This window comes from Takifugu flavidus, chromosome 11 (assembly GCF_003711565.1).
Source record: "Takifugu flavidus isolate HTHZ2018 chromosome 11, ASM371156v2, whole genome shotgun sequence".
NCBI classification, from domain to species: Eukaryota; Metazoa; Chordata; class Actinopteri; order Tetraodontiformes; family Tetraodontidae; genus Takifugu; species Takifugu flavidus.
This window is the reverse complement of record NC_079530.1, coordinates 13,489,523-13,738,567: the sequence shown is the minus strand read 5'-3', so window position 1 is coordinate 13,738,567 and position 249,045 is coordinate 13,489,523. Positions and strand designations below refer to the sequence as shown.

At 43.7% G+C, this 249,045-nt stretch overlaps 38 protein-coding genes and 2 long non-coding RNA genes across 70 annotated transcripts; 20 read left to right on the top strand and 20 right to left on the bottom strand.

Annotated features, from left to right (window-relative positions):
- Positions 1-7,075: 7,075 nt before the first annotated feature.
- Positions 7,076-12,983, bottom strand: cxcl12a (chemokine (C-X-C motif) ligand 12a (stromal cell-derived factor 1)). The gene is made up of 4 exons (XM_057047411.1): positions 12,823-12,983; positions 11,577-11,694; positions 10,703-10,786; positions 7,076-8,543 (listed from the first exon to the last, which is right to left on the bottom strand). The coding sequence occupies exons 1-4, from the start codon at positions 12,971-12,973 to the stop codon at positions 8,516-8,518; spliced, it is 381 nt and encodes a 126-aa protein (XP_056903391.1). The 5' UTR covers positions 12,974-12,983; the 3' UTR covers positions 7,076-8,515.
- A 16,836-nt stretch (positions 12,984-29,819) lies between these two features.
- tmem72 (transmembrane protein 72) lies at positions 29,820-34,085 on the top strand. 2 transcript variants are annotated; one of them, XM_057047380.1, is made up of 5 exons: positions 29,820-30,105; positions 32,084-32,150; positions 32,874-32,945; positions 33,162-33,301; positions 33,460-34,085. In XM_057047380.1, the coding sequence occupies exons 1-5, from the start codon at positions 30,030-30,032 to the stop codon at positions 33,873-33,875; spliced, it is 771 nt and encodes a 256-aa protein (XP_056903360.1). In that variant the 5' UTR covers positions 29,820-30,029; the 3' UTR covers positions 33,876-34,085. The 2 variants fall into 2 exon arrangements, with proteins under 2 accessions (XP_056903360.1, XP_056903359.1); XM_057047379.1 differs by lacking the exon at positions 29,820-30,105 and adding an exon at positions 30,609-30,846.
- A 1,289-nt stretch (positions 34,086-35,374) lies between these two features.
- On the top strand, positions 35,375-46,771 carry rassf4a (Ras association domain family member 4a). The gene is given in 12 exon segments (XM_057047371.1): positions 35,375-35,518; positions 38,773-38,847; positions 38,959-39,034; positions 43,674-43,780; positions 44,191-44,267; positions 44,657-44,823; positions 45,132-45,174; positions 45,177-45,232; positions 45,320-45,371; positions 45,455-45,576; positions 45,794-45,891; positions 46,396-46,771. Coding segments are annotated over 11 exon segments (921 nt in total). The 5' UTR covers positions 35,375-35,518; positions 38,773-38,794; the 3' UTR covers positions 46,466-46,771.
- Positions 37,360-38,493, bottom strand: LOC130533740 (C-X-C motif chemokine 11-like). The gene is made up of 4 exons (XM_057047410.1): positions 38,363-38,493; positions 38,078-38,207; positions 37,918-38,001; positions 37,360-37,723 (listed from the first exon to the last, which is right to left on the bottom strand). Exons 1-4 carry the CDS (start codon positions 38,427-38,429, stop codon positions 37,594-37,596), a joined length of 411 nt encoding a protein of 136 aa, XP_056903390.1. The 5' UTR covers positions 38,430-38,493; the 3' UTR covers positions 37,360-37,593.
- Positions 41,731-43,751, bottom strand: LOC130533745 (uncharacterized). The gene is made up of 2 exons (XR_008952646.1): positions 42,424-43,751; positions 41,731-42,311 (listed from the first exon to the last, which is right to left on the bottom strand). It is a non-coding gene; the product is annotated as an uncharacterized LOC130533745 (long non-coding RNA).
- Positions 46,772-46,925: 154 nt separating the features above from the next.
- LOC130533686 (peroxisomal N(1)-acetyl-spermine/spermidine oxidase-like) lies at positions 46,926-53,093 on the top strand. Its single transcript, XM_057047312.1, has 10 exons — positions 46,926-48,033; positions 48,315-48,491; positions 49,926-50,053; positions 50,129-50,316; positions 51,332-51,513; positions 51,651-51,820; positions 51,895-51,980; positions 52,066-52,178; positions 52,286-52,440; positions 52,514-53,093. Exons 1-10 carry the CDS (start codon positions 47,883-47,885, stop codon positions 52,646-52,648), a joined length of 1,485 nt encoding a protein of 494 aa, XP_056903292.1. The 5' UTR covers positions 46,926-47,882; the 3' UTR covers positions 52,649-53,093.
- A 147-nt stretch (positions 53,094-53,240) lies between these two features.
- On the top strand, positions 53,241-57,261 carry LOC130533684 (peroxisomal N(1)-acetyl-spermine/spermidine oxidase-like). 2 transcript variants are annotated; one of them, XM_057047309.1, is made up of 10 exons: positions 53,241-53,474; positions 53,765-53,941; positions 54,093-54,223; positions 54,304-54,491; positions 54,631-54,812; positions 54,996-55,165; positions 55,232-55,317; positions 55,749-55,861; positions 55,954-56,108; positions 56,560-57,261. In XM_057047309.1, exons 1-10 carry the CDS (start codon positions 53,324-53,326, stop codon positions 56,710-56,712), a joined length of 1,506 nt encoding a protein of 501 aa, XP_056903289.1. In that variant the 5' UTR covers positions 53,241-53,323; the 3' UTR covers positions 56,713-57,261. The 2 variants fall into 2 exon arrangements, with proteins under 2 accessions (XP_056903289.1, XP_056903290.1); XM_057047310.1 differs by lacking the exons at positions 55,749-55,861; positions 55,954-56,108; positions 56,560-57,261 and adding an exon at positions 55,443-55,717.
- Positions 57,262-57,363: 102 nt separating this feature from the next.
- Positions 57,364-60,754, top strand: mtg1 (mitochondrial ribosome-associated GTPase 1). Of its 3 annotated transcripts, none has more exons than XM_057047367.1 (12): positions 57,364-57,602; positions 58,387-58,428; positions 58,528-58,594; positions 58,853-58,955; positions 59,038-59,124; positions 59,212-59,268; positions 59,455-59,545; positions 59,660-59,721; positions 59,804-59,900; positions 60,003-60,084; positions 60,172-60,284; positions 60,527-60,754. In XM_057047367.1, the coding sequence occupies exons 2-12, from the start codon at positions 58,419-58,421 to the stop codon at positions 60,622-60,624; spliced, it is 867 nt and encodes a 288-aa protein (XP_056903347.1). In that variant the 5' UTR covers positions 57,364-57,602; positions 58,387-58,418; the 3' UTR covers positions 60,625-60,754. The 3 variants fall into 3 exon arrangements, with proteins under 3 accessions (XP_056903347.1, XP_056903348.1, XP_056903346.1); XM_057047368.1 differs by lacking the exon at positions 57,364-57,602 and adding an exon at positions 57,743-57,761; XM_057047366.1 differs by lacking the exon at positions 57,364-57,602 and having other exon boundaries at positions 58,195-58,428.
- A 45-nt stretch (positions 60,755-60,799) lies between these two features.
- Positions 60,800-62,509, bottom strand: sprn (shadow of prion protein). The gene is made up of 2 exons (XM_057047409.1): positions 62,367-62,509; positions 60,800-61,938 (listed from the first exon to the last, which is right to left on the bottom strand). Exons 1-2 carry the CDS (start codon positions 62,370-62,372, stop codon positions 61,471-61,473), a joined length of 474 nt encoding a protein of 157 aa, XP_056903389.1. The 5' UTR covers positions 62,373-62,509; the 3' UTR covers positions 60,800-61,470.
- A 2,064-nt stretch (positions 62,510-64,573) lies between these two features.
- On the top strand, positions 64,574-65,789 carry fuom (fucose mutarotase). Its single transcript, XM_057047406.1, has 6 exons — positions 64,574-64,719; positions 64,919-64,987; positions 65,062-65,132; positions 65,241-65,339; positions 65,415-65,488; positions 65,602-65,789. Exons 1-6 carry the CDS (start codon positions 64,578-64,580, stop codon positions 65,663-65,665), a joined length of 519 nt encoding a protein of 172 aa, XP_056903386.1. The 5' UTR covers positions 64,574-64,577; the 3' UTR covers positions 65,666-65,789.
- Positions 65,554-67,182, bottom strand: si:ch211-217g15.3 (uncharacterized protein LOC368914 homolog). The gene is made up of 4 exons (XM_057047400.1): positions 67,112-67,182; positions 66,969-67,026; positions 66,581-66,615; positions 65,554-66,500 (listed from the first exon to the last, which is right to left on the bottom strand). Exons 1-4 carry the CDS (start codon positions 67,129-67,131, stop codon positions 65,945-65,947), a joined length of 669 nt encoding a protein of 222 aa, XP_056903380.1. The 5' UTR covers positions 67,132-67,182; the 3' UTR covers positions 65,554-65,944.
- Positions 67,183-67,429: 247 nt separating this feature from the next.
- LOC130533752 (uncharacterized) lies at positions 67,430-77,992 on the bottom strand. The gene is made up of 2 exons (XR_008952652.1): positions 76,720-77,992; positions 67,430-73,503 (listed from the first exon to the last, which is right to left on the bottom strand). It is a non-coding gene; the product is annotated as an uncharacterized LOC130533752 (long non-coding RNA).
- Positions 77,993-79,514: 1,522 nt separating this feature from the next.
- On the top strand, positions 79,515-81,610 carry msx3 (muscle segment homeobox 3). Its single transcript, XM_057047392.1, has 2 exons — positions 79,515-80,269; positions 80,473-81,610. Exons 1-2 carry the CDS (start codon positions 79,915-79,917, stop codon positions 80,877-80,879), a joined length of 762 nt encoding a protein of 253 aa, XP_056903372.1. The 5' UTR covers positions 79,515-79,914; the 3' UTR covers positions 80,880-81,610.
- A 293-nt stretch (positions 81,611-81,903) lies between these two features.
- znf511 (zinc finger protein 511) lies at positions 81,904-83,871 on the bottom strand. Its single transcript, XM_057047353.1, has 6 exons — positions 83,582-83,871; positions 83,418-83,491; positions 82,927-83,128; positions 82,712-82,836; positions 82,297-82,566; positions 81,904-82,094 (listed from the first exon to the last, which is right to left on the bottom strand). Exons 1-6 carry the CDS (start codon positions 83,750-83,752, stop codon positions 82,022-82,024), a joined length of 915 nt encoding a protein of 304 aa, XP_056903333.1. The 5' UTR covers positions 83,753-83,871; the 3' UTR covers positions 81,904-82,021.
- Positions 83,872-84,517: 646 nt separating this feature from the next.
- On the top strand, positions 84,518-91,747 carry adam8a (ADAM metallopeptidase domain 8a). 2 transcript variants are annotated; one of them, XM_057047260.1, is made up of 24 exons: positions 84,518-84,719; positions 84,812-84,924; positions 85,019-85,092; positions 85,170-85,248; positions 85,978-86,054; positions 86,294-86,525; positions 86,635-86,712; positions 86,790-86,858; positions 87,156-87,325; positions 87,394-87,475; positions 87,548-87,690; positions 87,766-87,943; positions 88,029-88,118; positions 88,245-88,440; positions 88,529-88,610; positions 88,692-88,872; positions 88,939-89,025; positions 89,097-89,181; positions 89,479-89,587; positions 89,692-89,887; positions 90,012-90,059; positions 90,287-90,337; positions 90,413-90,493; positions 90,762-91,747. In XM_057047260.1, exons 1-24 carry the CDS (start codon positions 84,521-84,523, stop codon positions 90,804-90,806), a joined length of 2,745 nt encoding a protein of 914 aa, XP_056903240.1. In that variant the 5' UTR covers positions 84,518-84,520; the 3' UTR covers positions 90,807-91,747. The 2 variants fall into 2 exon arrangements, with proteins under 2 accessions (XP_056903240.1, XP_056903241.1); XM_057047261.1 differs by lacking the exons at positions 90,287-90,337; positions 90,413-90,493; positions 90,762-91,747 and adding an exon at positions 90,146-90,232.
- A 394-nt stretch (positions 91,748-92,141) lies between these two features.
- Positions 92,142-95,321, top strand: spef1 (sperm flagellar 1). The gene is made up of 7 exons (XM_057047398.1): positions 92,142-92,351; positions 92,501-92,612; positions 92,979-93,126; positions 93,229-93,271; positions 93,957-94,017; positions 94,095-94,197; positions 94,761-95,321. Exons 1-7 carry the CDS (start codon positions 92,243-92,245, stop codon positions 94,869-94,871), a joined length of 687 nt encoding a protein of 228 aa, XP_056903378.1. The 5' UTR covers positions 92,142-92,242; the 3' UTR covers positions 94,872-95,321.
- Positions 95,322-96,495: 1,174 nt separating this feature from the next.
- On the bottom strand, positions 96,496-101,953 carry erlin1 (ER lipid raft associated 1). 3 transcript variants are annotated; one of them, XM_057047363.1, is made up of 12 exons: positions 101,879-101,953; positions 100,994-101,122; positions 100,438-100,519; positions 100,135-100,181; positions 99,987-100,048; positions 99,785-99,910; positions 99,322-99,395; positions 99,088-99,146; positions 98,883-98,974; positions 98,711-98,800; positions 98,559-98,638; positions 96,496-98,175 (listed from the first exon to the last, which is right to left on the bottom strand). In XM_057047363.1, exons 2-12 carry the CDS (start codon positions 101,104-101,106, stop codon positions 97,993-97,995), a joined length of 1,008 nt encoding a protein of 335 aa, XP_056903343.1. In that variant the 5' UTR covers positions 101,107-101,122; positions 101,879-101,953; the 3' UTR covers positions 96,496-97,992. The 3 variants fall into 3 exon arrangements, with proteins under 3 accessions (XP_056903343.1, XP_056903344.1, XP_056903345.1); XM_057047364.1 differs by having other exon boundaries at positions 101,664-101,886; XM_057047365.1 differs by lacking the exon at positions 101,879-101,953 and adding an exon at positions 101,655-101,872.
- A 228-nt stretch (positions 101,954-102,181) lies between these two features.
- LOC130533672 (inhibitor of nuclear factor kappa-B kinase subunit alpha-like) lies at positions 102,182-108,024 on the bottom strand. Of its 3 annotated transcripts, none has more exons than XM_057047285.1 (22): positions 107,751-108,024; positions 107,250-107,387; positions 107,063-107,157; positions 106,859-106,976; positions 106,703-106,772; positions 106,375-106,463; positions 106,171-106,260; positions 105,959-106,083; positions 105,750-105,857; positions 105,535-105,670; positions 105,056-105,256; positions 104,868-104,970; positions 104,634-104,757; positions 104,420-104,571; positions 104,282-104,343; positions 104,083-104,192; positions 103,846-103,895; positions 103,561-103,669; positions 103,322-103,469; positions 103,193-103,242; positions 102,996-103,095; positions 102,182-102,926 (listed from the first exon to the last, which is right to left on the bottom strand). In XM_057047285.1, exons 2-22 carry the CDS (start codon positions 107,355-107,357, stop codon positions 102,876-102,878), a joined length of 2,199 nt encoding a protein of 732 aa, XP_056903265.1. In that variant the 5' UTR covers positions 107,358-107,387; positions 107,751-108,024; the 3' UTR covers positions 102,182-102,875. The 3 variants fall into 3 exon arrangements, with proteins under 3 accessions (XP_056903265.1, XP_056903266.1, XP_056903267.1); XM_057047286.1 differs by having other exon boundaries at positions 107,250-107,357; positions 107,751-108,020; XM_057047287.1 differs by lacking the exons at positions 107,250-107,387; positions 107,751-108,024 and having other exon boundaries at positions 106,852-106,976.
- A 2,210-nt stretch (positions 108,025-110,234) lies between these two features.
- Positions 110,235-113,489, top strand: plaua (plasminogen activator, urokinase a). Its single transcript, XM_057047347.1, has 11 exons — positions 110,235-110,392; positions 110,871-110,963; positions 111,034-111,088; positions 111,169-111,313; positions 111,390-111,472; positions 111,552-111,596; positions 111,680-111,854; positions 112,273-112,418; positions 112,494-112,634; positions 112,725-112,870; positions 113,081-113,489. Exons 2-11 carry the CDS (start codon positions 110,913-110,915, stop codon positions 113,273-113,275), a joined length of 1,182 nt encoding a protein of 393 aa, XP_056903327.1. The 5' UTR covers positions 110,235-110,392; positions 110,871-110,912; the 3' UTR covers positions 113,276-113,489.
- A 1,793-nt stretch (positions 113,490-115,282) lies between these two features.
- On the top strand, positions 115,283-133,420 carry LOC130533655 (vinculin-like). 8 transcript variants are annotated; one of them, XM_057047243.1, is made up of 24 exons: positions 115,286-116,243; positions 119,525-119,595; positions 120,490-120,640; positions 121,221-121,329; positions 122,467-122,589; positions 123,274-123,434; positions 124,713-124,803; positions 124,890-125,037; positions 125,132-125,285; positions 125,448-125,623; positions 125,700-125,795; positions 126,536-126,726; positions 126,872-126,898; positions 127,129-127,328; positions 127,508-127,636; positions 127,707-127,856; positions 127,970-128,078; positions 128,182-128,484; positions 128,549-128,682; positions 128,822-129,007; positions 129,985-130,161; positions 131,013-131,216; positions 131,286-131,390; positions 131,776-133,420. In XM_057047243.1, exons 1-24 carry the CDS (start codon positions 116,076-116,078, stop codon positions 131,920-131,922), a joined length of 3,510 nt encoding a protein of 1,169 aa, XP_056903223.1. In that variant the 5' UTR covers positions 115,286-116,075; the 3' UTR covers positions 131,923-133,420. The 8 variants fall into 8 exon arrangements, with proteins under 8 accessions (XP_056903231.1, XP_056903223.1, XP_056903227.1 ...); XM_057047247.1 differs by lacking the exon at positions 129,985-130,161; XM_057047244.1 differs by lacking the exon at positions 126,872-126,898 and having other exon boundaries at positions 115,288-116,243.
- Positions 132,266-137,347, bottom strand: LOC130533698 (AP-3 complex subunit mu-1-like). The gene is made up of 9 exons (XM_057047336.1): positions 137,068-137,347; positions 136,433-136,710; positions 136,090-136,261; positions 135,852-135,989; positions 135,665-135,750; positions 135,432-135,565; positions 134,966-135,173; positions 134,735-134,879; positions 132,266-134,493 (listed from the first exon to the last, which is right to left on the bottom strand). Exons 2-9 carry the CDS (start codon positions 136,703-136,705, stop codon positions 134,393-134,395), a joined length of 1,257 nt encoding a protein of 418 aa, XP_056903316.1. The 5' UTR covers positions 136,706-136,710; positions 137,068-137,347; the 3' UTR covers positions 132,266-134,392.
- A 215-nt stretch (positions 137,348-137,562) lies between these two features.
- Positions 137,563-144,784, top strand: adka (adenosine kinase a). Of its 2 annotated transcripts, none has more exons than XM_057047350.1 (11): positions 137,563-137,748; positions 139,816-139,890; positions 140,809-140,862; positions 142,136-142,214; positions 142,296-142,468; positions 142,535-142,643; positions 142,740-142,910; positions 143,005-143,040; positions 143,114-143,228; positions 143,326-143,412; positions 143,505-144,784. In XM_057047350.1, exons 1-11 carry the CDS (start codon positions 137,672-137,674, stop codon positions 143,627-143,629), a joined length of 1,101 nt encoding a protein of 366 aa, XP_056903330.1. In that variant the 5' UTR covers positions 137,563-137,671; the 3' UTR covers positions 143,630-144,784. The 2 variants fall into 2 exon arrangements, with proteins under 2 accessions (XP_056903330.1, XP_056903331.1); XM_057047351.1 differs by lacking the exon at positions 137,563-137,748 and adding an exon at positions 138,456-138,613.
- A 142-nt stretch (positions 144,785-144,926) lies between these two features.
- On the bottom strand, positions 144,927-146,412 carry LOC130533733 (dual specificity phosphatase 29). 2 transcript variants are annotated; one of them, XM_057047402.1, is made up of 4 exons: positions 146,289-146,412; positions 145,635-145,858; positions 145,319-145,542; positions 144,927-145,238 (listed from the first exon to the last, which is right to left on the bottom strand). In XM_057047402.1, exons 2-4 carry the CDS (start codon positions 145,808-145,810, stop codon positions 145,003-145,005), a joined length of 636 nt encoding a protein of 211 aa, XP_056903382.1. In that variant the 5' UTR covers positions 145,811-145,858; positions 146,289-146,412; the 3' UTR covers positions 144,927-145,002. The 2 variants fall into 2 exon arrangements, with proteins under 2 accessions (XP_056903382.1, XP_056903383.1); XM_057047403.1 differs by having other exon boundaries at positions 145,635-145,832; positions 146,289-146,396.
- Positions 146,413-146,699: 287 nt separating this feature from the next.
- Positions 146,700-149,281, bottom strand: LOC130533695 (dual specificity protein phosphatase 13-like). 7 transcript variants are annotated; one of them, XM_057047327.1, is made up of 7 exons: positions 149,166-149,281; positions 149,061-149,083; positions 148,541-148,666; positions 148,217-148,462; positions 147,925-148,137; positions 147,433-147,851; positions 146,700-146,948 (listed from the first exon to the last, which is right to left on the bottom strand). In XM_057047327.1, the coding sequence occupies exons 3-7, from the start codon at positions 148,663-148,665 to the stop codon at positions 146,707-146,709; spliced, it is 1,245 nt and encodes a 414-aa protein (XP_056903307.1). In that variant the 5' UTR covers position 148,666; positions 149,061-149,083; positions 149,166-149,281; the 3' UTR covers positions 146,700-146,706. The 7 variants fall into 7 exon arrangements, with proteins under 7 accessions (XP_056903307.1, XP_056903306.1, XP_056903305.1 ...); XM_057047326.1 differs by lacking the exon at positions 149,061-149,083 and having other exon boundaries at positions 147,433-147,650; positions 147,729-147,851; positions 149,193-149,272; XM_057047325.1 differs by lacking the exon at positions 149,061-149,083 and having other exon boundaries at positions 149,193-149,272.
- Positions 149,282-149,707: 426 nt separating this feature from the next.
- Positions 149,708-151,007, bottom strand: zgc:153981 (dual specificity protein phosphatase family protein). The gene is made up of 3 exons (XM_057047405.1): positions 150,705-151,007; positions 150,411-150,628; positions 149,708-150,337 (listed from the first exon to the last, which is right to left on the bottom strand). The coding sequence occupies exons 1-3, from the start codon at positions 150,827-150,829 to the stop codon at positions 150,126-150,128; spliced, it is 555 nt and encodes a 184-aa protein (XP_056903385.1). The 5' UTR covers positions 150,830-151,007; the 3' UTR covers positions 149,708-150,125.
- Positions 151,008-151,153: 146 nt separating this feature from the next.
- Positions 151,154-152,296, bottom strand: LOC130533732 (dual specificity protein phosphatase 13-like). The gene is made up of 3 exons (XM_057047401.1): positions 151,761-152,296; positions 151,469-151,683; positions 151,154-151,386 (listed from the first exon to the last, which is right to left on the bottom strand). The coding sequence occupies exons 1-3, from the start codon at positions 152,006-152,008 to the stop codon at positions 151,190-151,192; spliced, it is 660 nt and encodes a 219-aa protein (XP_056903381.1). The 5' UTR covers positions 152,009-152,296; the 3' UTR covers positions 151,154-151,189.
- A 139-nt stretch (positions 152,297-152,435) lies between these two features.
- Positions 152,436-156,939, top strand: LOC130533688 (sphingomyelin synthase-related protein 1-like). Its single transcript, XM_057047314.1, has 6 exons — positions 152,436-152,580; positions 154,323-154,940; positions 155,043-155,138; positions 155,224-155,341; positions 155,447-155,597; positions 155,763-156,939. Exons 1-6 carry the CDS (start codon positions 152,447-152,449, stop codon positions 156,065-156,067), a joined length of 1,422 nt encoding a protein of 473 aa, XP_056903294.1. The 5' UTR covers positions 152,436-152,446; the 3' UTR covers positions 156,068-156,939.
- A 331-nt stretch (positions 156,940-157,270) lies between these two features.
- Positions 157,271-161,900, top strand: npy4r (neuropeptide Y receptor Y4). Its single transcript, XM_057047324.1, has 2 exons — positions 157,271-157,470; positions 159,694-161,900. The coding sequence occupies exon 2, from the start codon at positions 159,744-159,746 to the stop codon at positions 161,097-161,099; it is 1,356 nt and encodes a 451-aa protein (XP_056903304.1). The 5' UTR covers positions 157,271-157,470; positions 159,694-159,743; the 3' UTR covers positions 161,100-161,900.
- Positions 161,901-162,118: 218 nt separating this feature from the next.
- mcph1 (microcephalin 1) lies at positions 162,119-180,601 on the top strand. 2 transcript variants are annotated; one of them, XM_057047273.1, is made up of 15 exons: positions 162,119-162,231; positions 162,589-162,635; positions 162,708-162,799; positions 162,905-163,023; positions 163,108-163,189; positions 163,537-163,648; positions 163,752-163,883; positions 163,972-164,049; positions 164,663-165,853; positions 166,368-166,477; positions 167,850-167,887; positions 167,988-168,150; positions 168,232-168,309; positions 179,880-180,117; positions 180,214-180,601. In XM_057047273.1, the coding sequence occupies exons 2-15, from the start codon at positions 162,602-162,604 to the stop codon at positions 180,225-180,227; spliced, it is 2,481 nt and encodes an 826-aa protein (XP_056903253.1). In that variant the 5' UTR covers positions 162,119-162,231; positions 162,589-162,601; the 3' UTR covers positions 180,228-180,601. The 2 variants fall into 2 exon arrangements, with proteins under 2 accessions (XP_056903253.1, XP_056903252.1); XM_057047272.1 differs by having other exon boundaries at positions 180,210-180,601.
- On the bottom strand, positions 169,752-178,016 carry angpt2a (angiopoietin 2a). Its single transcript, XM_057047313.1, has 9 exons — positions 177,450-178,016; positions 174,680-174,835; positions 173,732-173,853; positions 173,420-173,658; positions 173,206-173,333; positions 172,622-172,723; positions 172,276-172,442; positions 171,531-171,661; positions 169,752-170,641 (listed from the first exon to the last, which is right to left on the bottom strand). Exons 1-9 carry the CDS (start codon positions 177,711-177,713, stop codon positions 170,481-170,483), a joined length of 1,470 nt encoding a protein of 489 aa, XP_056903293.1. The 5' UTR covers positions 177,714-178,016; the 3' UTR covers positions 169,752-170,480.
- Positions 180,602-180,744: 143 nt separating the features above from the next.
- Positions 180,745-188,231, top strand: agpat5 (1-acylglycerol-3-phosphate O-acyltransferase 5 (lysophosphatidic acid acyltransferase, epsilon)). Its single transcript, XM_057047352.1, has 8 exons — positions 180,745-181,578; positions 182,073-182,142; positions 182,211-182,326; positions 182,449-182,538; positions 182,648-182,738; positions 183,391-183,552; positions 185,745-185,868; positions 186,384-188,231. The coding sequence occupies exons 1-8, from the start codon at positions 181,360-181,362 to the stop codon at positions 186,607-186,609; spliced, it is 1,098 nt and encodes a 365-aa protein (XP_056903332.1). The 5' UTR covers positions 180,745-181,359; the 3' UTR covers positions 186,610-188,231.
- A 914-nt stretch (positions 188,232-189,145) lies between these two features.
- On the top strand, positions 189,146-190,417 carry tmem14a (transmembrane protein 14A). The gene is made up of 5 exons (XM_057047412.1): positions 189,146-189,269; positions 189,544-189,619; positions 189,687-189,788; positions 189,862-189,949; positions 190,165-190,417. The coding sequence occupies exons 2-5, from the start codon at positions 189,544-189,546 to the stop codon at positions 190,205-190,207; spliced, it is 309 nt and encodes a 102-aa protein (XP_056903392.1). The 5' UTR covers positions 189,146-189,269; the 3' UTR covers positions 190,208-190,417.
- Positions 190,418-190,554: 137 nt separating this feature from the next.
- gsta.1 (glutathione S-transferase, alpha tandem duplicate 1) lies at positions 190,555-192,087 on the bottom strand. The gene is made up of 7 exons (XM_057047399.1): positions 191,947-192,087; positions 191,759-191,867; positions 191,619-191,670; positions 191,361-191,493; positions 191,150-191,285; positions 190,922-191,047; positions 190,555-190,825 (listed from the first exon to the last, which is right to left on the bottom strand). Exons 2-7 carry the CDS (start codon positions 191,843-191,845, stop codon positions 190,688-190,690), a joined length of 672 nt encoding a protein of 223 aa, XP_056903379.1. The 5' UTR covers positions 191,846-191,867; positions 191,947-192,087; the 3' UTR covers positions 190,555-190,687.
- Positions 192,088-192,764: 677 nt separating this feature from the next.
- LOC130533674 (serine/threonine-protein kinase ICK-like) lies at positions 192,765-198,531 on the bottom strand. Of its 3 annotated transcripts, none has more exons than XM_057047291.1 (14): positions 198,273-198,530; positions 197,037-197,163; positions 196,809-196,863; positions 195,920-196,041; positions 195,764-195,843; positions 195,555-195,687; positions 195,308-195,479; positions 195,047-195,214; positions 194,575-194,952; positions 194,202-194,401; positions 193,964-194,106; positions 193,722-193,829; positions 193,536-193,640; positions 192,765-193,455 (listed from the first exon to the last, which is right to left on the bottom strand). In XM_057047291.1, the coding sequence occupies exons 2-14, from the start codon at positions 197,135-197,137 to the stop codon at positions 193,319-193,321; spliced, it is 1,902 nt and encodes a 633-aa protein (XP_056903271.1). In that variant the 5' UTR covers positions 197,138-197,163; positions 198,273-198,530; the 3' UTR covers positions 192,765-193,318. The 3 variants fall into 3 exon arrangements, with proteins under 3 accessions (XP_056903271.1, XP_056903269.1, XP_056903268.1); XM_057047289.1 differs by having other exon boundaries at positions 193,713-193,829; positions 198,273-198,529; XM_057047288.1 differs by having other exon boundaries at positions 193,536-193,829; positions 198,273-198,531.
- A 212-nt stretch (positions 198,532-198,743) lies between these two features.
- fbxo9 (F-box protein 9) lies at positions 198,744-202,840 on the top strand. 2 transcript variants are annotated; one of them, XM_057047334.1, is made up of 13 exons: positions 198,744-199,042; positions 199,690-199,755; positions 200,032-200,160; positions 200,244-200,301; positions 200,539-200,638; positions 200,829-200,953; positions 201,044-201,158; positions 201,241-201,359; positions 201,428-201,518; positions 201,585-201,680; positions 201,912-202,005; positions 202,186-202,337; positions 202,413-202,840. In XM_057047334.1, the coding sequence occupies exons 1-13, from the start codon at positions 199,040-199,042 to the stop codon at positions 202,519-202,521; spliced, it is 1,257 nt and encodes a 418-aa protein (XP_056903314.1). In that variant the 5' UTR covers positions 198,744-199,039; the 3' UTR covers positions 202,522-202,840. The 2 variants fall into 2 exon arrangements, with proteins under 2 accessions (XP_056903314.1, XP_056903313.1); XM_057047333.1 differs by having other exon boundaries at positions 202,183-202,337.
- Positions 202,841-204,886: 2,046 nt separating this feature from the next.
- On the bottom strand, positions 204,887-210,822 carry elovl5 (ELOVL fatty acid elongase 5). Of its 2 annotated transcripts, XM_057047376.1 has the most exons (10): positions 210,445-210,822; positions 209,788-210,047; positions 208,588-208,652; positions 208,290-208,477; positions 207,496-207,573; positions 206,945-207,116; positions 206,716-206,840; positions 206,345-206,479; positions 206,045-206,179; positions 204,887-205,299 (listed from the first exon to the last, which is right to left on the bottom strand). In XM_057047376.1, the coding sequence occupies exons 3-9, from the start codon at positions 208,643-208,645 to the stop codon at positions 206,060-206,062; spliced, it is 876 nt and encodes a 291-aa protein (XP_056903356.1). In that variant the 5' UTR covers positions 208,646-208,652; positions 209,788-210,047; positions 210,445-210,822; the 3' UTR covers positions 204,887-205,299; positions 206,045-206,059. The 2 variants fall into 2 exon arrangements, with proteins under 2 accessions (XP_056903356.1, XP_056903355.1); XM_057047375.1 differs by lacking the exons at positions 209,788-210,047; positions 210,445-210,822 and adding an exon at positions 208,754-209,165 and having other exon boundaries at positions 204,887-206,179.
- A 762-nt stretch (positions 210,823-211,584) lies between these two features.
- gclc (glutamate-cysteine ligase, catalytic subunit) lies at positions 211,585-217,900 on the bottom strand. Its single transcript, XM_057047294.1, has 16 exons — positions 217,325-217,900; positions 216,595-216,707; positions 215,331-215,513; positions 215,106-215,219; positions 214,936-214,994; positions 214,424-214,560; positions 214,178-214,252; positions 213,943-214,059; positions 213,733-213,871; positions 213,529-213,641; positions 213,363-213,455; positions 213,182-213,286; positions 212,930-213,011; positions 212,744-212,853; positions 212,541-212,661; positions 211,585-212,457 (listed from the first exon to the last, which is right to left on the bottom strand). Exons 1-16 carry the CDS (start codon positions 217,472-217,474, stop codon positions 212,276-212,278), a joined length of 1,893 nt encoding a protein of 630 aa, XP_056903274.1. The 5' UTR covers positions 217,475-217,900; the 3' UTR covers positions 211,585-212,275.
- A 1,347-nt stretch (positions 217,901-219,247) lies between these two features.
- klhl31 (kelch-like family member 31) lies at positions 219,248-222,925 on the bottom strand. Of its 2 annotated transcripts, none has more exons than XM_057047293.1 (3): positions 222,774-222,925; positions 220,869-222,071; positions 219,248-220,776 (listed from the first exon to the last, which is right to left on the bottom strand). In XM_057047293.1, the coding sequence occupies exons 2-3, from the start codon at positions 222,041-222,043 to the stop codon at positions 220,044-220,046; spliced, it is 1,908 nt and encodes a 635-aa protein (XP_056903273.1). In that variant the 5' UTR covers positions 222,044-222,071; positions 222,774-222,925; the 3' UTR covers positions 219,248-220,043. The 2 variants fall into 2 exon arrangements, with proteins under 2 accessions (XP_056903273.1, XP_056903272.1); XM_057047292.1 differs by having other exon boundaries at positions 220,869-222,074; positions 222,774-222,918.
- A 353-nt stretch (positions 222,926-223,278) lies between these two features.
- On the top strand, positions 223,279-227,362 carry eloal (elongin A, like). The gene is made up of 11 exons (XM_057047295.1): positions 223,279-223,424; positions 224,005-224,061; positions 224,167-224,279; positions 224,395-225,190; positions 225,268-225,364; positions 225,442-225,609; positions 225,693-225,790; positions 226,364-226,544; positions 226,629-226,743; positions 226,880-226,989; positions 227,145-227,362. The coding sequence occupies exons 1-11, from the start codon at positions 223,347-223,349 to the stop codon at positions 227,204-227,206; spliced, it is 1,875 nt and encodes a 624-aa protein (XP_056903275.1). The 5' UTR covers positions 223,279-223,346; the 3' UTR covers positions 227,207-227,362.
- Positions 227,363-228,074: 712 nt separating this feature from the next.
- lrrc1 (leucine rich repeat containing 1) lies at positions 228,075-246,605 on the top strand. Its single transcript, XM_057048319.1, has 21 exons — positions 228,075-228,794; positions 234,738-234,855; positions 235,074-235,152; positions 235,406-235,495; positions 237,235-237,291; positions 237,372-237,435; positions 237,797-237,871; positions 238,022-238,166; positions 238,317-238,435; positions 238,726-238,809; positions 239,734-239,849; positions 240,076-240,245; positions 241,084-241,223; positions 241,337-241,491; positions 243,871-244,015; positions 244,135-244,389; positions 244,496-244,585; positions 244,663-244,740; positions 245,263-245,532; positions 245,621-245,701; positions 245,865-246,605. Exons 1-21 carry the CDS (start codon positions 228,636-228,638, stop codon positions 246,006-246,008), a joined length of 2,634 nt encoding a protein of 877 aa, XP_056904299.1. The 5' UTR covers positions 228,075-228,635; the 3' UTR covers positions 246,009-246,605.
- Positions 246,606-249,045: the final 2,440 nt, after the last annotated feature.

The window sequence follows — 249,045 nt, the reverse complement described above, 5'->3', positions numbered from 1 at the left end:
CAAATTCTTGAGTGTCCATGTTTTGAGAGCCCCTCTGAGAGGTCAAGGGTCAGGGAAATTTTCAGGGTCCCGCATGGCAATTTCTCCCCGCAGGGTTTGTGGTTCCTCAGACTAAACATGCAAACATCCTCTAATGCCAACATGCAGTTTGCAACAGCCTCCAGCTCCAAGATGTTTCCACAGAGCTCCTTAAACATGACATCCTACTCGCTATAAAATGTCATCGGTATTATACACCTTTGTTTCTGCGTGGTGAGATGATCAAATGGTCTTTTAACAGATTAAACTTTTAACACCTTTAATCCAGTTGTCTTGTTGTAACAGGGAGACCAACGATCATTTGCAGGTGATGTTTTATTGGATTACGATCACTGGCGGAAGGCTGCAGGCGATTCCTCCAGGTCTCAAAAATCGAGTGACTGATAACAGCCTGTGTCACCAGGAAAGACAAATAAACATCCACACCAGCACCCCCGCATGCGCATCTGAAAACAGATCCTCTCTCCCTCCTGGAGGTACAATAACAAACTCAATATCTGTTATAACACATACCGAGCTTCCCCAGAGAGGCCGTCTCTCTGAGCGGCGATGAAGCCCAGACTCCAGCGCTGGATGCAAACATCATCCAGGAGGAGTTTGCATTAACATAAGCTCATGTGTATCTATATGCTGCTGTGTGCTATACCTTGAAAGTATCACAGCAGCACAAGTCAGAACTTTGTCTGTGATGTTGCATTGACTGGTTATTGTTTGCAGTCGATCATGTTTAATGTAGCACAATTTCCCCCCACCGATGATCGATAAAGACATAAAGCACCCGAGAGAAAAGATAAAATCCCATCGATATTATTAGAAACCACAAAAAATGTCTCTCTTTTCAAGAAGGCCTGGCATGCAGCTGCTTACCGCTTATCTATGTGTCCGTGAGATTAGAGATTATTATACTATATAAATCAATTTCTCTGTTCCAGCAAAGATGAGCTAATGTTGCTGGCGGCTGCTCACTGTTTGTGAAATACAGCATTAGCCTTGGACCGGGAGCTGCTGCTGTAGCGTCTAAGTGATCGAGAGGTGCAGCGAAAGCATCTCGCACACATCACACACAACATCCATTCTATGACCTCAGATGAAGTGGTTTTGTTCCAAAAATGGAGCGAAGGGCTTTGAATCCACGTTTGGCCTTGACCAACAGATCGCACCATTGTGCAACCGTCACAGACGTTTGATTCACACAACAGGAAGTTGGATGGTAAGAAGCTGGAACGCTTACAGAGAAAAGAAACACAAAATAACTGGGATCAGACTTCAAGAGCTCAGAAAAAATGGGTTTAGTGAGAATAGATTCAGGAGAGAAGGGGAAAAACGGGACACAAATTGAGGCCAAATGAGGCCAAAACATCTGTAACTGTTGAGTCGTTTTAGCGACCGCTGATTTAGAGCTAATTAGAAAGCAGTAGTTCAAGTATTACATACTCTGTTCCATTAATATGCTAGTCATTGTGCTTTTTATCACGACAACAACAACAACAACAAGCGCTTTAAAGCAGCTCCAGCCTGAGAAATCTGATGGCTTTCTCTAAACTTGGTGGGAAGTGCAACGCCTTACTGGAGACAAAATGCTGGGAAAATACCCATAATTGTCCTGATGGTCTAGGAATGGCGATGGCGTTCACATAAATGTCCCTGAATTCTATTTTTACCCCAAATCAAAAGTGTCCATGACAAAGAAGAATCCCATGAAAGTCTATTTTTAATGCAGGGATCAGCAGCTTTGACCCTTCTGAACCCTGATGATTGGTAAAACGCTCTTGTCTGTTCCTGCTGTCTCTACATCCCCAATTAGATTTGGTTCCATTTTTATGTAGACTGAGAGTCAAAGTTAAGGGGGGGGGTCCATAAGAAACAGAACCGCAAGCAATTTTCATGTCTATCCCAGGGGCCGTTGAGGCAGGATAACATGGATGTATCCTGCAGTATAATTACCAAAAGGGGGAAAAGGGGTTGCAATAAACTGCCTTGATCTCTGGGGTAAAATAAACAAGCCTGAGAAAGTGTGAGATGCTCCTTCACCCCTGTGGAAATTAAACACAATGCAGCCACTCATCTCTATCTCATACATGCAGACACCTTTGGTAGCGGGAGAAAAAAAAAGTTGTCTCTATTGTGTCGTTTAATCTTGCATAAAATCTCTCTCCATTCATCTCTGACCCGCAGTGTGTTGAACAGGAGGGACGGCTGACAGCTTCTGTCATATCTCCGTCTTTATTTGTGCTGGGTTCTTTTCTCAGAAACCACATGTTTCCCATCATCCCTTTGCCTCCAAAGGATCAGAAAATTTAAAACAAATTTTAACCACATCTTTTGTACCCATGGCGTGTGGAGTTCTGTGCTTGTGAAGTCATCGGCTAGCATGCATACGTGCATGCATGTCAGCGTTGGCGTGTTTTTGCCCACATTCTTGGGAAGCAAAGAAATGATGAGCTGTTGGTTGGTTGTTTGACAGAAATGCAAACTTTTCTAGCAGGAGCGCTGCTTCGGTCCAGCACATAAAAGGGAAAAAGTCACCTCTGTTAAGTGTGTGTCTGCTATTTCTATTGAAATTGTTTTTTTCCCAAACCTTTTATCACTTTTTTTTGATCGTTTGCAGAAAAATGGAAAAGAGCCGCTTGATGTGTCCCCCAACAATGACTGGTTATAGTTTCCGTGATGTTTCGGTAGATTTTCATTGTTAGTTTGCTGTTTCTTGGCCCTCAAAATCAGACCAGAACTGCAGAGTTTTGTGCACCGACACTCATCCCTTGAGGCTTCCTGCCATAGTTTGTGAAGGAGGGGAGGTGAAGGGCAAATATAAGGACCTCCGTAGCTCATTTTAGCTAGTTGGACAAACTGATTTTGAGAATAAACAGCGACACATGACAGCCTCGTGGAGTTTAGGAAAGCCACTGTGAGTAAATGTAGCAACAGTAACGCTGCAGGGGTCAACGTGAGGTATAAATCCATGCATAAACATTTGTGCCTATTAAGCTGTGAGGATTGTTGTAGCTCCTGCAGCAAACCTGCACCAGCAAGATGTTATGGATTCCTAAGACTCATCCCACAGCTTGTTTATTTCCTTTGGTCTTTTTTCCCTTTGCCAACACACACAACCCTGATACCTGAATAAAAGAAAGAAAATATTGATTTCTCTATGGTGTGCGTCTATAGTTCAGTCGGTCCCCCCGAGTGAGTCAAAAACTGCACGCTGATCAGCGTCCTCCCACTAGACCGAAGGAAGAAAAACACCAGGCTAGAGCCGCGCCAGATGTGCGGCTTTTATCCGACCTGCGCTGGGGTACAGTAATCATTTTAAACTTCGTCGCTCACATTCATCACTCAGCTTCGTGAGTCATATATTGAACACTCGGCCTGGTCAGTATAACCCCCCTGCACTTTATTCTCAGGCTCGGACTCATGATTTGCATTTTTGCGCAACAATTTTATGCTTTCAATATTTATTCTACTATTTGTGCGTACTGGTGCACACAATTGCAGTTTACGTGCATTTTCAGCCTGGCTATAACAGCAAGTGTGATGTCTTTTATGTAAACTACAGCGGTGCCTGAGACTTCCAGTAAACCTTGGCTTCGCCTGAAAAATGAAAGCAAACTGGAGCATTTAGGGTGGGAAGTTACTCTTGTTTCACATTGAGTGGATGGATTTCCTTTGTAGGAACAGTCTTCCAAGCAGATTGCGAAATATCTGAAGGAGTTGGAATCTGTGTGATGTGAAATCAGTTTCAGATTCCTCCTCGGGGCTTCAGCCTTTGTGCTTTTTTGGCTCAGCTCTGGCTCAGGACTGGGAACGCTCTATAAATAAGAGTGGGAAACCTTAGTTATTGTTGTGCATGGCCTCTGTGTGCAGGGATGTCTGATTTAATCCTGCCCAGAAATAAACATATTCTTTCCTGTTGATTAGATCCAGATTTGATTGATTTTCTGCCTTGATTGCAACTACATATAAAAAAAAAAAATTTATCCGATGGTCTTAAACGATGAGTCTGCAACCAGGCCAGCAGCTCTGGGAACTGGTTTAAAGCGCAGCGTGCATCTAAATGATCAATAGCTGCAACTGTTCTGATCAGATTCATGGTAGGCTAAACACTGGCAACAGTTACAGCTGAAAATGTTCTTTCTCATACATACATACATATATATATATATATGTTTTTACATTAGATCACATTTAAAACTGTAGAATGACGGCTAAGGAGCCATAATAGGAAAATAGGAGGGAAATGGGGAACCAGGGTGTGATGTCTGTTATTTCTGCGTCTCTGGGCCCCGTAAAACCAAGACCTCCTACTGTCGCCTGAGTGCGTGACGCCTTTGTATCTCATCCATACCGAACAATCACAGCATTTCTCCTTGGCTGGAAAACAGAATCACAGTGAAGCATTCTGGGACATATGTGGGGCTTTTGTATGAGAAGGGGTGGCCCCATGTCCATGCAAACATCTGTATGAAGATAGATAGTGTTGGGACTCATAACCTTAGCAATATTAGCACATGAAAGGTAGAGCGACTGCAGGAGGGCCATTTGAACTGCTCACAGGGGCCCCTGTTAGGCTCCCATTCATGCTCACACAGACACACACATGACGCTATCAGACTTTTTAAGGCCTTCACAGTACCTATTCACATTCAGCTGAGTAATTTTGCCATAATTGTGATTAATGTTATGGAGGGTCACTGCCAGTGTCAGGGTAATTAACGGCACCCGGGGCCCCCACCCCGCGCAAACTCCTTTTTTCACAATCAACAAGTCATTTGCAAATCATTCCTGGAGATTTCTCAGAGTCGCAGTGTGCAGCGGCGGACAGGCTCTGTGGGTCAGCTATGACTCCGCTGTTGTTCCCCTCGGGAAGTGTGAGTTTGGTGCACACAATGCCCAAAGGCTGTGGTCTGGTCCGGGACAGAGGGGGTTATTACCACATGGGGGAAGCGGGAGGTCCCGGAAAGAGGGCAGGGGGAACACACGCACACACACACACCCTCACAACATCCTCCCAAGAATGTAGGGATTTTCGGGGCGCTTTAAAGGCAGTTATTTAATGCTGAAATGCACATAAATATCGGCTGACAGCCTTAGATAGTGAAAGTCTAGATAAGTAGATGTCACGTCTTTCATGTCTGCAGTTTTTGGGAGTCGTGCGTCAACTAATGAAAGATTACGCGATAATCTAGCGGCGGTATGAAGCCAAGTGTGTTTATTTAAAAGGAGCTTAGACATAAATCCGCAGCTTTTCTCATGCTATAGTTGATATGAACTTTTGTTTGAGTCAAACTCTGACTACAGAAGTGTCAGCCTTCGGGAAAAAGCAGATTAATGCCACATGAGAGTTGAGAGTCTGCCCTGCAGTAGCTGACCCAGGGCTCTGAGATAATCAACTGCAAGTTTGCGTGCAGGGGGGGTTACAAATGTCACAAGACAGAAACAACGAAATGACGAGATCAGCAGGAAATAAACACATCTGCTTATGAGCTGACTCTGATCTTGAGGTGACTTCAGGGGCATCTAAGGCCTTCTGTTGCACAGCAACACATATCTGATGGTGACAACAGACAGAAACATGAACTTATACACACATTTGTCATGCTCAGCGTTCATGATGAACAACCAGTAAATGTCCGTCCCCTGGCTGCACATCTGGGAGCCCTTACTGATAAAAAGTAAGAAGTGAGGTTAAATGATGCATTATACAGCACATTCCCTCCACTCCTTCCTTACATCTGTATCATTCCGTGCATTTCACTCCACAAATCTGGATAGTGTGTCAAGGTGTCCGTTTCTCCTTTTGAAATAGTTTTTGAATTCCAGCCCCCAACTGTTTTCATTTTCATATGTCTTCACTTGTCATGTAGCCTTTGAATAAATCACCGCTGTTCTGACCGTACAGTCCATGCCGGGGTCTCGACAAGACCTTTGGCTTTTATGGAAATGACTCAAAATGCTCCTCGCTGACGCCGCAGGTGGACAGATGAAAAGGTGTTAAATTATTATAGAACTATTGATTTGAAAGAGTAACACCGTCTGTGAGAGTATCTATCTGTCCTGTTCACACTGAGGAGGCCATGAGATGTGCGCAGACGTACCAACATCCTAATAAATCTGCTGCCTGTTGAACATATATGATGTATAACTCTCTTCCATCAGAACGTTAGTGTTAAGCTGCTTCTCACACTAGTAGTATGTTACTGTGAAGCCTTTCCCCATGCCTTCCATTAATTTTCCATTTAAAAGTAAATAAAATGTGCATGTCAGGTATTTTATATCCTACTTTAATGGCGTTGCAGACTCCGTGGCTCTAGTCACGCCACATCCACCATTTAACTGCTGACGCCAGCCGTAAAAGACAATTAGCTAACTATTATGTCCTTTTCTATGAAAAGAGATGTAGTTGTTACAGGGCTCATATATCTCATGTTGACCAGTCAGAGATGGGACATAGGACTTGTAATCTTTAACTATAAAGTTTAATTGAACTGATCTCAACATTATCAAGCTCCACCAGTGAGGGGAAAATGGTGGTTTCCACGTGCACAGTTTCATTTAACACATCAGTTAATCTGCACAGGAGGACATCAGGAAGACATCAGTGTCTTAATCAGTCGGGGTGGCTGCAAACTCTGCATCCTGTGGTTATCTGACTTACAGTAAGCAGACTGCAGTAGGATGGAGACCGCCACTCGGTCACTTAGTGCCCTCTGATGTTCCAACCAGGGCCACTTTCATCCTCGCACTACCGTGCACCGCCTCGCATAAAATCAGAGGAAAGCTAAGGGTTCATTCCAATTAGCTCTAATGTTTTCCTAATGACGGCTTGTTGAGTTAATGGTTAAATAACAGGCGGGCTCATTGTGCTCTGATTCGAAGTAAAGCTAAACATGTGTTTTCACATCAAAGTGATCAGATTGAGCTTTTTACCCTCATGGACAGAGATAAGTTTGCCCCAGCCGTGTGTCAATGCAGAGTACAAGAGTTATCCAAATGTCCGGAGATTAGGGAGGCATAAAGGCAAAAATGAAATACACACAGCTGTATTCATGACAGTTTAATCTGTGAACAATCTCCTGCGGATAATAATGACTGTGTTTGATGATGGATTTACAAGAGTTTCAGCCATGGTGGAACTTATGAAATCCAAACACGGGCCCTTGAGGTGACGGTAGCTACATCACAGCACACCTTCCATTGACCGTATGCATCCTAAGGCCTTTATGCTGGAAACCCTCTCATATGAATAGAAAAAAATACATTTAAACGGTAATATTAGTCCATTTTTTACTGCCCAACTGTATACATGTTCAAATGTTAGCTAGATGATTGATTATGAGAGTACAGCATCCTTTAAATGATTAGTTTTAATATATAAATGCACAAGAGTACAAAAATAAAACATTTTATAATATTAATTTTACATATGACAAGAGGGTTGAAATGAAGAGGTGGATAAAAATCAAACAGGTAAATGCAGTTACACATTCAGGGATCCAGAAATTCAGGATTAACACAACACAAGAAAAGAGACAGAATTCACACTTTGAGTAATGCTTACTTTTGTTGTTAAAACATGAATACACCAGATATAAAGTGCACTTCTCTCTCTGAGTGATGCTTGTAGGTACTTGGTCATTGTTAGTGTTACGGTTTAGCATCTATAACATTCACTACTACGCTGCTATAGTTAGTGTTGAAGCTACTGATGTGACGACAGCTGCCTAACATCCTTTTTTGACAATGGATGTTTGTGTTTATCAATTAATAAACTGACAATTAGAATTAATTTAGCATGTTTTTTTAACTAATTTCTAAGTATAGTGTCATTTGTTACAATGATATTTAGATTTTCTCACAGTATTAAAAAGGAACATCCCAGAAATTATTCAGTCTTGCTTGGCATCCTAAATTCAGTCACAATTCATTAGAGTCATGCCACATTCACACTGAATTTAAACAAATAAGTCCACGATAAAAAACAAGCTTCAAACATCAAATACAGCTTGGCAAAACTGTACAGCGCTGCTAATTCTTTTGCTTTCTGCTCTAGTTTGGACCATTTAAAATCACAGTTGTATTGATACTTCTAGCGTTAGCTTCTTTGGAAGCAACAGTCCATGAGAATGACAGAGGTTCAGTGGCGGAAGCACTTCTGCAGGTCTACATACATTAAGCATCAATTTAAATGATTTAAATGATCTTGCCATTTATGTCAATGAGCCAAATAAGTATATACATTTTTAAAAGGGTGGGGGGACATGCTCAGGGATAAAATTGCACTTTATAGTAAAACAAGAGGGGAGGAAGATGAAGATGGCGGCGAGGTTCCCAGTGAAGAGGTGGTTTCCATGCAAGCGGTTGTGGTGGAGCCGTCGGGTTAAGTGCTGTAACATACCAGAAGATCTCTTTTCATGTTATATAGCTGTGATGGCTCGGGTAAGGGGGAAGGGGGGGGGGGGGGGGGGCGCTGCAGGAACAATCAGTTGCCCTGTTTCAGCTTCTTCATTCTGGATGAGAAAAGTGAAATTGATGTGAGATTTATGAACAAGGGATAGATTTGATGACAGAATTTCACAGTTGTGTTTGACGATCTGGTAGCACCCTTTCGATACAGCTGGCCCGTCATTGAGAATTTGCAGTGTACTGGATCTTCTTTACACACTTAGACATGTAACTGTATCCCAAAAGCATATAAAGACTGAATCAATGTTTGTACAGTCACCACTGGATACTAGGAAAACAATCCACTTCAAATTTGCCAAAGTTGTTTAAAAAAATTCAAACACATGTAAACACTGAGACAGGGAAAATTGGATGAGTACAAAATAACCCCCAAAACGCCTGGACACAAGACAGACAAGACCAGGAATGGGGTGAAGAAAAACAGAAACACTCATGCAAAATCTCGTAAAGATGTTACCAGAGCTGAGGAGCTGTGGAGATGATGGATAACTGGGGGAACTGAGAGGAGATTAATCAAGACACCTCTGACTGACAGGGGCAGGAAGGAGGCAGAGCTGGAAAACCATCAGGCTGATGTCTGAGGACAAGTAACAACTGCTGCTGCAGCTGAGGAGAATAAAGGTTCGGTGAAAGATTCAGCCAGGAGGCCTTCAAAGACTGAAGGACAGGTGGCAGCCAGTGGGCCACAGGGGCTGACTCAGCACGTTGAGAAGGACGATTGATCGGGCAGCCTGCAGGAGTCAGGCAGGTGTCTCGGGAGAAAGAGCTTTCTTTCATCAGCAGGCCAGAAAACCCCTCGGTCACTGGCTCTGGCAGATGGTTGCACTGAAAACTGAAGAGGCCCAGGAGGCTGGAGGGGCTCGGGACCTTCAGGTGGCAGCAGCTACAATAAGGTGCTGAGGGAAAGGGAATGGCGGCATTTCTGGAAGCATGAAGATCAGCGCAGCATCTAAAGGTGACCGATTCATCTGGTTACAGCAGGCTCTGCTGATCGTCTTAGCCAGGCTACTGAATAAGACTGCAGCAGCAAGGACTCTGGAAGTGGCTGTAACAAAGGCGCTCCAGATGGCTGCCAGACCAGGAATCAGTCCAAGGTTTAAACAAAGGCACGGGCAGGATTCCAAAGGTGAGTTTTAGAAAACAGCGAAAACTAAATGAGACCCCCACCGACCACCCCCCCAAAAAAGGTGCACAGCGTATCACAGTGGCCAAGCTAAGACAGAGGGAGGCATTGAGACCGAAGTCTGCGGAGGAAGGATCGTTAAACACGGCATTAGGGCAGCTAATCGGAGAAGGCAGAGCGTCATGTTTGTGAGAAGGAATACAGACAGCAGGAGACACATATGGCATAAACAAACAAGTGGATATATATATCTATATATATATATAGAGAGAGAGAGAGAGAGATAGATAGATAGATAGATAGATAGATAGATAGATAGATAGATAGATAGATAGATAGATAGATAGATAGATAGATATGTATTTTACGTTACACATATGATCGCGTGCACAGGTTATAAACACGTTTGTTCCTCCTCCCCCTTTCTGCCAGTATGTGTAAGTGGGAACACATTAGGTCTGATCCATTGGGAATGGGGACTGTCTACTGACTGAATGGAATGTTTTGTTATGCTGAGGAGCGCTCACACCTCAGTCAAGGGCTTGTAATCATCCTTGAGACAGACCGTCTGACTGTGGGATTGTTGGGCGTCACCCGGCGGGTAGTACACATCAGCACTATCAACGAGCTCCTTTTGGTGATTGCAGATCCGCATTTTTTCTCCCTTCATATTTTCCTGGCATATTGCAGAGTTCAGGAAGGCCAGTTCAGGAAGGCCAGTGGAAGCCTGGCGTGTATTATTATCCTGGCGCCTATTCATAAAATCAACCTTTGGGGCTCAAAAAAAGGGCACCTGACTAATTCCAACTTGTCAAAATGAAATTAATAAACACTTTGAGTGTAATTTGTTAGTGGCTATCTTCAGACATAATTTAGTTGTATCGGACTCGGGTCACTTTGGGTCATGTCAGATGTTTCAAACGGACCAATTAAGACATCGCTTTTACAAAGATCCAGCGATAAGCGTGCGCATCTGTGGGTTCACGCTCCCCATTTTACATGTCTATAGGGATAGAGTATGGAGGCACTGTGGTGTGGAGGGAGCTTTCAGTAATGACTCTCCCTTTTAATGGTACTCACTTGTTGATGGCGTTCTTCAGGTACTGCTGCAGCCATCGGATCTCTGGGTTCACACACACCTCTTTGTTTGACTTCAGCTTGGCACTGAGCAGATGGGGGGGGGGAGAAAAGGTATCAGCCTGCACCATGCTTTATCTGAAGATGAAAAGACTTATGCAAAACCAGAGTAATCAGGCGTCTTGACGCTGCCCTGTCACGTTGACAGAGAACTTTTCAAAGTAGCGACATTAACATTTTTACCTAACATGTGCCAGCACCTCATCTGAAATTCTCAGAGCTTTCACTAAAATGAATGTATCTTACATTTGCAATTCCATTCTTCATTAAATTATCGTATAGTTGTGCATTATGGTTGAGTATTGGGACCTAGAGGAGGGGGAAATTTTAGCTTGTGGCTAAAGGCTACACCCCAGCATACGCTGGAGTTATTTACAGAGAAGGTCAAGGCTGGATCATATGACGGTGTATCTATTGGTAAACATCCTATCTGGTATTTTTCGATCAACAACTGTGTTTTTCTACTGCTCCAGTCAATATTGCTGCAAATTAAATGCTGAGCACTTGAATCGGATCGTTAAAACAGCACGACTGAACCCAATTTCAAAAACCCGGAGTTCCTCTTTCACACGCTACCGATTCACTTCCTGGAAGTGCTACTTTTGGTCAGGAAAAGAAAAAACTACTTTCTCTCCTGAGCATGTGTGTGAAAGTGACAGAGGGGCGTGCGTGTGCACACAACTCTTTTCTCTGGGCTGCCATCTCGTGGAGATTGATGGTGAGAAATGTCCATTAGAGAGGAAACCTGTCCGACGGTTGAGTGGAAACATGCGAGTCTATGCGGCTATCGCCCACTGAAGTCGAGTGTAACACTCACATCACTTGGAAGGGGCAGTTTGGAGTGTGGATGAACCTCAGCTCTCGGATGTAACTCCGTGGGAGGTTACTGACTGTCGAACGACAGTAGCATCTTTCCACCAGGCTGATGGGTTTTGCTAAAAAAAGACAAGCACAGATTGGTTTCAGGGTCACTCCACATTGTATTTTACAGGTTAAGACTCTCTTTTAACAGCAATTAAATCAGCAGAAAATATCAAAATGATATAAACCTACACACATCAACAATAGTTTAACTAAACCCAAAAGCATCATGTGAAGTGGACATTGTTTCTACAACCACTCATGACTCTCCAGTTTTCTCCAGATGTATTTGTACCGAAACGTTATTTATCACAAAGTGTCTAAATATCCCAACATATTCATCCAAATATTTAGTAGCGGATTGCAGAGAAGTCAGAAACAGAGACTAAATTCCTAAAAAATGAGATGCTGCAGGAACTATTTTAAAAGAGGGCATATTTGGATTTTTTTCAAACAGAGGGAGAGAGAGATAGCCACCGTGAAACAAATAAACATTCACCAAATAAAAAGAAATTCGACCTCTGTTTCATCACGGAGCTGTGTGTTTTTAACAAAATGTGACCAGAGATCAAACCTCAACATCTGACGCGATTAACATGATAAAGAGAGAAAACAGCCCAAAGTTCTGGGGCTGGTGTCGACACGTACACCCGCCTGCTGTTGCCGCTCCTCTCATTTGGCAGTAATTAAAACAAAACAAGGGGGAGAACAAATACGCACGTTTATCACTAATCCGACAGGCTGCGCGGCTGCAGCCACATGCGCATCCTGTAGTCGTTTCACGCACTGTTGCTGTGGAATTTTACGCTCCTTGGAAAACGGGGGAATTGCCCTATAGCTATACAGACAACCCTGAGCATATAGGTTATGCATGTTCATTAACAATTCACTTGTTTAAATGCAATGTGTTTTTTTAAGCAGCACAAATAACATACTAATATCAAGCTGTTTGTAAAAATGTAATAAATGTAATTCAAACGCATGCGCCCACTGGAATGTATTTCAATAATTTATTAATTGTTTTATTTTATTATAAAAGTTTTATTATTGTATGGTGTCGAGTTTGGTATCTTTATAATAAATGCAATATTTCGAACAGATTTCGGAGAATCTCAGAATACCTTGCAAAAGTGTTCCCTCAATTTTATCGAAATTAACAAGAAAAAAAGCAACAAACAACAAACAAGGACATAGTTCCATACCCTGAGATGGAGGCGCGTTAAGAGTCACCATGATCGCAGCCACGAGTGTCATCAGCTTCACGTCCATTGTTCGAGTTGCAGTTAGATCCTGCTCAGCGTAAAGTCCAGAGTAACTGTGACAAATGGGTCTGTGGAGGGGCTTTAGCCTCATCCCTGCAGTTTCAAGACAGCCAAAAAGCGACAGGGTTCCGGTTTACAAAATAAAAGCCGCTGAAGGGCTTTGGGCTATTTGTACATTGTGGATCACGTTGCAAACGCACAGAAATGGCCAATTACGTGTTGATAGATGAATACATAAAATCACTTATTTAAAATCTTTAAATTATTTATCTTTTATTTTGGAAGTATTCACTATTTCCCATTTGCCAGTTGAACCCTACCTCCTATTCAGATGATTGCATCGTCAATATTTCTTGCCACGGTAAAACCGCAAACTGTTGATCTCGATTTTCTTTCAGTGAATTGAAGACATTTTTGGAAAGTGGGGATATTTTGGCCAGTTCTCCCATCTACAAAGGGCTGCTGGAGGGTTCAGAGTTGGTTTTGAGGTTAAGGTTAGAATTGGGTTATGTTTTGGTTAGGGTGAGGGTTAGGTATTCGGCTGTGATGGTTATGGTTTAGGTAAGATAAGAGGCTACAGAATGTGTTATGTCTATAAAGGTCCCTACAGACATAAAAATACAAATGTGCGTGTGGGTGTGTGTGAGAGCGCGCGTGTGTCTTTGCGTGCATACATCCTGATTGTCTGTTTAATGGAATTATTAGCTTTTGTAACTGGATGCAGATGTGAGGTGTGTTCCCAGACCTTTGACGCTGATCTTTTGGAGCTCCTGAGCACTGAACACTGCAGATGTGTGTGTGTACGAGCGCCATACTTGAAGCAAGTGTATATTTTCCACATGTGCTGCATCTCAAGATGTCAGGTGAACCCATACAAGAGTCTCTGCTCTGGTCACAACCTTCAACATAGTTTAAAGGTATAAGGTTAAACAGCTGATCTAGTTTATTTCCTGATTCTACAGGATGTATGTGGTAATTAGATACTATTAATGGACAGCCAGACCTCTTTCATCTAAATGACTATAAGTCCAATAAGGCTGACTAACATATAAATGATGTCAAATGGAAAATGTAGGGCGACATCATTTTTAGATTTCTATTGCAGTGTCATGAGAGAGTCATGAAATGAGGGTGGGATTTAGAAACATACATTTTACGATTGTGTTTTGTTGTACATAAGATTTAATTGACCCGAGCAAGTACAGGCCCCTTTATTTGTCATGCATCTGCTGCCTAACGTGCAGCACCTTTTGGTTCCTTTATGCATGTTTATGTTGCTTCAGACAGGTCAAGCTGGTTGCAGTCTCAGACGATCATTATACAGTAGATGATGCCATGGAGACCAGACAGGCAGAATGGGGCACAGAGAGTCGACGCAACTGACAGCTCAATGGACACATATTGACTTCTCTCACAGGCCACAAAGGCAATTGTGTGTGTGTGTGTGTGTGTGTGTGTGTGTGTGTGGTGTGTGTGTGTGTGTGCGCGCGTGCGTGGAACTGAGCGGCCCACGAGGAAAGAGGGGGAAAGAGAAAGTATTTGAGTAAAGGTCTCTCAGCTGGTAGTGAAAGTTAACTTCAGAGGGTTTAAGATCAAAGTGCCCCCGATCACAACAGCTTATCAATAGCACAGAGCTGTCACACAAAATGACTGACACGTCTGTACAATACAGCCCCCCCAACACCACCACCACCACCACCAAACCTAAGTTTACATAGCTGCACATACAAAAAACATGTGTGCTGTGGTTTGCACGACCACATATGCAAATATATCACATACACATGCGGCAACAGACACACACACACACACACACACACACACACACCACACACACACACACACAATGGGAGGGATGTCAGGATACTTCCACAATTTTTGTCTTCTCTGCTGAATGGATTGTATTATATGCTACGTAAGTGGGGTTGACAGCACAATTCTCAGTCATTATAAACCTTTTTTTTATTTCCAAATAAATGAATAATTCTCTTACTGAGACTTTAATCTGAAAGTGAAACAGACCCATGTTTCCACGTTGTGTTCAGCTACGCAGTTGCACATGCTGTCGCACCGCCCCGGCCTCCGTTTAGGTGTCTGAGCTGAGGAGAGTTGCGGCGTTCTGTTGCCCATCTGTCTGTCTGTCTGTCTGTCTGTCTGTCTGTCTGTCTGTCTGTCTGTCTGTCTGTCTGTCTGTCTGTCTGTCTGTCTGTCTGTGTTTATTTGGGAGGTCCCACTGCAGGGGTCCGTATCCCAAACTCCTGTCAGTCATTCCTCACTGTACACGCAGAGAATATGGATAAGCCTTTGTATTTGACCACGAGTGAATCAAATGTCAAGAATTTCTCGGATCTCCAAAAGCACAACAGGTGTTCCCATTCTAAGGACTCAACAAATGCCAACTCTAATAAAGATCTCTGATCTCACTACTCTCCTGTTAGTCTTCATTTTTTAGTATAGCAAGAGACCACACTTCACCACAGTCTATAAGTTAAAATGTCTAAACTTTCTGACCCTTGTTAAATATTGTGTCTAAAATTTAAACAAGTCTTCATGTGGGAAGATGATCAGTTAGTAAAGACACAGATCTGTCACATTCAAACATTCCTGGACATCTATTGACCTCTGAAAGAGACCATGTGAACCAGGAGGCAGGAGGATGGGTGACTGGGCATATTATGCTGGTTTCCATAGATCAGACTTTGGTCTGAAACGTGTACAGGGGGTCGTTCCCTGTGGGGGATCTGCCATTGCTCCATTGAGGATCTGTGAGGTTGAGGGCCTGCTGGCTGAGTCTTTGTCTGTTTCCTCTGCACCCTCCAGAGAGTCACGCGCCCCGCGCCTTCATGCCGCCATATGGACCCCCTCAATGGGCTGTCAGCGGCGTCTTTAACCACAGATGATGAATCAAAAGAGAAACAAAGCATCAGGCAATGCTGTATAATCACTTTTAGGTCTTGAGATTTCCCAAACAAGAAGTAATTTCTCCTGCTCTCATGACCCATTCCAATTAAATAAACTTCCAGGTCAAACAAAGGGGCATAATTTCCTTGATTTTCCAACGGCCCGCGGCCTTTATTAATCGTTGCTCTGTTTAATATTTCAAAGAACCTGTTTTTATTAGTAAGGTGATCAGTTACACGAAGGCCCTCTTTCCTATCACCACCTTGCGCATGTTAATCATTTTCTTTTCATTGTTGCAATAAATCACACGCAATTCATTATTTTGTTTTCGTTCTACACAAGACGCCGGAGTCGTGTTACTAACAAGCTGGAGAGTGACATTTTACAGAGAATATGTATTTGAAAATGCTGGCTAATAATATTTCCAGGTGGTCAATACGCTATGTAACATCATTAAGGTTTGATGTCAGTTAGTTTGTTTTTTATGGCTTCAGCTGTGTTTGTGCCAGATTGAGGCACCTAAAATGCAGCTGCTACGTGAGGTTTATCAAAGAGCGCGGCGCCTGGTTGTGGCCGACCGCGGTGCTGAAAAACATTTGGCTGCTCCTGTGATGCTAACCAGAGAGTCGAGAGACACTTTAGGGTTCAGGAGGAATCAAAGGATTGGGAGTTGAAACTTTACCGGTGTTAACATTTTTATTTGCCTTTCTAGAATCAGGGGAATACAATCACATCGTCTTGATTCTTTCCAGGACTCAACTATTTATTTTTATTCCATTAAGTGGGAATCTGTGTACAATTAACCATCCGCTAATTCCAACACAGATACACATGTGCAAACAAACCTTTCTCACATGCAAGAGAATTGTAGACTTTATTTGGGCACTGACACTCCAAGCCAACCCTTAAACAGTACTTCACCTTTAATTAACAACCACATAATCAATGAATGACAAAATTACACAGACACACACACACACATTCCCGCTGTCCATCTTTTACTGTGTAGACTTGATTTATTATAGTGATAAAATGTCTCACACAAAAACTTGCTCAGCCTCTAAGTGATTCATTTGTTAATAATTCCACAATTGTTCTTCATTGTATTGGTCTCCGCTGTCATTCCACTGGAATGTAGCTTCATAAAGTTATAGTGTGAGAGATGCTTTGAAAAATCCCCAAAATGTCCACTTCCCCCTGAATTATATAGCCTCATATTTATCCCTTTTTAAAAAAAATCAAACAGCACTAGTTCTTTAATGTCCAGGATGCACAAAACATATGGTTTTATTGATGGCAGGTGGAATTAATAAATATTTAGTGCTGCATTTGTCCAAGACCATAAAATGTATCAGCATTGTTATTTTAATCTGACAGCTTGAGACCATACAGCCATGTTAATCCTCCCAGAGAGATGTTTTCACATTTTTGAATTCAAATCAGAAACTCTTAAAAGCCTAACGAAAGCGCCCAGTCAGTGACGCTTTCTCTCTCTCTCTGCCAGTTTGACTTAAAGTGCAGTGGGCAGGTAGTGTTTCTCAGCATGATCAGTTACCGTGGAACCAATTTAGTCACATCTTTCTCATTGCCTCATTGGAGACGCCCTCCCCCCGTGTCTGTCTATTCTCAGTCCTTCGCTGGGCCGAAACACCAGCTGCTGTCTCTTTACTGCTTCTCCCTGCCCAGGTCATTACGCAAAAAGCACTTACAGAGCATTTGAAATGAGAGTTCAGGCTACAGCTGTCAATCAGGGCCGTGGCGCTGCTTCGCGTTACTGTCGCTTTTGTGCGCAGCTTTGTAACCGAGCAGGCCGTTGATGCTGGTGGCCCTGCAGCTGGAGCAAAGGACAGCAGCAGCAGCAATCAAAGGTGGATTAATCAGGGTGAAGACACGACCAGCAGAGACAGCGTCCTCTCCTTATCTACAAAACATGTACGAGATATTATTACAGGCTGATCATCCTGATTTTCAACTAATTCCCAGCAAGGAAAAAAAGAGGGCGATTTTTCATATAGACCTTAGTGAAGACGAGGGGACGTCCAACTTGATGTGTATGGATCAGCTTGCACGTGCACTGAAAGACATGCACATCTGGTCATAGGCTGCATAAAAACGTGATGCAATCTGGAACATCCTATATTGTTTGAAGGGATTTGAGTATTTTATTTGTATAAGGAAGCCACGGTTGGGCCAGAGTTGTTTGCCCCAGCTGGTCTCTGCCAAACGGCTCATGTGATGAAGGCCTCCTGCAGCCTCACCTTCGGTAACACTGGGGCTCGGTGTTTGCTGAGCGGGTGACAAATGACAACATGAAAGAGAAGACTGGCGGCGGAGGGAGAAGGCAGGGACCGGAGTGGCTGACAGGTGAGGAGAGAAGACAAGAGAGGAAGGGAGGTGTAATGATGTGGAGGACAGACACAGGAACAGAGGTGAAGGTGAGAAATGAGCATCCAGCTAAAGGTCCTGTTTGTGGAGCTGGATTTTATTAGAGAGTGTAACCGCACTCTGTTCCCCATTAGCTAACCGCGGCGTGGAGGTGTAGCAGAGAGAGCCAGTCAGTCTCTGAGACTTTAAAAAATGAGTCAGAGAGCACCCCCACCCCACAATTCATCCTCTGCCCTTCAAAATGCTATGTTACCATAATTCAGCAACAGCCTCTGATCTGATCGGGTGTCTTCTCCCCACCATTCATTCCCTTTATTGGTTGAAAAATGTCTATATAAAGGTAAAGCGGCATCAACTGCTGAAAAACACATTTGCACCTTTTTCAATGAGGGAAAAAAAACTCGAGATCTTAATTTTTCTCTGTTCAAAATGACATTCCCTTGGCATTATTGTGTCGATGAAAAAGACAGTGTTCTAAAGGGACAAAGGGTCCTGTTTTTGCTCTAAAAGGGCAACATATCTTTTTTCAAGGCAGGGATGGTGGCTGGGGCTGTTGGGGGTCAAGGTCAGGTTATATTTATGTCAATATGCTTCGCAACAGGCAGTCTGATGATGGAGGGGCTTTGAAGTGGCAACATCAGCCAGTAGAAGTTCTCTTTTTAACTTTCTCCACATGTGGCGTGTCCACTAGCACAGGTCTGTTCTGTGCTTGGAAGGTCATAAACAGTTGACTTCTACCCACGCTGCGATTGAGCATCACCTCTTTTCCCTACATGCAGATATACAGCAAATATCAGCACAGGAAGGAGGTTTCACTGGGAGGGAGCTGAACCTGCTTGAGAATTTACGATGGAGAATTTTCTGTTTATGCTCGTGGTTACGTTTGGTCCCCCCAAATCACAGAGGTTTTAAAAGGATCGCATTGATTTACAATGTGACCTCAAAGTTGTCTGCAGGTACGTGAAACTTACACGTGGTTTTGCTTCACATCGCAGCAAACGCGACGTTTGTGAACAGAGACATCCACTCCTGAGAGGACGTGCCCACACGGGGCCTCGAACGCGTCACGTGCAATAAATGTTTCTGTTCACACGGACGCCCGCATGCAGCTGAATTTGGTTCTAGAGATTTGCCCTGAACAGCTTCAGAACATCAATGTTCTTGTAGTAAAACAGAAATTAATGTCGGTTTGATCACTGGTGAAACTGGATCTGCTGCATCCTGTAATTCTACAGAGGAAAAAAAAAAGAAGAAGAAAAATAGGCACATTTCTTCTTGAGACTTTTCCAAATCTACAAAAGGTCACCGCACATCTCTTTGGCCCCAAACTAAAAGACTGGACCATTTTTCACAACAGGGATGAAACATGGACCAGTGGAGCTGAGGCTTACAGAGGTTAGCTGCTCTCACACGAGTTTACCGCCTGTCTTCATCCATCTTCGCCGCGCTGTTTTCCTGTGACAATGACTTCACACCCGTGTCAAGTCCTTTCACCCTCATAGAATGTTGGAATAATATTCAGAAAAAAGGACTTTTTTGTTTCGTTTTCTGTCCTGATGCAAACCATCTGGCAATAAACTATAAATCAGTATTTATCATTTGATTTAAAGGACTGTATTGCAGAAATAGCAGCATGTATTGGTTTCTACAAAATAGAACTCTATTATATTCATGTCTTCATGCTAAAATCTGTGATTGGCTGGCAAAATTCTAAAATTATTTAACGAATCCAAACATTTACTCACACTCTAGTGCTTTTGACCTGTGGCTAATTGCTATTTTCCTCTTTGATGCAGTAATCTGGATAAATCTTGTTCATTTAATATGAAATCTTATTTGTTTCTCTGAGAAATCACAGAGGTTCCTGGTAGGTTCTCCGTCTGTTTCCCTCGGACAAAAGCAGCTTTGTGTCTGAGAGCTGTGCACGCGGTGAAAAGGTTTCAATAAGGTTGTCTCGCTCCTTCTTGTGCTACCGTTTCTTTTACTTCCTCGCTTTACAAATGTATGGATGCCATTAATGAGGAATCAAGACCATTCAAGAGGTGCACAATGGTCCAGAAGCTGTGATAATCTTCTGTTCAGATGTTGGCTGGCTGTTGAAATGGGACCTGGCTCTGACTGGAACTGTATATGTCTGAGTGTTCGTCTGTGTGGCAGCTATTCAGCTTGTGGCTTTCACTCCAATCCCATTAAAGAGGACAAGCCAAGAAAAAGTTCAGAGGGCAATCGGTGGAGCAAACCTCTGCTTTGCCTTTCACGCTACCCTGTGTTCCTGTGGGGGGGGTTTTGTCTTTAATATCTTACACTTAATAACAGTGAAACAGGACGCAACCATTTTTGTGTTTATTATGTGACAGTGGTACAGAACACTCACTCACTAATACTGTGGGCGTGCATGGAGCCATGTGAACATCATCAAATAAGAGTTCGTCTGTTGTTCTGAAGTAGAGGCTATGAAGCTTCTGATGATGCTGAGACTAGTCTTTAAATCCTTAAAACACTCATTATTAAGTGGAATTTAATGCTCTTCTTCCTTCCTTGCAGCTCACGAGCTCCTTCTCTTCCGAGACTCTCTCTGTTATCAGGATCCAACAGGTTTGTGTAGTGCTGGGATTCTGATAACAGAAGTCTAATTCCCAGGATGGTGCAGGCCAATCACTGGACCGGCAGGTGACCCCCGTTTTGGTTTGTTGGTGTCAGCATGCCGGCCCAGACACCAGGATCCACAGGTAGGGGCTGCAGAGAGTGTCAGAGGTGTAGCTCTGTCTGGGGATAACTGCAGAGGAACATGAGACAGGAACTTCCATATTTTAAAACTTGCGGGAGCTTCAAAAGGGAGTTAAACACAGATTGTGTTTACACTGAGCAAATACACAGAATCTTGTTAACAGGCAGTGAGGGGATATAGAGGGAAAGAGCTGCAAGGCCCAGAGTAGCAACAGCTCTCTGACATCTGTGTTAGTGATGATTACATTTGTCTTCTAATTTCTGTGATGCGGCGTCCAAAATGTCCCTGATTTAAAAGTGCAGACAGTGGCGCTGACCTCTGCAGGAGCTTGATTCTCTTCTTGTTCCTGTCTGTCGTTAAGGCTCCATTTATCTTTCACTGTTGTGCGGGTTTGAGCTGAATCTCTGGTTGCGTCTGACGCTGTGTCCGTCAGGATCTTTCACCGGACTTTTATGTCATATGTAAAGTTTATATTCCCCGTGGATAAATCTCTCAGCTAAAACTACTGCGAGGACTTAACAAATGCTAATTTGGAACCTCTTAACGTTCTCTTTCAGTTCAGGTTGAGGGAGATCTTTTCAGTCATCAAACACTCAGAGCAGCATTTGTTTTCCGTTGAGCCGATGATTTACATTTACAACCGTGAAATTACAAGCACCACGTGGGACCCTACAGCACACGTCATCCCGAGGAATATGGAACATGATCGTGCTGAACTGATCACAAATATTTGCCTGCTCTTACTGGTTAAGTGTTTGATAGCCGACTTGTTGTCTTTCTGGCGTAGGTAATTATTTTCTCCTTTAATTGAATCTGTCTGAGAGTTAATGGACTGATCCTGATGGATTAAGTTGGTTTCCTGCCCCCCCTCCGGCGAGGACGCCACTCAAGCAGTCCTGACTCTCAAAGACAGCCCGGGGCTATTTTATCCAGCCATAATCTTGCGTGTCCTTTTGTGCAAACAGTGCAAAAATGCAGCCTTCCTACGTGCAGCAGTTGCTGCTGGGATCAGACTCGTAATCAGAAGTTTGGACGAGATGGTGGTTAAAGGAGCTCTCATGTTGGGTTAGACGTGGTCCCAAGTGTGTGATTTATGACGAGCCTCCTTCAGGGGTCTGCTCCTGCTGCCAGCGTATGTTTGCAGCAAATACTTCTGTCACTTTTATAGTTTGGCTTTAGCGTTAATGAAAACATAGTGGGATGTGGTTGTCTGGAAAAGAAATCATTAGAGAATAAAGTACTTTTTCCATTTCCACTGAATTATAATGAACTCAAAAACACATCGTAAACTAAGTTAATGTGAATATATTTCCCAACATTTAGGTTTTTCTTTTAAAATTTAGTCTTAAAAAAGAAAATCAAATACAGTCCTGTTTGTGAAGAATCTCTCCTTTCTCCCAGATTTCCTAAAAAAAAAAGAAAAATCTGGAATTTGGTCTTTGTGGAGTCTGGGCAACAGCTTAAAGTCTTAAAGACAACATGAAGGTAAACAGTCGCTCTCCATCTGATTAAACTGGCTGCAGATTTGTAATTAAAATGATATTTATTTTACGCTTTGCACTATCTGAAATCGCCTCAGCAGTCATGCATGATCAATTACAACCTGTTTTTAGAAGAGGATAAACATCTATGTGTCCGCTCAAACCCTTCACCGACTATTACTAACAAGCTTTGCTTCTCCACTAAAACAGTGAAACGCTCACCAGTAACAAAGGCAACCAGTGTTTGTGATGGTGACGCAAACCAGCAACTCTTAGTTTGCTTGTGTTGTGATGCAGATAAGGGCCTATTTTCTCTTCTCAACAGAAAAAACAGGACAGAAAGGAAGTGCAGCACTCTTAGAGCCACATCACATGGGTTGTTGCTGCCCATGAAACTGGAAATGATGAATATCCCAATTAGTGCATGTTTTCACAAGCAAAGCCAGGACTTCTATCAGGCCTAGCACACCGCAGGTTTGTGCAATGACTTACACAACAGTTTTCAAACCAAAAGTCGGGCTGTGGAGGTAAATGGGTGATTGACAGCTTTGAGCCAAGAGGATAAAACTCCTGACCGTCGACAGAAATCCTCAAGCTGCAACGCCACATTGTATATAGTGTGATCACCAGAGGCCGCGGTGTCAAAGGTCAGGGCTCGGAGGATATATCAAAGTGTGACCTCCATTAAAAACGTGAGCATGAAATTTGGACAAGGTGCAGTGTCAGGCATCAGTGAATGGGTAATTGACTTTTTTTTTACAGATTCTGGTATGTGGAGATTGAAGCACAATGGATTTGGAGGTCAGTGGAAGTATTCTGTTGAACACTTAGAGGAATTATTTAGAGTATGTCTCAAATTCTCTTGTTTCTCCTTAAAATCTCAGAAAAGTAGCTTGACAGAGTGCTGGAAGGAGTATTTAAATAACTGTCTTTCTAAGAGTTGCTGTCCTTTCCCATTCTATATTTTGCTTTACATTTCTGTGATTAAGCAGTGATTTAACCTAAACGTATACATACCAAGACATATATACCAACTGCTCTCTAAGCAGACTGCAAAGAGTGCAAGCTATGAAATCATCAGATGTTAATTTTGCTGGAGAAAGCTGCCGATTTGTTTGTTTGTGAGAATGATGAGGATTACAAAAGTGGGGAAATCATATAATGAGGGCTTTGGAGATAATCACCACTTTGTGATGCAGAGCTGAGGACACTGGCTCAGTTCTTCGCTGTTGGGCTCATAGAATCATAAAATAAATTGTTTTATTATTATTTTCAAGGGGAACCTCTGCTTTTTGTTTAGATAATGCCATCCGCTCCCAGTGAGGATTGAATCACTGGGTATTACCTGGAAACGTGCGGCTGCTTGTGTTATTACCGTATCTAAGTCGTTTTCCTGTTCAGCTAACAGAGACGACGTTAGCCTGCGTGTCTGCGTGGTGACTGTAATCGCGTGTTTCACGCATGACTTATTACTTTGCTGAGGTTTTTAATGTAGATGAATGACCCTGCAGTTGAACACAGACTCCTGGGACCTTGCGCCTCGTTCTCACCACTTCGGTATGACAGCTTTGCCTTTTCACACCTCTCAGCATTATGAAATCCAGCTGACCTCATAGCTCACTTTGTACCAATCATTTGCATTGATCCCCCCCCTTTTTTTTTATTTACTTTGTCTCCCCAACCATTTATATGAAATCATATCCACCACCACTGTATATTTTTCCATGTTTAGTATATTTTTCCTGGGCTGAAATGACTGAGCACTGAAATGATCCAGTGAATCTGTCACGGACGTCCAAAGTCTACTTGTTACACTACACGTGCTAAAGAAACGCAAGACAAAATATTTGCTTTAATAATAGATGACTATAACTGTGATTATCAATGCTTACGTTAGGATGAGCGTGTTATTATTTGCCTCCAGGCCTCTCATGCTGTCCCCCTTTACCTCTTCATTGGCAGCTTCGGAGTCCACTGATCCGTTTCCAGGAGTCCTGACCCGCCCTGTCAGGGCCGCAGCAGGACCGATGGGCGGTAAAGACGTCGTTGCGTTTTCACACGTCTTTCGGCGCCGAGGACGGAGCGGCAGCGCTGGTGAAACTGCGGCCGCGACCCTGCTGACGGAGCATTGCTGTGTGGCCAAACAAGGTCAGGGGTTCGTAGAGGATCAGCGGTGGGTCAGGCAGGAGTGGCAGGAAGGCTGTTCGATGGTCTCGAACGAATCAGGCTGACAGCGGTCGCGTTCCTCCACCGTCCCGTCTCAGCGGTTCTCTCGATCCTTGGGATCGTCGGTCAAAGCATCTGAAACCACAGAAGAAGAGTATTTATTTGTTCATTAATCTTCTGTTAGTCCCAGTTTGCATCCAGTCTTTTTGGGGTGGGGTGGGGTCTGTCAGAGGTATAAATGCATTTTCATTTGATCCTGTGTGAAATGAACTGGACAGTTTTAGGGTCCATCTGCGGTCGCCGACTCCTTGTTAATACATCAGACAGCATTTTTCTAGGTTTCATTCTTGAGTCTGATGTGATTTATGGGCGTGACAGGTCTGCACAGACGGCGTCAGTTTCTTATTAGGCCAATACGCAGATGTCAGAATGAACTAGTCTCAGATTTCATCATAATCCTTCTGTTCTAATGGAACTGATAAATATGTTTGGTGCTGTTTTGGTACCTTTATAGGGTCTTATCCCAAAGGGTGGTTCGTTTATATGTGAAAATGGGTATTATTTTTAACTGCTCTACTAAAGTTAACAAATACGCCTCATTATGATGCTTGCCTTCACTCACGCTGCCTCGTAAACTGCAATGTTTGCGCTCGGATTTCGATTATGCGCTTTTAGAACTCACCTTGTGTCCATAAAGTGCACTTATTCACTCATAAATGAAAAAAGTATGTGCCTTCAAACTTGCACATTGTCAGCACTCTTCACAGCAGGAGGTCCACGATCAAGATCTTTCCTTCTTGGTAAGATTGGATGACCAGCTGCCATTGGGATAATTTGCCTGGATGGAAGCGTTTAGTCAGGCTGGGAGATGCCTCTCAAACGCATAGAATGCAGCCATGTGTAAAAGATTGGCAAGATGACCCCCACCGTTTGATATTCAGTATGAGGACAGTTGACACGACTAATAACATGTCAGTAATGTGGCTCGTAATTAGTTGTGATTTCTCCCTCTTAACCTGGATCTTTAACCAAATTATCTAGTTTGTTTGTTGATGACAGATGTCAGGTCATTCATGGGAATGTGGACTGAGTTCTTGGAAACAAAAAACTTCTACTCGGGGTCATTTTACTCTTCTTAACCGGGTTGTTCAGGAGCTTCATGATCGCTGCTAAAACTTCCTTTGGCCCAGAAACTGACCATCATTTGTTTGGAGCTTTAATCCAGAAAATATAACATTCAACTGAATTATTATGGGATAATGTAACATTTACCTGTCAGTTGTCTGTTAAAATTCCCTCCCAGACTCTCGTTCTCACACTCCAAATGGAAATCTTAACCATCTTTGTGTATTTACCTCTGCCACAAGACATTCTTGACAGTCTGAATCTTAAAAGAATTAGAACATATCTTTACATTTATTGTATGTCTGTGAAATATATTATATAATCTATATCTGAAAAGACTGTTGTTTCAAGTGAAATAATAGCGCACATGTGTTGTATTTAGAACCGCGGTCAAATTAAATGAATTAAATTACCGGGTTCATCCGACCGAGGCTTGACACACGGAAGGTGCCAGAAATGTAGTTCAAATACACAACTTCTGAAATAACAACCATTATTCAAAATGCCATTCGTGAATAAGCCGTGTCTGAACACTGAAGCCTCTTAAAAGAGGCAAAGGCAGGAACAGGATGAGGTCCACCACTGTGACAACGGTCCATGTATTTAAATGCTTTATACTACAAACATTTCTGGAATTTACAACCAGTTACACAGTTGGATATCCAAGAAATGCTTTACAGTTTGTCTTTGTAACCTTTACCTGTATTATTTTCCCTGATTTACCTTAGTTTGATGGTGATACACTGTATGGAGACCAAGACACTACTTCCCAAATGATCAGCAACAAGATTTTCCGCCTAATTCCAAACAGACCATGATCTGGTCTGTGACGGAGGCCACGTCACACCTGCACATTAAAGGCTCCTGCCTCCACACGTGCGCTCACTACATTTTGATATACAACAGCAGTTCCCAGGAGGAAAAGCCCACCAATTTCCACTGTTATGCTTTCAGTGTGTTGCCCTTAGTGGCGTATTTGGGATGGTTGCCTTCAGCTTCTTGTCTTCGTTTCTATCTTAGGACTATAAATTCTTCAAAGAAGAACTTCTGAAGAACATCTGGACAGCCAGAATTCTACAATGACATGTTGTGATGGAGGAATGCTGCTGCTTTAGTCTTTATTTGATAAAAACGTCAACGGAGGCTATGATTGGCCGTGTGGGAAAATCCAGCCCGCAGTGCATCTGTAACCTCAAATCTACAGGACAATTATTCCACCTTTAAAGACGTTAAAGACAGAAAAATCACTCATAGGACAAAAATGTTTTATAAAAAAAAGACAAAATGCAAAAATCCCATAACAGCGGGGCCAAAGTGACCTGTTAAAATTCCCCCTTTTCTGTTCGCTATCAAAGTGTGACTGTGTGCACGTGTGTGTTTATGCCAACATGTGGGAGGTATTTTGTTCTCTCGTTACATGCTGCATTCCTCCACCTTTCCTCTGTTAGGCATTGTGAAAACACAGCGAGGTCCTGTAATATCATGATTAGTCAGACAGAACGGAGGGTTTTCAACATAGGTCCATTTGTTTGTTGAGTTGTTGCGTTTGGTGAGTAGACAAGACAAGTAGACCCAGAAGATTGTGGCCAATATTTTAATTGTGGAAATTGTGGATAATCATTTGTTTGGCTCTGCTTTATCAAAGCTAGCACCAGCGAAAACGCTGATGTGGGAAAGTGAATTGATGGATGTTCTGCCAGTGAAATTAAACAGATGTTGAAACCTTAATAATGCACTTTTCCAGTTGTGATAAATGGTTGAAAGATTATCATTTTTACAATTTAAATTTGTTTCTTATCTGGTGGTCTTTCACGTCTCTAAAAAGTGGAGGTATAAATAGGTTAAAAGAAGATTAAATGGTTGATATTCATCAGGTGGACACAAATATTGCATCAACTAAAATCATTTCCCACAACATGATTTTTCTTCCTGCAAGTAGAAAACACTTGAGTTTATCTCCTGTGGCATGTCTGAATAGTGAAATAACCCATGCAGACACAGCTTTCTCTTCCAGAAACCGTCCCTGATTAATAACTGTTTCGCAACTGCATGTTTTCTCATTTCCTTCCCAAGTCTATGCTTCATCTATCTGGTGACCCTCTGGACATTTTGGTGTTATTTTAAAAGGTTTTATAGGTGGAGAAAAAAGAGCTTAAAAGTTTGGTTTTGTTGTGTCAGCAGTTAAATATCTCATTCAGTTCATAAATCAATGGGTTACGTCTGGGCTACAGTGTACTGACACCTCGTAACCACTAGGGGGTGCGTATGCTTGTTCTTCCAATCGTCCCCTATGGACCCGTATGTACTGCTTGAACCCAAAGATTCATGTCAGCATATTCTTAAAAATGGTCAGTTGTTCTGATAAAACTACTCTCAGGCACCTCTCAGGTCCTTATGGAAAAGATCACGCGGTAAAGTATACCGGTAGCAGGATATTAAAGTTACTGCTGTTGTCAATGTTACGATTCTGTTCTGCAGTTCTGACAAGTGTTGGACGCTCACACTGGAATAACAGAGGCTAGCTGGCTAATCTCTATGCCCATGGGCACAGTCAAGAGAGGGGGGGTTGTAACGAAGAGGAGATGCAGCAGAGATAATTGCACGAAGGATGTGAACAGGCAAGCAAAAGATTGGGGAGAAGGTGAGGGGTCATGGGTCAGACTGGGGGAAGCTTAGCTCTGAGCGGAGATGTCTAATGAAATCTCCAATGAAAACACTACACTGTATTTTCACTGTAACTTTAGATTTACAGTGGCTCTGGAGGCCAATCAGCCCCAATTAAGGAACCACTCCTGCCTCTGGCATATTCTGACACTTTCCCTATAACTCAGAGGATCCAGTACTCATCAGATAATCCTCATATGAGGCATTAACTCCTGTCACCGTGGGGGCAAAGTTTGCGAAATAATCATAAGCACACGGCCTGCAGTGGCCACTCCAGTAAGGCTCAACTAAAGCCAGGGTGCATTTCTTCCTCTGGATATTTGGGCCCTGTGCAATAATGCACTGCATTCTAAACATGTGTGGGGTTTAATTCCAGTCCTCTCTTTTATCCTAAATCATGTGGGGCTAAAGTGGGTGGCCAAAGAGATGTATTAGTGTGTGCATAATGCACGTGTGGGTCAGGAGGGTGAGCATGTTGCCTATTATCTGCACAGCTGGAGGCTCGCCTCCCATCTCTCCCTGTCCACGACAGAGCGTCCTTCAGCAAAACACTGAACCCCAACTTCCCCTGTCCATTAGGTCAATGACTCGGCCTCTGATCTGTTGTAACAATCCATCCCCCCAGCTGTCACAACATTTCACCCGAAACTGTCATATAAATTCAAGAGAAAGTCAATAATAACCACAGCAGCAAAATGGTGGCCGCATGTTCACTCCATAATAAATCTGCAGCAGCAGCACTGCTCAGTCACTCAGATATCATACATGCCACAAATATTCCCTGCTTTAATCCGCAAGAAAGTGGAAACACTACACAGAAATCTCTTTGTTAGAGATTTAAAGAGATTTATGTAGAATACTTTGGCTGCCTTTCGGAGGGAGCCCAGTTCAGAGAACCCAGTGACTCTGCTTGGTCTAAACAAGTTTTCACCCCTTTGTTGTTGCATGTGTGTGTCTGTGGAAGCGTCTCGAGGGTCTTTGAGATGCTTCGCCCCATTTCCAACACAACACATCAGCCCAAACGTGCTATCTAGATTTGAGTTAGCAGCACAAGCTGCAGCGTTTTTGTCAATCTCAACTCTTCACAGAGAGTTTTAATTCACAGGTGCCAACACTGTTTTTGCTCGTTTGAAAAGTAAATTTGTGATGTTTGATTACGTGGAGTCACCAACAGGCTGTAACTTATTCAGAGAGGGCAGACGGGGTAAACTGTTGCCGATGGAGTATCTGCGCGGTGTATCGGTGGGGTTGTTCTGGATTATTTAATGTTTAACTTGCTGGAATAATAAATGTGGACATTTATAGCACAAATAACCCTGAAATGCACCGTTTCACCTTGGTGTGGAAGCTGGAATGCTAAAACCAACTGAAAGTCGTCTGTGTGTATGTGTGTGCGTGCGTGTACGTGTGTGTGTGTGTGTGTGTGTGTGTGTGTGTGTGTGTGTGTGTGTGTGTGTGTGTGTGTGTGTGGTAGTTGAGCCTGTGGGGCACTGAGTCACAAATTTTTCTGAAGTAAATCAGTCTTTTCTGAGCGGCTCGACATCATGGCATTGCCTGACCTTTTCTCCCTTTTCAAACAAACATTTAAAGAGGCACTCTGCATCTAGAAAAGCGCTTTAATAACTATCAGGTCTGCAACAAATTTCAACTAGTGTAGAGATTTGCCAGCACGACAGTGACGTAGGGAAAGAGACATTATGGGAAAGCAAGAGAACATTTGTTGGAATATAGTGGAGTGTGCCTGCAGAATTCTCGGTGTGACTACAGCAACCGGTAAGCTTAGATATGTCTTTTATCTTATAATTATATTGTATCAAGTTATTTAAACGACAATATCTGACTCTACTCGAGCCAAAAACTTTCGGAACCCCTCTAACAGATTGGAGATCGGATTCAGAGCCAGACTGAGATGTTTGAAAACGAATCCCTTAGATCATCAAACCTTCTCTTTGCTGATAAATGCAGCATATAAAATCACAGTTGATCACACATAAATTGCACAAGTGTCCCAATTCCGCAGTTTTCCTCAAATACACCGGGGGTGGGGGGTCACTGCTCCCTATACCCTCCTAAATCACGGTGGGGAAATCATTCGATGCTTCCAAACTATGAGCTGCTTGGCTTTAAAATCCCACCAGCTGCAGACGCTCAGAGACATGTGCCTCGCATCAAACCAAAACCAAGTCTGCGCGTCCAGCTGAGTTACGGGCCTTAATTGATCACAAGCTGTTATACATTAACGCCTACGAGGCCTCTCCGTGCATTGTTTCTGTGTGTGAGCAATTATGGTATGTCTGCTGTGCCCCTGATTGGTCTGACTGGTCTGTCTGTGGGCCCGTAATGTCTTGGTGTCTGCTTGAACTTGTCTGTGTGGGTTCCTGTACAGAGACAGGCCTGCAGAGCGGACGTGCAGCCTATATGTTAATATGCAGCCTGTCTGCTGTACGCGTTCATTTATCTTACACGTTAAAATCTCCCCCGACTTCCCTGAAGTGGCGATCGTATCTGTTTCTGGTAAGCAGGGTGGGAGTGTTTCCATGTGTTCAGTTGTGATCAGCGCCACGCTCACCAACTCGCAGGGGGGATGTTGTTTAATGAAACAGTCGTTTACTTCTGATTGTTGGTCGATGGGTGTTAAATTGAGTAACTCTGGGATACACAAGAAAGCTTGGAAGACATGATGATGCCTTCAACATCTGTCAAATACAGAATCTCACAATTTTATGGTGTGGCCTGTTCATGCAGGGGTTATAACTATTTATTCTCTATTACTCATTATTACCTGTCAACCAATCTCCTAATCATTCATACTGTAAAAAACAGAGTTTTACATTCACATTCAACTCAGCCTGTACTTTATGTTGTCACAAATGAATTTTCCTCTAAAACTCACAATTCAGCATTTGTAGGACATTTGATTTACTGCAGGTCCAGTTAGCTTCTACTCAAAGGCTAAAAATGTGCTTCTGCAGCTCTAACATTACTTACGTAATATTCAATTTTCAGTTGTTTCAGAATATTAATCTCCCATAACTCCTTCCGTTACCCCTACACAGCCCTGACTAGTCATAGCAGTGTCATCATCCACGAGTGGTCAATCCTCCCTTTTTGAGATCATTAAAATGTCAACTCAACCGGGCTTTTTTTGTGACTTTGTTGTATTTAATAAAATTTAAAAAAGTTTTATACAGTGTGCAATATTCATGAGGGAACCAGAATAGGGAAGAGACTTCAGTATAGAAGCATTTGCATTAACAGAAGCTGTTTCGGTGCAGCCTGATAAAAAACTATCACAAATATCACCAAAACATAAATCTACTAATATTAATATTGGTGCAGGGCACATATTATCAGGTGTAGCAACAATGTTAAGATATAACTGCCAACTATGTCAAGAATAAGTGAGCTATTACTAAAATTACAATAATTACTCACAAAGTGCTCTTTGGATAATTTTAGATTTACGTCACAGCTCCAAAAGCACCCCCACATGTTGCAAAAATAAATAAATATCATTAAATCTGAACAAAACTCTCAGTTTCCTAAAGTATCACCGTCTATATAGAGTAAGTGTGTGACATCAGAACATGTCAGAGGGCACAGAAAGTGGGCAGAAGAGGCTCCAATGCAAGTTTTAAAATCGTCTTTTCCGTCTTCGGGGCTCAGAATCTCATAGACAGAGTCTGACACCTGGTGGACAGAAGTTGGTCAGCGTTGCTGTGAGAATGAACTGCACTTCTTCTGTTTTCAGTGTTGTGTGGTGTGGGAGTGGAGACCCTGCAGCAAGGAGAATTCAACAGCCTCGGGATTTACCTTCTGTAAGTGCTCGTGTGCATTATGCTCCACTTTGTAGTGTGTAATTGTATGAGCTTAAACCCCTTCTGTCCTTATATATGACATCGTGGGTGGCGTTTCTGAGACACAGTCCAACCATTGGGATATAAATTTGGGAAAGAATGCGTGGTTGGTGGGCTTTAGAATGAAAACTGTGCCTTTTGTTAATACATCAGTAGTCACAGATATGAAGTGAGGTGAAGAGGGCAGAATGGAGACCGCGCTTCGCTGCTCCTTGTTATTATCTCTGGGACTGGAGGCCAAACTCCCACAGAACCACAGGAAAACATCTCCCGAAGGAAGCTGGGAATGAGTGATTGTTTATTCTGTCAGTACACACGAATGCTGACGGAACACTGCACACACAAACAGAGTCGCACATGTCAGGCTTCAGCGAAACCTCCGAGGAGAGAAGGCCGACTGCTACGATAACGGTTGGTGTGAGGACGCTTCTGGCCTTGGTTCACTGGTGAGATGGCTATCGCATTATTTATACTCCCAGCAGAGAAAGACCAAATATTGCCGCTCCAGCAGCACATGAAGGCACTTTAAGCCTCATCTCGCTGCACACATCTTGCACAATTTAGCAAATTCAGTCTACACCAACAACCCGAGACAAAATGCACAAAGAGCCTATTAGCCCAGCTCATAAACAGTTTACTGAACCTGTATCAGTTTCAACTGATTCCAAATGTCTCCCCCCCCAGAGTGTCATCTGTTTGCATCATGATTTTTGAGCTGGCCTATTTCCTGGATACGCTGTTGTCCATGTGTCTGCCGTGAGTAAACACCGTCTGTGGCATGACCGCACGGCGGCAACAACCACATTCACAATCAACCTCTGTGTCATTTTGAGCCAGTCGCCAGTCGGCCAGACTGGGATTCGCACAAAAATGAGTCATTAGGCTCACAGAAATATCAAATTACGCAGCCATTGAAGGTAAGGATGTATTTGTAATTGTTGGCAATTAAGCAGCTACATCTTCTGTCTGCAGTTGTCCTCCAGACTGGCAGCTGTTTTTGTTATGGGGGAAAATGGCTCATGTAGGAGGCTTCCACAAGTTCCTCTCTTACTCAATAATGTCAGTGGTCTGCTTCTTGCATCCTGTGTTGGTGTGGCATGCAGTTATCCCAGGTAAACTCAATCCAGTAGACTCAAGAGACAAATTAAGACTCCGCCAACTGCCGCGCACATTTGCATTGTACAGTATTCTATTGCAGATATTCTGTTTGTGACATATTAGCAATTCTCTTGTTTTTTCCTACTCTACTGTGTCAATACTGTAAAAACAGGCACAATGCTTCTGCTGACGGCCTCTTTCAACTTCATATTGAGCAAGAAAACCAAAGTCAGGCGTCCCAAAGAGCCACAGGAGGGCATCCAAGGCCTGGCCCCCACGTGTGCGACAGATGGGGGAGCCCGGTCACAGAGCAGTTTACCCTTCCTTCACTTGGGGACAGGCAGGAGAGCCACAGGCCTGGCTCTGGCCATCATAGACAGAGGGGAGAGCGTCCAGGCCATGTTGGAGGCGGAGCAGACGGCGGCACCCGCAGATGGAGACCGGGAGAGGAGGAGGTGGAGAGAAAGGAGGCTGATATTCTCCAGGCGTCGGGAGGAGCCGGTGGAGAGAGAGATGGAGGAGATGGAGCGCTGCAGCGAGCCAGACGCAGACACCACCTCAGACACTGCGCCCATGATAACAGACTGAACCCCGCTGAGCTCAGACTGAGCTGATATCACAACAAAGAAGAGCTGGTGCTACACTGTCCGAACTTAAAACAACGATCAGAAATAATTAACAAGTAAATACAAGAATGTGACATTAATAACATTATTATGGTTTTGTTCAGGTTTGTATGTTTTTTACTGAAGCAAAATGATTCAAACTGAATTAAACCACTGGGCCTGACACTGGAAATGGGTGGCTTTTTATCCTGTTTGGAAAGCCAACCTTGATTAGAAAGCAAACATTAATGGGGAGCAGCCCAATCGAGTTAGTGCGGCATGCATTATTCACGAGATACTAAATCAAATCAGGCGTTTCTTTCACCGAGGAAATCCGCACAAATGTGACTGGGGGCAGAAGGAATTACAGCCCTTGCAGGTGCACAGGGTGGTCACATTCATTGTGTGGTTGTCGCGTGTCAGCGGTCACCATGGAGACGGAACTCCAGGAGGAGGGCTCTCGTTATGGTGATAAGAAAAGCATCAGATCACCCACCGGAGCAGCAGCATAGGCTTTTGTTCCACAAAAACACATTAGCATATAATTACATTAATTGGGTATTATACCATGTCATTTGTTGAGCGTGAATGAATAAATATATACATATATATTCAAAAGGAGAGTTTAAATCAATAACCTGTATTAACTTGATTTTTTTTTTTTTTACTTTTGGAGCTGTGTTCTTTTGTTTACCACCAGTATAACATAACTGCCTTCAGTTGGTTTTCTGATCTCTCAAAGCTAAGGTAGAGAATCAATACCTACACAGACCCCCATTCATCACCTCTGGGGTCCTGACACTTGAAAGAACAATGAAGCACAAACAGCAACGTGTGCAGAAAGGATATTCTGTGCATTAAACACTCATCCCCTGTAGCTTTGGTGCTCTATAATCTTCTCTGTACAACACTGGGTCTTTGTCCAGATGTTCAGGAGCCTGCAGTCACACTTGTATTATAAGATTTGTAGAGATCAGGCCAGGTAGCCACTGATGCACAAAAAAACAGGCCATTGTTTCCAGTCTTTGTCCATTAATGTTTCATTCCATTTGTCAAACCCATTTCCTCTAGAATGAGTTGTTTTTTAGGGGAAGTTGTTCAGCAGCAGACTTCCTATCTTTACATCCTACAATAGTTTCCTATAGATGGTCGCTTCAGATACAACAACAGGATGGGTGACAACATTCCTAATAGGCAACATGGGCTTCTTCATTCAGTGCCAAGCTCCATAAAACAAGATGGATGTTTTACGGTGCAGAAAGAATTTAACTATTCACGTGTTAGTGGTATGGATCAAATGAATAAATTCGGTTGTATCAGACTGTCATTGGCAGTGTCCGGTAAAACCCGAGAGTATTCTGAAGAAAAGCAGATCCACCTTGACACCTTGGTGAGGAGGCGAGACCTTTGTGAGGCTGACGACGTTTGTCCCGCCCTTTCCCAACGCCGATTGGCTGCTGCGTCTTTTTGAGTTCTCCTATTGGCTCAGCCTGTTGTCACTCATATTCCCTTGGCTCCAAGTGCCGGACGCCCGAGGAAGCGTGAAGATTGATAAGAAAAGAGGATCGGGGAAAGAATTGCTGCTGCTGGGTGTAAGGAAGAAGACGGGAGACGCTCTGTGCTATGGTAGGATTCCAAAATACGCTGATTTCTGCTGGTTAGACAGATGCAGACGCGAAGAATTTAACCTGGTGTAGTAACACTGCGAAACCCTGAAAACAATGTCATGAGCAGGTGAAAGCAGGTTTTGAAGTTGAATAGCGGTTTAAATTCCCTGTCATGATAACGGCTTCATGCTGATGGGAAGCCTAACTTTTTCCTGCGCTGTGTTTAAATTTTGTGTTGAGAGGTTGTTTATTTTCCTCTGTGAATTCCCGATTCTTGCGCAAGCAGTATGTTTTTAGTTAACTTCCTTAACCCCGTCCTTGAATTTAAAATCAACCCCAAAGATTTCGATAAATGGCACGATTTCATGCTTTTTGGCATTTTACGCGTGGGAATTGAGTTCTTTCCTCGGCCAGAGTGGCTCCGATAATTGGACACCAATCTCGCGATAATTAAAGTGATGAGCGGAGCTGCTGTGAAGCTTCTTTGTCCATTGTACTGCGAGCCGATCCGTTAATTTAGTACCAGGAGAAGAGGAGATGGTGGGACAGACTGACCCTTGTCTTTGAGCAGATATAAGCGCCCGTGCAGCCATGTGTGCTGTCTGAATTATTCATTAAAATGGTGACCGTTATCTCATAGAAAATTTATGCATGCATTATTTTATATGAATATGTATGAAAGGCAGACTGGTCATTCTCTCAATCATTCATGCAGGTCATTGAGACGGAGGTAAGGTTTTAGGCGATAAATTATATTTTAGAAACATGATTTTAAAAATCAAAGATCAGAGAAGCAGTTTGTTACAGAGCAGCTTTGGGGCAAAGGGGTCAGGGTTGACCTGATTTTGCCTCACTTTCAGCCCAGACAGACAGACAGACAGACAGACAGACAGCCAGACAGCCAGCCAGCCTTTGCTCATGCAAGCAGTTTTTTCTTTACCATGTAACTTCTGTTTTTGGACAAGGAATCACTTCCTGCATGAGGCAATGCCTGGTCTTACTTGAACAAAGAAGCATTTAAAGAGATTCTTCTGTCACCGAGTTGACCGGAAGCATCAGAATTTGTAATTATTGCGAGTTTTGACACTAGGTGGCAGCATAACACGTCGCTTTTCTGGGGTTTGGTTTATTTGTTTTGTCAGTGTCACACTCCTCTTTTATTATTGGGCTTAAAAACCCGCAAGCAAAAAAACTGCAGCAATGCTTAATCGTGTGTGTACATGAACTGTAGTTTTTAGTGGGATACATATATATATATCGAGCTAATGTAAAGAACTATATGAACAAAATATGGCAAAATAATCTGGATTAGATTGGTGAAGAATGAATTGATCACTAAGATCCTCCATTTAAAAACAAAAATATAAATTGTAGTATACTGTACACTGAAATACTTGTCCATTCCTGGGAAAAGCCTTGACCTGTTCCGCCCTTGGCAGCGAAGCCTTTGATGATCACTTTCACTTTCTGTTGCACGAGGACTGTTGTCATTTATTGAGCAATAATTGCAAAATCTTCATACTCAAGTCCATGTCGATAAGCTGTTGGAAGGGAATCAAAAGCAGGTTTGCACACGCCTCTGTTATTCTCTTCCCAGCATCAAGACAGTAAAAGCTCAGTTGCACAACTGAACAGTCATCTTTTACAATAATCATAATTTCCCCAGCATGGCCGCAAAAATGCTTCTTAAGTTCTTTGGCCTCCTAATGGTCGCGATAAAGGATTTTGTTTTAACATTCATGTTATCATTTCGGCGTGTTTGTTGACCAACTCACTTCCTGCCCTTTATTGGCTAAAGCTGAGACTGCAGTGACCTTGTCTCAATTCATCCCACAGTTCCAAAGTCAGTTTGACGCGAGATAAAGTTGTTGATATTGGAATGTTTATTAAAAAACAAACAAATTCTGATAAAAAATAAATAACAGATTATGTGTTTTACAACCCCCATACACAGAAATGCACATAAATATAAAATTTTTAAAAGGCAGAATAGTGCCTTTAAAGGTGTAACATGGATGTGGAGCCTCCAGGGCCCAGTCTCCAGTTTAAAACCAGACCAGTTGAAAAAGATCTGTTTTACAGCAAACAGAGGGATCAGGACAAGGATTTCCTGCCTTGACCCCTGGTCCTCTGTGGAGAGCCCTGGCCCGGTCGTCGACCCGGTCTTGCATTCCTCCTCCTCCTCCTCAGGCAGTTCTTAACATCCCGACCCACCTTATGAGCTCTGGAAAACACATCAGCGCACATCAGATAGGAGTTGAAGGCAAGTTAATGATGCGGGTAAAGCGTGATTCACTGCCACAAGCACAAATGAAACATAGTCCGAGTTACTTTGGTCTTTTACACAGACGGCGTTCATCTTAGAGTCACACACACACGCACGTGCACTCTTCACTCTTCACTCTTCAATATTCTCACCTCTTCCAGCAGTGGATCAGCCGTTTTCCCATAGGCGCCTCTGGATCTAGACACACCTCTGTATCGTTGCTCCTGAGTGTCACTCTGAAACACGTGGGGACACACACCTTTAGACGCCTTGACATGGGCACAGACAGGCGTGCAGCTCACAGACACTCACATGACGGTGACTCTGTCGCAGGTGGGGTTTGTGTAGTGGACCGTCAGACCTTTCAGTGGCCCCCTGACGGCGGGTTGGGTCCGGGGACACAAACACCTCCCCGGGATAAAGGTGCTGTCCGACTGTCTGACTGCAGAGGGGAAGTGACAGGATTACTGTCAGATTAGGACAGCTCTCAAACCCAGATTAGCTGGAGTTTGCGCACTCACACAAGGTTTAAAACAAGCCCTGATTGTATTTTATAGCACAAGCATTTTAAACGTGTGTCCACGTTTATGTTCTTACCTGTGGCCAGCACGCAGCAGAGGCTCAGAAAGGCGAGCTGACGCACCGTGGGCAGGTGAAGCTCCATCCTGGAGACTGACTGAACAAGCAGCTCCACACACTCCTCTTTTATACTTTAGCTCCTCCCATTGAGAGTTGGACTTTCCCAGAAAATGTGAAAATTCCCCCCGGCACTTTCCCTTTCCCTTTTGGGATAAGGACAATGGATCAAGGACCCCTTTTAAGGAAAACCCAGAAAACCCAGGACATGATGACTAATAAACTCATGAGTGCTGTTTCATTTAGAAACGACAGTGTCAAATAATCCTGATAAGAAGCACAATAGGGGTGATGTCACCCCCCCATGTCAGTTTTATCCCCAGACCAGTATGTGAAAACTGTAATATTGTTTTGCATGTGGTGTTTGACAGTTACTGCTGGACTTTGGACAGAATGAGTGAGGGTCAAATCTACGTGAAGCTCAGTGAAGACAAGCTCATACCAAAGTAAGTCCGCCTGGACACTGATCTGTGGTCGATCTTCCATTTATTAGCCTTGCTGTGTGTTACAAAACCAGCAGCAAAGAAACCTTAAAACCCTCCTGTCTTTACGTGCAGGTCAGATGTCCTGTCGCTGCTGCGGACCTACAACTGTTACCACGAAGGGAAAAACTTCCAGCTGAGGACCCGCGAGGTGAGAGACGGTTTCGCCACAGACCAACCGTCCAAAAAAGGCAGCATGAGATAAGGAAACTGGTTCTGCTGTGTGTGCGTGTGTGTGTGTGTGTGTGTGTGGTGTGTGTGTGTGTGTGTGTGGTGTGTGTGTGTGTGTGTGTGTGCGCGTGTGTGTGTGTGTGTCCTCAGATTTGCAGTTCTGACCGGCAGATGATTCTCCGGCAGATGATGGTGACAGTTAAACTTGTGTGTGTTGCGTGTGTGTTGTCCTCAGCACAGCCTCCATTCTTGAGGTCGTAACATGCTGAGTGGCCGACATACCACCAAGCAACCCCCCCCCCCCGCACAAAAGGGGGAGAGGAGGGAGGGCTCGACAGGTTTTTGTCATGAACACGGCCCTGAAAATATGCTCCCTGTAAACTTTTCTGCTGCTGGTTTACATTAATTTGATATTCATTCTATGGGTTTTACGGTCAGGAGTTTCCCTTGTGTGGCAGGTCCTTGATGTGTGTGTGTGTTTGTGTGTGTTTTGTACAGGGTGGTCATGAGGTGGACCTCCTTTCTCCAGACCTTGCTTATTCAGGGAAATTCCCCACGGTCATAGACATGTAAAAAACATGTGTGTATTGGGGAGGAAAAGGTGGGTTTTGTTCCTCCTAAATGTGTGAGCTTTAATGGGAATTTGGATTCTGACATCCAGACACTAAAAATCTGCTCGTATTAATGATGGAACACGACGTTGGACCGCCGTCACTCATCCATGTCGGTTTGATGTGTACATGTGGGTTTTAATGCGTCATCTTTTTAGCGTGGCCAAAAACATGCGATTAAATCCACGATGTTGTTGAGCGTCCCGGCTCAGAATGACCTAAGAATTCAAAAGGACAAAGATGTTCTGCTCGCTGTTGTCATCTTTAAAACCTATCAATGTGTGATTTTGGTCTGTAATTTTTTTCACATCTTTTCGTAAAGCAGCACTCGTTGATCCGTTTGAGGCTTCAATTCAATATAAGACAATTTTCACAAAAAGATATCTGACGGCTGTAAAATGCATCATTTCTGGATGTCATCATTTCTGGAGTAAAAAATCTTTGAAGTGCTGCAGTTGGAAAAATATTAACTAGACTTTTATTGGACCTGGAGCACCTTGTTGTTCTTAGGAGGACCGCGAGGAGGAAACTGCAGCCATGAATGTCCCCATGACCCAGAGCTGGAAAGTGGAATGAGGAATGAGACTAAACACAAAATCCGCCCCAACATTAAATCGCTGAGCGTTGAAGAGACAATAACTTTACAACTCTGGACTTTGACATTATTATTATTACCCCGACAGGTGCAGATTGGTGAGGAGTTCTCAAGTGTAACCTCCTCATTTCTTTAATCATTTTTGCTTGAGGGGACATAGTGACGGTTCTCAACGTTGATGGAAGGAAGTTCTAAAGTGACTCAGTGATGTTTTGTACATTCAAGAGGCCAAGCATGACTCTGTACTCACATTAGCGGCTTGGAATAATGCCCATGAACACATTTTTAAGGAGTGAAAAAGTATGTGTTTTGAATTAAATGTGGGCATTTGGCATTTGTTGGCTGCACACAGATTTTCCGAACGTCTATGGCCTGTTTTTCTCACTTACTACTTTAATTGTGTGTGTCTGTGTGTGTGAGAGAGAGGAGGGTATCAAAAAGGGGTATAATGAGGACTTGTTTATGGACTTGCTCTGCAGGTGTAAAGCAATCATCCGTGGGTGGACACGTCAGGTGACTTCACTTCATCCAACCCTCTGAAGTGACCCAGAATCTCTGAGAAGAGAACAAGTTTTGACATGTTCGTTTGCTTAGAGAAAACCCATGAGAACGAAGGGGAGTTTTTTTCCACCTGACTGCTCACATAGTGTTGCTCAAGTCAGGTGCAGTGCAGGATGAAGGACTGAAGAGGTCGCAGATCACCGTTGATGATCCGTGATTAAAAGTGTTGATTAGTTCTCTGCGCCCTGTTGACACAAGCTGAATATTTCCCGAGCGCAGCTCCCTCTCGTGGTCGTCTTAAGAACTACACAATCCATCTATTATTATCCCTATATGCCGCTAGATGGCAGTATTGTTACTTTCTAAATAACCGCCATCATTTTCTGAGTGAACTATGTTGTATTTATTGTATTATATAATACGCTTATTGAACTTGAATAACTTTTTTTTTATTTTTAGAATCTAGTTTTGTTGTTCTTTCTGGAGTATGGCAGTATGGCATTCAGATAATATTTTGACATACTTTTGTTCCTTTTTGAGGTTCATGTTACTCTCAGCAGAGGTCAAAGTTGAATCCTAATTTATTCAAAAATATGGTTATGTATAAGGGAATATCACAAAACAGAATTCAAAATCATTCATTTACCAGTTCACTAGCGCTACAGGATGCCAGATGAGGTGATGTGCTTTGATTTTGTAGTTTGATGAAAAAATAAATTATTATTATTATTATTATTATTATTATTATTATTATTACACTTGCATTTTTCACTTCTTTTGTTTCCTGCTAGTATTGTTATATCTTTTATTTTCTTTAATTAAAATGAATTTAATTTATTATGAGAATGTAAAAAAATATTAAAATTTAGTCCCCTCATTTTAGCTGTATGACTGAGTAGGTTTAGGATATAAAAGTCTTTATCTCTAAAATAACCCCTCCAATGTACAAAGAATAACCACAGTGCAACATTTCGCATTATATCAAAAACTTTACAAAAAATATTAAACATGTAAATTTCAAGACTTGAGCTAGCAAAATCTGAAAATAAATAGATTTTCACTTTTCTCACAAGCCATCACATTCAGACGCTGCTGTTTCCTTCTCAAACTGCGTAAGTCTTTAGGTTTTTCTTGTGAGATGTTCCAACGATGGTTTAAATCCCTCAGAATAAGTCAGTCTTGCTGTTCAAGTCCTCTGACCAAAGAGCCAGTCAAGGGGGTCTTTGTCCCTGCAGTCTCGGCCCGTCTTGAGCGGAAGCTCCTCTGTGATGTTCCCGCTCAGACCGTAGTCCTTGGTCTTGGGCCTTGAAGTCCTTAATGTGCGGGGAGATGCTGAGAGCTTAATTTGGCCCTTGGCAAAATGCTTCGTTCTAGGCGACCTCTGGAATCTGGTGATGCTGTGGCTCGGAGCCTCAACAGGCCGAGCGAGAGCCTGGATGCTGGTCATGTAGTCCTCTAAGGACTGGGAGCACTGGTTGGATGTGTCCTCCAGTGTCTCAGTAATAGTGGGTAAGAGAGGAGGAGAGAGCACCAACCGCCTGCGTTTCATGCTGCAGTGGAGAGGAAGAAAAACAATAGTGATTAAAGAGTAACATTGCTAAAATAGTTACATTCCGCTTTCACTAAAAGAAGCCTGATGATGGAGAAAATAAGAATTCTCACCTTGATGCTTTAGTCTCAGGCTTGAAGTGAGCGAAGAAGTGGAGCGATGTTGACTCCAGCAGCCGGGTGTAATGACTGGATCAGAGCGTGAGCAGAACGCTTTATAAGGCCTCCTGTCCCAGAGATTAGGCTGCCTTTCCAAAAATAACTGTGCTGATGTGTGTGGCTGTGTGTGTTTGTGTGTGTGTAAGGGTGTGTTCATGCCTGTTCAGGAAACTCTACACTGGAAGGTTAGTGGGGTTCACTGTCCAATGTTTATATTCCCGAAACAATGAAGCAGGCTGCCTACAAAGAGCCACTTTCTCACGTTTAGATTCAGTCGTCACCGTGGAAAATATGTGTAAGACCCCGAACGAGCCCCAAGTTCAGATACATTTTATTGAAATAGATCTCAATAGTACATTTTGGATTGTCTGAGTGTGTCTCAGGAATAAAAAGATTGTTTTCATTTTGGCATTTTATGGCTCTTAATTTCTAATATGTGAAGTTTAAACAAATGCATCAGTAGTAACGAGGAGATCAATTCCAACCGTAGTTGGTGAGGTCATCACTTTATTTTTCCTGTGATGGTGTCTCAGATGCGGAAACGCGGAGACGCCTCGGCTAATATCTGATCAACCGTAAGCCGTATCGTTTGTGAATCTGTCAAAGTAACCTCTTCTTTTCAACACTGCGTCTTTGTTCATTTCCACTAATTCAGAACCGTTTTACCAGGAAAAGCCTTGAGGGCAGCTGCAAAAATTCAGCTGACAGTGTTTCTAATCAATTCTGAGAAGTACAGATCCAGAAACGTTCAGTTTCCAACAAGCACTGAAATAATGATAGACTTCTACTCTACTTATAAAGAACATTTGGGGTGGAAGCTTTCACATTTCAACCCAAGATGTGGTCAGGACGCCCGGGTTTCAATTTGTGTGATTGGTTCTAGTCTTAATCTAGGGTAAAATGATCTGCGGCCGAGGCAGATTCTGTTTCGTGTAAAAGGAAACCTTAAAAACGCCACCCGCCGGTGTACGTGACCCGAAGCAGCCGGCCTCTATTCTTTTAATTGCCTGCACTGTTAAAGTAAAGGGTGGGTCAGACCTGGAGGCCTCTCTCCATGATGAAAGGGTCCAGGCTGTGGGAGCTGCGAGCGCCTCTGTCTGCACGTACACCTGATACTGAGCCGCTGTGGCAGGCGGCCAGCAGGATTTCCCCTCTGAGCATGAGGACTGGTGGTGACCGTCTGCTGCGTGTGTCTGTGTGTGTAGGAAGACGGGGAGTTCATCCTCGAGGGGCTGCTGAACATCTACTGGGGCCTGCGCCGACCCATCCGCCTGCAGATGTACGACGACAACGAAAGGTTCCGTCCCAACAGGTGGGACAGCTGAGGGCTGCCGTCTCTGTCTGACACTCATCCGCACATAAAAAGGGAAAAAATTAGAAATAAAAGAATGGGGAAACTGTGTAGAGGGGTTTATAGGAGATTTGAGTTGATGTAGAATTTTTAATCCAATAAAGACACATGAAGCGGTGGTACCACGGTCCATGGCGTGAACGTGGAGTGAGTTCCTTGTCGCTCATTTTCTCAACAATTTGTTTGTTTTACTGCCAACTTCTCTTCTCAGGACAAATAATCTCAAAGCAGAAAAACACAGCAAGGGTGTTTGTTGTTTGGTTTAGCCTTTGCATCAGCTCAAATAATCCTTTTCTGACACGTACATGCCTCTTAAGCGGGGTGGACTGTAAATGTTAACAAAAACACATGTGTTTGCCTCTATTTTACAGGAACAGTTGTGTTCTGGTAAAGCAGCTGTCAGCAGAGTCTAATAATAATTCCCTGATCAGAGAAACTGGCCCGGCAGGTGAGCAGCCTTCACGTGCCCTCTTTCTCTCTCCTTCTGGATTAATGCGGATTTCACACGTGCGGCGAAAGATTAGACGAGCCACATTCAGCATTTCCAGCGGCTCACGTGGCGTCCGAGCATTAGCAGTAGTTTCCGTCCGTCTACGTCAGGAGCTCCTGAATCTGAGGCCTGACCCTGGACCTGAACACAAAGCTGCTTTAGAATATTTAACAGTCAGACGCTAACAGCGTTAATAGTGTTAATATAACTCCATCTACATCAATCAAGCGCAAATGATGTAAGATTCCTGTTTTTGAGTGTTATCATGTTAAAAATCGACACTGTAAACGTGTGTGTTTGGAGCACACATAGTGAGAGAGGTGTTTGTGTTGACATTCCTGGAGGAGATGACGCGGCCGTCCCAGAGGAAGACGATTGTCCCCAGCTGCTGAGGACCAGGAGCGACGCGTCCTTCATGCAGATTCAGCGAAGGTCAAAGACTCGCAGCGCCAGAGACCTGCAGCGCCTGCGCACCCACAGGTTCTCCATCAACGGCCACTTCTACAACCACAAGGTGAGCTGAAGAGACCCCTCGTTCTGTACGATCACAGTGTTCTTGGCGCTGTTGGACCTGCAGGTGTGGAGGGGCCGGAGCTTCCTGTTCCATCCTGCTCTCGTCTAACTGTACAAAGTCAGGATGAGTTCATTTATCGGCCTCTGCAGTGTGTGTTGGCTTTTAGCAGGTTCCAGCTGGAAGGATTTCCTTACTCCTTCCTTTTCAAAACATTCAAAGTGTTCCAGGAACCACTAAAATGAGAGCGTTCCAGTACTTTTTGTCCTCTCTGCTGCAGATGTGTTGATGTTTATTTCTCTTTCCCCCAGACGTCGGTGTTCACTCCAGCGTACGGCTCGGTCACTAACGTACGGTCAACAGCTCTATGACCACCGGGCAGGTCCTTAACCTGCTGCTGCACAAGTTTAGGGTAAACAGACGTGTGCATTAACTTGAAGAAGTGTCGCGTCCTGGTGCAAATTCACACTTGGAGTAATTCTAACTGGTGTCTTTGAAGGTGGAGAATAAATCGGAGGAGTTTGTTCTTTATATGGTCCACGAGTCTGGAGGTGAGGCGTCCTTTTTACTGCCATGCAGTCGGGAGAAGCTGCGTGCCCCTCGTGGTCATTTGGCTCCTTTTGTGTTTTTAAAGAGAGAACCCGACTGCGGGACGATGAACATCCGCTGGTGACGCGCGTGCTTCACGGACCCTGCGAGAAAATCTCCAAAATCCTCATCACTGAGGCCGACCTGGGGGAGGAAGTCACATATGACGTAAGATTACGCCTCCGCTATTCCGGCCGTGATTCCACGTGCTCTACAGATTCGATCTTTCGCTTCTTCCAGGAACTCAGGAAAAATGTTTTCATATGAAAAAGGACATTTTGTAGTTAGCCAGACATTTCAGAGAGCAGATAAGGAGCTTAAAGAATGGAATCTTGTCATGAAGCCTCTGCACATATGCTGATGTTTAAATGTTTTTCCTTTCTAGGTTGCTCAATATATAAAGTTTGAGATTCCTGTTTTAGACAGTTTTGTACAGAAACTTAAAGAGGAAGAGGAACGTGAGATAAGGAAGCTAACAAGAAAGTAAGTCAAGAGTCTTTTGGAAATCTGCCAACACAGGAATATTTTTCACACTTTTGTTTCTGCGCCGCCATCTCCAGTAAAGTGTGTGACAAAACAGAGGAGTGCGATGGCATCTGCGGTTTTCTAGCACTGAATCTGCACCTTGTGCAAACTGGAGTAGAAAGAAGATGAAAAAATCATCAATTGTAGTCACGACAGACTGTCTCGAATCGAACCGCCTTAGTTAAAAAGAGGGTTTAAAAATTCAGACATGTTTGACCCTTTGATGCACATTTGTGGAGGAAAAGCAGAACCGTGATGGAAAATATGTTTATGTCAACCCGTTGGCTCCTGCTTGCATTACACAACACTCTTAAATGAGGTTATTGTTTGTTTGCTGCAGCGGTCCCACTGTTTACAAGGCTGCAATTACAATCTCATGACTTGGTTCTCGACACCGCGATTGTTAACAGGATATTTTATTTGAAATAAACTTGTGTGTGTGGGTGTGTGCTTGTTTTTCAGGTACAGCGCAATAAAGGCGATGATTCAACACCAGCTTGAGGACAAAGCTTGCTCCACTGATCGAGTATGATTGATGTGAATGGTTGGCGTGTGTTTGCATGTGTGGGTGTGGGTGTGATAGAGAAGGAAAAATTAAGATTATTATTCTTCATTTATGAGTGAACATGTCCAAATGCTGTTGTAAATAGGAGGGTAAATGTAAGTCAAAGGCAGCAGTAGAATGATCCACACCCCAATGTGCGACTACTTTGAAAATCTATACAATGTACAAGTTTAGGTGTCATTACAAATAATGCTATTGTGGCCAATATTGTTTAATATATTTGAATTTTGTATGACAGTAATTCATGCAAATATATCCATTTCTACAAACTGATATGGTGGTTTCTGAATTTCTGGCCTTTTCCCTGCACAATAAATGTGTTTTATTGTGTCTTTTTAAGCCGATGTTGAGTCTCTGCTGACACCAAACACAACATTCGGCTCAGACTCCCCACACAGAACACAGCCACCTTTATGATTTCCTGTACTTCCATGGTGAAAAGATCAGCATTGTTCTTTTTCAGTGACCCTCATTGCGAGCCGGTTCCCATGAGCTGTGTGTGTGTGTATGTTTTTTTTTTTTTTTCCTGACAAAAAAAAAGAAAGAGAACTATCATTGCTACACAATAGTGGGCATCCTGAGTGAAGGAGGTTTTTCTCTTTCCCACAGAAACAGCAGGGCTGATATTGTGATATTTGGACCGCATCGTGGCTGCTGATTGTCTTTCGCTGTAACAGTGACAAGACGGTCAATGTTGCGCAGTCTGGCCTTAAATTCCAGGTCGTTCCTAACATGGAACTGTTGATCATGTTAAATGAAAAATGTCCAGGTGAAAGACCAGGCACTGTTATATAAAACATATAATCAGGAATTACACATTATCTGACTGATAGTTCTTAGTTTTTCCTATATCAGATTGGTAATAAATCATTACTTCATCAATCTAAAGTCCACTCAATAATCTGATCACTGTATTTTTAGAAGTCGTGATTTTGACTTAAACGCACTTTGTATTGTTTTTTTTTCTTTCTCTTTAACAAAGATGCACTTAACAAGGGCCCAGTCTGTAATGAAACTACAACTGTAATGTGATTCATTACTGATAAACTGAAAATATGACTCAATTTCACAAATTTAACTATATTAACTAATGAGAAAATAATAGAATACTCATACACTCCGTATTTCTAGGAGATCTTGATAGCACTTTTTTTCTGTGAAGAATGCACTTGCTGTTTGCAAAGTATGAAATGGTTTTGAACTGTGGAAATCCTCTCCACATCCAAAATCGATTACCTCACATTTGACCTGGACTCGTGTGGTTGTTCCATAGATGGCCACTAGGGCGCGCTGTTTGCACAGTCCGGAGGTATTTATAAGTGACGCGGAGGGAATAGTTGCGTTAAATTTGGTGCGTGTGTACCAGTGACTGGGCGAGACGAGCATGGCGGGGGTAGATTGCCAGATTCTTATAATAGGCTGCGGGATTTCAGGGGTGACAGCGGCAAAGACGCTGACTGACGCTGGATTTAATAAGGTGCGGATCCTGGAAGCGACGAACAGAAGCGGAGGAAGACTCTTGACAGGGACGCTGGGTGAGCGACAAGTGTGTCCGATGGGTCACAAAGCGGTAGAAACGTGTTTGTTAAAAAGCACTTTCACCAAAACACGAACACCTAAACCCCGCAGCAAATCACATTTCAGTCTGCTGCAAATTAGCAAAAATAAACGGGGGGAGGATACAAACCAGAGGGTGCAGAATTAACTACAAAACAAAGATGGGTTGTGTGGGTAAATATCATATCACTGACAGCAACATGTGTGTGCTGTCAAAAATACGAAAGTAATAGTACAGATACTTGTTGTTCCTCTGCAGGCACTGATATTATAGATTTGGGGGCAGCTTTTATCCATGGCCCATCTGAGGAGAACCCGGTGTTCCGTGTGGCCCGGCACTATGGGCTCCTGTCTGCGGAGGCCCTGACTGAAGAGAACCAGTCGGCGGATGTCAGTGAACGTCCTCCTATGGTTTCAAACTGGTTTAGCTGCTCAGGTAGAGACCTTGGGGTCATTGCGTTTATTTATTTCTAGTTTTACACCTTGTCTATGTCTGTGTAAATTCTCAGTCATCCAGGTCATTGTATCCAAGGTAGTTTTCTCTGTCAACTGGACTGGGTTTCTTCTCTTGAAGACGTTTCGCCTTCTATCCAGAAGGCTTCTTCAGTTCTGAAATCGCTGGGGAGAGAGCTTGAAAATATAGCCCCTGTGGACCATTTGCATGCTAATGATCCGGGTGGTCACCTGAGAGTCGTTAGCAGGGTCGTTGGTCGGGTCGTTCACCTAGTTTCTGTTGAGGTGTCTCCCCTTTGTCTGCTGGGTCACATGGTGATGAGTCACTGGGTCTCCTGGAATGGTGTGAATGTTTGTTTTGCTGTTGGAAGGAGTGGAGGACTGCATTGTCTGTGGGTGATAGGAAGTGCCTCAGGCCACCACCTCTGTTCAAGGATGGTTTCTCCAATTTAACATGGATAGCTTCCTTAACCCCCCTTTCAAACCAGCGGTCTTCTCTGGCCAGTATCCTTACTTGGCTGTCCTCGAAGGAGTGCCCACTCTCCTTTAAGTGTAAGTGGACTGCTGAATCCTGACCCGAAGAGGTGGCCCGTCTGTGTTGTGCCATTCTTCTGTGGAGAGGTTGTTTGGTTTCCCCAATGTACAGTTCCTTGCATTCCTCCTGGCACTGTACAGCATAGACAACATTACTTTGTTTGGGTCTTGGTGTCTTGTCCTTTGGGTGTACTAACCTCTGTCTGAGAGTGTTGCTGGGTTTGAAATGAACCGGTATGTCGTGTTTCTGGAGGATCCTCCTAAACTTCTCCGAGACTCCAGACAGGTAGGGGATGGAAACGCTGCGACGTTTGTTTCTCTCCTCCTCTCCTTTGCTGAGGTCTCGCTTTCTTGAGGTCCTGGTGAAGGCCCTCAAGAAAGCGAGACCTCAGCAAAGGATGTTAAACTATCCATGTTAAATTGGAGAAACCATCCTTGAACAGAGGTGGTGGCCTGAGGCACTTCCTATCACCCACATACAATGCAGTCCTCCACTCCTTCCAACAGCAAAACAAACATTCACACCATTCCAGGAGACCCAGTGACTCATCACCATGTGACCCAGCAGACAAAGGGGAGACACCTCAACAGAAACTAGGTGAACGACCCGACCAACGACCCTGCTAACGACTCTCAGGTGACCACCCGGATCATTAGCATGCAAATGGTCCACAGGGGCTATATTTTCAAGCTCGCTCCCCAGCGATTTCAGAACTGAAGAAGCCTTCTGGATAGAAGGCGAAACGTCTTCAAGAGAAGAAACCCAGTCCAGTTGACAGAGAAAACTACCTTGGATACACCTTGTCTATATTCAGCGATGCCTTTTTTTTAATGGTCTAATAATCACCAATCATTTGTGTTTCATTCTCCCTCTGATGTGCAGGCCAGAGGCTGAGTGCTAAAGACATGAGGCCTGCTTTGATCATGTATAGCCAGATAATGGATGATACTTCAATGTGTTCCAGTGAAGAACCACAGTGGACCAGTGTCGGACATTTCATGCGCTCAGAGGTACTTCTTACATGTCTGGATTGTTTTGAATAACGACCTGAAGTTTTTGCAACGGTTCGATTGTGTGATGCGCAGGCCAAGCGGCGTGCGGCAGAAGCGTGGAAGGACAAGGACGAGGCCACCAGAAACCTGCTGTTCTCTGCCCTCAGTGCGCTCTTTAAGGTGGAGTGCTGCTCCAATGCATCCAATTCCATGGATGATATAGATCTGGCAGGATTTTGCACGTACGAGAATCTAAAAGGACTGGACTGCACGATCCAGGGGTTTGTACTCCGCCATCACTTGACTGTAATAACTCAGTGTCAGACTTTGCTACACTCCCCTGCTATAGGTTTAAAGACTTTCTTTGCCATTCATCAACCAGGGTGGGAGCAGAAAATTGCTTCTTAATCATGATTAGGTGTAAAAAAAATTCCCATTAGCCCCTGGCTGCCCGTCAAGCAGATAACATATTGTGACACGCCCATCGCCACGGTAAACAGTGACATCCAGAGAATAAAGGTCAAAACATCAAGAGTTTAAATGGGTTTTTTTCCCCAGTTAACAACCTGGTGGAAAGCAGGTAGAGCAGAGTCCATAGTGGCGTGACTGAAGTCTCCAGATAGGGTGTTGTGTTTCTGTCACAAGGACATTGAACAGGGCACGTTGGCCACGCCCCCATGCACCGACCCCTGTTCTCTCCTTCTTCTGTCTTCCCTGTCCTCCCTCCCATTGCAGTGTGGGGATCCTTCTCCTGGCAACACCCGTTACATACGGTGTTGATAACTGCCTTTTGTCCCTCTGTATAAAGATCCCCTCAGCTCACTCTTCTGGCCCAGCTCACCGATTCAGACCAGTTCTGTGTCCTTCCGTTCCGGTGTGCTAGCATTCTTTAGAATCAACTCATACTACCACAGGAAACCTCCTACTTGGACTTGCATGATTTCCTCAACAGTATTTCTGAGACATACCTGAAAATCCTTCCGAGAGAAATGCACAAGACAGCAAAATTGCATCTTTTCATCTATTATGTTTATGCTAACGGAGATCACCATCGCCTGGTTACGTCAGAGAACTATTGGCAGCCTGTAAACTTTCGAGCACAGCTACATAGTGTGTTGCTCGTCCATGCAGGAAGAGGGGCGCTTTCTCTGACCTTTTATCCTCTTAGAATAAATTGTGACAAGCTACAGACTAAAAACCCTCGAGGGTTATTTGTAACTTTTATTTGATTGCTCATGCACTCCATAACCTACATGCTTGTAAGAATTCATGACTTTTGTTTGTATTTTCTTGTAGTGGTTTTGAGCTTGTAATCAAGAACCTGGTGTCAGAGCTGCCCCCTGGCATCGTGACCTACAACCGGCCTGTACGCTGTGTGCACTGGAACAACACGGAAAGCAGCGGGAGCGGCGTGACTGTTGAATGTGAAGATGGGGAGAGGATTGCTGCTGATCATGTTATTCTGACTGTGCCTCTAGGTAGAGTACAGCTCTGCACACTTGTCCCACTGCTGCCAATGGCCTGACTTAGATTATTGCTGTTGAGACTTTTGGCTTTTATGGTGGCAGTTGGTGGGACACAGACTGTCTTATCCTGTATACAACCACTTTGGCAGGATACCTCCAGAAGCATCACTCGACTCTGTTCCACCCGCCACTCCCACCACCCAAGTTTAACTCCATTCAAAACCTTGGATTTGGCACATGCAACAAAGTATTTGTGGAATTTGACGTGCCGTGGTGGGGCCCAAACTGTGAAATCATCTACCTGGTGTGGAAGGATGAGGTCTGCGGCCCACCCACAAACCCACAATAAATCACAGACATTGCTGAGAGTGCTAAACATTTTTGTGTCTTTAGGAGGACATTACGGACCACGTGACTGACGTCAAACAGCGCTGGATCAGGAAGATGTCGTCTTTCACTGTGCAGGAAAAGTCTGAAAGGTCGGCAGCACTGACAGCTGATGCAGCACACCTAACTTTTGACTAGTAGATTATAGTAGAGCGCTTTTACTTTCATCTTTTTCAGTCACGCTCACATTCTTTGTGGCTGGATCGCCGGACGTGAGGCTGAGTATATGGAGTCGCTGCCTGAGGAAGAATTCAAACAAAGTGTCACAGAGCTCATCCAACGGTTCACGGGTGAGTCTCGGATCCGAACGCACAAAGTGCTGAAAGCAAAAAGTCATGTCAAGAATTGGAAATCTCCGATGTCTGATGTCCACTTTCACCATGTTCGTGTTTTCCAGGAAACCCTGCTATCGTGCCAAAAAGAATCCTACGCACTCGCTGGTTTAGTGATCCGTGGACGTGTGGTTCTTACTCTTACCCTGCAGTAGGCTCATCAGCGCAGGACATGAAGAGCCTAATAGAACCTCTGCCAATGGAAGAATCGAAGTCACAGGTACTTGAATTGATTGAGAACCCAAGAAGGCTCTTTGGCATGAACAAGATCTGCTTTACCTGCTGTGTTTTAGCCCCTACAGGTGTTGTTTGCAGGAGAGGCTACTCATACCTACTTCTACTCCACCGTCCACGGAGCTCTCCTCAGTGGGCAGAGAGAGGCTAATCGGCTCATCGCTCACTACTCTCCCAAACACCTTGATCAATAAAAAGAGTGTGTTGGGTAACTAGATACCAATTTTACTTCAAATGTCATTTGCCAATGATTTACAGTCAGGCACTGAATGTGAATTAATAAGGAATAAAGCCATGCTGACCTGATCAGTTATGCATAAGAGCTAGAATTAACAAAGTGAGGGTGCTAGAATAAAAACTAATTTAAACTTAACATTTCGAACATAGGAATTTATAATTATATTTTATCAAGTCTGTTAACTTGACTAATCAGCCTTAACTGGAGTACAGAAGGAATTTTAAATTGAAATAGTCAGTGGAAATGTACTCTATGTAGGCCTACCTAGTGATAATACATTTCTTTCTTCTATTTGTGTTGATTTAAATAATATAATTTACTAAATGTGAATGATGTGTGTTTGTTGAGACTATTTTAAATATGTTCAATTCATGATGATTAAAATGCATTTGAAAACGTCACAGAGACTTACATTTTTATTAATATTTATTGGGATTAAAGTTTATTTTGGGATCGAGTGAAACAGTTTCACCGTAATGTTTTACTAGTTTTGTAAAACAAGCGACATATGGGATTTTATTTTGAAACTCCGTTGCGGAAGTGTCAATTTCTGTTTTTCCGGTACAGTGTACTCTGGGTTATTCACCAAGGAAAGACAGTTTTCCGCTACATGTAAAATCGTAAATCCCAAATGGCTTTTATAAACCCAAAAATTGTTATAGTTGGTGGCGGAATATCCGGAGTAGCAGCTGCAGAAAGCCTAATAAAAGCGGGTTTTCGGCATGTTCGTATTCTCGAAGCCACGCAGAGAAGCGGGGGAAGGATAAAAACCAGCACTTTAGGCAAGTGTTTACTTTTCGTTATCCTTTGGCATTTGACGGATATTTCCCCTCCTGCCATTTCTGGCATTTGTGTTTATATTTCTGCCTCGAAGTTCACGAATGTTAATAGCTCAGGTCTTTGCTGATGACTCGACATGTGTTTTATCTGTAAAACCAGCACTTTTCCCCTCATTGTGTCAACATGACCTCAGTGTAATGAGGTCATTTCAGATATCATATGAAAGGCTGGTTGGCTGGTTAGTTTACTGTAAAAAAAATTAAAAAAAAGATTTTTATTTTTTTATTGACAGGTGATAAGATTGTTGAGATTGGCGCAAATTGGATCCATGGACCTTGTGAGGAGAACCCGGTGTTTCGTCTGGCCCGTCAGTATGGGCTCCTGGAGGAAAAGGCCCTCAGCCTTGAGAACCAAACCACTGATATCAACGGCCACCCTGTGTTTTACCCCAACGTGTTCACCAGCTCAGGTCAATGGATGTTGAAGATGAAACAAAAGTCTGTCAGATACTGACAGTTACTGGCCGCTCATTGAGAGTGGCTTTATTTCTGTGGGTTGTCAGTACATGACTGGATAAACCCAATATTATTCCCACCCTATGTGTGTTGTAACTGTTGCAGGTCGGAAGCTGAATGGTGAGGATATCATCCCTGCTGAGGAGATGTTCTCTGAGCTACTGAAGGAAAGTTCTGAATTTGTTAATGGAGGTGGTGAACCCTTTGCCAGCGTGGGAGAGTTTATACGGACACGGGTACTTTGTTCAACTCTGTGGAACATGCAAAAGAATAAAATATTTAGAGCTCACAAATTCTATATTCTGAATTGGTGCAGGTGCAGCAGAGAGCAGCGGAGGAGTGGAAAGACATCGACGAATCTACTAAATCCTTGCTGTTGTGTATGATCAGTACATTGTTTAAACTGGAGTGTGGCATCACCGGGGCCCACAGCATGGATGAGGTTGGCCTGGGAGCCTATGGACAGTACAAAACTCTCCCTGGTCTGGACTGTACATTTCCAGGGTTTGTACAAAAATAAACACTAATATAATGATACAGTCAGAAATGCTACCTAAACCTATTCCAACAATCTCGACATTTTTAAGAGGACCTAATTGACTTCTTTGATACCACAGTGATGCCTCTCTGATTTCTCATGCAGCGGTTTTGAAGGCCTGATTAGAAACATGATGGAGGGGCTGCCCAGTGGTTTAGTCTCCTACAACCAACCTGTTCACTGCATCCACTGGAACGCCACAGAGAAGAAAGAGAACCCTGTGACCATCGAGTGCGACGATGGAGAGATGATTGAGGCTGATCATGTGATCGTCACAGTACCTTTAGGTACGGTAGGTTTGCTTTGTCAACTTAGGAATCAAACTTGTTGCTCTACTTGCTTGTGTTTGCATAGTTTAGGGTGAATTTTATTGTGTCAACACCACACAGAAAAGAAAGCTAACAGCAGTAAAATTAAATATTTTCCTGCACACTAAGTGTAACTTTTATTTTTCCTTTCATTTCTTTCAGGCTTCCTAAAGAAGCATCACCAAACACTGTTTTCCCCTCCTCTTCCTCTCCACAAGTTACACTCCATCCAAAGATTAGGTTTTGGTACAAATAATAAAATCTTTGTTGAGTTTGATTCAGCGTGGTGGGATGCTGAGTGTGAGATCATCATCCCCCTCTGGGAAGATGAGGTGAGACTTTTTACAATGAGTAAAAGTGTGTTTGCTGTAAAATGCAGTAATATTATCTTGGCTCAGGATACCCTGGTGCTCCAGATCCCAGACTTGCAAAGATCCTGGATAAAGAAGTTGAGTTGCTTCACTGTGCTGAAACCAACTGAAAGGTCTTTGTTACGTTTCTCCAGACACACCCTGTCACATCTGCCAGGCACTCAGTTTGGGTTTTTTCGGTCATATGGCAACAGTTGGGATTATTGTGCAAATATCACTTATCTTCACCCTATGGCAGGGGTGCCCGGACCAGTCCTCGAGGGCCGCAATCCAGCCGGGTTTTCTGTCCTACCAGGCAGAAACACGCTGTCACCAAGGACAGTGGGATCCCAGGAGAAAGAATTGTCAACCTGGTGGACAGAAAACAGCCCTTGAGGACTGGGTCTGGACCCCCTGCCCTGTGATATGTATACATTCCCAGCGCACTTTACTCTGTACATTGGACATTGTGACAGGGGCACAATATTAATACCCATTATGTTCCTTAAATGAGACATCCTGAATTTTTAAGTAATGTGAGCTCACTCTACTTTGAAACGTCAAGGTTTGGCCACCTGTTGTGTGGTTGGATTGCCGGGCACGAGTCGGAATATATGGAGACCCTCTCTGATCAGGAAGTCATGGGAAGCGTCACACAACTGGTGCGCAGGTTCACAGGTCAGTCTGGAGCTGTCTGCCGCTCCCTTCTCAGTCCTTTGACAGTGATCTCTATCGATGCCTGCAGAACGTACGTGTTCTTTTGTGTGCAGGGAATCCTACAATCACACCGAAGAGAATCCTTCGCAGTCAGTGGTTCCACGATCCCTGGACTTTGGGCTCCTACTCCTACCTTGCAAAAGGCTGTTCGGTGCAGGACGTGGAGAACTTGATGGAGCCTCTGCCTACGAGCAGATCACAGGCACAAGTACCAGCAAATAGATATAATCATATGTCTACATACACACTTACCATAACTAGCTGAAGTTTTCTCTTCTCACTTCAGTTGTGGGATGGCATAAAGCGCTGCCTACGGCAACCAGGTTGCTGTACAAACCAGTCTAAAGGTTTTAAGGCCTTTATACTATTTTATTATTTTGTTATATTGCCACTATATGCTGAAATAAAAATGAAATATTCTCTCATCAGTCTGCACTCGACAGCCCAGAGTGGCACTGAAAACCGAACCGTATTTGCAATAAATTCCATTCCAAGTTGTAATTCTGGATTTTTCTTGAGGCTGCAATATTTTGTTTTCTTTTTCCCAACAAAGTGGAAAGGATGGAAAACTTTTCAACTGCAGTGTATGTGGTCAATTTTAAAGCGTGTAAAAAGTGTGAGTGCACCTTTAATTTTGATTCTTTGGTCTTTCTTTTCAGCCCGTGCACGTGCTGTTTGCCGGCGAGGCGACACATCCTTGCTACTATTCCACAGTTCACGGAGCTCTTCTAAGTGGCCAGAGAGAAGCTGATAGACTAATTTCTTACTACTCATCCAGAGATTCATCCTCACCAGCCAAATCAAAGCTGTAAAATCCATCCCTTTGTGGACCAGTGATGTTTGCTTAAAAAAAATAATTTAATTTTCCCTTCTGGTGAAATCCAAGCAGTGTTTATAACTTGTGATAGACTCATGTCATTAAGCTATTGTTGTAATTTTTCATGAAGGATTTATCTCCACAATTGACCAAATATAGGGTCCCTGTCTATATTTACTGATAACAATTGTCTCGTGACTTTCATGAAATCATACTCCAAATATATGGTCCCCAAATAGACACAGACAATGTGTCTTTCAAATCTGAAGACAGGTTTTTCACTTCCTGAGAACCAAACTCTCGCTTGGCATTACTCTTTAATTTGTTTTTGCTCTTTTGTGCTGATTGGTGTAAAAACAAAGAGTAATATTTTTACATGGTGTGTGGGTTTTTTTTGTTTTGTTTTAAAGAAAACGAATGAGGACATTCATTTTAAATTAACGCTATAAAGTCATAATTGAGCAATGATGTGCGAAACTTTATTGGTGGCAGAATATATCAGCATGTTGCAAAAACAGTGCAAATAAAAGGAGCAACAATTGGGCGCCTGCAGTGAGTCCTGTGTCTGTAAATTTTGGCATTTGCATTTTTACTTTTTACCAAACTGCTCGTTTCAATTTCCGATCATGGCATGAAATATTTATTTTACACTCCAAAACTGCTACTTCAAACGTTCCCCCCCATGGAAACACGTTTACATTTAAGTAGGAAATGCTGTTGGGATCTGCCTGTTGCGCTCCACGTTTTCCTCTGTCTCTGTCTCACCACTGGCAGGACGTGATCAGGCCCTGGATGAACAGCAGACATCATCAATGCCGCTTAATAGTCACCCCGCATCGCTTCACCAGGCAAATATTTTCATCCTCAGTGGTAACTTGTGCTAAGGTACCACTTCTGTCATTTGGTAGCGACCCGATTCTTAATAACTTTACCAGTTACGTGCATTTGCTTCTTCGTCACGTGTTCCACCGATCACAGCAAACATTTGTATTCGGAAATAAATTATCACCAAGCCTCCCCAACCGAGATCCCCTGGCCTTGCAGGTAACTCAGGGAGTCCATCTGCACATGTATAAACGTCAAAGTCCAGCACAATACATCTACTGTTGTGCAACATTCCCTGGTAGGCTGAGAGGGCTGTGAAATGGGGTCCTGAATTTATCTATTTATATTTTTACCTGGTCGAATTTTGGATCAGGATTGACCATCTGATCCTTTGTGTGTAATGTAACATGTTAATCTTCTGTACTATTAATTAGCAGTATAATGCCCTCGTATGTGGACATCAAACATGTAGAGCAAGATTTACCATTATGGTATAGATAACCAAAAAATCTGATGTCATGATACGTAGACGCCAGGTCCTAGTAGGATAAATAATAACTTTAACCTCACTGAAATGCAATATTTCGTTTTCATTCTTGGAGAGAACAGTCAGGCAGCAGAGACTCAGAAGCGGAACCAAAGTTTTATGGAATAGATTGTAGCCGGTTTGTAAACACTGTAGCACATAACTGCACAGGGAGACATTTAGCAGCTATTTCTTTATATACGCCTTTTAGTAACATAAAACAGCAAAGTGGAGCATCATATAGATTGGCACTAAATATGAAATTGTTCCAAGCACTTTATAATGTCAGTAACTTTCGAACTGCTTTCGACTTTGGAGGACGTGAAGTGGCTCATTGGTTTCCTGGACACATGGCTAAAGGTGACTGCCGATAAATGTTGTATTTGCAGTTAATAAAATCATTCAAATATTGGAAAATGTACTGATTAGGTCACTACTGTAATAACGGCTCGTTTTCAGGAATCAAGCAGATGAAGGCCAGTCTGAAGAGTGTGGACTGCATCATAGAAATACATGACGCGAGAATATCCTTCTCTGTTTCTTTCGCCATCATAAATATTTGCAAATAATCGTGACATAAATACTAAGTAAAGAAACTCCCTATCAGTAGTCAAAATCCACTGTAAATATGATTTAATTACTGGAGGTAATGTCTTGCAAACGTCAAACACTACAGATAATCAACATGTTAAATCATTCTTTAGAATCAAAGAGTCTTGCAACATGAAATTTTAAGTACTCAAATGCAAATATGCTGCATTGCTGTCTTTAACAAAAAGCACATCCCTTTATCTGGAAGAAACCCGGTGTTTCAGGAAACCCTGGATGTCAGACCACATCTGCTCGTCCTCAACAAAATGGATCTTGCTGATGTGTCTGATAAGAAGGTTAGAAGACTTGCTATAATCTGTGCAACTGAAGAAAGGGAAGCAATCTTTCTGAACCCAGACTGTTCATGCCCCCTTATAGGACCTTCTGGAGAAACTTGCAAAAAAGGGAGTGAAGAATGTTTTGTTTACAGACTGTTTAAAGCAAAGAGACGACAACGTCAAAAAGGTAAATAGTCGTAGTTCATACGTGGTGTATATGTTTTCAGTTTGTCCCAGTTGATATTATATAGTAAAGTATGGGTATATTTTATAGGTGGTTCCAACGGTGGTCGAACTGATCGAGAGCTCGCCGCGCTTTTCAAGATGTGAGGTAATGTTACATTAGCAAATGAAATATGTTGTTAGAACTTTATTTGGACATATTTGCCCTTTTGTTGCCTCCCTCTAGTGGGGATGCACCCTTCCTCTGTCTCCTCGTTCTCTCCTTTTCTTTGACACATATTAGTATAATATATTACACTAATTATCTCTAAATTTTATTTTATTCATGTTTCAGAATACCAACTACTGTTTGATGGTGATCGGAGTCCCCAATGTTGGGAAATCATCTTTTATTAATTCCTTAAGAAGAACATTCTTGAAAAAAGGTGCGTGTAAATGAAGAACTCATTGTAATTTTTTTTTACAGTTATTACAGGACTTTTGTATCTATAAAATTGTTAACGTACAGTAACGCAGTTCTCTGCACATGCCCACCTCAGGTCGTGCGTCTCGAGTCGGTGGCGAGCCAGGTATCACTAAAGCCGTCCTCACTAAAATTCAGGTGCGTCCCTACTTTGAATCTGGGTCTGTGGTTGTTTAATGGTTATTGTTGTTCATACAGTGATCCTTCCCATCGTACTCAGGTGTGTGGTCGCCCCATCATGCACCTGTTGGACACACCCGGTGTTCTACCTCCCAAGATTGAAAGTGTTGAAACGGGGATGAAGCTGGCTTTATGTGGTAACTTTGTTGTGATTATGGATTTGGAAATGTTCATGTTGCATTAGTGCTGTTTTTGTTCGCATTTATGACAAAATATTGTTTTACATCGCCGTGTCGCAGGAACAATTCTGGACCATTTGGTGGGTGAAGACATCATCGCGGACTACTTGCTTTATTCACTGAACAGGCTGGAGAAGTTCAGGTAGGACTTCAGAACTACTTTTGAGAGATAAATCGATTGCTTGGCTCAGATTACAATGTGCCTCTGCGTGTGTGTCTCAACATTCAGTTATGTGGGGAAATATGACCTTGAGCAGCCAAGCGACGACATCCACTATGTCCTAAAACGAATTGCTGTGAAACTTCGAAAGACTCAGCGGGTCAAAGCCATCACTGGATTTGGTAAGAAAGACAATAAGCCATAGAATCCGTTATGCTGTAACATTTCTGCTGCAAATATGAATCTCCAGCTAGTTTCCGAGCCAAAAGGCTGTAACAGAAATGTTGAAACTGAATTTTAAATGGTAACCCAACTGGAAATAGGAGCCTCGGGAACTACCAGGCGTTGTAATTGTGATGGATCACTGGAGCCACTGAATTGAGCGGTTTCAAAATAAGATGATTTGTTGCCTTTTCTTACACAGGGAATATCACTGTCACGGTCCCAAACTACACAGCAGCCGCTTACGATTTCATCAGAGCCTTCAGAAAAGGTGAGCTGGGACAAGTCATGTTGGACTGAACCGAGACATCGTCTGAGCATAACAAGACTGTACAGTATTTAACCCCCCGCCAAATCTCCAGTGGACGTCTGTACGTGATGCTGACTTCTTCTTGGTACCGTGTAAATAAAATGTTTAAGTTTGCTGTAAGATCATTTCTTTGACTAATGTTTATCAGACCACACAGAACAAGTGTGCAGTGGCATATATGTGAGCTTTATTAACAAAGACAGTGATAACAAACTCTTATTATAAGTGTTTTACAGGAGTGAACTCCTGTAAACTGGAACAGTCTGTTGCTCCTGAGTGTCAACGATAGGTATGGGTCATTTGGTGACTAGTACCACAGAACAATGAAAGATATTACAGTACATATTTCATATTGTTAAATGACGCATAAATGGCCATTTTTATTCCAGTGGAGAAAATATTGCTGGCGCCGGCTTGGTGTTTTTACTCCAATCTTTAGAGAGAACCTTGTAGACAGACCCCCTCACCAGCTTACACACACCGGTCATTAACACACTGTGCTGAGCTTTTGTTTAAGAAAGTAAATCATTTAAAGATATTCTCAGTGATGGCACAATCACAATAAGCAGCAATGTGTTTTTTATGTATCCTCTATTAAAGATAGAGATTTGGTATAATTTCTTCATTGGCTTTGGCACCGGCCTCAATGTGTCTCTTGTATTCAGTTGGAATGTATGATTATAAAATATACAGTATTTAACAGTACAGTACCCACCCCAGCACTGTGCAGCAGTTCTAAGTGCTCTTCACAGTGCAGGTACCAACATGTGCTGCACATCCACAGCATCTTTTTAATAAGGAAATTCAACCATTAGATTAAAAATAAAAAGCAAAATCTACAATATGATGTCCAACAAGAGTCCGCAATTTGGAGACACGGCAGCAATAACAACAGAAACGAGCTGAGCCACGGAAAATCCATTCTGAGATGATCCAGACATGAGTGCGTCAAAGTAGTTGGTCCTGTTGGAATAATCCAGCTGCTCGTCGGAGCTGTCAGCGTTGCTGCGCCGGTAGGCAGACGCGTACCATTTATCTGCCGTTAAAGCCACCGCGGCCCCCGCCGCCGCCGCGCTGGCCACCCTCACCGGGGACGTCCGCCCGGCCACCCGGAACCGAGAGCGGGTGCCACCATGGGCGCCCCCTCCGCGGTAGCTCCCCGCCGTCGAGCTGCGGGAGGGGGAGCCCCGAGAGGAGCCTCGGGATCCCCCACGACCACCTTTGGAGAGAACGGGCTCGCAGAGGAAAGCGCAGAGCAGGAGGCAGGTCCAGCAGGCTGCAAGTCCCCGATTCATCCCTGACATCTGCACAGGCAAAACATGTCAAAGGCCTACAGCCGATCTGGAATCAGCCATCCTTTCGGAGATTCCCCCCATTAGCGGTGATAATTACCAGTCAGGAAAGACATATCGCCTTCGTATTCATCTGCATTCTTCAGATATGTCACGCAATGATCAGTTATTTAGAAACAGACATGGTTAATAAAGAAATGATCATAATTTTATTAGGCCTGAAGGGGTTCATCATGCAACCGGGGCGCGGAGGTTATTTAAATATTAAATGTTCGTGTCATCATAGTCTACCACTTGCACGCATTTATTCTGGATATTGGGATTTCTGCAGTCTTAGAAATTAGCCACTGAGAGCGGATGAATTCACGCGGTCACGACGAATTTAACGTGGACAAACGTTCACGCACGCGATAAACATGACGCCGAATGCAGATGTTTACCTTCATCCCGTGTATTTGTATCCTGCCTATATTTTTGGGAGATGCCGTGATGAACGGTTGACATGGACGATGCAGCCTCACCCGCGCAGATTGAATCGAGGCCGCGCAGCGCGTTCACAGAAGCCTCGGGAGCGTGTGAATCTGTCGTCGTTCTTTATATGAGAATGAATAAAGATTTTAGACTGTTTCCTGGAGGATATTTATCTACAACTAAAGACATAAATGAAGAATTGTTATTTTTTAAACAGGGTACAGAGGATGCAAGTCGAAGATGACACATTTGCTTACTCCTCCCTGTTTAAACATAAAGTTTTTTTTAAAGGAACTGGTTGGTTTTCTGTGTATTCAGCCTCCTATCGCCATTCAAACACCATATATTTCTGCAAAAAGTCACATGCAGAATCAGCATCGAAGCAATGAGTATTTCCCACCACTAGATGGGGCTCTTGCGCTGCTCAGCGTTGCTATTTCCAAAAGTCCAGAAACCAACACCAGGCTACAAATATCACAGAAGATCATTTATCAATATCTGCTGGAAGGTTCCAGTTCAACACGGAGTGATAATAAATTCAAATTTGTATGATTTTTTTAATGTCATTACAAGGATTTATTTTAAGACCATATGTTGGACAAAAATTGGAAGGCAGCGGTGTGGAAAATACAGTCCACCTCATAAATTTAGACTGAGGCTGAGCTGCAAATCTCGGGTCTTTTGTTTCAATTTGAAACCATATTTTTTTCTTCAAAGAACACCAGAACAAATTGAGTTAGCGTGCGCTTTCTCCAGCCACTCCACTCATCTCAGGACACCTTCTTTTCTCTCTGATCTTCACACGGCGGCGACCCATATCGTCACAAGGCCATGGCCTAATTGATTTTTATTTTCATTCAATATTCCCTGGAGCTTGCTTTCTTGTCAACCCCCTGGAACAAAACTTCAAAAAGGTCTGAGAGAGAAAAAACGCCAGTCTCCTCACTCGGCGGGGAGGCACAAAAGTCTCCTGAGAAGGCCCCCAATAAAGAAGTTCCTCTTTGAGGCTATACCGAAAGGTCAAAATAATAAATGTAGATTCAATTGAGACTCCCCACACGGACAAAAGGGGCAAAACGTTACATTTTGGCAGCCTAGATCCTCATGGCGTGATAAACTCATTTATAGAAGAGGAAATAAAGCCGGAGCAGCGTGTGTCCAGAGAGGGAGAAAGGGGCTTTCAGCCCGACAGACAGGCCCAGTTCCTGCAAGGGCCCCGTCCCATACCAAATGCCCCCCTCTAAAATAATTATCAAATTCATAAACTAGAATTAATTTCCTGCTTTTTGTGTGTGTTTTGCATTGAATTAGTTTATATGAGCGTGTCTGTGCGTTCTCGTTAATCCTAAAAATAAAGAGTATTTTGAGAAGTTAATGATTTAGAATTAATTTTTGCAATTATTGAGCTCACAACATTTATAGACGACACACAGGCACGGAAAAAGGAGGAAAAAATAAACGAAATCTATGGCCTATGCGTGTACATTTGGTATCATGCGTTTATGTTCGCAACAGTCTTTTTTTTTAATAAATCGGGTTGCAGACGAAAAAAGATTTAGTCGGAATTTTTTTTCATTGCCATCCAGCTGGAATTTTTTTTCTGACTCGGATGAATAGCGGAGTGTTTTTCATTTGACAAATATTTTCATTATCTCACATTCTTGGCACCACATACCGTGTCAGAATAACACACTGCTGTCTGCTTCACATTATGCCCACCCAAGGGCGTCAAAAACAACATCGAGATCAAGCGATCATGAATTGGACTAATGACATTTTATACCTTGAGGGGGTCAATTTTTATCAGAGTTTTTTTTGTTATAGGTGACTGCAACGCTTGGAACATTACATTGACATTACAGTAGAGTGTATAACTACGAATAGTTGCAAACTATAATGTAGAGTGGATCTCTGATGATTTATATGTTTTGGACAAACATTTTTTTCTCTACGACTTAAAAAAAACTGAGCGCGTAGATAAAGCCACGATATTTAGCTTTAATGTTTAAATTGTGAGAATAAGAAATGGCTAAATCAGTCAAACTGGTTTCCAGTGACATCACTTCTGTTTTGGCGTCGACAAAGATTGAGCTAGATGTCAAGATAGATATCGACAGTAGTTGACCATTGCGGGACGCTGTTGCGGTTACTAGCTTGTTCTAAACGAAGGCGGAAGTACCATGAGGGTAATCTCTTGCTTGGTTCGATTTTTGAGGAATCTTCGCTTCCTCGTTAGTATGGTTGTTTTGAAGGGGATTCCGTCTGTTCTTTCGCCAGAGTTGCTTTATGCTCTGGCTAAAATGGGCCACGGGGATGAGCTGGGTATGTAGTTCCAAAATACATTACCTAAGATCCGTCTAGGTGGTGGAAACAGTAACATAAAATATGTTAAATGAAGCTAATCCTTGTGAACGCACCAGTGACAGCAGCACATTGACCTCAGGCTTTCCCCACCTGTTGCTACAAATATACTTTTGTATTTATTAAACTTCTCTACTGTCTTTTTTTCTTCTTCTTAAAGTTCTTGCTGATGCAAATTTCCCAGCGTCATCCATTTGTGCTTGTGGCCCAACAGAGATAAGAGCTGATGGTAAACATTTTTCCAAACTGCTGTAGTGTGCACATCGGATCCATTAATTATCCAACTGTATGTGATAATTATAGGTTTGGGAATCCCACTGCTTTTGGAGGCCATTTTGAGGCTTATGCCTTTGGACACCTATGTCACATCTCCGGTAATTCTACTGAGTCAAGCCTCGTTAGTGGTGCTAATAAGAAACATTTTAGTGGGGAATTTTTTTAAATCTCTTAATTATTGAGTGTTTGCTAATCTTCATTCCCAGGCTGCAGTTATGGAGCTGGTCGACAGTGACAAAACCAGAGGTTTAGCAGTCCCTGTGTGGGATGAGTACAAACAGCTCCTGAGTCAGGCTGGCTCTCAGGTAAACCCGCATATTTGAAAGTGATGTGATCATAAAACGAACAAAGCCGATCTGATTATTTGGATGTTTACACAGAGTTCTCTCGAGCTGGTCGAAAGGTTCGCCTTCTATGAACGAGCCAAGAAGGCCTTTGCTGTTGTAGCCACCGGGTCAGTCTTTCCTCAATAATAATTAGACATGAATCTTTTTCAACACAATTCAAAGGCAGGTTCAGTTCAGTTAAATCTTTTTATTAATACTAAATTGTCTTCTGTGTTTGCAGTGAGTCAGCTTTGTATGGCAACCTGATACTGAAGAAGGGGGTCATACCTGCTGGACAACAATGATGCAAACATGGAAGTTTTTAGATATTTCATATACTTTACAGATTCCACAAGACCAAATCAGCTTGTACTGTAAATATGATTTGTACCACAAATATATTTGAATAAATAAAACACTCATTCTTCAGTGGTGAGTTCAAGTACTTTCTGATTAAACTAAATCAGCAGCGGTTTCATTCCAAAGACTCCTGGAGGGGCCCCTCTGATTTGTGTGCCTGGTGTAGCCTTTGAGATCTAGCTTTCTTTGTTTTGTCCTTCTAAGGAGGTTTGTTTTTTGAGGGATCACTGGTGGTAGAGATCATCCAGGTCTTCCTCGGGTTCGCTGTGCTTCCTTTGGGATGGTTCATCAATGGGAGCAGCAGCTTTTGGGTCGCTTTGGAAAAGGAACTGGACGTCCTTGTGATAGAGGTCGTCCTTGTCCTCCTCAGGTTGCAGGTAAACTCTGACTGCGCTGTCTTCTTTTATCTTCTGTTCGCTCTCTGTTTGGACTTCAGAATACTGGTTGTCTCTGTGATACACGTCGTCTTCGTCCTTCTCTGGTTCTGAATAGGCAACACGGACCTCTGCATCAGATTTGGAGTCGGCCCCCAGTGGGGTCAGATATTGGAGCAGCTCCTCACTGTGTTTGTGGTAGACTTGGTCCCAGTCCAGCTCAGGTTCTTGTGATTGAACCCGACTGAAGACAGGGTCCATGTCCACCTCCTCCCTGTCTTCTTCAGCAGTTAGAGGCGGTCCATTCTGCTCAGCCACCACGCTCTTCCACACGTTCACACCTTGATTCATATCTTGAGGTCTCAATTCCACTCTCACGCGCAACTTTTCAGCGTCATGTTTCGACCTGAAATAAAGAGCAGTCAGATGGCATCTTTCCATCAATATGACTCAAATTAATTCAAGTTAATTGAAATAGCAGCTCACATCGTTTCCTGGATTTCTTCATTTGTCAATTTTCCCTAAAAAAACAAAAGAAATGGAAGAATTATTGTTTGTCTAAAGATGGTTCATGTATTACACAATCAAAGGGCAAAGGTCTTGTCAAGACACAGCCATGTTGCCATGGTAACTCAATATCAACGTATTTAGTTCTTTTTCACAGTTTGTGGAAACAAATGTGTTTGAAACTAGCAATGGTATTTAAAGTAGCCAATTAATGTGGCTTCTCTTTTTTTAAATGTAATTTCCACATGAACATGTTTTTAGAACGTTCTTTAACTGTCTTTAACTGTCTTTAGGTCAATTATTGTTTCCAAGCACTTTATAGAAAGCTGCTGAATTTACAGGCAGAAGTGAGATCTGGTGTACATACCAGCGGTAGATATGGCTTTGCTGTGATGGCAAATATCAAAAGAGAACAGAGAGAGAGCCTGAAAATGAGCAGACGGAAGGTCAGCGTCAAGATTGAGTGGCGCTTTACACAACGTCAAGTTAACGATCCGTCCAAAATCCTACCTAAATGTCGTCGCCTTCATCTTCGGATTTTCAAGGATCTGAGGAGCAAATTTTCAGATCACCGTCTGTGGGAATAATAAAGCAAAGTTCAGCCTATAAAACAGCCATATTTCCTGACCTTTGTATCTTTGAACCAGCGCCCCCTGTTGGTCACGGAAAGAATACATCTGAAAATATGAATCAGATTCATTTCTGGAATCTCAGAGTTATAAATCTAAATACATCATGTATGTTAGAGGAAAGATCAACAGGTTATGTAGACAAACAACCTGTTATAAATAGAGAATTTTAGTCTGGTTATCCTTGTTATCAGCAGTCAGCAATTCCGAACACATCTTTGTACATTCTTACAGTAGATTTTTGCCTTAATATTCATCTTTATACTAGCTTAAGCAACTCTATACATGTATATTTGACCTTTCAATATCCTGTTTATAATGCTAGGATTCTGATATTTAATAGCCACATACATTAGTTAAAACATAGTTGGAGTTTGAAATTCTATTTATTATTATGTACATGGCATAAAGGCATCTGATGCTGTCGGAGTCAGCCAAACATTCAGCCACAAAACATTAATATTCACCATGTTTGGTGTGTTTAACAGGGACTTTGCCCAGAGAGCACGGAGCGTATACCGCTTCAGTCATTTATTAAAACACACACACACACACACACAGATTGGAGGCAGATGATTGGACTGTGATCTTGGTGCCAGGCATAAACCTTACCATGCAACTGTTGAGTGTGTCAGCTCTAATCAGTCACGCTACATGAGTTAAAGGCATACTCATCATTCTTTAGATTATATCCCTTTGTGACTAAATGTCTCTAATATGCCTAACATCAAGAGCTTTTAACTCTAAGACTGGACCTTCATATGTGCAATTCCAATACAAACAAACCAATTTCATTTATGGCTGTTCTGAACATTTTACTATATTCTTAATACAGGCAGAAATAAATCTATTTCAGCTGAGGTCTTCAGCTTCAGTTTCAGGAGACAGATGATTCTACTGTATAGAATTATAAAAGAGCTCTTAAGGTAAGAATCTGAATAATGTCCTAATGTAAGTAGATTTAGCAAATGTAAACACACTGTACATTCCGTGTACATCACAGGAGCGAGGGACTTGGATGGCTCCAAAGTGTCTGCTGGTTATCTGTCTTCTATTAAATCCATATGAACAGGGTCCGTACGGGACCCCTCTCTTTACCTTTATTCTTAACTTGGGCAATAATTACTCGATTCGTTCTCTTTACTTAGACGGCAGTTTGTCTCCGAGTTGGATTAACGTAGAATATTAAAAGCATGTTAAAGTATATTGGAAGCCTAAAACCAACAAATTTAGAACAACATTGAAAAAAGCTCCTGAGCACATCGATTGAATCACTGTTGTCTTTAGTCTAAACAGGTGAGCCATTATTATGGCTGCACTATAGCAATAGAAACTGTATTGTTAAAAATCAAAGACGCTTGAAAATGCACCGCTTTGCTCATCACCACTAAGAGACTGTTAGTGTGGAAGATGATATAAGGCCCGCTATGTATTTACCTGCATGTGGTGATGCAAAGCTCCATCTTGTGTAATTTTTTTGCTCGCAAAATGCGGTAGAATAGAAAGCCAGGTCTTTCAAACTGGCAGAAAATATAAGGATAAAGCCCACTGGTGGGATATTTTTAGAGTACTGGCTTGGCTTCATCTGGTCACATCTCTACTGCTTCCTATCCTATTTAGCCAGGCGCACTATTGTGATTGATTAGCACCTCAAATGGGCCAATATTTTACATGTGAAATGCAGGCACACATGCAGGCTGTGTTTACAACACAAACTTTGGGGAGCAATCCCAGAATAAATTGCCTGCCTTTAAGTATTTAAAGGCAGCATTCAATGGTGATTTATGCCTGTAAGTGTGGGATGGAAAAGCTGCTCCAAATGTTGCAGCTTGCAGTAATTTACGACGGAAAACCACCAGAGTGGATGTTTGAATAAATTCCAGTTTTAATAAACGATCTGGACCCGCGTGAGTGTGCGTGCGCTCCCATTTCAGGACATTGTGTCGCTGCACACAGCCGATTAACCTGGCATCATAACGTCAAGAGCGCGCTCTGATGTCCCGTCTTTGCAGCAACACCAGTAATTACTGCTAAAAGTGAGGAATGCGGCCTTTAATGTGTTTGGACTTGACTGCAAATGAGATCTTAATTAACAATAAACTGGCAGAGAAAACAAATGGAAACCAGAGTCACGGGAGACAATCGCTTTGAGACATCAGGCTCCACGGAAAACCTCAACACAAACTGCAGCCTTGTTTGTGATGATTAAAATATCATAGATATTTAAAAAAAAAAGTGACTTATCAACACTAAAACAATCATCAGCACATAAACCTCGTCACCACCACTGCAGCTATCAGTAAATCCCATAAAGGTTGTCCCTGTGCGCAGGGCTATATTTGAGGCTAACCGCTCCTTTGTCTTTGCTCACAGTCTTCCGTCACACCCCCCCACACTCACAACATTCAGGAAAGCTGGGGTTTTCTAAATCACTGAAATTAACTCAATGATCTACAATTAAGTTAATTGAGGCCTCACCGACACCCATTAAACACCCATTAGACATCTTAGAGTGGAGATCAGCCCTGTGAATTACAGGGCTGAGGCCAGACCTCCAGGGAAGAGCAGAGGTGAACTCTGATGTTCAGGTAAACTCATTTTGCCACATCAGCAGCAGCATTTAACACTTTTTTTTAAAAATGAATTTGTTCTTCTAGAACCTCTCCTGAAAGAACCGGTCAGGATTTCAGGGGTTAAACCGAGAGGAGAGATGAGTCAGTCAGTCTGGGGCCCTGGGAGCACCGACTATCTGGCTCCGCAGGTAATGCCTGAGACAGTTTTCCAACAACAATAAAGCTGATGACAGCCAAGGTAGACAAATAAAGCTTCAGCAGCCAGACGAAAGCAGCTAATGTGTCTGATGACAAATCGTGGCTCCCTCTCCTCCACGCCAGAGAGGACAGCGAGGGGAAAATGATTTTTGCCCGGGGGAGCTAATCTGAGGATCTGCGTGGCAGCCATTAGCGATGCTAGCTCGTGCACATGACGTGACAGCATGTCCTAACGATAGAATCATTAGATCTTAGATACAGCATCTAAAGGGACACTCAGGTGGTCCCTCTTTGTCCTCCCTTCCTCTCGCACACAAACATATTGCGCACGCTATCACACCCCTCATAAACTCAGTAAACATGTGGAAGCAGTTAAACTCAGTTTAATGGCTATTTACGGTGTTTTGGACGCTTCTCATTAAGCATTTTTCCACCCCGGCAGAACTTATGTTTAGCAACACTGTAAAATGCCAACACTTGGCACATGCGGTTTGCCAATTAAGAGCTGCACGGTGAACTGACGTGCACTCGCAGTTAACGCATGTGCAGCAAGTTTATGGCTGCACCTTCGTTTTTCTTTACAAAATATAGCAATTTACTCCAAACCCTTAATAATTAGGCCAAATGATGTCACTTTGTAAGTGGAGCAGAGCAAAAGTAGCTACAGTTTGAACATTCACGTCATCAGGCAGTAAATATTTTCCAAACTTGTTTTTTATTTGAAGTTTCTAATTACGGCCATAGGGATGATTTTGATCCTGTGTTAAACAATTCTGTTGTGAATAGCATGATCTAACTTCATTTTGTAATGCTCAACTCTCGCCGACTGGGTATCGTCAGGGAAGCAGATGCTGCGAGGTTGTTTACGAGGGTGAGCATGACGACAAATATGCACCGTGCAAAAATTTGTTTGAAGCCGTTTCCTGATTTGAGCCCTTTCTGGAACAAACCTTATCCAGGCCTTTAAAACTCCAGTTCACAACACCAGGTGGTGCTTGTCAGAACACTTTGAGCTAAACACAATATGAATTTAAAGATGCAGACAGTAGCTGTAAGTGGCTGCAAGGTCGACCTCCAAACTCCACATTTTCTTTCTTCTTAATCGTTTCTGCATTTTACCCCCAAGTATGCAAAAACTCTCTGTGACGCTCTGTCAAACATTCTAACAAACATGCTTTTCCAGCTTTTGGTGTCTTTTATAAGAATCTTTAAAGTGACTTTGCCCAAGTTAACGTCCGGAGAACGAGTCTATTGCATTTACTGCAACCCACCAGCAGGGGGCATTACATATGTTTCACTGTCCCTTTGTAGGAAGTCTCCCGCCGTTTTACCGACTGTGTTTAATTACAAGACAAAAAGCTGTGAATTTATTCAACCAATACATCTTTAAGCCTGATGCTTGATGGTGGAGTCCACAAAAGAGAACAGAATCTTCCCTCCTGTGTCTCACCCTTTAGCCCCCCCAACTCCTACTCCATCGCCTGAATGCCTCCTCACTGGAGTCCACTCCGGCCCTGGTTGCCAGCTGGAGTACCCCTAACCTTTAGCCTCTGACCTCCAGAACCACAGAGGCACCGGCTGAATTTGCTCAGCGGGAGGTGCATCCTGGGCACCACTGTGATGACAACGGAGGGGACCGACAGCGAGTACAGGTGTTACAGATATTCTTCAAAGCTTCTCCCCTCTTTATATTTACAACATGTTCTACCAAAAAAGAGCACAGAAACGGTCAGGATCAGCCCGTCCCCCCTCTCTTTTTTTTTTTTGTTTTCCATCTATGGTGATGCTCCTGGGTCAAAGAGAAGATCCTGCTGTTCCCCGACGGAGCGCTGTCGGCTACAGAGAGGATCCAGTTACAAGAGAGCAGCGCTTTCATCATTATTGAAGAAATGTGCCTGCTGTCTTCCGTTACTTTAGCGAACCCAACGATCTACTCTGCTTTCCGTTTGTTCCTCAGCGTAAATCAGCATCATAAACACACACGATCACTGGACAAAGCTACGCTAATCTCAAGTTCCTGTGCCTCTATATGATGAGGAACCATAGGCTCAGCCTGTGGCAGCACAAAAGAACTTGGAGAATGTTTGTGTTTACTTGGTTGCGGCTTGACTGTAAAGCTATCAATTTAAATAAATCCCTCGTCTTTGGTCTTTATGATCATTGTCTGCGGCGGGACGTCTGTGGACATGCTAACTGTCCTCACAAGAGCAGAAAAACCCAACCAGGCATGTGTCCATCCTTGTCCTACAGTCTTTTTTTGTTCACACACCTTCCTCATTACTTTGAATGTCACAGACCATAATTGACCAACCCTGCTGGTTGTTTACTGGTGGAGTGGGAAACATCCTTTTACCTCTGCTTTCACCAAAATCAATTGTGAAAACACAGCAGATCAAACGAGTTCATTTAAGCCGACTCAAGTGTTGAAAACAAGAAGCTGTCGTCGATGTCTGGCGTAAAAGTTAAAACTACTTAGAGAAAATGAGAGTTTGGCTCAGATATTGACTTTTTCTCAATTTTCCATTTGTTTACAGGTTTACATCATCCATTTTGCTACACAGCTTTTCTCTGAGCCATTTTAGCGACTTTGAAACATGAAAACTCCAAATAGTAACAAGCTGGAATTCAACTCTAAACCTCCTGGCTCCGAGGCCTCTGTGCTCACCTCCTTGCTGCCATCCTTCTCTTTCTGATACCCTTGATTCCTGGCTTTTAGTCTCAAACGGTGCTAAACGATTGACACAAACAGTGTTTTCGTCAGTTTAAGTTGCTCAACAATGAGCTGATGTATTCGATGCTGCATGTAAAATACATTTCATCTGATACAGTTGCAGCAAATGTGCCACCACGAAAGGTCAAACTCAAAGGTCACCGCTCTCTTGGCAAAATAAACTAACAGAATAACGATACCGACTGTGTTCTCTCCAAACAAAGCAACACAAGATGAATCTCAATAAAGAAGGGTTACTATAACATTATTGGTTTACATAGCCCAGTGAACTTATCCCAGAGGAAAGATTCCTGCCAGAATAGGATTCTGTTAATGTCACCAAATCATTCCCAGCTGCTCCGACTGCAGGAAACGCTTCTTTTCTCTTAAAACCGCAGAGCAAATAGGACACGGAGCGCGCTGCTTTCACGTGCCTGCCTGTCCACGGAGGCTCTGCTGCAACTGTCTCTCCTGGTTTGCGTTGTGTTTTTAACGTCCTCCAGGGCTGCGGTCGCACTCTTTTGGTCTGCTTCGCTCCTGACAGCACCACTTAACCTTTTAAAAAATGGTGGCGCAACTTCAGAGGGAGAAATCCCTTTCCTGGTGTGAAGAGGTGCGTGGAACACCAGATCAGTGAGCGCTGATTCAATAACGATGGCGGCAATCGGCGAAAGGTCAGCCGCTCAGCGACCGCGGGCTCCAGAGGACATCTGAGCAGGCTTTGGTCTCATGCTTGTGAAAGCAGTTTAGCGGAGAGGTAAACAGCCCGGGGCCAGCAATAACAGAGTGGAACTGATTAGAGGAGGAGAAGGAAAGAGGGAGAAGGGAAGAAAAGACAGGAAAATGAGACAGGGACTGATAGCATCTTTTTACCAGACTTAATTATATTAGACTGCCGAAGACTCCGTAATCTGTATTTAAAGGTTATGTGAAATATAAACAACAGCAAAATCAAATAAAGGAGGAGGGACATACCCTGATGGATGCCATGATATATGAACGAACCCCCGAAAAAACACAAATATCACCCAATTCGTTTATCATTTGGTTACAACTAAAACGTTAATTCCTGCTTTTTTCAGGTCTAGACGGCACAGAATGATCACGCTTTTGTGGAAAACACTGTGAGTGAATTTGTCCAGGACAAATTATAAAAGTAGTACATGGTACAGCAGTTTATAAATATGGGGAAGATGGTAATTATGTTTTTATTCATATTACATTTTATTATATTGCTGCAGTACCGCAGACATGGGATATATTAATTTTCCATTCCTCCATCCTTCTCCATCACCCTCGCTTTCTCCATACCTCTTTTTTTTGTGAAAGCTGTTACTCATAAAAGTTAAAAAGCAAACATCAAAAAAAAGGAGGTGTGACAGAGCAGAGGGAGGCGCATTCTTTCCTGGCTTCATGGGGAAGAGTTAAAGCGGGGCAAAAGCAACTTCCAGGATCTGGGATGGGAGCAGATTGGGGAGGGCAAAAAAGATGTGCAAAAAAAAAAATAAAAAAAAACCCACTGCATTTTCACTGGAGGCGAAGGGAAAGAACCACGCCTTTGAAACACAACGGGTGACAACCCATCTTCTCCCCTCGTCCCTCATCACCTCATCCCGACATGGCTATAAGCGACACTAAAGCGGCGCCCAAATAGCTCATCTCCATCTTCTGTGTGTCCAGAGAAGGCAGCCATTGTGTGCCCGTTCCCCTTTCCCCAAGTCAGCTTCCTATTGAGGCTGTGAAAGGCTCTTTGAGGGGCCCTGTTTTGGCTGCGCAGCTCACCTGCAGAGGGGAAACTATGGCTCCATTCTGCAGCCCAGCAGCTGCCAGGGCAGAGAGGCTGGCACCCAGTGGGAGAGAGAAAAGCAGCCACAGAGCCTTTCAATATGAAGCCACTTAGTAACAGAAGGCATGTGCCAAGCCTGCAAAGTCAGGATGAAGTGTCACCCTTTGGACCACGCAAAATATTAAAATTGTGCCTCAGCTCCCTTTTCTCTCGAGTCCCAGTGGAACCGGCAGGTACGAGTAAAGACCCGTGGATGGGGGGAACGGCCAGGACGTCTGCTGATAAAACTAAAAGGAAACAGGGTTTTTTAAAAAAGGGCCTCGCCAACGAGTGGCGGCAAAACAGAGGACGCCGCGTCACGGCCGTGAGGGACTCGGCGGCTGCGAGCCTGTGAAGAAAGTTTCCCCGAACAAAGCCCCTTTTCTGTCAGCAGGCTAGCTCCCACACTGGCGCTAATTTACGATGCCCTCACAGCGATTTCCACAGTCGGAGGAGTTCAATTGCGTTTTCCAGCTCATTAAGCATCAGCACCACAAAAGCTTTCATCTTCTCTTCCATCACTTCATCCCCCTCTTCTCTTCTCTTCGCGTTTCACGACCATTCGCTATCTGCCCGCTGTTTTTTTTCTTCTTTTACCAGCATCTAATACGAGTAATAAGTCCGTTTGTTTTTTTTCTTTTATTTGTTTGTTTGTTTAACAGAATTTCCAACATCTGAAAGCTCTCCTCGTGGATGGAGAATTTAATGGTTGTTTATTCAGGGGCCTCTGCCAGGCCCTCCCATCTCTTTCAACTCCTCATGAGACGATGTGGAATCTATTGTAATCTCAGAAGCATCAACTCATATTTGTTCAGGTTGTCACTGCGTTGACATCACAGGCGCACATATTCTCCCACAAATACACATTAGAGCTCTGAGTATGTTTTGATTGAGGCCTTTTTATCGTTGGCGTCAGGATTTACATGTGAAATGAACAAGACAGTCGAGTTACAGAAGGTTTGTGACCTCGACATTAATCTGATTTAAATTCTAGTTGAGGGGGGGGGACAACTCAGAAACTGCAAGAGTGAATGCATCGGACTGTTCTCACCGTCCCAAATTGAGGCCTGTAACCCCAATTTGTTCCAGTTTTGGCTCCTCTGTAGTCCCCATAATCAAAGCACAACATACAAGTTTCTCCATCTCATTGACTAGAATTTTCCTTTTATGAGCCTGAATCAAATAAAATTTTTACAACAGTACTGCAGATATGATGCATGTGTTGAAAACCAAGTACTTATTACCAAACAGTAGATGACAAATTAAGAGCCCCCCTGCTGGTAGGCTGCTATAAAAGGAAAAAGCCCTCATTAGACTCTTGAGGGTGCGTTCAAGTGTTCTCTGTTCTGAGCTGCTTCTTTTTTAGATACATATTTGATGCAAAAGCAGTTTTGACTGGGATAAGCGAAGCTTTCTTTGTGTTTTCCTCTTAGCCTTGACTGGCTGTTTCTCTTTTCATTTCACAATCGTCTCCAAAGGCACCTCTGTGTTCTGTTGCCGTGCTCCTTGCTTGTGTTGCAGCCTCCACTTTAGCGGGTTGAGACGAGGCGGTTTTAACATATTTGGGACGCGTTTCAGTCAATTAGTCAGTCAACAACAGCTGTTTAGCATAAACCAGCTGGCAATAGGCCAAAACTGAACTGTTTCCAGTGTTGTCTCCCACCGTGGTGTGGTCTGTCATTATAAATATAGATGGGTTTGTGTGTGTGTGTGTGTGTGTGTGTGTGTGTGTGTGTGTGTGTGAACCACTGGAATGATGCATTTAAGTGCTTTTTCCAGTGAGCTACTCTATATTTAAAAATACAGCAACAGTGATGCTACCTGAGTGAGAATACCTCCAAGTGTGTGTGTGTGTGTGTCAGGTTTCCGCTCCTTCCATTAGTTCTACGATGCCCTTCTGCTGTCATCACATCCCACCACAACGCCTGCATAGCTGGCATAGCCGGATAATAAAGCATCTATGATAATTTGACATCCCGGGCCTGTTTTCCTGGACTGTTCTTGTGGAGCATCAACATTATTATCAACACTGAGTGCAGGCTAAGTCCCCCGCTGCTGTCAACGCTGTCACTGAGCTCACCCCCGGGCTCGTTTCAGGTCCAGAGCGGGTGTCTGGTTCCCTTTGTCTACCCTTCGTTCCCTCCCAGATTACAACAATGAGGCAACAATATCTCTGTGTTCACCTGTTAGCACCTGGCGCTGCGGGAAAAGCCTCGCCGGCGAGCGCCCGTCAGCCAGCCACTCTGCTCGTCCCTGTCAGACGCCATGTGGAACGCGCCGTCCTGTCACCAAATCCAATAATCTACACACAAAACACACAGGAACATAACAATCCACTCACCGCTCGTATGTCAACGCTTTCCCCTAGCGGTCGACTCCTGCTAACATATAGGGGATACATGAAAAGCACTTAACCAATCAACAACCCATCGGGTAATTACAAAGGCCGTGGGTGTCAGCTGACACGACTGTTCCGTTCGAGATGCCATCCTTCCCATAAGTGCTTAAAACAGAACTCAGCATATCCTTCTGTGTGACACATTTACATTTAATGTGAAACTTCGGACTTTTAGGGTTGCAGCGTCCTGAATTTGGAATATTAAATGAGTCTGTGGATTTGTTCTTTCATCTCTGTGGTCTAAATAGGACCATAAGAAAGGAGGCAAAGCTCCAGGTGTAGGCTGAAGCATGAATTAAATGCTCTTTTATGTTTAGTAAAAAGAATTCATTCTTAATGCTATATTCTATAAGCTGGCGTTGATGAGGCCTTCAATCACTTCCGTGGTTTGGCGCCACCTGGGGCAGGTTAGAAGAGGAAAACCTGGAACGTTCTCCGGTCAGCGGGTCACATCAGCCCTTTTCTTGCCGTTGACAGGTTTGAGCCGATCACAAGCATGTGCACCAGCTCACGTGTCAAACTGCGCTGATGGCGTGAAAGATGAAACAAGTTGTCAAAGCCGACATGTTGTTGCAGTTCCCGTTCAAACCCAGATCAGATAAGGGGAAACATCAGTGAGAAGACCTCAGGCCCTCCTGACTCCTACGACTGTTCTGAATGAAATTAAACTTCACCCACTCACATTTTGGTTTTATTCACAACAAATATTCCACGGCCTTTGAAGGCAACAGTAACTTTAAATTAGGGATAAATTTCTCTCCAAGCACGAGACACATTGATGTGATTAACACGACTCTTCTCCAGGTGAGAATAAAAACACCACATTCTCAAAGATGTTGGCAGGTCCACTCAGACCAGACCGATGCTGCCATTCCGTCTCTGTTAAAGGTGACACGCTCTCAGCTCCCGCTGCTTCCTTCATAAATCTTTCTACCACATGACTCCAGGGCCCGCTGTCCTGCCAACTCTTATTAAAAAAAAACAAAATTAAACATACAAAGCTTGCTTTAATGTGTTTGGCTCAAGAGGAACCCATGATTACCTGCTTGATTCCCCACTTTGGCAAATAGTGTTTACATTTTTCATTTCTCACGTATGAGAAAGATTCACGTATGAGAAAGATTTATGCATTTGTCTTAATGGTTTGTTACATCTTTGCACTTTTAATGTCAGAGAGGTGAGCTCATCCCTCGCCTTTGATGTGTGACGGCTGCTGACGTCATCAACAGTCAATTATTATTTGGTTATGAGACTTTGTTAAATCGAGAGAGACAGGGGCGAATGAGGTTGCCGTGGAAACCGGCGAGAGACGTCTCACGACCCCGCACGGATGTCTAGGTCGGCGTGCGTGTACACGTCTCTCCGTGGACCCTCAACAGGACGGACAAGGAGAAGATTCAAGTGGAGGGAATGTTAGAAAATAAGGAAAAAAATAAGAGGCGATGTCTCGGCACCTTTTGAAAACTTGAAATGGATTTTTTTGGCTCAACAATTCTGGTTTTGTTTCTGTATAAAAACTAAAGGTTCAGTCCGAGGATCAGTTTGTGCCGCATATTTGCACATTGCTTCCGAAAGGCCTGCCTGCAGATAGATTTCCCAAAGCAAAAAGGGTCTTTTCAAGCAGGAAACATCATTTTAATGCTCATCATGCAGCAGCAGAGGAGCACAGAGATCCCTCTAAAACTGGAGCCGAGCAAGAGTGGTTGTTCACAGTGAGTAGGGGAGAATGTAATATTGTCAAGCAGTAAATTACAGTTATTGAAAGCTTGTATGGTTAACCAGCGATCCATCACTGTCACGCAGAGCAGCGGAGGCAGAGAGGGAGCAGACAGGCGCCAGGCACAGCGGGATCAAAAGCAGAGAATACCTCGGGCATAGAAACGGTTAACTCCATTTAACCATCGGTGCTGCAGACGTAAATTCTGCGCGTTGTTTTGGGCCCCGCAACTATCGGTGTCAGAGGGAAACAGCCGCGCATGGAGTTTCACTGAGGAGAGGAGCTGCAAAACAAGGCTCCCGTCAGCCAGTCTCTGCAACATTAGTGCGGTTTCACTGTCTCGCTGAGAGAACATGGTCGAAATATGGAGACTACACAAACATAAATAATGTAATTACAGGCCAGGAGATACGGTGACATTAATATGCCATAAATCTGGGCAAATTGCTTTGCTGTTTAAATGAAACGTGGTCATAAATTTTACAATAAACAACATGTTCTCACTGTTTTCAGAAAGGTCCCTGTGTATGTGTGTGTGTGTGGGGGGGGGGGGGGGGGGGGGTTACCCTCAGGCAAAATAACATCGCAATAATATTAAACAGAAACTTTGGGATTAATGACATGATACCAAAATAATCTAATTCGAAAATGATATCTATATATATTTATACGACTCTCTCTATGTTTGTATTAATGCGGGCAAGCTTTAAAAAGACTTATGCAATATATTGTGACGACCTACCCCACTGACCCTCCCGGTTTGTGACAATATGACAAATATTACTGTAAGAAAAAAGAAATCCGTATAATCGTCTAGATCTTCTCCTCAAAGATGATATCAGCTAACAGTGCACGAGCACTTGAAAGCCCCTGGATGTCAGAGCGCCATATCCAGCTGATCTCACAGCTGGAGAAGTCACACAAGAAACTCGGGATTGTTTTAATTTGCAGCGTCGGAACTTTGCGCACCGCCTCCGGTCGCCGCGGGGAAACAAAACGCGCGTCCGTCGCTGCGGGCCTGACCTATCGGAAGTCAGGAAAGTTGGATCACGTGGGAAAAACCCGCCGCGCTGATTCGCAGGCGGCGAGATGAAAGGAGAACTCGTGGGCCATTTAGTGAACGAGGGGCAGCTCCGTGCGTAAAAAGCTAAAGTTGGCCAAAGTCGCCGGACGCTGCGCGTTAACTGGTTCCGCTGAGTGAACAGACGAAGACGAAAAGTTGAGACGGACACAGGGACGGAGAAATTTGTTTTTTACGCATGCATGGCACCACAGTCGTGCGTCATGAATCCTGCGCAGGGATCGCCACCCTCTCTCGCTGCGGAGGAGAGCGCTGTAGAAGACAAAGCGGCCGGTGAAACCGAGGAGCTGGACCTGTCACCTGTCAGGAGGTGTAAAAACAAGACCCATAACCTGCCTTTCAGCGTGGAATCCCTCATATCAGAGAGGACGCCGGAGAGAATCCGCTTCTCCCCGGACAGACGTCAGGGGTGCGTCCGGTCAGGGGAGACAGAGTGCGCATCCCCAAGAGGACTTTATGAGTCCAACCAGGAGACGGTGGAACTCAGAGACAAAGAAGGGGACCACTGGAGTCACGCACCCTACACATCCCCTCCAAGTGAGTATGAAATCACTCAGTTTGGTTCAAGTTTGATCCTGGTTCTGGAAATCTGTCTGAGGCATTTTGCGCTGTGCGTAAATTGAAGGAACTGTATCATTCGTAATTAAATCCAAAGATTAAGAAACTTCTTATTGTTGCTTTACTTTTATCAGTCATAAATCGCTATTCTCCTGATATTAATCTCTATATTCTTTTTCCAGGACTCCCCAGTCCGGCTGCGTGCAACCTACGAAAACACAAAAACAACAGGAAACCCAGAACTCCCTTCACCACCTCTCAGCTGCTCTCTCTGGAGAGAAAGTTCCGTCAGAAACAGTACCTCTCCATCGCGGAGAGAGCGGAGTTCTCCAACTCCCTCAGCCTCACAGAGACACAAGTCAAGATCTGGTTTCAAAACCGCAGGGCCAAGGCCAAGAGACTGCAGGAGGCCGAGATGGAGAAACTGAAGCTGGCAGCGAAGCCTCTGCTGCCGGCCTTCGCCTTTCCCTTCCCACTGAACGCGCCGATGGCCGCACCGGCTCTCTACGGCGCCTTGAACGGACCGAGACCCGCCTTACCTGCACCGGGACTATTCAGAGGAGCTTATGGGATGTACTACCTGTCTTAATCCTCCCTAACTTTAAACGCGTCGAGGAAAGTGCCTTCACAGAGAAAACAACCAACCCTGCAAAAATGTCCACCCCACCAGTCAAACAGTCGAAGCCTTAAATTTGGCTCAATTACAGGACTTTACGGAGAGAAAAAAGGAAGGAAGAATCCAGGAGATTCGGTTCACACAGGAGTGGAATGGAAGCATTAATTAGACCTTTACATAATATCGAATTAGGAAGCTTCATCTATTTATTTGTCTGCCACTTATTTCTTAATTCGTCCAATTCTGCAGCCTAAATACTGTCTTTCCTTTTTAAATTTCAAATGGAACTTTAAACAAATTAAAAGCTGCAGTTACAGGTAAACAGAGGGTGAACTGTGTAATTAAAGGCCTTGATGATTTTTTATTATGGGGGTCTGTTCCAAAAACTTAAGAAAAAGCATCTAATTAATGACAAAAACCCCACTCTTGACAAGTTTAAATGTATATCTTTGTTACAATATACTGCTCAAAACGTGGAAAACAACAATTATTTTTAATTATTTCGCATCTGCAATGATCGCAGCTATTTTTAGAAGAATTTGTGGGTCATAAATGGCTCGTTAATGCTTTTAAGTACAAGTTTTGAGAAATTTCATTAAGTGAAAAATACAAAGCGACAGGAAAATAGCCCTAATTCAGAAATGTTTTTGTACATGATGGGTGGGACCTTTTATACAGCTATTAAAGTTTATTGCGTAAATTTAGACATTTCATTCATTTATTGCTCTTTTCTAAATGTTCCATCTGCTTTCAGAAATGTTCACATTTTTCGCAACACAATATTATTTTATGTATGACCTTTACGTAATATCTGTTCTTTAAACATACAATTGGATTTATAGGGTCTATTTGGATATCACCTCACAGGATGATTTTTTTATATAGAAAAATGTATATTTTAAATAAATGTAAATGTGACCTTTTATTTTTGGGACAATTTCAACAAAAAAGGTTGTTGCATGTGGGAAAATCAAAGGTATTATTCACCACTCAAAGAGACATTTTAAAAAGTACATTTTATTACGCGAAACCATTTAATGCAGAGTTACGATAACTTATATAACTTCACATATTCATTCTATAGTGTGAAAGAATGGCGGCATACTGATGATTTCTCATTTTCTTTTTCCTCGTCGGCCTTTGAAGCCTCGGACTGAGCTGTGACCAAAGCACACATTTGGAGGGACCCTAAGAGGAGAATAAAAATGCTACTCTAGTATTTTTTAACCAAATTTTTAACTAAATTTCTAAGAGAATTCTGATTTCTTAATATGATCTTATTCAAAGTTGATCATAATGTTTGTAAAGATGATTTGCGGAGATCTAAAAGCTTTTTCTAAACACATTAATTCAATAAATAAATAAACTGAAGCCATTGAAAGCTTCTCACCTGTAGGAGAAGCGAGGTTTTGGTGGCGCCGTGCTTGTGTCTGCGTTACCGTGACCTGCATCAGAAAAATCTGTATCCTCCTCAAGAGATCCTGACTTTGTATCCCCAGTAGCTTCCTCCGCGACCACATGGGTCTCCATGGATTCCTCATGCTGGGGATCGTTGGATGGCACATCACACATAACTTCACACACACCCTCGGATACACACACATCTTGCACCACCTCCATGGCTGTGTTTCTCTGCTGTTGTCTTCTCTGTCCGGCAGCTCTATCGGATATAGGAAATATGATAGTCATAACTAAAGGACAATGTTTTCACGTTTATTTATTATAATTTGACACCAATGAAGCGCGAGGATTTCTATTTACAGGTGCTGCCATCTAGTGGCGCTGTGCGGTAACTGCTGACTTACCCTTTGTCCTTTTTTCTTCTGTCAAATCTGAAATCTGCAGGGTATTTGTGGACATTTATTAGATGATCCTTCCTATGTTCACTCGTTCTGAATTTCTGTCCACAAACCTCCACCAAACACTTATACTGAAAAGGTGAAAGAAAAGTATAATAAATACTTTTATACTATTTACACTATTTTATACTTGACCCGACTCCATCACCGCATCTCGTTACCATGTCCTGTTTCTCTGCAAGGATAGTGAAGAGGCTGTCGTGCCACTCCTGAATGTGAATGTCCAGGAGATGGGCAGTGGGGAAGGAGCGGCGACAGGAGCAGCAAACATGTCGGTGCAGGGAGTTGTAGTGGTGTTCAAACTCCTCCAAAGTATTGAAGACCGCACAGCAACCAGTAATGTGACAGGCAAACTCCGACACACTGAAAATGAGAAGAGGAAAATAAAGGAAGACAGATAAGAATATCTCAAGGTAAATTCAAGCAGCATCCATTCTCACTGGACTGTTCACATATTCCTGATTGATGATTCCGAATTAAAATCAGCCAAAGATGATAACTCTCGTTTTACTATTGACCTTTACAGGCTCGGATTTTATTTAAATGACAATGAGCCACAGGTTCAACTGTGTAAAAAGATTTAGTCGCAATCCCACCTGTTGTATAGCCAATGTCAACAAACCACCACAAAAAACAATGGTGCTCTTCATACCTTAGACCTTTCTTGTCATCTGCCTCAGACATGTAAAGATCCTGTAGATACATGTGTCTGCAAATGTCCCCATCCTTTAAACAGCGCAGACAAGTGATACATCTATGTTATGGCAACTCTGGCAATGCGGTTGAGGATCCGTCTTTAAGTTGTTCCTGCGTTACCTCAAAGAATTCGTGATCCTTGTTCAGGTGGATGAGCTGCGGGGAGAAAGTGAACGGATTTCCCTCCGCACCTTTTCTCGTGTCTGCGTTTCCACTGGTACAACCGTCATCTCCGTATTTTACCACTAAGTGGTCGTTGGACAGCAGTTGACTTAAATTTGGCTGTAACATCGTTAATGTGTTTTCATTCTGGCGAGATTTTAAAGTATCTGCTGCGACTCTATTACGTTGGTGCTGTCGCAGAATGACGACGTCATCCACTCGCCCAGCTGTTGTAAATAGAACGGTGACATAGCGCCCCCGTGTGGCCAGACCGAGCATGTAAACTGCCCCAGTCGGGTTGGAAGCGGTCATTTAACAGCCGCACGTTTACTAAGGTTCCAAGTGTATATAGAACTTCATGAGAAAGGGGATGAGTTAATTACATTTATTTGATATCAAACATGATTTTAACTAGCTACCATATAAATCGCCAACTGCTGGCTTGATACATTGCAAAAATGTAGCACAATATTGTTTTCATTACTTATATATGTTGTTGATATCCCTTCTAATGCCAGTAAAATTTCCGTTTTCAATTTGACGTGAATTAATTGTGCCGCTAGATGGCGACACGAGCCACTACGAGCCTTTAGATGCGTCTATCGGCTCCGACTGCGGGTTCTAAGAGCGCAAAAAATACGGGGGTTTCCAGGCTTAAAAACACTATAAACAACTGTTAATGTGAGCAATGTTAGCGCAGCTACAGTTCACGTTAAACAAGGTCATTACGTTTAAGTTGCTTATTAGAATTATGATGGGGATGGGAGGCGGGGGTTCAAGACGCCTTTTTAAAATAAAAAATAAAATAAAATAAAATCGCAACAACCCACCACGCTGTTGTAAAGAAGTTTGTAATAAGTCTAACTCAACTCTTCTGGCGGTAATTTGCTGGAGGGCATGTCATTCCTGAGCAGTTGTGACTCACACGGATGGTGTCTCAGCCCCGGGTCGTGGTTGTCGGGATGTTGGGCGGCCCAGAGGGGCGGAGAGCCGCGCATCTATTTCTCAGACTTCCACCGCCTCATGACACAGTACGTCCGGTACAGCAACATGACACATTCTGGATGTTTTTTACTAGTCTTCTTCATCTCGTGGGGTACGAGTTATTTTATTTGGATTTTTGAGTCCTCTGTTGGAATCTTATTTGTTTTGCCTTAATTATTTATTTTTTCCCTGACCTACTTGTAGGAGTAACTGCGGGCAGTGTGGAGCCTCTACCTCATGTGAAGAAGTACCAAACTGTAATACCTCAGAGACTGAAGGTTTCGTCTCACATCCACGATGCTGCTGCTGCTCATCAGGTGAGACACAAACTACAGCTTCGGTTAAAGAATATACTCATATATAACAATAGCTTGGACTGAAGTCGGATCTTCTCTCCGTGTCTCTGGACAGACGTTCCCTGATGTTCTGCGGTACTCTGTGACTTTTGCAGAACAAAACCACACTCTGCATCTGGAAAAGAACAAGTGAGAAAAGCCAACAATGGCTGCAGCTTCGCCCCTGGATTATCAGTGTGATTTTTATTTGTTTGACCCATTTTCAGGGATCTCGTTGGGGGGAGTTTTACTGTGACACACTTCACTGATGAGGGCACCCGAGTCTCAACGGCTCCAGATCTTTGGGTAAGTTGGTTGTTTGTTTTTAAAGAATACTTTTATGTCAAGAAACCTTTCTGTTATTAGGTGGTTGCGTAATTAAACACATCCAGCTCCTCTTGAAAATAAAGTTACCGTTTAAATTGAGTTTAATTACATTAAATCGCCGAATGAAATCGAAGGAGAGATAACGTAAAAATCTGTTGTACGCATTATTGTAACCTAAATCTGAAGTAACTATAATAACGATTAATCTGGGAGCAATTTTTGAGTACGGTCTATAACAAACGTAGATAGATTTGGATTATTTCCTACTGGCACGGCGTTTTCTTTGTTTTAGTTGAGTTCTAACACATGACAAGTTTTATCATTCAGCCAAGTCAATTGGGAACAATTAGTAGAAATAAGTTACTATTAGAGCAGCTTTACAGTAAAACCTCAAAGGTTCTACATTTATATTAAAATCTCCTCTGGGAAAACATCTGCCATTCGCTCTGGTTCATATTAATAGATAACAAATGATAAATTAAGGCCCGTCAAAAACCAAAGAAGAAAGGCACCACCACCTTTACCATTCACAGTTAAGGGCTGCGTGTTTGTATCGCAAGCTAAGAGGAAGTAACATACTTTAAGAGGAAAGACGACCAGTTTGTCATTTCCGCAACACGCAGCATCACATTCAGCTCAGACTGCAGTTATGCAAAATAATAATCCAGTCACAAAGAGTTGGAACGTCTCCTTGGGCTTTGTTCTCAGGACCACTGCTATTATCACGGACGTGTGGTTGGAGTGGACGACTCTTCTGCCAGCGTGGGACTCTGCTCAGGAATCAAGTGAGTCCTGCTTAATGTTCTTCGTCCCAGTCCAAGTCATTGATTTACCAAGCTGGATTGTCAAGATTAACGAAGATAATGCTAATTTGATGGTGGGTGTAACTTAAAATGGACCTCAGGTTGAGTTACGGGGCTGGTGGGCTGCAGACTGTAACGAATATAACTTGAGGAAGCAAAACGACGTGATCCATCAGCTAATGTTTGACGTCCACTGACAAAGTTCTCGTCTTCCACCTCAGGGGGTTTGTTCGGATCCAGGATCAGGTTTACCTTATTGAGCCCCTCGCTGACGCTGAAGCGGATGTCCAGGGCGCCAAACATAGCTCTGAAATGCCCAGCGACGGGGGACTTCACGCCGTCTACAACTACAAACACCTCAGGAGGAAGAGAAGCTCCTGTTCCCATGGAAACGGAACAACTTTCTACGACCATGGGGCTCGTCCATCTGCACTGTTCCAGCTCAGCAGTTTGGTAATAATAAGGGAACATTGATCCAGACAAACTTTTTAACCAACCTGTGAATCAAAGTTATTGGTTTTATTTTATAGCTGTTGACCTGGTCCAATTTTGTTTTATTCAGAAAAGCAGAGGTCAGACCAGAGAGCGTGCGGGGAAACCCAGGACAGTGGAGATGGTTGTGGTGGTCGACCACACAGAGGTCTGAAACGGAAGCTTCCTCACTTTCAAGTTATTGACCGAAGGCGTGTGTGACTGTTGTCATCTTTTCTATTGAAGTATAAGAAGTTCGGGAGCATAAAAAAGGTTCAGTCCCGAGTGCTTGAAGCAGCAAATCACGTTGACAAGGTGCGTTTGAGTCTCTGTAGTTGCTCAGCTGAAACGACTCTTTGTTGAATCAGACAGGCCCGTGTCATTTGGTGCAGAAATATTCCCTTCTTCCAACAGATCGTTTTCACGGTGTCTTCTCACTGGCAGAAAAAAACATTTTTCTCACCACTCGGTTCAGCCTCGTGCAGAAATCTGTGCTCATACTTTTTTTTCTCAGAAAAAAGACAGAAAAGTTCTCTCTGACTGCAAGATGATTTTTATGCCTCCTACATGAATGGCAGCGTCAGCTATGCTAACATGCTAACTGTCTGACAGCTGTATCGGCCTGTCGGCATCCGCGTCATGCTGGTGGGGCTGGATATCTGGTCAAACCGGGACCAGATCGATGTCAGCAGCAACTCCGAACTCACCCTCGGACGCTTCCTCAAATGGCGACAGTGGAAACTTCTGCCGGACATCAAACACGACAACGCGCAGTTCATCACGTAAGTTGCTCTGGAGGAGAAGTGACTTGTGAGTTGTCGTGTGAATGAGCTTCCTCGTCCCCTTTCAGAGGTGTGGATTTTGATGGATCTACCGTGGGCTTAGCCAACACCAACTCCATGTGCACGTCCAACTCTGGAGCTGTGAATGAGGTGAATATAGTTTTTTTTGTGGGAAATAACAAGCACATTTGTCTATTCTGGTTCTAATTATTTTGCCCACAGGACCACAACCCAAACCCCATCGGCGTGGCGTCCACGATCGCGCACGAGATGGGTCACAACCTGGGTTTATCCCACGACAAGGAAAACTGCGTCTGTGGCTCGCAGGCAACGAAAAGAGGCTGCATCATGTCTGAGAGTCTTGGGTGAGTTTGGTGGAGTTGGCACGTGCTGTTCCTAATCCTGGACGATGAGTAAGATCTTCCTCTTCCCTCTGGCAGGATCGTGTACCCGGAGCAGTTCAGCAGCTGCAGTCAGCAGCAGCTCAGCACGTTCTTAGAGGAGATCAACCCCGCCTGTCTGCTCGATACTCCCTCCACTAATCGCCTCTACGGAGGGCCGGTGTGTGGCAACGCTTTCCTGGAGGCCGGGGAGGAGTGTGACTGCGGCACCGTCGAGGTTTGAGCAACACCGCACCCGCTCGCACGCAAGGTCACGAATCCCTACAAGTAGACCCTGTGGTCTCCCTCTGTCTGCCTCGCAGGAGTGCACGAATCCCTGTTGCAACGCCACGACCTGCAAGCTCGCCGCGGGAGCCCGGTGCGCAGCGGGAGAGTGCTGCCACGACTGCCAAGTCAGTAACGCCGCCCGATAAACGTGTGAAATGGCACCGGTGTGCCCACGCGGCGAGACGCTGTCTGAGAGCGCCGTCTGGGTGCTTCCCGATCTCGACCATCTGTGTTTCTCATCCGCTCCGCAGCTAAAACCAACAGGCAGCGTTTGTCGAGAGAAGTCTGGAGACTGCGACCTGGAGGAGTTCTGCACGGGCTTTTCTGCCTCCTGTCCCACCGACGCCTTCACCCAGAACGGCCTGACCTGCAACCGTGGACGAGGATACTGCTACAATGGACAGTGTCCCTCGCGGCTGCAGCACTGCCGGAGACTGTGGGGACCTGGTAAAAGCCCAGCCAACGTCCTGTTAGCGTTGCCTGGACTCGGAGGGGTTGTGACTCTGGCAGCTGTCTGGTTTGTGTCCCTGTTTAGAGGCAGCAGTGGCAGCAGAAGCTTGTTACCTCCAACATGGAAGCTGCAGGAAGACCTTGTTCAGCCAGAGATGCTCCAGCCGGTAATTCATGAAAGCAAGTTTCAGGGGAGCTGTTATTAGTTTTAGGCTCATTGTGTTGCTTTTTGTCCTTTTTGGTGGCAGGGATCAGTCTTGTGGGAAGCTTTTCTGTTCTGGAGGCTGGCAGTTTCCAATCACTTCCAAGAAGTTTTTCTACACGTTAGGAAACGGAAATCTGTGCAACGAGGCGGTGATGAACTCCGACGACAACTTCCCTCAAGACATGGCCATGGTGCCCACTGGCACCAAGTGCGGCACTAACATGGTTAGTGCAGACGCTGTTAGCATTTAGCATCTGGAACCCCCCCCGTTGACCGGTTTCACGTTTCAGGTGTGCTACAATCAACGGTGTCAAGACATCAAAAGCATTAAAACATACGGGACAAACGACTGTGCGGGCAAATGCAGTAACCGCGGGGTAGGAAGCGTGTCTCACAGCATCGCATACAACCGTAACCACCCGGTGTGACCGAGCGTGATCTCTGGCAGGTGTGCAACCATGAGAACAAATGCCACTGTGACCCCGGCTGGGCTCCACCCTACTGTGACGTGCTGCTCTCGGAGCTGCCCGAAGGTATCGTCCGATTCTACGAAGCACAGACCTTATCTTCCTCAGTCATGACCTTCGATGTTCATGTTCTACACAATGTGGTTTGTCTGTCCCACCTCCTCCTCCCAGTTTTTTTACATAAAATTTTTTTTCCTGGAACCCCTAAACAATTGTGCTCTGTTTCATTAACACAGCCCAACAGTAGTTTGACAGATTCCCCCCCGGGGGCAAGGAACACGATATTCACATTTTGTTGCCTAACAAGCTAATAATGGCTGTCATGTGCTTATGCTCAATGTGTGTGTGTGTGTGTGTGTACAGAGACAGGCTCAATGGTGGTCATGGTGTCCCTGGTCACTTCACTTCTCTTGTTGGTCCTGGTGGTTGGAGGTTCGATATGCTGTATCAAAAAGACGCGACCTGTGAAAAGGTGCGAATCTGAGTCTGAGTCTTTACATCCGAGTCTTTATTTACGTCCTCTGGTGTCAGATATGCTGAGCCATGAGCTGCATTTTGCCCCTGCGTGTATTGCAGATGCCTTCGGTCTGCAGCCTCAGGACGATCCAACCCGTTGTTTCAGCCAGGCAGCGCACGAGGCAGCCCGAGCCTCGGCCCCACACACATCAGCCAGCCCATATTTGTGGAGTCTTCCGCTACCCGAGCCTGCAAACCTCTGTCTTCATCCAGGCCGACGACTGCAGCGCCGAAGCCCAGCAGACCAGCTCCAGAGGTCAGTTTGTCCTCTGGAATCTGTGGAAGTTGAATTTGGACCGAGAGAAAAGTGTCCCGTCGTTTCATTAAAACCTCAGTCTAAGTAGGATTATTGTCTCTTTTTTTTTTAAAATCCTTTGCAGCCACCCAAGAACTTTAAACCTGTAGCCCGGCCACGACAGTTTCAACAGGTAATCAGATTAACTGGCGTGTTTTATCTAAACTTCAGCATGTTTGGATCAACATGACAGAACTGACCAGGTTTGTGTTTGCGTAGATGGTGAGGTCATTCGCGCCGCCTCCGAACGCCATTGTTGAATTTGGAAATATTTGCAATTTTGAACTCTAAGAACAATGATGGGCTTTGATTGGTTGGTTTCCTAAAATCCAGGCTTGTATTTATCCTTGTCCTACCCAGGGGAAGCCTCTACCTCCATCCAGACCGTTGCCCCCACTTGCATCCAAACCGGTAAATAAGAGAGCGCACGTCTGGACCCCCACTTTTAACTGGTCTCCTGTATAACGTGAACATCTGCTCTCCAAGGTCACGAAGCCAAAGCTTCCAGTGCCTCCAGTGAAGCCCAAACCGTCTGCAGTCCCCTCCTCGCTGCCGCACACTCAGCTGGTATGTAACAAGACAGTAAACACAGTCAACAGGACTTTCCTAAATCTTCCAAATCCTGGCAACAGGAATCCGAACATTCCTGCTGTTGTTCAAGCCATTCGTTTATAACGACGTCTTTGGCGGCGTAACGAGCAGGAGGTGGCTCGGCGTTAGCGGGTTAGCGAGCGCTGACGCGCTTCTTGGCCACCTCTGAGACAGACAATATAAACTTGTGGAGAGGGAATACATGAGTTCATCCGTAGATTACTAAGAGGGATTGTTTTTCCAGCTTGCAGAGAGAGCTGCCCTGATGCCTCCGAACAGGCCCAGATGACACCAGGAATCATTCAGACTGGTGTAAACAGCCAGATCGTCTGGCAGAGGACAGCCACGTCGTCCCACCCAGGAGGACATTTAAATCCTCTCAGCAGACGGCTTTTTTTTTTTTTTTTTTTTTAAAGTGGAAACAAGATCCAAGAGAGGATCGGCAACATTGGGCGACAGCTTCCCTGTCAGCTGTCTGTGGAAGAGCACCAGCGTCTGTGTCTTGCTTGTGTAGCCCTTAATTCCGCGGAGCGACCCGGCGTCTGATCGACAAATGGCCGCGGGGCCATGATGCGATTTGTCTTTTTTAAACACTTTCTGCGAGGGACGCGCCTCCATCGAAGAGCTTTGAATATGCAAACTCTTTCTCAGGCATTTGCACTATCGATTCTGCGTCTGTTTTACTTACTTTTATCGTACCCTCACATTTTTTTTCGGTACTTTCTACGGTTTTAAAGAAATAATGCTCATGAGGGATTTTAAATGTTGCACCGATACGGGCACTTTATGGATTTTACCGACCACCTGAGTATACAATGATCATTCTCGGGTTTGAGTTTTGTTAGTTTTGACTCATCTAATCAGATTAAGTACATGCCGACGGTTTACTGTGTCTCAGCGGGTGTATTTTTAAGGGATTTATGTGGTTTGTTGGGATTTCTCTGCAGCCAAAATACTCACAGCCCAGCCATGATGGTAACTAGTTTGGCTTCTCCTTTCAATGAGGAATATTTAATAATGGCAACTTACTTTTTTAAAAGCATTCCTATATATTGGTTGTTTGCCTCCACAATCTGTTCTCAACAGTCCAAAATAATGGGAATTTAAGTGTAGTGCTACATTTGACAACTAAAAAACTAGTTTATTTTGTTTTAAAGGTTCAACAAATACTTGATTGCAATGAAATGTGAATGTGATCAAACCATAGAATAAAAAAAGGTTAGAAACTGATGGTGTGTTATTTGGTGCTTTTAACGATTGTTTCCTTTTTTTTATACCTCTGTTATATGATGCATTTGTTGGTTAGCAAAATAAAATGATCAACTGAGAGAAGGAACAGATGATTAAGTTTTGGTGATGTTCGGGATTACCATATAGATCCAGGAGTTACTATGGCAACCGAGAAATTAGATCAGCAAATATGATAATCAAAGGAGTTGAGGGACTTTGACCTTTGATCTTCTTCTTCTGTAAAAGTAGTTTAGCGGAGAAATTAGCTGCTTGTTATTAATCTATTTATTTTCTAATTTTACTGACAATAAACCGGGTTTAAGAATTAAACAGCAAGAAGAGAAAAATATAAGTAAATAATAATAAGACAAACAATAATAGCAGTTAAAAGCTACACGAGATGTTTACCAGAGTTAATTGGTCGCCTAGCAACGTGGTAAACAACCTGACGAGAGAGCCAACAAGCTAACATTAGCGCCGTTTAATACTTTTGGAATGGACCAAGAACTAACCGAAGAGGAGCTCCAGGACCTGTATGCGTGGCTAGATAAAATCCCGCTGTCCAGACCCAAAAGACACATTACGAGAGACTTCAGTGACGGAGGTAGAAAAACAAACCTTCTCGGTTGATTAGCGGAAGGAGCTAAACACGCACGCCTTTTCAGCTGACCACACGCTGACTCGTTTGGCTCCGAACCGCGCGTTCGTGCACTTTGCTGTGATCTAACCGCCTCTCTGTTGAACCCTGTTTAGTCCTGGCTGCAGAGGTCGTGAAGCATTTCCTCCCAAAGCTCGTTGACCTGCACAATTACACCCCTGCGAACTCCACTCAGCAAAAGCTCACCAACTGGGACGTCCTCAACAGGCGAGGCTTTGCTTTGTTTTTGGGAAGGATTTGGGAGAAGGACAGCCAGACCCAACCAGCCCTGCTGCTTTTTATGCAATCTGGATTCATAAAATATGTCAACATGTCTTCATAGCAAGCTCCCAAACGATAAAACATATCCCAAATCAAAATATAAGACATCATAACAAGATCAACATCACTCCGAAACACCCATCCTCCTCCTCAGCACACAGCCAGCTACAATTACAAAACACTCGTAGTGCTTATCACAACCGTGCATCGCCGGTTTGTCATTTTTAAACACCCAATACCTCAGGAAAACAATCTGTTAAACTGGAAACACAAGCTTATTGCGTTGGCTCGATTGTTTCTGCGTGTGGACAGGAAGGTGTTTTCCAAGCTGAGCCTTCACGTGCCCGAAAAGACGGTGAGGAAGATCGTCCTGAACACTGCGGGAGCCATCGAGCCGGCGCTGCACGTCCTCAAAGAGAAGCTCCAGAAGAAGTTGGAGCACGACGGAGATCACACCACCGTACGTCCACCCAGTCACCCACACGCTCACTCACCGTCCACTGAATCCTTCCTCCTCTCGTGAAATAACCACCATTTTAATCATTTTTTTTTAATCAAACAGGGTTTGGACTACTATGACACCAGGGAGCTGGAGAAACATGCAGGTAGGAGCATCGCGTCTGTTACTGCTGACGCCTCTTTCTTCAGAAGGGACTGTAGTGTGTCCTACTCCCACCGATGACCTGCTGACCTAACCGCACGCCCCAGAACTGGCCTAAAACCTCCCAGGATTGAGTCAGAATCCCAGTATTCAGTAATACTCATCACTATGCTATCATGAGCTTTCTGTTTTTGCTAAGATGCTTCCAGTGTGTTTAAGTCTTCCTGGTATTTTATTTAAATTGCTGTAAAAGGATATTTTTCGGAGATCTTATCCACTTCCTGCCGTCTCTTGGCAGCTGATAGCGGGGCTTTGATAACAGTTCCCAGAGACAGCAGAGAACACACAGACACACAAACAGGCCCGAGTTTAACCGAGACTGGTTAGAAAAAGCCAAGAGCTCCTGCAACATGTCTCCCTTTGGTTTCCTGCACCTCATATGTCCTCTACTCCTCAGAGAGCTGAGCCCAGACTTCACCTCTGCCCTGTCTGCTTTCCTCCTCTGTCTACACCCCTTTCACACTCACACACCCTGCTCAGGTCTTCACGTGCACTCCCCAACTCCCCCCACCCCCCCAAAAGGCCTAATCTCTCCTTCTATTGTGTTCTCCATCTGTTGTTTCAAGCCATCCGGTCTTTTCTTTCTTTTACACCTCCGTTATCATTCAGCTGTCTTCTCTCCCCCCCAGACATTACTCACACTGAAGAAAGATTTCTTGCTCAGTTGAGGGGAGGAGAGACGAAAAACAGGTATGACCAAAGGTTTTTTCGGTGTGTGTTGAGCAGCAGAGCTCTTCAGAGTGGCGAGTGTGTCTCTTTTTATCCAGTAACCTGCAGCGGGCGCAGTTTTACGCCGGCGTGGACCCCACTCTCCGGCAGATCCTGCAGGAAAAAGAAGAAACCGTGCTGGCTTTGCAGCAGACTGTGGAGGTGGGTGTGCGCACACACACACACACACACACACACACACGCGCACAGAAATCCGGGAATTGGTCATAAAGCTGACTGTTCTGTTTTGATGCTCTGTAGGGAAGCCATGTCATACACTTATACCGCCTGTAACGTTGCAGATGTGCGAAGGGAGTGTGTGTGATTTAAGAGAGTGTGTATCCGTGTGTGTGTGTTCATTACACTTCCTACAAATCCGTGTGTTTGAGAGTTAAGTTTAACGGTTGAGGTGAGTTAGGGTTCGTGGACTAGTTGGGATGGTTAGGGTAAGGAGTTGGGTAATTCATTAAGTCGATGAAAGTCCTTAAAAAACAGACGTACCAGGATGTGTGTGTGTGTGTGTGCGCGCGCGTGTGTGTGTGGCTGTGTCAGCAGCGGCCGGTGAGTCAGTATCTGCTCAGCGGATACATTTTTCTTCTCCCTCGACCACATCTGCATGTGAAGGAAGGAGCAGAATAAACACCCCGGTGCGGCGTTTCTGTACAGCTTTTACGAGGTCATCGCTCACATTGTTCCCATGCTTGCACACGTCTGTCCATGTGCAGATCCTGCAGATGAAAGTGAACAGGTTGGAGCATCTGGTTCACTTGAAGGACATGCGCATTCAAGACCTGACGCAACATCTGGAGACATACAAGACAAAAGGCAAGGCCTGATGATGCAGGGGCCAGTGTCTCCTTGTCCCCAAAACAACGTGTCTTGTCAGATCTTACCCCACCACAGAAGAAGAAACCCGTGGGTGAAGCCCAGGCCAGTGTGATTTATGCTAAAGTAGCACAGGTTTCCTCGTGAGAGTTTGAACCAAAGTGTGTCATAACATTGTTATAGTGAGTTAAGTCGCTCATCTGTGCAACATGTGCCTGCGATAGTAGCATGATTTATTTGCAGTCATGCCTTTTGTCTTATTTCCCCCAATGTCAACTGATTCCTATGAATAAGGATGAAATCAAGTTTCAAGATTCAAGAGTACGTTATCTTGAAATGCCACATCCTTTCAAGTCACGCATTAGATCATTTCCCCTTTTAAAAGTGTGAAGACAGTAGTCATTTTCTGCTGTAGTGATGCTGACAGATTACCAAATAAAGTATGCTTGGGGAGGTTAGAAGGGTTTTTTTTCTGCAGAAATAGAACGGAAGTCGGACAAAAATGCTGTGGAAAATAGCAAAGAAATGGTCTTTGCACACACATGTGGGTTGGGAGAGCTGTGAGTTATCGAGAGAATCGAACAGACATTGATGACGGAGCGTGCCGTCATGGCTGATTCATAATTAGCTTCACACTGCTGGATCTACAGAGGACTCTCTGACATCAGGGACCACACCTTTGGATCTCTGGGAGAGCTCCTGCAGATTTACGGGAGGAAACAAAGGGGAAGGAACAAACAAGTGCTGAGTCATCCAGGAAGAAGCAAAAGTGACTTCGACCACTTCCTGAGTGGGTGGAGTTTTCCCCTCCATCAGAAAGTCCAAAAAAGAAAAAAGCAAATAGACAAAATAAGCAAGTTTATTTGCACAGGCAGACATTATTTATTATTATGTTTGTCTCGTGGAAAGACTCTGGTGCTGACCTAAGCGCACTCCCTCTGGGGCAAAACATGGGCGATTTGTCTCAGAGGGGGAGGACAGAGGTCTGAGTGAGGATGAGAGGGGGAGATGATCCTTCATCCGGTGATACAGGCCGTGTCTCACACTGCAAAAGCCTTTGTGAGCAGCTGACGGGCCGCGTTCAGGGGCAGGAGCTGCGGTCAATCTTGAGGATGTTTAAACAACTTCTCAACAACTGCCTCTCTTGTTTTTCTAATGAAACACATTATGTGGGTCACAACAGAGGCGGCTGTGTTGCTGCAGTCACCCAAAAGTCTAAACAAGGAACTAGCTAACAAGTTCTAAGCCCTTTATTCAAAATTGTGTACATTTGGACTTAAAAGTGCCTCAAAGCTGAGCTTGTTGTCCTTTTAAATTGCATTTGTGACAAACAGGCATTGCACAGTCCGGCTTTAATAAGCCCCCCGCATTTGCAGTTTATTGACAGCTTTACATCATGTCACATGATCCTAAGCAAACCTGTAATGAGCCATTAATTCATTAAGGATCAAAATTCTCTGTATAGATTTGGCATGGGTTTACAATTGGGCTGGAGCGCCCCCTGTTGGCACCTCGACACACTGCATGTATTTATCCCAACAAAAAAGCCATTTAAACCAGTATGTCCTCTTGCCACTATTTAAAGCAGAAAATGCTTTAAAAAAATACCCATGTCAACACAGGAAGAGACAGAAATACCAAAATAGGTTTTATTCTACATCAGATTGTTGTCAAAACTTGAAAACATTTTTTTTTTTTTTTTGCATAAACCATTTCAAATAAGAAGATAATGCACCGATTTCACAGATTGTACAAAAAATGTTCACATCTGATCCATTGCCCTACTTTGCCGTCTTTATTTAAACCCGCCACCAAACCAAATTCTTGAGACGGCCATTCAGAGGTCAAGTAAACATCGCATTTCCTAAACACTGCCAGTGACCGCCGCTAGCTCCGTCCATCACAGCGAGTCTATGAGGCAGCACGGTCCAGTCTGACCGTGCAAAAGTCTCACAGTTCCGCTCAGAAGGAGCTTTGTTTAGATGCACCGGGCGTTTATCTCGAGGGTGACCCACTATTAAGGCTCAAAAGTCTGTAAAACCCAAACGCTTAAGAAACCAAACACCAAACCCCATCACGAACACGAGCATTAGCCGTGGCTTGGAGGAAAAACGTTCCCGATCCGCCGACGGGCTTCGAACTTTCAGACGCTGACATAAAGAAAACAAGTGTCATTCAATGCATCAATGACAAAAATCAGCTAAATTTCCTTGGAAGTAGTAAACGTTTTTCAAAGCTGTGCAGTCATCATTGTAATAAAAATTGAAGCGCTATCAGTTGACAAGCAGGTATCACCAATCATCAGAGTCATTAAAATACAAATGCATAGAAATATATAGGAATCAAAGACACTGAACACAAACGGTTTCCTACACCAACACTAGTATCCAAATCCTTTATTATTAATAATTGCCTTTACCTTTTGGAACTTGCATTAGTGTTTAAAGGACAACTAACTCAGTTTCCAATAAAAAAATGTCCCCTTGAATGCTTCACAGTAGAGAAATTATTATCTATAATCTGAAGTCTGCATATTTTTATCCAATTTGAAACGAGCACTGGCAGAACTGTGCTGAAACTATGACAGTATGGAACCAGTACACACAAACCCACAACCAGACTGATGACTGAATAAACAAGTGATTTAGTGAGAGGATGGCACAGAGATGATCAACCTGGATTACAAGCTCACCAGTTTAATTAGTGTCACCTAACAATATTCCAGTTCATGGAAACCAGAATGTTTTGGAAGTTCTATTAGTTCTGCTCATAAGTCATTCCTGTCGCATACAAAAAGGATACAGCAAAGTTTAACACCACACTGCTTGCAAGCACTTGTAAATTAGGGCGACTCCTTGCTGCCGCTTCCCAGCCATTGGCATTACTGCATTTTTATTTTAGTTATGGCATCGCACTGGTAAAATCTGGAAGGTTAATTAAGCGTTCCCCTGACTTTCCCGGCTTAAACGTCTGCTTGCTTTCCCACTTCCTCGACCACCTAAATTTAAGACTGAAGAGTGTTGTTCCTCCCTCTAGCTGCAAAGCTACCACGCTCGTCCTCTTCATTCGAGTATTCTTCCACCTCACAAAGACAAATCAACAGGCTCTTCTTGCAGAGGCACAGCCGTGGACTTACTGGCCCTGGGTCCTGACTTTCAATGACTCTGAATGAAGATTTGGCAAATTACGTAACTTGGAGTGGTCACTGCCGCCCTCTACAAACATGTTTGGGATGTCTTGGCCAAAGTAGATCTTGCTGTTAGCTGCAATGGCCTGGAATTTCATCAGCTCCAGGTACTCCGGGGTTAACTTCAGCTGTCAGGACAGAAAAGGACATTTAGTTTGAGAACTCGGGTGTCGTTTATTACTTAAAAAAAAAAAAAAAAGCCTCCCCTAAACCACATTTGAGGTCTAAAACTAAAACAAATAGGGAAAAGAAAAGGGGCAGAACCCACGAATGTGATGTGACTTAAAGGAAGCAGCATCTGCAGGAGTCACGTGACGCGCTGCTGCTGTTGATGCTATTAACTCTGCCAGTCCAAGGCACTGGCAGTAATTTAAGATGGAAACCCTTTTTGGCTTAAATAATGTGACACAAACATGTACATGTAGCTAGTCTGGGGCTGGCTCGCTGCTATATAGACATGCTTACAATTGTCCTGACAGGCGTTTGGATTTCGACAGCGTTTTGTTTTTACCGTGTTTGCTTCAGATAATCGGGCAGCCGTGTAATATTCTGCATCAGCCCTCGCTTTCTCCCTCGCTAAAAAGGCAGCATCTGGGGAAAAAAGACAATTATTGTGGACGATTTAGCAATTTCAACGGCGGAAAATGGGACAGGGGATCTAACCTTCTATTTCAGAGATCCTTTTTTCGGTCTCTTTCTCCATCACCTTCTGCTGGAACTGGATCTCGGCCACCTGGGCCACCTTTTGAGCCTCTGTCAGAAGCATCGGTTTGAACAGCAGGAGGAAGATCATTATGCTGAACAAATGTGTTGCAGAGCAATAAAGCAGATTTACCGATGATGGCACGCTTCCTTTCAGTTTCTGCTTCCTTTTCCACGATTCTCTGGGTCTGAGTCGTGATCAGCAGACGAGTCTTCTCTGCTTCCCTGTATGCAGGACACAAAAGGTCTGACACAGTCTCTCCCCTTTCCCCTTGTTCTCACCTTATCTCTCATTTACAGGAGAAATGCCATAAAAAAAAGTATATTTTCACACTTACATGAGTTCAAAGTTCCTCCTGATAGACTCGGGGATCTTTGGCTTTGTGACACGAACCGCCTTTATCAGAGGGTTGACGCCACAGAAAGTTAAAAAGAAAAAATGCAAATAAGCTTTAGAGATGCTCCGTCTCAAGTTGACCGGTCAGAAATGTGACGGCGTTTGTGACTATAGTGAAATGCAAAACACCGCTCCGGTCACATGGTGGCGCCCAACGATAACTGTGGTTAGATACCTGTATGGTGAGTCCAGGGGCCATTACATTCAGCTCCTTCTGCAGTGAAATTTTCAGGTTCTCATCTATGATGTCTGCACGTAGAGAGAGAACAGCTGTGAGGCAACATCCACTCCCACAGCGTTTCGTTTTAGACCCAGAGCTGCAGCTATTGTTTGAACTTGTAATCAATAAATCGGATAAACAAGAGCCGAGGAGCAAAGGGAGTCGCAATTGGAGCTCGAATACAAATAATTTGAGATCTGGTTTCTGGGATTAAACCTGAAATATTGTAAAATCAACTAAAAATCCTTATGGAAAAGCTCCCTCACTTGTTTTTGGTGAAAGAAAAGGGCTGGGTATAAATACTGATGCAACAATGCAACTGACAAAGCAACAAACCTGCTTCCTGTCTGGCTCTTACAGCCAAAACGATCATTTCTGTCCAGCTTTAATACAACACCAACTGCAAATATGTACTCACCAAACAGCTCGATGTAGACCTCCTGCAGCGTGTGCACGCTGCAGAACTGATTCAGTTCATGGTGAATCTTGTTGAAAATAAGGGTCTTATCATAATCAGCAGTGTAGTTCCTGACTATTTCCACCACTGCAACAAAAAGAGCCGTTATAGTTCCTCCTCAGAGGCACGATCACTCAATAAGCCGAATAACAAAGTTGTCTACCTGCTGAGGGGACTAGCATGTTAACAACCTCTATCCTGTCAAAATAAATCATCACACCGCCACTGAAATGAAGAACAAAAGCTGTTAAACATTGATTTTAAGGACAAATGCTTTTTTTTGTTTATACTACCCTGGTAAGACCACTGACCTGGTTCCACAAGGCACATTCTTGATCTCATCCGTTTGGAGCGTCGTCTGAAACGGCAGAAAATGTCTAATTGTGCTAAAATTTTGATGATGTAATTTCCACAAATTGTATGCTATTCTCAACCTTTTGCTTGATTATTTACCGTCTGTTGGGATATTATTTTCCAAGAAATTCAGTCGCTCATTAAAGAGAACATTAAGTCAATGTCTAATAAAACCAGCGATTATTGTTTGAACAAAACCTCATGGTGGTTTTCTTCAAAACTAAAAAGGACAATGTTTGATGCCACAAAGGTAAATTTACCTGCACTGATCTGTAGGTGGTAATAAAAGGCAGCATGATGTGATATCCAGGACCATTGGGACTCGTCAACAACGCCCCGCCCCTGAAACACATAAATGACCAATCAGTGTCTGAGAAAAGACAGAGAAAATGTATCAAGGTGGTGTAATTATGAAATAGATGTTTAAAGAATGTAGTTTTGATTTTAACTGATAGTCCCAGAAAGTTCTATTCCTGTTGTCTGTGGAGGTCAGTGACGTTTGAAACAAGTAATCAAGTTACTGACTGTTGAGTCTGACATGTGTTCTATGGAACTGGTGACCAGTTTAACTAAAAAGCTGTGTTACGGGTTGTTTCCATAGAACAAACCAGTAGAGCAATGGCCAACCCAAATTTATGGCACTGTTGGAATGAGACTAAGCAATCAATTAAACTTAAAGACTTAAGCGTCAACATAGCTGAAGGTATTACGCCTCTGCACAGATCAGTATACATTAATCTTGACGGTTCATTTTCCAATTCGGAGTGTAAAAGTAAACGTAGGAGCCATGAGCAGTTGTGCTTGTCCGTGTTGTACCTGTAGTACACAGCAAGGTGTCCTTCTTCTATCTTGTGGATGGAGGAGTGCAACATGATGGCAATCACCCCCGATATCGCAGCAAATACGGTCCATATTTGTGGCATAGTCATCCTTAAGAGTAGTCACCTATAGGCAGAGACACAAATATAATTAGGTAATAACACAAAATAAGAGATGCCTCAGTATTGAAGATAAGGAGAATATAAACCTTCACTGCTGCTAGTTATGTTTTAACAAACAGAACGATCAAATGATTCCTTATGCATGTCAAGCTATACAAAAGCAAAAACTATCGTCTTGGGGGGGGCTCTTGTGAAACTAAATAAATCATTGACGGCAAATTTGAATTTGGAGCTTAATACTAAGTGTACTGGGGCATGACAGCATGTTACACCCCTAAAGTGATTAAAAGTAGCTGCAGGATACACATGGCCACTATAATGTCAATGCACAGAACATTACAGTCGGCTGCATTCTGACACAGTTGCTGCACAATTTACTACAGAGGGCTAGCGCTAACCTGCACGGCTAGCTTGCACAATTACTTCCATTTCACAAGTAACAAGTAACTCGAAAGTAAGCACAATGAGACGTATAGACTCATAAGTGCAACGTCTTTTCCTCACAGCAATCGCACCAAAGATCTAAGATAACTCACTGGACCTACTGGAAAGGCTGTCACACCAGCGCCCCGCTAGCTTGCCTGATAGCAAGCTACACGGCATTCATTAATGGGTGGATTCGGAAATCAGCCGCTGGTTCCCGAAGCTGAATCTTATTGGCCTCGGTAGCTGGCGGCGTCAACGAAACCGACTTGAGTGATTTAAAGCTGCGTCAAAACTGCAAAATTGGTGGCTTGTTAAGGATGAGTAGTAGCATTACCTCGCTCCCGTAGTCAGCTTCTGGTATGACCGTTCAATGACCCCTCCCCCTCCTCCGCTCACGCCTTTCCTCAAGCTGCCTTCACTAACAATGGGAAATTCGAATGCCTATGATCGATACGTTTAGCGGTAAATTTAATAAAAATGATTTCACCGTTGAAATCGATCGCTGTTATACAAGTTGATGATAATATAACGTTATAAAGTTTTATTAGCCAGCTTCAAAACCCAAGAACAGCATGATTATTACTTCATCTAGTTATTACTATACTCGTATTGAATCTAAATGCAACATCAAAAAACATTGATGTTATTTAATTTATTAGGATATTTAAATACATTCTGTTGAGTACAAGTACAGTATTTACATTTCAACCATATTATTCAGCTCATGTTCTTTTTACATAGGTTCTAATTTGTTTTGACCATTCACATGATTGTATGCTATAGATACAATAAGCAGAGGACACCAAATATATATGTAGGCCATATACTGTTAACTCTTATAATTCGTCAAACTACAAATGTAAAAATGACTACTCTACAAAAAACTGTACTGTGGACTGAATAACAGATAAATGCAGAACATGGTAAATCATTTTTTGGGTAAATAAGTACAAAAAATAAAGCAAACACACACAATATATGTCACTCTTCCCACCGCTGTGTTGCCAGTGGTAATAAACACGAGGTCACATATTTCCCGTGTGTGTCTGGTCTGCTGCCTGAATGTACCGGTAAATAAGAAAATACTTGGTAACTATAACAACTCTACATTGTTTGAGATATGTGTGCTATGCATTTCCATCATTCACTGTTTTTTGTTTTTTTTAAATTAGCAGGAAAATAAATATACCCCGGATGCACTTGGGAACAGATTCTGGTGTAACATACATTCTTATAGCATCTACATGGTTTGAAATGAGAAAGAAAGCACTCAAATATTGTAGTTGATTGTGTGACTGATCTCCCACAATGGCTCGTCCGTTCTACAGCGTCTAGGTTTGATCTCCTATCGATTCACACTGGGTCCAGCTCCAGTCCTGCTCCTACAAATGTAATGAAAGTGTTAATGGCATAACAGTAAGCAATACAACACTCACACCTTCACAACGCACCATGATGCTATACTCTGGGTCCCGTGTAGTTTCTTGCAGCAGAGAGGTAAGCTGACTCAGATAATTCTCATTCTCCTCCAGTAACTGATGAACGCTCTCACTTAAAAGGAAGAAAATTATTCCACTCAATGTCACTTTTCACACAGTGAATGATTGGAATGTGAGATTTATAAGTAGACAAGAATTTCTCTTCCTACCCGTCACATGATTGTTGTGTGAGTGACTGTGACGGAGAACCGGTATGAGCCTGAATACACAAATAGTTGCTGTATTAGCGACGCGTTTGACTAAAGCACGTGTCATTTTTAGTGTTTTCTTATACTGACACAAGCGATCTTGAGAAGGAACCAGAACTCTTTCTGCCTCTTCATCTGCATCTGCACCACTCCCGCCTCGGCATTTTTGATGTCCGTTACCGCCGTCTCCAACTTCGGGAACAGGTCGACGATGCGACGCTTACAAACCAGGATTGTGCTGTGGGAGCGGCGGACAGCGAGAGATGAGGACGACAGCCGCTGGCGTACGGACGAGCCACACTTTGTCTGACAGCGAGTGCTGGGATTACCTCAGGTGGGTGTACAAGTCTTTCACCACCCTGTCTTGGTTCTGAACCATCTGGAGAATGACCTTCAACATGTCCGAACTGTCGCTGTAGCCATGTGGAGGGTCTGGACCTGCACGAGCACACGCAAACATCTAATTACTGGAATTGCAGCGTTGTGGTTGATTTCAGTCCATCAGCCAAAACTTCACGACACACGCCTTCGTCCCCAAAAATTCATTTCAGAAAAAAATAAGACTTTAAATTATAGTTGTTTTTTTTTGTCATAATGTCATTACATGCACTCACTTTTACATTTAGCCTTCAGCTGCTTATAGAGTTCAATCGCCTTTTCTTCCCTGTGAAAGACAAACAGACAATCAATCGATGTTAAAGGAGAAATGCACATTTTTAATAAAGTCTGCAGCATAAAATAAAAAAAACAACAGATTGTTCTGTTTCAGTGCAAATAATAACATTATTATTGTAATAACATTGTAACAAAATGAATATATCCTTAAAATAATCAATTCTAAAGATACGGACAGCTGTTCCATCACATCCACTTGTCTTCTGGCAAACGGACTCCTTTGCAGCTCCACAATTTCAAAATGTACAGCCACGATCTCTTCGTCCAGATGCGCCACATCTGCAACCTAGAGCGAGCGACACGTTGAGTGTAAAGGAGCGCAGGTGAATCTGGGCCGTGGTACTATTATTATTATCCAATTATTACGAGGCACACCTTCATAAACTCGTCGGCCTTCTCTTGATTTTCCTGCCAGGTCTTCAGTAATTTTTCTGAAGCTGAAGAATAAGAATCAGTGGCAGAATCCTCAGAAGTGGAGCTATGTTTTAATGCTTGACAGTAACAGCCACTCACAGATTCCAGTCTGTCTCTGCTTGCTGTACTGCTCCAGGTCTTGCTGGATACTGGTCTTAAAAAAAGCCAGTTTGGCCTGGAGCTGCTGTGAGTGGGAGAACAGCAGGTTCTTGTAGCGTGTGAGGTTTGTGTTGTAGCGCAGCAGGCTCAGTCTAAACACAAACAGAGGGTAAGAACTTCACACAAGTACATGGAGATGTGTTGGGGCACTTACATGGCGGCCCGCTGACCCCTGTACAAGCGGATGTAGTCCTCCTTTAGTCCACAGATGTAGCTGACCGCTTCCCCCCACACCTTCCTCAGTGCCGTCAGCGGTAGCTGGGTCTTTGTCTCCCTCACTGAGACGCAAATTTACAAAATCACAACATCAGCAGAGATAACGAAACCCTGATGCATCAATAAAAATGCCGACATTCTTATTCAAATAATAATAATGAGGGTTTTGTACCTATAAAGTTGACACTGTCTGGCAGAGGCCTGGCAGTCAGTGGTCCGGAGTACTTGTTCAGGCTCTTATCGAACAGGAAAACAATGCAGCTGTCGCAGCCTTGCTGAAAACAAACAGCAGAGTGAGCACGCTACGTTCGACCACATGTAAGAAACAGAAGACGCCATCTTCCTGATGTGCGTGTGTACCAATCCATCCGGCAGACACTGCGAGGGGGGTCGGCGTGGGTCCAGGGAGACGCCCGTCTCCAGCAGCAGCTCTTGACTCAGCGGGGGGATGTGTGATTGAGTCTGCGCCTCGAGGCGAAGATGCAGGGACTGCAGGTTCTCCTCAGCCCCCAAAATTAGTGAGTGCAGCTGGGCTGATGTCATGTCCAACACATGGATCACCTGCACACCCAAGTTGACATGTGATCATTCTACTGTGGTTCATTATAGCCAATATCACATAAAATCAATCAAATGATTGAAATATATCATTCAATTTAGGTTTTGGACAAATTTAGGCTACAGTAGCACCTTGGTTAAGGGAGAATTGCATTAATTTGTAACATTGGATGTAATAATAGTATAATATTAATAATGTCATATTTCTGATTTATTCTGCAGTCCCATATTAACTGCAATAAACTCTCCAGAGGAGTTTTTTTTATAAAAAGCATGTTAACCTTCAAGTTGAGAATATTCTGTAGTGCTGTGTTGCAGTACGGCTTATTTGTGTCAGCGTCCACTGTTCCGCCACGTGCTGCAGGGTCCCACAGCAAGAGCATCTGCAGAAGAGACTCGACTGGTTCCAGCAGTGGCCTAGAAACACAACCACAGTTCGAATATAAAAATGGCTGGACTGGTACACAACACTGGCCTGAGTAGGTTTCATTCCAACCTGCTGAGATTGTTGGGATAATGGAGATGTGCAGAGAATCTGACTTCGCCATTCATGTCCTCTGTGGCCATGATGTCTTTCGGTCCTTTGTTTTTCACTTTACTTGTCCTAAAAAAAAAGAAGCAGGGAATAAATCTACTTCAAACCTCAAATGCAAACATCGACTGTCAAATATCAATGAGAAATGAATTGCTGCAGCCCCGACTCACCACTGTACAGGCTGCATGTGGTGCAAAAAGGGCCGGAAGCCGCAAATGCATTCAAAGATCACGGTTCCGAAGCTCCAGTAGTCCACAGTTACAGTGTAGGGTTTATTCTCAAACAGCTCTGGCGCCTGGAAGACAGATTTATACACAGATTTATAAACAGAGCTTGATTGGGGAAGGAAGGATTGAGGAAACAATTGTGATCCCACGCTAACCAGATACTGAATGGTTCCAACAAAGGAGGTGCAAAGGCTGCCCTGATCCAAGTCTTTGGCATAACCCAGATCTATGAGTTTATGGACAAGCTAGAAGAAAACAGAAAATAAGCACAAGGCAGATAAGAATAGTAAACCCTTCCTTTACGAAAAATATTGCAGATTACATAGGTTGCATGAATTTTAAAACAGCGGTTTGTCTACCTTCCCATCAACCTCCTGCAAAACTATGTTCTCCGGTTTAATGTCTCTGTGAATGATCTTGTTGTCATGAAGATACTGGACACCAGAACCTAAGTTTAAAAAATACAATAAAAGATAAAAAATAATTATGGACATTCATAAAGCAACATTCTCTCACTGTTAAACTTCCACTACGAAAGACTCAACAGCATCTGGCGATTAAGACAGATTTATAAATAAAGTGGAATATATTCATATGAAAAAGTATATCTGTCTTCCTTATACTTGGTTTGGGCTATAGATTAGCTTACACACACTTAACCTCTTCAAAAGGTGAGAAAAGTATTACCAATGTCACTAAGCAGTGAGAAGACTTCACTCTCCTTTAGGCCACAACAATTTTCTGGTTTGTTCAAAAGCTAAATAAAGGACAAATGAGGTCAACAACACAATTCGTTGAGACGACGACTGAATGATTTATCATTATAAAATACCCACTTGGTACCTTGCGTAGGTCCCCCCTTGAGCAGTACTCCATGGCCAAAAGGGGTAAGTCATTTAATGAGATTGACGTCAGTTCTTCTGGGACTTCCCTGGCTTGAACCACATTTCCATGTTTGAGCCTATAACAGATCCCAGCACACAGAAAAGGTTCGGTAAGGTAGCAAAAAAACAAGATTTCTTCTTACTGCCAGTGAGGCCCACTCACTTCTTCATGATCTGAATCTCTCGGCTCCAGCGCTCTTTGTTCTTGGAATTCAGCTCCAGGCGGCAAAGTTTCACTGCCATCTTTTCCCCCGACTCCTGGTCGTGCAAAGAAAGGTAAAAACATACGTATATATTTAAAAGCCACATATGTTCCTTTTTTTCATTGTGCTAGCAGACAAAGAACTTACAAGGTGCTGGTACAAGTAGACGTGCCCAAATCCTCCCATTCCCAGTCGCTCCTTCATCTCCCAGGAGCCACAGAGCTGGCTCTGCTTCAGTGCAAACCTTTCCATCATCTACTGAAGCATTTGGACAACTGAGGTGGTCTGTAGTTATTAAAACACTAAATGTGTTACTGCAATACATATACAGCAATCACCTATGTGCATTGACTCAGGTTACACGTGTAGGGAGCTACACTATTACCCGTATTACATAGACTAGGGATATTTTTTTAATTATTACATCCTCCATAGATGCACTTACACAGAATTTGCTGTTTAATAAGTTATATAAAAGTTGGTTTCTGGTTTCTACAGCGACCTAATTAATAAGCTGCAACAGTTGCACTTTGCTCAGATTACATCGTGCATATCCCAGGAGGCTAAATCTTGGATTATTTTCCCCAACACCCATGTAACTTTTGAAAACACGAAGGATCAAATAAAAGCATCGCTTTATCGACTCACCTGGCCCAGATTGTCAAAGATGACCAACAATCTGCTAGCTTACGTCAAATTTCAAAACATCGTTTCGGGCTCCGGCTAACAGTGTGGCTACGAACTCGTTTTCTTAGTTATTGCTCATTAAATAAAAGCATTTACAATCGATTAACTATGAGTATGGAGCCCAATGTTGCAGGGATATCCTTGATATTTATCGTCAGTAAGCTGATGGAGGAAAGTCAACTCGCTAACTACAAAACTGAAAGTTTACAGGCACGATGTTGCTTCTGCGCATGCGTCAAGCCGCGTCCGCCTTTCTGCAGAATAGCGCCGCCAGGTGGTCAGATACATAATAACAACCTGCACCGTTATTTCACTGTGGGTATCATAAAGGAAACCATAAGAACGTCTGCTTGGCTGGCTTATTAACCATATCAAACAAAATATTACAATTAAAACAGGAACAAAATCTGAAGAATTCAGTAATAACAAATGTGTTAAGTACCTTCCGTAATCTATTTGATTTACTTAAAAAGCAAGCAATACAATTTCTCACTGTCCACCCTCTTTGGCCAGTTATTCAAATATTCTTAATCATATGAACCTCTGCTCCTATATTGCATACACATATTCCTTCAAATATACTTATACATTTTCTTTCAGTTATACTGCATTTGTTTGAGGTATAAATAGTCTGATATTCTGTGAGATTTGACTTATCTGGGTTATTTCAGGATTTCTCAAGCAACTAATATAAAGCCAAGTCAGAAGATTGAGTGGTTACAAACTGACATGATGATTAGGTGTGGTAATGCCCTGTGGTAGAATCTGCAAAATATTAAAGTACACTTCTGTAAATGTTCTCTCATGGTGCTGGTTTTAGCTCACTACAAAAGTGATAATAAAAACAACAAACTCGTTGGTACAGTAAGCAAAGCAACTGCATGTTCAAGTTTTCTTTTGGTACTATAATAAAAATATTTATCATATTGTATGCTTATTTTAATCTGCAGCTGGTATGCTACCCCTAACCTGAACAAAATCCAATCCTAATGTGTTTTGAGCAGGAGAAATACTCTTAATGGCTCTATCGCTCCTGATGCTTCACGATCATTTGACTAAGGTTATTTTTGCTCAGATATATATATATAAGTTGTCAGGTATTTATCATAATGAGGTAACCACATTTCTTTTTTTAGAAAAACAAAAAAACAAATTCGAATGAAATTTCTCATCCTCCCTTAAAAGGCGCGTGAATCATTTTTGCATTTCTTAGGTATTTCCCGTTTATCCTCCTTTCCGTTCTCTGCCGATTATTAGAATGATTGAGAAAAAAAAGCCTCAAGTTCTCTTTTCTGATTTCGTTTATTTACAGTTTATTTCCCTTTGATATATGTAACACCTCTATATTGGAAATGCAACTTTTAACAAACACATTTATTCATTTAATTCCAAATGAAATTAGAAAAAAGATGCTTTTACTTAAAAATGTTAAACTATAATAACTATAATAAACACAGACGAAAAACTTGAATCGAGCACGTTGAAGCACAAGCAGGTCGACAACAATCCACAGATGCTGGAATTCCCGACATTCAGTCATTTCTGTAACAGATCTTCTTGTGGTGGGACCCGTGCGAGGGTCTCAGTGCAGGCTGATATTGCAGGAGTACTGTAGGAGCCACTGCATGATGATGTGTTTATGGTGTGATGAAGCTGTTTCACAAATAAGGAATCATTGTCAACATTAGACCATGTTGTGCGTGTTTAGGGAGGAAATGTGAGTAAGGCGAATTTAGACGCAGAATTCCCCATCAATAACAACACAGCTTCTTATTGAAGAAGCAGTCCTGCAATGGAAACAGGGTTGAGGTCACGAAAGACTTCTGATTTAAACAAATAAATCCAAGAAATACAGACCAACTGTTTATCCTTAGATTAGATACAAATCGGATATTTTCATTCCTGTTTATGGTTTTACGAGCTCCTAATGACTAAAGCATGAGTCCCTGAACATGGTTACATCAGCAAGATTATCAGTGTTTACCTTTAGTTACACTAAAAACACGCACACAAGTCTGCACCAATAAAATTCTAAACGTTAATTGAGAGATATTAAGCCACTGTCTTAATATCTCTCAATTAATGTTAATGTAGGGCGACATTAAGACAGTGGATTATTTTCTAGTATATTCACATACGCCCTCTCGAACACATACATGTGATGTCAAAATGCGATGTTCACAGCGCCATGTCATTGACATGCAACTATTCATAACGTTCACTAACGGAAGCTCAGTTAGTTTCAGTTCTCACCTTTTTTCCCCCCAACATATACTGAAAAACATGACCAAGTTTGGGTAATTCTATATCTGATGAGTTGATGTGGTTCAAGGTGGGTTTTCAGCGCGTGTGTGTCACAGGACATGACCCAATCTTTAGTCAAGACTCGATTGGTGTGTGCGTGCGTGTATGTGTGTGTGTATCTCCCTCAACTCCTCCCACTTGCAGCCAGAGTGTTTTTAAACATGAGGGGGCCACCGAGCGGATCAGAACAACACGAGACCCGGGTCCTGCATCACCTCAGGAGAGCATCCAACAGGACAGTCAAGTCATCGTCTGGAAAAAAAACCCTAAAGAGCTTCTTCGGACCGGCTGCGTGACTGGTAGGTAACAATTGTTCTCCAACTCTCCCCTCAGCAAAATTGTTTTATTAATTCTAATTAGTAATTAAAGTTTCCTCAAAGACTATTAATCTAAAATCTGCAGTATATGGCACCAATAGAATCAAACTATCAACTTGATAGTGTGTTCAAGAACACTGACGTGACCTTTTCATTTGCATATCTAGACATAAACCACCCACCTGGATGAATGTTGCACTAATAACTGTAGAGATAGGGATGATGTTTACACTAGAAAGCACATCAAGAGCTCTCACTCTGGCACCAGTCCACCCCCCCCCCCCCCCCCCCCCCCCCCCGCCCTTTTTTTCCTTTCTGCAGAGATGCAAAATGCAGCAAAAATATCATGGGAACCGAAATTTCTCGTTCTCACCTTGCTGATAGAAACCATATAAGGAGCTCTGGGTGCCATTTTTAATTGCAGTTCTCTAATATGTGTCTCTTTTTAAACCCCCATCAGACTAAAATACTTTCATAAGCAGAAGTGAAATCAAGAAGTCAGATGAAGCTGTTCGTCATCCTGGTCATCTTTGTGGCATTCTGTAGCGATGTGGTAAGCGGAAATCTAGAGGACATCACTTCATGTCTGGGATGTGACTGACGTTTGTCTGTGTTGGTCTCAGGCCTTTTCAAGGAGACGGATGAGAAATAAACCGAAACCCTCAAAAACCTCCAAACGTAAGTAAAAATGAAAATTCTGCTTTTTTTCCCCACTCTCACGCCGATGAGAGCTGCTTTTAAAATGAGGCTGTGTGCAGAGACAGAAACGTGCTGGCCGGGAGAACGAAGCAGCTACACAGGAGACGTTTCCAAATCATCCAGCGGCAGACGGTGCCAGAACTGGAGGAACGTCTTTAACCCATGGGGAGATTCAAATGGGATCGGTGACCACAACTACTGCAGGTAGGGTTCGGCTCACCACCCAGAATAATCTAGGTCTAAAGATGATGTGTTTACTGATGTTCTCAACCAATCCTAGAAATCCTGACCAGAGCTGGAGACCCTGGTGTTACGTCCGAAGGGGAAGAAGAATCGTGAGGGAATTCTGTGTTGTTCCCATGTGTAAGCCTGACTGAAAATGAAAGAAAGTGAGTGTTTCATGTGGAGCTGTGTTCTGATCTCTGCTTCTGCTCCATCACAGGCCCCAAAACAACCGTACCCCCACGACCTGTTGCACTGGATACAGGTAGTTTGGAGTTGTTCTGGGTGTTGTTTTTGGTTTTTCTTTCGCTCTTCTCTTCTCTGAACTCATCCTGGGTGTCTTTGCAGCGCTGTCATGTGGTGAGAGGCAAGAACAGAGGACCAACAAAATCGTGAACGGCGCTTTCGCAGATGTAGAGTCACACCCCTGGATCGCAGCGATCTTTGGCCAGCGTTTCCTTTGCGGTGGTTCTCTCATCTCGCCTTGCTGGGTTGTTACTGCTGCCCACTGTTTCGACGATGGGTGAGAAAAATACCCTTGCCTTCTGCCGCTGCTGTATTTCTCGTTAATCCTCCTTTCCGTTCCCTGCCGATTATTAGAATGATTGAGAAAAAAAGCCTCACGTTTTCTTTTCTGATTTCGTTTATTTACAGTTTATTTCCCTTTGATATATGTAACACCTCTATATTGGAAATGCAACTTTTAACAAACACATCTATTCATTTAATTCCAAATGAAATTAGAAAAAAGATGCTTTTACTTAAAAATGTTAAACTATAATAACTATAATAAACACAGACGAAAAACTTGAATCGAGCACGTTGAAGCACAAGCAGGTCGACAACAATCCACAGATGCTGGAATTCCCGACATTCGGTCATTCAGTTCTTCTGCAGATCTTCTGCAGATCTGAAATATTTTCCCTCTGATATTTGTTCAGCGACGCCACCGACATCCGACAGCTCTCGGTACACCTGGGGAAGAAGGCCATCAATGAAACCAATGCAAAGAAGGAACAGGCCTTCTTGGTTGAAAAGCTGATAATCCACCAGCATTTCGACAGCTCCACCTATAATAATGACATAGGTGCGTACGTCTGTGCTGCATGTGTCAGTGGGAAGATAAAGATCAGCTTGATCTGTATTTGCCCTTGAATTTCAGCCCTGTTGAAGATCAAAAGGAGAGACGGGAGCTGCGCGGCGAAGTCAGCATCTGCACGAGTAGTGTGTCTTCCTCCTCTTCGCACTCAGCTCCCTGCAGGGTTTCAGTGCACCGTCGCTGGATATGGCCATGAGAGGCACCGTACGTACCACAGAATCAACGATCAGCTTCACCAGCGGGTTTGGGGTTGTTGGGATTATGGTCAGCATCAATTCCGTGTCTTTATTTCAGGGGGAAGTTACTCCCAGTACCTGAAGAAAACTGAGGTGAAGCTGATCTCCCAGTCGCTCTGTCAGAGCCCCTCATACTATGGAAAAAGAATCACTGACAACATGCTTTGTGCTGGGAGCCCTGACTGGACCACTGATTCCTGCACTGTAAGCTTGGGACAAAGTCTTTACCACGACTGTCATGCGTGTTTATATGCTTATATTAATTTTAGCCTTTTACCAAGCCAATGTCGCGTTTTGGTGGTGTAACCTTGGTGCGTCCTTGATGTGTATCTCTTAGCAACCTCAGTGCCTGATGTATTTTTAACTATACAATCATTCTTATTCAGTATTCTTTATTTCAATGCGTCTTCACAGGGTGACTCCGGTGGTCCACTGGTGTGTGAAGCCGCGGGCCGGATGTTTCTGTTCGGGGTGGTAAGCTGGGGCGACGAGTGTGCAAAGAAGAACAAACCAGGGGTTTACACACAAGTCACCAATTACAACAAGTGGATTGCAGATGAAACAGGTCTCTCTGTGTACACAAAGGGACTGATGTACCCCGAGAAGTGAAGGCCTGGGTGTCCCATTTCACTGACAACAGCTTTGTAGAATCTTGTAGTTTAGTTTCATAAGGAATTGCTGTAGCTTCAATTTAATATTTATTGAAATATATATATATATATATTGTTTTTTACTGCATATATAAAGAAATGTGCTAAAATTACATCATATTTATGCCTGGTCCTACTCCTATTTTTTTAACAATAAAAATATTTAAATGGAATTGTCACAATTTTTATGATCCTTTATCCTCAGTCTGATTGCAGTAGCTACTGTACGTCTCTGTCTCGTTCTAAAACAACGAACGTCATTGTCACATTTGACCACTGGAGGATGCTACAAGATAAGACGTGTCGACGCTGAACCCGTCAGCAGCAGACGCAGCAAAAATACAGTTCTGCACCAAAGTGGTGACGTTTTACCTAAAAGAACCTACAGAATACGCGTGTATGTATCATCACAGGAAGAAGGATGACGTCATAAAATGGACAGCATAGGTCTAAATTACAGAGCCATTCCATTAGAGGTGTGTAAAGCTGCAAACAAAGTTGCAAACAACAGGATAAGCTACAACAAAAATGGTGAATCGATGGTCTCATTTAAAGGTCACAACTATTTACCGCAAAACTTTTATTTTCCATTCAAAATCAACCATAGAGGTGAAGGGTAAAGAGCTAGCACGCAGAAAGTGAATGAATACCTCACACTGCAACTGTTCACAGTTTATGTATCCGTTAAAGTGACTCTGAGTTATCTAAATATAGTTTAAGGAACCGATTTTTCTCGACCTCCCCCACTTCAACATCTTTTTATTATGGCATTACTTTTTAATAACGGAAAAATGAGTTGTGAAATCCTTTAAAATGATAAAATGAGTTTCCTCACACGAGACTCATAAAGTGTTCGTCTGTCGCATGAAGGAGCTGATCTGGCCAAATTAAACAGGTTTATGACATATTCTGGTTTTCTACTCTTTTTTTTCTCCTGCCAGTGCAGCAAACTTTTAGGAAGCTGGTGTCCTCCCACAGGGAGTTACTCTCTCATGCCCTCCTGCAGGGGGCGCTCCTCAGCTCGAATAGTTTCTTTACTCGGCGTCTAATTGAGCAACGATGCGACTCAAACAGTCTCGTGAAAATTGCATTTTCAATTGTCCTTTGCTCACATCCTTCCAGGACCATGGAATATAGTATAATATAACGTGATATATGTGTTTCCCATAGCAAACAATAACAACAAATACCTTCGTCTGACTACACCGCTGCAGCCAACAGCCAATTCCACCGGTCGTTGTGTCAATCCTGAACGCACAACCAAGGAGCTCTGAAAGCAACCTGCTGCACTGCTCTCCATCAACATCTGTTTGGACAGTTCCGCATATACAGATGTTTCCCAGCAGAATCGCTGCAACCAATCAGACGCTGTCGTTCCCCTCTTGGTTACTCACAGAGAGCAGTTTAGTTTATGAGACTTTCTGGATCCATATATGGAGAGGAGAGGAGAGGAGAGGAGAGGAGAGGAGAGGAGAGGAGGGGAGGGGAGGGGAGAGGAGAGGAGAGGGGGCGGGGAGGGGAGTGGAGGGGAGGGGAGGAGAGGAGGGAGAGAGAGAGAGAGAGGGGAGGGGAGGGGAGGAGAGAGGAGAGGAGAGGAGAGGAGAGAGAGGAGAGGAGAGGAGAGGAGAGGAGAGGAGAGGAAGAGGAGAGAGAGGAGAGGAGAGGGAGGGGAGGGGAGGGGAGGAGAGGAGAGGAGAGGAGAGAGAGAGAGGAGAGAGGGGGGAGGAGAGGGGAGGAGGAGCAGGTTACCCTAACCAGGTGGACCAGACGCTCCAGCTTTTCTTGGTTTTTTACGTTTCGGACAAACGCTCCACCCAAAAAAGGAGAGCTGTTTTTCCTGACCTGTGTTCTTTAAAATATTCAGCTTGAACGTTCTGTATTCAAATAAGCACAAACAAAAACAACAGGCGCATGTGCTCATTTATTCATGCATTTGTTTAAACAATTAAACAGCAGCTCTAATGAGCCCGTGCGCGTGTGGCGGGACCTCCGTGTCCGCTGCAGATCCTCCTCATAGCTGCAAAGTTGCAACCAGCAGCGAGCTGAATCCTTGAGCTTTATTTAGACGCGCACATTTGGGCCTGAGACATGAACTCCCGACCAATGTTTTAATGAGCGTATATCAAGTGTCGGTTCAGGCTCAATTACGCACACATGCGGCTGCACAAGCGCGCGCATTAGCCATTAACGGTGAAGGGCGGGTTCGTGAGGAAGCTAAAATCTCCTCATTCACAGGATTCACCTTCCCGACACGCACTCACGTCTCCTGCCATTTCATCACAAACTAGACCCACGGAATGATCCCCGACGCCTTCCTATTTAGGCTCGCTGGCACGCATGACGTAATTTGGGAAGCGCTCTCACTTTTCGGCGTGCGTGTACGGTGTGTGGCGCGCGCGCGCGTGACGGAGGAAGCGTCAGCGAGGACCAACACCAACCGGCTCGGCAGCCGTGTTCTTGGATGTGATTGGGCGGAGGGCGGCGATTCCTCCCGTCACGATTAGAAACGATCCCTTCGGAGAACACCGGCCGTTCGAGTCCAGCCTTCAGCGCGGTGCTGATCTGAGGAGACGGTGCACGCCAGGAACCCCATGAGGCTTCGATCCCAGGAGCTGGACTGACAGCACGGCGTGTGTCCTCCTGTCTGTGTCGGTGACGGAGGAGAGGACGGAGGGATCGGAGCGGGAACGCTGGTGCGACCAACCGGTTTTGGTTTTCTCCCCTTTTTCTTTCCGAGGCTGTGGTAGAAGTCATCCGCGATGCCGGTGTTTCACACCAAGACCATCGAGAGTATCCTGGAGCCGGTGGCTCAGCAGATCTCCCACCTTGTCATCATGCACGAGGAGGGCGAGGTGGACGGGAAAGCCATCCCGGATCTGACGGTGCCGGTGGCCGCGGTGCAGGCGGCAGTCAGCAACCTTGTGCGGGTAAGTCTCCACTTCTCCTCTGACTGTCCGCGCACTCAAACATCAGCGGATGAATCCAGTGACGCTTATCGTCCCAAGTTCTCAATGTATTTCTGATCCGAGCTTCGGACCACAGCGGCGGGGCATCACCGGCCGCGCTGCTCAGTCGGGGAATAGTTTTAATGTACCGCCCCGACAGATTCATGACAGCCCCGCACGGTTCTCTGCGCGTCATTAGAATGATATCAAAGCGATCTACTCCCAGCTGACGCTCATGTGGGCTTCACGAGCTCCAGCAACGGCTTCTTCCCCTCCTCTGACGTGCGCAATGAGTGCGCGTCTGTGCGCACAACGCAGCACAACAGCCACAGCAAACTTTGCTCCCACTGATTATCAGCCGTCCACCCATCTTAATAAAGTTTGTGGGGCGGAAGGAGCCAGCGCTGATGGAATTAACTGGATTCCCGTTTCCCCCTTCATCCACATACCCGGGTAGTCGTGACTGTTGCAGATTCTTGCATTAGACCTCATTTATAGCACAAAATCTTTAAGAAACGGTCTATTATTAACCCTTCACTGCCCATTTACTCTTTCCTTTGACCCCCTCTAATGCTTTCTACGAATTGTCACATGCATCTGACTCTCAATGGTCATTTTGTGGCGGCTGAATGGAAAAATCAATAGAGACTGCATGATTAATGTTGCACAGGGGTTGGCAGGCTCTTGGATTCACTCATCAGAAAATCACCAGCAAAATAGTCTGAGAGGGAGAAATGAGCGCTCATTCTTTATTTTCTCCCATGTATAATGTTTGAAATGCCTTAATCGTCTTTTTAGTTTTCATATTTTAATAGTTTAATCAGAATTTAGTTTGTACGTTACAGCGTTTCCTTTGTAATGTTGCTCCTTTATGTATTCATACACACGAGGCCTGACTTTCACGAGTGTTTTTCAGGCTACAGTCAATGAATCCACTTAAATTTCACAGCGTTTGTCAGCTGTAAGCAAAAGAACAACCTGCAATGGATTTGAGCCGCTCACCTAAATATAACAGAGCAGGATCCATCTGATCTCTGACACGGAGATGCCTGCAGGCTCGGGCTGAATCTGTGCAGACAAAAAAGCTCAATTCGCACCCTTATAAGAAGTTTGAGCGTGCAAAAGTTTTGAATCAGTCCCTGCGATGCTGCTGCGGCTACACTCCAGACGAGATAATTACCTCATTAACTGATTAGAGGAAGGTCTCCTCAGATGTGTCCCCTTCATTTCCCGTCCTCTGCATCCCCCACAAAGTCCTCTCCGTCTTGCTCTCCCTGTTTGTCCTCACTCGTCTCTTGCCTTGATCCGTCCAGACAGCGAGCAGAAGGAGGCTAATAGCAGCTCCAGGCATGCGGACGATTAAGACGCACGGTGGCAAAGACTCATGGGTGGACGTGCAGAGACGCTGGACTGTTGGAGGGACGTGTCATTAGGCCGAGATGATGAGTTTCAACACGATGCGTCAGAGCGCGAATGAAAGTGCTCGGAGCTACAGCTAAACATCTACACGCAGCTGGAGACCTGATGAGTGGTTGTGTAGCTGTAGTGGGTAACAAGAAGTTGCTGAAAGAGTGCGGATGGTGCTTGAGAGTGCTCGTGTAACCTGCAGTTGCCTGGCAGATAAACTTAGTTGGATGGAGAGGAGAAACGCGGGGCTCCTGAAGACACTTGGGCTTTATTTAAGACGGCTGATTTGTTTCTACAGCTGAGATCTGACCCGGTAAACATCCACATGCCACCATCACCACGAGAGTCCCACCGCTCGCTGATACAATTACGCTGTTAACGCCGCCCAGGGTGGGCTGGCTGAGGGGGGATTCTGGAAATCTAGGTCAGCGAGGCTCTTTGACACACACAAGATGGTGTCAGTCAGCGTCTGACGGAGGTGCTGAGTGGACCGACGCCCCAGCAGAGACCTGCAAGATGCTGCTGGGGCGTTTGAGCCGGAACCTGACGCTGCGCCGGCGGTGTGCTAATGACGGAGCCGCCTCGCTGGGGTCTGAAGGGAATACTGCTGCTGGAGGAATCAACGGGGACCCTGAACATGTCTCGGGGGAGGGGAAGAAATAAATAGACACAACGTTGAGTGAAGTAGCCATGCGCTGACGGGGCAGAGAGTGAGAAACTGGGGGGATGTGAGTGTAGGGCCTTTCTAACATTGATATATACACTGTTTACTGTGATATGACAGACATTTGTTAAGGCTATGTCATTGTAAAAGATTTAAAGAATCTAATAGTTTATTATATGGCTGGATCACACTGATTTTAATGAATAATGGAATCCCAGTAATGAAACAGAACCATCCAGTTTCCTCCACCTCAAGGCATTTTGCCTCTTTTTACTCAAAGTGTTGCCTGCTGAATGTTTTGTAGCAAAAGAAACACTTTTTGAGTAGACAGGTGCTCCTTGTCTGCTTACTGGACTGTAATAACACTAACGTTGTGTTTTTAGACATGATTGTGAGGCCAAACTTCCTCTAATAAAGTGATTATTTAGCAGGTTTGTTGTGAGGTTTGTCAGAGTTTCCAAGACATCAAATTCAAAAGTTTAAGGTGACATAAAGATGAAGGCTGCATCCACGAGCCGAGACCAAAACCTTCCAAAACTGTCTTTGCTGAGCGAGTCAGCTGTGCGTGAACACACATCACACAGGCCCGTGTGTCCAAAACACCACTTTGCTGGGCATTAATTATGAATCGAAGAGGCCGATCAGTCTCCAGTGTGGATGTTTACAGGAAACTCGCCTCTCTAATCATCACTGGTTGTTGAATTTCTTGTCGGTTTGAGTTGACTTGTAGAGCTGCATTCCTCACATTTCACGGCGGGACATTTTCCTTCCTTTTCAACAAGGAATCTCATTAAGACACATTTAATCTGTATGATGTATAATCATGAATATAATTTAGTTTGGGATGCACAAGGAGAGTCTGTAGCACAATGTACACACACACACACACACACACACATTTGTCATATACACATAAAATCTGCATAATTGTTTTTCTAATAAGAAATCAGCATTTTGGGGTCTGGCCAGCTGAGAACTGCTTCTGAGTCCCAGTCAGAGCTGGTTCCCAAGCAGCTTGCAAAATGTGACCTGCTCACACAGTTGAAACATTGTCGGTGTGAATCGACGCACACCCGTTGACCTTAAAGGCTATTAATAGGTCTTGAATGAATTCTATTTCCCATCTCTCAGCAGCTACCGGGCAGATATTGATGGGACTAATAAAGAAATGGTCCATTACTGTATGTTGCAGGTGGGGAAGGAGACGGTTCAAACCACCGAGGACCAGCTGATGAAGCGAGACATGCCTCCTGCGTTCATTAAGTAAGTCCTTGGACGGCCCCTGCGTTCGGCTCTCGCCCGCCGTCTCTCGCAGAACTCTGGAAATCATTTTTTCTGGATTTCTGGAAATCAAGCCCTTTATCTCAGCGGACAACGAACTTCTTAAAAAGAAGATTCCGATCGCTTTAATGTCAGGAAACGTGGCTGCGTTCCCAGATGCAACAAAGAGCCACTTCTGAGCGAGAGCGCGGGTGACCGGCGTCCAGACCGGCGAGTGTCTGTTTTCGGGCTTGCATCCAAAGAGCTGACACGAGCTCTGAGAGCTGCTACTCAGCAGCCTCTGTTGCCGGCCCGTGTCTTCTGCTTCTGTGCATCTGCTGCAGAATCAGATTGTTCCGTCCCCAGTTGACTCCTCTGACACCGCATGCTTTTCAAATTTTCCAATTAGGATTTGGGCCTTAAGGAAGGCCATGTCCAGTTGCATTCATGGGGCACACCATTACACCATAAATCTCACTCTGAGAGCTTGGGTCGGGGGGGGGTTGCGGGAATGTGAACCAGCCTAAATATAGATGAACCAGCAGCCATTGATACCCTCACCAATGGGGGCCAGAAAACGGAGGGACTTGGCTTTATTGACCTCCTCTTAAAATCCATCACTTCTTGGTGTGACCGTTGACCTTTAATGAAGAGTCACCCAACCAATCATTCAGCCCCCGCCGCTTTGTTACCGATAAACTGGCCGGTTGCACCGTAAGGATCTCACACTTCTCACTATCTGCAGATTCTTTAAGAGGCAGGTGTTTTTTGTTGGACGTGGGATCTGGTGTAGTTGGATTTACAGGGTGATAAATTCCTGTTATCCCTTCGCGCATATGCTAAGTTTAATTCTGACTCCTCATCTTTAAGACAGCTGCTTTTCTTTTTCTTGTTCAGGGTGGAGAACTCCTCCTCCAAGCTCGTCCAGGCTTCTCAGATGCTCAAGGCAGACCCCTATTCTGTCCCCGCAAGAGATTACCTGATCGATGGATCCAGGGGGATATTGTCCGGAACATCCGACCTGCTTCTGACTTTTGATGAGGCTGAGGTCCGTGTTTGTATGTCTGTCTCATGTCTCCTGACGTGTCCTGAGACTCAGCCTTACTTTAGAGGTGTGGTATCTTTCAGGGAAATAAAGCTTTATTTAGCCACACAGAGGTAGAAGGAACTTGGCAAAGAGCAGGTCTGTAATGGGGTCTCCAATGCAACAAGATCGAACCGCAGAGATCAAATGACTTCCCTCTGTCATAACTCAGCGCGTGATTGTGTGGATCTTTGGCTCTGGATGGAAGTGTGTGGATGTGGTAAAGGCCTTCCAGTCTGTGGTGTGTGTGTGTGTGTGTGTGTGTGTGTGTGTGTGTGTGTGTGTGTGTGTGTGTGTGTGCCGATTTGATGCCTCTTAACAGCAGTCACACTGAAGAGACTGCTCTCATCACTAGCCTCATTTAAAAAACAAAAACAGCTTCTCACAGTCACAAGATGAAGCAACATCACAAGACTACACCCGTGCGCATACACACCCACAGACGCACGGCATTTGGCTCTCAGAATAGAAAAATGTACCTTTCATGAACAATAGCGCCATTTGTTTCACAGCTGTGTGTGCTGTCGTTTGTTTGGTGTCCCAGGTGCGTAAAATCATCCGGGTGTGTAAAGGCATCCTGGAGTATCTGACTGTAGCCGAGGTGGTCGAGACCATGGAGGATCTCATCACCTACACCAAGAATCTGGGCCCGGGTCAGTTGAAGCCATTGTGTATTTCTAGCTGTCACCTTAAAGCTGCCGCCTTAGAACAACTCAACTAAATCTTTTTATTTTACATTTAGTCTCATCAATGTAAAACCAATATGTTGCATGAATAGTTTTATTATTGTTAACCTTTATTAACCAGATAAACGACTGTGTTGGGTTGAAACACCCTGTATATCTAGATTCTTAGCTATTGAATATAATATATATAATATTATCTTGAATGTGACTGAAGTTACGTGCTCCTCCATCAACTTATGATCTGCTGAATTTTGAGGGAATGATGTCGGAATTCATCGTTTTGAAAAAGCAAAAACCTTTGAGATCTCCTGACCTTTGTGCCAGCGTCGGGTGGATGTTATGTAAAATTCATTTGGAAAGAAAGAGAGGGATTGAAGCGGCATGAAAGTGATCGCTTTACTGCTAACATTTCACACAAGATAAAAATATCTTGCTGCTTTCAGACAGGTACGTAAGAGAATTTGAAGGAAGCCCGGTGAGCACAGCGGAGCTTTGGAAGATATTGCCTTGGAATTCCAGTTCAGTCTTTGATAAATGACCCAAATAACGAGCAGACGGTGTAACGAAAACATTGATCAATGACCTCTTAGGTTCATCAGAACGATCTTTAATGGCAAAAAGAAACCCTGAAAAACTGAAAGGGAATAATGAATCTTTACAGCATTTGGCAGTGCCTAACACGAGCCTTCCATGCAGAGTGCTCTTCTCCACGGCTATTCCAATTAAAAATAAATTAACCCGCTGCTGTTTTTGTCGCCAAGATTTTATTATTAAAGATCAGAATCTTTTGGCAGGCGGCCGACTCCACCGTCAGAGGCAAAAGGTCAATTGAGCTCTGAGGCCTCTTTGGTATAATGAGCCGGAGGCAATCCGATGCCAAGGATTTCTCGCACTTACCGTTGCATGAGCTCACTCGTTTGAGCAGCAATGACCTGCTCTGATGTGTCAGTGACCACTGGGTGGAAGCGAATTTGCATGAGTACTCGCTGATCCTCTGTTAAAGTGTGGATATTTGGGTTCTTGGATATCTGCGTTTCTGTTCCCCTCTATTTGTTACAGCAACAAAGCTTATTTTTTTTATTTATTTACTTATTTAATTTCCAGGGATGACCAAAATGTCAAAGATGATTGAAGAGAGGCAGCAGGAGCTGACGCACCAGGAGCACAGACAGATGCTGGTCAACTCCATGAACACCGTCAAAGAGCTGCTGCCTGTTCTTATATCAGGTGTGTGCATGCGGCTGCATATCTGCCCGTGTGTGTGTGTGTGTGTGTGTGTGTGTGTGCGCGCGCGTGGGGCTGGACGCAAATGGCATTGCAGGTCACTGAGCATCCAACAGTTGTTATGGCAACACTCATAATTACAGTCATTAGTTGCCATGGATGTCTACACCCACTTAGCTGCGGCGGCTCTCGTGCGCTGCTGTAGCTAGTGTAAGTCCTACTGTATGTTCAAACATGCAAATGTAAGGAAACTGGGGTGGATTGGAACCCTTTTGAAACCTCGTGGACCTTTTTTTTCTTAGCAGTAAATGGTCAACGGTTTAAATTTTCACATCTGTGGAGTATTTTTGCCTCCTTTTGCTGGTTTAGATTAGGTTTTTCATTGGAGGTCCGAGACACGGGGCGAGGGCCCCACTCTGACTGTGATGTTTACTATTGTGAAACTCTGGAACAATGTGTTGAACAGTAGAGGAGGAAAGCCCAATTAGCAACTAATTGGTGACCATAATGATCGATTTAGCGTCGATCCTCTTGAACAAAACCCAACGTAAAACAAATCCTCCTTCAATGTGAGATAATTGGTCAAAGGACCACATCCGGGTTTACTGTAGCGCTCTGTGGGTCACGCAGCATTTCATTCTAAACATTTACGCATCGGCACATCAATTCTTCGCATGTGTTTTCCAGCCATAAAGATTTTTGTGACGACAAAGAGCAGCAGAGGGGGCGGTACAGAGGAGGCAGAGAGGAACCGAAGGTTTACCTTTGAGAAAATGAGCGCCGAGATCAATGAAATCATACGAGTGCTACAACTGACCACGTGGGATGAGGACGCCTGGGCCAACAAGGTATGAGCCAGGGTGCAAATTTAACCCCCGACTATCTTCAGTAAAGCCCTGACCCACCAAGAGCCGACCTAACAGTAATCCCTTTGGTTTGGAGTGCCTGTGTGCATTCACACCGTCCCTCTGCGCAACCCCCCCCCCCCCCCACCCCAAAAAAACACTTTTTACTTTCTGTCTTTTCTTTTTTCTCACTAGTATAACTCCTGGTTTTTCTTTTTCTTTTCTTTCTTTACCTTCCTCCTCCATTCTTTTCCTTCCTGTAGAAGGTAAGTCTGTTTCTCTCCCCATCTGCAGTCTCCAGCATGCACGTGTGTGTGTGTCTTTGTGATGTGTGTGAGTGCGGGAGAGAAAGAAACACGTCCTCATGCTTAGAATTATCTGTCTAACTAACAGTGCGTCTGTCTGTTTCAGTTCCTTGACTGTTAACTGGCATAATGACTGTCGGTACCCATGATTCATCACTGTATTATTGTTATTATGCTGCGTGTGCATCACTTTGACTCCAGGTTGCAGATAAATAACATCTAAATGTTTGGACTATGTAGCTGCTTTGGAAACTCACCCTGTCTTCCTCTCATGCGGCTTCTCGTGTTTACAGAGTAAAAATTGCAGTGATGTTATTTTGCAAGGAGCATTCTAAGGGCACATCAACGGAAGACTGTGCCATGAGGTCATGACTTGTAAAGCGTAAACTCTGTTTCACTTGCCTAACCTGTAGCGCCGCATGTTTCCCGGCACACAGCTACCTCAGACAATGATCTGTCTGTGCTGTAGAGTGTGTGTGTGTGCGTGTGTGTGTGTGTATGTGTGTGTGTGTGAGTTGGCTGCACTACATACCACGTGTCAGCCACGATAAGGGTTATTGTGTGTGGGGGGGAACCGCTCGCACACAATAGCTGTCCTTCTCTCAGGTCATGAATTATAGAAATAATCTGGTTTATGTCCAGACGGGTCCATAATTGATGGAGTGTATTGAACACTTCCTTTTAAGGGTGTGCAGTCTGCTCTGAGCTGGAAAAGCTTTTCCTTCACTTTTCTGTCTGGTTTACAGCATATTATCTTACCTCCTACGCATCATTTCTCCTTCACACCAGTATTTACTTCAACAGGAGCGCATCTAATTATGCCGTACAGTGTCTGCTGTAATCATATGCAGTATAACGTTGATGATTGTTTATTTATTTGTGGGGCACAGCTCAGACCGTTTCTCAAGCCTCATGGGTAATGAAAGCGTTAAGAGGCCCGTAGATATAATGCCGTGTTTTCCCTTTTGCACCGCAGGATATGGAGGCTTTGAAGAGATCTCTGGCTGTGATTGAGTCAAAGATGGCACAAGCTAAAAGCTGGCTGAAAGACCCCCACGGACAACCAGGTAAATGGATTATATCAGCGGTTTTGAAAAGGTTCTGCTGAACATACAGGTTTCTTCAGGTTGTTATGATGCTCCTGCATCCTCAGGAGACCCTGGTGAGGTCGCCCTCCGTGTCATTCTGGACGAAGCTGGTAAGGTGGGGGAGCTGTGCGCTGGGAAAGAGCGGAAGGACATACTGGCCACTGCGAAAGCTCTGGGGCAAATGACAGATCAGATAGCAGATCTAAGAGCCAGGTGTGATTTTCACACCGATTCCTTCCATCGCATCTTCTCCTGTTTTGTATTTTGCCATTCTGTATCATTTGTTTGCGTTTTCCCGCCGTGACAGGGGCCAGGGGCTGACCCCGGGGTGCATGCAGCGCGCGGGCCAATGCTCGCAAGGCTTAGATTTGCTATTTGGCAAAGTGGACAGTGCTGCTCGCAGATTGGAGGCTCTAATCAGCGCCAAGCAGGCCATTGCCAGGAGGCTGGATGCTGCACAGGTCAGATAAATAACAACAAAGTAATCTGATGTTTACCCTCTCCCAGAGGGAGAGATATTCTCCCGCGCTTCCTCTTCCTCTCTGCTTTCCCTTTTTTGTCCATGTTCACGAGAGCATCGGCCGGTCATCAGATAAACTAAACTGTACTTATGTGTTTTATAGGCCTGGCTGGCCAATCCCCACGGGGGTCCTGAGGGAGAGGAGAACATCAGAGCTCTGCTCGCAGAGGCCAAACGCATTGCTGATCTGTGCGAAGACCCCAAAGAGAGGGACGACATCCTGCGCTCCATCGGCGAGATCGCAAGCCTCACCGCCAGGCTTGTGGAGCTACGCAAACAGTACGCCTTCCCTCCTCTGTCGCAGGACTGAGCAGCGGTGTTTTCTGAATGTAATTCTTAGACGCTCTTTTTGTAGGCTCAAACTGCATCCTCCTGCCAATAGCTGGCATATATTACCTGCCTGGAAAATATGTTGTTGCCTGTCAACCCTGGGCATGAGACCAGCAATAAGGTTTCCTGGCTGTTTCTGTGTGGTGCGGTGGGGTTGTGGTATTTATGGGGGTTCATGACTGGTTTGAGGATCAAACCTGAGGGGAACTGAAAGGAAAATACCACTTTGCACAAGGCTCATGCCATTTAAATGTACTACATAAATTTCTTTTTAATTTTGGATACGTTTCTGAGGCAATCTTATGAGGAAATCGCAGAATTTTTAAGTGGTTAGGCTGCTAAATAATGCTGTAATTTAGTCAAACAAATGAGTCAGCGTTGAAAGCATATTTTTCTCAACTCTGGTCCAAATGCAAGCACTGACCATACAAGGAAACCACAGATAGACAAGAACAAGTAAACCAATCTCCCAGCTGTTACCCAGAACAGTGTGAAAACTGTGGGTCGGAACTTAAAAGGCAGAAAAATCTACAAAGTTATACAAGCATAAATTATGGAAGGATAGGAGTTTTATCATATGTTGGAAGACATCTAAACACAGCATGATTAACAAGAATTACTCCTACAATTATTATCCTTGGATGCAAATGTGTGCATTCATGGATGTAACCCCCCCAAATCCAAATGTTAACATTGATTAGAACACATCATTTTGGCATCAGTCTTTCATGGTGATGTTTCCCTTTAAGGTGGTGTCTGATGGGCGATTTGACCTTTGAACATTTCCCCAGGTTTCATGTTTACTGCGAGCTCCTCTTTTTTTGTGTACACCTTCAAATTTTGTGTCGGTTGCCGTCTCAGGGGTAAAGGCGACAGCCCGGAGGCGCGTGCATTGGCAAAGCAGATTGGTGCCGCACTGCTGACCCTGCAATCCAAAACCAATAAAGCCGTGGCAAACATGAGACCAGCCAAGCCTGCCGTCACCTTGGAGGGCAAGATGGAGCAGGCCCTGCGCTGGGTGAACAACCCTGGGGTGGACGACAGAGGAATAGGTGAGCAGGGGAGACGAGAGACAAGTGTGAGGCGGAGTTTGGGTTGAAAATAAGCTGTGACCTTGAGAATTACATTGTGTGGAGTAGTTGAGTGTTTTATCATTTTATATTTCTTATTTTGTCCCATGCTTCCCTTTGGGAGCAGAGTGTGAAATACTTCAGTGGAACACAGGTACCTGCTGACTGTGTTTTTATAGACTAAAATGCCACATTAAAGATATTACGCATATTTCATAGGATGCTTGATAGTTTTTAATAGCAAATATAAGAAACCTACATTTTGTATTTATATCTCTAATAACACAGCACATAAATAATACATACTCTCAAATCAGAGCATGCAAAGCAAGGAACAACCTTTTTGCACACACAGATGTGGTAATAGCTTTGTGTCCCCACCAGGCCAGGCAGCAATCAGGGGTATGGTTGGAGAAGGGAGGAGGCTCGCGGGAGGCCTGTTAGGACCATATCGTCAAGATATGATCGGCCACTGCGACAAAACAGAGGCCCTGATGGCATCTTTAGCTGACATGGCTGGCAGAGGAGAAGCAGAGGCTCCTCACGCCCGAGCTACAGCTGCACAACTTCAAGACAGTCTCAAGGTAATTCACCAGTATAAATCAAGGCTCGGGTTTGAATCAATTTGCCGCCCATAAAAGCTGGTTTAAATCACTTATTGTCCGTCGAACCTTGCCATTTAATTTGAAGGCAAGAGTGTCTTTGTAATAGAAAGGTGCAGAGCGCCATCTGGTGGACTGACGTCGCACTGTGTCTCCAACAGGACCTGAGGCAGCACATGCAGGAGGTGATGACCCAGGAAGTATCTGATGTTTTCAGCGACACCACCACTCCTGTCAAACTGCTGGCTGTGGCTGCAACCGCTCCTCCAGATGCCCCCAACAGGACAGAGGTCAGTAATAAGGACAACTGTCAGGCTTAGGGTTAAATCCATCCTCTCACTGACTATATCAACGCTGTAGGTTTTTGAAGAGCGCGCTGGGAACTTCGAGACCCACGCAGGTCGTCTGGGGACCACCGCAGAGAAGGCTGCTGCTGTGGGAACTGCCAATAAAGGAACAGTAGAGGGCATCCATGCTGCAGTGAAACACGCCAGGGAGCTCACGCCACAGGTGTTAATCTTTGATTTGCTCTCCCAAAAATGCACTTAATGGCAACCTCAGAATTTATAGGTCAATATATATCTAAAGGTAAGCAAAACAATGACAGGACTGCTCTTGTGCAGGTGACCTCAGCTGCTCGGATCTTGTTGAAGAATCCTGGAAATAAAGCGGCGTATGAACACTTTGACACCATGAAGAACCAGTGGATTGACAATATTGAGAAACTTACAGGTGGGAATTTTTTCCCCGACATATCTTTGATCTGAAATTGTTGATTGTTGATGCAATATTATCTGTGTGTGTGTTTGTGTGTGCACGCATGTGTGTGTGTCAGGTCTGGTTGATGAGGCCATCGACACCAAGTCCCTGCTGGACGCTTCCGAAGAGGCGATAAAGAAAGACATTGACAAATGCCGAGTTGCTATGGCAAATGTTCAGCCCCAAATGCTTGTTGCCGGGGCAACAAGCATAGCAAGGCGTGCTAATCGGGTCCTACTGGTGGCAAAGAGGGAAGTGGAGAACTCTGAAGACCCACGGTTCAGAGACACAGTGAAACATGCCTCAGACGTCCTCTCCCACACAATCTCACCCATGGTGATGGATGCGAAGGCAGTGGCCGGGAACATACAGGATAAAGGTAGAGGAATGCGACGCATCCAGTGATGCGGCAGATATTGTGAATCATGTTCTCACCTCCTCAGCCCTTCAGAAGGCCTATTTGGACTCATGTCTGAGGATCCTGGCTGCAGTAGGAAAAGTGAGGGAAGCTTTCCAACCTCAGGAACCCGAGTTCCCACCTCCTCCCCCTGATCTGGACCAGCTCCGCATAAGCACAGTCAGGCATTTTAATTCATTAAAAGTCAAATGGAACTTTAAACTTAACGCCTGAATGGATCATTTTTGTTTCATAGTCAGACCTCCAAGTCTTTAAACAGCAAATGCAGCGTTCCAGCTTAATGTCACGTTTTCTCCAGGTAAGCGATGAGCAGGCACCACCAAAACCGCCCCTGCCAGAGGGCGAAGTACCGCCGCCTCGACCTCCCCCTCCTGAGGAGAAGGATGAAGAGTTCCCAGAGCAGAAAGTTGGAGAGGTAGTCAGCGAGCCCATGATGGTGGCTGCCAGGCAGCTGCACGATGAGGCGCGCAAGTGGTCGAGCAAGGTCAGTTGACTGAGATGCCGTCAGAGGAAGACACTGTGTTGTTGGTCTCATCTCATCAAGTGTGTTTTATTTAAACATCAGCGGCATCCATGTGGCCACTCTCAACGTAAACAGAGTGGTTTGTGATCATTCTGTTATGCTGTCTGGTGGTAAAGAGCCTCTATTCGTAGATTTCTCAATCCTGGTTAAACTGAAACACGGAGGTCGGGGGCTAATTTCAGATTGAGCCTGGAAACCGTCGTCTGCCTGAACCGAGTGAACGTGAGGGTGTCCATGACTGAAGAACACACTTCCATGCAGAGCGAAAGCACAGTTTGTGGCGAGACGATACAGCCTCGCCGTAATTTGCATTGGACTCTGCACTGTTGCACCTGTGGGTTTGTGTGTTCTGCATCTGTGTGTCATGGCGGTTCTACCTGGAGGAACGTTCTATGGGAACAGACACACTGGGAAAACAGAACATCCAAGAGAATTTGCTCTTTCTCTCTTTATGAAGCTTAACTGTTCTGCCTGCATTTAACTGTCCTGGCAGTCCCAACCACACACACATCTACTTGATTAATGGATCAGCGGTATCCATTTAAGCCTTCTTTTTCCGATGATGGATCACATTCTACGTCTATGCAAGACTCCCGACACCCCAGTCCTGATCGTCACAGACAGGCCGTGATTATGCAGGTGCTTTACTCACTGGCAGAGTAAAGTACAGCCTATCATCCACGTGCTACCTGGCCAAACCAGCTCCTGGTCCTCCTTCCTCCTTCTTTGCTTGCATGTGCAGTTACACCACCCTTTTCTTTGCTCCTCTTCCTCCCTGTCCTCTGTCCTTTCATCCAGTGCCTCTCATACTGTACTAAATTGCTCCTTCTCCCATGCTTTTGTTTTCTCTCCTGCTGTCCCTGGCTTTCCTTTTCTTCTACATCCCCTCCCCTGTCTTCTCCAACAACAACACACAATCCCCTTGCTCCCCCACCCAGCCCGAGGATGAGGAGGCAGTAGTGGAGAGAGAGGTAGATGAGGAGGATGATTTTACTGATGGTGAGGATGACTATGAGCCAGAACTGCTGATGATGCCCTCCAACCAGCCTGTCAATCAACCCATTCTGGCAGCTGCCCAGTCTCTCCACCAAGAGGCCCGCAAGTGGTCCAGTAAGGTCTGTGCATGCTCATGAATGCACACACAACTAGACGTCCCCTCCATCTCCTAACACACACGCACACACCTCACCGAGGAAAAGCCTCACAGGACAAAGAAACACCTCTGGGGTTTAATGTGATGGCCAGTATTGCTGCACAGAGAGCTCTGCATCTGCATCTGCATCTGCAACAACCACCAACCAGCCACAGCTGCCAGGTTTACTGTCGCGTCACACTCACAGTTGAATCACGCTCAAACGATGCTAAATCTGCACCAAAGGTCACCAACTGTTGGAACAGCACTTGGTTTGTTGTTCCACTGGCGTCACATCCGCCCCTTGTGTTCTTGATCACCCAAAGTGGTTTAATGGAGGAACCAGATGCTTTGTGGCACTGGTATCGCTGTTGTCGGACAACCCGTGAAGCCGGATGACACTGTCCCAAAGACGCCTGGGGGGTGATTTATTTTGCTTGCCTGTGATACCACTTGCTTCCGCCTCTTAGCATAAGGAGACGAACTAATCACCACCTGGCCTTGCAGGTACTAATGAAGGGGAAGTGAGCACTTTCTCTACAAATCTGTGCATATAGAATTCAATAGCTTCTTCTGTGACTGTTGTAAACAAGGTGCTACGTGGACTGACACTGACTGCATGCTGCTCTGCTTTTATTGCTGCGCTCTTCATTTTACAGCCTCAACATTGATTTAGCAATATTTCTAGTGTCACACAGTGTATTTAAGATTAATATCATAAGAACCCATAGGGAAAACGACTCCATGGGCTTCCATTTTCATCTTTTTATCCAAAATGGTGATCTCTTTCAGCATCTTGCTCAGGGCTCTCTTATTGCCCCCTCCCCTCCACAGGGTAATGACATCATTGCAGCAGCCAAGCGGATGGCTCTGCTAATGGCAGAAATGTCTCGGCTCGTGCGCGGTGGAAGTGGGAACAAACGGGCACTAATTCAGTGTGCCAAGGATATCGCCAAGGCCTCAGACGAGGTGACGAGACTGGCCAAAGAGGTGGCCAAGCAGTGCACCGACAGGCGAATCCGAACCAATCTGCTACAGGTGAGGATGAAGGTGCTCAAGAGCGATCAATGCAGGAACTGTAAAAAACTCCTTGTTCTGTTCCAAAAGGTGTGCGAGCGAATCCCCACCATCAGCACTCAGCTGAAGATCCTCTCTACCGTCAAAGCCACCATGCTGGGACGGACCAACATCAGCGAGGAGGAGTCAGAGCAGGTATGTTTGTGGTACGAGTATATAACAGCAGGTGTGAGCTGCTCTATTATAGCAACAGGTCTGACTGTAGCGATTAAATTACACACTATTCTGATATATTGGGCCACATATTGGGGTGGCAGGCTTCCTGACTGAATTAAAGCATCTGATCCAACACCGTCACTATGTTTGATCGCAAAACTATTGAATATGGATGGTGTATGGCAGGTGTTTGGAGTTCCTGTCAAGAGTACCACTGTGATTGCAACCCATGATTTATATTCTGACCTCTGAAGACTGAAGCATCGAGAGTTACCAGGCTACTTGCTATTTCATTTAGTAGTTTCCTCATATCTCTGACTTGTTTCCCTCCTAATTGCCTCTTTCCTCACTGTTCCCTGACCAGGCCACAGAAATGCTGGTCCACAATGCCCAGAATCTGATGCAGTCAGTGAAGGAGACTGTCAGAGAAGCAGAAGCAGCCTCCATCAAGATCCGCACGGATGCAGGATTCACCCTCCGCTGGGTGCGCAAGACCCCCTGGTACCAGTAAACTTTGCTGGTACACGACAGCTGGGCTCTGATGAAATGTGCATATTCATCATGAGCAGATATGCGCTTCCTTCCTTCAAAGGTGACGTAAGCCGAGCCTCCGCTCTTGTTTGACGAGTCTAGCAGGAAGAATTACACTAAAAAGTTTCTTTTGTTTAAACTTTCCTGGCCAGTTTTTCTTTATCTGTGTGTTCACGCAGGTTGGTCAGAGACAGCTTTAATATATATTTTTGGTATGTTGTGTTACAAGAATTTATCCAAATCGCAGGTCTATATTTTTTGCATGAAGATTTTTTTTTTCTATTTTCTAAATGATGAGAATGAAACAATGAACCCAGGGAGGATGTTATTTACCCTTTATTCATTTCCCCCCATTGACAGTTTCCTATTGCCTCATGTATATACAGTAGCGGTTTGTTTAATGGGCAACAGTCAGCTGAGTGAGTTTGGCGGTCTGGAGCGGCCTTTCTTCACGTATATTTTAAAATACTTGAAGAATCAAAAGGTCTCCTGGATTAAAACAAAACTCCATATTCAAAGCTGAATGATTGTCTTTCACATGATGAAATAGATTAGGAAACAAATTTAATATGAATGTCTGTAGTTCTTCGATTGTAGGATGGTTGAACTTTAAGAGATGTTTAATTATCTGCTGCATTTTTAACAGGTGTTATATAAAAACACCACTTTTGCTATTTTAGTCTGTATTTTTAGATTTTCTGTTCAGTTTTTTAACATTGAAATGCCAAAAGCTTGTTTGACATCAGTGTAATCTTCTCGGAGAACCTCAGTCCAGACTACATTCTGAAAAATAAGATAAAATATGTGCATTTCTTTTTTTTAGTACATTTTTTTTCCGCTTTGCATTTTTTAAGCAATGACGTAAATGTTAACAGTTGAGCTGTTTCGACTCTTTTCAAAATGAACTAAATGCAATGATTTTTGCCAGCATTTCATTTATCTCTTCTCATGGAGCCTCTCGACAGCCTCTCTCTTTAACCGTTTATTTCTGAATGACCCCGGTGGTTTTCAAACGTGAGAATTTTGCTTTCCGGTTGTGATAAACAGATGGAATTTCTAGGCAAACAACACAGCAGTTTACAGATCGATTAGTACCTCAAAATCAAAAGCAATCAGCTCAGTGGTTGCATATTTTCATTCCCTACACAGTATTTTTATTAGAGCGATTGGGCAAACGTATAAGAACGGTTCCATGGAGAATTCACCTGTGTGTATAAGTAAAGCTTCCTAAAGAGTGTTACTGAGCCGTCCCAATGATGACGACAGTGATGATGCTGCTCTAAAACAAGAGCACCAAATGTTAACGCCACTTTTGTTTGGGCCTAATGAGCATGTAGCAGTCACTGACCGCTCACTGCAGCGGGGTGTGCGTCTGTGTCTAGTTGATGCGTTCATTCACACCCTGAATGTATTCTGAGAGCTTCTGGCCCTGCCAACACATCTGCTGTGCCTTGGAATAAAAGACTAATGAAGAAGAACGGGAGTCAGACTCTTATTGAAGTTACCGACAGGAGCCTCACGTGTGGAACTCCAATATATTCAGTGTACCGGTAGTTGTGCTATCAGACACTAATGTTGTTGCCTGAGGTTACAGGTAAGGTTACTTATTATGGAGCATCTGAAGCTGAGAGAAAAATGAAACACTGGTTAATGCATAAAATGTACAAAGATCCAAATATTAACCTAAGGTGAAAAGAAGACAAAAAAAGACACAATTTAAAGCTTTTAAAATACATGGTTAGCGCTGGATTTCCAATTTAAAGAGGACTTTTTCCCCCACACGGACAAAAGATTGTGCAAATTGTGTGCAGAGTAAAAAGTTGCAGTAAAAATTATCTAATAGATTTTGAATGTTTTTCTTGCACAACCTTTTTTAATGTGCTCATGCAAGCTAAACTTTGCTTAGATGTAAAATGTGCCTTTGTTAAATATTCACAAACTGAAAATGTGAATTGTGCTGAAAGAGTATAAAGGTCACTTTTATCTTCCTTACCGAGGTCACAATTAAGATTAAATGTGTGAAAAATACCTCCAGTGCTACGAGACAAACAAAATCTATACATATACAGTATATAAGGCAAAGTTGCAGTATAGCAAGTGATGAATGGGGCGCTGTCCCTTTTTTTTTTTAAAGCAAAAGAAAGTTAGACAAGATTTAGAATGTTTTCAACAAAAAAAAGACAAATATTTTCAAGCAGTCCAAAAAAGATGAATGGCGTGTACAGAGAAGCATTAAACCAGATGGGGATTTAAGATCATTGTCAATATTAAGGCTTCCCTTTCTGGCCTATAAACACCACTCCTTCTAATTTAATGTCAAGCCCATAATAAATATTGGAATTAGAATACAAAACAGTTCATTAATTACACCGAGGATATATGAAAGTAACTGAAGAGCTGCATAAGCATTATCCCCCTATTTGGCACAGTAGATTATTTAGCATCAACCATCAGGTCCTCACTTGGAATTTCCCAGCTTTAGTCAAATATTTGACCCCTTTAAAAGGCTTGTACTTCTCTCCATACATGTCAAGACGATTAACCTTAAGACCTGTGCACAGAGGAAGAAAAAGTTAGCAAAAATATCATAATACCACAAAAGGTTGATAGTTGTAGTTCAATGGGTTCTATGATCTCTATCAGTTAAAGGCTTATTTGTTGAGGTCCTTCTATTTTTTTTGCTCACTTCAGTAAATTAAAATCCATTGGATCAACAGTGTCTTTGCTAATTACACTAGTACAGCAAATGCTGTTATTGTCCGAGAGCAGTAGATTATCCACACAGGGATTACCTGATATAGCCAGCTGCTGTATCTTTAAGCCTATTTGGATTGAGGGGTTATCTTCTGGTTTCGGGACTCCTGACTGTGTGGTCAGGGTGCCTCGCAAGTTAGGAAGCTTCTGAGGGTTGAGTTTCCCGATGTCCCAAACCAAAACCTACCAAAAAATAAGGCAAAAAACATTGAGATTTCCCTATATTAATATTACAAATGGTTGCCTACAATAGCCTCATAAGGAGTCACCTTGGTAGCGAGGTCATACGTGTAGTTTCCCTGTGTTGCAGTGAGGTTGGCGCTGAGCACAGATTTAGGCATGCAAATAGTGACCTTCAGGTCCTCCACAGTCTTCCCCATGGTTTGCTTTGGTCCGATTGTAATGTCCAGCCGACCACAAGGTCCCGTCTCAAAGAAATTGATGTTCTGCTTCACGTACACTGGAATGGCCACGAGACTGAGAAGGGAAGCAAACAGACTTGACCAGGGACCAACTGTCAGCAGGCAGATAACAAAGTTAACAAGGTAACAAGGTAACAAAAGAGAACTGTGACTCGTCATGGAGTGCATCCAGAATTCATTCCTCCAGCCAGAAAACAAAGAAAAGTACAGAAAAAACTATTATCACAAGTCAACAATTGAAGATTGAATTATGGTTTCCAAATTGTTGTTAAATAATAGAAAATAATCCAACTATCTCTAAACAGATACTTACTTTTGGGAGCTGACATGATAGTTCATGAGGATAAAGTTTCCATCTGGGGGGATGAAGGAGAGGACACGCTCCGACTCCCAGCGCTTAAACCGCACACACGGATGGAAACTCACATCGTCCAGAATACGAGGATTCTTTTTTTAAACAAAGTGGGTTTTCATGTTGGAAGAACACAAAAGGGGCACTTTAATAACTGGAATTATTTTCTATAAAAAAGGAAGAACTAAACCCACCATGAAGGAGAGGGTCAGGTCGGGCATCCCGCTGAGCCTCACACAGGCCTCAATCACACCCTGGATCTCTGCGCATACCGTTGTACCTAGATATGATGTTTGAACGAGAGAAGCTTTTTAACGTGTCAGACAAAAGAAATGACCTTTAATTCACACACTTTTATGAACACAAAGCAGTTGACCGCACCTGATTTGTCCAGAATGGCATCTATTTCCTCAACCACATCAAAATATGCCTCATTATTGGTGTATTTAACACCAGACCGCCTCCAGGGGATATTTGATAACTGGCCGGTTGGTAATGTCTCTCCAACATTACTTCCTCCTGAAATATAGAGCCAAAACATACAGTTCATACAGACATTACACGTTATATCTGTTACAGAGAAGTAGGTACAAAGCTGATGCTGCTGATCTCTACTTACCGGTAAGTGTATTGACAACTGATCGTAAAATGGTAGGAGGCCTGATCATCTCTTTGAGGACGTTTGATTCGGTTGCGAGCGGGAAACCATTGTCCAACATCTCCTCCAGCAGCTCATACACCGTCACTACATTGTCATTGATGGCAGCTTCCGAGCAATCTCCAAAGTAGTCCTGTTTTACCAAAAAGCAAACACCAGATCAAGGCCCTGTCACAGTTGCACGTGCGATACACTAAAATGTTCAACACTAGAAATAAAACGGTAGACAATCTACAAAGTCTGTGTGAAGCCAAAATCTGTTTATTTACATGCATAAGGCAACAGCTCCAAAATAATGCCACACCTGTATGGTGTCTGCCACTCTGTGCAGAAACTCAATGACAAACAGTGGAGGGACTTCATTCTGGACGACAGAGAGAAAGAAAAGCTTCCCCCTGTATATGGAGATGAGGTAGTGGTGCGGGGTCTGCAGGACAGGGGCGACGTTTTCCGGATCCACCGCCTTCTCTCTCGCCTCGAAAAAGTAATCGCAAACACTTCGACTGACGACACTTTTCCAGTGCTTCTCCAGGAAAATATCTCCCGAGTGATTAATGAGAAACAGACTGTGGATCATCTTGGCTGCAATAGTTGGACGATTGTTATATTAGTCGTGAGCATGCACAAGAGACACGCATTTAGCACTTTAAAACATTGAATGCGCATGGATTATTCAATTGTACACTCATGAAAAACAGTAATTCAGGTTTTAGCGACTGTCACTTATTGTCGGGGTTCTTTTATATTCGATTTATTCTTTAAACTTCAATCGCATGCGATCTAACAGCAATTTCATTCTGGGAAGATTTCGGATTTTCTTTTAACATTTTGACATTAACGCTAAAATAGGAGAGATGTAATATTTAAATGCGCGTTACCAGCATGAAATACAGTGGGGACTAAAATCTATAAACTTCCTCGGTTTAATGAAAGTTTTACCTGCTGACTCGACTTGATTGTGCCAAGAATACTTGAGTTGAAAATATGGCAGAAGTGTCTGCTGTGCAGACGCCTGTGGACCTAAGCACACGTAAACACAACGGAGACACTACTATATTTTGGCACAAATAGACAAATATCAACCTAAATATTACTTTCATAAAAATGAAAGCGGTATCGGCCTGTTTAAAAGCCAAGCGACGAAAATAGTAACTTGTACAACACCCACAGAGGAAACTTTCTTAGTTATTTTTTTCTCTCAGGCATCATTTGTGGACAACTAAAACCGGGCTTTGTCACGAGGGATTTTTTTATCCTAATTTTGTCTGTCAGGGATTATTTTCGAAAAATCCAACCGTCAGTAAAACAAGTTATTTGGGATAAACATTCTGCTCCATACAACGACTGATAATAGCCGGCCATTCTAAAATACACAATGAAGTTTTTTTTTAATTGGTGAAAACTGGCCAAGCGATCGCGGGTCACGTGGGCATGCGGGTGGCCGTCACTGCCTGCGAGTCTTCACCGGAAAAAGGAATTACCGGGGCGTCTAAAAGGCACATTTTCACGCCGGCTAAGGTTATTCCAGCGTGTAAACTCAACCATGGCCTCAGAAGAACCTCAAGCAAAGAAGGTTAAACTTTCAGTGGAGGAGAAAACGGATACTCCTGCAAAATTAAGGTGACCTAAAGCTATTGAAGAAACAAAATAACTGACCGCTTTTCGAAGAGCCAAGTGTTACTTTTAATGTGCAATTGTAGTCGAGGCTAATTTCGACTTCATAGGGTTATCGAGGGTTAATGCACCATTAAAAATAGTCTTTCTGACAATTGCATGTCTGCACGAACCATCGCGCTTGGGGACACAAGAAAGAGTGGTGGAAAAACGTGCACGGCCCATTAACGGTTCCCTATTGTGCGATGCTCCCGGTGGATGCTTGCAGGTTTTCTGTTTACTTGTATTTGGTTTACTGTTCTGATCCGATGCGAAAAAAAACATCCGCGTGAGCCAAATAAAAACTTGGGTGTGAACTGTGCACGGACATTTGGTGCCAAAGATTGCGGCTCGGTATGGGACGCAGTCCTGCTGACAAAGACTGCAAAATATGGCGGTTATGAGCAATCACGTAATTTAATTGCTTTATTCGCTTGCATAAAAATAAGCGACTTGATCCACACGGCATCATCCAGCAGTATCCATAATTAAACCCAGCAGAAACCCGCGGTCTGTCTCCTAGGGTGCAGATATTGCGCCTGTCCCCAACACGCTTCTCGCGGTGAAATTTGGCTGATGCAGCGTGTGTAAACCGAGGTTATTTTACAAGAAAAGCCAATCATCAAACAGACCACGGGTGCCTTCGCCCTTCCTCTTTTCAAGTCCTCCAATCCGCCATAGGGTGTAGGCGGGGAAATCACCCTCACCGAATACTGAGATGAAACTCTGAAGTTTTGGAATGTATAGGTCTTTCCGAGCCGGTTTTTAGGTTGCTCAACAGGTCTGTCCGTACCCATCAGTTGACTCAGAGAAGCATCATGTCTGCTGTAAGGTAAGGCCACGATGTCATTCACAGGGTGCATGTAAAGACTGATTATGGCATATTGGAGTTGGCAGCAGAGGCTCAGTAATCATCTGAGGGCATATTGGCAGATGCATATTCTGCAGTGACAGTGAGGGTGCGATGCTTATTACTCCTGTGCTGGCTTAAAACCCAGGAATGCTTCCATCACTTCCCCACTCGTTGCTTTCTTCCCTGCACCACGCTAATGTCTTCTTTTATAAATGCAACCCTGCCGTCGGGCATATGCATTTGCTCGACTGTAAAATATACTATCAGGACACCATACGGTTGTTTTCCCAGAAAACACTGACAAGACTGTAGCGTTATCAGGGTCATACATGTCAGAGCTGGGTCATACACAGACTTCACTAGACCCCTTAAGAATTATCGCTATTACCCAGATCTGCAATGTTCTCTTCCTTTATTTGGCTTCACGTGACAGTTTGCTTTTTTGTGTGTACCTCATGTTGTTTTAACCACGAAAGAACAGATCGTACACAGACACACACGCGCACATTCACAGCCTTCTGCTGTCCTGGTCTTGTCTTGCAGTTAATGTCTTGACAGGCTGCATGCATAACTAACTGGGTCTAACCACATTCATGTGCTTTTTGAAGAATGCTAAATCATCCATGTTTCAAAAATAACAGACCGGGAGATTCAGAACACCAAGTCATGTAGCAGTCACACGGAACCCACGTACCTTTTAGTAATGGTGGAAACTAACGTGCTGATTAAAAATACAGGAAATTTAGGAAGCAAACTAATTATTTATGTTATTATGTAATTATTTCATCACTATGAACTCCAGTGTCTGTTCTTTCACTTTATCAAACCCAAAGGGTAACTTTTGAACATAGGGAGCAGCTGGAATTTCAAAGCAAACATGGACACAGCTGGATGAGCCTGTGGTGCCGGGTGATTTCAACGTGAACACTGGTTGAATGAAACGTGTGTGCGTTTCGTAGTCTTTGCTTTTGTGTGGGATAAAAAACCATTTGTCATTTTAAATTGAGAACGGAACCAACAAGAGCCGTTATGAGCAGAAATATAATAAAATCTACCTGTAATCTATGTACGTCAGAGAAATCCCGAAGGATTTTTTTTAAAATTCCAACAATGTCTTATTCTACTAACGGATCTAACTGTACTCTTCAGTGTGTTGCTAATTTTAACTTCTGGTGTTGCAGCCCAAATTTGCTCTTTGGGATGGGAAACCCCTTGCTGGACATTTGCGCTGTGGTGGACAAAGACTTCCTTGACAAGTAAGTTAACGGAATGAAGAATTGAGGAAAGTAAACAGATTTTTATTTCAATAGGGGGAAAAAGGTTAAAAATGACACACGTGTAGCAGCAATAATATTTTGGATTGAGATGTGAGAGTTCTGCTGAGACTCAGACCAGAAATAAAATCATTGACTATATAATTATATTAATGTTGATCCAAGATAAGAATAATCTAATAGCAAAGCACAGGAAATGGCTGGTCCTAGTGATCAGCACGTGCACAGCTGCAGATGTACTCACAGACCCTCTGTACTCTCCTGAGTGAAATCGACCCGTAATGCCTTTTTTGCTCTCAGTAATATATATTTATCATGGTTAAATGTCAGCTTATCTTACCTACATGCATTCATATCTAAGCAGTCAACATAGATTGGGGGTTAATCTATGGTGTAATAATGGTGTTCTTGGTATATTTCAAATGGTTCCTCCAGCAGAAATATAGATAATCAAAGTTGCAACTTTCTGTTGCCTAAGCTCTGTCACACAGAATTGACCAGAGCCCGGCTCAGAGTCCACTCTGGAGCCCCTTGCGTAAACATCAGGATTAAACTGGTACAACAAAGCTCCGTTTCAATCACAAACCTGCTGGTTACAAGATGATCCCCAATTCCTCCTTCTACCTTACAAGGAAAACCACCTGCATTCTTTTTTATAGATTTAATATTTATATATTTGGACACAATGGTGGAAGATAGAAGACACTTAAGCAGTGACTCTCAGAGTCTCTGGTGCTTTGTAATGATCTCCGCTGCTCAACAAGGAGCACACCATGACTCTGTCTACATGACTACTGTTGTTAGCCATTCGCAGGTGGAGTTTTTATATTAAATAGGCCATGAGTTGCCTCGACTACACTTGGGGAAAATAACATGGATTTTCTTCTTTCATTTTTGCAGATACAGTCTGAAACCCAACGACCAGATCCTGGCAGATGACAAACACAAAGCACTGTAGGTGTCTGCGTCCGCGTGACATTCTACTCAGATATACTCTGACCCAGCTCTCACATAACCACTGACGCTGGAGAAGCCCATCAGACCTCAATTTACAAGTTTGATCCTCACTGTTCTGGAGAGGGCCAGTCAAAACTAGAAAAGCCGGCGCTGACCTCTGTTCCTTTATATGCAGTCAGCGGTAGAGCCGCTGAGGGCCTGTCTCAGCCAATAGAAACCCAGGACGCTTCACCTCCCAGTTCCTCTGAGACCGGCGCTAGAAAGCAAACATTTGACAACAGGGAGATAAGAGTCATCTGTAACCGGTTCTCTGAGCATAATCTGTTTACTTAACAACAAGAAATAGCCCGTAACACGCGCAGAAAAGCCTTTTATGGACTTGGCTGTTTAAATATAAGCAATTGACTGTTTGGGGATCATCTCGGCGATGCCAGTTGGAGGGGTGGTTAATGTGACGTGCGGAATGAAGGTGCAAGTCCATGCACGTTTAAACTGCCAGGTTAATTTCTTTTACTATCCACACCTATTCAGGCTTTTCCCTCTTCCCACGAGCTGGAGATTTTCATTAAAGTGATGAGGATGAATTGGTCTTTGCAGTCCCCCCGTCACCACTCAGCCCACCCACCCTGGTCCATTTTGTTGTCTGTGTCTCCCAGATGTCTCTCCCTTTGCAACCCCTGGCTTTGTCTCAGGACCTTTTAGCGACCTCTGTGTTTTCCAATGGACACGATGTCTAACACTCATATAAATGGCACAGACACATGTCTGTGTGTGGGACGAGGTTATATTTAGACTGTAACGGGGCAAATTAAAGATACCTCTGCTCCAAGTAGAATATCAAAGTGCTGCTTCTGCCATTGTTGCGTAACAGGCGTAAATGGTTGAACTTGAATAATCAGCATGCAGCCACGTGTTCCACATTTTAGCCTGATTAAAAAATAAAATGATCTCAGACGGCGGTGCATCCACTATTTCCATAGACGTGTATTTTATTAATGAGCAAGTAAAGCATTGGGAGTTAGGTGATAAGTAGAGTTGCCCAAGGAGCTTTCTATAGAGTACATAGTGTCCTTAGTCAAATGTGTGTAGGGATAGTTCCGCTTTATACACTTTATGTCACTGATGGAGCGCTGCAGCGCTGTCTGCAGAGGACGAGTCTCCTCAGGCATGAAGTGCAGCTGCATTTTACTTATTTATTGTTATAATGTCACGTCTCGGTCTCTAGTCCCAGAAGTGAACAGAAACAGTAATTCTTCACATTTCTTTTCAGATTTGATGAGCTGGTGAAGAAGTTCAAGGTTGAGTACCACGCCGGAGGAGCCACACAGAACTCCATAAAGATTGCCCAGGTCAGGCGAATTTCCTACAGTCCCACGGAAAACATCAGCGTTTCGTTGTTTATCTCATGAGTTGTTCTCATTGTGTTTTAGTGGATGATCCAAGAACCCCATAACGTCGGGACCTTTTTTGGCTGCATTGGCAAAGACAACTTTGGAAAGATCCTAAAGGAGAAGGCGCAGGAGGCGCACGTCGACGCCCACTACTACGAGCAGGACGAGGAGCCGACAGGGACGTGTGCTGCTTGCATCACTGGCGATAACAGGTATGACGTCCAGGTGCCGTAGTCCCATCTGTTCACAATCCCACCACTTTTCCATTTCCCCCTCAGATCTCTGGTTGCAAACCTCGCTGCTGCTAACTGTTATAAAAGAGATAAGCACTTAGACCTGGAAGAAAACTGGAAGCTGGTAGAAAAAGCCAAAGTCTACTACATTGCTGTGAGTAATAGTTGGCTTTGTCCAATATGTTGTCCTCATGAATGCATTTCTAAAAGATCCCACCGCTCATGGTCTGTTGTCTCTGTTTGCTTCCAGGGTTTCTTCCTGACCGTTTCTGTGGAGTCCATCCTGAAAGTGGCGAAGCATGCCTCTGAAACTAACAAGCTGTTCTGTCTGAACTTATCCGCGCCTTTTATCTCTCAGTTTTTCAAGGATAACCTCATGCAGGTCATGCCCTACGTCGATGTGCTGTTTGGCAACGAGACGGTAAACTTCCGCGATGAGTTTTTCATTTAATATTTACTTCTTTGCACGTGCACAGAGTATAAATGTGAAGTATTTCCTTTCTTTTTTATTTTAGGAGGCAGCAACATTTGCTAAAGAGCAAGAATTTGAGGTGAGTTTGCAGCGGTAGATTATGTACTGCAGGATTGTTGAATGTGCTCCTCACTATTTTATTTTAATTTTAGACCAAGGACATTAAGGAAATTGCCAAGAAAGCCCAGGCTTTACCCAAAGTCAACAAAAAGCGAGAGCGGATTGTTGTGTTTACTCAGGGAAAAGATGAAACGACTGTCGTCCACAGTAAGAGTTTCACCTCGTCATGTGTTGTTCTGTTTTGCTTATTTGGGACTAAGATTTTGCTCCTCTGCTCCTTCCCCGACATTTACTTTTTGTGCAGGTGGCAAGGTTGAAACATTTCCTGTTTTGAAAATTGACCCGAAGGACATAGTTGACACAAATGGTGCGGGTGATGCGTTTGTTGGAGGTGAGCATTTCACCCATTTTCACTTCTCTATTTTAAAGCCACGTGTTAGCAAATGTGTCCTCTGGATTCTGATGTGTGGACGTGTGGTGCAGGTTTCCTGTCTCAGCTGGTCCAGGAGAAACCACTGGATCATTGTGTGAAGGCTGCACACTACGCCGCCTACGTCGTCATCCAAAGAGCAGGGTGCAACTTCCCTGAAAAACCCGACTTCAAATGAAGCCTCACGGACGTTTAGTCAGCTCCAAACATCACATTCAACCCTGACAAATAGCCAGAATTTAAAAAATCCAATTTTAAATTGCCCCAGTTTTTTTTCCATTGTTTTTAATCCATCCTCACCTCCATGTGCATTTTCTTTGTTGGGTGCCTCCTTAAATGTGCCTGTTTCTCCACATGGGGTCACTAGAAGACCAACCAAGAGCTGCTATTAGCTCGAATTGACCTGAGCAGCATCAAGGCACCGGGATGGTGATCATTTATGGACCCAAAGGCCCAGAACAGAGTTCTGTTTTTAAGAACCATTGTTTTCTACTTCTAATTGCTTATTTGCTTCAGCACTGCCAGGTTTCTGAGCTGCACGTCTGTCACAAGAACTCGTGATCCTTGCAAATGAGGCAGAATTGTTGATGGACTACTCCGTTAAAAACAAAAGCTACCCAAGAGCAAATGTCACTCCTGTGGGATTTTAAAAGTTTTTATGTCATTTGTAATTTCAAAAGATTGTTGTAACAAAAATATTTTTTTGATCGGAGGTTCTGATTGATCCAAATCCTTTGGTGTGTTCATTATTTCAAAGGAAATGTCTTGAATGCAACTTCAATGTCTCTTTAATGTGACAGCTGTCTGCAGGGAATCCAAATGGCAATTGAAACAGTATCTTGGTGGCTTTTATAGTATCTAATGGGGAGTTTAAATGCCACTATTCATTTAACTTTCACTTGAAGTTAATGCATGCCTTCTCTCATCTGCTCTTAATATCCTGCCATGTTCTCCCACTTGTAACAAAGGCAAATTATTACCTTGGACAAATGATTTGTCTCCAGGCTGGAATTTGTCAGGAAGACAGTCGAGGCGAGACTCTGCCGCCCTCGCTACTCATGAAATTACGGTACTAGGAAAATGACGCATGGACAGTTTAATGATGTAATGATAAAAGTTTCCTTGAGAAGTGGATTTAGAAATGTTGTCCATGTTGTAAAATACCAAAAAATCCTTAAAGGGCATGTTATGCTTGAGCTTAAATAAAACTGACTTTCCTGAAGAACAGTTTTCATAAATCGTGTTTGGATGTTAAAATACTTAGGATGTATATTTTGATCATGTTTTTCAAGTCGGCAGCAACTTGCTCAATAAACATTGAGTTGTAGTAAAACAGTTTTTAAGTTTATATTTGTATTTATCTGTAAGACAGAGCTTTTAAAAGTATTCCTAGAATTCTTTGAGTATGACTATGATTTTTTTTTCTTTTTAAAAAAGCCCTCAGCTTAGTATATGAGCTTAAAGACCAACAGAGATTTAAAAACACAACAGTTTAATGGTACAAAATTTAAAGAAGCATAAAGAGTATTTATTGGGGAGTTGTGGAGACAACTATCTGGGTTTCTCCTGCCCTTGTGTCTGTGTTTTTTGCTTCAGCCTCGCCTCTTGTAATGTGATGTCCAGCGCCCTCAGCTGCTTCAGGAAGCCGTGGTTCGGCAGGATGCAGCGGCGCTGACGTACATGCTCAATAGCATCCACCACAGATAAGCTGTGTTCCATCATCAAATATGCCAACACGAGAGTCGCTGACCTGCTGCGACCCATCACGCAGTGCACCAGCACGTTGTCTAGAATAAAGCAGCAAAGATGTGGGTTATTCTAAGGCAGCTGATGCTGCAAGGGCTTAATGGAAGGTGTTTAGACTCACTGTGTGGCTGACTGAGGGCTTCATGAATAAACTGAGCTGCAGGGTGGAAGAACTGGGAGATGTTGAAGGTGGGCTTGTCATCAGCCTCTATACCATAATACTGGATGTTCGTATCACTGTAGTAATGAGCACCAGTCAGCACATTGTTCCACTTCCCCTCAGCTGCGTTAAGAACATGTGTTATACCCAGATCTCTCAGACCAGGACGCTCCAAAGCTGTTTTCCTAAAAGAGACTTAGCGTCACATTGCACCAAATCACCTGTATCTTTGTGTGTGTGTGTGTGTGTGTGTGTGTGTGTGTTTGTGTTTACTCACTCGTCTCCAATATAGATACCAGGCCAGACCTGGTCGACGTGTGTGTACTGAACTCCGGGTCCACTCCAGAAAAGCTGCTCCAGGTCCAATGTTCCAGGTGTGATGTAATCACTGTCTGGGTCCACCCGCACCGCCGCGTACGGGTTCTTGCTTTTAGACTTCACCACCGAGGACATGGCTCACCTCGGATGTCCAGGTCTGCGCAGTTGTCGGTGCAACAGCAGCTGCATGAGGAGTACTTGAATGCATCATCTGACTAACAATGAGCTGGCACCTCCATAACGAGTCTATTGTTAATCAATCCACTGAGTCATTTCCAGCATCAGTGTAAAAAGTTGTGCTTCCAAGCTCAGAATGTGGCTGCCTGGCTTAACGGCTGGTTTAAAACAGAAGTTTCACTTCATTTGTCAATTGCTGGACATAACAAAGCACCTTTGAAGACAAGCACGGTCGACATAAACAAGTTCAAATCAGATGAAATTTGCGAAGGTTTAATAACACATTCATATTTCTAAACTGCCACCATTAATGAGAATTAAATGAAAACAGAAGCAGTAATTTTATAAGAAGCCTGTCAATGTCTTGCGGCAGGACTTTAATAATCTTCTGTAGTTTACGCTCCGCTGCAGGATGACTGGCTAATTAATGACTTACAGTTTACTTGTGTTTTTATTCTTGTCCGGCAGGATGGAAGTGTGTGTCCGCCCGTCTTCATAGACGCGTGTGAGCGTTCGCTTGTGTCTGCATGCGTGCTCGCCAAGACACATCCCAAGAAGACTGAAATAGAGCTCTGGAATAGTAACCTGGGCTCTGTATTCACCATGATATTTTTAGGATATTCGACATCAACACACACACACACACACACACACACACACACAGATATGTACTTGTTGCAATGCTTGTCTAATGCAGGAGTTATTTTCAATTAAGGCTTTAGGGAAATGAAACATGCAGCTTCAGGGAACCATTGTGTCATTGTGGATGTGGGTCGTGTGGACAGGTGGGGGCATCAGCTGACGTTTGTCTGCAGGGTTATTTCTGGTGATGTAAAACTTGATCCAGTCCCTTGTTACGCTTTGTTGCCGGGATCATTGTCATGTTTTCTGTCAGGGTGATTTCCTCTCTCTGTTCTGAGGCTCAGCTCCAGCTGCCGGAGCTGCTCCAAAAACCCGGAATTTGGTCCGATGTCCCGGTTCAGACGGACGGCGACGATGGCCTCGGTTAATGAGAGGCCCTGGCAGATCATCAGGTACGCGAGAACAAGCGCTCCAGAGCGACTGACGCCCATGGCACAGTGCACAAACACCTTTCCTGGAGAGCACATTCATTAGTGTGATTATTCCTGTAATTCAATTTCATCTGACGTTTAACTCGAGATATTTCTTTTTTTCTTTCCCCAAAGTCAAGCTGTTTCTAATATCGCGTTCCTGGATGAAAAGTTAAAAATGATTACAAAATTAGTTTAAATAGAGAATAGATTGCCTTATCTCCCATATTTGGATATCTAATATTGCACTGTGGACAAACATGGCTACATTTTTTTCGCTGTAAATCTGCACAAAGCCATAAATTTCAGAAAAGTCACATCAGAATACTGTTAGTTACATCTGAAGTGCAATAAAAGAGTTTAATAGAAGCCGCACAGATCTCATTACAGATATCATCTTCTCCTTCTCTCTGGTGTGCAGTGAAGTGTTTTAGTGAACAATACCAGATATTCTCTGTTAGATTCCATCCGCTCTAAAATGCCTAAAGGTTAAAGGTTATGTTTCTGCTGTCTTAGTTCTCCACTAACCCTTGCTCCTCAGAGCTTTGTCGATGAATTGTGTGGCGGGGACGAAGAAAGGCTGCAGATGAAACTCTGGATGGTCTGCAGCTTCCACGCCGTGGTATTCCACATCAAGACTGCTGTAAAACCGCTGACCTGTGTTGATGCGGTGTCGTCCCGCTGCAGCATTCAGCACGTGAGTCACACCCAGAGACGACAGCGTGGCCAAGTCTCGAGCCACAGATCTGCAGACTCGCATGCAAACAGATGTGGAATGATTCAAGCAGCATTTGAAGGAGCTGGATGGAGTTTTTCCTACCCACTCATCTCCAATGTATAGGTTGGGCCAGACTTGATTAATAGATTCTACTGGTTTCCTGTCCGTCCACAGAATTTTCCTCAGCTCTGTCAGTGATGGTGTTGGCTCCTCTCGTGCAGAGTGACCTCTGTGGTAGTAAAGATGCTTGTTCATCTGCTCTGATGGCGATGCCTTTTAGTGTGTGTGTGTGCTTCCTTTACGGTGTCTGCCCCCGCTGGCGTCTCCTTCTCTCTCTCTCCAGGCTCATGTCCAGGATGCGGAGCTGCTGCAGAAAGCCTGGGTTGGGACAGATGTCTCTGTGGGGCCTTACGGCAGCCACGGCCTCCCGCAGCGTCAGGCCCTCAACAATCATCAGGAAAGCCAACACTAATGTCGCAGATCGGCTCACACCCATCAGACAATGGACAAGTACCCTTCCTGGGACAGAGACATCACCTATTGATACCTCAGCACCTCATATGAGGAAGAATGCCCGATGCCACGGTGAATGACTTGCCTCCTGCTGCCAGTGCGGCTCTGAGGTATCTCGCTGTTGGGTAGAAGAATGGACTTAGGATGAACTCCGTTGCATCATCAGCCTCAACCCCATAATAGTCCACATTCATGTCTCTGTAGAAACGCGGGCCGGTGTTAACATGGAAGCAGCATTTGGGTGGAGGGGTTGAGGGACCATGAGCCGCATTTACAACGTGAGTTATCCCCAGACTGTGGAGACTACCCTTGTCACGGGCCGCCACCCTGAAACCCAGTCGCACGTTATTGACGAGCCAACCAGTGGGGGGAGTGCACGTGTGTCTGCACGTGTGTCTGACCTACTCGTTTCCAATGTACACATTTGGCCAGACTTCATTAACATGTCCAGTGGGTCGTCTGTCAGCCAGCAGGAAATCCTGCAGCTCCGAGACAGAAGGCGGCTCATATGGCGGATCCTTGAGTGACATACTGACACACACACACACACGCACACGCACACACATACGCACACACACACACACACACACACACACACATACGCACACACACACACACACACACAGACTCACTGACCTCATTTGGGTGCTATCTGTGCTCAGCTCAGCTCAGATAGCACCTAATAAAACATTGGAAATTGTATTGGTAAAACTCTAAATACTAAAAGCCCAGAGGGGCCGAAAAGTCACAGCAGCTTTTCTTCAATGTAGTAGCAACATATCAAAGCATTGCATGAAATAATGTAAACACGTCTTTACTAAACTGATCTCATTAGGCGACAGTAAGTGCTCATTCGTGGGAGCTCGCTTAAATAAAACATACTGTAACCAGTTGGAAGAGAACGATAGAAGGTAATTGAACTTACTGCAAAAATGAACCATCACATCACTGAAATAATCCAAATAATTAAAAATTAAAATTTGCTGTTGACCTCTGTATGACTGAGCAAAGAAATGCAAATGATCCTTACATGAACAGCGCTGAATCACAAGCTTACCTCCTTCTAAAGCAGTTCAAACTCACTGCAAACTCATCTCCAATCCTCAGCAACACACACACACACACACACACACACATACACCCTTGTTTCCTTTAATAACTGTAGTCACTGGCTTCCTTTGGGGGGGGGGCAAACAGGTTGTACAACAAACATTAGTTCATGTACTTAAAAGAACAAAGTTTTGTATTTTGGCTGCATTCTTATGAAGGAGTCGTGCATCCTGGTTGGCTGAGCTGGTGAACATTAGCGTATAGTATCAATGACAGCAGACAGTTATGTAACATGCTGCTGTGCTGCATTTGATTCTGTGTTGCTATGGAAGGGCTCATCAGTGTCTGTGCCGTTGAGCCTGTTCTATTTTAGGTTTGGTCTGATTTATAATTTGAATACAATATATGCAGTATACGTTGTATCCTGGGATAATATTCAGTTTCTTACCTGGATGTGTTTTCCAAAATACCCCATACCATCTTGGTTATATAAATACACATGTACCAACTTCTCTCAGACTCTTCAGTGCAAATATCTTTAATAAACGCACGGTATTATGACTTATATTTACATTCCAAACAATGATGCTGTACACAAATGACAAAAGTACACCATTTTTAATTTTATACCAGGTTTTTACCTCTATGAAAATTCACATTTTACCCACACATTTACATAGCAGATGAATATTTACAGATTAAATACAGGGTACAGTATATGAACGGTACACTCTCAACTGGCCTAAGGTGAGTGTGAATGGTTGTTTGTGTCTGTAGATTACCCTGTGATGCTCCGATGTCTTCTCCAGGGTATAACCCACCTCTCGCTGAAAGCAGCTGGGAATTTGTTATGGAATAAGTGGCGGAAGGTGGACGGGTGAATGGCTGGTGTGTAGTGTATGTGTAAAGAAAAAGGTCTCCAGGTGACTAATGGAAGAGGTCAGAGAAGAGGGCACAGCCTTCGCCTGAGCGTCAGCTGTTCGTCCAGTTTAAGGAGCAGAGACAGAAAATGTTGGTTAGGATAAATGGCTCGATTTTGCGTGACGTGCCTCAGAGAATCTCTGAGTGAGAGCCGATGCCGCATCATCAGGTAAGCCAGCACCAACGTGGCTGATCGACTCACTCCCATGATGCAATGCACCAGCACTTTCCCTATGGAACAGAAAAAGCATGTAAAAGAAAATAGAGGCAATGTTTTTGTTTTTTTTTGGTTTTTAATGGTTACCATCTTTGCTCTTCAAGGCTTTGTGTATGAAGTCAACTGCTGCTTTAAAGTACTGACTCAGGTCGAAGCTTTCTGAATCTTCCGCTGGGATGCCCAAGTAAATGCAAGCGTTTCCATAAAAACCCTGGTCTCCAATGCTACCCTGCTTGGAATGTGCTGCATTCAGGACATGAGTGATGCCCAGCTTATGTAACGTCTTTCTATTCTGCGCTACGGCTCTGGAAGACAAACAAAAAAAAGACACATAAGAAAGGATGAAAGCTGCTTTCTCTGCATCAAACATCAAACACTTACACATTTCCTATGTACAGGTTGGGCCAGACTTCATCCACCGGCGTGAGCCCCAGTTTGCAGGAATCCAAGATGAGCTGCAGCTCTTTTATGGCTACTCGGTCCTGCTTCCAGTTGCTCCTGGACATATTTTCCCCAGCAATGAGCTCCTCCAACAAACCCCAGCACAGTTCCTGCCGCCTGTGCCCAGTGCCTCCTCAGTATCACAGCGGGAACAGCTGACTGAGAGACACCAGCAGGTGCTTGTTTGAATGCAGCTCAGCTCCAAATTTAGCCCTCTATGTTCAGCGTGTGCTCTATGCATGTGGAGTTATTTAACATTGTTTGTTATTGATTTTAGTCCATTCCTGCTCTCTCTGTTGCCACTGAGGACAAGAGAGGGGATCAATACGTCTGCTATTTATGTTGTGCGCACGAAATTGGACAAAGGGAGCCAGTGTTGAATAGAATCAGAAGAAATTTACCAGGTTTATTTTAGCAGTTTGATTTCACTCTTTTAACCCTTGGAGGTTTTGGTCCAGGGTTATAAGTTGTTTCAAAAAGCCTCTGTTGGGAAAGATCCAGCGCTTCTGTTGTACGCAGCGCACAGAGGACAGGAGAGTGTGATGATGGTGAATCATCAGGTAGGCCAGGACCAAGGCCGCTGAGCGGCTCACACCCACAGCACAGTGCACAAACACCTTTCCTGAAAATCATAAAAGACACATAGTGAATACAGAGATGTCTCGTTCAACGTCAAGTCTTAAAGAACCCGTGTGAGAGTTTACCGCCTGAGGACAAAGCGCGGTGAATGAACTCAGCAGCAGGGTGAAAGAAAGGTGACAGGTCAAAGGTGGGCAGGTCATTGGCAGGGACTCCGTAGTATTTCACTGTGGTCCCATAAAAGTCCTCATTCCCCTTACAGCAGAGTTTCCCGTGCGCAGCGTTCAGGACATGGGTGACACCCAGCTGCCACAGCCCAAGCTTGTTGTGAGACATGAACCTGACATACGAGTCATGCATGCGTAACGCTTCACCCACACATAATACACGATTTTGAAGTGCACATACGACGCTCACATGTCACCCAAATACAGGTGCGGCCACACCTCATCGCAGTGGCGACAGGAGCGTGGAGCTGAATGTAAAACCTCCTCCAATGCCTGGATTGGCAGGATCTTCCTCATCCTGCTTGATTCCTCTGTTCCACCCAGGCCACATTTTTTATCCTCTGCTGGATTTTTGTCGCTGACATTTCCCATCTCGCCGTCTGGTGGATCACAGCTCTCCACAATGGCACAATCTAAAATTGGTTTTCTGTCAGTCATTCCAAAGATAAAAATGTGCTGCACTTTCCTTAAAAGTAAGCCGCGCCACGGTCTGTTGCCTTTGCGTTGGCAGACGCATCAGTCAAGCTTTGACTGTTGCAGACAGGTGGTGCAGTTCGGCACAGCCTGCCAGCTCTCACTTGAGAAAATAAATTCACAATGAAGCAAGCTGCTGGAGTAAACCCTTTTATACAGCTCAACAGATATGTCTATTTTACTTTTAAAAAAGCCAGAAGTATTCTGCATAATTTGCGTTACTCCGACTGTGCTGCCTTAAATAAATTGTCTGCGATCCAATGGATTCTGACTTTAATTCAGATTCCGGTTCAAATAAAGGTTTATATTGGAGTCGGATGCTTGTTGTGATTCCAAACACGACCACTAGGTGTCGCTGCATGCGCGTCATCAGCGCGTGCGTCCGCCAGCTCTTCTTCGCTGATGTTGCTCATCGTCTCTTCCTGTTTGCCGTTGCCAGGTTGTCAAAATCATGTTGGGCGACAAGTTGCCCGACTTCACTTTCCAACTAACAGCTCCTCCAAGTCCTGTCCAAATTCAATGACAGCGAATTCCAGGTAAGATAACTTTTATAGCAAAATCTGAAAGGACTAAATGAACTTTGGACTTTGTTTGGCCATCCTGTTTCTGCTGTTGATGTGTCACAGATGCATAGGGCGTGTTTTGTTTTGTTTTTTTAATGATCTATACCATCAAAACTTGAATCTCCTGTTGAGAACTTATGAAGATGTTTTTCTAGTGTGTGAGCCTTAGCTGTGTCAATAATTGTGCAAAGCAGTCAGTTTCGGTCACACAGCACTTTTGAATTTCTAAGTTAAAAGCTGCAGAATGGCGAATCAGTTATCAGAGACGAATCAATTATTTAAAAAGTCACTTTGTTTCTAATGGTAAGTGAAGCAGCTGCTTCCTGCTTTCGTGCACGGAAACACATGAGATTGACGAGTTATTGATGGATCATTTATCGGCAGCAAAGGTCTCATCTCCTGGATTTTCATGAGGATCTTCGTCTGATAACTTCTCGTTTGAGTCGTTCACCTCATTGTATTGAAATCAAGGTTTTCACGCTTCCTGGTATAATGTGATTAGGCTGCTCCTATTATTTATTCATCACATTTGTTGCTGTCATTGATGATCGAATTAATCACTCCATGATTAATTAACAGGAAGAAACAATAAAATTAAGTGATTTTCTTTAGTCAAAAAAGCAATAATTTAAAATGAATACTTCCACTATAACACAAAGTAGAATGGATTATTGATTTAAGTCACTACAGATGGCTAATTAATTTGTCTGAATTTTGTTGATTGACATTGCAATTGAATTTTTCTTCTTTAAAAAAATTCTTTAATTGTCTGAGTTCTTGAAACTTTGAAAAGGGTCAATCAGATGACGTAGGGAATTTTTAATTAAATTTATTTCCCAGATCAACAGACATTTTTCAAATTCTCTCATATGAGACCTTTACAGCCCAGCTCTTTGCTTTGGCCGTGCGTCCGCTTTGTTCCCCCTTTTCTGTCTCATCATCAAATGTGCAACTTTTAGACCTTTGGAGCAACTTTTAGACCTTTGGAGCAGACCAGGGCCTACAGTTGTGTGGTGAGTTTATCTGAGGTTCAAAGGATACACATAAACGCAGACAGAACAGCAGTTCATCAGTACCAAGGTTGGTGTGGGGCCCTCTGCTTGATTGCAGCAGAGACAGAGAGCACTCTTTCATATCGTTTTGTTCACTTCAGGCACAACTTCTGCCTGTAAGCCGTTATTGTTCTTCAGCCTTGACCTGAATGCAGATGATGTAATGGCAGTTTGTGGCCTGTGGAGCGCAGTGAATAAGAGCACCAACCACAGACGGATGCATTTATCATCCACCAACTCTCAAACAAAGAAAATGCTTTAAAAACAAGGAGGACATTATCTCCTTTCTTATCACCACTGCCATTAGAAACACAAGCAAAAAGGACCATTAATCTAATCAACAATGACCTGAATTGTTACACGGATTTAAATTTAGAACTGAGTGACGAATCAGCAATTAGATTAAATAAAGTGGGAGGCAAAACTATAATATGCGGTAGTTCATGCAACTGTGTGCAATATCATGCAAATTAAAAAAAATGCAAAACGATTTTAGAAAACAAGACATCCTCAGTTTCAGGATGGGGATGAATGTGGAAGTGTTTACTGCCTCAAAATCTATTAAATCCTATTACTCAGACATAAGCTTGGGTGTGACTCTGAGATGGTTTTATTAATATTTAATGGTTCTATTAAACAAAAGCGAACTATCTGTGTTCTCAGTGGAATGGCGGCTTCCGGCGAGGCTGTGAGTGGCTGGAGCTGTATGCAGGTGGCACAATGGCTGCAGGAAGAAGGTTTTGGGGAGTATGTGGATTTACTCTGCACTCAACATCGACTGGACGGCCTCAGTCTTCTGGCTCTGACAGAGGCCGACCTGCGTGGACCTCCACTGGGCCTCACTGTGCTGGGAGACATCAAGAGGTTGACCATAGCCCTCCGCCGGCTCCAGAGACAGAACCAGAGCCAGCTGGAGGAGCTCGGCCTCAAGCTTTCCAGCATCCCTGCTGGGTCCTCAATGCATCCGGTGGGGGGGGAGTGGAACTTTGACGAGGCTGCGGGGAGGTTTAACGGAGGCTTTTGTAGCGGGAGCGTGCTGCGACAAAGGAGAGGAGAGAGATGTGAATCCAATTCAGGAGAGACGCTCTGTCACTCACGCTTCAACGGCAGGTGTAGACAGCACCTGGCTGGCCGGTTGGACCCTGAGGTGTGGAAGACAGTCCTCAGCTCTATATATGTCTTTCTCGTCATTGGTTTTACGTCATTTGTGATGGTCCTCGTGCACGAGCGTGTGCCAGACATGAGAACGTACCCACCGCTGCCTGACATATTTCTGGACAGGTATTGCCCACAGTACGAGCATGTTGAGCAACCGGGACGTGTGCATCCTATTATCACTCTTATCTAATCTGCACACTGAGAGATGTTTTTACTCCCCAACAGCGTTCCCAGAATTCCCTGGGCCTTTGCAATGGCTGAAGCCTGCGGCGTTATCCTGTGCTACATGTTCCTACTGATCCTGCTCCTCCACAAACATCGGTAGTAGATAGTCTCAGCTGTTGCCATCACGGAGACCCGGTCTGACAGCCGGGTTTAACTCAAATGAACTGTGCGTGTGCTGCAGGTCCATTCTGTTCAGGCGATTGTGTTCTTTGATGGGAACCGTGTTCCTGCTCCGTTGTTGCACAATGTTCGTCACCTCCCTCTCCGTGCCTGGTCAGCACCTGCAGTGTGCCAGTAAGGTGAGAAACACATGAGAACGGGCGTGGAGTAGATCTGGTACTTACTGAGAGGCTGCTGCCACCGTTATTCTCGGTTGCTCTCATGGCTTCTGTGTTTGTGTGCAGACTTATGACGACACCTTCGGTAAGATCCAGAGGGCACTCGCCATCTGGAGTGGATTTGGGATGACACTGGCAGGGGTCCAAACATGTGGAGACTACATGTTCAGCGGGCACACGGTTGTTATCACGATGCTCAACTTCTTTGTGACCGAATGTGAGCTTTGATACGTTTGTTGGCCTTTAACCAGAGAACACTGTTAATTTCATCACAATGTTAAATAATGTAGGTCACTTCTATAAAAGCCTTTTTGCTGTGGGCTTTTTGTGGGATATTCCTGCGATTGAACACCCTTTCTTCTTCCATTTCATCACGATCCAGATACGCCGCGATCTTGGAATCTGATTCACACCATTTCCTGGGTTTTAAACTTATTTGGAATCTTCTTCATTCTGGCGGCTCACGAGCACTACTCCATCGACGTGTTCATCGCCTTCTACATCACCACTCGCCTCTTCCTCTACTACCACACTTTAGCCAACACGCGCGCTTACCAACAGAGCCGGAGGGCACGCATTTGGTTCCCAATGTTCTCCTTCTTTGAGTGCAACGTGAACGGGCCTGTTCCCAACCAGTATCACTGGCCCTTTGGAAAACCCGCTTTCATGAAAACTCTGATCGGATAGAGTTTTGGACCAGAGATCAGAGGTTGTCGCATGCTCAGACCATTGATGATAGATGCTATTTCATGCATTGTTTAAATATAGTTTTTTGTTCCAACTATACATAAATGGGTTGTATATATGTTGTCTGATCGGTGTTTGAAACTCTCTGAAGGCTGGATTGAAGGTACTGCAATGTGTCAATGTTTAAATATATAACCGGTGCCAGGTGACGTGAAGTGTGACTAATATTGCAGCGTGAGCACGTGTCGTGCTCGGAGGCAGCAGGTGATGTCATTGAGACTGATCCCTGGTCCCCTAAATATTAACTGTGTGAGCAAATATGATTTCCAAACCCTGTCTATGCATTTAATCGCCCAATGCCAAGTGAGAAACGTACTTTATTACATACGTTCAGCAAATGATCCTTCAATTCTCGTTGCGTTACAGTGTGGAGACCTTTGTGGCCTGTTTGGTAAAGCTACTACCAAAGAAATACCATTTTTATATGGTTTCATTTTATTTATTTATTTTATACTGCCGGGTTTAATTCTCTGCTCTGTGTCTTTAGGTCAATGGTACATCCCAACATTTACATCAATATTTATCATCTAAACAGATATCAAACCTTCTTTTGTTCAATATTGCCCAATCTAATCCATTAAATATGGTATTTTCTGGAATATTTATGACCTAATAGGATTTTTTTTCTTGGTTTTTCCTCTGAGTATATTTTGTTAGCACAACTGTGAACAAATGACCAAAATGCCCTTGTCTTACATTACTGTGGTTGAGGGAACCCTAAGCTTTATCTTTTTAATTGTTTACAATTTGTGTCTTTTTAAAAAAATGCTAATTCCTGTTGGCTCAGGAAATAAAGTTTACATATAATAACAGTTTTAATGTCTCGGCTTCTCTTTTATAGTGCTCAACATGTTTACAGTTCCATATGTTATTTACTCATTTACTACAAAATACTGACATCTGCTGGTTTTTATACGGTACCCCTGTTATTCTTATTTATGACAATCATATTATTCCGCTAACAAGTCTCCAGTACGCTCCATCCATGCATGAGTAGGTTTTCATATCCCAGAATTGTATTTCCTACCTCAGAATGACTTTATTGGGGTTGGATCCTACGATTAGTTCCATGTTTTCATTAAAATATACCCGCAGTTGGTGTCGTTTTCAGAATGCAATTGAAAAAACCCACCACTGTGTGACAGCAGAGTTCCCTCTTTGGAGGCTCTTTGGCCACTGGTTTGAACAACCCTCTCATTCTGGAGCTTTGTCTGCCAGAAATGGTCTTGATGCTGTGATGTTCAGCTTCATCTTCACCTCGTCTTCAGAGAATTACACCTGTTCGGGGCACCGTTCTCTCCGCACTCCTGGCACCAGGCAGGCATAACTCAACAGTCCATCATGTGAGTTATTTTTCATTTTTGTTATATTTTTCATCTTTGTTGTAATGATCTGGTATAAATAGTAATGTTTACAGGAAATAAACATCAGCTCTAAAATGCCTGCTCTGGTTCTGGCTTGTGTAGTTTGCAGCTTTAGAGTCTTACTGTTACAGTGTGCCTGTGCCTTTGTCTCTGCATCCTAACAACAATGCTACAGAAGCTTTGTATTCATATTTTGGTGGGAAACCTGATGGTAACTGTGTAGGAGATTTGTATGAAGTTTTCACCTGGTTCAAATTATTGCCATATTCCTCAGCAGCAGAGAATTACCAAGCGTGGATCATCATCTCACCATCAGCATTGCGTAGCGTCTGCTGACCATTTTCACGCTCCTCTGCATTTCAGAGGCAAGGAAAATTGTTTCTGACAGCTGCACCTTACTGAGCATGTGTTCTTCTGTTTTTTTCCCCTTTTAAAACTGATTCAAAATGACAGCAGAATAATATTTACAGCTTGGATAAGTGGATGCTCAGTAGTGGCTGCTCAATTCGTTACAAGCTAAAATGCATTTATTGATTTTTCCTCTCAAAGTTAATTCAATTTCTCAGGAACAGTTCATAAAAACAGTGTTAAATTGAATTATATGGCCAAAAACTACACACTACATTGCTACTGGGAATAATTTAAGGAAACTGATGTGAGAAACTGAATTTTAAAGCAGGAAAAAAGCAAAATAGAAAAGAAAAATATAAATGTAAATCCCAAGAGCGATACCGAATTGGGTCCAAGTAAAATGACACTCAGCCCTTCTGTAATTGTGGCTGCTGGAGAAGAGGATTTTCCACAGAGATGAGAACTCTCCACTGAGGCAGAAACGAAGGAGCTGATGTGGAGGAGTGGTGCGGGGTCACGGCGCTCCCTATTTCTGTAAGATTTTCCTTTGGGATGCTGCATAATAATGATCACAAGTGGAGCTTGCATCCAGTATCAAATCACTGAACCATGGCAGCTATATTTGTCCAGAATCTGGCTGTCCCTGTTTTGTTCTCTGGTCTTTGGATGATTCCATCCTGTCACATATGTTTGCTGAGTTACTGGTGACATTACACGTGCCTTTCACCTCTGAACAAGTGATGAACAGTGCCATCCTGTCGAGCCTGCAGCTCGCTCAACACCCTGACAGACTAAGTTAGTGGAGAAGCGGCGAGAGATGACTGATATCTGAGCATGTGTGTGGCGTTAATGGAAAATGACAGACTCATTTTCTTTTGTCACCATGAAAGAAAGCTGGATTCCATTTTTAGAATTGCAACAAGTCGTGCCCTTTTACGTCCATGTGCATCATTACTTGCGCAAGTCTCTGCTCAGATGGCGACATAGTAATTTCACTGTCATTAAGCATTTAAATTTGACTGGAGGGTTCATGTGCGTGTGTGTGTGTATACTATCAATCCATCCATCCATCTTCCCTCCTACCATCATCCCCTCATTCATAAATCTTAAAGAATGAACTTGATGGTGATAAAATGAGTAGGGAAACATGGCACCGGTGAAGATTATTCAAACCATCCATGACAACAGATACATGACAAAGTTGAGTCAACACGGTAGCCTCAGGGCAAAATACTAGCAATAACAGGCACAATAATTAACCGTTATTTAAAATACCTCTCAAAATTGTGGCAGCTGCATCATTCGGTTCCACGGTCTCTAGGCACAGAAACTTAGAGCCTGACCACCGAACAAGCCATTGGACCTTCCTGCTGATGACCACTCAGAAAAAAGAGGGAAATAAGGCAGGTGGAAGGAGAGACGGGAAGTGACACATATGCAAACGTGAAAATCATTTGTAATACTGAAGCTATCGAAGGGTCAGCAGGTCACTATGCAACTATGGTGAAATCAGCATAAAAACGACAGCGTCGGCATTTGTTCACCTAAGGAAGAAAACTTCAATAGCTGTGACAAGGGACACAAACTGGCATCTTGACTTTGAGAGAACAGCGCTACTAGCAAGGACTTGTTTTACTGATGACCTTTGTGTGAACCTAATTTCACAGTGATGTAAATAGAAGAGTCCTCACACTAAGCATCTCTCCAAGGCTTTATTCCTCCTCCATCACGTGACTCATTTCCTTTTATCCTAAATGTGTCTTGTTAATAAACACGCAATCCTCAACATCACTTTTTTGCCATATGAATAATTATGCTTCCTCTCTCTCTTGTTTCTCTTTATATTTTCAGTTTCTAAGAGATGTGGACTCTTTGATTCAGGAGACGGATGCCTTTGTGAGATGTCCTTGAGTAAGAACAAAAGCCTCTCTTTTCAATCAGCTACAACTCCATTCCTGTTCTTTAACACATCCAACTCAACCTATTCCCCACCGCGGGAGGACGAAGTAGTAAAACATGAATCGACGCAGCCCTGGCTGGGGAACAGGACCCAGCTTTTGTCAGATCTTGCTCTTTTCGGCCACAGCGACCAGTGTCACATGTCTCCAGTCCTCACAACGTTTCTAATCTTGTGGTACAGCGTTACGATGATTCTGGGGCTGCTGGGAAACATCGGCCTTATATGCATCATCACCCGACGCAAAGAAAAGCCTAATGTGACCAGCATTTTCATCTGCAACCTGTCCTTCTCTGACATTTTAGTTTGTGTCTTCTGTCTCCCCTTCACTGTCATTTACACAATCATGGACCATTGGGTGTTTGGCTCTCTCTTGTGCCGACTGGTACCGTTCATCCAGTGTGTGTCCGTGACTGTGTCTGTACTATCCTTGGTCTTCATCGCTCTGGAAAGACATCAGCTCATCGTTAACCCAGCTGGGTGGAAACCCACCATTACTCAGGCTTACATCGCGCTCATTCTAATTTGGATTCTGGCGTGCTTCACCTCCTCACCTTTTTTGGCCTTCCAGCTTCTCACAAATGACCCCTACACTAATGTAATGCCAATCTTAGCGCAGAATGCACTCCATTACCAAACCTCACCACAAGATTACCTAAAGGACTCCCCATCTCACAATTCCTACACCCATAAAAACACATCGGTGCCCCCAGCAACATACCGTGCCCCCTTTTCTTACATGCCTACTTCTCCACAACTGGAAGCCTGTCTAGAGCACTGGCCTTCCCCACAACACAGGCTCATTTTCACCACATGGCTCTTGCTATTCCAATACTGTGGCCCGCTTCTGTTGGTTCTGCTCTGTTATGTGCGAGTGTTTGTGCGCCTCAGGCACCGCAAAGACATGCTGGACCGCGCCAGGGCTCCAGAGTGCCAGCGCATGGCCCACAGTCGAAGAATTAACATCATGTTGGTCGCTCTGATAACAGCCTTTGCCGTCTGCTGGCTTCCGCTCACCATCTTTAACGTGGTGTCTGACTGGGACCAGGAGGCTCTGCCCATTTGCAACCACAATCTGCTGTTCTCCCTCTGCCACCTGCTGGCCATGTCCTCAACGTGCATCAACCCCATTATCTACGGCTTCCTCAACTCAAACTTTCGACAGGAAGTGAAGGACGTGCTCCTGCACTGTCGCTGCGGCCCAGTGGAAGAAGAGTGCGAGCATTTCCCCATGTCCACAGTACACATGGAAGTGTCTCGCACCTCTGTGCTCCCCAACTGCAAGAACAACTCTGTATGACTCTATACAAGGAATTAATGGAACAATGGTTTACAGGTGTTAGTCATTTAAGATTAAGCTGTATTGCAATGTTGGGTTATTGTATTGTTGTGATGTGGCTAAGGATTATATAACAATTGTGTTGGTGTGAAAAAAAAGCATTTTCTATAGATTTTCATTCAAGACTGAAGGGGAACTTGTGGCAACAACAACTGTCTCAAGTTTTTCAGCATGCAAAACGAAACTGAGCCACCAGAATTTGAATTACTAACTATTATAAATAACTATATTGTCAGAATGATCTCAATTTCCAGGCAATTATAAAACATGCACGGCAGAATATCTCAGGCTCTGCACTATTGTAAATCAACAACTTGCATTTGGATTTAAAATGCTCATCCCCACAGAAGAAGATGTAGAACTGAGTTTGGATATTATTATTGAGGCTTGTGGTAGACCAGTAAACAATAATAACATATTTCATGGTTTATTCAAAACACATTTTGTAATGAACACAGACGTGAGAATCGCATTTTGTTTAATGAATGTATAGTGCTGACATTGTCTTTCTTTGCTCATCACATTACTTGTTCTGTATTATTCGAATTGTGCAAGTTGTTGTGTGAGTTAATTGTTGTTGGGGTTTTTTTCAGGAAAAGCACAAGTGTTTTTTTTTAATTTTTTGACCAATGTAACGGCTAAAATGATCTTTAAATGAATTCAATAGGATTCAAAATAAAACAATAAAATATATTTAAAAAATAACCTTGAATGTATTGAATAAATAAATTGTAATTAAAAGCATATTCAGTTCAATAGAAATCTTGTTTGATTGACATTTTTAAAACAATTGTTGTATCATGCTACTACTGCATGACTGCATGCTTGTAATGTATTTAAAAAAGTAAACGCATAGTCGTGAATAATAATGTTCGAACCAACAAAATATAACTTTAGAAGTGATCTTTATGGGATGTTTTGAATGTGTTGGCAACACTTCCGGTTTGAATGTGACGTATTTAGCTAGTTAACCAATGGCGTTCATGTCCCCCAGAATGCATTGCAACACAAAATGCACGCGCGAATTAGGCAAGCGGCTGTCTTGGTTTGTCGTTAGCTACCCTTGATAAAATAAGTTCTGAATAGAACAAAGGTGAGTTAACAACACTTAATGAGACACATTTTTGTTTCTTCATTTCTCGCACTCGCTATTGACAAAGGTCTGGCATATTTGTTAACATAACTTAAAAGTGTTTACCCCTTTATCTACACCTGCGTAATGCTAAGCTCCAAAGTTCATTAGCTATATATAATAACATAACACAGCGCTGTCAACCCTAACATCGCTTAATATGTGTTAAAAATATTTGATATAATGCGACACTAGCAGTGTTTGATTAAAAAAATAATTTTGCCAACAATTATTATGTTGAGGAGTTACAGAATAGTTAAAAACGGTGATTTATCTCCGGCATTGTTTCATTTGTTGAATTGTTTGTCTTATTTATAGCCGAGTCCCAGTAATGACCACAGGATGCAACAGTTCAGTTCTTAAAGGTATATTCATTTAGTTTTACACGTCACATGAGCCTGCAGAGAGTAACTGATTATTCTAATCCATTTGTGCAGATGTGGTTGGTTATGTTGACGTGTGGTCTGCAGACAAAACTGCAAACTGCTCAAAACCATTTATTAAGCAGCTGCAAGAAATGGGAGCTCAGGTGAGTACAAGAACAATCACATTGGTGTCCCCTTGTTTATTTTGATGTATTAATCTATTGAAATGTGTGAGCCCATAACCAAAGTGGTTTTTTAATCTTAACCAGGTCTCAAAAACTTTCACTAAACAAGTAACACATGTAGTCTTTAAAAACGGTCATCCTGCAACATGGAGAAAAGCCAAGAAAAGGGAAGTAAAGCTTGTGTCTGTTCTTTGGGTGGGCAGGTAAGGATGAAACTAATCGCTATGCCACTTCGTCAGTGTAAATGATTTTCTTTCATGTCTTAAATTGATTGCATTGATGTTTAGGTGTCACGAGGAAGGCGTCCTTGTCAGTGAGGAATTGTATCCAGCTGTGGATGAGACAAATCCATTATTAAAAAATAAGAAAGTGAGTAAAATCAGTATTATATGTCAGCTTTGTTTCTTTGTGAAGCTGAATTATCCTTGAGTACCGGTAATTGGTCTCAGTATGTGAATAAAATGTTGAGATTTTGACCAAATAGTTTCTGGTATTACCTGATAATGACTTACTGAAGGTCTTTCCACTCATGTTTCTTGTCTCAGCAATTGCCTTCCTGCCATTTAGGCATGCTTTTAATATTGTTTGTATTTGCTGATCCACCTAGTGGATACATTTTTTTGGTTTTTTTTCTACTCAGTAAAGGCAAATGATGTTGAATATAGTTCTATATTATAATAATATGTCTAAGTTTAAGTTTTCTTTGTTTCCTGCAGCATCGCTGTATGCAGCCAAAGGATTCTCCAGAGAGGACACCTGAAAATGACAGACGCATGAGAAGAAAATTAGATAAAATGATGAAAGATTTGGTACCAAAACGGCCTATTGGTAAGAGACTAATAAGGATTTCAGGCAGATTATAGTTTTGTGTTTTTTTTCTTTATACAAAAACCAACAGTTCTTTTTTCTTTCAAAAATATTTCATCTGCAGTTACAGATGTGTCACCCATCATTATTGATCAAGAAAGTGGGATTGTCTATAGCCCTGGATTGAAGAGATCAGATTACATGGCACAGCGTTTGAAAGCCATGAAAGAAAAAAGAGAAAACCTGTCACCCACAGGTATGTTTAACAGATGTAGATGCTGACTAACTTCAAGAACATAGCTTTTATATAATATAAGTAATTTATACGAACCTTCTTCTTTAAGCATCACAAATGATTGAGTCGTCACCGACTGGGATGAAGCCTTCCCTTGGAAGCACACCTACTCACTGGAATTCACAATGTAAGATTTTGGGTCGGTCTTGTTACTGGAAAAAAAAAAAAAACTGGAAAGTTATTAAACTCTAATATAAACCCAACATGGACTTGCTTCAAAGATGCGCATTAAGGAGGAGATATATTTTATAAGCATAAGGCAAAATGGAAGTTCATTTTTTATTATGTGTATATTGTTTCTTCAGTTCACTGAGACTAATCCAACATTCAATTGTTTTTGAAGTTGGAATCAAATGTGCAGTAATAAAAAAAATGTTAAAATAAAGTTAGCTTTGTCTGAATGCATTGCAGATAGAACTAAATGTTAAAATGTGGGGAGGAAAAAAATCCCAATACACTGTGTGTACACAGGGATTTGAGGCCGATTGATTCTTCAACACTTTATGAGCATAAAGTGTTGATTTGAAATTCACTCTGAAATGTCAGCAGCATTAAGAGACTGTGCCACAGTGCAATGGGGGTGGGGGGGCAAGAGATCACCGGCATGGCAGAAGAGGAGAAACCATGTCAGTTAATATTTGTTTGCAAGGTCTTGTTGTTACAGCTTTGTCTGTGAGGAGCTGCTTGTGTCATCCTTCATTTGTAATGCTAACAATATTTATTTGTCATTGTATTTATAGTCAAGCAGTCAGATGATGATTCAAGTACCTCGGTTGATGAACCTGCCTACTCACCCAAGGAAGAAGGGAGGAAACCAAATGTGACTGAGCATGATAATGAAGATCAGCACCAAAGGAAAACCTCTGTAAAACTGTGCTCATCAGCAATCCGTGATGTACCAAGATGTATTCCCAGTCCTTTGAAATGTCCTGATTTCAGCGATCTAGAGGACAATGATGGGAATACACCAGTGGAAAACCAAGCAGGGGAGCAGACACAGAAATCCAGAGCTTTCTCAGACAGCACCTGCAAGGAAAAAATATTTGACAGCCACAGTAACTTGAATACAGAGAAAAGGCATTCTCGTAGAACACCTTCTAGGCCATCGACAGGAAGCCCTGTAAAAGGAAAAAGAAGAATTGCAACTGCAAGATGCCTTACAGGAACAAAATCCCATAGGAGCCCTGAAAATGTGAACTCTTCTACCAAAAAGGGAAAAGAAAAAATAGAAGCAGCTGAACTCCTTACCGCACCTGTTAACTCTTACAATGTGAATTCTTCCAGTTGCCTTTCTTCACCAGCCGGCCTAGATGACGTTGCCTCGAATCAGTCTAAAGAAACCTTTACTCCTTCAGGTAGAAAAGAGAAGAGAACACTCAGACCTTCAAGATTGTCTCCTTTGGTGCAATCAGTCAATCTGTCGGGCGCCTCTCAAAGCGCTGACTCCAATTCTGCTGATGGAGACGATGCGTTTGAGGACTATTTCTCACCAGCTAACAGCCACCAGACGACAAAAAGACACCGGTTGCCTCATCTACCTGTCGACAGAGGAATTCACATTCCGTTCGAGCTGGGCTCTGTTCTGAAGAAGAGAAAGCACAGAACCCGTGAAAGCACTGGATCTGGAAATAGCAAAAATAAAAAGACCAAACTTGAAGAAAACGCAGGCAAAAATCCACAATCTAATACAGAAATTGAGCATCAGAGTCATTCACACCAGAATGTTGAGAGGCCTCTGGGGTGTCCTGTTACCAATATAACACACACGGCTAATGAGGGAAGACAAAGCACGTTGCCATCTGTAGGAACCAGCACCAGTAATGCAACAAAGCAGAGAGTGTCAACATCATCCATATCAAAGTTCACAGAGAGAAACACATCACCAGATGGACTGAAAAACTCTATTAATGATCATTGTCGCACCATGGAAAGTGAGTAGTGCAGCCGTCGCACTGCCTATACAACTAAGTTCACCTATTTGTCTTTAAAAAAGTTATTTGTAATAAAGACTACATTCAAGTGCATTTGCACATTATGCGTGTCATCAGTATTACTAGTTAATAGTTATTAGTATTGTAATTGGAAATAGTATTTCACTATATGAAAATCCTGCCAGGTCTAAACTTCTGAACAGCAAAACCTTGAACTAGATAAGCTGTTTTCATAAACGACCAAAAAATCTATTGATTGAATAAAGCTGATCATCATTCATAATATACAAGATGGCTGTAAACAAATCAGAAAATGAGACACACCTATTAACAATGACAGTCCTTTGTTCACTCCGTATGTTAGAATGGTGTAAGTGTCCCAGGTTTAATTATGCTTTGATGTATAAACATATCTTTAAAGTGGTTGATTTGAAAAAGGTGCAAATGACCCAGAAAAATGAATAAATACCCACAACACACTGTTTACATTTTTTTTCCTTGTATTGAAATGTAGGTAGAGGAAGTGAATGCACAGCTGCAGCTGGTGTAGCAGAGAGCCTCTCTGAAGATGAAGATGATCGCAAGCAAGTCAGCCTGAATCCACAGAAAATGGCCAAAAAACTGGTAAGGCTGCAAAGCTCTTCAGTGAAACTGCGCTGTTTTATGAACTCTGCTATCGCGGCGCTGATGGTGCATTTTGTGCTGTACTACACAAGAAAAACCAAGTTGTTTCTAAATGATGGCAATTTAGTTTGGCATTTTAACCTTCTTATTGTGAATTCCTCCGTATATGTGCTAAGTAGGTGTGTTTTCCGTCTGTTATTCACACATCAGTAAAGCTATTACATCATTTACGCTACAAACCCATTGCAGCTGAAGGTTTTCTACAATGTGGGAAATGTAGGAAGTGAACTATACATGAGTAGAGTGTGCAATTCCTTTGTAAGTATTTCCTCCCTGCGGTCGTACACTTCCATTACTGTAGGCGTTTGACGCATCCAGCCAGAGGTTCTGTCTGGTTCAGAGGGCTTCCTGTGTTTTTGCCTCTGTGATGCTCATGTGCAGCTTCCTTGGTTGTGAAAATGCACCTGGGCTCTGTTTTCGTTACGCTTGTAACCTCAGCAAGCGGCGACTGAAGCAAAACATGACATCATCTCCTCCAGAGATCTGTTGTGGTTCAGCGTGTTAGGATCACAGAGATGCAGTCGCAGCGACAACACGGGCTTTAAATGAGAACCGAAGCTACACATTGCTGTTGAGTGCAGCTATAAAAGAGTCAGGACAACAAATCAAATCATTTACATCGGGAATATCAAAACTTGGGGGCATGGGATGTCATGTCAGGCCTGACTTTCACAGGGTGTTGCTTAAAAAAGTCTTTCACTTTCCAGTTTATCAGGGATAATGTGATGTTTGACTCGTGTTGGCCAGGCTGGTGGATGGTTTTGGCACCAACAGTGCTTCACAGGCCTTAACCCCTGACTTCCAGCTGGGGGAAGAGATACGAGCGTGTGGGAGGAACTGGCTCTCAGGTGTTGCGTGTTGATGTGCTGGCGTCAAACGTGTGTAGCTGCATCAGCCAGAGTCACCAGGTTACCGTACATGTTACAGTTCATTTTTTGGCTCTGTTGTTCCCAGGTCATGACCTTGGTGTGCGATTTCCTGTTTCTTCTAAAATCCACAATTTCTGTGGATGATTAGAATTTTTAACCCCAGTTCAGCTGTTTGACCTTTATCCTTAGCTGAATATGCACGGTACACCCAAAACTGCATTAAAAATACAGTATTCGTCATATTAATCTTAGTAACTAGTTTTACAGGCTTCTAGATACCTTTCTTACATCAAGCACTCTTCTAAATGGGGTTATATTGTTTTTAGACCAAACATTGTTGAATTTCTGTCCTGAATGGATTTATCCTTTCCACAAATTCCCCATCCAATTTTATATTTCAGTGTTGAATATTTTATAAGACATTTGTTCTTTCTTCGTTTCAGCCTAGGAGAACACTGGTAATGACAAGTATGCCCACCGAGTAAGTGTCACACATTTAAAACACATCGCTATATAGTTGTGACATTAAAGGCTCATTGATCCGTTGTCTGTTTTATATTTCTTACCTTTTTTTAAAATAGGAAGCAAAATATTGTGATGCAGGTGGTGACAACCCTGGGTGGATTTTCAATCGTCGACCGAGTTTGTGAGAGCACAACTCATGTTGTGTCTTGTGGTCAAAGGCGGACTGTCAACATTCTTCTGGGCATAGCTCGCGGCTGCTGGATCGTCTCCTTTGAATGGGTCTGTAATTTTGATATGATTGGATCATTTTCTCTGTTTGATTTGAAATCAATGATGGTGATGTTCCTTTTGGTTTCCTAGATTCTCTGGTGTCTGGAGCAAAGGCAGTGGATTCCAGAAGAACCCTATGAACTCTCAGATCAGTTTCCTGCAGCACAGGTGTGTACCAGTGTTACTCTAGCGGTGCTAATCAAATATTCTGTTAACTGCATTTCAATTAACCCAGTTGTGTTTTTCAGTACAGCAGATAAACATGTGAATTGAAAAAAAAGATTGCTGTCAAGAAGTTTTAATCAGAACATTGGACATTAATAGTAAATGGCTATGCTTTACATTTACAATATGGTCAGTTTGAGCCAGCTACCACTCTGATTATTTTTCTACATGCCACCCTTTTCCACTGTGCTGTAGGTTTATCTTCGCTGGATTGAAAAATGTTTTTTTTAGTGGATAAATATTCAATATCCTCATTCCCAGAGGTTTTATTAACACATTCGGACTGAAAAAACACCAAACCCTTCCTTAGATGTCCGTGATGGAAATGACCAGGGTTACAAAAAGAAAAACTTAACAATTTGGGCAGAGAACACTCCACTTTGAAGACAATAATCCCTAAGTGCAGGATGAATAGGACAACAGTGACATTTCCCCCCAATAGATGGAAACCCTGGAGGAATCTGGTGCAGAAGGCTGCCAAGAGGCTGACAGTTATTCCAAAAGAATTGCTGCAATTTCTTGCTGCTTATAACAGACCAGTAAGGGTCCAAAACCTAAATCTGCCTGAAAATCTCTGGAGTGATTTGAAAAGAGCCGTACATGAGAAATTGAGACAGAGTAGTTACGTCGTTCTATGCTGTCGAGTCCAGACGTGCAGAGCTGATAAAGTCCACTACAAAAACAGTGCTTCACATGCATTATCTTATAGGTTTAGGTGCATTCACAATTGACTCGCGGCGCTCATGGAAATCCACGGCCTGTCCCCCGACAAGCAAGAGTGGCAGGGAAAAACTCCTCTTTAATGGGAAGAAACCTTGAGCAGGATGTGGCACAGAATGGAAGGCAGCAAATAACCAACCTGTGAATAACCAACATTTAGCTTTTATTTGATAGCTTAATTGGTACCTTTTATTTGCTTTGTGTCTGATTAATTTTTCCAAAAAACACCCAGCCTCATTGTCAGTCATTCATCTTCAGTCCACTTGTTTTCTTGCGACATTTATTCACGATGCTGTTGCAGGTCCTCCTATAATCATTGTCATGTTCCCTGAGGCTTTTTTCCACCCCTTCTCACAAGAAAACACCTGTCTAGTCAGTTGTTTGTGCTTAATGGATGATGTTGTCAGTACAACCAAAATCCCCAGTGCGCTGACAAAGATTAGGAAGTGGTGCGCATATCGGTCTGTAGTTTAAATACTAATATATAACAGTAAATATAGTATAATCAATACTATATGTGGGGTATTCAGTCTTCGCGACCTTGGAGATGCAGCTGTATAATCATATAAGCCTGACATATTTGGAAATTTAATAGAAATGCTTGTGTATAGCGGTAGTTTAATATAATGTATATTATTTGTGTGTCAGAAATAATAATAGAAGCATTGTTTGCGCATGTTTATTTTCTATAAAATTCATTATTACTGTTAGATGGAGGGCATGTGGAATCAAATCACAGCAGCAGCTCAACCTGAACACTCTACTTATAAAATCTTATACTTTTAGACCAAAATACACATAAATAAGGAAATTAGGTATGGTATTGCAGAATAATCCATGAAAAAATTCATCCTATTAGATGTGCAATAAAATCTATTTGAAATACACCATTGCTCATGGTCTCTAAAAAAAATAGCACATATACTGTTAAATATCCTCTTTAAAATCTACTTACAGTATAAATTAAACATCAAATGTACATACATTCTGTGTAAATATAACAATGCACCAGGAGAGTTTCCTCAGCATTTTTACATTTACATTTTAGGCATTTAACAAAAACATTTCCAGAATTAGACAGTTTGAGCCATTTTTTATCTGCATGTTGTACCATAGACACAGTCTGAGTTTTTTTTTTTTTTAAATCACACACAGCTGTCATCAAAATAATGGTTGGATTTGCAATATAACTACTGCGAAATTACTATGAAGACATTTTCTCACAATTTCCTCCATTTTTGTCCCTTTATCCTCAGAGACTTATTCAAATTTGTGCACAATTTTTTCTAGAAAGGAACGAGAAAAAATCCCTGCGAGTTATTTGGCTCCTTTGAAGATGTGTTTCTTTGTTTTTGCTGCTGCTGGAGCAGGTTTCCCTTTTTCATGGGGGCAGTTCAGAAATCCGCTGGTCTGACCATCATTGCTGTGGACTTCAGTGAATATCTGGAGCCTTTCCAGTAGTACCACTTAATGCCGTTGAATCGATTTGAGTTTTGACGTTGTTGGTAGTAGATCCCGTTTAAATTGGACGGACCGCAGGCATCAAACCACCAACCTAAAACGTGGAAATGCGCTTTCAGTCAAAAGGAATGTAGTCAAAGTGGATTATTTCTTTTGAAGCCGGGTGAAACAATTTGGTAGGCTAAAACGGTCTCTTATTGCTTCTACAACTCAACTGGCATTTTAATAAAATGTAATTGAGCTTTATGAGATTAAATACAAGTCACTGCAACACAATCTGAGCTATCAGGTTATGTATTCCTTGCATTTATCTTCTTTATCTCTCCATTGCTCATCCTCAGTCTCACACAGCCTGTTTTTAAACCACCGTGATCTTTTTTTCTATATTTGTTGTTTTTATTATCGATCGCCACGATTCAAAATGAATCGATTATTTCAATGGCTTATTAATGTGCCCATTCTTGATTTGGTGTTGATTTGGACGCTGTGAGCTTTTTATTTAAGGCACAAGTCATTTTTCTTACTGGGTCAGTGCCGCCACTCAAACACAAGTGTGTTACATGCAAATTGACTCCCTGGTGAGAGACCCTCCCCCCCCATGGGGGGAAAAGGGTTGGTTTTTCATGCACACTTGGCAGAGTCTAGCACAGAAGCAGACAAACAGAGTCAGTTTCAAGGGAACCGAGGAGTACCCTGAAGTTACAGGAGAAGGAAAAGCTGTGTTCCCAGGCTATTAATGTCAGCTATTGTAAAGCCTGAATTCCCCACTGAGTTGATCAGTGATTAACTCCGGGCTAATTGTGCTCTCTGACCTGGCCGCAGAAGTAAAGGAATGCTTCCAATGCCCTTGAAGATTTTTAGGGGCAATGCCAAGATTTGGGTGGGTGAGAACTCTTTATCAGACAGATGCCAAAATTCTGAATTCCCATCCTGTGCAATTATTCAAAAAGCAGAAATAATTTACAGAAAAAAGAAATTCTTACCGCCTGTTATGAGTTGTGAACATTTGCAAACACATTTGTCATTGTCTGCATCCTTTGTACTGAAATCACTTCCTGACTGCCCGATGCTGCTTATTTTGCCTGCTGTTCCACTGTAGCCTTTAAAGTGTATCCTGTAGAATGGAAAAGGAAAAATGAAGGAAGAGGAGGAGGAAGTCCATGCTTGTTGTTCCTCAAAAGGCAGCATCATACTCACCTATTATAGTTTCAGCTATTTGCATGACAAATTTTATTTTCTGCTGGTTATCATTCCACATGATTTCAGCCTTCCGCCTTCCTTATTTTGAATGGTTTGCGTAATGGAGTCTGTGCAGTTTCATAGTAGCCCTTATATAAGGTTACCCAAGCTAACGCAATGAAGAGTATTGATTTTCTTAATACGGTTTTATTGCATTCTCTCCCGGCTGGGACCAGAAAATGACTCATTAAAAGTATCACAATTGATTTCTTTCATCCCACGTGCTGCGAGTTGATCTGCCGCTCAGACTAAATCATTTTATTTCGGCAGTCACTTTGAAATACTTATTTATTAGTTACACGTAATAATGGAAAAGCTTTTAAAGCGGCATTTTTTTTTTCAGCCAGTGATTAAAAATATCATCAGGAGTTGGAGGGGTTTTTCCTTTTGTTGCTTTGTAATAAGGTTACAGCTGTATCACCAGTGAGACTGCAAAGAAAAACTCATTTATCCTTCAGTGCTGGCGCTATATAATTATAGAAAACATACCTGTAGTTTTGTGCTTCGCTCTCCAGGGAGAACTCGTCGTACTGAGAGAATCCTGAGTTTCCTTCCCAGTCACTCAGCTCAATCCTGAGTTTGTAAGAATGCTGATTTGTAAGTCTGGAAATAAACTCATTTCCTAGCCAGAATTCCTTGGAAGGTTCTCCAAACCCCTGATGAGACACAAAAGGATCGCATTTTTGACTGCAGGAGGAGCTGATAAAAACTAGATTTCGCCATTATTCAAAATATTCCCAAAAGTTCCAACTAAACATCCTCTTGTGGGATTTCGACAGACATTTAGAAAGTAAAAATATAGCTGTGAGCAGAATTTAGTTGTGATAATTTGTACCTTTTTATATTCCTGCCACGTACGGTTAAAGTCAACGCTGCCGTCAAAGCGTTTTTGTAGCACTGTCCACCCACCTCCATCTGTCTCCATGTCACAGAAAGCCTTGAAACACAAGCCAAACAAAGCTGCTGCAGTTAAAACATACCCAATGCATCCTCTTTGGTGACTACATCATTGATTTCCCCGGCACAATTCAGTTACCGGTAAATTTGGTTGAATAATGCCATTGGAAATAAAGTTTGAAGTCCTAATCTACCAAAAGTATCTAAGGAGATCACAATTTTAGCCCAAGAATGTCCCACATTAGGTCAAGTCCTGGAACCCAGTCTGGGAATCTTTTGTTCGTCAAAAGTCTGAGAACATTTTAATTTAACTGCCTCAACACCCTTCAAGCACAATACTGTTTGCAGAATTGTGTGGAGGGGTGCATTGTTGTATTTACAATGTCATGCAAAGTGTGGGTGGGACAGATCCTTCTGTCTAGACGTGTATTTGTTAACACCCTTCACCCTGGAAGCTTTACTGTATTTTCGATCCAGTTTTAATTGATATTAGAGAGAGAGAGAGAGCCAGGCTAACCGTACCTTAACCTCAGTAGTAGTGTTGGGTAACGTGAGGGTGTAGACGCCGCTCTGGGTGTTTCCTGACTTGAAGACGGCAGCACAGTCCAGGAACGTGCTTGGGGTGTCCCTCATCATGACACTTTTGCTCTCTGCAGAAGAAACCAGAACAAGTCTTTAATTCGACATTACAAATCTGAGACAGTTTAGTTTGATTGGACAGGGAGTGTCACCTGACCTGGGACGGAACCTGCAGAGATTGTTTGAATGAGACCGTTGACAGTGTCCAGCAGCTCCTGCTGCTGCTGCTGCAGGAAGGTGTTGTTGGAGGAGACTCTGAGGAGCTGCTCCTCCATCTCCCCAATGAGGGCCGTCTGCCTCAGGATGAGAGTCTCCAGTTGCTCTTTTTCATCTTGGAGCGTCTTCAGATCCACCTGCTTCTGCTCCTCCATGTCCATCAGTTTTTTCTCCAGAATGCTAAAAAGACAAAAGGGCAACAGAATGAGTCCAATCTTCTCCCCGTTAGGTCGGAGATAAAAGGGCCTCTTACCTGGTTTTGTCTTTCAGCTTGTTAATTTCATTTGTTTGGACAATGAGCTGTTTCTCCAGTTTGTTGGTTGACAGAGAGTTTTCAAGAAGTCTCCGTTCGAGACGAGCTGTGTGATGAATCACCTGTTAAGACACAAGAAGGCTAAAGTTAGCATTGATTTGTGAGCCTGCAATATCCACGTTTACGTCATTTATTCATTAACTGATGTATTTTGTACTGCGACCTTTTTTTTAAATTGCATCTGCATCAGTTTTATTGTTCTGACATTGAAAACGGAGTTCATTAAAAAGAAAACGGGGATACTGGGAAGCTTTATAAATCCTAAAAAACATTACTACAGAAAGCATTCATGTGTATCAGAATGTCCTAAAACGCAGTCAGAGAACGGAGGCATACCTGAGCAGGGCAAGCCTGTTAAACAATATTCTGCGAGTGATGAGTGATGTATTGAACCCAGGGGTTGCAGACCTTGCCTCTTAATTTCCCATGTTGGAGGAACTGAACTCAGCAAAAAGCAGGTTGTTTACATGAATCCCAGCTAAGAGTCTCCAATGGAGCTGTTGATGTCTTTTAAACAGACGGATGTGTGATTGTGACAAACTGATAGACCCTTTCTGTGGGAATAGAGCGGCGCTAATAACAGGAAATGCTGTACAGTTGTCTCACATAAGGTCATTGACGTGGAGCCACAATAATAAACTGACGTAGCCTTGCCTGTTTTTCCCTCTGCTTATTTTTTAAAAGCTATATTATTTAATGCGGCGCGGTGCAGCGCGGAGAGCTGGTCGGTGTGTTCACACGCCACGCACCCTATTTTCATTATGGTGTTATTGTGTTGAGCCTGTTATGCTCATGGATAAACAGGCACAAACTGTTTTGACAGCTTTAACTTTCTCCTGCATAACACGAGAACTTTTTTTTTTTTTCTTTTGTGGGGTGCAGCCTCACCTGAGCCTCCACATTGGTCAGTTTCCTTGTTTGCTCTGCAGTTTGGCTGAGCAGGTTTGTTCCAATTTCAATCATTGTTGCCGTATGGTTGTGGACTGCAGTCTGTTGTAGTTGGACGATGTCCTGCTTCATGCTGTCCTGTATGTAGTTCTCCAGCTGGAGAAAAGGAAGACACAGTTAGATGGCCGATGAAGGACGTTGTCTCACTTTTACCCAGATTTGAAGCCTGTATTGACTGACACTGAAAAATGTTTCAATACTTTAAATTCAAATTTCCATTGATGTGTTTTTTCACGCTAGCCAATGTTCTGCAGAGCGTCTGCCATCTGTTGCTGTAACCTCATTGGCGGCTGCAGCCTGTGCAGAAGTAAACTAGAAATATGGCTGCGGTGTTGAATTCTGCTTAATGCTGCTTAACCAATCCTGAGCTTTTTTTATTTAGTTTGGCATCAGGCAACAGATTCAAAGTAACCTTGCGGATGATGCAACACATGCAGACGTATCAGAACCTTTAGAGTTCGAACCACCCGGGCATAATCACCACAGTCTGCCCTTAGGTTTGTGGAGGTGTTGTGTCATTTATCTTCATTTACAGTGGTCTGAAAGCTGGAGAACACTGAAGTGTTCTGTGTTGCCGGGGTTGCTCCAATCTTGTGCAGAGACTCAGTGGGCGATCTTAGATTTACTTCTTACAATCTTCTGTAATATGTCAGAAGCACCTTTACAGAGGCAGCGCTGATAGACTGATAGGTGGCCGTCTTGCTGCAGGAACGTCCAGATGGTTCTGCGCTGGCTCCTGCAGAATACTCGACCAATTTGTCCTATTTATGCTGCACTTAAACAACCACCTCACTGTCACGATAATGAAACAAATCATTTCAATCCTCTTGATTATTAGGATAATACAATAGTTTAGGCTGAGAAGAGGTCAGGGTTTCATCTTTACCACATTCGTTGTTATCTACCTTACAGTATTGCCAGATTTAGATGGAGACCAATCATTAAGTTATTTCCTGCACGGTGTTCCTGAGTGGCAATCAGGTCACACGACTCGTAAACAGGATGGAAGTGTTGAGTGAGGAGTTACATCCTTCATGACAGTACAACGTGTACAACTGGGAACCGGCCTCATATGCATATTATTGTGATTTTCATAAAATTTGTGATTTGCATAAAATGTTTCAGGACCTTGGAAGGTTGTCATATTGCGCAAATTACTGAGTGGGGCCATTATTCAAATTTAAAGAAATAAATAACATATCGTAGGCACCAATCAGCCTGTCTTTTTGCAGGGAGCCAAAGTGTCTGTTAAAAATGAATCATGCCCAAGTCTCATTTGTATTTATATTTGCTAAGGCACTTGTTCCTTTTTAAATTATTCTTCCAATATTTATATTTTATAGGTTAACAGGCATTGATGAACAGCACATTTGTGAAATTAAAATCAATTTACAATTGCTCCTTTTGCATCGGGGGGGGTTCCTTTATTTATTTGGATGTTACCCACATTTTTTTGTTTGGCAAAGTAACATTCAAAATGAACTAAAGGTGCGATTTTTGAAACCCCACAACAGAAGATGTCACAGGAATCATCTGCAGATGTAACAAAACAACCTTGTGGCGAAATTATCTTTGATTTCTGTGGCAGCTCTTTAGTCTCTGATGTGAGGTAGAGTTTTAGTTATGAATGAAATTAGAGAAGTTCCCTCTGAGAACTCCCCTGAACAGATGTTCTCTGAGGTGTCCGGCTTGCCGGGTATAGTTGAGATTGGTTGTTGTGCTCTGAAGAGATTTGCAAGAAAAGAGGGAATTCAGTTCTTTCACTCACACAAGGCGGGCGTTTAGTGTTCTGAAAGGAAAGTATGTACAGTATCCTTCAGGAGGACACCTGTGTTGAGGGTTTGTCACTCATCAAGCCCATTGTGTCCCTCTGCACTCCATGAATAGGTCTTGAACACACTCGGCAAATCTTTTGTGTGCGTTCCCTCGTTGAATACACCGGAATACACCCGCAAATAATCTTGACTCATTTTTGTAAAGTAAAGGACTTCTGGAAAGAGCGGCTAATTTTATGAGCTACAGTTTTGTTTTACCGAAGCCGTCAGTCACAAAATTGACTCTACTCGCACGCCTTCAGGATTTTCTGGTAATCTTGTAGTGCAACTGATACCAGCCACTAATAAAAGACGTTATAATGTTACCTTTTCGCTCCATGTGTTTTTATGAGGCTTGTTTAAGTAGCAACACAGATTACAACTATGAACCCATGAGCTGTTGTGATATGGAGGCTTGATTGAGTCATTGAGACTGAACTATAATATGAGAACCATTTCAGTTGTTCTATGGTTCAATTCCAATATTAGCATAGTGATTGTCCCGATAATACCTTTGGTTCAATCTAAAAACTGCTCTGTTTGTAGAAAATATCCATCCACCTCTGCCTTTAATGTTTTCATTCTTGAGCACGCCTGATTTGGTAGATGGTTCTGCAACAGTTTTTCAAACTAATTGAAACATTTTTTGGGTGATTTGGGTGTATGCTAACATCAGAATTCAAAAACAATATTGGATCAGTTGTCTGTCTTATAACAGACGCTGATATTGATGAAAATGACACATCAACCGGAAAAATAAATCTAAGGAAATCCAATTTGATATGTTGCAACTGTGCGATTGTTACTGGCATTGGGCTCCTTCATCCATTTTTGTAGAAATGAAGAACAATGCAGTATCACCTCTGCCAATTCTACTCATTATAACGTAAAGTTACCTTCAGCAGCCACTGTGTGTTGTTCTCCATGGTCATCTCCAGCTGCTCCAGCCTCTGAGCGGACTCGTCCTGGTCCATGGGTCCGTCCTTTTGAACTGGGTAGTTGCTGCTCTGGGTCTGGCAGTTTTCCGGCTCGGGCAGCAGGAAGGTGTAGCTACACTGCCCATGTTGGATGTTGTACTCTTTCTTGACAGCCGCACTGCACCTTGTCCCCATAACAAGGCACAAACTCAAGACTAGTAAGTTGGCATTCGAGGTCTTCATAGTGGAATTTCCAATGGGATTAAATCAGTTTAGACTGACAGAGATAGTTCTCAAGCTTCTGCGATAATAAAAACCTCTCCTGGAGAAGAAAGCCCACTAGAGTCAGCAGCAGTGTGCCATTCCCTAAAGTTACTGGTGCCAGACTGCATGTGCTCGCCTTTTATCAAGCCCTCAACTACTTGTTTGAGCTCCCAATGGCCCCCGCTGATTAACTTTGAGTTGAAACCACTCCCCCCCCCCCCTCCTCACACGCGGCCACTCGCTGCGAAGAGCAGCGAAGTGAGCGCCCTTTCTGTACGGAGTCACGATGAAGCAAACTTACACACATTCCACTGGTTCCACTGTATCCTCCACAATACCCGTTTGAACTGCTGCTCAGGATGCAGCTGCCCTCCTTCAGCACACGCTCGGATCGTAGCGGTGTCCATCCCATTCATCCCAGTTTACAACAAACACACACCCGTGTCTATGAATGGGAGATTCAGGGGAAGTAGTATGTTCCGGCTTCACGTCGTAAGACGCTAAATAAATATTGAGATTTTTTTGGGATTTACCTTTGTTTCTTTGTGGGCGTGCACAAATTTTGATGTGGGATTTTGAAACAAATGGGTTTTTTTTAGCCTTTAAGACTATATAATATAACAAATGCATGTTATTTATGCCGTTACCCAAGTTCTGAATGTGTGAAGAAATTGTTGTTTGTTTCTGTTTCTGCAAACTGCTTCACACTTTATTTTTAGCTTCCGCACGTTGATACTGGAGAAACTAAATATATCAAGTGTGATGTTAGTACTGGCTTACTGAGGGAAGATTGTACTTTCTTCTGCTTTATTTAAGGTGTTTTCAGTATTTTTAGGGACCTGAAAAACTATGTCTGGAATGTTTCTACTGCAACTTAAAGGCTTCACTTCTTGTTTGTTGGTGTGTTTACTGGGGCAAAAATAGGTACTGGCTCCACCTAGTCTATAATGACACTATTGGAACAATAAACAGGCAGCAGAGTCACCCGTTGTGATGGCCTTCTTTAGGAAATGAGTCCTGTTTAGGTTTGGGCCCAGTGCAACATCATCCGATGGTGGGAAAAGCAGTGCAGGTGTGTTGTACAGGAAAGGACGACACAGGAGGACAGCGTGTTCTATATGAAAGGAATGTGCTTCCTCCTGAGTGAGTTTAGCTTTTTAATGAGGAGTAGAAATCAGGCTTCAGTTCATATGTTACTCTGTAGAAACCGAATGATTCTCTTGTAACCATGGGCTCCAACTATGGTGCATTTTCTGACAGGGCTTCAGAATTGAATTGAAACGCTGCAACAGAATTGTAGGAAGTGGGCTGATGTAATACCGTATAAAGGAAATGCGATGTATTTAAGGCACATTACCAAAGAGGAAGGACTCGTCATCATTACAAAAACACGGATTGATTCAGGTGTTCGGGCCGAGCTGCTGCCGCCTTCCACCATTGGCATCCATTCTTATTTATTGGCTTTGAAAGCACAGAAGAGGAACATGGATCAGTGAGACTGTTTATTCGCCAATGAGCCGTGCCGTTTATACATGCATTTTCTTTTGCCGCAAGCCAGCCATGTGACTGAACTATAGGACCCACTGCATTCATCTTGTTGTGGTATTGATTACTATATAAGTACAGCCACTCCGCCTTTGTGTATGTGTGTATGTCGTAATCTGTGTTAGAAGCTTATCGTGCTGGTCCTTCTGTCCTCCTCTCATTATACTGACTGGACCCCTATTTTCAAAATATTCCTAAATAGATTATTGGTAACATGACATTGTGTCAAAACCTCGAAAAACATCTTTGCCTGCATAGGATAAAGCTAAAAATGTGCAAACACGGATAAGTACAGGCTTCCAAGGTTTTGTTTCCAAGCTGATTGTTCTTTTCAGTTTTGCTGCTGACCCCTACTGCTTAAGATAAAGCCTGCATAAAAGCTGAGAAAATAAAGTCAATGTCAGTATAAATTCAAAGAACTGCAGTCATATTGCTGTCGTGCTGTTTATGGACCGGATGGTTGCATTCCATTAATTTCAAAGGTGTTCTTTCAAAAACAAAACTAAAACGTAATGGTTTTGTGGAGGTTTGTTGTGCAGAGCAGAGGAAAATACTGAGGCCAGCCTATAAGAGAACTTGGCTCTCGTGTTCTTCTCCCAGATCTGCCGTCTCCAGAGGCACTTGTCTGCAGGGGAGCACCAGCAGGACCTGTTCCAAAACCAGCCTCCGATGTTTGTGTCCCAGCATTCCCAGCCTCCCACTCAGAATCTGGTGGAGCTGATCCAGCTCTGTGGAGGGACGGTCTGCAAAAGCGTCCGTCAGGCAGGTATCTGCATCGGAAAGTACAACGGCAGAAGACCAGAAGGCAGCAGGGTCCTGTCTGAGCAGTGGGTGTTGGGTAAGATTTTTTTTTTTTTTACCACGTCTATATTAACATAAAAGCATTGTATCAATTCATTGTTTTATTTTTTTTGACTCATTTCATTTCAGATAGCATCACGTGCTTAAAGCAGCTATCATATCAAGACTACATCTTACAATGAAAGCTTTCGAGGGTTCTTCACTCGCAGAACAATGCAGGACCACCTGCACTCCATGAATGTGTCAAAACAGGTTTTGTTTTTTTAAAATCTGACATCTCTCCATTAAGTAGAGTAACCTGTGTTTGTCTTGTTAACTACCAGTGTCTTTCCCGAGGAAGCTTTCAAATTAACTTTCCGTAAAATATAAAGAACTAGATCAAATTTGAGCTCTTAATGCATACATGTTTTTATGAGGCCATGGCTGTTTGCAATTGTACTACAATAACATTTCCCACATTAAATGGTGATTCAGAACGTCTTGGCTTGTTGTATCACTGTCAATAAATGCTTTAAAAGTCATTGCGACAATTTCTTGTTCCCTTTTTTTAAAATAGAAATTGCTTGAAAATAGGAAGAAATTCATTACAACAGCGACATATTTGGTGTTATAACTTCTTCCTTTTACAGCACGCGGAAGTCGTTGTATCTTGTCGCCTATTGGTTGGTCGCTCCGCGTCTATCGACCAATGAGATGCGTCCTTATTTCGGGGTGTCGTGACGTAGGGAGGCGTGTGTGACATTTGCTGCAAGAAGCTAGTTAATGACCAGCTAGCTGGCTAAAGATGGAGCAGCCACGGAGAGAAAATTGAAAACTTTTATTTTACTTTTTCAGTGACGAGGGTGACACTCGGCCACGACGGCAGTATTATAGGCCACAGTTTGTATCAAACGTGATAACTTATGCGAATGAACACGTAGGAAGGTGTGCTAACGTATTTTCGTTTTTAAAAAAAATATCAACTTGTACTGTGTCGTCAAAGATGAGTTCCGGTTAAGTTCGGTTGCTGACATTATCGCAGCACGCCTAAATTTAAGAGCCCAAGTCGGTCTTGCTCACTGTTTGTCATGTAAGGTTAAAATTAGCTTTAGCCAGCTAGCTCCTCATCCCTCTTGCTGCAGCTCTCACTTTCTCATGCTGACTTGTCAGGACAGGTGTGTCAACGGCAGGACAGGTGTGGTGTGCGGTAGATAGTGGTGTCCTGCCTATGGTAGTACTGAGTCCTGCAGTCTGCTTCAGGGATTTTTAAATTTACTTAAGTGCATCCAGCGGTGGGATCATGCTGCTCTCCTTGGTCGTGCACACTTACTCGCTGCGGTACTGGTTACCGGCCACCATCATGCTGGGTACAGCCCCAGCTTATCTGCTGTCATGGGGAGCCTGGCGCTTATTTTCAACCGTTTTACCAGCAAGACTATACCACAAATTGGACGACCGGTTGTACTGCATCTACCAGAGTACGGTGCTCTTCTTTTTTGAGAACTATACAGGAGTTGAGGTTAGTGACCTTTCCTCGCTACAGTATCTCTATGCATGCTTTTTACATATATATAAAATAACGAACATAGACCATGTACCTCCACTATGCTTTAGCGGTTTATTTATGAATGTTATGTTTAATTTATTATTCTTATTTTTTGAACATAACCCCAAATAAACCAGTAGAACAGCTCGAGAGCTTGCAAGACAGGACCAGGGTCCAGAAATTCTGCATTCTTGTGCCCTTCTGTTGCCACTCCTGTTAAAGTTCCTGTTCTAGAGCTGTTTGAGCATGATTATCTGATTATGTTGGGTGCAATTTCGTCTTTTGAGATGCAAATGTGAATTATTTTATGCACTTTAATCAAAGCAGAACAACCGTCTGTGTCAATAAATAGAAAAGGGAATTATTCAGCATGGAAAGTGATTTAGTTACTGTTTAAATGAGGAAACACTTTTGTCCCACGACCATAAACTCATAGAATGTCTACCTCTCATAATCTTTCTCTGTAGGTTGTTTTGTATGGCGATATACCAAAGAACAAAGAAAATATTGTCTACCTGTCTAATCATCAATGTACAGGTAAAACATTTGCATATTTTTGTGATTAACTATAGATCAGATCAAGGATCGGTTTCTTTTTCTTGCAGTTGACTGGATCATCGCAGACATGCTCGCCGTACGGCAGAGTGCTCTTGGTCATGTCAGATACGTCCTTAAAGACGGGCTCAAGTGGCTTCCACTGTACGGATGGTATTTCTCTCAGGTAATACAGTTGTGTGAGTATTTGAATGTCATCTGTTGAACCACATTTGTAAATATTGCACCAATTTGTCAACCCAACTTCTGCAATGTGGATAACTTTTTTTGGTCTGCCGCTTTGTTTAGCATGGTGGAGTCTATGTGAAAAGAAGTAAAAAGTTTAATGAAAAGGCCATGAAGAAGAAACTGTTTACTCAGACTGAGTGCGGGGCGCCTGTAAGTTACACGAGGGTCAAGTTTGCAAATCAAATGTAATGAAAACTGTGTTGTTGGCCCCATAATTCATTTCTTGGCGTTTTGTTTTTTTGTTCCCGTCTTCTCATAGATGTACCTTGTCATCTTCCCAGAAGGAACGCGGTATAATCCAGAGCTCAAGAATGTTATCGCTGAGAGTCAGGCTTTCGCTGCAAAAGAAGGTACCTCCAAGGCAGCTGCTCTCTGCTGCTGCTCATCTCTTGCATATTAATTCAGCTTAATCTGTCTGAACCACTTGAGACAGTTTTTTGCGTTACCTGTTGGAAAAGCGACACTTTCTTGGTTATGATTTTCAAATGTGCATTAAGGGAGAGTCATTTGCTGGCATTTTTAGCATCATTAAGTTGGACTCTTGATTAGCATACCCGAATTACATTGGCTGGTGTTTGCCAAAAGTTTGGAGAGGTAAATTAACTTGTCTATTTTATGTGTATGATTTTATTTTTATGTGTAATAATGGCGTTGGATGAGTCTCTGTTGAAACGGACAAATTAATGTGGCTTCTCCACGCTTATGATGCTATTGTGTGGCTCATGTTAGATCAGCCATGTCGTGCAGAGATTAATCCTGTCCCTGGACTTCAGCACTGAATATCACCTTCCCCCATTAATCCAGATAAACCTCTGCAGAGTTGACGTGCACATGACATTATCTTTATTAGGGAGGTATTAGTGAATGGAGTTTGGCACCACAACAGAGGAGTGGATATCCACTTCACCCAAATATGCTTTTTCAGGCAAAAGAATGTTGAATTAATTTGGGTTCCTCTTGTCTGTGTTCTACATTAATGTCGCCGTTATGTTGGGTTTGTAGGACTGGCTGTTCTGAATCACACCCTCACGCCCAGAATGAAGGCCGCTCACGTAGCTATCGAGTCCATGAAGGGTCACCTTGATGCCGTGTACGACATCACCGTGGCCTATGAGGGAACAATGGATGCCTCCGGTCAGAGGCGGGCCGCACCATCAATGCCGGGTACGGGTCCACCTGTTTTGGTACTGACATTGTGTTCGATGCCCTTAAAATTCTTTATTTATCCACCTCAATTCTCTAAATCACAACACTTGCTGCCATTGGAAAACACACGGCGGTCAACTGGAGGGTAGATTCTATCATGTAGGTGATTAGTAGAACCGGAAAATATGTGTTTGTCAGTTTTCACTCGAATAAGTATATTTTAATCTGGATGGTTAAGAGCAAAACACACTCGGTCCCGGCTCCTTTCCTGTTATTTAGCTGGCGGTGGCGGGCAGTAATGTGTTTAAAAACAAACCTGTTTTCGTTCCATCTGCTGTTGTCTGCCTGGGGAAGTTGCATTCGTGTGTTCAGCTCCTCTACCTTTACATTTCAGCACAATCGTAAACAGCTTAGAGCAGAAAAACACTTGAGCGGACCAAAAACCTCGCGTGGCGTTTGCCGTCGTATGGAGTTTCATAACTTTCACGCATTTGTCACCCAGATGTGTTCAGGTGGTTGTGCCAATGAACACACATCCCATCTTCCGTTCCTCTCATCGTTCAACTCTGTTTTAAAGGTTGTTTGTTTTTTTTTTATACCACTTTACATTGAGCTGTGTTAAATTCCCACAGTAACTTTCCTGCTGCCGCTGACCTGAACGCCCCATGAATGCTCAGCAGTGACCCTCGGTTTATCAGAGCGTAAAAATCAATCACATAAAATATTTCTCTGCCAGTCTTCGGCTTCCCGTCCTGTCCAAACTCACATTAATCAAAACTTTGCCTCGCCTCGACTTGCCTGCTTTTTTTAAAAATTATTTTTACATGTTCACATAGAAAATGTAGAATTGTCCCGTGTGTCTCCTGTGAACAAATGGGCCACAATATTTTTTTGGTGATTTCAGAGCCGCTAAGAGTGAACGACGGGTTTTAAATCGCCCTCAAAGTCCGGGGGGTAAAATTGTGCATCTTTTAATTGCAGTGGCGACAGAATCAATTAAATAAGAAAGAAAATTGTCTGAAATCTTCTAACATATCGGCGTTTGAATTAAAATTAATTAAAATTGAGCCGTTAGCCTGGCACAGCGAATCCATAGGCGCACGAGGATGGATGAATGTATGTATGTCCCCAGACGCTGCGCTCACCCCTAAACTAATTCGTCATGTGCCAAACTTTACCTGTCAACAGCTGTGTCTTCCTGTAAACAACATGACTGTGTGATTCGGAATCTTCTGTGTCCCCAGTTGTTCTCTGAACTCCCTGTCAATGTTAAAGAAAACATCCCGTTTCATTCAGGAATAAACATTCATGTGTTTCTCGCAAACAGAACAGAGAATAGCCAAAAAAAAAAAAAAGCCTCTTGAAATGACACACATCCTGGCCCCGTGTGGTGAAGGCGTCATTTCACGGAAGTGACTCGGCCATGTTCTGCGTAGCGTGTCGCTTCATTCTTATTTCAATATGATAGAATTTAATGTGTCTGTCCATTAATACTTAATTAGCCAGGCTGCTTTTGCTCTGATCTCATTGCTTTTAAAAGAAATGAAATATATAGCGGTATGTTAGGGTTTTCAAGGAAGCATAACCTCAGATTTACTTGAAAATAACTTTTATTTCCGTTGGATGATTGTCCATCGAATGCCACTGAGCTCCCAGCTTCTCTGTTGTTTACCTTCACAGCCTCTTATTGAAGCGCTTCAACCAGAAGGTCGATTCTGTCACTAAGGAACGAATTGATTTGTGAACTGGAGGTCAGCTGACTGATGGTCTCTCCTGCAACAGAAGAAGCAATCAGTCATCTGCCGCTAACTTCGATCAGGTTTCCTCTTTTGGCGCCCGAAAGCAGGTTTCCTGATAATATTGCATGTTGTGGAAACAGGAAGTGGAGCGGCTCTGGGGACGCACGTGTAACTTTAGTCGTTATGTTTTCGCTCCTGAGCCGGGACAGGTTTGGATTTCTTCTGTCGCTCTGAAGAAGTCGGGAGGTTTTATTTATGGAATAAAGCTGGCATGATAAATTAATCTGACACTAATTAAACATATTAAGACTCAATTTCATTGTAAATTTTGACTAATTCTTGGCGTCGGCGTCCCGGTATCTGCGCCGTTGCGGTCATACCGTGGTTATCATAGGTGCCGTCTCTACGTGCCGTTTTGCTGAAAGGCTTTTCCTGTTTTTGTTTAGTCTCTTTATTTTTTGTGTTTGACAGAATTCCTGTGCAAAGAATGTCCTCGCGTCCACATACACTTCGAGCGTGTGGACATAAAGGAAATTCCTGCAGAGCCACTGTTTTTCCGCAGGTGGTTGCACGAGCGGTTTGAAATCAAGGACCGGTAAGTGTGCGTGGGTGGAACAGTCGCTCACGCTGGACTTGCATGTTATTGAATCTGCATCTCTGAGCGGCATAAAAGTCTTTTTTCCCACTACAATCAGGTGGAGCTTTTACCAAGATGTTATGCTTGAGAACCTTCTGAAATGCTGAAGTTGTCCTTGTAGTTTTTGCTTTATTATTTATGCTCCATTAATTAAAAAAGAAAATATTGCAGATTAATAGAGTTCAGCTATTAATTTTCAACTATGAGTATTAGTATCGCAGTGTAATTTTAACTGGTTAGCTTTAGAATGGGTGATAACTAATGTGGGGCCTGTCCATTAAATAGCCAAAGGTCCAATAGCAATCAGGACCCTGAACGCCACATCGGGATTCAGCTGTAGAATTTCTGCTGTGATGATCCAAATCTGCACCTTTTTTCTTCCTTGAAATGACTCTGCAGCTATGTTTTCTGGCTTTTGCACACGTTTAAGACTGACCGGCTGCTTAAGGGAGTTTTATCTCATCTTTTCAAAGGCTGCTGATGAATTTCTACGAGTCAAAGGATTCAGACAAATTATGCAAGTTCCCCGGGGAAGGCAAAGCTTCCTCTCTGAGCCTCTGTAAAACTCTCCCGTCAGTGGTTATCTTGGGAGGACTCACGCTGCCGTTACTTCTGACCGAGAATGGAAGGAGCGCGTATGTGAGGACCTGGGTGTACGGGACACTCCTGGGTTGGCTCTGGGTGAACGTTTTCCCCTAACGAGCGGTGGCGGATTTGGACACTGTGCCATCCTCCTGATCAGTGTGATCCGGATGTCAAACAGTGTTTGGTGAGAGACTCACATTTATCCCGACCCTGAGCTGAAATCTGACCAGACGCAGAGAAATGTGAAGCATTTTATCCTCCTCAGTCCTGTGTTATTTGGATTCTCTGCCCGCTGTTGAGACAGAGTTTTCAGATTTGTTCACCATTGTTAGATTTTACAATCTCTGCTATTACATAAAATATCTATACGCTTCTATTTAAATGTTCTCCCCTTTATGAAGCTCGGCCAAGGCTAAAACTCTTGCATGCTAAACTTCCCATTTAAAAAGAAAAAGTGGCCAATATTTACAGTTTTATGACTTATCAGAAGATGTTTAGCAGTCACCATCAAGTCCTGCTGACTTGTGGATATTGAGTCTAATCTCTTTTAATTGAGCCCAAGTCCCAGGTCAGGAGGATTTTGCACATTTCTAATATAAAGTGTTCTTTTGCATTAGTAGAACAATGCATTAAATGAATTCCTGGGTTAGGTCCCCATTGACCTGTGTAATTTACTTCATTTTCTGTCATCACTTGCTTTTATATTGCAAATGAATGTAGCAGGTCTTCTTTTCGACTACTAATGCAGACTTTTCCCACACTTTTAAACTTTAGAATTCATTACCATCCCAGAATTATTCAGCCGCCTCTGCAGCGTGACGTGAACTTAGAACAATGCGTAGGTAACTTGAAAAAGTGCCACAAATGTGATCTTTTGTTTTAAATTCATCTCACTCATTGCCAAAATTTGTATTTGCCATGATCTTGATGTCCCAAAATTAGAGTGAAGCCTATTATAATGCCAGTCCATCGTCACCCTTTGATCTTTTTTTTTTCCTTTGGCCTCAACGTATTATAATTACATTTGTTTCTTTATAGCGCTTTTATTTTTATATGCATTTGTAATGTTGACCGCGCCACAGCTCACTTGAAGTATTTGCCTAGCGACAAGCTAATAAAGCCATGTTAACAGTAAGTCACAGGGACGTTCCTGTGCACTTAAAGCCATTTGTATTACAATTCTCACTGTATTGTCAGATGCACTGTTTGTCCATTGTTGTTCTTTATTATAATGTAACTCGTATGTCTCTACAAACTCGCTGTACTGTCTTCCTCTGGAATTAGTCCCTGGTGTATTTTCTCCATGCCGATGTCATCGTGAATGTTGTGAGTTTCTCGTGTTGCTCCAATACCTCACTGGAATAATCTGTACCCTTGAAGACCCTTGTCAGCCATTTTATAGTCCTTTTTATCCTGACAAGAACTGACCGCAACTCATCAGGAAACTCTCTGAACGTTTTAAAACGGACTCTGGAAAATCGGTGCCTTCTCGTCGGAGGAGCCGGTCCTCAGCCGTGGTTCACGGCAGCGTTTTCTTTTTTTTTGTTGCTCTTTCCAGCAGGCTGAACAGAGGTTCTCAGCTGGAGACGCTGCTTCAGCGCAGCGAATTTCTACAGTTCATAGTGGCTTATTTTTCTCTAAGAATGCATTGATTTTTTCAAGGAATAAAAACATGATAAACCTTTACTGTTGTGGAATATGGGGGTGTGGGAGAGAAATAAATGGGTTTTTCTTCAGAGTTGTCATGATCACTGCTTTTGAGGATCAATTGTGCTTTGTGTCCAAGAAAAAGGTGATGCTTTATTTGTATGTAAAACCTGACTTATTTCATTTTTACATCAGGTGCCATGTGACCTCTATCACTGTGACAGACTGGCCTGATTTGATCTGGGGTTAATTTAATCTGCCCCCATAGCCAGCATCTGCCCGATACCCAATTATTTTAATGGACATAAGATTATAACCAGCTGTAACAACTTTCAGGGTCTCAATAAAAGGCCATAGGCAACAACCAAAATATTTTATTTCTAAATAATATGACAGCAAAATTATCCTCACTGCATCTGGCCATATGGGACAACGCTGCCATCACACAATCTCGAATTTAATGTTAAGAACCATCAGTGGAACCACAAGTCACTAAACCACTGAGGACTGGAATCAAAATAATACTCAAAAACGAGTTGGTCAAATCCGATTTCAGGCTGCTCCCGGGTGCCCCCAAACCTGGATTACGACATCTGTCAACGCTTGGAAAGTCTGTGGTGCCACATGGTGGTGGTGCTGAATATAACAATATATGATGTCCCAGAGGCGCTGATTGGGTTTCTGCTCAGCAGAATGTGCGGACCAGTTAATGCCCTGTCGTGCATCAGAAGAAAACACTCGACCCAGACCTATAAACTGGAGGGGTTGAATGAGCCAACTTTTTCCCGGCAAGGGTTCAATGCACAAATTAAACAATATCCACACATTAACTGCTCTTCTCTTTTGCTATAAGTTCTTTTGTAGTATGTCACCACACTCAGACGTAAAACAGAATTCATTGAATGCATTTGTATCTATAATTCCCCCAAAACCAAAACACATTGTGGCTATTTGGTTAATTTTGAATAAGTCCTATTTTTCCAGTGTAAACACAAACCAGCCTAAACGGCGCATGCGCGAATGACGCGGTTTGCCGGAAGACGGAAGTGCAGTCAGTTCGAACAGAACCGTAGCGACTGTTCCTTTAGTTTGATTACTGGCCGTAGTTGAAGAGGTTCGGACTAAAGGTTTGTAACACAACAAGATGAATTAAGGAAACATTATTATCACACAAAGGGCGTTTTCTGCGTGTGAATACGTGTGTCCAACAGATCGCTCTGTTTTGAACTTGCATTCTCATCTCTATGGTGTCATTGCGACATCTACTGATCAAATACAGCGAGAAACGTTGTTGTGTCGGAATTTAACATTAAAAGAATAAATGAAAATGTTAATTGGTCGTGTTGAAATGTAATGAGGTATTCAAATTGAAGAATATGAAAATGTGTCACCTGTTCACAGATGGCCGTAGACTGGATTGGGTTTGGCTACGCTGCAGCCATTGCCTTTGGAGGATTTATGGGATACAAGAGAAAAGGTACAAAGGTCACGTTTGAGAAAAAAGTTCAAGTGTTGAATACCCTGTTTTCTTCATATCTATACAGGAAGCGTGATGTCATTGATGGCCGGTTTAGTTTTTGGAGGCTTGTCCTTTTATGGAGCATTCAACCTCTCTTATAACTCAAAGGATATCAAAGTCTCTTTGTGTGAGTATGGTTCCAAAACATGATTTAGATTTCATTTCTCCTCCATCATGTCGTGGTATCTTTTCACCTCTAGTGTCTGCAGGACTCCTCTCAGTCATCATGGGAATGAGGTACAAGAAATCTGGAAAGCTGATGCCTGCAGGAATTATGTCTGGGCTAAGGTCAGAGTCCAGCTTACTCAATAAAACTGGAATGAGCCTTAACCACATGTTTTGCCTTTGCATCCACTGCATTTTGACATCTATTACAAAGTAATGAAAAATCTGATGTGTTTACTCCTGTCATAGCAGGAATTTTTGCAGTGTGTGACAAATCTTTCAGTGGTTGCAAAATTGTGGAAAAGAATAACTCCAGGTTTGCTTTCTCTTCCTTATAGTTTGTTAATGGTGTTTCGTTTGTTCCTGGTCTTCATTGCGTAACCTGCAGAATGGGACAGACCAGTTCCAGGGAGCCGGATGGACTGGAAAAGAAGCTTCTTTTATACACAACAAAAAAGACATTCCCACTCAGAACAATAACAATTATGTGTTGTGATTTATGACCAAAATGCCTGAAAGATCTACCAGAGAGGATGGAGAATCCTGCAGTTTGTTGCATTGTTTGTAAATAATAAATATATAAGATGCTAATCTATGTGGGGAAAAAAATTGTATGTATGAATGTGTGTTTGCCTTACTGTCCAAATGTGTGGTGTAGCACAAAAACAGTCCTGAGGTCCAAAACAGTCCTGATTTTATACAGATTCACATAAAAGCCAAAGGAAATATTGGGTAATAGTCATTTATTCATCGTCTGCTGTGACAAATGATCTGTTGCTTTTTTACAGTAGTGCAACAACAATCGGTTTACTGATCCATGTGCAGTGCAGGGAGTGCTAGAGGACACAATGGCGTTCGCGACTAAGGCAGTTTTGTTATATTAAAAACCTTCATGACTGTCTGGACGTAGTTGTCGTCGGGCTGTGGCTTCCGCTTCTTGCTGTCTGGATTTAGGAAATTCTGGATGGCCTCTTTTCTGGTCATCCTGCCCTGGAAAGACTGAGGAACAGTCGGAAAAGTGGCAGTCAGGTTGTGTTTTCTTTGCATCACAACTGTGAGCAGCACGTGGAGTAAAAAAATAAATCAGAAAATCACCTTTGTGTTGGGAAAGTCTGCAAGAATCCCACAGAACTTCTCCTCCAGCATCAGGGTGCATTCAAGCAGCAGCACATCGGCCATGCTTGTTTTCCCGCCCACCAGGTACACGGTTTCACTCAGAACCTGGAAGTTTAAGAGATGTGCAATTAGGTTACAGTACATCTTGATACAACCCTAATGTGGGTCAGTCTGATTTGTTAAAAACCCGAACAGCAGCACTGACACCTTTTCATACACTGGAAGGTATCGCGTCTTCGCCTTGTTCTCGATATTCTCCAGTTTTTCTTTAACATCTGGGATGAAGGGCAGCACCATAATCATTTCCATGAGGTCCATCAGTCCCTCGGAGTACATGTTGATCCTGCAGGAAAGCAACACACACGTGACACACTCGTTGACCTTAACATTCATGACAGCGTTTAGATAGGCTTCCTACATGACGCGGTCTTTGCAGTCTTTCCCATGAAGTCCGTACTTCTCGGCTATATAGTTCAGGATGGCTTTGGTCTGCACGAGTTTCATGCCATCGATTTCCACCATGGGAACTTGTTGAAACATGAGATCTCCCGCTGCAGAACACACACAGGGACAGGTTATTCAGTGCCACCACGCCCACCAACAGGTAATTAATTTACCTTACAAGCTTCATCCTACGTTATCTCTGAGTTATGACGCTCACTTCAAATTTCCTCACCTTTGAGCAACTTTTCATATTGCTCACGAGTTTCCAGAAAGGACTCTTCAAACTGTTAACGAGATCGACAGATTTCAGGGAACATTCCGCAGGGTTACTGACCAAATCACACATTAACCTGTCAACATATAGTCCTTTACCTCCACTCCTGCAACTGCCAGAAGCCAGCGGATCGATTCCATTTTCCCTCTCCCATTAAAATAATGCAGGATAACTTTTTCAGCCATTGTTGCGTCTTTTCGAAAAGCCCTAAAAAACAAACAACAAAGTATTCAGTAACACGAGTAGCTATTGTCGCAAATTGCATTTAACATTTTAGGCTCTATACCTTTGCGTCACCACTCCTGTTGGGGAAAAAAAAATTAACTGGTCAGAACAAGTGAAACGTCAAGTCTTATATAACGTTTTAGCTCGAGAAAAAAAATAGTAAACAGAGCACCGTGATTGGCCAGTTCTGACCAATGACACACGGTTAGAATTTTCTCAAGGCATGATGGGAAATTGAACCATGACTGAAGATGAAATCTTGTAGGGAGGCTTTATAAGCAACAAGGTATGCTAGGTTTAATGGATGTGAGGGCGATCTGGCTGCGACATCTGTCACCCCATTGATCGCTAGGGTTGATTCGGCTGATCTGGCTGGCTAGGCGGGTGTCCCCTTCCTCCCTCACCGGTCCATGTGTGTCCCTCCCGAAGCTCCGCGCTCGGTGGAAGAGGACGAGGTCCTCGCGGCGGACGACCGTTCTTCGGTGTACCAGTAGCTGCGCTCCCCTGCTAGAACCTCCAAACAAGCTCAAGGCCCATTTGTAGGAGAAACGTAGGGAAGTTAAGCTCCAAGCGTCAGACACATCCAATTGCGGCGCTGCACGTGGCAGTCTGCCTTACTTTTTATACTACCATTTATAAAATTTATTAATAGTAACTAATTATAATTCTGAGTAATTATTAATAGTAGTAATAGTAACTACTGTTACTATTGAATCTACGTAACCTCTGTGTTCAGACTTAATAACCTGTTTCTTTGTGTGTTCAGCAGAGAGATTTCATGTTTCAACAAGTTCCCTTTCATGTTTCAACAAGTTCTCTGCTACTTGAAAAGTAGATGGATGATTAATCGAGATTATATAGCACAGAAATTAAATCAGATTTTTAATTATAACTCAATTTAATAACATACTTCTGAAAGTAAAAAAAAGATCTGTACAGTGTGACAACTTCTGGCATAATTTCAAAACACTTGAATTTAACAATGGTGCAATTATACAGCAAAGATGTAAAAAAAAAAAAAAACAGAAAAGAAAATCAGAAATATAATACAAAATACATATTGTGTATGCACATTTACTGAACAAAAATTAAAGTTGCGGGTGTGCCTTCTGTAGGACAGTTATATCCTACAGAAAATCAAAATAAAAACACTGGAGCAAATCTTGGCTAACTTTTCATTTACATTCTCTCTCTCTCACACACACACACACACACACACACACACACACACACGTATATATATGTATATATATATATATCTTTTACAACCCACAACATCAAGAGTATAGACAAAGAATAAAATTATTGCTGTTTTAGATGCATGAAGAGATTTTTCCCACTAATCTTTGGAGATGCCAGCACTTTTGGGAGTGCAGATCTTTCCTGTAGTAGCTCCATCTCTCTTCTGGCACATCAGCTCTCCACAAAGGGCACTAGCGGTGGCCGTATTTGGCAGACCAGTCTGTTCTCCCGTGGATAGTCTGTACTGGAGGGCGAGGCAGCAGACCTGAGGAACTTTTGTTGGCTAAGGAACTTGTCTGACTCCGACCAGACTGCCACGTTGCATAATCTGAAGTGGAAGTTAAAGCAGCAATAAGTAAAAATGAGCTTGGTGACTTGATATAAGAAAGGCATGAAGTGCACACTCACTTGATGCTATGGATTCCATCGAAGGACCCTGATGTCTCCTGTAGCTGGAAGAACCGTCCTTCTTATAAAACGACGTCATGTATCCACCTGGGATCGTATTTGTACCTGGCGTTGAAAACAGCGGTAAGAAGGTGAAAACACAGCAGTTCAGTCCCCGTGAGCCCACCTCAGAGTTACCATGAGCACCTCTGCTTGGCAAAGTCCCGCCAAATGGAATACCACTATTGCCCCAAAGATGGCTTCCGCTGTAGTCTTTACTGGCATTTGTGGCCGTGTTCTTCTTTGTGCTGATGCCTTAAAAGAGGCAAAACAGCATGTAAATAGTACATAATAAACAACACTTAAACGACTTAATTTTCATTTGGACCCAATTAGTCATTTGGACCCAAATGTTCCAAACCCGGGGTACATTTCATTGAGCACATTACCAGGTAAATATCTCGACTGCTTTAAGTAATGCTGTTTAGCAGATGCGGTTCTCGACGGCTCTTCGTAGGCTGCGGCCTTGTTCAGGTTCAGGGGTGCATCTTCTTTGACCTTCGGTCGGCTGAAATCCAAAACAGTCCCATATCTAAAAGAAAGACAGACACAAAGTCATCTCCTCCGATCCAGGCTTTGAAATAAAACATGTGTTCAAATACTCACAAATACAGTTCCTAAACTCACCTGCCCCGCCCGTTTGCACCCTTGTCTGCAGAGGATTTACTTTTCCCAAGAACACTAATTGTTGTCAGATCCGTTTCTTCATAATCATCCATATCTTCACCCTTGCAGGACCCCGTGACATGGCCCCATCTCCGCCGCCCACCTCTTGATTTCAACTGATAGTTCAGGACATTTGCGTTTTCTGGTTCCTGTCTTGTTTGCTGAAAGAAGAACATACCATACATGAGAACACATCTACTTATGACAGATAAATGTGAGTTTCTATGTAGATTGCATAATACCTGTGAGTGTAAAGTGGTGGCCATGAAATAACTATAAATATTTTTGATCAATGAGGTCACACTCTGAATTGGACGCGAGCTACACTACTCACCTTGCTCTGGAGACCCTTGTCAATGATGTAGGGAAGAAGGTTCTGTGGGGTTCCCATGCTGCTCTGTTCCTGCTTCAGGGTGTGCTTTGGTTGCTGTTCTCGGACCACATCGCCGTGCCGCTGGTACACTGCTGCCTGGGCAGCTGTGGAGGAGGGCTGGATCTGCTGGAGAGGTCTGGAGTGGGGGCAGTGCTGGTTAGGCGGTGGGGGCTGGGAGGGTGGCACTGGCTGAAGCAGCAAGGGTTGCTGTTGTAGCGTCTGCTGTGTCTGTAAAGGTACTCGTGGAGGCAAAATGGCTGGCTGAGGTCTTCCCTGCTCCAGGATCTGCTGTGGCGTTCCCAAGGCCTGTCCCACATGAAAGTAGGAGTACCTGAGAGCCTGAACGACATGGACACACATCAGCATTCACATAGAATCCCCTACAATTTTGCTTTATTTTTCTGCGTCTCCATTGCATTAAATGACAGCCTACCTGTGCAGAAGCAGGTCTCTTCCTGGGATCCCACTGCAGCAGGTCTGTCATCAAATGGACGGCCTCAGGGCTGGCGTTTGGGATCAACGTCTTCAGATTATTGGGGACACACTGAGGCCAGCGGAAATTCATTGCACTTGCTAGCTGGTATCCTTCAGACCAGTCGTTCTGGTAGGCAAGGACAAGTTTATTACACACATAATATTTATGGAGATGATAATGTAAACGTCTCTATGAACCCAATATGTTGTGTGTGATTACTTTTTTTGGCGTGCCCAATACTTGGCAAATCTTAAAAATGGTGTCCACTTCGCTTGAGCCTGGGAAAAGTGGTCTGAGGGTGTAAAGCTCAGCCATGATGCAGCCAACTGCCCACTGGTCTATGGGAGAACTGTAGGACGTGGATCTGAGGAGCACCTCCGGGGCTCGGTACCTGGTCCAAAACAAGATGGAGCAACCAATCACTTGTGCTATAGTCTAAGACAATCATAACAGCGCATTTCCTTACCATCTAGTTGAGACGTAATCGGTGTAGGGTGGCCGAGATCTGATTTCTCGAGCGAGTCCGAAGTCGGCAATCTTCACCAGCTCTGGTCCCATGCACAGAAGATTCTCAGGTTTCATGTCCCGGTGAAAGAACCCTAATAAAAGGACATTTCCTATGACCACCAATTTTTCAAACCTGTCCTTAAATGTAGAAGTTAGAAATAAGTGCACCTTGTTTATGAATGAATGCTAATCCCTGTAGAATCTGAAACATGATGTTTCTTAGAGCAGATTCAGTAAATAACCGAGTCCTGTGGGAAAAAAGAGGAAAACGTTTAAAAAAACTGCAATAAAACACACCAAACTGAAACCTCCAGACTTACTCACCTGTCTTTCATTAGCTGGTACAGGTTTTCCTTCATGTACTCAAATATAAAGTACAAGTGGTCATTTTCTCGAATTACCTCCTTGAGTTTGATCACATTGGCGTGATTGAGCTTCTTTAAGGACTGAAAAAGTGGAGACGCAAATTCACGTCAGGATGAAAGAAATCATGTAACAACAGTGAAATAGAGATTTAACCATGCGTGGTAACATACAGGTCAATGGAGGAGCATTAAACATACGGCCTTCAGCTAAAAAACAACACATTTTCTGCATGGGTGGTGCAGGAGCACATGGTAGTTTCACAGAAAAGGCTGCAAAATGGAGGCTGATTCCTTACAGCTTAGGAGAGGAAATCAATGCCAAACACTGAAAAACAGGGTGGATAAATGTGCACTAATGCCATGCACAGGGTCAATAAAAGGTTTAACCATGCTAATTTTGGTAAGTGTACAGCTGTAATCTGTAGTGTGACATGCCAGAATCGTAGCGGATTCATAAAGCTTTCTCTACTTGAGTCAAGTTCCAGGAAAGAGTGTAGACCAGGGACGGGAACAGCACGGAAAATAGGCAACACGTTAAAATCACCTTCTACTTTTACAGCTGTTGTGTGACTTTGAGCTGTGAGGCATTTTAGACAACATACTGAATGGATGTGCGAAGAAAAACAATATGCAAAGAAAAAAGAAAGCAAAAATGTGAAGTCTGCGCATTATAACATTACCGTACTAAAAATTCTTAAATGAAGAGAATGAATAGGAGACACAGACTGATCAAAAAAGCATCTGTGCTCCCAACAGATAAAGCTGTGCTACACACGTGCAGTAAAAATTATGCCGTAGTAAAAAGGTTTTAACTGTGTGAGATAAACAGAACATTCAGGTAAACTGACCTTGACCTCTCGAAGGTTCATGCACTCTTCCCAAGAGTAAAACTTTCTTTTCATTCTGTAAAAAAACATCAGGATTTTTGAATTTTTCCACATTTTGGTAACTAGCATCAAACTACTATTTTTCACCAAACATAATTACTAGTATGACATCATTTTAATCACAATTACTGCTTTAACAAAGAAATTCCGCGGTATTATCCAGCTCGTCATAAATTCTTGGATACTTACCTTTTTATAGCAACGAGCTCTCCAGACTCCAGGCTGCGGCCGAGGAGCACTGAGCCATAGGTGCCATCCCCGAGCTGCCTGATGGTTGTGTATCTGTTCATTATGCTTTTGTGTCCATAGCATCATTCTGGGGCAGAAAACATTTGGTCTAACATTAGGAAAGTGCACGTGTGTGCACCATGATTGTCCAGAAACAGTCATTACTGTCTGTAATGACAGGAGTTTGAATTTAATTGCAGAATTTGGACACAAGAGTCAGATTTTTGCCTTAGAATTCCCCAGTTTAGAGCCACTGACTATTTTAAGAGACTAACTTTTCCTGATTGATGCATCTTTTCAGTAAATGTGTTTTTTTGTTTGCCATCATTTCAACCGTTCCATCCCGGAAGCATTTACTGATAACTTCTAAAAATAACATCAAATCCAGGTCTAGCGCTTCTTTACCTAAAACCTTTTTGCCAATTGTCATCGGTAAAAGCTCCTGTTCCCACGCCCTTAAAAAAACCTTCCTGATCACAACGCTCTGATATGGCCTCTTTCACATCTGGAAAAAGCAACCTGGTTCTTGGGAGGTTCCCAAGGCTATAAAATTCTTTCTGCCAAACATTTTGGTGGTTGAAGTAGCACAGACATGCCTCCTTCCAGTGGAGTATAGTAGGACATGTCCCATAATTAGGCCATGCTGACAAATACACAGAAATGTTATGGCTGTTAAAGAGAGACATTAATAATTTATTGTGAAACCAAACCTATTACATTAAATACATTTTTTCCATTAAGATGCAAATGTAGGGAGTCTGGTTCATTGACCTGTACAAACACACTTTGGCAGGCTGGTCGCGATTTTTGCATTGAAATCATATAAAATCTATATGCGACCAGATGCTACACAAGGTCTGCACGGTGCTGAACATGTAAAACACTATGTAATTTATTTACTGCCATTATAGAGGACTATTACAGCATTACGGTATTTATGCACTCTTCCAATACTATGCCATCATAACATTAACACACAAAGATATCACAAATGTAGATTCTGCAGGAGGTGGTGGTGGTGGGGGGAGGTGTGATGATGGAAATCTGCGGGGGAGTTTTTGTATTTTAAATATTAGTCAGCAGCATATAAGCGTGGCATAATTATTGATTAGTTAATCACAGTGATCTTAATGCCACAGCAGCTGATAAAATCTGAAAGGAGAAGCGAAAGGAGGGGAAGCAGCAGTCAGCACTCACCCTCCTCAAAAGACAACAACACATCGCCGAATGGATGCTGATCGACGGGCAGATGGCTGGAATCAGACTAGCGCCTATAGTCCGAGCAGATAGTTCATAACAAACCCCTATTTGAGCCAGGCCCTGCTGATACTGAGCACGTCGCTCATCGAAGTCTCGCGATATTTAAATAAAACCCATTACTTAAACAAATCACAGCCCTCCTTCCGATGCGAGCGCAACTTCTTCTTCTTTCCTTCTTCTTCTTCTTGACGATGACGTTTAGCGGTACGCTGCTGCCCCTAGAGGGTGATATTATATTGCAGTTAATTCTCGGTTTGCTCCTAGGTTTAAAAAAGCTAATCTCGTAACGGTCAGAAAATTAATATTTCAATGTTTAACCTCAGGGGGAAAAGCCAAATCCACCCATACTGCAGGAGTGTCTGGTTCCTACAAAATGCTACAAAACGTGCAACATCGGGTAGCTTCATGCTGAACTACAGCACGAAGCACTGACGGTCCTCAAAGTGGAATGAATATAAATGGCTTATTCTGTAGTAAATGAATAAATAAGATGGTTCAGGGCGGAGGAGGGCGTTTCTCTACAACTTTGACAGCCACTTCCTGACCATCCCTGTGGTGCTTCAGCGCTACTCAGAGAAATGGCAGCCTTCCTGAGAGCACGTAAATTTGTCCGCAGCGTTGTTCGTTTCTCCGACCGTGAACTGTAAACTCTAGTACTGCTCCGTTCTCTAGTGTCACCAAGAGCTCCAACTCAAGCAGCTGTCATGGTGGGTTATCGCGTCGTTCCTCCTGCATTGGAAGAAACGCACTTTAGCACCCATGCTAGCTAGCTAGCGAACTAACGCGAGTTTCCAGGCACTTATAGGTGTTAGAGCACTCGGCTTCAAATAGTTTGTTACGAAAGGTCGACCTGAACTCAAGACTAGTTTATCACAGTTATATGTAATAAACCGTTGGCGAGCTGCTATACTTGCATATGTTGCTTGTCCGTGTTCGGATGAAAGCTTTAACTTGGGTCAAAAGTTCAGGGACTTAACGTGAATGCAGCTTAATAAAATGATAACCTAATAATTCCTTGTTAAAAATGCTATTATCATTGACCTTACTTCCCTGCATAGTTTGTCCCTGCCTGTGACATGTTTTATACGATCCAAATATGGGTGTTGTACTGTCTGAAGGAGCGAAGATCAGATGTTGTTGTTGTTGTTGTTGATGATGATGATGCAGCTACAACCACCTGCATCCACGGTTACAAGGTCAAAATCAACACAATTGAAATGTGTCGGGCCAAGTTGGAGCTTCCTCACAGAACTTTAATTTCAGAGGGGGAGATTCCAAAAATGCTTAGGATTTTTTTGGACTTGTAGATCATTGTTTGGTTCGTTTTGACAGGTTGCCTTTACTCTTTGTGCAGGCTGAGGAAAATGCAGGTCCTGGTGGGACCTGTGAAGATGAAGGTTCAGAGGATGTGAATCTAGAGGTGAGAACTGATTTAGTACGTGCCAATTACAGCTTTTTCAGCCTGTGTCACTCTGTCAGTGTTCTAAAGTGCAATTCAAGCTGCCTGCTAACTTAACCTTTGCTGTCTAAATAAAGCTTGAATAAATATTGATGCACCAGGACCCTGTGGTTATTGTACTAGATATCCGGAAGGTTAGCATCCTCTTGTCAGCGTATGATAGTTGACATTTTGATGTGTCAGTATTTTGGAATTTAATATTTGAATCACATTCAATAATAATAATAAAATAATCAGGTACAACTCAAGGTGTTCAGAACACAGTGGATGTCTGAACTCAAACCCAGCTCAAGGGGGAGTGGGACAAGCGACCGGCCGGCTCGAAGCAGAGGTCTGAAGAGCCAAGATACAGCTAATGAAGAAAAAGTGAGTTAAAGTGGGCTTTTGTTTCAGGCAATACACTTGCTGCTTAAATTCATCCTGGTGAAAATTGGTTCATGCTTCTGCAGGCTACGGAGCTCTTCTTACGAGCTGTACAGGAAGAGCAGAATGGAGCTTTCTATGAAGGTATGTTCATTTGGTGACACTAACAACGGCTCAGGGGAACCTGTGTAAAAATACCAGAAAGTTTCCAGAAAATGCCAAATTTCTTGAACAATCGGGCATAACGTCAAATGAACGACGCAGCAGCGCCTGTCGACGCACCATATTTATAGTTTCTGCATAAGTAACAAACGCAATGGCATTCCTCGTGATTCAGGTTCAGTTTCATGTTCATGTGTCGTCTGACGTCTTTGCTTTCAGCTATCAAGTTCTATCGCTTGGCTATGCAGCTTGTGCCCGACATTGAGTTTAGAATCAACTACAGCCATCCTCCAGACACAGGCCAAAGTGGAGAAAACTAGTAAGCTGCTCGTTACTCTTCATAATCTTCATCAGCTTGCCCAGGTTGATTAACTAAATCAATATCAGCAGAGGTTTAATGTGATTTTTTTTTTTTTTTATGGAAACAATGTGGAAAGAATGACAACACAAATAACCTCAAAACCAGTTTCTTTCGTTTTAACCTGAGCACATGATGGGTTTTATTCCAGCTTTGAGGATGTTGACGGTGAGGTCGGCGACCTGATGGCCTATTTTGAGCAACAGCTCACTCTCGACAGCTCCTTTCCTAAGATCTGCAGTCCTGAGTTGGACATGACTCAGGTGCACATGTCAGGTTGAGACGCTTTCCTGTTAAACCCACACGTGAACGCTGCGCTCATCATCTTGTAGTTAGCATAACACGATGTGTTGCTGCTCCGTTTAGCTCTGCCAAGGGAAATCCTGATGTACATATTTCGGTGGGTCGTGTCCAGTGACCTGGACCTCCGGGCCCTGGAGCAGCTGTCTTTGGTTTGCCGTGGGTTTTACATCTGTGCACGGTCAGCTCCTCCACAGCCACAGCATCACTTCTGTGCACATTGGTGCTCTTGGCTTCATCAATTGGTGCTTTCATGTTTCCAGGGACCCGGAGATTTGGCATTCAGCCTGTGCACGAGTGTGGGGAAGAAATTGCACTAAAGTGATCCCCTTCAAGTCCTGGAGGGACATGTTTCTACGACGACCACGTATCCGTTTTGATGGTAATGAGATTATTGAACTGGAAAGCACAAATGCAGCGTTTCGATTTTAATAATCAAATGGTTTTCAGGTGTCTATATCAGCAAGACGTCATACATCCGTCAGGGAGAGAAATCTTTGGATGGCTTCTACAGAGCTTGGCACCACGTTGAGTACTACAGGTGGATGTTTGACCGATCTGGGTTCCACTGTGAGTTTAGCTCTCACAGCTGACTTTGTGATCACAGGTACCTCCGCTTCTTTCCTGATGGTCAGGTCATTATGCTGACGACCCCCGAGGACCCTCCGGCCATTGTTCCTCGCTTGCGTACAAAGAACACCAGGTACGCTTGCTCTGTTTTTATAAAATGTATATTTCTAATTACATGTGAGTGAGGTGGCGTCGTCGCAGTTTGAAAAAGTTTAAAGAACATTTTTCCTGTCCCTGGAACATAGGCGTGCACACAAGGCTGCTGTAATTTCAAGTTTAAACGACAAACTGGTTTTAAAATATGTTTACACCAGTGCAGATCCAGTTCATTAGGAATGCCGTGTTTTCGGTCTTGTTTTCACAGGACAGAAGCGGCTTTGCTGGGTCATTTCCGTCTGTCGCAAGAGATGGATAACCAAGCCAACATCTTTGCGGTCGTCTCCAAGAAGAAGGAAGAAGTAAGAGCAAGCTCAGTTCCACATTCATTATCATAAACGCTAAATATAACCACAAGAAAATGCGGAACCTCAGCTTGTCAGCTCGTGATTCAAATGAACTGTATTAAACGTTCTTTGTGTTGCTGTCCTGCTTAAATCTGCTATATAGTGATGACCGGCTTTTTATTTCGCCCACAGAAGCAGGTGGAGATTCAAAGTAACCGATTCTTCAGGAGGAACCCACAGCCAGAGACTGAGCACACCTTCCATGTAGGACTGCAGCTGTCCGCTGGGGGACGCCGCAGTTTCAATAAACTGGTGTGGATCCACCACTCCTGCCACCTGACCTACAAGTAAGACAGCAGCAGCACAGCAGAGAAGCTACTCGCCCGCCCGTCCAGCTGTAATATTGACCTTTTTTGTTTTAGGCTGACTGGGGAAACAGTCATCTCAGAATTTGACCTGGACCGGATGTACACGCCCTTCTACTTTGCACGGGTGAAGAGTTACACCGCTTTCTCTGAGAAACCTCTCTAAGCTGCCTGGACACCAGGGGGACAAAAGCCTTCACTACTTTCACAACATGTGTACTCCTCAGAATTCTTAAGCTTTGCTGCAGCTGGGGGACCTTTGTTATGTCAAAGAATAGGGACCTTTATGTTTCCTATATGCAAGCATGTCGTGTTCTAAGTTTGTTTAATAGAACAGTTCTTATTTTCTGATTTCAGAAGTTGTGAAAATTCTTTGGAGCATATAATCATTAGTGGGCAATTCCACCTGTTTGGAGCGATGAATGTCTATGCTGTAATAGTTTACTGGTTTCCTTTCTCCTGGAAATAAACTGTGCTCAACTGGTTTTGTGGTGCTTCAGAGTTAATGTGACAGTGATGCAGTCAAGAGGAAGATTTAATACACGTAAGCGGTTGCTCGTTGTGCCTAATTAGGGACACGCGCCCAGCCAAAATATGACCGTTTTATGGAGACCAGGTCTGTTTAGGTGGTGAGCCACCGGATTATTCCGAGGAGGGAAAAAAATGTGGTCACATCTAAAGTTTTGAAACTCGGAGCACATGATCAAAGTGAAAGTTACTCAGAAATGAAAACAACTTTCAGTTGATCATTAAAATAGTTTGTGGTGAGTTCACTGAGCAAAAAAAGATCAGTGTTGCATTTCCTTACTATTAGATTTAAAGATAAGTAAAAAAGTGTAAAGTTTTAACTTAGAATTGCGAAGCCCTTGTTTGCTCTGAACACGCCCACTCGCTTAATAAGAATTTATCTTAGAACATTTAAGAGTAACAGGTTGGACCCAGATAAGAAGCAACAGCTGTGATAAGTGTGCTGAGGTGTGTCTCCAGCCCTGGTTGATCACTTACGCCCATGAGCGGCCACGGTGACACCAGCGCCACACACACGTCAAATTCCTTAAACTGGTGTGATTAGGTGACAGTCATGTGACCTGACAGGAAGTGACTTCACAACGGCGTGCTCACCTATATTCAACACCAAAAGTGCATTGAGACACATTTAACAGCTCCTTTCAGGTCAAATACACCAAACACACATATACACACATATATAAAGTTCATCTTAATCTTATACGTATATACTTTTGTCATGAGTTGAACTTAAAGGCTTCCTCTATTTACACAAAAGGCCTATTTCTCTCAAATATTTTCCATCGCCTCAGGCAGCGCAGCATCTCCTTGGTCAGGGGAAAGAAGGTTTATTCCCGCACTCAAAACCTGAACCCGAGCTCGTGCGTTTGAGTGCACAGGTGCAACCTCACGGGCACAAAACAGAGTCGGCAGCAACTCAAAATAAAAAATATATAAAGAGGGAAAGTGTAATCTAATTATGAACAATAGTGGCCTCATTAAACAGCTATCGTTCAGCAAATGAATGTCCTTAATTACCTGCCTCAGAGTCTGAAAACCTGTGATGGAAAAAAGAAAGAACCATTCATGAGGTGGGGCACTTCTGCAGGTAACCCCCAGCTCGTCATGACTGATGGCGTAATCTGTCTTCTGCTTGGAAAGGTTCCCTAGGTTCAAGGTGCACAGGTTCGGGTCACTTTGCTTCACTTTGCTGCATCACATACGATCTTCACGATCCTTCACTGAAGTTCTCGCCCATTCAGAGTGACACTGAACCAGCTCCAGAGAACCAGAGTTTGTGGCCCCCCGGACTCTAAGGGGTTAAAACATAGCCTGACTTTCCACATGGGCTCACGTGATGGGAGTGACCTTTCCCAGGCCAATCGCAGCATCGCCCTCACATCCCATCCTCTCTTCATCTGTTGGCAGCTTTGCAGGCGGAACCAAGAAAAAAAAAAACACAAACAAGGCGGGTAAATAATTGACTCCACATGAGTTAAAGAGCTGATTTGAGTCCAGACTGTGATTGATAATCCAGACATGATTCATGCTGCTGAGGTCACACCCATCATCCAGCCCCCAGCTTCCCCCTCAGGCCTCGGCTCTGTAGCCCTCAAAGCTGACGCCTCATGTTAGTCACACCACAGTTATGTGGAAAAGTAAATATCTGAATCCACAGACCAGCTTGGGTGCCAGGAACATGAAGCGTTCTCAGTTTTTCCTTTTTTTAAATTAAAAAGAGAGCTGGAGCACGTAAGCAGACAGGAGAGAGCAGCTCTCAACGACAGCCCGATGCTACAAGTGAAACTGTTGAGGGTGTGTGTCAACAAAATGTTCACCTTTGAACGCATAAAACGTCACATTATCGTTACGTTGAACTCAGCGGCTGCAGCTCTGTCACAGACTTACTGGAATGTTTTAGCATGTCAGCACCAACGGGCTCAATAAATACACCAATGCCATCAGAAAAATATCTATATTTATAATGACATTTTTGTGGAAGGAAGGAGAGTCTGAAACCAATATTTACAATCCCCCTTTTTAATGTATATACAGCAGTAAAGCACCACATCTCACCCACGTTTCGCTGATTTTCAGAAAATATACTTAGCACTTTATAAAACATATGCAGGGTCTCGCTCGTCTCTCTGAACCTCAAGAACAGCTCAGTTTAAATACATAAACACAGCTTTCATTTAAACAGACCTCACAACACTGCATTCCAGTTTGTGAGCAGATATACTGGAGGCCATGCAGGGAAGGGAGGTTGCAGTGTGAGTTGGAGGCAGGTAATTATGGACTGGATTCGTTGATAAAGTTGGTCGTTGTTCACTCTTCAAATTTCTGATGAATCTCAGTCATGCATACAGTCGAGGCAATGCTAGGTTCAATTGGAGCCGTCGTGAATCATTGCAAGCATTGCGCCATAGCAACCATCCTTGGATACGGAAACATAAACACATAAGGGACAGACAACAGAATCACTGTGAGCTCACACTTCCATCAAATTAACATTCCTGTTGGAGTTTAGGACATCAAAAGATGCTACACGAGGAACCGAATCATCTGGTTCAAAAGGCACGCTCTTCACTGCATCTTCACTTCAAATTAGAAAACAAACAAACAAATAAACGTTCTGCATTCTTCTCTAGACTCTGAGGTAGATCATGTGACAATCACAACCGCGCCCATAGTTTTGGGTGAATAAAACACGATATCTAACACTAACTTATACAACAAGATGTATTTTCTGACACATTTAGTGTAGACCCTTATTTTACTTTAAAGCACATTGTGAAGCGGCGCCACCGCACAGGCGAGAGTGTGGTAACGTGCTGGTGACACATTCAGCGCCGTGGCGAGGGTTGTTCTAGTCGTCGGGCGGTTGTTGAGACGGGCACATCATCGAGGGTGACCCCGACACGCCGGCGTCTTGGTGGATGCTCCGAGAATGAAAAACAGCAGGGGCTCGTTTGTCTTTTGCTTTGGCTGGACGTCCCCGATGGACAGCGATAAAGGACACGCCAGGGTCAGATTAGGAGGACGTCACGGGCAGGAATGTGTGTAGAAACAATGAGAGTCTGTAGATCGTTGCATCCATTGCTTCTATTTATTGTGAGTGCAAGACTATTCTAGATTAGAAAATAAGAAAATGAAAAAAAAACCTAGCAGCGTTAGCCTACAGGGGCGAGTGGGGGTCAATCAACCCTCCGTTTCTTGAGGGCAGCAGCCGGGTCCGCCTTCGCGTGTCCATTTTTGAAGGCGGTCGAGCCGCTCTGATGGTCCTTCTTTTGAGAAGCTTTGTGCTTCTTGTACGTCTTGTGAGGGGGAAGAAGAGATGGAGGAGAGAACATCCTGTTATTAACTGGACCCATAAAATGCACTTTTATTGTGATACAATTGGAGAAAAAAACACCCCAAACAAAGCAGATTTATCGCTTAAACATACGAATTTTATCATTTAAAGGTGAAAAACAACTCACCTGAGTGTAGAAATTTAAGAAAAAGATGACCAGCGAGACCATGTAGCTAATTTGGAAGTACAGCCACCCTAAAGAGAAGCCGCAGGGCCAGACGACGGCGCACAGGGCGTGAAAGACGGTCAAACCAAACTGGATCTGCAGAGGAAACACGACCCCCCCGGTCAGACATGAAGGTGACCCAGTGAGCTCACGCAGAGGTAACATTGACCCACGGACTCAAATATCTCATGGAGGCTCAGCAGAGCATCAAAGCTAACGACGCAGGAGGATTTTACAGAATCCACGAGAACCTTAATAATTCAGTGAGGTCAAAGGTCATGATGCAACAGCAGTGGCTTTTGAGGAGTTCTGAGGAGAAATGATGAACCCACCAGCTGTAGCTGCGTGATGTGCTTCTTCCACCACAGGTAGGGCCGCATGGCCGGGATGGCCGAGAGGCCGTAATAGGAATACATCACCACGTGCACGAAGCAGTTCAGGGTGGGGCCGAAGAACGCTGGAGGGATTAAAAATGAATGCAGCGACGTCGGGGTGAAAAACCTTTTATGGGACGATGAATTTTTTAAAAGGATTTGGCTCTTTCTGGGATAAAAGACTCACAGTGGCCGCAGGGGATCCAGTTCATGACAAACCACCAGATGTTGAGCATGCTGATGTGGTGGTACACGTGAAGAAAGGTCACCTGGTGGTTGTTCTTCCTCAGGATGAAGAAGAAGGTGTCCATGAACTCCAGCAGCTTGGAGAAGTAGTACCACCACAGGATGTTGATGATCTGTGCGTGAGCAGCAGAGAGACACATGAAGCGGCTCCGAATTAGCATCCCAGCGCGGCGCGCGTCTCCAGGGAGCCCCGGAGACTTAGGTGAACTAATTCATGGCTGCAGATGTGCAGAGCCGTGCACGTTCCTCCGGGAGCCGCCGTTCCCGACCGGGTGGAGTGGGCGCCGCGGCAGGAACCAGATTAAATTGGACTCCTGTCTCTAGAGCTTATCTGCCAGGATTTACAGGTGCTTAAAAACGGGAGCAGATTTGAAAGTAAAACTACGGCGGCGAACGTGACCCCCGCTGACCCGCAGCCGCTGCTGCTGCTGTTTGTTCCGACAGACGAAAAAAAAGGAACATCAAATCCCTTCATTTTGCCGGCCGACCCACCTTTTTGTCCACCTCCTGTGGGCCGTGAGTGCTCTGGCAGTAGAAGTGGTAGTCGCCGGGCCACACCGCGGCGACAAGCTGAAAAAGTCAACAAGGACGCACATTTTAATCAGGCTCGATGCCCCAAAAACACACATATCTGCCTAGCAACCGGCAGCAGGGCAAAAGCAAACACCGGGGTTTTATCTAAGCGATAAAACTGAACTTCCCTGGTCATGTGTTCTCCCTACGGTAGCGCTAGACGCCCTAACAAACAATCGACCCCCCCTCCTCCCTGGACGGCCTCCAGGACACACGGAGGTCGGGGAGCAGTAAGAGTGCAGGGGTTAAAGAACCTTTATGCCCCACGGCCTTACGTAACACAGACTGATGGGACTGAACTATACTTTAGACTCTCTCTCTCTCTCTCTCTCTCTCACACACACACACACACACACACACACACACACACACACACACACAAAGCTGCAATCCAGGTACGTGCAGGAAAAAGTCAGGAACTTTGTAAAAAAAACAAAACCCAAATTTCTGCTTCCGTGTGGATTATATTGAACCGTATTACCAGGAGCCTGGATTAGGGGGATTTCCCAGCCGCTTCACTAATGCAGATGTCAACGCGGACAAACGTCACAATCACTGGTGAAATATGTCAAACCCATCGTCAACGTACTGACGTTGCATCCTGATATTTCTCTCCCGTTGATGCGACATAAGATCCACACGCCTCTGAGGCCAAATGAGCTGCTCTAAATCCCTCCAATTAGCCATTTTTTATTCACTCCGGCTCCTTTTACCTCAGAGAACATCCCGAAAGACAAGATGGTGATGCCCAGATTGTAGAGCATCATGGCGCCTCTGCAGGAGTACGGCTGCCTGTGTTTCATGTACCTGGGCCCCATCCACACGACCAGCAGGTACCCCAGGGTCAGGGCGAGGGTGGGCAGGTAGCCGTCGAGCAGCAACATTCCCCGCACCCTCTTATCTGAAAGGGGGAGACCAAAATGCGAGGAATCAAAAAAGGGCCACAGGCGAGGGAAGTTTCTGGCCTCGGAACCCGTTCTGATAGAATCGGAAGCAGCGATCCGAACTCACCTCTGGGACCCAGCCATGCCTCAAAGTGGGCGTTGAGCCTCTGATTGAAGGCGTCCATCTCTCACCTAGAAGCAGAGAACATGGATTTCGGGTGAGTCCTGCGTTACGCTGGCTGTAAAGAGAAGATCGGTGGTGTGTGTTCTATGCAGCAGGAATGTCTCAGAACCTGTTTTGGCTCAAATGCAGAACTTCAGGTCTGAGTGTTTTCTGGATGGGCCATTTACTGTCTGTAAATCTCTATCAGCTTATCAGAGCGCAACCCTGCGGCACCCCAGCGTGATAACATGCAGTTGGACGTTGAAAAACGACGCCCAGCAGGAGGAACTTCGTGGCAAGAAGAGCGTTACAACAAGTTCTGGAAGGATTTTAAGTTGGCAGGCGAGTACCCGCCCTAAAATTCCTGACAGCAACCACAGAAATCCTGTTTCTAAGCAATGCAGCGCTCAGTTCGTTTCGATTACACCCCAGTTTCCACTTCTGGAACATGTCATCCGGCAGAGGTTCGATATCAGGGCTGGATTTTCACTTAGATCACAGAGAAACGCGTAAAAGAACCGAGGTGACACAATATTGAACCACCTGAAACGTCCCCGTGGACACGTTTGCCACAAATGACCGTCCCAATAAAAAACTCTGCAAATTTTCACAGGTACAAAAACATCTGGAGCCTTTCCAGATGCCAACACACGCGCACAATCAATCTCCGTCTCGGGTTTCTGCAGCTGTCAATGTCGGAGTTTTTACTGTCACCTTGTCTGCAGCATCTTTAGAGTCTTTATTATTTAAAAGCAGGACCAAAACAAAGAAAGAAAGAAATCTGGGACGCTTTAAAAACACTTTTCATAGATTGGATTAGAGTCTGGGAATGATCCCTCTATGAAAACATTCATAAAACAACTTGTTCATCCATGAGCAGATTCAAAAACCTTTACAGCAGAATTCCCCGTTTCCATAGTGATGCTGTGCTGTCGGTGTGCGCTGTGCGTGATTGATGTTGAATATCATTTCCATCTGGGATCACACGTGGAACGTAAAAAAACACTACAGTTTGGACTTTGCAGCCCCGTCAACAGATCACCGGATCCAGCGCTGGATGTGGGATCTACCGCCACCATCCCGAAATTACCCGGAGAAAAGAGCGCTCCTGGATCGGCATCCCTCTCGCTGCCCCGCGGTCCAAACGGATCCTAAAACACTCACCGATCAGCCGGGCTGTGAGGCGGTTCCTGCGGCTGATGAGCTGCTGCTGTGAGCCGGAGAGCGCTGCTGCTGAGGCGGGGACGGAGGAGGCGCTGCCCGGGCCGTCCGGAGGGTCTGCGCACTGCGCAGCCGCGCGTCTCGGTGGAGATGAAGTGGGAGGAACTCGCAGGCTGGCGCGGCGCCCCCGCCAGAGAGCCGCAGCCGGGACGTGACCCGGGGTGTTGGAACCACCCACCGTCCGAACCATGACATCAACGTGTCTGCACGTGGAACCGCAGGGGGGAAAGGTCAGAGTTCAGGTAGATTGGCTAATCTATTTGGTTAATCAGGCGACGTGGAAGCCGAGGATGGGCAGCATGAGATTAAAATGGCAATAAAGAGATTTTGTAGGTTGGAAATAGAGTCACTGAGGTGGCAGGGACAGAATGGAATCAGCATGATTTAAGCTTCAAATAAATCCTGGCAGAGCTGCAGCCTCCATCTGTTTAAAACTCCATTTATAATACAGGAAACTTTAGAAGGATAATTAATTTAAACAGTGGAAATCAAAGCAGGGAATCTCTACAGATGATGGTTACGCAATACGTGACATTGATCGCTGCAAGGGAAGGGAGCGAGAGCTGGATCGATCATGGCACATGAATGAATGAACATTACCGTGGCTCCACGTGGTTCACTGTAATGGAGCATTGGAGCAGTGAGATGAAACCTCGTGTAGTGGAGGTCCGAGGAGGCGCAGTGAGGAGGACATGAGGAAAGATGCGAGACAAGGACAGAGGACGAGACAAACACAGGCTCTGCTCTCCGGGTCATGATCTTCACCTTCACCTGGGGCCACCTCAGGTACTACCTTTACTTAAGTGATCATTTCCCCTGAATAAAAACATGATGAATAAGTTAATTGGGTCAAATACTTGTGAAAAGCTTTTGAGGAGACAACATGTGCTAGATATTGTGCATATGGCCTCAATAAAATCGGGATCGCTTTTGGTCCATATTATACGAATATAGAATCTTTAAGCTAATCTACATTATTTCCCACGAAGGAGGATTAAGGGCGTTATGTTCCTTTTGTCCAGCTGAATCTAACTTATAACTAAATAATTTTTTTAAAAAAACGCTGTTACATACAAACGATTCCTCAGTCATTTAGACATTTAAAGTTCTTACATTTAAAAAACAACAACTTTGAAACAATTTCAATAAATTTGCGATAGTCTTTGCCTCCATTATTTTTTTAGAGTTTAAGAATATTTTGTATATTATTCAGCAGACCTCTCATGTGCAGAGCTGCGGCGCAATGGCGCCACCTTGTGACCAAACTGTGTTTTACTAAGGCTGATAAGTTGAAAGAATTATAAATTTCCCAGTGAATTCAACCATAATCAGTTAAGCAAACGGTTCTTGAAACCCCGAATTTCAGGCATGAGCCACAGGTATTTGGACAGGATCTTACCATGACTTATATGGTTCAAATCAGCCATTATTCACTCCGATCAGGTTCGTGTTAGTGTAAGACTGAGTGAAAACTCTACAGCGAGGAAGTAGTGGGTCTACTCAAGGGTTCTCTCGGATGTTGTGGAGGATGGAAAACACGTGTTTGATTCAAAAGCGGCTCACACCTGTAATCTGACACCAGCAGGCTTTATGGGAACCATATGTGAGCGTGCAACTCTCCACCTGCAGACCTGCATGCGTGTTGGCGTGACGTCACAAACTTTGCGCTCGTTTTTAGCTGCATCTCGTTTCTTTGGCATTAGCAGCTCACAGCAGCACGCGTACAAAGACACCCCTGCCTCAGTTTCCAATACGAACTTTATTTCAGAATAGAAAATTATTTCAGTTCTCAACAGTTTCCCATTTCCAGCTTCGGTTTCAGGCGATATAAAACATCCAAATGATTTCAACGTTGGCTGAGATCATGCATGACTCTGGTCGCTCGTATGTAGTCGACAAAATTAAACGCAGCCCTTCTGGCTCATTTGAAAGCCCCCTCCACACACACACACACACACAGAAAACATCTGGGGCAGCTGTAAAATCACATTCTTGGTGTGCAGATTTACATCGACGCAGCATCACGTGCACTGCATTGTCAGGAGAAACGAGCATTTCTCATAAAACGATAAAAGATGTGAAGAAGATACTGATCCGGAAAAAGAAGCCCGCAGACCCACTCCGTGTTAAAAAGAGCCGTATTTACAGAACAGTTCAAATCAGACTACTGTACAATGATTTGCTACATTTACATTCTCACACTGAAGTTCCAGAGAAAAATAAATACACATCTGATTTCTATTACGCAACCTTTCCACCTCTTCACCCTATTAAAATATGTTTGTAATCATACAAATCTGATACGGTATAAATATACATGGATATAATGCAGATACAACACCCCCCCCCACACACACACACTAAACTATTGGAATTCTAAACCACACATTTGGTCTTCTTTTTTTTTTTTTGGTCAGTCCTAAAGCGACGCTCATTTAAACTTGTTGACAGGGTTCCCGATGAGCTCCGGGCACATCTCGTCGCCCTTGGCGATCTGGTTGCACTTCACCATTAGGTCGTAGTTGATCTTGTCCGTTATGACGCTGTCCTCCTTATACTGCGGATGGTTGGCAACAAACTCCCTCATCCACTTGGCCGTGGTCATCAGCTCTCCTGTTTCAGGTGGACACGGTGGGGAATCAGCCTCCCAGCCGGAGACACTCGGACCTACGGCTGACACGTGAGCGGGATCTTACCTGAGGCGCGCTTTTTGATGAGCTTCAGATAGTTTAAAATCGTGCAGCGGGTGTCCACGTCGACTTCCATGTTCTCCAAGTAGCAGTTGAGGATGGGAATGAGTCCCTGGAACACCCCCTCCTGGAAGAAGACAAGCGTCAGCGTCATGGGGTTTCAGCTTCTCCTGGCGTATTAAGGGGCTCTCAACAAGCGAGTACGTCACCTTTCCGTTGATGATGTTGTCGATGCTCATCAGCGTGTACTCCTCGTTAGCACACTCCCCCTCCAGGCCGTTTTGGGCGGAACCGGAGCCGTCAAGAACCGGGTTGCAACCTGGTGGGCAAAGAAGACCAGTTTGAGGCCCGAGGCCGCGGGCATTGACCTGCAGCTGAGGCTGTGGGTGACTCGCCTTTAAAGATGTCCTTTCTGAAGTAAAACATCCCCTCAAGGACAGCGTTTCTCTTCTGGGCGACCTTCATGTTCTCGTCGACCTGATAACAGAGCGAACGCGGTCTTCAACTCACACAGGTAAATGTCAACATGAAAATGTCGGTTTCATCTGCCTGAGGGAGGGAACGAGGAGTTGAGACGCCGTCTGAAGGGGAGGGGCAGACAGACACTGTGTGAATGGTCCAGAACATTCCCTCAACGCTCATTTTACCTTTGACAAAGGAATCAGGAAGTCCAGTTTGTAGGATAAGATCACTCTGGTGAGCAGGACCACAAAGACCACATAGGCAGCGTTTTCAAAGTCGGTCAGCTGCACCTGAAAGACAAGTTCTGGTACGTGACACGTTTGCCATAAAGAGGCTGGAGAGCTCAAAGGAGCCGCTTGTTATTACCTCCATGGGGCGGAACTCGACCCTCCAGCCGATGTCAGAGTTGGGAGGGGGCGGTTTGAACCTCATCGTCTGCCAGTTGGTGGACTGCAGGTTCTGCAAAACCAAAACCAGAACTGAGTGAGCTGCAGCGGGCTGGAGCGCCAGGTCTGCGGCTCCCCGCCCTCACCTCGAAATGATCGGAGTCGTTCTCGTCATCCAAGTTGAGTCTCTCCTTGAAGACGGAGATGGGATCTCGGATGAACAGGTGAGCGATGTGCTGCGCCAACAGCTTGTCGATTCCTACACACAGAAACCAGCCTGCTTAGTTCCCCTCACGACACCGTCTAGTTGAGATTCTTTAAAACTCTCCTCCTCGTGTTCTCCTTGGTACCTGCGTCAAGCAGCTGTGCGTAGATCTCCTCGTCTATGGTCAAAACGATGTCGTTGTACTTCTCCCCGCAGGTCGACAGGTAGCTGTCGATGGAGTCGTATCTCGACTTGAAGATCCTGTATTTGTTGTGTTTCAGAGGCTGGAAACAGAGGCGGGAAACTCAAGATCGGCTGTGTTTCTGCGTTAAGGACACCAGGTCGCGGGTCTCACCATTAGCCCCCGTTCCTCCGGCGTCCGGTCGTCAACCGATGCAGAAATAACTCCCCAGCGGCAATCGATGTCCGACACAAAGCCTCTGTAGAAGGGCGAGGCGGCGCTCAGCGCCATCTGGGAAGAGCCGGGCCGTTTATTCAGTAGCGAGTCGCGCACGCAGAAATCACCTTTTATAACTACAGATGCAACATCAAAGGGACAGATGATCCTAATTGACGCGTTATCAACTCACCACTATTGGGCAGAATGTTGCTAGCTGGTCATAAAGGTATCTTGCCTCATTGATGCTGCAAGCCTGGAATGTCACCTTCAAGGGCATCGTAAAAGAAAGGCTGAAGTGCATTTATGAATGACTCATTACCATTGTAAACGCTGCACTCGTAAGTCACAATAACTCAGGTCACCGCAGCCCCGTGTCAAAGCTCCACACACACACACACACACACACACACACGCGCGCGCGCGCTCTACTCAGTACCTGCAGGCAACAGTTGCCCATGCCGAAGCCCATGGCGTCCATGTAGATGTGATCAGGCAGCGCTGCCTTGGCAGCTTCCCCGTCGTCCTCGGGGAACTCCTCCACAAATGGAGATGGAGTGCACTTGTCTTTGAAGACTGAGAATCAAAATTAAACAATAAGCCAGACGTCTAATTTGAAACACATCCTAATCTGCCCTTTTGTACACGGAAGCTCTTAGAAATGTCAAATCTAGGACTGGTTTTTCCACCACATTCAAACAGCTGTGGGGGAGTGGCTGTCACTAATGTGCCTTCGTGCAGATGAGGTGCAGCAGCTGCTGCTGTGCCAACAATCACACATCCCTGCATCACTAAGACACTAAACATTGTTTGGCATTCATCTGCTGTACCGTCCAACGGTGGTTCGTGATAACACCTGTTTAACAGGTTTAATAATAGCTTATGTGTGTGTAAATGATACCAGGGAACAGAATCTAACAATGACAACGCTGTAGTTTGTGCCGGACTTACTGGGGACATTTATCACCACTTTCTCTCCTCTTCTGTGACGAATGTTTCTGGTAATGTTACTAAAAATACAAATGTACACATCCATGAACGCTCAGATTCCATGACAGGAAAGCTCATCTGCACCAGATGAGACACGGGTGTTTAAACGTGTCCTGACCTCTGATAACTACCTGAATCTTGGGTGTTTGTTGATGGCTTCATCTGGGAAAAAGAGCGACTTGGCCACTCTGCTTTCAACGGGACTTGGCCGATACTCTGGCTTGGTAAAACCTGGACAACCTAACCTGCAACGTCAGCCAAAACATGAACATTTGCTGTTATAAATGATCTTCAAATACAGCAGAAAATGAAAATATATATGTGCACTGCAGTGAAGTAAAGCGGGTGTAAAGTGCCTTGGAAAGGAGGTGATGGTGCAGAGGGTTTGGTTGTGGTCCAGGAGAGAAGAGGCCTCTCGCCGTCTCTTCGCCATGTTGCCCTCCACGGTGTTGAACTCTGACATGGTGCCGCCGTAAGGCTGTCCTGGAGTTCCTTCGATCATGTAGCTGGCGTACTCCGGTCTCCAGAGCGTCGGGTGACTGCGGACGGGAAAAAAGACGAGTTGTGAGAGGGGCAGTAACTGGGAACGCACCATTGGGAGAAGCAGGCACAGGCCGGGTGGATCGTTTTGACAGCGGTATTCACTTTTATGGTATGCAGCCTTAAGTACACAAGGTTGTCAAAGGCAGGCTGACATAAAAATATTTTTACTAGTAATAAGCACCTGTTTGGTTTTCAGCCATGGTTGTGTTGATTACATTTACTTAAACAGCTCAACAAATGGTAGAATTGACAGAAAACTAAAGTTGTGTGTATGTGTGTGTGACACGTTCAGATTAAACATTAGCTTCGATAAATTCCAAATCCTTAATTACAAACCAGTTTGTCTGTTACTGGACGTTTGTGAACTGCTGATGAGTAATCTGAAACAGACCAGCACACGCGTAGAGCTCAAGCGCTCTGCTCGTCAATCATAGCCATCAGTAACATCACAGCCATCCAAATAAGCCAGGAAAAGAATGTCTTTTAAGCCACGTATGTTCCCCGTATGGCCGAGCACCAACATGCACAAACGTCAAGCTGATAAAAGCATGCGTCCGTAGAATATTTAATATCTGCTCTTTCCCTCCCAAACGGTAAATGTGCTTCCCTCCGATCTTACTGTCGCCTACTGAAGGATTCACAATTACACTATTAAAGAGGGTCAAAAGGTCAACCCCAATGCTAAAGGTTTTGAAAACATGATAAAGCCTGATGTCATATGTTATGAGACTATATCGTGTTGATTCACACACACCAAGAGACGGTGGAAAAACAACCCCATTAGAAATAACTATGTAATGAAACAAAAGCACATATTTTACAGCAGTAGGTGCCACAAACTTCATCTTCTGGTGGCGCTAAAGGCTGATCTGCAATAGGCAAACCTAAATTAAATTCTATATGACTGTTGAGCCCCTCCAGCGAAGTCTGACAGAAGCATGTTCCAGACCACAAAATGCTTCCAGCAGCTCAACTTTGACCTAATCAAAACATCCTGGTTTAAACTTTTTCAAAGAAATTTGTAGCGCCCAGGGAACGCAGGGATAAGTGGAATGGAAAACAGGACTGTTTGCTTACTTGGGGTTTATCCTTTCCCCTTGGTCTTGGAGGGTTTCCAGAAGATGTCCGCTGTTCAGCGTGAGCCGAACCTTTTCTTCCTCGTCGTCAAATTCCACCAACATGTACTCGACCTAAAAACAAGATAATCGCAGATAAAGAAGAGAAGTGAATAAAAAGAATTGGTCTTTTGACCGCTCAAATGTTTGGTGTCTGGATCAGATGCTGGGCTGCAGCACCGGGCAGACCTTTTCAAGATCGGACATCAATTCCAATTCATCAGTTATGTTTCCTTGACTTTCTCTCTGCTCCTGTGTAATCCCCTGTCTGAAAGAGGGATTAATCTATAACAACAGCATTCCACACCCTTTGCTAAAGCTGTAGAATGCTGGAGTTTCATGAACCGACGGTCGACAAAACTTCAATATGAATTTTGTTGGTGGGGAGGAGGGGTGGGGGGGGGGGGGTATAGATCTTTTGCACAGTCCTCAGCTTGGAATTTAGATGGGTGAGATTTGTTATTACATGTTCGTTACATAACTGATTCCGAAATCTGAAGAGGTCAAAAAGAGGAACATGCAACAATGAAAACTGGATACAACGACAAAGACATCGTTATCTCAGACCACTAGTTGGACATTATGACATCAAAAAGAACATGTGACAGCAGATGTGGCCAATAAAGCAATATATGCAGTCAATAAACGGGCTTTTGGGTGTGAAAGGGATTTCTAGCCGGCTATTTTCTTACCTCATCGCCCCACTTCAGCACATCTTTCTGCCGCTCCTTCACCTTATTGTAGATGTTCAGGAACTGGATGATGCCGTGCTTTCTAATGTGGTCGGCATACTTCTTGGTTTCCTCCCAGTTAAGCGGAGAGCCCACTGACAGCAGACCCATCTCACAGCGTCAACTATTGACCCGGGCAGCGACTTTCCGACCTGTTCCAGGAGCCTTTAGGTAGTGAGTTACCCTGACGAGTCGCGCAGAGCTAGCATCAAGTCTTTGCCAAACAGAAAGACCCGTAACCTGTTGTCAGAGAGTTTGCAGGCGGTGTCTGAGCGTTCGGATACGGCCTGACGTAACGGTAACCTTAGCTATAAAGAAGAAGCAGGCCCCTGCGCATCACTTGCTAATTGTTTAGCTCGCTAAAATTAAACCGTTAACACTATTTAAACGGGGCGGGAAACACAAGCTAATACAAGCGCAGATAGCCCCTAGCGCAGCGAGTTAGCACGGGGAAGTAGGGAAGTTAGGGAAGTAGGCAACGGAACGTCTCTCCGAAATGAACGCACTCCTTTCGGATGTACACACTTGACATCGTCAGGCGGAGCGTGGAGCGGAAGGACGTCACTATGACTCAGCAGCTCTGGCTGCTGGCTCCGCCCCCCTGAGCTCGATGCTACGTTCAAGTGCTCTGTTGTCAAAAAACCCGTAAAAACGCTGAATAATCTTTGAAAATTGTTGGACGTGAAATATTTTTAATTTTAAACGCAAACCGAAACAACTATGAACTTTGTCCTATATACTAAAGTTAAAGGTAGTTCATTTATAGAAATATGCAAGATTTGTGCTAGTTTTGCCTCACATAAAACTAAACTCCAAAATACTTTTCGAGGCTAGATCTTTACATTCTTGTTTTCGTCGCGGGATTTGATTGCTCTATTCGTATCTAAAGATATAACGAAAGTTTAAAATGAAATTTAATGCCAAGGTCTTGTTTTTTAATGCTTGACAGTTACATCACCACTGTAATACAGGTAAACTGATAGCTGATATAGCCAGTTTGACCAGCTCAGCAAATTGAGGAGATTATTTTTCCAAACAAATTCAGTTTGCATTTCTTTTTAACACATCTTCATTATTGTTCCTGTATTTTGGAAGGCAAATTGGTTTCCTATTAGTTGTCCGAGATTAAGATGGTAACAGACAAAAAAAAGGTGACTGTAATGATGACATGGCAAATTTCACTTTCTTCCTTGAGTAGATAAAATAGCGTAATCATGCCTTTACAACCTCTATGAAACAGCAGATCTTGTATGTAGGCTAGAGAATGATTTAACAATAGCAGTAGTGTAGCCGATATTATACACGCAACAATGCACACAAAACACAACAGAAGTTCTCACAGATGCACACTGGATTCACATGACAATATATAACTTTATATCAAAGAAAAAACTAAATAAGAACTCAACAATAATAATTAAAAAAAGTACTACTACAAATACTATCACTATCACTACTACTACTACTAATAATATTTATAGTGAGAAATAGGAATAGGAATCTGGCAAGATTTGTAATATTGGGAATACTAAAGATAATATCTAAAGCAACATATCAATTCTAATATTTAGGTTGTTATTCACTATGGAATAGTGTTTGATTTGTAGGTTTGATTTCTGGCTTAAAACTTTAAATACATGTGATGCTAAAGGGAATATACAATAATGACATATGAAACCTAGACATATACAAAACTGCTACTACTGAAAAGTAGGATAATCTATACTGATCAATCACGTATAGTATGTAACAGTACCACTATTGGCTGTGTAATGTTCCACTTGTTCTCAAAACACATTTTCTGGATCTTCAGGCCTCTCAATAAACACAAGGAACACCAAAACTGCATTGGTTTATTTACAGTGATAAATAAATCACCATTGCTCAGAGTTTACTCATAATTTATTTAATTTAACAACAAAAAGACAACATTCTGAAAGGACATGAGCAGTCAGGGAGATCATAATATCCGTCATTCCGGAAAGCCCAGGCTGACGTTGTCCCCGTTATACCTTCCTTTTTTTCTACAAAATGTTTTCTTTCATATCTACACCCATCCGACTTCCTTCATTCCGAATCGTTTTCGAAAGAATTGCCAATTACACAGGTTACATTCACATGAACGCTGATTCTGTACATGACCGACATGCAGAGGGACCCCAGCTTTCTGTGTCATGTGTTTAAACTCCCACCTCCAGCACCTACTCCTGGTAGGTGCCCGCCAACACTTACAATGGCTCCAGCTTTTTCTGCTCAAGTATCTCGGTCACCGGTTACCAGGACCACAAGGAATAAGAAGAGTTTTTTTTAAACATAGCAAATAATTGTTTTGCATTGTCATTTTTCTTTAAAATTAAAATAGTGAAACTTGTTATGCGAGACTTTTTTTTTTTTTTTTTTAATAAATAGCTTGTTAGGCATTTCAATTGAAAGGCTCTCTTGGGAACTTAAAAGAAACATTTGCTTATGAGTGAGGGATCTAATCTTCTCATGTGTTCTAATCAATTCTAGATTCAATCTTTAAAACTTGTGCACTGCCTTAACACAAAACAAAAACTTGTTCCCAAATTTTACATTTTACAAATTTTTCTTGATCACTGTTGTGATTCATAATCGACTAGCTGATTGTTAGTAAAGGCTTATTTAGCAGAGAGAAAAATAACTCCTTGCATCTGAACCCTTATATACTGACTGGTGCAGAGGACACTGAACTGGCTCTTGACTCGCGTGTTTTCCGCGTGGGTACGGTGATGACGCAGCACGAAATGCCGACTGTAGCTTCTGGCAGCTCATCGTCCTCAGTCCATTCATTGAGGTCTGGGTTATAAACCTGAATGCATTTTTTGTACTTCTTTTCGCCTTCGTTCCAGCCTCCGAGGAGATAGATCTTGTTATTCAAAAGAGAAATGCCTGCTGTGCTCACCCCTGTGTGGAGAGGCGTGCAGTAGCTCCACTGGCCACTGTGAGGGTTGTAGGATTCAACAGCGAGGACATCCACCCTCTCTCCTCGACCTCCTAGCTGACTGCCGCCGAAGACGTAGGCCCGGTCTCCCACGGTGGCGGCGCAGTGCCAGCCTCGAGGCGTGCTCAGACTGCTTTTATCCTGCCAGGTGTCAGTGGAGGGGTCGTACGAGCACACAGCCCTGGAGTAGGCGTTGTTGATGTAGCCTCCTGACACCAGGATTTTGCCATCGATAACAGAGCTGGCATGACAGCAGCGGGGCACATCCATGGGAGCTTTCATTTGCCACTGGTTGGAGGAGGGCACATAGCACTCCAAAGAGGCCTGCACGCCATCGGCATTTCGTCCTCCAACAGCAAACAAAAGCCCGTTGAAGGTGTTGAGGCTGAAGTGTGTTCGCCTCTGGCTCATGTTGGTCAAGTGAATCCAAGTGTTGAATCGAGGATCGTACCTAAAGAATGCGAGAGGCCAAGGATCACTCATGGCTTGTTGATTCTCGGGATCAAATAATCAGACGAAGCCACAACATCAAAAGATTTTTACCTGCAGAAGTTGCTAACAGCATGTTTAGCCTGGTTCCTGGCATCATTCTGGTCCTCGCCTCCTGCCACGTACAGGAAACCATCCAAGACTGCCACACACTGATTGAAGCTCTTTGCTGGCAACTCTGTCAGCTTATTCCACAGGTTATCTGTATCCCTGTAGAGAACATCTTTACTGAGAGATTTCTCCGTCAAAGCGGGGCGTCCACCGACTGTGAGTATCACCTTCAGACCATCACGGACCTTTGTTCTGCGCGATTGGAGGATGTTCTGTTGGTATGGCAACAGATGGTAATTCATGGCATCAACGAGGAGACGGTGGCACTCTGCATCTTGCATCATTCTCGGGACACTCTGGACATGGTTCACCAGCTCTTGGGCAGAGATCGTGCCAAAGCGGATATGAGTAAGGAGATCTGCTGCATACTTCAACCTCTTCTCATCAAAGTCCAACCACTTCATTGCAATCTGGAAAGCCGTGAGCTCGGAGGGAAGACTGAGGGAATCGTCAGAGAGGAAGTCACTGATCTGCTCAAAGGTGAGCTTCAGGAACTGCTCCATCTCAGAAAACTCAATGAAGTTCTCCCGCATGAACTTCTGAGCGGCCTTTTTGGTTTCTTTAAGGGCATAGGCATCTGCGATGTTAGCCACATACATGCAGTTCTCCACGCTGAGCTCCTGCATGAGGAAATCACTGCACATCTTGACCAAGGTGCCAATCTGCAGCAGCATGGCTGCAGCAATAGTGCTGCCGATGCCATAGAGAGACAGGGTCAGCTTTCCAGAGTAAGCGTATGTGATGGCCGTGGCAAGACCGACGGGAGAAAGCTCGTTCAGGTCAATCTTCTGGAGGGTGGGGTCCTTCTTTAAGATGTTTCGAATGTACTCGCTGCAGGAGGCCATGACAACCCTGTGGACATCAAATGACTTTGACTTGGTGGCCACCGTCAGATCGCAGAGGAAGCTTTCCTGACGCATGTTGCTTAAACCCTCCAGTAGGTTTGGGGCATACACAGAATCTGTGACTTCAGTGGAGATGCAGTTGAAGCCATTGCCTCCCTCCAGAAGCGTGTTTAACCCATTGATCTTGTTGACAGGGCTGTCCTCCACCATTATGGTCATTTCATTTATGTCTCCTTTACTCTTTTTGGCAGTCTTGTTCTTCTTTGGTGCCATGGTTGGAGCAGCACAACACAGCCAAAACCTTCTGGGAATATAAGCTTGTTAGACTTTTAATGATGTTTTTTTTAAAGTTCTATAAAGCTCATCATATTGATATCAAAATATTACTAACAATATACATTGCACTTGAAGGTCTGCTATATTCACACAATTGAACAGTCAGTTTTAAATCATGTCTTTGTTGTTTTGTGATGTTTGCGTATATAATATCAAATTAATGTTTAACTTGTTTGACTGAGCCCTGATATAATGTTCATATTTACAGGACCTTGTGCTGAAAACACGCTCGGCTATAGTACAAGTGAATGTGTCAGCACGCTGCATCTGTCACGGTTTATCAGCAGCATGTCCAGGAATAGCAAAGCTGAGGCTCCCCATGACGTTCCTTTTATAGACTTTGAGCAGCTGCGCTCATATCTGCTGAGTGTTGAACTTCAAAATCACGGCGATTTAGTTATTTTGTGTTTATTGAGCACTTTTCATCAACGCGACTGAAATTAAAAGAAAGTCCAATCAAGGCACTTTGTTAAAACCTGACAGAAAGTTGTGACTTAGTCACATTTTATGGACACTATAGACCCTTTTACTAAATATATATTTTTAACAAAGGGTGAATTCAATTTACCCAGCTCATGGAAAACAAAGAGTATTTCAGAGTTTCATAACAACTGACAGGGCTGAGACATTACGAGTATTGATCTGTCTTTTAGGCAAATAGACTTACCTGAGAAATGGAGTTGAGGCTGGAGAAGAAGGAGCTTGGTGCCTCCAGTTGCTGGAGCAGGAGAGACCAGTAGACACCACCGTTGAAGGAGACAAGCCGTTAACTCCTCCTCTTGGGGGATAAGTGCCAATCAAGTATTGTGCAATACATCTCACAGAAGGACCACGCACCCCCAACTCCCAACATGCCTCTCCTACAATAGCCTCCAATCAGCTAATGTCAACAGAGATCTGTATAATGTCCTATAAGAATTCCATTCAGAGGTAACTAACTTATCTAGAAGGAAATGTGGATAACATAATTGTCTGGGTTAATTGAAAATCAGCTCTTGATTTCTTTTTGGCAGTATCTTGTACTCTATATTTAACATCTGTGTTTCTAACTACTTGAAGATGAGATTAAATAAACTTTGAAATCAAGATTTAAAAAAAAAAAAGTTTTCCAAAGAGGAGATCTATTTAGTGGCTGTAATTGGTCCACCGTGCACACCCGCCGTTTCCGTTCTTTATAACCGCGTCATCAAGGGGCGCGCGCTCCCCGGCGTGTGCGGACGGTTGCACGTGAGTCACTGTGATGGCCAGCAGGTCTGATGTGGTGAAGAAGATCATGCGGCTCAAACTCAAGCTCACAGACTCTTCAGAGTCTGCAACGGTAGATTCCGGCGTTTTTGTGTTGATCCATATTCGCGTCGGAAACACTAATGATTGGCCTTCCTTTGCGCGCGTGGATCGTGCGTAAACACACTCATTGAGCTTTTTTTCCCCTTTCTCTCGTTTGTTTAGTGTCCCAGACATGCGCTGCCACATTGTGACTGGCTTTAATGCAGTTGGTTAGGCTGTTTCACTGGGAGGTGCCATGTTGCTAAACTTGGCAACTCTTCCAGCTGCTGTCCGTCATCAACAGGGGATCGCCACCAAACTATCAATATGATTCTTAAGATGAATTAAATCGACTTGAGATTAAAGTCACACGTCTCCACCCCAGCAGCCGCAGAGCTGACACTTTTTCAGAGACGACAGTTGCTTCCATTTATAGCTGTCAGTCAAAAGACTTCCCAAACATAGCTTCTGTTCTGAGCGTGCATTCAGCATGTGTGCAGCTCCAGAAGGCAAATGACCATTTTAGGCAGGTCTCATTTTGCTTGAGTACCTGCGAGGATATGATGTTTTACCTGTGCTGAACTCTCAGATGTGTCAAAGTGGATATTACTCACGTGGTTGCTCTTTTTCAGCTACTAAAAAATTTGCAGAAACTCAAGGATCTGGATATCACATTAGACATCCTGTCTGTGAGTCCTCTTGCAAATGTGCTTTGCACTGCATTTGCCTGTGCAATTTTGAAATGTTAAATTTTAATTTTCCGCTCTATTTTTCCTCTGTTGCATGCACATTAGGAAACGGGGATTGGCAAAACGGTCAACTCTCTGCGCAGACATGAAGAGGCTGGAGAGTTCGCCAGGTCTCTGGTTAGGAGCTGGAAGCAACTGGTCTCCAAGGATTCCACCAGGTGAAAGATATTTAACCTTATTTAGTTTAGTTGTTCTATCACGAACAAAAATCCTCAGTACACTCCGTAGTTCCCTCGTTGTCTTACCCTAATCTCAAATCTTGCATGTATTCAGTCAAGGTGGGGATTCATTGGAGAGTTTGTCCAGTAAAGACAAACTGGATGACGAAAACTGTCCAAAAAAAGGAAGTTTGGACCCTGAGGATTTGAATAATAATTCCTTAAAACGTCAGGAGTGTAGTCAGAACTCTTCAGCCAATGAAGCAAATCTAGAGAGGCAAGGGAGGCATAAGGATCATGATGAGATTGTTTGGGTAGATGGGGAGAAAACTGATAAACCAGTTGTTTTTGAGAAGAATTGTGATCAAAGTAGTAGCAGATCCATGGAAGACGACACTTTGCTTGGAAGCAAAAATACAGAGGATTCTGAGCAGAAGGAGACCGGGCCTGAGACCAAAGATGGCACGAAGAGCAAATCTGACAGAGCAAAATTAAAGGACAATAACAGATCTTTATTACCAGAGTACAGTCAAAAACATTCTCGAAACCTAAAAGGCGCTGACGTCAACGACGGCAGATTTTCGGGAACGTCGGGCAGCCCTGAGACCCAAGACGGGAAAAGGAAAAGGCTGAGTGAACAGAAGGACGCTGCAGGGAACAGGGAACCTAAAAATAAAGAACATTCTAAACACAAAAAGTCCAAATCCAAACACGCGGAGAAGGCGAGCAAGTCTGAGGGGCCCTCCTTGTCTTTTGAGTCATACCTGAACTATGATGTCAACGTTCTGAAGAAGAAAGTTAAATCCGGAGTGAAACCTCCCAAGAAGACTGCAGAAAAGGAAGCAACAAAAGACTCCGGAATGGAGGCCGTCAGGTCGAAGGTGGCCTCTTGTGTTGCCTCTGAAAAACAGGTTAGCTTGACAATGACACAATGGTTGTGGCTACTCATTCATCACGTCCCCACTAACCTGATTCCCCCCCCCACCAGATCAGGGAGTCTGTCATGGAACTGATGACTCTGTATTCCCCTGGTGGCCCGTCTGAGTATGAAAACCCAATAACCGCGTCTCACTCTGAGAAAAAAGGTACCGCGGCTCAAGTAACTTGAGCTGTATTTAGCAATGCGTCCTCTCATTTCTGCTCATTTCTTTTCGTCCTAAAGTTACAAAAGAGTCCGATTTCTGTGACGCCGCTGAGGAATCTGCCATCTTTACCGGGCAGCGATTTAACAGGAAGATGCAAGTATACTCTGGCGCCAAGACCATCTTCCTCCCGTCTATGATGAGTTTGCACCAGCAGTGCATCCGCACACTGCAGAACAACATTAACTGTGAGTAAATCCACCTTTATGTTTGAGGCCTGATTAATCTTCCAGCCTCAGATTCATACTAAGGAGCAGGGCTGTCTCCTCAGTGCTATATGAAACCGGCGGGGTCCCCTTTGAAATCCTCGAGCCGGTGTTGGAGAGGTGCACGCCGGAGCAGCTGCTGCGCATTGAGGAATACAACCCAGTAAGAATGTGACTAGGGCACAGATTTGCATGTGAACAACTGGCACTTGTCCAGATTCTTTTGGAAAAACAGAGTATTTGCTGCTAATATTTAAACTTTCTTATGTAGGAATATTCAGTAAGTTCTAAAAAGCCCTTTCTTGGCAGAAAAGTTCCTGAAAAGTTCCATTTCCTCCCTCCCTCCCCCCTCTGTTTGCATGTAGTTGTGCATACTCATAAACTTGATACAATAGGACACATAATAACAAATGAGTATCGGTCGTATCTTCCTAATTAGGGATGTTTGGAATTTTGTCCTGCACACAACCATGTGACCTTTTCCTCCTCTGAACTGGGTCTTTTTTGGTTATTGTGTGAAAATCCAGGAAGTGTAGGCTTAACTTCTGTTTTTGTTATTCAGCATGATCCAAGGTTGTCGGTTTCAGTGTTTAATTAAGCAGTTGTGTTGCACTGTTCTGGCCTCATGTGCAGTGTGACTTGCAGGTTTACCTTTACTAGCCAATAAATGCTCCCTGTGACATCATAGAGCTGGATTGGGAAGTTAGAAAAAGAGGAAACAAATTGTTTTCGACAGGTCTACGTTGGCGTGACGGACCACCTATGGGGGAAGCACTGTGAGAGGGACTTCAAAGATGCCAAACTTCAGGAATACGAGTCGTGGAGAGAGATGTATATGAGACTGTCGGAGGAAAGGGAAGTGAAACTGCAAAGACTGACAAAAAGCATCGTCTCGGCGCATTCTAACAAACCAAAAGGTTCCTGTCCCAGACTGAACTCATTTAGAGCGTCGTCGGAAATGGTCAATAATGTGTTATGTGGTAAACTATTGTACCTTCCAGGTCGACAGGTGAAGATGGCATTCATTCACACTGCGGCCAAGCCTCCAAGAAATGTGCGAATACAGCAGGAACTTCATGGAACTGCCGTTCAGCCACCTCCTCAGCTCGGGCCCTGGTTGGTTTCTGCCCCCTCAATTTGAACAAATATTTACCGTTTCTTTTAAAAATGAGGAATGAAACAATCCCAAACCGCTTATTGTTTTTACTGCCTGGACACTGGATGACACGCTGTATTTTATTTTATTTTTTAGTGTTAAGGTTCCGGACAACAGGCCGAGGCAGAGCTGCTTCGAACAAAGCGGCAGGACCAGCACGATGACGGCTGGGACGGGCAGCACACAAGACCCTCGCAAAAAAACAAGTGAGCTGTCAAGGCTGTTTTAGACGTCGACATTCACCGGGTTGTATCAATGTTTAACAGTTTTGGTTTGTATTTTTTGGGGTCATTTAATTTAAAACTCGGAATGACACAGATGATTGCTAACTGTACCACATTTGCCTGTTTATGTCTGACAGGAGTGGCGCCAATGATGGCAAAGTCCTTGAAGGCATTTAAGAAACAGCTGGGACGCAGATAAATCCTCTTCCTATCTGAAGAATGTGGATGAAAAAGTACTTATCATTCATTAACTTTGTAAAACCAGAGATATCCGAGTGTTGTCTTGATATACAGATTAGTGTCCCGGGTGTTTTTTGTTGGTATGCATTCAGTATTAAATTGACAATGAAATGGCTTTGAGCGCGTTTAATGCAAACAGGTGCGGTGTGTTCATTTCTAGATGTTTGGCTCCCTCTACAGGCCATATATTATAACGTCACGTTTAATGACATGAATTACATTAAACGCTCAAATAAATTACACTACTACTACTACTAAAATGTAGTTGCTAAACCTACAAACATGCCAGGAGCACACATACCAATAAATGAATCACAAAGGTGTTTCTTTTTGTAGAGCCAATGTGATCAGTCATTGCTCTGCAGCTGATGACCTCTGACCTGGATGTCATATGTCTTTATTATGGCCCTTAAAACGAGATACCAGCACCAGATTAAAATAGTCTTACCTCTAATCTACCTCGTTTCTGAAATCTAATTTTAACCCATTGGATGGCGTCAGTCAAATACTTTTGGGGTGTCAATAAAAATGGGGCTTTTAATTGGAATCACATGAAAAAGAAGTTAATGGGAACATTTTAAATTGCATCACATATTTATAAGACGGTTTGATGTTACGACCACAGGTTTAAAAATGCTTTTTGGTCATTTCTGGGTAGCCTTCAGCTACTGTCGGAGGATATTTGTGCCGAGCTGACAAGAAGCTGCACTTTCATAGAGAACAGGTGGCTAAGTTTTAGCCCTCGACTTTACTCGGTTAAAAATATATTAAGCGATTTGATTTCTAACAAAGTCGTATTCATTTCAGGTTTTCGGTTTCCCCTCTGTCCGCCGGGGTCCTCCTCACCCACCGGGGGCTGTCGCCTGCGCCTTCGGCCGCATGATGGCGGCCCGCGGGACGGGACCATCCAGAGGAGGGGCCGGTGGGAGGAGCGGCCAGGAGCGGTGACGTCGAATGGAATGAGGGAGTGAATGTTCCGGGTCAGAAACTGGACGGGAGAGGAAATCAACTCCGGGACGAGCCGAGCAAAAAACAGAATAGCGGAGAATGCCACCCTCGTCGACACGGAAGATGCAGCCGGCGTTCCAGCGCTGAAGGGAGAGTTTAAAAGCGGCCGGACGGGAAGAACCAGTGGGGGAGAACAGGGGCGCAGGTTAACCACCCAAAGTGGGACAAATACGGGGGGAAGACTTTCCATGTTTGTGGCGACATAGCAGCCGGGAGCACCGCCGACACTCACCTCCGTTCGGAGCTTCGGCGGCCGTGAGTTGCAGCCGCGGCCGCGTTCGCGTCGGCTCGTTCCGCCCGAGACCGTCCCGTCGTAGCAATCTGTTGCATCCGTCTGCTGCCCGCTGTTCGTAGGGGCTTCGTCCGCACCCTCCCCCGTGATGTTTCACTGCATACCCTTGTGGCGGTGCAACCGTCATGTGGAGGTGGTCGATAAACGCCACTGCTCGCTGCTGTATGTGCCCGATGAGATTTACCGCTACGAGCGGAGTTTGGAGGAACTGTTGCTCGATGCCAACCAACTGCGAGACCTGCCCAAGGTAAGCCGAAGCCTCGGGGGAAACACGAAATGTCTCTGGTTTAAATGTTTGTGACACGGAGCTGCTCACTAAGCTGCTCACACATCCCGTGAGAGCGTGCTGAGACCCGGGGAGAAGCATTACGCAAGACGGGCCCCTCCGTGGAGGTGGAAATTTCCCCTAACCTTCAGCGACAGGTTCATGGAAAAGAACTTCAATACGAAGTTTTTAACCACGCAGGGGTTGATTTACACCTGCTCCAGCATTTCGCACTTGCAGTTGTGATAGTGCGCTCTGGTTAAACCTGTCCGCCAGGTGATTCCACCCCGAGGTCAGCGACACCTGTGACCTTTGTCGGCAACCTCCGAGCCGGACCCCGTTTTTAAAGAACCACCAGAGAAATATTTACAAATGTCCCTGTGATGATCTGAACAGCTCCTGAGCTATGGTGATGTTTAGACCTTTGCTTCTCTGAAGGGTAATGAATTATTGTATATGAACAGTAAAACGATGATAAAAAAAAAAATCGACGCAAGCGAGGCGGCAGAGATTGGTCGTAATACGAGCTTTACACTCACCGCGCAGAAGTGTTGTTTTGGACGGATCACTTCGATTTTTTTTTATGAGTGCAAGTGTAAAAATGTGTCTGATACATCAGCGGAAACCAGATCCATTAAAATAATTACAATAGCTGAGTGAAACTCACTCCAGCCGTTCTTCAGGTAGGAACCTGGGCTGGATGATGGCGGGTGTTTGGTGCCTGTTTAGTCTTTTCCGGTGTTTGTCAGTCGACGAGGGCGACTGGTATCGGGTCAGGGAGCGCGAGTGTATCCTTCGAGTGTAGTTTTATCCCAGAAATGTAATGAAATCAGACTAAAGCAGCCGGTGGAGTGTTTTAGCGATGCAAAGGTGTAAAGTCAAATGCCTGTTTTAACCAAATAAATCCCCAGTATCGCCACAAAGGCCAAATTTACTTGAAACAAAAAAGCCACAATGTCAAACTTCTTTGGCTTTTCCCTTTTACATCTAAATATAGATTCTGTCACAAATGCGAGAGTTGCTGAAAGACTCTAAAACAAGACGCCGCGAGCAGGCGCGCAGGCACAATCGCAGGGTTTTAGTTATACGTGGCGCCAAAAATGGGACGTTTTGTCCAATTAGACGAGACAGGTGTCTGCCCCGGTCTGCTCCGGTGGCGGTCAGCACAGTATGGCGCGTCACCTGACAAAACAAGAACACCATATGTCAGGTGTGGTTCGTGCGAGGCGGCAGCATGTGGTCGGTTGGCAGGACCTCTGGGAAGGTCAACCGACCCTGACCTATTTGCTGCTTTCTTGTGTGCGCTGGAAATCCGGCCAATTATTGGACGTGCGCGCACAAAGGTCAACTCTCAAAGCCCCAGCGCCACCTTGTATTGGTGACACCTGCACTTAAAGCCGCAGGTTGCTGCATTGAGAGCTGATTAGGAGGGAATATTGACTGTGCAACACAGTGGCTGTTAATTATTGTCCACAAGTGTTAATATATCAAAACCAGACCAAAGACAAAACTATAATGTTAGCATCTGTTTAGCATACAAGGTTTGTTTGTTTGTGTTATTTATTGATGTTCCCCCAACAACAACGCCTGAAGGAAGGTTCCTACTTGAACAAAACAAAATGATACCAACCAGAAAGTGACACAAGCAATTCTTATCAAAGACTATGTTGAAATGAAAATGATAAGACTCATTTATCATGAGGATGGCAAGAGTATCTAATTGCGTTTAATCCTTTTTATTGATCGCTGATGAGATATAACAAATACTTTTAGACGTACGAGCCCGAACCCCTTTTGAACACACTTAATTCACCTGGATTTCCTGTCCAACCTGTGTAACGTCAGCTCTGTAGTGCAAAGTGAAGCTCTGCACATTGTTTTTAAAGAGAGTCTGGGTTATAATTGATACTTACCCTGTACGTGTTGTGGTTTTGTGTTTCTTTAAATAAGATAAAAAAAGCTAGAGCGAAGCTGCTGACTTGACGTCAAGAGTGGGGTTGAAAACCACACTCCTACCGCCTTGAAAGCAACAATGAGCGCTCTGAGATCAGTAGACATTCCACTCAGACCGACGGATGTCCAAAAGCAACCACAGAAGTACAGGTGTGAGCAAAAAAGGTGGCAAAAACATGACTAATAATGGAAAACTATAGATAAAAGCTGCACAATGTGAGTCTGTGTCATAAATGCCAGCACCTGTAATCAGGATTAATAGCAAATCATGCTGGTTTCGGTTAAAGGACATGAGAATTGTTGCAGTAATAAGCAGTTGGTTGAAATTTTACCATCTTCGTGGAGCAACACACATTGAACATCTTCCTTGTGACCCTTTTGCCCCAGATTAAGTGTGATGCTAGGTAAGGGATTTGTAAGGTAAAATGAGCCAGAATTAATTGTTTTCCTTCATGTTCAGGCTTGAAATCTTACATTTGCAGAACCTGACTCAGTGTATCTGACATGCAGCCTCGAACTGCTGCGTCAGGGAAATACGCTGTGGTTCTGCAGCACGTTCCCCACGGTCGGGGACATTTAATGCGATCGGGTTTAGGTGACTCGAGAAACATTTCCGGCCTTTGATTGGGGGAATAAAATGTCCTTTTTCCCCACAATGGCAGTTTGCAAATGATTATAATCCTTTCAGAATCACTGAGTTTGAAAAAAAGAGGGATTTTTATGATAAAGAGAAAAATGACACCATATCGATAAGGTGGGCAGGGCTACTGTTGCACTTTACTGTTGCGTTAATGGTTGATTCGACGTAAAAGGATTTCTGATTGAAGCCCACAAATGAAGTAAATAAATGTGCATCTATGTAGTACTTCCTGGTCCTATTTGATGAATCCACAGTGCACGGTGAACTAACAAAGATCATTAAAGGGTGAAGGAATAAGGAAGCAATAAACATAACATGGGGAAATATCTTATCACAAAAGCCTTCGCTCAGCCTTCACGTGTCCGTGACGGGGGGCACGGTGACCACGGCTGCAGAAAAGAACGTTTCTAGAATGTGCTATTGTGGAACTCTGAAAACCAAAAGGTGTTTTTTTTTTTTTCCTCTTTCAAATGCAAAGAGATGGAGAGAAAGCTGATGCTAGAAAATATGTACAGCAGAACACCAACCATGAGAACATGGACAACAGTCTATCGCTGAGTGGGTAAGACCAGTAAATGGGGGCCACAGCGTTGGCATTGATCAGAAACGTTGAAGCAAACAACAACTGAAGTGAAACCATTCAGAGGTGACGCATCATGTGGGCTGAATGCTTTTAGCTACGCGGGGCTGGTCAACGGCTGCAAAAGCATGAAAAGGTGACAAATACTGGCACACAAAGAAGATGGCGAGCTGTAGAAAATCCTCCCAGGAACAATTATCCCTGCCGTTAATTAAACTCGATCAACCAGCTCTTGTCTCATGGCGACGTGTCTTGTGGAAGTCCCCGTCAGGAAACCCAACACGCACTTTTCTTCTTCATAACTGTTCAAACTTCTGCTGTTCTAAGGGTGATTAAGAGGCTGGAGGAGCGGCGGCGGGAGACGCTGTTGACTGTGCTCTCTGACATGTAACTACATCGGCGAGGGAACCGCTCCATCAGCCCGCTCCGGCGCTCGCCCGCTCCGTCCTCGTAGACGCCCCTCACCGCGCGGGGGTTCCAGTTAGGTCCCGCGCCTGATTCTGCAGCGTCAACGCGAAGATGGTTTTCAGATCAGACGCTTTACGAGCAGACAGATGAAGACTTGCGCAGGTCTGGAGGACGGGAGGAAAAGGAAAGTGCGCTTTAGTGGGGACAAGACGAGGCACGTTGGAAAGCAGGCGGATGTGGTTTTACTAAGAAACCCTTGATGACCAATTCTGTGTTGGTTGATTTGCTGAGTGTGTGTCAGCACGAGCCTCTTTCTTATTTATGTGTCCTTGTTGATTGTTCTTTTTTGCCTTAAGGTACACCCAGATACTTTATGCTGCAGCTCACCACCTTTGCCTAAAGGAACCATTTGTCCTTTTGGACATGCTGCACTTTCATAAATGCAGAGAAAAGGTGATCATCTTCTGCGGCTGTCGCTATTTTGCCGTCAGAATCACACAAAGGATGTGATAAACACACAAAATGGCACGCTCGATGGAGCCAATCTGAGGCCCCCTAATCTAGTGAGGCCTGGTTTTTAAGCTGCAGCTCATGCGGAGGTGCGGAGCTGCTCATTGCCTTGAATGCGGGTGTCAACAGTTGTTCACAAACATCCAGGTCGAACATGCTCAACTTAACCATTCAAACATTGACTTTTTAGTCACTGGACTGGTTAATGTGTTCTCGACATGGGTGCATGTTTGGGGCGTGGCACTGACAGATGGTAACAGGAAGAACAGGTTTTGTTGTCGGATCACGGAAGAGTCGAAGCTTATTGCATATATTGTGCGTCCCCCCTGTTTCAATTCTCATTGTTTCTAAGGTATTTTAAATGGCACATAAGCACCTAAGAATATTTGGCTTTCATAATTCCTTAAAAATATGTTTGTTTTTGAAGGTGCTGTTAATAAAGAATCACAAATTCTCCAAGAATTTAAATGTAGCTGAACTGAAACTTGCAAAATGCCCTTTTCCCTCTGACACTTGAGCTTCGCCTCCCGATATGGAACAAGTCTGCTCTAGCCAGGACTTCCTGGGTGATATTATCTGGAGACACACCTTGGAGCTACGTATTTGTGATCAGAACATTGAACAAGCAGAGGCACTCGGACACGGTTGCACATTAGTAAAATGTGAAAGGATAATTAGGGTTGGAGAAAACCAAGCGGTGGTTTGGTTGTTTGCTTGTTTGTTTAAGTGAGGGCATTAGGCCAGTTAAATCAGGCTTAAGACGGGGTGAGGTTTGACTTTTGGACTCTTATTAGGCACGTTGCCGCTGTAGCTGACATAATATGATCACCAGTTTTTACACACACACGCACACACACATACATACACACACACATACATACATGCAGGCGCACGCACACATGCACTGCACTCCGGATGTTTTCAGACACTTTTCCCCACGTGCCGTCTTCTGTCAAAATAAGAACATTTTTAAATGTTCACTGGTCAATCATTAACCGTCCAACAAGACAATGACCCTGAGCTCACAGCCGGACCTGGAGCCCTGACCTGAACCTGATCAAGCATCTCTGTAGAGACCTGAAAATCCAGGTGTTATTGTTAGATAATCTGCACCGCCCCTACTGAGATCATCAACGGCACATTTTCAGCCAGTAAAGTCTTTTCACATCCACGTCCAGACCAAATATTACATCTAGGCCAAAGTAAACGGCAGCAGGCGGACGTGGGATCGGTTTCCTTTTGATCCCATTCACAAAAGACAAAACACAATTCATGCAAAAACTATTTTGTGGTTGATAGACGCCTACAGACCTGCCTCTGTTCTGTTTAGTTTTCTATACGGATAAGGAAGAAATAACCAAGCTGTGTATTTACATCCACTTTAACACCACACACAGAACCAAGAGGAGCTGGGGAGCAAATATAAAAGAATGCTCTCGATACTAAATCAATTTTCCTCCAGCAGCAGTAGATAAGTGCTTGTGGTCGGTAAACAACTATCGGCAGCCTGGACATAAAGGCCTCAAAGGAAATGTCGAAGGTTTTACACCAAACGTGAGGCGAACCGGACATCAGCTCCCTGGTTTACCACAACACTTGGGGAGTATCTGCACCTGTTATTGGGTGTTGTAATGATTTTTAAAGAGCACAAATCAAGGAAAATACTTGAAAATAGAAGAACATTTATTAATGGTCTGTTGACGTCTGACTGTTTCTGGTTTTACAGTCTGTAAACCAGTCAGTCATGCTTGACTTCTAATCATAGAGTAAATGTTCTTTATCACAGAGAAGTGCGTTCCGAGTATCTGATTGTTCTTTTCTTCTCACTTCACAGCAATTTTTCCAGCTGGTGAAATTAAGAAAACTTGGCCTGAGTGACAATGAGATCCAGAGGCTTCCACCCGAAATAGCCAACTTTGTACAGCTGGTAGAACTGGACGTCTCCCGAAATGGTAAATAAATACTCAGATCCAAGAACTGAATTTTTAATCAAGAAACATTTTTTGCACACTGGTGAATTTGTTCTGACAAATAAGCTTGAAACCAGTTGAATCTGGTCACACTGAGGTTTCCGTTGTGGTGGTGATAATTAAGTTTTTTAAGTCAGAACTTGTGTAAAAGACCAGTGGCAAAGAACTGACATTTTCATAACATCTTTTCCTCCATGCAGACATTATGGAAATTCCAGAGAGTATTTCATACTGCACAGCCCTCCAGGTAGCAGATTTCAGTGGAAATCCCTTAACAAGGTTGGGTTATGGCTCAATATTTTTGCCTTGAACTTGCTTATATTGATTACTTTAATATAAACTGTCTTGTAATATTGCTAAAAGCACATTTATTAGTTTGAACCAATATTACTTCATTTTTACTTGTGCGGATGATTTGAGTTGAATGTTTGAACACTTTGTATTTATGGTACTAACTAGATGATGGCTGAAGTGTTCTTTGATTATTTCATTAATGGATTTTCACGCATTGATTTTTTTTTTTTTCTTCCAGGTTACCAGAAACCTTCCCTGAGCTCAGGAATCTAACATGCCTTTCCATCAATGATATTTCATTACAAGTTCTTCCAGAGAACATTGGAAAGTACGTAAACACACAAATTTGGCTTTTTGCCTTTTACTCCAAGAGGCCGTTGTGCATTTATGCTTCAATACTTCTTAGAACGGCATCACATTTAATTTAATTTAATTTTCACGGCCCCCTGATCTTAATGATTTCATCTCAAGTCTCCCCGTCTGACTGGATTGAGGAATACAGGCCGTCCACGTTCGGCTTCCCGGACACATCACTCATTGTTTCCTTCTTGGCTGCTTTGTCTTTGCTCATAAAAGGCTTGTTGTTGATGGTGCATAATCCATTATAGTGACAAGACATGCCTGCCAACATTCTTATTCTTATGAGGTCTCCTTTAACATCCAGTTCACTCTTGTTGCATTTGGTTATAATTTGTTTTAATAACACAACGATCCGCTCAGACTTCAAATCGCCACAAGGTGTTTTTAGTTGAAGGCTGGAATTTAAGGGAACAGAGTTCAAGCCCTAGAGAGGTGGACTTAAAGGGATAAAATTAGTCCAGACGGCTGCTGTGCTGCTTCCCCTGCAGGACCAGAGTGGGAGACGTAGATGATCATCACTGAGGCGTTGCATGTGGACTCGTGTATTCCTTTCATAGAATGCTTTGATTGGTTTATTTTATTTTATTTTAAAGTCAGATTAGGGCTGGAATACCTCTGCTCGGTGGAAATGTTTGCCGCTCTGGAAGTTGTTAACAACCCATCATCGGGGGCGGGGGTGTGTGGCGCTGCAGCACATGCTTCCCCAACTCTACCCCGAACATTCTTCTGATTTATGACCTGCTCTGTTGTAAATCATCCACGCTTGGTCTTGAGCAACAGTCCGTTGTTGTGCTCTAAGCCTTCATTTAAACGTACCTGTATGGGCAGCATCCTCCCACACTGTTGTTTCCCACCGCAGCAGCAGTTAGTTTAACATGTTGTGGTGGCGTACATACAGTCTGCACCATGCATACTGCCCGGTAAATAATACAGTGACTGGAGGCCTGATCGTTCTGGCGAGGGAAGGGGGGGGCGATTGAAGTGATCAGATCAGTGTTTGAGTGGGCTGCGTGACGTCAGTGGCGTATCTCTTTAGATGAGGAGAACCGGTCTCCTGAGACACTTGACTCAGTAACAGGGCGCTTTAGCATAGTTGATCTCTCTCATTTCAGTTGAAGCATCGATAATATTGAGGGTCCGAGACAAAATTTAGATCAAAAGTGCCTTCGGGATTGTTTTGGACCCCGTCCATTTCCATGTATTTTGGCTGAACCTCCGCAAGGTTATATACTGTGGCTTGGAAAGAAAGAGCAGTTTTTATTAGACCGTTTAATCAAGGGTGGATACACATAAATCTCATCATCCCCTTGAACTCTGTTAAACCCGTTATTTAAGGACACACATTAATTATTTACTTTAAGAAAATGCAGAGTTTGTTCAATTTGATTTAGACCTGCCTCGACGAAAGGTGCATCCACTAAATATTGTCTTGAAAGAGCTTAATATACACACACACATGTCTGTACTTTGACCTGAAAGTTGCCATTTTGCTCTTCATTTTAAGGTATGCAGTGTTTATACTGCTGCAGTTTTACAGCATTGATAAGACAGACACGCCTCTAAAGCACTTCCTTCTCCCAGATATGATTCCAACAACATGTTTTGCAGTAAAAAGCCTCCCACTACACTTCAGTCAGCATCACGTAGTCCCTGTTTTTCCACCCATGTTCCAGTAAAACCCTCTGTTCTTTTCACATATCATTGCAGCCTTACCAATTTGGTATCACTAGAACTCAGAGAAAATCTGCTGACATTCCTTCCAGAGTAAGTATTTACTGGCTGAGAGACGTACGGTGTACTGCTGGAGATCACAGGGTTGTTGACCTTGAATCGCTCATCTGCAGGTCGCTGTCGATGCTCCACAGACTCGAAGAACTTGACCTAGGAAATAACGAACTCTACAGTTTGGTGAGATGGCTTTTCTCTTTGGTATTTGGGGAACGAAAACCTCTTGTTTTCTAGTTCTTGAGTTGTAATTTGAGATCCCCCCGAGAGCAGCTTTCACCTCTTATCACACAGCTGGAGGAGAAACATCTGCTTTGAGCTTTGGTTTTAAGTTTTAAGACCTTTCAAACGTTCCACGATTCACTGACAGATCGAGCAAGGTTAACAGGGAGACATGCAATACAAAAATGTTAAAATGCCCCACAAAACTGGCCTTTGTTCCTGTGTCTGCTGCCAAAAACAGGTTGAAAATGCCATTGTAAACATACTGGATCATAAAAACTCGTCTGTGTCTCCTCTCTTTCCATTTTATCCCCCAACACAGCCGGATTCAATAGGTCATCTAGTCGGCTTAAAAGACTTGTGGCTGGATGGAAACCAGTTGAATGAAATACCAGCAGTAAGTCAGCTATGCAGTTTCCTTCTTTTTGTTTCATTAAGATTTCTGATCAAAATCCAGCTTTCACTATATTTCCAGTTATTAAAAAAAAAAAGCTTGAATTCATTGACTTTTAATTACTGAAACATGTTTGCTTGTTCTGAACTTTAGGAGATGGGCAGCATGAAAAGTCTGTTGTGTGTGGATGTATCAGAAAACAAAATTCAGAGACTTCCAGAGGAATTAGGTGGCCTGCTGTCCCTCGCAGACTTGCTGGTTTCTCAGAACCTCATTGATGCTCTACCAGAAAGCATCGGTAATCATTTGCATTCGCTCTCATCTCAACTGCTTTGATTTTAGATTATATTGATATTGCAACTGTTTCACACACCCTTTCCGTGAGTGAGTAATGACCCCTTTGATGTATTCACCTTCACCTTTTTATTTTATTTTATACCAACTGCAGGAAAACTCAAAAAGCTCTCCATATTGAAAGCAGACCAGAATCGGCTAACATATCTTCCAGAGAGCATTGGCAACTGTGAAAGCCTCACTGAGCTTGTCCTCACAGAAAACAGGATACAGGTCAGTTAAATATTGTATTTAAAAAAAAAAAGCAAGACAAGTTTGTAAATATGGCAAATTTGGTCTTATTATTAGCTCCTTATTCAGTAGCTTCAATGCTAATTGTTATTGACGTATCAAACCCATTTATCTCTGATTGATTGATGTAGGAATGCAAAAAGAATCAGGTGGACCTTTGGTCCCAGTATAGACTGAAGGCTGGTTAAACCACTCGGACCAGTACGAATACTCAAACCAGAACAGCGCTCGTGTCTTCCATAACTCGCGTTCTCATCCGTTTGTTGCTCCAGAGCTTGCCCCGGAGTATTGGAAAGTTGAAGCGGCTTTCCAATTTCAACTGTGACAGGAATCAGCTGACGTCGTTACCTAAGGAGGTGAGCAGTGTCATTTGTTAAAAGGTCAGATCTAACAGAGCTCACAAACGGCCGCTCGCTGTGCCAACCCGTCCCTAAATTCTCATTTAGATCAACGATACTCCTCCTTTATGGGTCTCACGTTCAACATTTTGCTCCTCCATTTTCTGCCTGGATGGTCCTGATTGTGTATTGTGCTTTTCTAACCTTTTGTCTGGCTAAATGAAAGCACGCACGCCTTCTTTAAAGCTTCATCTGAAAGGCTCCTTCAGCCTGTGCACAATGCGCCTCTGTCTGAGTGATGCAAGAGCTGCCTGTTGAGAAGAAAATGACCTGTGGTGAATTTATGGCGATGGTGTCGCTCACGTTGCCGTGGCGCGACACCCCTGACACCAGCGCAGCCGATGCGTTGGATTGCGCGTTCATGAACGACTCCATCTTGCCCTCGTGATTCTGCTGCTGCGCGTCACACTTCCTTTTGTGGATTTAGTTTTCCATTTGCAGGCCTGCAGCTGTAAAAGGTGAATTCAATTTCCTGATTTTGAGTGTTTACTGAAAATTGACTTCCCATTTGTGACGCAGCAATCGCCTCACATTAGTGTGAATAATGAGCTTAACTTTTCAGCATGACTGGTCCCTGTAACAGTATCCCACTCATGTCTCAGATTATCAGATTAATGGAGAAAAAAACTGTCTAAATGACCCATCTGTCTGTCTTTCTAAGTTCTCTGCAACGAGGACTAATTGTTCCTCATTTTAGTTCCTGCTGTCACACCCTATTGATTATTTGTAACTGCTCTGCCATCTACAGTTCTGTGACAAACTGATCGTTCACGGCAGATTTAATCCGATTCTTTGGTCCCGTGTACATCCTAAATGTGTGTTCCTGCACTTGTGCGTATTATGCACGCACGGCCTAACGGTGCCGACTCCTGTCTTATCTAGATCGGTGGCTGCCAGGCTCTAAATGTGTTCTGCGTGCGAGAGAACAGGCTGATGAGGATTCCTTCAGAGCTGTCACAGGCCACAGAACTACATGTCCTTGATGTCTCAGGAAATAGGTTTGTCACCCTGTGTTCACTTATTACTATCTAAAGGGAGTGAACAGCATTCATTTACTCCCAAATGTCATCCAGCTTTCCACACAGTTACTTACGTACTCATTTTGCCTGTATTTTCCTGCCGGTACTTGATTTGGTCTGCACAGATGTTGTCTTACTAAAGACCATCTTTCTCAACCAACTTGTCTAAAAATGTTTCACTTTTTTTTAAATTTTTCCTTTTCAGGCTGCCAAACCTGCCCATCTCCCTCATCACTCTACGCCTCAAGGCCTTGTGGCTGTCGGTAAACCAGTCGCAGCCTCTGCTCACTTTTCAGACCGACGTGGATCACGAGACGGGCGAGAAGGTGCTGACCTGTGTGCTGCTGCCTCAACAACCCAGCGATGACACCAACGGTAATGTGGAAGAGGCAGATCTGCAGACTGTCATCTGATAAGCTTTTGTAGTATTGGTTCCTCTGAATCGAGGGTGAATCGTCTCCAGGCGGACGTCGGCGCTCGCCTCTTCCCTTCCTACTTGATGTCCTGTGGTTTTTGATGAATTTACCACATGATCTGCTTGAGAAAACACACGGCGTTCTGTTCCCCTGATCCTTTCCTGCAGTATCTGTCAATTACCATGTAAGAGATCACAGAGCCTGTGAGGGATCAGATCTGTCCCTTGAGGCTCTCCTTGGTTATGTTTTGCAGAAATGCCGTGGATTGGACCGCTAAAGAGGCTTAGTAGCGGCTGGCCGGCTGCCATTAAAAGCTCACCCACTGGGTGTAATGATGCAGCTGCGGGCAGCCTCTATCTCTGCCTGATACTGCAGTTTGCTGCAGTGTTTTCTTTGCTGCTTAGCACAGCCTTGCACCTAAACCAGCGCCGATTTAGTGAGTCATTGCTCAGGTTTGAGCGGCGCACTGGGTAACGATGTGCATTTGAAAAGAATCCAGTTTCTTTTTTGTGCGGCCTCTACTCCTAAGCTTTCTGATGTGCCGTCTTTGTCCGGGGGAAAATGAAGACGTCAGTCGGGATGAAGGCGGGGGGGATTTAATAGCTGTAAGCTTGCGACTAAGCCGGGATTTGAACTGCGATCTGGCAGATTCAGGCTATGAGTTGTGGGACAGTTGGAATATCTTGAGTGACGGATGGCGGGACAACAATCACAGCGCCTCCGTCTTGACATCATTCAGCTGACAACATTCTGCGGTAACAAACCCGTGCTGTCTTTTTATCGTCCAACATGTACAGTCTCTGAAAGTCTCGCTCGCTGCGGCGCCGTGGAGAGCCTGGTGAACGACACGGCGGATGACCCGTGGGACAGCAAAGCAGTGAACAGACACAGTGCCATTCATTTCCTGGATGACGATTACGATGAGGACGATGAGAAGGTGACTTGAATTTTCATAAAACTCCATGTGGAGGAAACGTCGATAAAGTTCTTGTCTGCTGTCTGGAGCTCCCATGGTTACAATGGTGGCGAATCTGTTTATCCCTCACACAGGGGACTCTCCTTCGAAGGGCCACTCCTCACCCCGGTGAGCTGAAAACCATGAAGAAAGCCGCCGAGAACCTCCGTAACGACCTGAACGCCGCCAAAAGCCTGGACTCCAACAAAAACGAGGTCAATAACACTGCAGACAGAGTGACCACATCTGTGTGACCTTCTTACCTCCCACGTTTTCACCTCCTGTATCTTTCGATGTTGTCCCGCACAAACCTTGCTGTTCCCTCCTCCTTTTGGTTCACCTACGACCCCCCCCCCCCGGTGTGGCCGACCCCTCCTTTTTTATACTCTGGGATTCCCGTCAGCTTCCTTCATCTCCAGCCTTTTGTAAAGTGTGTTGAAGTCAGTCAGTTTGGGCTGCTGTGCCTTTCTCCTTTTAATTAATGTCCACGCAATAATCTGCACAGATTAAATTATATTTTAAAGATATTTTACCTTTTAAATGCCTCTTTTTAAAAACTATAAATTAGGTAGTTGCACTATTTTAAATCTTTACAATACGGTAAATCCTTCACAAATGTACTATATCTTTGTTCTATATCTATATTTGAAACACTGGGTAAATACCTGTTTCTACATTTTGGGTAAACGGAAAAGCAGGATTTTTTTTGATCTACTGATTAAAGATTATTGTATAGTCTTTTGTGAATATTGATACTTTTATATATTTTTGGCAGCTCAGATGTAAATACAAATGTATAGCAAATTCCTTAATCAGTCACAGATTTTAATCTTTTTTTTCTGGGTACTATTTTTTTTAAAATAAAACTTCGAACAAACCAACACTAATGTCTTATTCAGTCCATATAATGGTCACTGCGAGTGCATGTCTCTGATCAGTGTAAAAACCCAAAAAACCCCAAAACAATAGATTAAATTCATTACATTTGGATTTTTATGTGGTACACATATTTTACCATTACTCATCTGCAGTGTAATTATGTGTTATGGAAATGTCCCCTGCTCCATTGCTTTGCAAATACTTCTCAATTAGATGCCAAAAATAGCTGCATGTTCTGACAATTTTTAAGAGTACTGTATAACTGGGTGGGGGTGAGAAAAGGCAGTTCAAAGTTCCACTTTAATGCACTTCTCAGTGTTTTCTCATATCTCCATATGTGGTACATGAAACTGTATTATTCTGTGATTGAAAATGTGGACCAGAGAATTTGGTTCATGTGTTTTTAATGTTTTAAATCTCCTTTTTTTTGTGATCAAACTGCACAAAACCGATCTCAACTGGGCAGTGTGCCTTGAGGTTTGATGACTTTTTAACCACTGATCAATAAAACAAGTGCAACACTAAATAAGTTTCACATTCATTGTAAAATCTCAAGGAGTTTGTAATAATCTGCTCAGTCCATCGTTAAGGTAAACGTCTGATTTAAAGGACACTTGTGCTCGCTCTAAAGTGACCTGCTGTCACTAAAGCAGGTAACCTGTTTTCCTGATCCTACCTTCGCTTGTTTTGTCTGTGCAGCAGTGCATGAATGTGCATGTGTCCCGTCCGACCCGTCCGACCCTGCACGTGCAGCATGCCAAAGTCCAGTGAATCTGACAGCTACACTTCAAGATGGTTTTACTCTTGCAGCCGACGACCTGTTTTTCTGAACAGAAGCTCACGTGTGATGCGACTCACGAGTTCTTGAAATGAAGAGCGACAGGAAATTCTTTTATTCATCTTCTATAGGCCAGAGGGCTCCGACAGCAGCAGAGTAGCTTTAGTATCTGCACTATGTATTGAGAAGGTGCCCTGGAGGCCGTTTGTATTGACTGTGTAGGCCGAGTGGGTTACATTCTTTATATTAAAGCCTTATTCGGAAAATAACTGGACTTCCTTTAGTTTCCCCACTTTAGTTTCACCAGGAGATTCCTCTCTTACCCAAGAGGCTTCAGTCCACTTGGATTTTCTTAAGCCCGGATTCTCTTCAGCCTGGATGACTGAGAACGTTCGCAATATTGCAGTGTTATGTTTAAAAAAAACTGTAGAATCACTGTAAAAATCAGTTTTGACAAATGCATTTTTTTAGAAAAAGAACTGACAAGTGCGACGCGGAGTTGAAGCGTCTCGCTGCCGGATTTTGGGATATTCTGACATTCTTCTCTGCAGATCCTCTCAGGCTCTGTCAGGATGGATGGGGACATTTTCAGGCCTCTCCACAGATATTTAATGAGGTTTGAGTTGGGACTCTGCTGGTCCACTCGAGGACAGTCGCTGTTGTCCCTAAGACGCTCCTGTTGTCTGCGTGCTTATTATGGTGTTGTCCCTTCAGTTTGGAGTTTCAGGTGTCTTTTACTTCAAAAGAACTTTCTTTTGTGCCTTTATTTTATAGGCGCTGACCTCCGATGTGGGATGTAGTTCGGCCAGTAAGGCTGTGATGTCCTGTGTGATGCGGGGATACAGTTGAAAATATTAGATCTGGTACAAAAACAAGCATTTACTAGGGATTTATAAAGGGCCGGTGATGTGAATTTGCAGCAACAGGTGGTGTCTTCTATCCCCAGCAGTGTAGAACCCCTCATACTAACAGATCCCACCAAAAGTGGGTCATCCCTCACTTCAGCTGGATGGCAAACAAAGAGCGTCCACAAGCTCAGCTGTTCCCGGCCAGTAACCACTCGTGTGCTCGATACTCCGGCGCTGAGAAGGACGCAGGAGAAATTGAGCAGCTCAAGGTTTGTTGTCTTTAGGTGCCATTCACAAACACAGACTGAGAAGATCTCGCGCCTGTTGCAGGGATTGTGGTCGTGACGTCTGACGCACCAATCTCGCCACGGAAGAGAAAACCAAGTAAATTATCTCTTATCAGCAGGAAGGTGCAGGCCAGCTGTCAGAGAGCCAGCGCTCGATTGGTCGATTTCCACAAAAGGGAGATGAGACTGGCGAGGGCAGGAAGTTTCAACATCACAGAGCTCTTAATATGGGCTCTAATCTGCACAGAGACTCTGGCAACGTCAGGATCTCCTCCATCACTGGACCGCCTGCAAAACCTGCGGCAACGGAGAACAACCTTCCTCAGGAGTCGTGCGTCTCCCAAGTGCCATTACGAGTAACTGCACGCTCAGTCCTCTTCGGTCTCAGTCCGGATTAACTCCCTGCTTAATTGCACGCAAGCTTTGAATGATGTTAAAATCACCTAGATGTTTCCCTCTTAGTTACAGATCAAATTGTCTGCCCAGAGGGGCAGTTTGGGACTCAGCATTGCAGGTGGAAAAGGCTCACTGCCTTATAAAAACCACGACGAGGTAAGAAAAAGCTGCAGGACGCACTCTTTGTTCTGTGAGTCCTTTTATAACCTGCTAATGGACTGAACTCCTTTCAGGGGATTTTTATTTCCAGAGTCATTAAAGGGGGGGCTTCAGAGAAGGCAGGGATCCATGTAGGTGACAGATTGGTGGAGGTAGGCACAGAATCAATTTTCTTATGTTTGTAATCTTATTCTGGATTATTTTCTGACAAATCTGCAGCCTGTTGTGTGAAGAAAATTTGTATATGTCTACAGACATTATTTTACAGGGTGAAAATCAATACTGTATTCGTCTCCTTTAGCTGATGTTCACCTTGTGACCGATAGAGGGCGTAAAAAGACTAGCAAGGAATATTGCCGCGCTCCCTAAATAAATAAATAAACAGAAGAAGAAGAAGCAGCATACTTGATTAATCCCCCAAGGTGAAATTACATTCTGTCAGTACACACTCTGGCTCCTGGTCCCGTCCCCTCTAGACCCAGCTACTGCTTTTGGAGAAAATAATCATTGTAAGCACACATTAACATGCTGAGGCTGCCCTGAAAAATCAATTCATACATATAATACTGCTGTTTTCAGAGAACATATGCAGCGCCCCCTCCTCCGACCTCTGCCCCCGTAAATTTAGCGGCGCCAAATGGCCGACGTGACCGTGCGCTCGTCTCTCTTTCCAGGTCAACGGCCTGGACATGCAGGGGGCGACCCACCACGAGGCAGTCGGTGCCCTCAGGAATGCAGGAAGCTGCATCAGGATGACAGTCCTCAGAGACAGGCTTCCACCTCGAGAGGTGAACCTCTCCGTTGGTCCCTGGGACGAGCGGGACGCCACAGGACAACAGCCGTCAAACCCGGAAGGCCAGACGGCCAAAGCAGCATTGATGGAGGGTCGAGAGGGGTGTTTGTCCAAGAGCATTGAGGCGGTTGTCTGCAATGGCAACGACGTTGTGAGTGGTTTCCTGAAATAACTGTTCTGCCACGATGGGTCACGTACACTTTTCACACTTTTTCGTCTGTCTTCTCTTTGTTTCTCAGCCTGGACGGAAAAATGAGATGAATCAGATCTCGTCTAAACTGAAAAAAGACTCTTTGCAAGACGGGAAACACACAATGGGGGTAAGTAACCACCCCTCTGGTACTATCGGACAACGAAAATGCTGGAGAAATGCACCTATTTATGGGCAGCTTCCTTTTTGTTGGAAGGCCATGTTCTGTTTTACATAATGTTCTGGTCCCCCATCCCTGATCCTCCCGTCCTTCTCATTCAATTATGTGACAGATCCCGCGGATCATCCTCACTCATCCCTCTACCTCAGATGAAGATGTGGAGCTCTTGACCCAGAGCCCCAGCACAGAGCAGCCGCATGACTTTGACATTCCTGGCAGGTGTGTCTGCTTTGACAACGCTTTCTACCCTCCTTGACCTCAACCATGGACTAGAATCCTACAGATTCTTTCACTTTCTTTTGGTTTTTTTTTTTTTGTAGCGCAATGCTCTGTCGGGTAATTCAGTGCTAATAGCATCTCACGATTAATGTTATTTTAAAATGAAAGGACGATTTTAGACTTTATTTTTGCTACTGAAACCACAGATTTGCCTCTGCAGCTGCACTGATTAGACAGTATACACAGACCTTTTCCTCCACAGCTCCAATAATGTATGTGATTGCGTTAAATCCAGTCAATTAAACAAGAAAAGCTGCTGGCTACTTCTGCTACACACCACCTAAGTTATGATGTTCCCACTCTTTGTGTATATGCCCTTTGATAATGTGAAGCTCTCCCAGATGGCAGACGGAGCACTCAGGAGGTGACAGTCAACGGCTCCAGGTGTCGGGCGATTTCTGTCACGGGCAACGTTGTGACGAGTGACATTTATTTTAAAGGAGACAAGCGCCAAGACTTCATAATTTTGTTGAAAACGTGAATGTCAACGCTTCTCTTGTTCCTACACATCCTAGAACCCCTCAAAAAACAACTCGCTGTCCACTTTTCTTAATAAAGTGCTAATCTACTCTTACCCTTATTGCCTTTCTCCAGTATTTAGATATTTGCTGGTACAGAGGACAACGCAACAGCATCCTGCAATCATGTGCTGGCTGCATGCGGTCTAACAGTGATCCAGCAGCACGTGAGTCCCCTGAGCGTCGGCTGCTGCGCTACTGGTGATCCGACGCAATGATGACTGTCTGTGGGGCGATAATAATCCGGGGATGCGATCTGTTGTGAAACACCTCGAGTGTGACAGATTCAATCCTGAGTCAATTACTGGTCAGACAGTCGAATGTTGTGAGACCTGACTGGGTGACACCTCCAGCGTTGTTCACCTGCAGGGAATGTGCACAGATTTAGCTCCAAGATATAAAAGTTTGCCCACTGGAAAAGGGCACAAACAATGATTGGAGCAACACTATTTGCACACTAGTGATATTTACTCATGCGAACGCTGTTATCTGCTAATTGGCAAACGATTTAGTAAATACAGCCAAGCGCTTCACGTCACTGTTTCATGGATCTCGTGCTGCTCACAGAAGGTTTACAGAAGGATGGTGCACAGTGGGAGACGAAGCTGCAGTCTTTAGCCAGATGTGCCTGTTTAAAAGTGAGTGAGTACATGGCTTTGGTTTGAGCTCCACGGTAACGGTGCGTCTCCTCTCTACGGCGATTGGTGAATTATCTGTTTCCTTCAGTCGCTTTGCTGCCAACCCCACCCCCCATCCCAAAACTTTCCTTTAATTAGCATTTTCCGCTTTTGATTTTTGCTGTCTGTGGTGGATGGAACCTCGTGGACGTGGATGCTAACGCTAAAGAGTCTCCAGCTGTTGCATGTGTTCTGTAGGGAGGCAACTTGTTGTCACCCTTCAGAGTGGTGAGATTATTTTATGAGTGGCTCCCAGCTGTCATCGGCGTGGAACACACGTTCATTTCTGAGTCATTGTAAGACCTAAAACCATCTCTCCAGTGGATTTCATGTTGGACTGATGCAAACGCTGGCAGAAAGGTTGATGTCTTACTCAACTGGTCATTATGTGCACCACAGAACTCTACAGTCCACAAGAACCAAAAGAGACATCAGGAAAACTGGTCTTGTGTTGTCACCTCTAATGGAAACTGAAAGAGCACCTGTCAACCTGCGCATGCATGATATTATAACTTACTAAAGGCCAGTGAGTCCTGTCGGCGGGAAAAATCCACTTATTCCTCTTCGCTGGCGCCGTGACTCGACTGAGTCGACTGATCAACCGTGACTGATTACGGTTAAACGTCGGCAGAGATCACACAGATAAAGCTGGGTCGCCTACAAAGGTGCAGATAAAGCTGGTCCTTCTTCTCTCTTTTTTGACCCACACTTGTGTGCATTTTCTGTTCACATGCACTAAATAGATCTGATTGTTTGAGAGCTTTTGCTGCCAGTCATAAAAGCAGCACAGCACAGTGACTTTGAAGACTCGGAGAGGAGTTAACGTCGCTCCCGTGAGACTGCAGCAGGGTCCAATTCTGTATTTGCACAGATAAAGACATTTTTCAATAGAGCGGCAGTCATTTGCAACTTGAAAGGATTTTCTTAAAGAAATTGCAGTTCAAGCAGAGGGAGTTACGAAGGGATCACCCACCAGGAAAAAATATCGTTTATTCTCTGAAACTCTGTGACTCCTCTCTGAAATCCTCCTCACGTTATCCACGTTTTTAAATTGAAATATACTTCAAATTCCCCTTCAAGGTCCCCACACAGTCTGAGGGAAAAAGTTTTGGTGTAACTTCTGGACCGTGCAGGTCAGTGTTCTGTTGTAGCTGGACTGTGCCTCCATCGCTGTAAAATCTGCTTCTTGAACACGAGACGCTTCGAACCGTTCGCCCACGTGCGACGTACCGGAAGATTAAGCTGATGACACACAGCTTTGATTTCCGCAGACACGCCAAGCTCGAGTTTTCGCGAAGCAGAGATGAGGGGGTAAGTTTTTGATCCTGCCTCCGGGACATGGAAGGCCTCAGTGTTCCACAGGGGCGTACGCTCAGCCAGAACAGGTGGCTGTTTTGATGTGGGCCCCCTCGTTATGTAATGCACGCAGCATCCACACAACCCGGGGAGGGGAGGCAGGCTGGGAACTGACAGGAGCAGCTGTGGCCAGAATGAAGAATGCAGTGTATTTAAGGGATTAACAGACACTCCAGAGGTCTGCTTTCACTCACTGATACAGGAACGACGAGGTCATTACCGCAGCACAAAAACAAGTGGATGAACCTGCCGGTGAGATCTCATTACTGAGATAAACATGCTGAATGAGTCGCCGGTGTACAAATGTCCAAGGAGGTTTCTCCCTCGGGCCGCTTGAGGCTGCGGCTGCGCGGAGCTCGTTGCAATATAAAGACCTGGTGGCTGTCGGCCTGCTGCACACGGTCCCGCGCTGTCAGAGCGCTCACACGACTGTAGGATTTGATGATAATAAGGGAGTTGCTGC

Coding starts and splice junctions, on each gene's coding strand:
- cxcl12a (XM_057047411.1), bottom strand. CDS start 12,973: ATGAGGCTAAAGCCCCTCCACAGACCCATTTGTCACAGTTACTCTGGA. Junction 11,695..12,822: donor TAACGCGCCTCCATCTCAGG/GTATGGAACTAT, acceptor GTCTTTTTTTAG/CAAAACCCATCAGCCTGGTG. Junction 8,544..10,702: donor CTGAAGAACGCCATCAACAA/GTGAGTACCATT, acceptor TTTCTCATCCAG/AATGAAGAAGCTGAAACAGG.
- tmem72 (XM_057047379.1), top strand. CDS start 30,759: ATGCAGCCTGTCTGCTGTACGCGTTCATTTATCTTACACGTTAAAATC. Junction 32,946..33,161: donor CTGTTGTCCATGTGTCTGCC/GTGAGTAAACAC, acceptor TTCTGTCTGCAG/TTGTCCTCCAGACTGGCAGC. Junction 33,302..33,459: donor GTGGCATGCAGTTATCCCAG/GTAAACTCAATC, acceptor CTGTAAAAACAG/GCACAATGCTTCTGCTGACG.
- LOC130533740 (XM_057047410.1), bottom strand. CDS start 38,429: ATGGAGCTTCACCTGCCCACGGTGCGTCAGCTCGCCTTTCTGAGCCTC. Junction 38,208..38,362: donor CTGCTGCGTGCTGGCCACAG/GTAAGAACATAA, acceptor TCCCCTCTGCAG/TCAGACAGTCGGACAGCACC. Junction 37,724..37,917: donor CTGATCCACTGCTGGAAGAG/GTGAGAATATTG, acceptor TGTGTTTTCCAG/AGCTCATAAGGTGGGTCGGG.
- LOC130533686 (XM_057047312.1), top strand. CDS start 47,883: ATGGCGGGGGTAGATTGCCAGATTCTTATAATAGGCTGCGGGATTTCA. Junction 51,514..51,650: donor TATTCTGACTGTGCCTCTAG/GTAGAGTACAGC, acceptor CCACTTTGGCAG/GATACCTCCAGAAGCATCAC. Junction 51,821..51,894: donor ACCTGGTGTGGAAGGATGAG/GTCTGCGGCCCA, acceptor TTGTGTCTTTAG/GAGGACATTACGGACCACGT.
- LOC130533684 (XM_057047309.1), top strand. CDS start 53,324: ATGGCTTTTATAAACCCAAAAATTGTTATAGTTGGTGGCGGAATATCC. Junction 54,224..54,303: donor GAGAGTTTATACGGACACGG/GTACTTTGTTCA, acceptor GAATTGGTGCAG/GTGCAGCAGAGAGCAGCGGA. Junction 55,862..55,953: donor ACTGGTGCGCAGGTTCACAG/GTCAGTCTGGAG, acceptor TTTTGTGTGCAG/GGAATCCTACAATCACACCG.
- mtg1 (XM_057047366.1), top strand. CDS start 58,326: ATGAAATTGTTCCAAGCACTTTATAATGTCAGTAACTTTCGAACTGCT. Junction 58,595..58,852: donor GAAATACATGACGCGAGAAT/ATCCTTCTCTGT, acceptor CAAAAAGCACAT/CCCTTTATCTGGAAGAAACC. Junction 59,722..59,803: donor CCGTCCTCACTAAAATTCAG/GTGCGTCCCTAC, acceptor CATCGTACTCAG/GTGTGTGGTCGCCCCATCAT.
- fuom (XM_057047406.1), top strand. CDS start 64,578: ATGAGGGTAATCTCTTGCTTGGTTCGATTTTTGAGGAATCTTCGCTTC. Junction 65,340..65,414: donor TGAGTCAGGCTGGCTCTCAG/GTAAACCCGCAT, acceptor ATGTTTACACAG/AGTTCTCTCGAGCTGGTCGA. Junction 65,489..65,601: donor TTTGCTGTTGTAGCCACCGG/GTCAGTCTTTCC, acceptor CTGTGTTTGCAG/TGAGTCAGCTTTGTATGGCA.
- si:ch211-217g15.3 (XM_057047400.1), bottom strand. CDS start 67,131: ATGAAGGCGACGACATTTAG. Junction 67,027..67,111: donor ATGAAGGCGACGACATTTAG/GTAGGATTTTGG, acceptor GCTCATTTTCAG/GCTCTCTCTCTGTTCTCTTT. Junction 66,616..66,968: donor CAAAGCCATATCTACCGCTG/GTATGTACACCA, acceptor TTGTTTTTTTAG/GGAAAATTGACAAATGAAGA.
- msx3 (XM_057047392.1), top strand. CDS start 79,915: ATGGCACCACAGTCGTGCGTCATGAATCCTGCGCAGGGATCGCCACCC. Junction 80,270..80,472: donor ACCCTACACATCCCCTCCAA/GTGAGTATGAAA, acceptor TTCTTTTTCCAG/GACTCCCCAGTCCGGCTGCG.
- znf511 (XM_057047353.1), bottom strand. CDS start 83,752: ATGTTACAGCCAAATTTAAGTCAACTGCTGTCCAACGACCACTTAGTG. Junction 83,129..83,417: donor GATGACAAGAAAGGTCTAAG/GTATGAAGAGCA, acceptor TCTCATTTTCAG/TGTGTCGGAGTTTGCCTGTC. Junction 82,095..82,296: donor AAACCTCGCTTCTCCTACAG/GTGAGAAGCTTT, acceptor TTCTCCTCTTAG/GGTCCCTCCAAATGTGTGCT.
- adam8a (XM_057047260.1), top strand. CDS start 84,521: ATGTCATTCCTGAGCAGTTGTGACTCACACGGATGGTGTCTCAGCCCC. Junction 85,093..85,169: donor CTGCATCTGGAAAAGAACAA/GTGAGAAAAGCC, acceptor ACCCATTTTCAG/GGATCTCGTTGGGGGGAGTT. Junction 87,944..88,028: donor GTGACTGCGGCACCGTCGAG/GTTTGAGCAACA, acceptor TCTGCCTCGCAG/GAGTGCACGAATCCCTGTTG.
- spef1 (XM_057047398.1), top strand. CDS start 92,243: ATGGACCAAGAACTAACCGAAGAGGAGCTCCAGGACCTGTATGCGTGG. Junction 93,272..93,956: donor GGAGCTGGAGAAACATGCAG/GTAGGAGCATCG, acceptor TCTCCCCCCCAG/ACATTACTCACACTGAAGAA. Junction 94,198..94,760: donor CTTTGCAGCAGACTGTGGAG/GTGGGTGTGCGC, acceptor GTCCATGTGCAG/ATCCTGCAGATGAAAGTGAA.
- erlin1 (XM_057047363.1), bottom strand. CDS start 101,106: ATGACTATGCCACAAATATGGACCGTATTTGCTGCGATATCGGGGGTG. Junction 100,520..100,993: donor CACCTTGCTGTGTACTACAG/GTACAACACGGA, acceptor TATGTGTTTCAG/GGGCGGGGCGTTGTTGACGA. Junction 100,182..100,437: donor CCACCTACAGATCAGTGCAG/GTAAATTTACCT, acceptor CTGCCGTTTCAG/ACGACGCTCCAAACGGATGA.
- LOC130533672 (XM_057047285.1), bottom strand. CDS start 107,357: ATGATGGAAAGGTTTGCACTGAAGCAGAGCCAGCTCTGTGGCTCCTGG. Junction 106,261..106,374: donor TGCAGGAGGTTGATGGGAAG/GTAGACAAACCG, acceptor GTTTTCTTCTAG/CTTGTCCATAAACTCATAGA. Junction 104,344..104,419: donor GCAGAGACAGACTGGAATCT/GTGAGTGGCTGT, acceptor CTTATTCTTCAG/CTTCAGAAAAATTACTGAAG.
- plaua (XM_057047347.1), top strand. CDS start 110,913: ATGAAGCTGTTCGTCATCCTGGTCATCTTTGTGGCATTCTGTAGCGAT. Junction 111,597..111,679: donor ACCTGTTGCACTGGATACAG/GTAGTTTGGAGT, acceptor GTGTCTTTGCAG/CGCTGTCATGTGGTGAGAGG. Junction 112,871..113,080: donor GGACCACTGATTCCTGCACT/GTAAGCTTGGGA, acceptor GCGTCTTCACAG/GGTGACTCCGGTGGTCCACT.
- LOC130533655 (XM_057047243.1), top strand. CDS start 116,076: ATGCCGGTGTTTCACACCAAGACCATCGAGAGTATCCTGGAGCCGGTG. Junction 125,286..125,447: donor GGAGGCTGGATGCTGCACAG/GTCAGATAAATA, acceptor TGTGTTTTATAG/GCCTGGCTGGCCAATCCCCA. Junction 125,624..125,699: donor CTTGTGGAGCTACGCAAACA/GTACGCCTTCCC, acceptor CTCTTTTTGTAG/GCTCAAACTGCATCCTCCTG.
- LOC130533698 (XM_057047336.1), bottom strand. CDS start 136,705: ATGATCCACAGTCTGTTTCTCATTAATCACTCGGGAGATATTTTCCTG. Junction 136,262..136,432: donor GAGTGGCAGACACCATACAG/GTGTGGCATTAT, acceptor TTGGTAAAACAG/GACTACTTTGGAGATTGCTC. Junction 135,990..136,089: donor AGTTGTCAATACACTTACCG/GTAAGTAGAGAT, acceptor TCTATATTTCAG/GAGGAAGTAATGTTGGAGAG.
- adka (XM_057047350.1), top strand. CDS start 137,672: ATGGCCTCAGAAGAACCTCAAGCAAAGAAGGTTAAACTTTCAGTGGAG. Junction 137,749..139,815: donor GATACTCCTGCAAAATTAAG/GTGACCTAAAGC, acceptor CTGGTGTTGCAG/CCCAAATTTGCTCTTTGGGA. Junction 140,863..142,135: donor GATGACAAACACAAAGCACT/GTAGGTGTCTGC, acceptor ATTTCTTTTCAG/ATTTGATGAGCTGGTGAAGA.
- LOC130533733 (XM_057047402.1), bottom strand. CDS start 145,810: ATGTCCTCGGTGGTGAAGTCTAAAAGCAAGAACCCGTACGCGGCGGTG. Junction 145,543..145,634: donor GGTATCTATATTGGAGACGA/GTGAGTAAACAC, acceptor AGTCTCTTTTAG/GAAAACAGCTTTGGAGCGTC. Junction 145,239..145,318: donor AGCCCTCAGTCAGCCACACA/GTGAGTCTAAAC, acceptor GCTTTATTCTAG/ACAACGTGCTGGTGCACTGC.
- LOC130533695 (XM_057047325.1), bottom strand. CDS start 149,272: ATGTGTGTGTGTGTGTGTGTGTGTGTGTTGCTGAGGATTGGAGATGAG. Junction 148,667..149,192: donor TTGAACTGCTTTAGAAGGAG/GTAAGCTTGTGA, acceptor TGTGTGTGTCAG/TATGTCACTCAAGGATCCGC. Junction 148,138..148,216: donor GCACTGGCAGCAGGAGGCAA/GTCATTCACCGT, acceptor TGTCCCAGGAAG/GGTACTTGTCCATTGTCTGA.
- zgc:153981 (XM_057047405.1), bottom strand. CDS start 150,829: ATGTCCAGGAGCAACTGGAAGCAGGACCGAGTAGCCATAAAAGAGCTG. Junction 150,629..150,704: donor AACCTGTACATAGGAAATGT/GTAAGTGTTTGA, acceptor TTTGTCTTCCAG/AGCCGTAGCGCAGAATAGAA. Junction 150,338..150,410: donor AGCCTTGAAGAGCAAAGATG/GTAACCATTAAA, acceptor TCTGTTCCATAG/GGAAAGTGCTGGTGCATTGC.
- LOC130533732 (XM_057047401.1), bottom strand. CDS start 152,008: ATGACTGACAGAAAACCAATTTTAGATTGTGCCATTGTGGAGAGCTGT. Junction 151,684..151,760: donor CACCTGTATTTGGGTGACAT/GTGAGCGTCGTA, acceptor CTCGTATGTCAG/GTTCATGTCTCACAACAAGC. Junction 151,387..151,468: donor CCGCGCTTTGTCCTCAGGCG/GTAAACTCTCAC, acceptor TATGATTTTCAG/GAAAGGTGTTTGTGCACTGT.
- LOC130533688 (XM_057047314.1), top strand. CDS start 152,447: ATGTTGCTCATCGTCTCTTCCTGTTTGCCGTTGCCAGGTTGTCAAAAT. Junction 155,342..155,446: donor ACCTGCAGTGTGCCAGTAAG/GTGAGAAACACA, acceptor GTTTGTGTGCAG/ACTTATGACGACACCTTCGG. Junction 155,598..155,762: donor CAACTTCTTTGTGACCGAAT/GTGAGCTTTGAT, acceptor ATCACGATCCAG/ATACGCCGCGATCTTGGAAT.
- npy4r (XM_057047324.1), top strand. CDS start 159,744: ATGTCCTTGAGTAAGAACAAAAGCCTCTCTTTTCAATCAGCTACAACT.
- mcph1 (XM_057047272.1), top strand. CDS start 162,602: ATGACCACAGGATGCAACAGTTCAGTTCTTAAAG. Junction 163,024..163,107: donor TCTGTTCTTTGGGTGGGCAG/GTAAGGATGAAA, acceptor ATTGATGTTTAG/GTGTCACGAGGAAGGCGTCC. Junction 180,118..180,209: donor GTCTGAGCAGTGGGTGTTGG/GTAAGATTTTTT, acceptor ATTTCATTTCAG/ATAGCATCACGTGCTTAAAG.
- angpt2a (XM_057047313.1), bottom strand. CDS start 177,713: ATGAAGACCTCGAATGCCAACTTACTAGTCTTGAGTTTGTGCCTTGTT. Junction 172,443..172,621: donor CGTGGCAGGAATATAAAAAG/GTACAAATTATC, acceptor GTGTCTCATCAG/GGGTTTGGAGAACCTTCCAA. Junction 170,642..171,530: donor TTCACAACTCATAACAGGCG/GTAAGAATTTCT, acceptor TCCACGTTTTAG/GTTGGTGGTTTGATGCCTGC.
- agpat5 (XM_057047352.1), top strand. CDS start 181,360: ATGCTGCTCTCCTTGGTCGTGCACACTTACTCGCTGCGGTACTGGTTA. Junction 182,327..182,448: donor ACGGATGGTATTTCTCTCAG/GTAATACAGTTG, acceptor CGCTTTGTTTAG/CATGGTGGAGTCTATGTGAA. Junction 182,539..182,647: donor AGACTGAGTGCGGGGCGCCT/GTAAGTTACACG, acceptor GTCTTCTCATAG/ATGTACCTTGTCATCTTCCC.
- tmem14a (XM_057047412.1), top strand. CDS start 189,544: ATGGCCGTAGACTGGATTGGGTTTGGCTACGCTGCAGCCATTGCCTTT. Junction 189,620..189,686: donor TATGGGATACAAGAGAAAAG/GTACAAAGGTCA, acceptor ATATCTATACAG/GAAGCGTGATGTCATTGATG. Junction 189,789..189,861: donor GGATATCAAAGTCTCTTTGT/GTGAGTATGGTT, acceptor TTTCACCTCTAG/TGTCTGCAGGACTCCTCTCA.
- gsta.1 (XM_057047399.1), bottom strand. CDS start 191,845: ATGGCTGAAAAAGTTATCCTGCATTATTTTAATGGGAGAGGGAAAATG. Junction 191,494..191,618: donor ATATGAAAAGTTGCTCAAAG/GTGAGGAAATTT, acceptor TGTGTTCTGCAG/CGGGAGATCTCATGTTTCAA. Junction 191,048..191,149: donor ACCTTCCAGTGTATGAAAAG/GTGTCAGTGCTG, acceptor TTAAACTTCCAG/GTTCTGAGTGAAACCGTGTA.
- LOC130533674 (XM_057047288.1), bottom strand. CDS start 197,137: ATGAACAGATACACAACCATCAGGCAGCTCGGGGATGGCACCTATGGC. Junction 194,107..194,201: donor GGTGCAAACGGGCGGGGCAG/GTGAGTTTAGGA, acceptor TCTTTCTTTTAG/ATATGGGACTGTTTTGGATT. Junction 193,830..193,963: donor GCAGTCGAGATATTTACCTG/GTAATGTGCTCA, acceptor GCCTCTTTTAAG/GCATCAGCACAAAGAAGAAC.
- fbxo9 (XM_057047333.1), top strand. Junction 201,681..201,911: donor TTGCGTACAAAGAACACCAG/GTACGCTTGCTC, acceptor TTGTTTTCACAG/GACAGAAGCGGCTTTGCTGG. Junction 202,338..202,412: donor TCCTGCCACCTGACCTACAA/GTAAGACAGCAG, acceptor TTTTTGTTTTAG/GCTGACTGGGGAAACAGTCA.
- elovl5 (XM_057047376.1), bottom strand. CDS start 208,645: ATGGACGCCTTCAATCAGAGGCTCAACGCCCACTTTGAGGCATGGCTG. Junction 207,574..208,289: donor CTTTCGGGATGTTCTCTGAG/GTAAAAGGAGCC, acceptor TGACTTTTTCAG/CTTGTCGCCGCGGTGTGGCC. Junction 206,480..206,715: donor ACATCACGCAGCTACAGCTG/GTGGGTTCATCA, acceptor TTTCCTCTGCAG/ATCCAGTTTGGTTTGACCGT.
- gclc (XM_057047294.1), bottom strand. CDS start 217,474: ATGGGTCTGCTGTCAGTGGGCTCTCCGCTTAACTGGGAGGAAACCAAG. Junction 215,220..215,330: donor ACCATCACCTCCTTTCCAAG/GCACTTTACACC, acceptor CTGACGTTGCAG/GTTAGGTTGTCCAGGTTTTA. Junction 213,872..213,942: donor CGGAGGAACGGGGGCTAATG/GTGAGACCCGCG, acceptor CTCTGTTTCCAG/CCTCTGAAACACAACAAATA.
- klhl31 (XM_057047293.1), bottom strand. CDS start 222,043: ATGGCACCAAAGAAGAACAAGACTGCCAAAAAGAGTAAAGGAGACATA. Junction 220,777..220,868: donor GCTGTTAGCAACTTCTGCAG/GTAAAAATCTTT, acceptor CGCATTCTTTAG/GTACGATCCTCGATTCAACA.
- eloal (XM_057047295.1), top strand. CDS start 223,347: ATGGCCAGCAGGTCTGATGTGGTGAAGAAGATCATGCGGCTCAAACTC. Junction 225,365..225,441: donor GTCTCACTCTGAGAAAAAAG/GTACCGCGGCTC, acceptor TTCGTCCTAAAG/TTACAAAAGAGTCCGATTTC. Junction 225,610..225,692: donor ACTGCAGAACAACATTAACT/GTGAGTAAATCC, acceptor CTGTCTCCTCAG/TGCTATATGAAACCGGCGGG.
- lrrc1 (XM_057048319.1), top strand. CDS start 228,636: ATGTTTCACTGCATACCCTTGTGGCGGTGCAACCGTCATGTGGAGGTG. Junction 239,850..240,075: donor CTTGATGTCTCAGGAAATAG/GTTTGTCACCCT, acceptor TTTCCTTTTCAG/GCTGCCAAACCTGCCCATCT. Junction 245,702..245,864: donor ACGGGAAACACACAATGGGG/GTAAGTAACCAC, acceptor ATTATGTGACAG/ATCCCGCGGATCATCCTCAC.